At 47.8% G+C, this 288,358-nt stretch overlaps 2 protein-coding genes across 2 annotated transcripts; one reads left to right on the forward strand and one right to left on the reverse strand.

The window, feature by feature from the left end:
* Positions 1-12,769: 12,769 nt before the first annotated feature.
* ZNF236 (zinc finger protein 236) lies at positions 12,770-105,971 on the forward strand (the record flags this gene model as incomplete). The annotated part of the gene is made up of 31 exons (XM_079717309.1): positions 12,770-12,824; positions 25,393-25,535; positions 26,776-26,940; positions 36,238-36,416; positions 38,944-39,068; positions 39,371-39,543; positions 41,772-41,915; positions 44,930-45,133; positions 46,097-46,325; positions 54,040-54,312; positions 55,631-55,834; positions 64,537-64,678; positions 65,322-65,582; positions 68,380-68,624; positions 69,339-69,440; positions 69,954-70,105; positions 71,962-72,065; positions 73,447-73,598; positions 74,356-74,568; positions 76,630-76,912; positions 79,161-79,264; positions 81,031-81,396; positions 82,142-82,287; positions 82,379-82,619; positions 83,026-83,205; positions 95,687-95,874; positions 99,535-99,663; positions 100,472-100,669; positions 102,810-102,939; positions 104,642-104,818; positions 105,624-105,971. 31 exons carry the CDS (start codon positions 12,770-12,772, stop codon positions 105,746-105,748), a joined length of 5,532 nt encoding a protein of 1,843 aa, XP_079573435.1. The 3' UTR covers positions 105,749-105,971.
* Positions 105,972-115,997: 10,026 nt separating this feature from the next.
* MBP (myelin basic protein) lies at positions 115,998-232,772 on the reverse strand (the record flags this gene model as incomplete). The annotated part of the gene is made up of 10 exons (XM_079717946.1): positions 232,733-232,772; positions 205,736-205,811; positions 177,389-177,476; positions 148,980-149,401; positions 142,284-142,361; positions 126,455-126,562; positions 125,145-125,180; positions 124,713-124,745; positions 121,461-121,580; positions 115,998-116,042 (listed from the first exon to the last, which is right to left on the reverse strand). Exons 2-10 carry the CDS (start codon positions 205,784-205,786, stop codon positions 115,998-116,000), a joined length of 981 nt encoding a protein of 326 aa, XP_079574072.1. The 5' UTR covers positions 205,787-205,811; positions 232,733-232,772.
* Positions 232,773-288,358: the final 55,586 nt, after the last annotated feature.

Below are 288,358 nucleotides of genomic sequence, written 5' to 3' on the forward strand. Positions count from 1 at the left end.
AGTCCATCTGTTTGAAAGTAGAGACATCTAACCGAGGCTGCAGCCTATGAGATGTGAGCATCCGTGGATACTATGAGGGTTTTTTAGCTTTAATCATATGTCCACAGAAATGATTCTATGTTATTGCTGCTATTTTACTTTAATTGGGAGATTTAAATAATATACCCCAAAATGTTGTATGCATACAACAGATGGTATAGGAAATAATTTTAGGCAACACCCCAACAAATGTTTTATTTAAATATCTCTGTATTTATTTCATATGTATTAAAATGTATTGCACAACACATGCTGATTAAAAAACTGGTACCCAAAATAAAGTTAAAACTCAACACCAAGAAAACAAACAGCCCAATTTTAAAAATGGGCAAAGATCTGAATAGCTACCTCATGAAGGAAGATATGCAGATAGCAAGTAAGCATATGAAAAGATGCTTTGAATCATATGTCATTAGAGAATTGCAAATCAAAACAGCAGTGAGATACCAGGACACACCAATCCGGAACACTGACAGCACCAAATGCTGGCGAGGATGTGGAGCAACAGGAACTCCATTCACTGCTGGTGGGGATGCACAATGGTGCCGCCACTTTGGAAGACAGTTTGGCAGTTCCTTATCAAACTAAATATAGTCTCATCATGTGATCCAGAAAGCACACTCCTTGGTATTTACCCAAAGGAGGTGAAGACTTATGTTCACACAAAAATCTGCATGGATGTTTATAGCAGCTTTATTCATAGTCGTGAAAACTTGGAAACAAACAAGATGTCCTTCAGTAGGTGAATGGATACATAAACTGTGGTTCATCCAGACAATGGAATGTTACTCAGCACTAAAAAGAAATGAGCCATCAAGCCACAGAAAAGACACGGAGGAATCTTAAATGCACATGGCTAACAGAAAGAAGCCAGTCTGAACAGGATACATACCGCATGATTCTGACTATATGACATTCTGGAAAAGGCAATATATAGACAGTAAAAAGAGCAGTGTCGGCCAGGGGTTCAAGGCGGGTGGGGAGAGGGTGATTAGGTAGAACACAGAAATTTGAGGGCAGTGAAACTATTCTCTGTGATACTGTAATGGTGGATACATAACACACATTTGTTAAGACCCATAGAACTGTACAGAAATGAACCTTAAATTATGAAATTTGGTTAATACTAATGTGTCAATATTGGTTCATTAACTGTATCCAATGTAACATACTAATGTAAGGTCTTATTAATAGGAGAAAGTGTGTATATGGGGGGGAGGGTATGTGGGAACTCCCTGTACTAGACGCTCAATTTTTCTGAAAATGTAAAACTGTTCAAAAATCAACTATTAATTTAAAAAACCCTCAGGCGCTCGCCTCGGCAGCACGTAGACTAAAATTGGAACGATACGGAGAAGATTAGCATGGCCCCTGAGTAAGGATGACACACAAATTCCTGAAGCGTTCCATATTAAAAAACAAAACAAAAACAAAAACCTCCTCAGAGTTGTTGCTCAATGAATATCGTTATTATATGCGTCCACTGTGTGCCAATCACCGCTTCAGCGCTGGAGGTCAGGCCTGTATCTTAAATGGCCCGGGTCTGCGCTGCGGCGGGGAGAGTGCAGGCGGCGCGATCTGCCACCAGGTGGCGCTCCTCCTCCCCGACTCTGTCTCTCTCATTTCTCCTTCATTTTCTCCATTCTGCTCCTGTCTTTTCCTTCTTTCCCTTCCGTGTGTACACTGTCATCCCTGGATCTAGTCACCTGGCGAGGGAACCCAGACCCGCCGTTTCCACGAGGGCGGCCTCCACCTTGGCGGGGGGGCGCGGGGAGCTCCGGTGCCCCGGGCGGCACGTCGCAGCCTCTGGGTCCCGGAGCGGGTGGGAAGTGATGGTGACCGGCCAGGGCGCTGGGTGAGCGCGCGAGTCTGCTCCACCTGCATCAGTCCCGGGCCCGGGTCCCTTTCCCTGTTCCTCCCACCCCGCCTCTGCCTGTGTGATGAATATCCAGACCCTGCAGCTCACCCGCTGAGACCCGGCCTCGCCCCCGGCTCCCCAGCCCGGGGTAGGGCGTTCACACCCGGATCACCCCGGGCTGGTCCCCAGCCTCACGGGCCTTGCCTCCCCTACAGATCTCCCCGCCTGGGGAAGCGGATTCGACAATCCAAAACCTAGCGGGGGAGACCGACCGACCCTGCGCTAAGAGACCGGACAGCATCAAAGTGATTGTGTGACTGTGTGGCTGGGGGCGGGGCGGGGACGACGCGCTGGATGCGACAGAGGGAGGGCAACCAGCGGGCCCAGAGCGGGGATGCCCAGGTCAGGTCACCGCAGCGCCGGGGACACAGGCTCGGGGCTGGGGAGGGGTCTCCGGGGGAATTAGAAAGGATCACAATGAACAACTTGGATTCTTTTTGCGATAGGGAAAAAGGCTGGTCCACGAAATTATGTTACAATTAAAACTTGCATTTCTCAAATGACAAACCAAAATGGGCCACAGAATGGAAAGACGTTTATAACACATTTATCTGATAAAATATTAGTATTCAGAATATATAAAGAATTACTATAGATCTCATAGTAAAAAACATAAACCTAATGCTTAAAATAGGCAAAAATAAAAACAGGCAAATCAGTGAAGAGGAAAAACAAGGGAAGAAAAGTTCAACTTCACTAGAAATTAGGAAAACTCAAATAAGACCCCACAGGTTGACAAAAATTAATAAGTCTGGTCATGCCAGACGGTGATGAGGGTGTTTTCAGACACTGCTGGTAAGAATGTAGATTATTACAATCACACTGGAAAATCATTTTAAATCTCAGTAACTCCACTCCTACAACCCAGCATACTTATGTCCACATGTATAAGAATGTTCAGAGCAATTTTATTTGTAATAATAAAAAAAAGAGAAATAGCCGAAATTTCACCAACAGAATAGATAATTTAATATAGTTATATAACAGAACTGTTTACAGCAGTGAAAATGAACAAGATACATTTCTCATCACAATATAGAAAGAGAAAATAGATGCATAAAGATACATACATTCACAGGCACTGGGGCTGGGTGTGTTTAGGATTCAGGGCAAATGGGGTGGGATGTGCCCTCCCTTTAAACGTGGCTGGTTCTGTGGGCCCGGCCTCCCAGGGAGGGGCTGCTACTGAGCCGCATCATGAAGCTGGGCTCTTGAGTTTGCTAGTGAATCATGAGTACATTTTCGTTTTTCTTACAGCCCAGAGTAACGCTCACACCTGTGATCAGTGGGCAAGCAGGACACCCCGACCCCTGATCCCTGGAAGTGTCCTGCTCAAGGGCCACTGACTTTTAACTGTTATCCAACAGACTCTCCCTGGGGAAAAAAAAATAGTGTTTGATGGTTTTTGGTTGAAGCATAGAGCAGTCACATAGTTAAAACTGCTTAGGACCTCAGAGAGACACTAGTTCAGCTTTCTCATTTTATGGTCTGAGACCTGGAAAGGTAAGGTGATTTTCCTGGGCTCACACAGCCTGACACCTCTGTTTTCTGTCAGCAACTCTGAGGAATCTATGGGAGAAAATGTGTTGGAAGTTTTAAAGCAATTGTTCTTTCTTCTGGTGTCTTAGAGTCTCCTCACTGATGGCAAACCTGATTTTTCCCGCTGTTCCACCCCATCACTGCTGATCAGGATCCACATCTGCTTTCCTTATTATCCAAGACACTCTCCCCCTGCACACATCGTTTGCTTCCTTACTTGAGTGGTGTTTGAATGATGTCATTCCTTACTGCACATCAGCTGACTGTGCTTTTTGAAATCATGCTCTCGGTAGCTCCATAGTTTACCCCTAACCCCTGCCCCCAGTCGCTTTCTTGCTTGTGCTCACACCATCCCATCCGTGTGGGCCTGTGCCTATTTTCTTGGGCTACTGAGTGCTTCTTGAGAAAGTCGTGACACAGGCTGATTGGCGTTACAGTTCTAGCTTATACCTAGTAACCATTTTATTTACCTACTTAACATAAGTTATTATTTCTATTATCATGTTATTTCAATTTTCTTAGCTGCCAAACTATACACCTAGTAACCATTTTATTTACTTATCATAAGTTATTATTTCTATTATCATATTATTTCAATTTTTTTAGGTGCCAAACTAAGTCGGTTTACTTCTGAAAGTACTCCAGGCAGTTTCAGCTTCAGGCAGATTTCAGAGTCTAGTTCAGTTTGGAATCTGTGAATTCAAGCAACTCTGGAGTGAACTCGGATTCCCACTCCCAGATCTCAGCTTCTCGAACGGCGAGGTATGTACTTTAATTTGCTCATCTGGTATGGGAAAGAGCACAGGGCTCTGGATACCTAGGGACCTGCTTTCCAATCTGAACTCCAAGACGTACTGTGTGACCTTAGGCAAGTTATTTAACCTCTTTTGAGAGACTTTTGTAAAATGGGAGTCTACACTTCTATTCCTGGGACAACTGAAAGAGATTAAATGTGTAAATGTGCCTGGTGGCAAATTAATACCCAAAGGTTTTGCATCTTCATATTAACTTGAAAACTGGCTGCTGGTATTTAATTCTTGACAGATGAGAAACAAACAACAACAAATCAAAAAACCTAAACATTATTTCTATGACTTGAAAACTGTGCTAATGCTAAACTCTTCCATAAAATTCAAGAGGAAGGAATACCTCACAATTCAATCTATGAGACCAGTATTACTCTGATAGTAAGACCAGAAGAACACATTACAAGGAAAACTACAGACTAATAACTCTCATGAACATAGATGTGAAAGTTCTTAACAAAATTTTAGCAAATCAAACATTCATTCATGATAGAAACTCTTACCATCTAGGGAAAGAAGGGAATGTCCTCAACTATAAAAAACCTATAGCAAAAATATAATTAATGGGGAAAGACTGAATTCCTTCTAATATGAAAGAGGAAAAAAAATTTGCTGTTATTGTGACTGTCCATTAGTACTAGAACTATTATTAGAGGTTCTAGCCAGTGCAACAAAGCAAGAAAAAGGAAAAATGGCTCCATATTGAAAAATAAGTAAAATACTTAATTTGTAGAAATCATAATCATTAATTTTAAAAACGCTTGGGAATCTACAGAAAAAGCTAGACTGACTTATAAATAAGTTTAACAAGGTTTCTGGATAAAGAGACAATATTGAAAAATCAATTGAACAATCAAGTTGATGCTAGATAAACAATATATTTAATAAAACCTCAAAAATACGAAATGGGAGGAATACAGTTGACAAAAGATGAGCAAGACTTGATCACTGAAAACTACAAATTGTAGCAAAGAGAAATTAAAGAAGACTTGAATAAATAAAGATACTGTGGTCATAGACTGGAGGACTTAATATTGTTAAGGTGTGAATTTGCTCCAAATTAATCTAAGGATTCAAAGTAATTCTACTCAAAAACTCAGATTTTTTTTTAAAGAAATTGACAAGCTGATTTTAAAATTCAGGAAATGTCAAAATGACTTAGAATAGGCAAAACAACTTTGCAAAAGAACAAATTTAGAGAACTTAACACTACTTGGTTTCAAGACTTATTATAAAGCTACAGTATTAAAGACAGTGTAGCACTGGAGAAAAAATAAGCAAAAAAGTAATAGAACAGAATAGAGTTTAAAATAGACCAATACATATATGATCATTTAATTTTAAACAGTGTTGGCATGGCACTTCAATGGAGAAATGATAATCTTTTAAATAAAAGGTGCTGGAACAACTGGATAGTATATTGAAAAAAATAAAACTCAACCCTTACTTCATACCATATACAAAAATTAACTCAAGATGGAGAAAGACCTAAAAATAAGAGCTAAAACTTCCAGAAGAAAACATAGAAAATCTTAGTGACTTTGGCAAAGTTTCTTAAAAATGATAAAAGTCATGGAACAACTGGTAGTTTAGACTTCAAAAAAATAAAAACTTATGCTATTCAAAAAACACTTATGGAAATAAAAAGGCAAGCCACATACTAGGAGAAAATATTGCAAAACATATATCTGACAAATAAATTATATTCGGAATATTTAAAAAACTCTGCAATTTAATAATAAGATGACAATCCAATTAAAAATGGGCAAAAGATTTGAACAGACAATACATCAAGGACAATACACGGACAGCAAAGAAGCAGATGAAAAGATGCTCAACATAATTAGTTATTAAAGAAAGGCAAATTAAAACCACAATGAGATACCATTACACACCCACTAGAAAGACTAAAATTCAAAAGGCTGACCATTCCGAGTGCTGGTGAGGAAGTGAACCAAATGGAAGGTCATGCATTGTGGGTAGAAATGTAAGACAGTACAACCACTTTGGAAAACAGTTTAGTAGCTTCTAGAAAAAGATACGACTACCATATCACCCTGCCATGCCACTCCTAGGTATCTACCCAAGAGAAATGAAAAGTATATGTCCATGCCGAGACTTGACACAAATGTTCATAGCAGTTTTATCTGCAATCAGGGCTGGTATGAGGGCAAGGCAAGTGGGACATTTGCACACACCTGACAGTGAGCACCTCCTTAAGTTTGCACACAAGGTGCCCTGCTTCTCTCACCCTAGTCCGGATCCTGTTTATAACAGTCAAAACCTGCAAACGATCTAAACCTCCATCTAAGGTGGGTGGTTAGAGAAGCCGTGGTCCCTCCACACACCGAAACACTATTCCATGCTTATTTCAACAGCGCAAAAAATGGGACAATACAGAGAAGATGAGCATAGTCCCTACACGGGGACGACTGCAATTTTGTGAAGCATTCCGTATTTTTATAAAATAGATAAGTCCTAGGAATATAATGTAACCATAGTTACTAATGGTAACTATAGTTAGTAATACTGTATTGTATATCTGAAAGTTGCTAATAGATCTTAAAAGTTCTCAGCATGAGGAAAAAACTGTAATTGTGTGTGGTGATGGATGTTAACTAGACTTATTGTGATCATTTCACAATATTTACAATTATCAAATCATTATGTCGTACACCTGAAACTAATACAATGTTATATGTCAATCATATCTCAAAACAAAAAGAAATAATATTCAGCAATAAAAAGTAATCAATTATTGATTCATGCAACAACACGGATAAATTTCAAAACAATTATTCTGAGTGAAAGAAGTTAGACAAAAAGAATACATATTGTATGAATTCCATTTATACAAAATTTTAGAAAATGCAATTAATCTATAGTGACAAAAAGAAGATCAGTGGGTGCCAGGGAAATAAGTAGGAAGTAGGGGGTAGGAAGGAATACAAAGAGGAATAAGGAAGTTTCAAGGGTGATAGGATATATTCACACCTTGATTGTGCTGATGGTTTCACATCTGTATGTGTCAAACTTATTAAACTTCACTCTTTAGTATGTGCAGTTTATTCTATGTAAATTACATCTCAATAAAGCTGTAAAAAATAAAATGAGGCACAATAAAAACTTAAAGACATTAATCCTTATTGGATCCTGACTGGGAAAACAAATTTCAGGGACAATTAGGAGCATCTGAATATGGACTAGGTATTAACCATTTTAGGAGATTATTGGTAATTTTTGTAGGTATAATAATGGTATTGTGGATATGTAAGAAAATTCCAGTGTTCTTAGGAGATACATGCTGAACTATTTAGGGGTAAAATGGGATGTCTACAACTTATTTAAAATAGTTTGGAAAAAAAAAGAAAGAAAAAAATAAATAGATAAAGCAAATATGGCAAAAATAGTAAGACGCTTGAATCTAGGTGTCAGTATACAGGTGTTCATTTGACTATTCTTTCAACTTTTTGAAAGGTTTGTTTGATAATTTTATCATTAAAAAGTTGGAAAAATTTACCAAATGGATTTGAAAAAGAACCAAATTACAAGAGATACAACAGAAAATAATTGAATTATCAAACTCAATGAATAGGTTTAACTGAAGACATGGCAGAAGATAAAATCAGTGAACTGCAAAATACATCTTAAAAAAGTATCCATAATGCACTACAGAGAGAAAAAGAGGCAGAAAATATGAAAGAAAAGTTAAGAAACATGGCAAATAAAATGAGAAGGCCTATGATAAATCTGGTTGGGATTCCAGGAGAAAGACAAATTTCACTTACACTTTTCAATGAATTCTTGAAAGTGTAAATAAAAAGAATCCATACTTAGGCATACCATGATGAATCTGCCTGACACGAATGGCTGAGAGAGGCCTTAAAAACTTCCAGTGAAGATGATAACCTCCAAAGAACAAAGACTGATAAGACTCTTCATCACCCATGACAGAAGCCAAGCTAAAAAATGGAACACTTTCAGTGGACTGAAAGAAAATGATTGTCAACCTAGAATTATTTAACCATAAAAATTTTAAGAATGAGGGCAAAATAAAGTAATTTTCAGGTGAACAAAAAATGAGAGTGTTTGGCACTGGTCATGCTACTAAGTGAAGCTGTGCAGTACGTGCATGAGACAGAGGGAAAGAGCAGATGAAGGTCAGAGGTGCAAGGAATGTGATGGACAAAAAAGTGGAACATGGAGGTATATTTAGATAAATTAGACTAAATAAAATAATAATATCTTCTAAAGCTTAAAAGTAGAATTAAAACACAGAACTACGTGGTATATAAATTAAGAGAAGGGTAAAGATATTTATTAACATTCAACTTTCGTAAGTATCATCTTGAAGTTTCTAGGGTTCCCTTACAGAATACAGCATATAACTTTCAAATCAGAAAGGAGAAAAAGTAGAGCAAGAAAAAAATGTCAATCCAAAAGAAGGCAAGAAAGTAGAGAAAACTTAGATGACGGAACAAATTGAAAGCAAAAAATAAAATAATAGGCACAAATATTTTTCATACTGTGTTTAAAAAATCAACACCAGAAGGCAAGTACAAGACTACTCATAGCCGCATGTTCATTGAAAAACAAAACCATATGACCCAGCAATGCCACTCCTGGGCATATACCTGGAGAAGACCATAATTCAAAGACACATGCACCCCAGTGTTCACTGCAGCACTATTTACAATAGCCAGGACATGGAAGCAACCTAAATGTCCATCGACTGAGGAATGGATAAAGAAGATGTGGTATATATATATACAATGGAATATTACTCAGCCATAAGAAAGAGCAAAATAATGCCATTTGCAGCAACATGGATGGACCTAGAGATTGCCATACTGAGTGAAGGAAGTCAGACACAGAAAGACAAATATCATACTATATAAGTTACATGTGGAACCTAAAAGGCACAAATGAACTTATTTACAAAGCAGAAGTAGAGTCACAGACGTAAATAACAAACTTATGGTTACCAGGGGATGGGGGGAAGGGATAAATTGGGAGATTGGGACTGACATATATGCACTACTATATATAAAATACGTAACTAATAAGAACCTGCTGTATAGCACAGGGAACTCAATATTGAGCAAAGAAGCAAGAAGCAGAATTTGGAAGAACTTTAAGAAAAAGTTCCAAAGCTGGGCCAACTGACGAATACTTCATTTATTTAAAGACATCTAAATAGACTGTACAACCATAAAGGCCAGGGGATGATTATTATAGTATCAGGAGAGCACGTATCTCTAGGGGGAGGACATTTTCAGTCAGGATCCCATGTGGAGCTTCTGAGGTGTTGGTCCTGTTTTCTAGCTGTGCCCTGTGGTGATTCTGGGGAGGATATGTTTTATGCCCCCTTTTTAAATGTCTGATACAGTTATCAACTTCAAAATGAAAAGGAGGAAAAGCAGTCCTCCATGGAACCCTCTGACACACCCAGGAGGGTGAGTATAGAAAACCAACCTATATACAACCTACCAAGGCTGAATCATGAAGAGAAAATTTAGATAAGCCAATAATGAGTAAGGAGATTGAAACAGTAATCAAAAACCTCCCACCAAAGAAAAGCCCAAGACTAGATGGTTTCACCAGTAAATTCCACCAAACATTTAAAGAAGAATTAACACCAATCCTTCTCAAACCCTTTCAAAAACTGAAGAGAGGAACACTCCCAAACTCATTTTACAAGGCCAGAATTATCCGGATACCGAAGCCAGATAAAGACACAGCAGGGGCTTCCCTGGTGGCGCAGTGGTTGAGAGTCCGCCTGCCGATGCAGGGGACACGGGTTCATGCCCCGGTCTGGGAGGATCCCACATGCCACAGAGCTGCTGGGCCCGTGAGCCATGGCCGCTGAGCCTGCGCGTCCGGAGCCCGTTGCTCTGCAACGGGAGAGGCCACAACAGTGAGAGGCCCACATACTGCAAAAAAAAAAAAAAAAAAAAAACACAGCAAAAAAAGAAAACTATAGGCCAATACCTCTCATAAACATGGATGCAAACATTTTCAACAAAATATCAGCAAACTGATTTCAACAGCACATTAAGAGGCTCATACACCCTGATCAAGTAGAATTATTCCTGGGAAGCAATGAAAAACAATAAACGTGATATACCACATTAATAGATAAAAATCATATGTTCATTTCCATGGATGCACAAAATGCACTTCACAAGATTCAACATCCTTTCGTGATAGAAACTCTCAACAAATTGTGTAGAGAAAGAATGTACCTCAACAAAATAAAGGCCATATATGACAAAACCACAGCTAACATCTTACTCATGGTGAAATGTTCAAAGCTTTCCCACTATGACTAGGTACAAGACAAGGGTGCCCACTCTCACCACTTCTATTCAGCATTGCACTGGAAAGTCCTAGCTAGAACAATTAGGCAAGAAAAAGAAATAAAAGTCATCCAAATCAGAAGGGAAGAAGTAAAGGTGTCTCGCAGATATGTGTAGGTGTGCATGTATGGTGAAGAAAGAAACCTGTGAAACTACATAGGGGGCACAGTGATAGAGGTGCAGCTCTCTTTCATGGATAAAGTGAGAATCTTGTAACTAATCATGTCTACTTTTCTGCTTGGGCTAAGAAACCTGGAGTTTGATTTTCTATTTGCCTTTTATAAGGATTTTATTAGTTTGGGTGCTTACTCACTTTTTCTATTTTTTCCATTGTCCTGATTTCCTCCTGTTTTTCCCGATATAAATTGCTTCAAATCCTTTTCAGAACAAAATAGGGTATGCACTCACAAACACATCACCATCATCCAAATTGATTTATAAATGACCAAGGATTCTTATTATCTGCCTCCAATCTATTTTCTCAGCCTTACAAGGTACTCCAGCCCTAACATGCATATGGTAGTACTGTCAGATTTTGTCTAAACTTAATGTAGACTTCTGCTTTGATGCAACTAGGATCTTGGGATTAACAGGTAAGCAGATTTGGTTTGGGTCTTGGATTTGCTTACAGGCTATGTAGCCTTAAGCAAATTACTTAACCTCTCTGAATCTCATTCGTAAGAGTACCTTGAAGGAATGTTGTATGGATGAGAAGTATTTTACGTAAGGCACTAGCACATACTAAGAAGAACAGGAAATGTCAATTGCTAAATCCCATTTGCCATTCACTGGCTGCCTGATGTTGGGAGGTTGAATAACCTGAGCGTGTTTAGTTTTTTCAGGAATTGGATGTATACAAAGCCCCTAACAGATAAGACTCTTCATTTTAGTTTTTCCTTCTTTACCCTGTTGCCTCCACGTAGAAAGCCCTTTACCATCTGTTAGCACCCAACCACTTACTAAGTTTCAGTTAAGAAAGGGGTCTTTTGTATTTATTTTTCTAACTATAATTAACCTCGTCCTTCTCAAGGTTCTCTGTGGATTCTTGACTAGTTTTGTTTCTTGCCCCATGGTTCCAGGTTTTTCGGGGGGACAGATTGTCTTGTTAACCTTTGTATTTCCTCATAATACCCTGCGTGTAGTTGGTGGTCATTATTTATGGCTTTGCATTAAGTTTTCTGAGGATACTAAGGCGATGTTAGACTACTTTCTTTCGGCTTTGCTTGACCTCACCTGGCACTCTGCCGTCATGCTCCTGTTCGGGTTTTGGGTTAAGTCAGTATGGGCAACAACAACAACAGAACCCAGATGGACACATTTGAAATTGTAAATTTGAATGCATTACATCAGAGGATAGGAACATAAGTGACTTCTGGGTGGGTCCTCCTCAGCCCCAGGTCGATGTTTTGGGTAAATGCAGGCTCCCAGTCGTTTTGCCCCTGTGGTTTTCACAGGGATGCTCTCAAAGGCCTTCCGGAAGCAACGCGGGGAGATGGAGCGCTCAGTTTTCCTGGAATGACACGAGCGTAGACACACACAGGACGCAGACTACGCACGAGGCACAGGAAGGACCCGTGGCTGGGTGGTTTCTTTTACCTGCCTCCGCCTGGAAAGCTCCTTCTCACCACCTCTGCCCGTTACAAGGACACCTTTCCTACTTACTTTCCCGGCGGCCTTACCGGCTGCGTTGACTTCGGCTGCCCAACGCCTCAGGAGGTCCCGCCGCTAGGTGACCACCGCCCCTCGCCCTCCGTCCGCCCAGGCCCGAACGGCCGACCGCGCATGCGCACGGCGCCGCTCCCCGCCCCCACCGCGCGCCCGCGCCCAACGCCCCTAACACGGCCCGCCGGGCCATGGAACCCGCCGAAGTTGGCGCGGTTCGAGCTCTCCCGTTCGCTCGCTTGGGCGTCTTCCCCCCCGTGAGGCCGGCGGGCGCTCGGCCGGGGCTCGGCGGCCGCTCGAGCCGCTCCGCCCGCCTCCGCCGCTCGGCCGGGTGCGCGCCGCGCACCCGCGCCCGGTCCCCGCGCGTGCGCGCTCCGCCGAGTGTATGTGTGTGAGTGTGTGTGCAGCCGAGGGGTGGGCCGCCGCCGCCGCCGCCGCCGCCGACGATGCCGCGGGGCCGCCCCCCGAAGCCCAAGGAGAGCAAGGCGCGCGGCGACTCCGGTAAGCGGCCCCGGCCCGGCCGCGCTGTGCCGCTCCGCGCGAATATAGTCCCCCGATGCGGCGCAGAGGGCGCCGGGAGCGGGCCGGGCCGGGGGCGGCGGAGCGGGCTGGGGTCGGGGTCCGGGGGCCGGGCTCGGGCCGGGGTGGGTGCCCCGCCGCCGCCGCCGCCGCCACCACCACCGTCGCCACCGCCGCCGCCGCCCGACTGCCGGGTCGCAGGGTGCGGGCGGAATGATACCGGCGCGGCGCGGCCGGCCCCTCCGCCGGGCTGGGCCTACTTTCCTGGGCCGCGCGGGCGGGCGGCGGGGCCGGGGGCGAGGCGCGCGCCGCCGCCCTCCTCTCCTCTCTCTCCTCTCTCTTTCCCTCCCCCCCCGTTCCTCCTCCCCCCTCCACACTCCGTCCTCCTCCCCCGTCCTCGGCGTCTTCCTCCCGCTCCCCCGCCCGCCACCTTCCTCTCGCTTCCCCGCCCGCCACCTTCCTCCCTCTCCCCCGCCCGCCGCCCTCCCGGCCCGGCTGCCGCAGGTCGTGGGAGGCCTTTCTGACGAGAAGGCGCCGGCCCGGTGTGCGTCCCCGGGGGTGGCGGGCCCGGTCCGACCGCGAGCTGCCGCGGCCCCGGGGGGGCGCCCGCGGGGGGCTCGGGAGCCGGTCCCCCCGCGGTGACACGTGGGCCGAGACCGTGCGGGGCTCGTGTCCAGGTGCACCGTCTTCCGGCCCCGGGCTCGATGGCCCAGCGTCACCCTCCCCTGAGGCTCGGGACCCAGGCGGGCGGGCGCTCGCTCCGGGTTTCGGAAGAGAAAGAGGTCGTGTCTGGAAAGGAAGGCCGTTGCGTCCGTTCCATTTTGCCTCTGCGGCGTTTGGGAAGAGAGGGGGAGAGACTAGGTGTAAGCTTAGCGGCGTTGTCGGGAGAGGTGTCGCTGGAGAACAGTCCAGGTGTGCACGTTTGTAGTTGGCTAGTGGCTGCTCAGAGTTCTCGTTAGTGGCTGATGGTGTCTGGAAGGAGGTCTTAAAGGCCTTGCTCCCTGATCGGGCCTTATTTTGGTCAGTGTTAATTTTTTTTTCGTTAATATGATTTATGCAAAAAATAACGTAAAGTGCAGTGTCCCCCAGTTCTTAGTCACTTGGAAAAGGCTTAGGGTAGAGGAAGAATGTGAACTTTACACTGGAATACGGCTGGGACCTCTTCTTCCCCCAGTCTTTCCCGCCTGAGCCATGGCATCACGTTCACCTGCTTTTTCAGGTCCCAAACGGAAAACTACTTCTGTCCCTTACTGCCCAAGGCATTGCATAATTTTGTAGCTTCTCCCGCAGAGGCGTGTTTTCAGTCGTCACTACTCCCTCCCTCTCCAGTGTGACTGCGAGGCGGGCCTCCGTGGGAGCCTTCTGACTGGTCTCTGCTGGTCTCCATCACCTGTCAGCCTGAGGCATCTCTTTCCAATGTAAATAAGATGGCCACACCCTGGTTAGAACTATCCAAAGGATCCTTCATCCCTTTAACTTACAGCCCCACTCCTTGCAGGATCTGCTTGATCTGGCCTTCGTCTGACTCTCCTTTCCCTTTCCTTGCCCTCAGTCCTTAGCTCCTGGACGAGGCCACGTTTGTTTCTGCCTCAGGGCCTTTGCTGTTCCCTATTCTGAGAATCCACCCCTTGCTCATTCTGGGCTTCAGCTTCCTGAGAGAGGCCTCCTTCCTCAGACCTTTCTGAAAGTTGCTTTCCCTGCCTTACACCAGTCATTCACTAACACAGTGGTTCTCAGAGTTGGTTCATGGACCCCTGGGAGTTCTGGAGACAGTTTCAGGCATCTGCAAGGTAAATATTCTTGGAGTGATACTAAGTCCGTTGGGCTTTTTCACTTGGTTAACAATTGCACTAATCATACACAGGCCATTAGGGGTGAAACTGCTGACTCTTTAGCAGGAGCCATGGTGGCGACACCCAATCCTGTGAGGCTGCGCTACATTCATGTATTTCACTCAAAACAACATATTGCAACAGAGAGAAAGCAGAAGCAGATATGAGCATCCACCTGTCTTCTGCTAAAGGAGACCTTGAAAAAGATGTACAAAAGTGAAAACTCCTCTTAACTATTTTTTTGGAGAGTATGTTTTACACAAAAATATGTATTTATGTTAACATGTAATAGATTTATTTTTCAGTGAATAAGTGTTTTGAAAGTTGCTCAGTTTTAATTTCTAATAGGGCCGTTGTCAATAGGTATAACCTATAGAAAGTTAAGGTCTTTGGGGTCCTCAGTGATGTTTAAGAATATAAAGGGGTTCTGAAACCAAAAGGTTTGGGGACTGTTGCTGTAACAGTTTACGATTTTAATTACGATTTTAATGTTTCTCATAATCTGAAATTATTTTGCTTGTCTTTCTGTGTCACTCATGAATTTTATTCTAAGAAAAACATGGAAGGTAGCAGGTGGGGATTTTTACACAACACCTATATTTCCTCTATATTTTTATAGGGGAAATGAGGCTCAGAGAGCTTAAGTGACATGGAAGGTCTACCCAGCTAGTAAGTGTCAGAGTTGGATTTGAATCTGCCTTTGAGTCCAAAGGGTCCATTGCATTGCTCTGCCCTCATAACTATAAAACCCTACATGTGGGTTAATTCATTTATTCAGCAAGCATTTTGAAGCACTTCTTGTCGTAGGTGGGCACTGTGCTAGGGGCTGAGGGTGCAGGGTTTAAGAAGAGAGACGAGGTCTCTGCCTTGGGTCTCAGGACAGTGTGTGTCCTCTGACAGCGGGAACACTGTTTATGGCAACAGATAACAGTCACTGGTGGTCTAGGCTTCCCAAGGAAAATGATGTCAAAACTGAAACCTCCAGAAATGAGGAGGGGAGGCCTGCTCAAAAACATTTCCTTTTTTTTTTTTTAATGCAACTTAGCAAAGTGATTATTATACATACACATATATTCTTTTCCAGATTCTTTTCCATTATAGGTTATTATAAGATAACGAGTGGAGTTCCCTGTGCCGTACAGTAGGTCCTTGTTGTTTATCTGTTTTATGTATAGTCCTGTGAATATGTTCATCTCAAACTCCTAGTTTATCCCTCACCCTCACCCCAGTCCCCTTTGGTAACCATAAGTTTGTTTTCTATGTCTGTGAGTCTATTTCTGTTTTGTAAATGAGTTCATTTGTGTCATTTTTTTTTTTTAGATTCTACATATAAATGATATCATGTGATATTTGTCTTTCTCTAACTTACTTCACTTAGTATGATAATCTCTTGGTCCGTCCACGTTGCTGCAGATGACATTCTTTCATTCTTTTTTTCTTTGTGGCTGAGTACTATTCCGTTGTATATATGTACCACATCTTCTTTATCCATTCCTCTGTTGATGGACATTTAGGTTGCTTCCATGTCCTGGCTATTGTAAATAGAACTGCTGTGAACATTGGGGTGAATGTATCTTTTCGAATTAGAGTTTCTCCGGATACATGCCCAGAAGTGGGATTGCAGGATCATACAGCAACTCTATTTTTAGTTTTCTAAGTAACGTCCATACTGTTCTCCATAGTGGCTGTATCAATTTACATTCCCAGCAGCAGTGTAGGAGGGTTCCCTTTTCTCCACACCCTCTCCAGCATTTGTTATTTGTAGACTTCCTTGATGATGGCCGTTCTGACTGGTGTGAGGTGATACCTCATTGTAGTTTCGATTTGCATTTCTCTAATCATTAGTGATATTGAGCATCTTTTTTTTTTTTTTTCGGTATGTGGGCCTCTCACTGTTGTGGCCTCTCCCGTTGCAGAGCACAGGCTCCGGACGTGCAAGCTCAGCGGCCATGGCTCACGGGCCCAGCCGCTCCGCGGCATGTGGGATCCTCCCAGACCGGGGCATGAACCCGTGTCCCCTGCATCGGCAGGCGGACTCTCGACCGCTGCGCCACCAGGGAAGCCCTGAGCATCTTTTCATGTGCCTGTTGGCTATCTCTATGTCTTCTTTGGAGAAATGTCTATTTAGGTTTTCTGACCATTTTTTGATTGGGTTGTAGGTTTTTTTGATATTAAGCTGTATGAGCTGTTTGTATATTTTGGAGATTAATCCCTTGTCAGTAGCATAAAAGCGTGTCTTAAAGTAATAATTAACTTTAGGACATAAGTAAAGAAGTAAGCCTCATCTATTATATAAATTGATGGGGGAGTGTTTGTTGAGCACTTGCCTTTGTGCACTGTCCTGGGAATATAAAGATGAGTGAGATAGGATTTTTTTTATCATTGTTATTTTAGTTTACTCTTAATAAGCCGTAATGTGATCTGGATGGAAACTACATTTTGGGATCTTCTATGGCTTCTGTTTTTCCAATAGAATGGTGCAAATCTTTTCTCCCTAGCTTGAACCTGTAGTTGGCCTGCTAAGTTTCTGTTTTCTGTTGAAGGGATATTTGTTAATACTTCATTTCCAGAGAGCTGAGACAGGCAGACCTTGAGCCAAACGAATAAACAATTCCTTTCTTGCTCAGATTACCAATTCAGGCCATTTTAGATGTTCTCTGATGAATTCAGTAACTCTGTATCCTTCCTTCAGGGGGAGGAGACTGCTAGCGTAGCTAACAGAGGTAGAGCTTGGACTTCTTACCGGGCAGTAGGGGACGTGCTCTGAGGCTTTAAGGGGCCTCTGCTTCCCTGGCAAGACTAGGTGTCGTTGGTGGGTAACAGTTAAGGGGAGATAGATTCTGCTTAAAATAATTACTCTCTATCAGTATCAGGTATTGAAGGATGAAAAGATTTCTTCAGAAAGGAGCAACCTGTACTCTCCATAATCGAACTTTTTAGGTAGACAGAAACTTGGAGTATTTAGTATTTTGAAGAAAGTGTGATTAGATAAGACACAAAATCTGAAGATTTTAAGATCCTGGAATCAAGTAGTGAGTTAACATGGGTTCAAAATCTTGGTCTTTGACATAAACCTAGCCTGGGAAAACCATAGTAAACCTAATTCTTCATTAGATAGAGTCAATTCAGCAGTTTTAAAATGCTTAATGTATATCAGCGTTTTTACATTGTCTCCATATGCAAAGACAGTGCTCAAGGAATTAGCAATATTTTTCAAACTTCTTTTTTGTGGTAGAACTCTCTCACGTGAAATATCGCAGCAAGACCTCGGGTGGTGGTGTTCACCCTTGGAGCGCATTATGGAGTCATGTGGGGAGCTTTTAAAGCTCTTGATGACCCGGCCTCATCCAGTGACATCCGAGCCTGTGGTGGGATCCAGGCATCATGGCTTTTAAAGCTCACAGGAGATTCCACTGTGTGGTCAAGGCTGAGGTCACTCTGCTGGGAAGGAGGGAGGGAGGGAGCTGGGGCTCCGAGGTGCCTTCCTCTAGCATTTCTCTCAGCAAACGTGAAACCTGTTGCTTTTCTGGGTTAAAATGAAAAATGTATGTAATCTAATAAACTGCAGGAACAGACTGTGCTCTCTTAATACCTCAATTCTTTAACTGAATTCAAAACCTCAGTTGTCTGTGGGTCAGACACTAATGCATACTAGCGAGGCAGTTAAAGGTAGTAGGTGATAGCAGTTAATAGCTGGCTCTGGGGTTTCGGAGAATTGGAGTTCCTGTTTTTTCTACAGGGGCCGGCTCCTACTTTGCTCCATTTAATGATTGCCACAGCTAATACTTCTCCACAGTGGCTGCACCGTTTTGTGTTCTCACAAGCAATGAATGGGAGTTCCTGTTGTTCTACATCCTTGTCAGCATTTGGTATTATTGATTATTTTGGATTTTTAGCCCTTCTAATAGGTGTGTGTTATTGGGTATCTCATTGTTTTAATTTGCATTTCCTTTATGACTTATGATGTTGAGCATCTTTTCATATGCTTGTCATCTATATATTTTTGGTGAAGAGTTAACATGTATTTTTATTATTGATCCATAGGAGTTCCTTATGTATACTGCACATGAGTTCTTTGTACTTTCGTGTTCACTCTCTCAAGGATAATCTTTTCCTGAAAGAAGTTTTTTTTTTTTTTTTTTTTTTTGTGGTACGCGGGCCTCTCACTGCTGTGGCCTCTCCCGTTGCGGAGCACAGGCTCCGGACGCGCAGGCTCAGTGGCCATGGCTCACGGGCCCAGCCGCTCAGCGGCATGTGGGATCTTCCCGGACCGGGGCACAAACCCGTGTCCCCTGCATTGGCAGGTGGACTCTCAACCACTGCACCACCAGGGAAGCCCATGAAAGAAGTTTTTAACCTTAATGTTGTCCAATTTATCAGTCCTTTCCTTTATGCGTAGTACTTTTGGGACCGGTTTAAGTAATTTTTGAAAATTATAATCATGACGACATTTTCCTATGTTTTCATCTAGAAGCTTTATTTTTTACTTCTCACCTTTAGATTGATACACCAACCCAAATTGATTTTTGTTTTTGGTGGAAAGGTCAAGACTTTTTACATGTGGATGTTTAATTAATCTGCACTATTTATTGGAAAGATCATCCTTTGTCGTACTGTAGTATCACCTTTGTTGTAAATCAGGTGACTATGGAGGTGAAGAATTGTTTTTGCATTCAGTTCTCTTCCATTGTGTTTTTGTTTCTGCCTATTCAATTTCTTATTGTCTTAATTGCTTTTAGTCCAAGTTTTGGTATCTAGTAGTGTAAATGTAAGTCCTCTACTTTGGTTTTCATGTTCATGGTTATCCTGATAATTTTTGGTACTTCTCAGTTTCATCTAGATTTTATTTTTAAAATTTTTTTAATGTGATTTGAGAGGTTTTAAAAAATATTTATTCATTTAGGCTGTGCCGGGTCTTAGCTGCGGCATGCGGGATCTTTTAATTGCAGCATGCAGGCTTCTTAGGTGTGGCATGTGAACTCTTAGTTGCAGCATGCATGTGGGATCTAGTTCCCCGAGCAGCAATCGAACAAGGGCCCCCTGCGTTGGGAGCGTGGAGTCTTACCCACTGGACCACCTGGGAAGTCCCTCATCTAGATTTTAAAATCACCTTGTCAGTTCCGTAATGATTAATGACACTGAGCATCTTTTCATCTACTTGTTGGCCATTTGTATATCTTTGGAGAAATGTCTATTCAAATCCTTTGTTCATTTTTTAATTGGGTTGTTTGTTTTTTGTGGCTTTTGTAAGAATTCTTTATATATTCTGGTTACTAGGCCCTTATCAGATATATGACTTACAAATATTTTATCCCATTCTGTAGCTTGTCTTTTTACTTTCTTGATAGCATCCTTTGATGCACAAAGGTTTTAAGTTTTGATGAAGTCCAATTTATCTACTTATTCTTTTGTGTCATATTTAAGAAACCATCACCCCTCCACAGTCATTAAGCTTTTTCCTTTTGTCTTCTTCTGAGAGTTTTATAGCTTTAGTTCTTAAATTGATGTCTTTGATCCATTTTGAGCTATTTTTTGTGTGTGGTGTGGAGTGAGGGTCCACCTTCATTCTTTTGCCTGTGGATATCCATTTGTCCCAGGACCATTCGTTGAAGAGACTGTTCTTTCAGTGAATGGTCTTGGCCCCCTTGTTGAAAAATCAGTTCGTGATGGAAGTTGTTTCTGGACTCTCAGTTCTATTCCATTGGTCTGTATGTCTATCCATGTGCTAGTACCTCATACTAAATTTCAAGTATACTTTATACTAAGACATTTTAAAATAAATACACAGCCAGTAAAATTGTGAGTTCTTGTGCTGCCTAAAATCCCCTCACAGACTGCTGGTGGTATGCTTGTCACACTTAGAAAACACTATCTCTGCACATTTTTAGGAAATATGTAGTTGCTAATCATTGTGTAGCAAACCAAGGCCCTGATGCTCATTGTTGCATTTATTGAAAATGCTTGGCAGAAAGCCTTTAGCGGGTGGGGTAAGAAGACGTGGAGTGAAGCACGTAGGTATCCGGCAGAATGGTGAGATACAGAGAGAGCTGCCTTCATTGTGCTGATTTTCTGAAAACTATTATTTAGGGGAATGTCCAGTCTTTCTCTCCCATGACTGAGACAAAGGTCTTAGTTTTAAGGAGATTATGCCTAAGTAAATGTTAAGGCTATTTACTGTAGAAGGTAAAGCATGGTATGTGTCAGCCCTTTATGCCTTTATCACTCTGGGACGTCCCTGGGGTGCCACGGAGCTTGGAGGGTAACAGACATTGCAGGGATTGCAGTAGTGCTGGCTGGCCGGTATGGAACCCCGGTTTACCCTCTGGGACAGGGGTAGCAGGCTTCTTCTGTAGCGCCAGATGGTAAATGTTTTAGACTTTGTGGGTGTTAAGGTTTCTGCTGTAACTTTGAATTGCTGTCGCAGACCCAAAACCGCCACAGTAATACGTAAACCAGTGAGCGTGGCTGAGTTCCATGAAACTCTGCTTACCGGAGAGGCTAGACCCTAGTTAGTTGACCCCAATCTGGAAGAGAAAACAGGAATAAAAAGGGAAGTTGCATATTAGAGCACTTTACTTTAGGGTAAACCTTCTACTGATATATAACATACAGAGAAGAATAGAAATTATGTTCAGTTCAGTGAATTTTCAGAGCAAGAACTTTCTCCTATAATCAGCACCCAGATTATATGGGTTATATTAATAATTCATCTAATTATTTATATAATTTCTTAGATTAAGAAATGGGATGTTACCAGCACCCTAGAAATCCCCACGATGCTCCTTCCGATCAGTACCCTCGTAAGACTAACCACTGTCCTGATATCTCACAGCCTGGATTAGTTTTGCCCATTTCACTTCAGAGTTTTACCTAAAAAAGCTCAGCTGTGCTAAAACCTGAATGCTGACAAATGTGGGCAGAGCAGTAGAAAATGGGAGAAAAGAAAGGAGAAAGGAATTTTTTAAAAAAAGTAGAAATGAGGGGAAAGGATGGTGGAGATTAGGCAAGGTGGTGCCGATGTGAAGTGGGGGGGATGCCCGTCAGAACTCCCAGAGGCCTGCTTGGTGACTTCAGAGAGCGTTGTGGTGTCAGAGGGTGACAGAGGGAGCGCAGGCGGCTGCTGGTTAAAGAGCTGGGTTCTGGGAGGAGCGTAGGGAAGGACGGAAAGAGGGAAGTGAGGCTGGTGCCTGCTGAGGGCGGAGGAGGGTGAGAGCAGCTCTAGTTTGGAAAGATTTTTCTTCAGGACTAAATAAAACCAGGTTAAAAGTTGGGGGTTTAGTTACTTTAGACATTGAAAATGCCTCCTCAAGATTTACGGGTAGCTGAGATCTTAAATGCACAGTGCTTAAGAGTTTCAGTCGAGAGATGCGAATTTGAGTTAAATCCCTGAATGCTATAAACGCAGTAGGTTTTGCTGGAACTTGGTGTCACGTCGTAGGTCTTTTGTATAGAAGAGATCCACCTCGGTTCTTCCAACTGGGGATGTGGACGACCTTTGCCATGCAGATAAGCTGGCTGGTCTGATGTGCTGGGCCCGTTCTGGGAAGAGCAGTTTGAAAGCCGGCTCGTCTTGTCCCCGCTGTTACATGCCAGGCCTGCCTGTCGGTAGGTACCGTGGGAGAGCGTGGTCTGGAGTGATGGGTAGGGTGTTGAGTAGCAAGGACGAGTACTGAAGAGGTGGCCGTGCTCCGAGACGGTTGATAGGCTTTTGTCCCCATAGCACCAGGAAGTGTCATCTTGTTTCACCTGCACAACTCTGTGATAGGCTTTATCATTTTGGGGTGGTGGAGACACAACTATTATTATATACTGTTTAGAATCTCTACATAAAGAGTTAAACTGATTTTGAAACTGGTCTTCAAGTTTTTCTCAAGGAAGCAAAGGTGCTCAATTTCTGATCTTCGTAAACCGGGTTTTGTTTAATTTTGATGCTGAAGTGGAGCTCTTGGTGGCAGGAAGGGTGAGCAGTTGAGGAGAGCGGTGGGCCTGTCTGTGTGTGAGGGGACGTGTGTGTGAGGGGACGTGTGTGTGAGGGGATGTGTGTGTGAGGGGACGTGTATGGGGACAGTCTGGGTCCTGCCTGGGGTCCTACGTCCGGAGGCTTCCTTGCACCACTGAGATCTCATGACGATTCCTCCCCGTCCTCTCAGAGGGCAGAAGCACATAGGTGAAAAGTACTGTTCTGGATGAGCTCTTAGGTTTGAGCACTGCCAAATGCAGGTGGCTCTGTGCTCATTCCCCTTCTGTCTGGGGAAGTGGTAGGAATATGTGCGGCCCAACGTCTCACGTGAAGTTCTAGCTGCCTCTTAAAAATGCAGCCATACTCAGGAGGACTGATGTGAATTGATCACACCTTAACCTAGATCCCTAGCCCCTTAGAAATCCGGGGGCCCTGTGGCTGCAGAGACCGCCCACCCCCAACAGTGGACATGTGCACACGCATGTATGTTGGCGTGTAGTTTTCTTGGAGTTGGTGGATCTCCTGAAGCCCATCCTAAGGATACGTGAATTTCATAGACCTCTTTCTGAACAAGTCTCTGGGGACCAGACATGTGCATGAACTTGAAGAGCTGGTGCCTAATTGGGGTTGTTTTGAGGCCTAGGACTCTCCCAGAAAGGGCCAGCTCTGAGTAGGAAGAAAGCCGAGTGTGGGGTTAGCACCCCCCAGCCCTGGAGAAAGGCTTTGCTCTCTCAGTGCCCAGAGGGACAGCCGCGAAGCAAAGTGAAAGTCTAGAGATGCTGTGGACTTTAAAATTAGACTCAACGTGGAAACTAAAACATGTTTTGTTTTGTTTTTTTCCTTCCCACTTACACTGTAATTTGAATTGTTGTTTTAAGTTTGTCTTTGAACCAAATTAATACTATGTTATCAACAGCGGGAAGGGACCTACTGAAAAACTCATTTTACTACATTTGGAGCTTTGTTAAAGAGCGAAGTCTTGCTGCTTAGGATAAAACTATTTTCTAGAAAAGTCTTAATTCATAAGCAAAATGACATCATTTTTCAGTTTTAAATGTACGATTTTTTATCTCGGATTTATCTATCAATTGCAGTTAATTAAATGAAATTAATTCTGCTTTTTAGATCACATATTAAGTAGTTTCAGCATAGAGGCTATGAAAATTGTTTCATTCTACATCCTGAAATAGCATTTTAATTTTGCGTTTTAGAAATTAAGTTGAGGGGCTCTTTTCTTATTGCATTCAGGCTTTAGGTTAAAACACTACTGAGTTCTTAAAACACAATTGTCAACAGATATTTTACTTGTACCTTTAGTGTTTCTTCCCATAGTACAGACTTTTCAAAAGGGAATAATATATCAATTAATGTGGTCCCAGCAATCATTTTATTTGGGCCTGGGGAGTCATACAACATTTTGTTAACAGTTTGGTGTAGAGATTTTGAATGTGTGGGCTTTGAATGTGGATAGAGTTAAGGATAAATAGAATAAAAATTATGTGTATCTTTCTCTTAGTAGATCCACTTTGTTTCTGAATGAAGTTACACTCTTTTGAATTACATCAGTATTTCTCAAAACTGGAATCGCTTTACTGGAGGATCTGCCGGGAGGATTTTTTGGAGCTCTTGTCGGCTTTCTCCATCCGCTTCTGCTCTGTCTCCAGCATGGTTTCACCCCACCTCCCATCGTTGGAATTTCACAGCTCTTGCTTTTAAGCAGATTCTTCTGTAGACCAGGAGGACTGTTGGCCAAACAGGGGACTGCAGGCCATTTGCTCAGAACAGGCATGTAAAGGTCTAGAGAAAATGCTGGAATGCTGTGTTCACCACATGGACGTTTGAGAAATAGAAGACATTCCTGAGCTTTATTGAGTCTTAAAATTAACCCCTCACCCAACTTCCAAATTTCCAATATTTTGGGGGTCAAGTTGGATACAAAGAGTTGTACGTGACATATTTCTGTCTTTGTCTAGTTAATATGGATTGTGTATTTGTGCCAAAATTATAAGACTTAGAGTATTATTTTCAAGAATTGAAGACGTTTAGGACATCTTTATTTTATGACGTTCTTGGTAAATTTTTGTGATTATTGCATATTCTTGTTTGAAAATACTTTTAAGTTTATAGCCATTTATCTAAATGTAAGCACACTGTACACTGAAAGCACACTGTAAAACCTGAGGATTGTTCAAAGCACTGCAATTCTTTACCTTCCTAAAACCATAACTATGTGAGAGAACAAAAGTTTTTGCCTTTTTGACTTTATCTTGCTTTGCAGCAGTTTTCAGAGGTAGATTGAATTAGTGAATCAGCTTTTATACTTCTACTAGAGTTTTGTTTACTGAGTGATTTAAGAAACTGGGTTATTGATGAACGCTCAAAGTGACTTAGAGGAGAAGTGCCTCTGTGATTTGTTGTGACTTAGAAATAGTATTGAGCAGGCAGGCAAGGTTAAGAAACACGATGGCTTTTGTGTGTCGCTGAGTGGGTATTAAGCCTCAGGAGTTTAGTTTCAGGTTTCTGACAATCCTGTTCACAGGTGTTAGAATCCTGTAGTCCATGTCTCAGTCATCTCAACGTTTCTCATTTCTAACTTAAAAACATGTCCATTAAAAAAATTTAAGGTACCATTCATTTCTGAAATCTCTCATAAATCTGACATAATTTGGTTTCGAAACAATAACCAAATAATTTAGTTTCATTGATGTGCTGAGAATAACAACTGGTATTTATTGTTTATACTTATGCAATTTTATAGATGGAGTTTTAACATTGAATGCGGAGAACACTAATTATGCCTATCAAGTTCCAAACTTCCATAAATGTGAAATCTGTCTGCTATCTTTTCCAAAAGAGTCCCAGTTTCAACGCCACATGAGGGATCACGAGCGAAATGACAAGGTATGTATTTTAAAAAGGGATGTCAGAAATGTGAGCGTTGAAACTGGAGGAATTGTGAAAATCAACATGTAAACATTTTTCTTATTCCTAAATTGTGGAACATTCCATATTATGTAAATAAATATTTTGATGTTTTGTTTTTTAGTTGTAGTTGTGTTTCTACCCATCATTAGATAATGAGAGAAAGTGAGAGCTAGTCTGGTGAATCTAATGGAGTTATTTATGGGTGGACAAAGAAATAATCTTAAAATACGACTTTCTTCAGTAGTTTCAATTTCCCTTATCTTGGTGTGTTTTTCTCCAGCAGGGAGTGTTACCTTTAAGTGGTCTTGCATTTTAAGAAGGTATTTGAGATGTTTTAGATCTTACTTCCGCAGGGAGCAGCACTCTCTTAAATAGGGATTTGAACTCTCTTGCAGTGCCTCCTGTGGGATATGTCAAGCGTGTTAGTGTCCTAATGGAACGAGCTGCCTGATAGTTGGAAAGTGGCAGCTAAAACTACAGTGAAGAGAGTGATTGCCGACTTTTCTCTAGGTTAGGAGGATGTAAGCTAGTGAGCCATCTGAGACCAGAAAAACTCCAGGGATCTCTTTTCTGGAGGACGGGATCTGACCAACTCCAGCCTTACTTTCGGCAAGAATGATGCTGCTGTAACTATGGTAATGTGGTACGGACACCAGTACCCACTGGCGTTAACTCTCCCAAGCTGAAAAATCTGAAAATACTGACCCATTAGGGTCTTGATATTTACAAGAGAAATACCAGTGATTACTTTATCTTTCTACTAGTAAGGGGCAGAATACCTTCCATTTGGGGGAAATTTTAGATGGGGATAAGCAACTCTGTTAAAATCTAGTGAGAGTTTTCACAGTTACTTAGTTTACTTGTGATTTTGTTCACAGCAGTGGAGGTGTCATGAAAGAGGGGAGAGAACCCCACCCAGTGAGTTGAAGTGTCTCACTTTTATTTTCATAGCGGCTACATCCTGATACGTTTATATGCAGCATTTCTTATTAGAAATATTTTCTATATAGATGTGGTGTCTCCTTATACTCCTTTGAGAAATTCTGTAAGGAGCTTTACTGTGTCCGTTTTGGATTTATTGACTTCAGGTCCAGAAGGACTTCAGAAGTTGCTTAGGAAGCTTTATCTGTGGATTATGGTGCTTGTTAATATTTGAATGACATTTATTGTGGAAAGATTGTGTTTCAGTGGCTTCTCGACTTTTTTCTCCACCTAGCCACATCGATGTGACCAGTGCCCCCAAACCTTTAATGTTGAGTTCAACTTGACACTTCACAAATGTACCCACAATGGGGAGGATCCTACCTGTCCCGTGTGTAACAAGAAATTCTCCAGAGTGGCTAGTCTCAAAGCACATGTTATGCTGCATGAAAAGGAAGAGGTAATTATTTCAGCCTATACTTTGTTCACTGATTTTTAAAATGCGTATGAGGATTTTTAAAATGCATCAGGAGGATGTTAGGGTTAAACTAGTTTTAAAAAGCCTTTCGTATAGGTTTCAAGGAGTCAATTATCGTTAAATTTGCCTTGGCTAGTCTCCAGGTCACTGGTAAAGTATTTGTTTCGGGGTCATGTCAGCACCTTGGGGCAGAGACATTTTAGTGTGTAGTATATTTGGGGGATCAAAGTATGTCCACAGTGGCTGGCAGAGGTGCCCCCCCACTCTTTTTTTCTTAATAAAAATTAACTTTTTTAGGATTCTGAGTGGCCAAAAGTAAATTTTCTGCCTCTGAAGATGGTAGAATCTCCTTGCTTGGCTCCTGGATCCCCTGACATGTGGGAATTTGGGAGAAGAGAGGAAATTCATGATGACCCAAAGCAGTTTATGCACCACAGTGAACAGTCCTGAAAGGGCCACAGGCCTAGTCTTGGGACAGAGTGAAGGGTGACAGGGCCGTGCCGCTGGTGTGCACCAGCGAGGCCTGCCTGCTCTGGGGACGGGCGGGCTCCCTGTGCCGTGTGCACGGCTGTTGCTTAAAGTATCACCCCCCATTGTTACCATAGAAAGCTAGGGAAATGCAAATGTAAAAAGCAGTCACCCAGGGATAATTACAGGTAACTATTTGGTATAGCTTCCTCCAGAGACAGAAAAACATACAGCGTTTAAATTGCATATATAAAATTTGCATCCTGAAAATTGAGTTTATTACACTTTGTGTATTGGTTTGTCTCCTCTTTTTATGTCTTTAATTTTTTATATAAAATAATTTTTATCTTTTAAAATCTTATTGTATAAGTAATACATGTTTATTTTGGAAAAAGTTAGAAACTAAAGATTAACAAAAGTAACATAAAAGAACCAATAATCGCACCAGTGGGAGAGAACGCATATGCAGTTGACCTTTGAACAACGTGGGTCTGAACTGTGCAGGTCCACTTAAACGTGGAGTTTTTCAGTCAGTATGTATGACAGTACTACATTGTGCTAAGTTGGCTGACTCCAAGGATGGGGAACCGTGGACGTGAAGGGCCACCCTGAAGTTATGCTCGGATTTTCAGCTGCGCGGGGCCGGCGCTCTAGACCCTTGTGTTGTTCAAGGGTCAGCTGTGTAGTCTTTCAGGCTTTTTTTTTTTTTTTTTGGCTATACATATACTTTTCCATAATAGTTTATATACTTAAGGATAGTTTTTTTAGTGCAAATACATACTGTTTTGTAACCCACTCTTTTCCTTTAATACATTGTGAATACGTCTTTTCCTCTTTCACTTACTGAATCATGAGTGTTTTCCCCATGTCACTATTTTAAATTGCTTTATTAAAGTCTTCAGCATCTGGATATAGCATCATGATATTTTTACCATTTCCTTTATTATTTAACCTTTAAGTTGTTTATATTTTTTCAGTATTATAAATAATACATCTTTGCACGTATCTTTAATTGTTTCATTAGGATAGATTCCTAGAGTTGGATTTACTGAATTAACAAGGCTTTTTCAAGTTCTTTATAGAATGCCACGTTATGTTTTCGAGAGCGCATTCTGCTTTATACCTTCTCCTGCAGACTGCAGGCCTGCCTGTCTCACTCAGCTGTAGTGCTGTCCAGAAATGGCCATTGTTTTCGTTTTAAAAGGCAGAAAGTGTTTAATTTTGGAATAAATTCACACAGTGAGACTCAGACAGCAGAGAAAGGGTTAGAGAGTGAGACTTAAGTCTCCATCAGGCCCAACTTTCAGTCCTCCTCCCAGGAGCTGCCTGCACAGCAGTCTCTTCTGCATCCTCCCAGGGGCTTTCAGTGCGCGTACACATCTCTGCATCCCCAGTGATACCACCCAGTAGCAGTATTCTGTGCTTTTTCTTCAGTTGACTCTATCTTAGGTACTGTTGCAGCAGCCGCATGGTGTTACATTGTATGCTTTGTGTACACCTGTGTCATAATCAACAGGTTTCTGTGTAGGTTGTTTCTGCCCTTTGTGTGTAGCTGCAGTGAGCAGTCTATTCATTGACAGGTTCTGGGTCTTACGATTTGCTTAGAAATGCTTCCCAAGTGTACAATCCCTATTTTTTAAAATCCCACCGTGTCTTCTCATGCAGGTCCACAGGGTGTAGGGCTCACCTGTATTTCAGAAATCCTGAGTTCACGCTCATTCCTCCAACCCCAGCCCCTCTGCACAGGGCGCCCACCTGCCCCCCAGTTCCTGGTTGTGTGTCCCTTCCTCCACGGCGGGGCGGGGCTCCCAGCAGTGCACACGCCCCTCCCCTCGTGTGCTCGGCGGTCCTGTGTTAACACTGGAAGTCGTTTCACAGTTGCTTGGCCCAAACCACTGTACATGAAGCGCGTTTCGGAGTTGAGGTCAGTACAGGGTTGTTGCATTCGTTTGCTTTCTCTTTTAGGCCCCCTTCCCATTCTTACGATCTACGGGCCTCAGTTTACTGCCCTCAACTGGGGTGGGGCTCGTAAGACCAGAGACAGACCGCCCCATGCAGGCAGAGTAGGGATTGAGGGCCGGGAAGTTAGTCTTTGAACATTAGGGTAGTAAGTAGTAGCCGTCAAAAAGATACAAACAAGGGGCACTCAGGAGACTGGCTCCTTTCTGTAACCCCGCCCCATTCCTGGGACCAGGTTCTTGGTTTTCAGTTTGACTTTGCTGTATTTCTCTTTGTAATGATAAACAAACGTTTGTATGTTTCTTATTTTACTTTTCTGGTTTATTATTAATGTGGACTTTAGAATTTTGCCTAATTAAAAATTAATTGGTATTTTAATTTTGATTGCATAAAATTTTTAGATTGTTAAAGGGGAGAATTGAACATGTTTAAAATATTGAATCTTTATTGTCAAAACATTCAGTATGTTTTGTTCAGATGGGTTCACATTATTTAAATTTGTTCTTAAATGTTTTAACATTTTTAAAAAATATCATTTAACGGCTCTTTCAAAGATGTATTATTTGTTATCTGTCTATAGGAAAGCAGTGCATTTTTGTATATTAGTTTTGTAGCCTGCTGTTCTACAAGATTCTCTGAGTTTTCAGGTGTACAGCCTCATCTACAAGTAATAAGTAGGTGATGAGATTTTTGGTTTTGTTTTGTTTTCACCTAGTACATGGGGGGTTTTAAAGTAAACCAGATCTCACCCCTCGAAGTTTCAAACGATTTTGAAATAGTTGCGGGCATCATGTTACTACTGCGCCTCTAAGTACTTCAGCTGTATCCCCTAAAAACAAAGACACTTTTCCTCAGTATCACAAAACAGTTACCACACTCAAGAAGTTAACATTGCTCTAATCATCCATCTTCAGACGTCTCCATCGGGAGGCGCAAGGACTTGACTTCCGATGAGAGTAGGTGGAGAAGGCAGTTGTGAGCAGAAGCGATACCTCTGCCTCTGACCCTAGAAGAGAAGCGTGAGGACAGGTTCAGGGGGACAGGGGACGCAGGTGTGACAGTGGGAGTCCAGGCCCTTCCTGCTGGCTTAGGGCAGCTTTCCCTTTCTCGGTTTGCAGCTTCCTTAGTCTCTGTGTCTCAGCAAGTTTTCCACTGAGCCAAACACTAAGAGTTCTTTTTCTGAAGTAGTTAAATCTAAGAGGTCCAATAAGTATTTATGTCTTAAGTAACTTAGTAGCCATTTGAAAAACTACCGTATGTAAATTAGGTACTGCGTAGCTTTTTTTTTTTTTTTTGCGGTACGCGGGCCTCTCACTGTTGTGGCCTCTCCCGTTGCGGAGCACAGGCTCCGGACGCGCAGGCTCAGCGGCCATGGCTCACGGGCCCAGCCGCTCCGCAGCATGTGGGATCTTCCCGGACCAGGGCACGAACCCGTGTCCCCTGCATCGGCAGGCGGACTCTTAACCACTGCGCCACCAGGGAAGCCCTGCGTAGCTTTTTAAACCCTGCAATTTTCCTTTTTCACATTGAATTTCACTCATTTTCACTCATTTAACCACAGCAACTACTGAAAGCCAGCTTCACAACATTACGATGTCATTGAAACTGAATGATATTGAGCCAGTCATCCGTGTGACCTGGGACGGTTGTCGAGGGTCGTGTGTCTTCCCTTGAGGGCGTCTGCTGTCCCTTGGCCCCTGCGAGTCTGTCATGGTCACTGCTGCCTCCCTCTCGGGCTGGATTGGGGCTGCAGAGCCTCATTTTTCTCTGTGAAATGGAGACGTTGCCATGTCTTCACAGAAGAATGAGGTGGTGGAGAGAGGCGTGGGTGTGGGAAGCCTGCTTTTGGGAAGTGGGAGCAGAGCCTGACCAGGGACAGATACGTGGGTTGTGTTACACGTAATACAGGGGTCGTGGCTGCGAACGGATGTGTGTGTGTTGGGTGGGAGGGGAGCGTGTGGCTTCTTCACAGCGCCCTTCAGCCGGGTAGGAGGTCAGATGGTTGTTCGCATCAAGGTTCCGGTTGACGAAGCGTGTGTGACGGGATAGCGAATGAGTCAGGTGTTGGCAGAGGGTTGAAATGATGTAACATGCGGTCTAGGCCGCATCAGCAAGGGGGTGAAGCCTGGGTGTGTGTGTGTGTGTGTGTGCGCGTGTGCCTGTGTGTGTCAATCCTCTAGGGGGCTCACGGCGGCGGGTGGCGTGGGGGGAGATGATTGAAATGGTTCTACCTGTCCCGGCGCCCCGGGTGGCCCCAGCTCTGGGGGTGATGGCGTAGGGCAGGTGTGCCCCCGAGCCTGGGCCCCGCAGCTCTCCCAGCCGCGCACCGCCGACGCAGGCCAGTGAAACTGCTGTGCTCCATCCTAATGCTTCTTCAGATACACCTTTAACATTTTTCTCTACCTTCTCCATGACTGGAAAGAGAAATAACGGTAATTCATCATTTCCAGACACTCTGAGGTTTTTATACATTATTTTCAAAACCTTCCCTTTATTCTGTCTTCCACACCCTTTGTCCAGATTCTTTTCCAGACTGTCCCCCAAGTGGAGCTCACAGTCTCTGATGTCTGCTTTTACGCCGTTTGCTTGTGTCGGTTTCTCGTTGCTGTGACGTCGTCTCCTGAGGTGGCAGCCCCGTCATGCGCAGCAGCTGTGACGGCAGCTTGTGCAGCCTGGTCTCATCTGAATCCTTGTTGCGTTGGTGAAGCTCCAACTGTCTTTGTCTTTCACTGTTGTAGGAACGTAAACAGTTCATAGTTTCTGACTCCAGATTTTTTTTTTTTTTTCCAAAAGGCCTTTGAGAAGCGTGTATTTTCTGAAATCAGTTGACTTTCATTTCTATTACTACTAACCTGTCTTCTATTTTCTCTCTTGGAATATAACAGATTCTCTCTTAGATCAATAAATAATCACAGGAGAGGAAAAGGGTTGGAATAGTCAGAAGAGAGGCTTTTGTGTAACTGGTTTGAAGCTGGGAATGGAAACTGTGAAAATGCTTTATCTTCTTGCCCTTGCACCACTGTGCTGCCGGGGAGAAGGCTCTGGAAGTTGAGAAGTGATATTCAGTAACTTGACCTTAGTAACCCCATGCTGAACAGAATTCAGGACTAGCGGTTTCACATGAGCAGAACAACAACAACAAAAAAGGTTTGCAGTGCTTATTTCTGATGTGAAAATGTGTTGGCAATATGTAAAAAATAGGGTGCTCTTTTTTAAAAGAAGGGCTGTGTTCGGGTACAGGGTCAGAGTTTTCCTCTCTCACCGAACAGTCTGGTGTCGTACAGTCCAGAGCTGGTGGGGTGGCCGAGGCAGTCCGGGGCCCCCCACGCTCTGCTCTCTCTGAGTGTTTCTTGTACCACGTGGCTTACGGCGGAGGGAGGGAGGGAGGGAGGTGGCGCGTCTGCTGTGGGAAGGCCAGATCCAGAGGCGGAGCATCAGCCTGCTGCCATCCCGTCAAGTGGAAGGGGCACGGTCGCTACACGGGGTGGTTAGTGTTAGGAAGGTCGGCACGCAGCCGTGTGCTCAGCTAAGAAACCCATTGCTGTATAGAAGAAGAATAGATACTGGAACACAATTATCAGTCTTTTGCATGTATGTTAAATAATGCATTTTAGCTACCTTTGCCTATTTTGTGTGTTTTTATTTCTTAGTTAATTGATTTGAATGTGGTATATCAGTATCGACTATAGGAATAATTCCTTCCCTTTAGTTGCACTTAAAATTAACCGATAAGAATCCAGCTAAGATGAAGTAGACCCTTTGTGCCCCTCTTACAACTGAAAATACCTAGAGATCACACAGCCAAGCGATCTAGAGGCTCCTGAGGGTGGGAAGAAGGCGGCGGGCAGCTGAGGGCTTTCAGTACTTGAGGGGCATGTGGCAGTGAGCCCCCGAGCTGCTTTTTTGCCTGCTGTACATCTGGACCGGGTGCTGGAAGAGCCTGTAGCCTTCTGCCAGCAGGCATAGATGAAAGCACGCCAGAAGATTGGTTGCCAACAGCCCAAACTGGGAAGAGGGTGGTCTCACAAGAGAAAATCTTGTTGACACTGCCAACCCTGTTCCAGCCAAATACCCACTGAAGAGCTCGGCAGGGCTGAGAGGAGAGCGATCGCCTACGCCGTCCTGCCCCCTGTCCCCTGGAAGCAGATGGCCCTCAGCTCCCCTGACCCCCGGGCTTCAGTAGGGAGCTAATCTTGCATCCGTCTCCTGGCGGAAGGAAGTGGCACCCAGATCCGCCCCCCCCGATGGTGTTAGAGAGCCCGGCTGGAAGCCGGCCTTCCGTCCTCTGCCGGGCAGAAGCAGGCCGTGTTCTGATTCCCCGCCTGTGTAGTCTCTCCGCCGGCAGCACCAAGACTCAGCCAGGTGATGCGGGATGGACCGGTCTGCATGCTGCTTCCCGCCCCCCGCCCAGGGCCCAGGGCAGAGGGGCCCTGAGAGGTGGCCCTCCAGTCCCCAGCTGGCCCTGCCTCTGAACAGGGTGACACCTGCCAGGAGATGAGCCCAGTGGCCTGTGATGGGGACCAATGCTGCCGGGGCTCAGAGGAGGGCGGTGTCCTGTGGGGTGGGCTAGGGATGCTCTCCTGCGCTGAGGGCCGTTTTGAGGCAGACTCCTGTAGGAAAGGAAGAGTGGCTGCTGGGAAAGCCCAGGCAGGAGCAAGGACAGCACTTGGGCATTGGAGCCTGGGGGCTCGAGAGAAGGAAGGTCGTGGGCGGCCCCGGGGGAGGGGAGGCGGGAAGGGCCGGTGTTACGGGCTGAGTGGCCTAAAGGCGCTTAGTGTTTATCGTATTTTATACTCTGTTTGACTTTAAAAAGTTATTATATCTTCAGCCAGATGGGGGCTGATGAGAGTGCCGTATGTTTCCCTGGATGATCTGCTGGCCACTTAGCGCTCACTGGAATTCCCCCAGGACCACCTGCTTCTGGGGCAGGCACTAGCCACTGCCCCTGCCTAGAGGGCCTGCCGGGAGCTCCGACTGCGGGGAGCGCAGTAAAGTGGACGTCCGCCAGCTGCCCACAGGCCTCGCACTCCCCACTAAGACTTGCTCGAGGTGCCAGGTCCTGGGCAGGGGGGAGGCCCATCCTGGCTCCTGGGTCTGGCTGGGTGTAACACAGCGGCAGCACGGAACCTTCCATCAGGAGGCCTGTTTCGGTTGTGGCCCCACATGTACTTGATCCTGCTTTCGTCGTAGGAGCAAATTGTACATAAACCAGAGTTTCCACTCAGAAAATTCTGATCAGTTTCTGAGTAATATCCATGTAGATGTCTCCTGAAATATACTAATCTGCTCATTTGGTGAAAAAGTACCTGAAAAGAGGATGGGTCTGAGCCAAAGCAATGAAAGAATCACGGTGCGGGTGGGAGGGTAACAAGTCAGGGTTTATCTCGTGACTGTAAGTCGTCAGTGAAAGGAGAATACTTTGCTGTACAGATTCAGGGTGTGGCAGATGCCCCCAGTGCCACACTCAAGATAGGCAGCAAATTTTGTTAGGTGGCTTTTAAATTTTTGACAGTTCCCAAGAAGAAATGTCTTTATTATCAGCAAAATACTAACAAGATAGTCCATTATTTCCTTAAATTATTATATAGTAACACTAAAGTTACTTAAGTTGACGTCATTATTGGATTGCTCAAAGTATTCCATTCATCCTTGTCTTTTCTGCAAAGGATGCTCTGAGTAGTATCAGTGAACAACCTCACATTAATGCTGTTTCTATGCATTTACGAGACTGTCAGGTGCAGTAATTAGAAGAAAGTCTGATGGGAAGACAGCTATATATTTCGTTGTTTGGAAATAATAGTTTATGCTCATTGACAGGTTACACTCATTCTTTTCCATGTTTGGATCATTTAAATAAATAATTTTATTATAGAAGGTCACATGAGTAAACTCATTGAACTTTGTACTGAGTCAGCAGTTCATTACTGAGTACTTCCTCTGTGCCAGGCACCGTTCAGCATCTTACATGCACCATTGTCCTTAACTTTATAACAACCCTGTGAGGGCAGGCGTTGCTGTCACCACTGCTTCACAGACTTTGAGCGGTCAGCACCCCCAGATACACACAACTGGTGACTGGCAGCCTTCACGTGAACCAAGGCCCAACTCCAGAACATCTGGACCAGTGCTATCCTAATTGAAATTTGAGTAATTTAAAATTTATAGTGGCTATATTTCCAAAAGTTACAAAGAAAACAGATGAAATATATTTTACTTTAATATATTTATGAAAATATATCCAAAATATTCTAATTCAAATGTTAAAAGTTGAGCTATTTTACATTCTTCCTTTTTTTTTCAGTAAGTCTTTGAAATCCTGTGTGTATTTTATACTTATTCCACAGCTCTGTTCGGGTGCTCAGCCAGGCACTTCTGGACAGAGTCGCGGACTTCTCGTAATCGACTACCCATAAACCAGATTGAAAGAATGATAGGTGTTTCCATTTAAAAATTTACCAGCTGTCATTTTGTTTTAAGGTAGTCTATTAAACTGTCATCTTAATTTAAATTCTTTCCTGACCCTTTTGTGGTACTGAAGTCATTCTGCTTCTCCTTAAAGTTTTCACAACACAGATGGACAAAATGCCGTTTACCCAGCAGCCAATTTGAAACAATTCGCTTTGCTCAGAAATTGTATTGTTCTCTCATCCTTTTCCCTATGTTTCTATCAGGAAAGAAATCATTTTTATGTGTTCATATTTGGACATGATGATATATTTGTTGAGAGGTGAAATAGTGTTTGTTCCAGAGGAAAGCATACTTTGTGTATCAGCCATTTACAGTATGAGTTCTTTCAAGAGGTGATGGCTCTGAAGTGTTTGCTCTGCTCATGGGCCGTCTTTGCCTTTGCAGAACCTCATCTGCTCTGAGTGTGGGGATGAGTTCACCCTGCAGAGCCAGCTGGCCATACACATGGAGGAGCACCGCCAGGAGCTGGCTGCGAACCGGACTCACACCTGCAAGGCCTGCAGGAAGGAGTTCGAGACGTCATCACAGCTGAGGGAGCACATGAAGACTCATTATAAAATTAGGTGTGAGCCTTTTCTTGGGCTAAAAAAATTATACGGTACATTAAAAATGGGCATGCTTTGCTATGATGGGTTACGCATCTTGGCTGCTTTAGAAACAAGAACAGGGCAACTCATCTCATGTGGTGTCGGGATGTCTTTCATAGCATGTGTTATGTGTCGTGTCTACAGTAGGACAGGAAAGGTCGAAAATTTAAATGTCAGACTGTATGGGTAGTTGTTGTTAGCTATATTATAATGTTAAAAGGTGCAGAACAAAGTATTATTGGCAATACATTTTTATGGGCAGGTAACAAGGTTTGTAGAGTGGATTCACAAAGGCCACATTAGCACCCTGTTTACTGAATCGGTTTATTTATACTACCTATTTAGAACTTACATGTTTAAATAGTTACTGTGCTTAGTGTGTATTTAAATATATAATAAAACTTCATTTAATCATTACAAACAACCCTTCAGGCCTGATACTTTTATGTCCCCATTTTGCAGATGAGAAAAGGTAGGCTAGAGAGACCAAGTAACTTTCCCAAGGTTTTACAGCCATAAGTCAAGTGTTAGGGATTTAAACCCTAATAGTCTGGCTTTAGTGCTCATAATATTAGCAACCACGCCTATATTTACATACATATATACATTTATTCCTAGTAAAACTTAACATGGCTTCGAAATTTTGTATTTGACCTATTCCTGATTATATATATTTTTTACTGATATTTCCTTCTCTTAATGATATGAAATGCAGAGTTATTCCTGGCCCTTTGTGCTAAGTTAGCTAATGCTGATGATCAGTGGTCACACTCGTTGAGCTGATCTCTACAACAAACTATAAACGCCCGTATTGATTAACTTTTTAATGACAGTATCATCAGTTTAACTTGCCACCCTTCCAAGCTCCAATATTTAGGAGCTGTTTAACAACCAGCACCACCACAGCAAAAGGTCCCACCCCAGTTAATAAAGTTTGTAAAGTGCCTGAGTGCTTTGTAGTATTTATGTATTCTCTTTGGCACTGTGTTTTGGAAGCGTGGACTGAACATCTCCATATGATCAAAGTTCTCCTGTCTTTCCCCCTCCCTTCATATTGCTGGTTGTTGACTAATGTGGTTCCCACCTGATGCTTTGTTATTTCGGCGATTTTTAAACTCCCAAAACGTAACGCATGTGTCTGTCACACTAGATTTTTATTGTGATGACCTTCTAGCACAGGCTCTTTTGATTGTCCCCAGAGGTCTTGGAGAGGCGACTGAAGGCACGTCCGTGGTCACCACGCACTAGAGCGCCGGCCCCTGGGCCTCCCGGGGGCCAGGCAGACTGCTTCCCTCTCACGGAGCTGCCGTTTAGCAGGGGAGACAGACAGCGGCCAAGCAATCGGATTAGCCGGTGCAGGTTTCAGGCAGTGGGCGTGTTGAGAAGGAAGTAGGATTGGATTCACCTGGGGTGGTGCTCCCGGAATGGGGCAGTTGCTGAGGCACCTGTCTGGTGTAGGCCTTTCTTAGGAGGGCCATTTGAGGTGGGACCCAGGTGAGGAGCAGGGGGAGGTGGCCCTGCAGGTCTCGGGGGGGTGGTGTTCCGGGCCTGGTGGGAGGGGAGGGGAGCAGTTGCCACCGTCTGAGCCGCAGGGGAGGCCGGTGTGATGGGAGCCGGCTGCGGGGTGGAATGGCGCTCCTGGGGCTGAGTGCGAGGCGGCAGGGTCTTGGAGCTGGAGGGTGCTGAGCCCACCCGGGAACGCGGATGCTACCCGAGGGCCGTGGGAAAACCTGGGAGGGTTTGGCCCACGGATCTGGCTGCCCAGCCTTCAGGCCGCAGCCTGGCTGCTGTGTGGGTGAGGTTGAAGCAGGGAGACCCGTGGATCGGGGCCACAGAATGGCGGCGCTGCTCTCAGGCCACGCTGGTGGCTGCAGGGTGGAGAGATGGAGGTGTTTTGGGGTGAGACCAGCAGCTTCTGGAGATGGACTTGAAGTCAGGGGTGAGGGAGAAGGAAGAATCCAGTGTAACTTCTAAGGTTTAAACTTCACAGCTGGGAGCTGCCGTCTCCTGTTGTGGAAAGGAGCAGGCTGAGAACTAACAGGGCTTCATTTGGGACTTGCTAGGTTTGAGGTGCCCGGGAGCCTTCAGGGGGTGTCAGGTAGAGAGTTAGGTGCCCAGGGCTGCTGCGCAGAGGGGGGGTCCGCGTTGTTGGAGATCGTCAGCGTCTAGGAGGAGCCTGGAGCAGGCAGCACACACTCGTGTCGACATAGAAACCACACTGCACAGGTCTTTGTGTTTGGTCATCACAGGGAAAGCTTTATCTAGAAGAGACATTCCGACCCTCCTCCTCCCCAACCAAAAAGATGAGTTTTATGATATTGATACACAAAACTAATACATGGATGGGTGTGTGTGTGTGTGTCCTACACACTTAAATGTGATTGATTTCTCATTAAAGCACATTCTGATGGCCAGTCGGCTAACCTTTCCCATAGGATTTTGATTTAGAAGTGGTGGCACAAGGGATTCGACTTACTGAGTATTTTCCTTCTATTTATACTAGGGTGTCAAGTACAAGGTCTTATAATCGGAACATCGACAGGAGCGGATTCACGTATTCATGCCCACACTGTGGAAAGACGTTCCAAAAGCCAAGTCAGTTAACTCGGCATATTAGGATACACACAGGTACGAGATACATTTACTTTTGGGTGATTTCCCCTGGGACCTTAAGGGAAGAAAAGGTGCTTTAGAGCCAGCTAGACCTGAAATTTAATCTTGCCTTTTCCCTAGTTTGCTGATAACCTTGGTGTTACTTGTGAGATTTTGAGTAGGTAGTGAGACGTGTGAGTCTGCGGCCATAGGGGAACATTCTGCCTGGAGGGGTAGGTTCGGGGTCTTGAGTGAGGGTAACTTAAGTATTTTCTTTTAATCCATCAGATGCTCGCACAGTATGGAATGATGTTTTGATCATTTTTCTCCCTCTCTAGGTGAAAGACCATTTAAATGTAGCGAATGTGGAAAAGCTTTCAACCAGAAGGGGGCGCTGCAAACTCACATGATTAAGCATACAGGTGAAAAACCCCATGCCTGTGCCTTTTGTCCTGCCGCTTTTTCTCAGAAAGGGAACCTCCAGTCACATGTGCAGAGAGTTCACTCAGAGGTAAGCGTCACACTTGGGGGTGTGGTCCTCACAGGTGTGCAGTACGTCACAGGCTGCACGGATGGCTCTTGAGTTAAGCGTGAACCTGAGAAATTCTCCATTTTCAGTGTAGACAAAGTTTGTGCAGAGCAGACCCTGTTTAAAAAAATACATATATGTATATGTACACATAATGCACACAGACATACACACATACACGCATACCCACACGTATACACACAAGACATACACAGATATACACACACAGATATACACATGTACATACACATATATGCAGACACACATATATATACACACATTTGAACCTTTCTGGCTTATTATACATGGGAGAGATATAAAATACTGTTTTTTGTCAACAGTATTATACCTTTGATGAATAAATGTTTGGAAATAATCATAATACCATTCTTAGTTGTGGTCCATCAGTCTGAATGCTAACCTATGTCATCCCTTTAGTGAACCTGAAACAGACACTTCCAAGTGTAAGAAATTGAAAGACAAATGAAATTGAAGAGAAAGTATTTTTCTGGTGCTAGTATTGCTGACCTTGCATATGGGCCCATTCACATTTTCCATCAAACAGAGCCCTGGTCGGTGTATTTCCCTCCATGCTGCATGTTAGCTAACTATTTCAGCCAAACTGATGTTCCTAATTTTTCTGTTGTCTCCAGGTAATACTGATTTGCAAACTCTGGAAGTATTTCTCTTAAACTGGTTCAGCTTTGCTCTTATTATTATTTTTTAAAATATTTGTTTATTTATTTATTTTTGGCTGCGTTGGGCTCTTTGTTGTGGTGCGCAGGCTTCTCTCTGGTGGCCTGTGGGCCTCTCTCTGGGTGCGGCGTGCAGGCTCAGTAGCCCTGCGGCATGTGGGATCTTAGTTCCCTGACCAGGGATCGAACCCGTGTCCCGTGCATTGGGAGGCGGATTCTTAGCCACTGGACCACCAGGGAAGTCCCCACCTTTGCTCTTGTTAATTGTCATGATTTGGTGTCTTATTTAGTCTAATTGTAGATTATGAAGAATATTTAAGCAACACAAGTACTCCTATCATGGATCATTTATTTTATATAACTACAATACTTTGGAGGATGACAAGTATCACATTCCTAAAAGCATATGTATATCTAACCCTAAAATGAAGAAAACCCTACATACTTCATATAGTTTGTAAAGAGACTGAGAATTTCATATGCAGTGAAGTTGCTTTTAAAGACTAAGCTTTATTATCTAAGACCCAGAGACACTAGGAAGAGCGTGTACGTATGCGTGATGTCACCTTCCGATCTGAGGAGAACACGTGTGGGCTGTGTAAGTGACTCTGGTGGAGCTCCCTCTGTGTAAAGGTGATTGCTGAGGAATAGCAGTGTGTTTAAATGCACAGCAACTGGAAAATGGCACCTTAGAACAGTCCCAGGGTGTGCTCGTTGGTGCTCCCGGCTTTAGGAAACCCTTTCAGGGAAGGCCGGGGACTCGCCTGCCTCCAGCCTGGGGACATCCTGGGACCTGCGGTGGGACAGGAGCAACCTCTAAAGATTGTTTGTAACATTATCCAATCCTGTGATGAGTCTAAAGCCGTAAAGTTCATTCTTAGCAAGGTGCTAGGTGGAATGGAGGTCTTAGCCAAGCTCAGAGTTGGCTGGGCTTGTTGAGTGGTGCAGAGAGGGTATTGTAGGTGCTTCCTCTGTGCCTGGGTGGCCCTGTCCGTGTTACTGCTCTGTCGTCCACTCTTGGCTCTGTCATAGTGTTAAAAAGTAGTCACTATTAAAAAAAAAGTAGTCACTTCTGTGGACTATTGGACTTGGTGATGGAAAATGTATACACTGCGTGGCCATCCATCCTGACTTGTATGTTCAAGGCTCAGAGTAAAATTATATCTAACTGTCTGGCCTTCATTATTGAACACTGTGCTTAACCGTTTAAGAAGTTGAGAACATGTCAGACATTTTTTTTTTACCAGAGCACAATAACTGAAAATTATGATTTTTCACTTGAACCAGTTCTGCCAGTTCTGATTTATAGAAAAGACTGAAATTTCAATTAATCTCATACTGGCAATATTGATTAAAGAGTTGGGTCATTGATTCTAGACCTATCTAACTTATAAGAAAAGGTATGATAAAGGGTTAGATTATTTCTGTCATCTTAATTGAATGATAAATTATGATTTGCCATAATTTAAATATTTTAATCTAACAATTGTAAAAACTTCTTTTTTCTCTTTTAAGGTCAAGAATGGCCCTACCTATAATTGTACAGAATGTAGTTGTGTATTTAAAAGTTTAGGTAGCTTGAACACTCATATCAGCAAGATGCATATGGGTGGGCCACAGAATTCAACAAGTGCTGCAGAGACTGCTCACGTTTTAACGGTAAGCTTAGTAAGCTGGTTGATAGAAGGTATTCTTTTACCAAATCTATCATCTTAATTATGACCTTGAAAATTGAATATTATTAATAGTATTTAGTACCGTAAAGGTGCTATGAAAGTTTCCTATATGGAAGTATGGTGCTACTTTTATTTGTTTAATGAGTGGAAGGAAATCAAATTTTTAAAAACTTTAGAATAATATTACGTGATTCTGATTTATGGACTGCCATCTGAACTGGTTAGAAATAAGACAAAATGTAATCATGTAATCATTAATTAATGAAATTGTAATTCCTGTGGTCAGTGTTATTGATGATTATTATTGAATATTCTTTATCCTTATGTTATATTTTAAGAATCACTTCTCTCTTTAAAGTAATATTTCTCCAGGTCTAATGTGACAGTGATACTTTTTCCTGAGACCTTGGACTTTTGGGAAACTCATATTTTTCAGTGCATGTATTTAAAATTGTATGACCCCCAAACACACCCCCTTTTACTCCTTTTTTGTAGGCTTTCATAGCTCAACCTCAATCTGCTACTTCTACTGCCCTCCCAATTGATCATAAGTGGCAGCATCTAAGCACAGAGTTTGGTGTCCTAACCAACAGCAGAGGCTTTGGTCGTACAAGTCTCGGGAGTGTTGAAGTAGCTCATGAGCGCCTTCAGCCGATAGTCTGTGTTAAGTCAGCAGCTGCCTCCTACCAAACTAGAAAATAGGCCTAGTTTGTATTTAGTTCCCAAGCATGAGGTTCACATTTAGTGTTTACTTTTTCTTTTCTTTTCTCACAATATTTGCAGCTTAGGATGATTCCTCAACTTACTCTTGATCAGGGAGGCTGTTGTAAAGAAGTTCTAAAACTGGAGAATAATTAGAGTCTAATAAATTATGTCTTAAATTCTATTTTGGACTGAGTATTTTTTAAATAAAATTTTCAGTGTATAAATCAAACAAATATTCATTTCCTTTGGCAGTATGCAAATCAAATATGTAGATGTAGTGAATTACCTGGAATGATAATGCAAATCATTTTTAAAATTTATAGTCTCAGCAAAAAACTGAAAATGTAGTATAAGAGTTTGGAAACCTGGGATCCACGCCACCTTTTACCCTCATCTGCGTGTGTAAGAGCTCTCTGTGTCAGGTTATACGTACTGTTTTTCAGGAGTGTCTAGGGATCAGTGTTCAGCCTCCTGAACACTGTCTCTTATTTTGCCTCTCCCATTTTCTGAATCTTGACCTTTTTGCTTTACCTTGGAGGGTTTTTTGCAACTTTATCTTTTTTTGTTTTTAATTTTTTAATATATTTTTATTTATTTATTTATTTGTTTATTTATTTATTTTTTGGCGGTGTGTGGGCCTCTCACTGCTGTGGCCTCTCCCGTTGTGGAGCACAGGCTCCGGACGCGCAGGCCCAGCGGCCACGGCTCACGGGCCAGCCACCCCGTGGCACACGGGATCCCCCTGGACCGGGGCACGAACCCGCGCCCCCTCCATCGGCAGGCGGACCCCCAACCACTGCGCCATCAGGGAATCCCTCAACTTTATCTTATAATTCTTTCCTTGAATTTGTTTTAAGCTAGTGAGGTTTTTAATTTCTGAGATCTTTCCTTGTGATCTGATCGTTTCTTTTTCAAGATACTCTTTTCTGGTTTGAGGTACTTTCCTTTGAAATCTAATCAGCATTTTCTTTTAAAAGTTCTCTTCTAGTCATTGAATTGTCTCTCTTGCACATCTCCCCACTCCTCCTTCTTTCCGATGTCTTATAGTTCTTGGTTGCCTGTATTTAAGAAGGGGGCATCAGGAAACCTGCCTCTGAACTTCTTATGCGTGAACAGAGCTGGTTGAACTCCATGGTTACTTATAATTGGCCAGGGAGCCAGCTCTTAAAATTGGGGTCCCTGGTGGCAGAATGTAAAAGATTTTTTGTTTAATCTAGGGAACTAAGGGCCACAAAATGTGCCCTCGCTCTCCCCGAATAGTTTTTTCATTTTTATCTCTTTTGGAGGCAGTCTCCCATTTTTTTGCCTGAAGGTAAGTGCCTAATTGCCGTCCGTTCTATGGAGGAAGACAGGGGATTCATTGTCAGTGTTAAGTATTTTAATTAATAGACTTTATTTTTTGGAGCAGTTTTAGGTTAACAGTAAAAGTGAGCAGAAAGTATAGAACACTCCTGTAGACTCTGCTCTGCAGCAGCTTACATGAGTTATCACCCCGTTGTTACACCTTGCACTGGTGTGGTGCATTTGTTACAACCGATGGATGAGTACCGGTGTATTGTTATTAACTAAAGCCCACAGTTTATGTTAGGGTTCACTCTCGGTGGAGCACGTTCCGTCGGTTTGGGCCAGTGTATAGTGCCCTGTTATCCACCATTACAGCATCGCACAGGGTAGTTCTCTGCCCCTACCCTCTTCTGTGTATGCGTTTCACATTCCTGGGTTTCTGAGGAATCAGATCAGCTCTCTCTTCACATGTTCTTGGCTGTAGCTTTACAGAGCATTTATTCCTCCAGTGCCCCTATTTTTCGGGAATTAAAAAAAAATTTTAAACCACAGTGATTTCTTGCTTATTTTCTATATTTTGTAACTCTTTTACTCCTTCATTTTAATGGACTAAGAGGGAGATGAGGTTTGTGTGCTTCATCCCCCATCTTGAAGCAATAGTCTCTACCACCACTTACAAGACTTGAATTGTAGTAGAAAAAAATTCATTGAATATATTTTTTTAAGGGCCAATTTTGTGTCTAACTTAAAAGTCAGTGAGGCATTTTATTTAAAATTTATGTTTGGATATGTATAGCTGACTCACTTTGTTATAAAGCAGAAACTAACACACCGTTGTAAAGCAATTATACTCCAATAAAGCTGTTAAAAAATTCATGTTTGGGGCACTAATTTTGGGATTTTAATGCTCATAAGGGAGATATGCCTGTTTATTTCCTTTTTAAAAAAAATTGGTGTACAAATTAACATAATTGTTTATATTTTTAACGAAATGTTGCTGTGTTTCAGGCCACGCTGTTTCAGACTTTACCTCTTCAGCAGGCGGAAGCCCAGGTCATGTCTGCTCCGAGTCAGCAGAGTTCCCAGGCGGTGGCCGATGTCATCCAGCAGCTGCTGGAGCTGTCAGAGCCGGGGCCGGCGGGGTCCAGCCAGCCGCCTCAGGCTGGCCAGCAGCTGAGCATCACGGTGGGGGTCAGCCAGGACATCCTGCAGGTGAGACACACTTACCTGCTCCTGTCTGTGTTTGTCAGGGACTGGGTATCATCACTGAAAACGAAATATTCAGGTCTTGTCAAAGGAAAGGGATCTTCATTCAAAATGTGTCATAATTGAAAAAAATATATTGAAACAAAATATGCTTGTTTGATTACTTATGGACAGTGCAGTATTTGAAATGATTTATTACTCGATAAATAAAAAGTTTAAAACTCTATCATTTTTTCTCTGTAAGTGAATTTTCTTGAAAAGTGTAGGCTTTTCAGAACTTCCTTTTATCTGTCCTTGTTGACAGAGGGTAAGGAATATTTCATCCTTTCCCGCCGTGCTCCTTGGAGATAGCACTGCCTGTCTTGACAGTGTGTGAGCGTCCCTGCTCGTGTGGCACTGGAGCGCGCGGAGGGCAGAGGGCTCTTCTGAGTCTTCTTCCCAGCCCAGCTCCATAGTCACCGCCTTCATTCCCAAGCAGAGACAGCCTTCTCTCTCCTCTCCCTCTGTTTACTTGCTGACGTGAACACTAACCTCTCCCCTCTACCTTTGTGGTGACAAGTTGGCCGGGGTGTGAAGAATCTCAGGTTGTCATGACGGCTGATGTTGTGAGGGTGACCCCGCTGTAGTTTCAGCCAGTGATTCCTAAACGTGTTACAGACAGCTAGAGTTGTCTGAGAGAAAATTTCTAAAAGGCAAGTGAATTAATTTCAGTGCCCTTGAATTTAGTACTGTAAATGCTTGCCACACCAGATTTTGGGTGGAGGTGAGATGTTATATCAGGAGGGATGTTTCAGCCTCCAAGGGCTGGGCGTTTCGCTCAGAGATGACTGCTTGGCGATGTAGCTCTTAACGCCCAGTGGGGTGGAGTCAGAGTTCCGTAGGTCAAACTTGGTCGCGTCTTTGTAATTGACTTTGGTGGGCAGGTGTGGGCATCGTGCCTCCTAACCTCCTAGTTCTGTTCTGTCTCAGCAAGCCTTAGAAAACAGTGGGCTGTCTTCAATTCCAGTTGCAGCGCATCCCAGCGACCCCAGCCACGCCAAGGCCGCGGCCACTCAGGGCCAGACTCCAGACGCTCCCAGCGTTTCAAGGGAGCCAGCTGACCCTACGGCCGCAGAGCGAGAAGAAGAACAGGAGAGCCCAGAGAAGTTGGATAAAAAAGAAAAGAAGATTATAAAGAAGAAATCGCCGTTCCTACCTGGTAATTTTAGTATGCTTTAAGGTTAGACACTTTGGGTGGCCTATTGCTGCTTTTTAAGAAACACGCCCTCCTTTTTCCTATTGAAGGTGGTATGTTTGTTGAAGGCTCTGATAGCGTCTACCTAATAGCATTTGTTTATCGTAAACTTCGTTAAACTTACCGACGTCCCTGTGAGTAGGGCCCCTCCTGACTCGTCCCTCCACCGCTGTCAGGCCCCTCCTTCCCTCCAGCCCTTCCCGCCAGTCTCTGCCCCTTTGTCCCCCAGTGCCGCCGCCTGATGATTCTAAAGCCCCTCTGCTCGAAACCCTCGGCCCTTTCCTGCCGCACCTGCTCCGGCACCTGCTCCGTTTCTCCGCCCACAAGCCCTCCGCAGCCTGCCCCAGCGTGCATGTCTGTCTTCCCTCCCGGGTCACCTGGATGCAAGCTTCTGTTATGGTAAACTTGGATTCCTGCAGTTCTCTCAACATTCTCACGTCTTCTGAATGGCACGGGTTTCCCCAGGCTTTTCTGCATCATGATTGTCTTCTTCCTCCTCCTCCTCTCCTGTTCTCTTTGCAGACTCTGGTGGTCATTTGAGGCCAGATCATGGCACCTCGTTGTAGGAGCACAGGTCTCCCCCATCTCAGTCCTGCAGACTAGAATGTTTGGGACCCCCGCGGTCCCTCACGTCACTTGTGGACAGCTAGAATACATTCCCTTCATTTCCGAATACCCCACGGTGCTCAGTATGGCTCATTGCACGGGAGCACGCATTAATGCATCTTTCTTGAAAAAAATAGATTCCTGCCTTCTGGGAAAAGCGTTCCTTTGAGAGTATTTTCTCAGTGAATGTAACTACTCTGCCCCTCCCAGGTGTCTTGGGAGCAAGTGCTTTCTTTCTGGAGAGCGTGGAGTAACCCTGTCATCTCTGTTAACACTTCTTTCTGAGAATGTATTTTCTCACTGTTAACGTGCGATTGTGAGATCCTCGTTTCTCAACCCACAAAACATCGTGGCTCTACTCTCCTTTTTCTTCTGATCTGGCCCCTCCTCCCCGAGTGAAAAATAGGACGATGGAATCTAAGCAGTTTATTGTCTGGGTTTTCCTGGGATCTAGAGAGGCAAGAAGGAAATAAAAGGCCATTGCCACATATTTTTAATAGCTATATGATAGCCTTGTAGGTTACACGTTTAGCTGTGCATTCTTGAGCGTCTCCTTTATGTGCCCCTGATAAACTGATGGAAACCCATGGTCCTTGCGAAACATTTTGTATGAGTTAACTGCTAGTCGTCATGCTGAGCCTATGAACATGCTCTGATGTGGCTGCAGGCAACATACACGTCTTCAAGTGAAAGGCCAGACCTGGCTTCCTGAAAGCAACGAGGAAGGGAGACTTCATCCTGGGCCGTCCCATATCTTCAGGTGTTAGAAACAGCTTTCTCTTTTGCACTGAGCATTATTAGATGGAGATTTCAAAATGGAACTGCAGTTAACCTTATTGTACATTGTTTTAATGTGGAGTGTTATGTTCATCGAGTTTGTAAAGATTATGCAGATTAATTTTTGAAATACTTGAATAAATGAAGTACTTAGAGCACTTAGCAACTTTATAGAGTTCTAGTAAATTTTAGATTAAATGTGATCCTTACTACAGGTTGGAGCCAGCTTTTTTTGTTTTAACCATCTCTCTGATATTGTGATGAGAAAATTATTATGGGGACATGTTTCTGTATAAAGATATTCCTCTTGATTAAAACTTTATAGGGACCAGTATATGTTTAATGTAACGATTGTTTCTGAAAATACCTCTTCAGGGGTAGTTGACACCATCTGATACCCTAAGAAGACCCTGAGCAAACTATTCTTGTCTCGTAAGTCGTAACATTTTCTTAACAGCTTAAAATTAGCCTTAATTACATTTCCAAATTGAACTCTGCCATCTGTAGCTATCACTATTTGATATATTCAGTTTTGTGAGAGTGAATATTTTTAGTAGAATTTGCTTTGTTATTTTAAGAGGTATTTTGTGTATCGGTTAAACGTTTAACAAATGCTTTTATATTTATCATAAAACTTGTGACGTATAAATCATTATGAAGCTTTAATAAAGTCAGTTAACCTTTAAAATGTCAGCTTCCTCATCTGTAACAGGGGTAGATAAAAGGGATAGAATAAATGGAAGAGAACTGAATAGTGCCTGACACATACCAAGTACGTAATGAATACGTACATTTTAAAGTTATTTTTTATTTTATTTTTTTGTGGTACGCGGACCTCTCACTGTTGTGGCCTCTCCCGTTGCGGAGCACAGGCTCCGGACGCGCAGGCTCAGCGGCCGTGGCTCACAGGCCCAGCTGCTCCGCGGCATGTGGGATCTTCCCAGACCGGGGCACGAACCTGTGTCCCCTGCATCGGCAGGCAGACTGTCAACCACTGTGCCACCAGGGAAGCCCTTAAGTTATTTTAAAAGCAGGTGAAACTTGCTCATGCCCCACAATTCAAAAGGTACACGATGGGATACAGTGGAAAGTGGGGAGTCCCCTCCCTGCTCATCTTGGTCCTCCACGTGCCCCTCCCTCAGGCAGCTGCCGTCACTGGGGTCCTCTGTGTCTTTTAAACAAGCTTAGGCATATTATTATATATTATATATTATTGTTTTTTAGCAGGATGTATGGCATACTGTATGTATTATTTTCTGGTTCACTTTTTCCCACCTGATAGCTTCTTTTACAAGATGCCTGAATAGTATTCCCTTTTATGGGTAAATAATATTTAGGTATTTGCCAGTACCAATAATACTGTCATGGATACGTGTATATCTGTAGGGTACATTTCTGGAAGTGTTAGAGCTTTCAGAGGGTAAGTTCTGTAAAGATTGTTTTAAAGTACTGATTTTGAAATAATTGCAGGCTTACCAGAAATATTGCAGGAACAGTAAATACAGAGAATTGCCTTTTGCCTTCATCTAGATCCTCCAAGTGCTAAATGTTCTGCTGCATTCATTTTCCCTTTACCTAGTAGTATTTTGTGAGCTGTATCTATGGCACGTATTCTTTTCTAATTTGTTTGGCTTTTGAGTTAAAGGGGAGAGGTATTTTCTTTTTGTATAGCAGAAGGGGGAGAAATGTTTTTATGTAGCCAAATTTGTCAGTGTTTTATGACTTCTGGACTCGTGTAATACTTAGAATTCAACACTGACATTATGGAAAAAGTGCCTCTTTTATCTAACACTTATACTTTCGTTTTTTTATACATCATTACAAAATGATCACCATGATATGTACAGTTACTATCTATTTACTCTCATATTTTAAACCAAATCTTTGACTCAGTTTTATTTTTTGTTTCCAGATGGGCACCCAGCTGCCTAGACACCATTTTTGAATAAGTCACATTTTCCCCACTGGAAAGCAATGCTGCCTTTATCATATATTACACTCTCAAAACTGTATGGGTCTTTTCTGGACTTGATTCCAGTAATCTGTCTTTTTATTCATGTGTTGTGATACCAAATGGCTTTAGCTTTATCGTGTGTTTTATAACTAGGATACCTAGTCCTCTCTCACTACACTTTTCTTTAAAGTGTATTTTTTACTGTTTTCACATATTTATTTTTTCATATGTACTTTAAAAGCGACTGCTAAACTTCCAAAACTAGTTCTAAAAGAATTCCTATTGGTATTTGTATATAAGTGATTTAGTCAGAGAGAATTGATGCCTTTATAAATTTTTGTCCTTATACCAAAGAATAGGGTTAATAGGGGATTATATGAAATCATGTGTGTGAAACTTTTGAAAATTGTAGAGCACTATAGAACTTAAGGAATCTTTCATTCAATAAAAAAAATAACTTAAGAAAAAAGAATAGGGTATGCATTTCCATTTACTCAGATCTTTTTTTTTTTCCATATTTTAGTACTATTTTAAAATCTTCTTCTGGATTTTGTTGGTAGGTATGAAGGATGTTGATTTTCACGTATTAAAATGTGGGCCTCTTTCTGAGTTTTAGTTTTTTAGGTGTATAATCATATCATTTGTAAACAATGATTTTACCTTTTCCTTTATAGTTATTACTGTGCATTTCTTTATCTTAACTAGTTACGTTGGCTAGTATCTCTCAAACATGATAAATTAATGGCAGTGTGATAGTGGACTCTTTCCTCACCTTAATAGGATTGCTTTTAGTATTTTCCTGTCAAGTCAAATGTTGTATTGATATGTTTTATTCACCTCCTCCTGTTTTTAGGTAGTTTTTTAAAACTTAAAAGTAGATGTTGAATTTTAGTAAATGCCTTTTCGTCTTGAAGATGACTATGCATGTTTTTTCTTTCAAAATTTATTAATGTGTTTGAAGAGAAAAGCTATTGCCCAGCACCAAGAAAGATTGCCACGTGGGAATGCAGAACTGGTTTTCCAGATCATTCAGTTTGTCAAAGGGCCAGAAATCTGGATTCAGTTTTCTTTTTCTAACACTGCCTGGGCCAAACAAAATATATACAGGCCAGATTTGGAGACAGCTTCAGGTTTGAAGCTTCAGCTTCAGCTGCCAGTTTGTATCTCTCTTCCAGTTCATTCCCAGAAATAATTAGAACCTGGTGACAGTTTTATGTCATCTTATGTAATTAAAGACATATTTTCATTTTTGTTTGGAAAAAAAGTCTGATTTGGGGAGATGATTTCCAGATTTTAGCTGACATATTACGCTTCTGTCTTATCTTTTTGTACGTTGTTTTTCTGATTTGTCATGATAAGACCTTTAGGTAATTATTGCACTTCTTCTAATACCTATTCGTTTTAAGCAATCTTAAGTTTTAGACTTCCTTAGTATAAGCAATATCACCTAAAATAAATATCTTTCTCTCACTTTAAAAACCATTTCCTTTGTTTTCTACTCTTTCCCCCCCACCTGCCATGGTGTGTGTATGTTCTTCTCTTTGTTCTCGTTATTAGAAAAATATTACTTTTCTTTCTTTTACCTAACCTCTTTCTCTATGTTAATTAGTCCCATAAAGAGTGTTATATTCAGGAAAATACATTTTCTCTCCTTACAGATTCACTGGCACATAAGGAAAAGTCCTTGTATTTACTGATAACAAAGAGAAGGAAACAGAGAGCTTTTCTTTTCCCTAATAAAACTATGTCTGTAAAGACACAGTTAAATAAAGAGTGAAAATTTTTCTGATGAATTTCATCAGCATGGCCCAAATCTCTTTGATTTCAAGTGGATTCCTTATTGTAGGTGTCTGTTTAATTTCTGGCTAATACATCTAATTGAAGTTTAAAAAGCTGATCCTGCCAAATTAGAAATTTGCCAATTTAGGTATTATTTTACTAATTATATTTCCGTAAATTCCACTTGCAATTTTTCTTCTGAGAGGAATAGCTTCAAACCTGGATCAAGGTTGAATAACAGTATGGGGTTGGCCAAAAGATTCGTTTTTTTTGTTTTTGTTTTTGTTTTTGTTTTTGCGGTACGCGGGCCTCCCACCGCCATGGCCTTTCCTGTTGCGGAGCACAGGCTCCGGACACGCAGGCTCAGCGGCCACGGCTCACGGGCCTAGCCACTCTGCGGCATGTGGGATCCTCCCAGACCGGGGCACAAACCCGTGTCCCCTGCATCGGCAGGCAGACTCTCAACCACCGTGCCACCAGGGAAGCCCCGTTTGGTTTTTTCCGTATGATGGCTCTAGTAGTACTTAGTTGTCTTTAACTTCATTCGAAACAATTTTGTTAGATTGTATGATGGCTGTCCTATCAGCATGCGTTTAAAAAAAGACTTAACCAAAACTGGTGAATTTTTGTGTAGCCATTTTAATATTGAAGAGAAGAAAAAAAAGCAACATTTTCAGCATGTTACGCTTTATTATTTCAAGAAAGGTAAAAACGCAACCGAAACGCAAAAAAAGATTTGTGCAGTGTATGGAGAAGGTGCTGTGGCTGATCAAACGTGTGAAAAGTGGTCTGTGAAGGTTCATGCTGGAGATTTCTCGCTGGATGATGCTCCACGGTCGGGTAGACCACTTGAAGTTGATAGTGATCAAATCGAGACATTAATTGAGAGCAGTCAACGTTATACCACGCTGGAGATAGCCAACACACTCCAGATATCCAAATCAAGTGCTGAAAATCATTTGCACCAGCTTGGCTATGTTAATCGCTTTGATGTTTGGGTTCTACATGAGTTAAGCGAAAAAAAACCTTGACCGTACTTCCACATGCGATTCTCTACTTAAACGTAATGAAGAGAAAACGTTCCGTTTTTAAAACAAATTGTGATGGGCGATGAAAAGTGGATACTGTACGATAATGTGGAACGGAAGAGATCGCGGGGCAAGCAAAATGAACCACCACCAACCACACCAAAGGCCGGTCTTCATCCAAGGAAGGTGATGTGTATATGGTGGGATTGGAAGGGAGGCCTCTATTATGAGCTCCTTCCGGAAAACCAAACAGTTCTAACAAGTACTGCTCCCATTTAGACCAACTGAAAGCAGCACTCGACGAAAAGCATCCAGAACTAGTCAACAGAGAACGCATAATCTTCCATCAGGATAACGCAAGACCGCATGTTCCTTTGATGACCAGGCAAAAACTGTCACAACTTGGCTGGGAAGTTCTGATTCATGTGCCATATTCACCAGACCTTGCACCTTTAGGTTTCCATTTATTTTGGTCTTTACAAAATTCTCTTAATGGAATAATTTTTAATTCCCTGGAAGATTATAAAAGGCACCTGCAACAGTTCTTTGCTCAAAACGATAAGAAGTTTTGGGAAGATGGAATTATGAAATTACCTGAAAAATGGCAGAAGGTAGTGGAACAAAAGGGTGAATGCATTGTTCAGTAAAGTTCTTGGTGAAAATGAAAAATGCATCTTTTATTTTTACTTAAAAACCAAAGGCACTTTTTGGCCAAACGCAATATTTAGCGTTGCAAAAGAATCTTCTATATTTGATCATAAATCCTGAACTCATTCATGATCAAATATGCTGTTTCTTTGTTTTAACTATTTATCAGTTCCTTTCTATAGCATAAGAATTTACCATTTCCTCATTATTTTTATTTGCTTTTTTTTTTTTTTTTTTTGGCGGTACGCGGGCCTCTCACTGTCGTGGCCTCTCCCTTTGTGGAGCACAGGCTCTGGACGCGCAGGCTTAGCGGCCATGGCTCACGGGCCCAGCCGCTCCGCGGCATGTGGGATCTTCCCGGACCGGGGCACGAACCCGTGTCCCCTGCATTGTCAGGCAAACTCTCAACCACTGCGCCACCAGGGAAGCCCTTGCATTTTTTTATTAGTGATAACAGATCAGCTCAGACAATACTTATTGTAACTTCATTTCTTCTTTTCATGTTCTCTGAGTTAATTTTGGAGTCATTTGATCACGCCTACTGTTACTTACACTTATAGCAGACTAAGTCTGCCCTGCTAATTCTTGATTTATATCATAGTACCTGTCTAGTTAGCGTTCTTATCTCTCTTAGGCTATGATTTGTGTTCATATGGGACTGTTAGGATTTTCTGCAAGATTCAATCATAGTCCTCAGTCATTTCAGTTATTATGGAAATTTCATCTTTTCCCACAGTTGATCATATATCCTCTGCTGTGGAAAAAGGTGTATAGCTTTTTATAGGTATGGTGTGCTGTCTAAATCTAAGCCTAGAAGGACATTAATAATTGGTGTAATGCGGTTTCGAGGCCAAGCTGGACCGTTCTTCTTGTAATCTTCCTCCAGGGTCGATCCGCGAGGAGAACGGTGTGCGATGGCACGTGTGTCCCTACTGCACCAAGGAGTTCCGCAAGCCCAGCGACCTGGTGCGCCACATCCGCATCCACACCCACGAGAAGCCCTTCAAGTGCCCACAGTGCTTCCGGGCCTTTGCCGTGAAGAGCACACTGACGGCCCATGTCAAAACGCACACGGGCATCAAGGCGTTCAAGTGCCAGTGCTGCATGAAGAGCTTCTCCACCTCGGGAAGCCTCAAGGTGCACATTCGCCTGCACACAGGTACGGGGGCCCTCCTGCCGCAGGGGGTTCACAGTGGGGTCTGCGGTGGTGGCTGAGCGTGTGGAGCACTGGTTGCTCTTTATTTTAATGAGTGTGACAGTGACCTTCTGTGGGCTGGGCACACGGTGCACGCTGTTCAACAAAGTCCACGTGGCCTTGGTCCTCATGGAGCCGATGGCCTAAAGAGGGCGCATTAAACTGTACCACGAACGAGTGAGGGCAGGAGTGCAGGGAGTGAGGAGGGGAGACTGCTGTGGGGGACGGGATTCAGATGCAGCCCAGGAGGGCCTTCCCGAGGAGGAGGCCGGCATCGCCCCCGTGGGGCCTCTGGGTTTTAGCTGGCACACTTCAGGCTGGGAGTGTCTGTGCTGAGACCTTAATATCAGTACCCACTCTGCCTTTCAGATATTTTGTCATCAGTATTAAGGCACAAGAACTTTCATATTCAGGCTCCAGTTCTGTTCATAGCAGTTTTATTGAAATATAATTCACAAATCATAAAATTCACTCTTTTAAAGTGTGCAGTTCAGAGTTGTGCAACCGATGCCACTATCTAATTTTCGAACATTTTTATCACCCCCAAAAGAAACCCTGTACCCATTAGCAGTAACTTCTCCTAATCCTTTGAGGTTCCTGGGCTGAGCTGAGCATGTGAATGAGTATTTGAAAAAGCTGAAATGAGACTGTTTTGATACATGCCTTTCTTTGGAATCTGCATTTTCATTTGCCAATAAAATTGTAAGAAAAGGAAGTTTCCTTCAGAAAAGGGAAGTCATAGCAGAGGATTGTTAAGAGGTTGTTATTACTGTCATCATCATCAGCAGTGACATTATTATTTACAATCAAACCACCACCATTTACTGCTCGTTTACCAAATGCTGGGCATTGCTAAGTGCTATTCAAACACAAGTATATAGAATCCCCGCAGCAAGCCTGGGGCCCCGTCGTTATTCCAGTTACAGACAGGATGATGTGAGAGAGGAGAGCAGCCTTACTCACGTTAGCGTCTTAAGGACTACTAGTTGTTTGAACATCCATTTTACAATTTTAGGCTTTCTCCTGAAAATAGTAAATGCCCTTTTTTTTTTTTTTTTTACTTAAAATGCTCTTATTACATGCCTTAACATCTGTAACGTGCACTGTATGCAAACAAGGGAGAATAACTGTCAATTTATAATGTCCATGAAATTATAAACGTATGGCGTGAAACAACAAATTGAGAATTCAAATCAGTATTAAAATACTAGAATTTTATGTTGGCATTAACTGAGATGTATTTCTTTGGAATAATTCTACAGTCTGTTTTATTTTTTACCAGGAGTCAGACCTTTTGCTTGTCCTCACTGTGACAAGAAATTTCGAACCTCAGGCCACAGGAAGACTCACATTGCTTCTCACTTTAAACACACGGAGTTAAGAAAGATGAGGCACCAGCGTAAACCTGCAAAAGTTCGTGTTGGCAAGGCGAACGTTCCAGTCCCCGATATTCCTTTGCAGGAGCCGATCCTCATAACAGACGTAGGTAAGATTGTCCTCCCTTGGTACTTTGCAAAGGGTGTATGAACATTATGGTCTGCGTAGTTAGATAGTTGTATGTGTGGTACCAGTGGAGTTGTTGTTAAGCACTGTTTTGCTTTATGGGCCAGCAAGTTTCACAATTAAATTAAGATCCTAGTTCTGGCTCAACTGCTGCTCAGATTATGTTCTCGGTAAGAGGGAAGTGCTGTGTAAGTGAAGATATTTATATGTGAGTCCTCACTAAGGAAGACTGTACCTCAGTGGACATGTGAGGTGGATGGGTGTCCTGAGTGGGGCACACAATATGCTGTGTCATTTACGTCTTAGAAGCCCTGCATGCTGTGTAACAGATCATTATCTGGGCTTCTTTAACCTTTGGATTAAAAGGTAAATCTGCCAGCTTTTAAGCTCTTTTTAGGCTTGGTGTTGTTATGATCAAGGTAAATTATGATTTTGTTAGAACTAAAAAAAACCCACTGTTTATGAGAATCTTCAGAAAAATGATTTTTGTAGGTCCTAAAACAAGATTAAAGGAAACTCATTAAGTTCTGTGCAAGAATTTACATTTTTATGCAGTTCTTCTGTATTTCATCGTCTTAGGCAAGATAATCTAGTCTGTGAACAAAATTAATATCAAACAAAACATAATTTAATATAAATAAAGCTTAAATGGTAAAAAAAAGAGAGATACTGTAGACTAATGTCAGCTATAGTCCACTAATAAGGTGATCAATAGTCATGAGCTTTTATGTATCTAGGAGCATAGCATCAAAACATACAAACCAGAAACAAAAGAAAGGAGAAATATTCAAATTCTGAACCATAGTGAGAGACCCTCAATTAGACTGGTGTAAACACAGTGAGTCTGAGGAGGATTTGAAGCACACATATAAAAAGGGTGAGTGAATGGCTTTAAAGCCTTGTACTCCAAAGTACACACTCTTTTAAATATGCATGAAATAGAAGTTGATCACATTCTAGGGTATAGAGAAATTTCAGGTTTTCAAAAATAGGTACTGTGAAGGATACAGTCTTTGATTACTGTTCAATGAAAACATAAATTAATAGAAAGTAGCTATCTAAAGTTTCATTATATGGAAAAGTAGAGACTCAAAACTGCAATTACATCCTAGAAATGGGAACTTTTTTTTTTTTTTTTGTGGTACGCGGGCCTCTCACTGTTGTGGCCTCTCCCGTTGCGGAGCACAGGCTCCGGACGTGCAGGCCCAGCGGCCATGGCTCACGGGCCCAGCCGCTCCGCGGCATGTGGGATCTTCCCGGACCGGGGCACGAATTCGCATCCCCTGCATCGGCAGGCAGACTCTCAACCACTGCGCCACCAGGGAAGCCCGAAATGGGAATATTTTTATAAACAGTTTGATGGACCAAAGCTATTATCAGAAAAGACTGATAACAGCTTTTAAGAAGTATTTCTTACTAAAAAATAAGAACAAAAATAAATAAAATATATAACTCAAAAAGGTAGAAAAATAAAAAAGCAAGTAGCAAAAAGTAATAAGTATAATAATTTAAGATAGAAGACAAAATTCTAGTGAACATAATTTTACAATTTTTAAAAAGTTAACAGTAGAATAGATAGCTTGACACGTCTCTAGTAAACTAAAGACCAAGAAAATATCTGGAATATTAGGAAGGAGAGTCAAGCTATAAGCACAGGTACAGATGAGATAAAAATTGTTTGCAGATGCTCTACAACATTTTGCTAATACACTTGAAAATTTAGATGAAATGGATTTTTTCTAGAATAACGTGCTTATCAGAACTGACTCTAGAAGAAATGGAAAACCCCCGAAAGACAACAAGTTTAAGAGCATACTCCCCAAATACCAGCCTGCAATGATTTTACGTATGATTTCTACTAAGCTTCCTAGGAACTGTAATTCTTAGGGTGTTTAATTGTTTAGGGTATAGACACTGATCGGAACTCCCATGGTAGGTTAGAACACTCTGATGTCCTTGTGCAGTTGTGGCAGCTCACAAAACAACAGACCAATTTCACTTAATGTGTATTTAATCTTCACTGTAGTCTCTAGGTTCTCAGTGATTTGTGTTATTCTTGAAATGTAAAAAAATCTCTAAAAGTCAGGACAGACTAAAAACTTACTTAGCAGCCCTAGAATTATCCTTCATGCTTGAGGGTAACCCTCAGATTACCAGTTTTTTCAGGTTGCCATGACTCAGGTTACACACCTGTGGGTTTCTTGCCGTTAAGTTTACAAATCCTCAGTTGAGTTGAACTGGAGCCCTGATTCTCCAAACTTTTTCCAAGGTTAAAATGGAGAACATTGTGCTTTTAGCTTCACAGACACCTGTATCTTAGACTAAATTAGTGGAAGCAGAATTCTCCTTTGTTCTAGGCTGAGTGGGACACATGGGGGAAGTGATTCATAGAGCTGGCTTCACATTGTAAATGTAAAATATTTCAGTATTTATTTTACACTTCGTCGTTATTTGTATTTGTGTCTTGTCTCTTCTCTCAGAAGCTGAGCTCCTTGGGGGCTATGTCGAAACAGTGTGACTGTAATTATGTTTGGGGGGCAGATCTTGATAAAAACACGCCAGAGAGGGTTTAGCATAGATGAGTTACAATTATTTGATTTAACTGGGAGAAGAGATGCTCCAGTCCAGTCTAGTTACTTGAAGCTCAATACCTTTTACACGAATTACTGTCACTTAGGAAAGTATTAGAATGCATCAAAAATTACTACAGCAAGTAACTTAATCTCTGCATATTAAGGGAGCATTGTTGGATGGAATAGTCCCATATAGTTGTGTAATTCTAAAAACTTCCAGAGCTGCGTGGAAACTTAAAAATAGTCTTTCCCAAACTTGCCTACATTCCTCACTCTTCATTTTCACAGATGTAAAAAGTGGGCCCTAGAGAGGGTTCTAACATTGCTTTTAGGTTCTACAACTAGAGCTCATGGTAAAACTAGAACCTGGGTCTTCAGACTTCTGGATCAGGGTGTGGTCAGTAAAGCTTACTTCCTCCCACACCTGTCGCCTTGCACCCCCAGCGCAGGAGTGTGGAGGAGCCGCCAGGGGCCCAGATAGCCACTGGATCTTGGCATCGAGCACCAGTTGTCTTTACTGAACACAGGTACCGCGTAGTTCATTGCACTTGGGGCTGTTTTCACTAGACATGCGGTGTACTGTACTCTAAATGCTTTCTCTTCTAAATTCAAGAACCAAGTTTAAATAAAACAGTGTGCAGACTGGGGAAGTATTGGAGTCAGGGTGATTGTAATATTTTGATCTGTAGCTGCTTCTGGATTTTCAAATCACATGTGTATATGACATATCTATTTTTTTAAAAAGAAATCACTGTGTTTTCTATATATGACTGTGCGTATGTGTGAGTGTGTGTAATGGTGTATGCTCCCACCATTTTTGTGGAGCATAGATGTTTGAAAAATATTTTCTTCGAAGTGAGCCAGGCTTTGGTTACCTATTATCTTTTAAATTTATTTATTTTAAATTAAAAGTGGGCTTTTGTTTTGTTTTTAATTAATTAATTAATTAGTTAATTATTTACTTACTTATTTGGTTGCACCGGGTCTTAGTTGCAGCAGGTGGGCTCCTTAGCTGTGGCTCATGGGCTCCTTAGTTGCAGCTCGCCAGCTCCTTAGTTGCAGCATGCTAACTCTTAGTTGCGGCATGCAGGATCTAGTTCCCTGACCAGGGATCGAAGCCCGGGCCCACTGCGTTGGGAGCGCAGAGCCTTGACCACTGCACCACCAGGGAAGTCCCTAGTTATCTATTATTTTAAACCTCAGCACTGTAATGATTGATCTTCCAAGTTTATATTCATGTTTTAATCATATTGATATTAGTGCATTTATCTTGCTTTTTCTTTCACATATTTGTCTAACCTAGTATACCAGATTTATTTTAAATGTTGTGTGTGATATATGTGTTATGTTTGTCATCGTTTTGTTCTTTTGTGATTTATGGTAGCTCTTGTAAGACTAAGTTGTATTTTCCCCCAAGCACCATAACAACATAAAGCTTTTTCTTCTGTTAGTATAGAAGGAATTTTAGGAAGTTTTAAGGACATTTCTAGTTTGTTTTTGAGGCGTATTAGCTGAAATTTATCCATGCCTTTCTTTAAGATTAGTAGTTTCCTTAAAATAAAATACATATATATATATAAAGGGACTGATGGTCTAGTAGAAATGACATAATGTAGCCAAGACCTCCAGAGTTTTATGTATGTTTAATTCACCTTTAATTTTTTTCTGCAAAGATTAAGACCATATAATTAGCCTAGCTTTTTTCTTTTTTTTTTTTTGTTTGCGGTACGCGGGCCTCTCACTGCTGTGGCCTCTCCCGTTGCGGAGCACAGGCTCCGGACGCGCAGGCTCAGCGGCCATGGCTCACGGGCCCAGCCGCTCCGCGGCATGTGGGATCTTCCCGGACCGGGGCACGAACCTGCGTCCCCTGCATCGGCAGGCGGACTCTCAACCACTGTGCCACCAGGGAAGCCCCTTAGCCTAGGTTTTTAACAGAACCTTGTAAAATTATTAGACGTGAAAAATAAAGCATCGGAAACCTGAAGCCTGTTATTTCACTTTCTGGGGAGCTCACGGTGGGACCCCTCCCCCCCCACCAAAGATCTCAGAATTCTCTGGGGTTCTGTTTAAAAATAAATATGCCTGGATGCTGCCCAGAGACTGTAATTCTGTGTCTAGCGGGAGAAACTAAGGTAACAGTTGTATATACTGGATTGTGTATTGCAGCCCTGCAGTAGCGTACAGTTAGAAACAGGCAGAATGTCCGCCAGAAGTGCATTAAGGGAACTGGGTACACTGGCACAGGGGAATTCCTTGCCAGCATCTAAAGGGTGATGGGGATGATGTCATATGTAGTGACTTGGAGAGTTAAGTATATGTATGAAGTATGAACAGGTAGTTCCAGAACAGTGTGTATGGTTGATCCCACTTACGTTTTTGCATTACAAACTCTTCTGCTAGAGTGGATACTAAACCATTCATTGTGGTTGTCTCTGAGGGGTGTTACTGGGCACGTTCTTTTGCTTTTGTTTTTATGATCTTGTGAATTATTTGAGAAAGGGCCAGAGGACTTGCACAAGAGCATATTGGCAAGGGACTGGGTAAAGGGATTCGGTTCGCGGAGGGCAGGTGGGACTGGGGAGGAAGCGAAGACAGGCTGGGAGGCAGGGCTGGGCCGGGACAGGAGGCTAGAGCTGCTCAGGCTCAGAGTGGGCCTTAGGAGCCGGAGCTTCCAGGCCAGCCGCTCGACCACAGACCTACTGTTTTGGAAAAGAAAGGAGTAACTGAACATTCTGTTTATGGGACCTGTTTATGATGGAGAACTTGTTTGCTGTGGAACGTAGGTTCCAGAAGCCACAGAAGAAAGAGCTGGGAGAACAGTGGGGCTGGAGGGGGGACCCTGCACCAGAATGGGGGCGACTTGGAGAGGAGGGATGTCTGTGGGCCTTACAGGGCTCACAGCTTCAAGGCCTGGCGCAGACAGCCAGTCTGAAGTCTCCCGGTAGATTCTGGCGTCAGGCTGCTTCAGTGCAGTCTGGAAGTCAGGGCCTGCCGCAGCAGACGGGTGGCGAGCTCTCTGAAGGTGCTGAATCGGGTGCAGCCTGGAGCCTTAGGGGCGCAGCCCGGCTCTGCCATCTGACGAGCTTTGTGTCTGCACTGCAGGCTAGGGAGGCGCTCACCTGGAGCCCCGCTTTGCTAACTGACCTCAGGTCTGACTGGGAGGCAGTGAACCCCTGCACAGCCCTGCCCCCAGCACCCAGTACGGCTTTTTTTTTTTTTTTTTTTTGATGTGGGAAATGGCAAAAGCAATACTTTGTTTCCTTATTTGTGAATATCTTATTTTTTTCCCTATGAGACAGATAGAAGACAACTATAGGAGGGCTTTTTACTTTTTAAAAATTACCTTGTGAATTTTATTTACTTTACCTACTTTCACAAATTTATACAATTTATATAAATAATTTATATAACTAATTGCTTAAAATTATTTCACTTTCTTGTGTTGCTTTTTAATGTATATCTTGTCTGATGAAGTCTATAAAATTAATGTCTCACGTTGGTATATTTGTACAGTCCATTTTAATTGTGGGAGGACAGTTTTAAATTTTTTTATTGGTGTTTTTCTTAGAAATCACTCATTCCGTTAAGTTCAGCAATGAACAATAAAATGGCTTATCTGATATTACTTGGCGCTTACAGTTTTAATTAGGTGGTACTTTATGCTAATAGTTACTGAACCTGTTTGCATAAGATACCGGGGAACTGTGCCTAACAGTTGCTATTATGTGTTGCCTGTGGACCTTCCTTGCAGAGCATTTGAGGTTCACAGTTTCACAAGCTTCGCAGTGACCAGAGGAGCCACCCTTTTTGGCTGCCAGTTTGGAAAATACTCACTTGAGTTTTCTGTTCTCTTCATAGAATCTAACATGATTCCCTGAAAGTAGATGTCCAGTAAAGGTTGACCGTCAGACCGTGAATCAACAATCTTGGTTGGAATTTGTGCGTGCTTCTTTCCTTCCTTTTTTTCTCTGATTTTGTAAACACTGAGAACAGGATCATTAATGTATTCGATCATATCTACGTGTCCTACTTGGCCGGTGCTCTTTGGCTCAGGGCTACATCTATGACCATGGGGCAGCCCCAGGCTCCAGAAGCTTAGCCCAGGGAGTGGGGAAAGAGAAAAGAGAACCAGCAGTGACAAGTGCTGGGACAGAAATGAGTCAGCATGTGGAGGTGGGAAAGTGAGGCTCGTTAAGAATCACAGCACGAAGCTGCCTGGGTAGGAGCTGGCGGTGGGTGTGGAGGGAGGTAGGGACCGGTGCCAGGAGGCCGAGCCAGGTGGTCGCGGTGGCCCCGTTCTCGGTGGCAGACCACGGGAGGTGGTTGAGCAAATTGCCATTCGGGTCCCGGCGCACCGTGCCAGGGACATTCTTCTGCTGGTGACACGAGAAGGCAGAGCAGAACGTTCAGGAGGCTGGTCTAGGTGCGTGTCTGACACACAGCCACGCAGAAGAGTGAACGTGTATCTGGGTTCGGGAATCGTCCCTTGTACGGCCAGCTTGCCTCCGAGCGCCAGGCGTGTCAGCCTGTCTGCAGCAGACTTAGCGCATGTGTCCTGGGGAAGGTGGTGGGGTGGACTGAAGGACTGAAGTTTTCTCTTCTTGAGCGCGAGAGAGGAGTTGTTGGGAAAAAGGGCGAGGCTGTGAAGGGTAGAGCGATGCTGGAGCTGCCCGGAGGGCAGGGCTTTGTGTGGTCCCCACGCAGCTCCCCAGTCCTGAATCCTTGTGAAATGGGAGAAGGTTTGGCAGCTCTTCGAGTGTGTGCCCTGTGGATTGTACACACATCAATCACAAGGGAGGTTCTGTTATTTTTTTAAATTATTTTTTGGCCGTGTCACACAGCATGTGGGATCTTAGCTCCCCAACCGGGATCAAACCTGTGCCCCCTGCCTTGGGAGGGCAGAGTCTTAACCACTGGACCGCCAGGGAAGTCCCACAAGGGAGGTTCTGAATTCTCTTTGAAAAATAAATGAGCTCTCATGCAGCATCGGGAAGTGCGGGTCCGTTCAGTTACGTCTCACATGCGAGCGAAGCAAAATAGAAATAGCAGTGGAAATGGCAGTGGAAATAGAAATGAGGAAACAAGTTTAAGAACACTGGAAAGTGGGATCTCCAGGACTGGCAAATGGCAAACTTAACGAGCGGCTCCAGGAGTCTGAAATCCCTGGCCCCCGCGTGACTAGGTGGATGGGGTTCCTTACGTACAGCTAGGAGAGTTGGGAGGAACAAGCAGGTTTTAGGGGACAGGATTGAGCTGTAACCCGCACTGTTAGGGACAGTCTGGACAGCAGTGTGTTAGGAGGTGCCTGTTGGTAATCATTGCATGGAAGTGCATGGCACAGCTGAGGGAGCAGGGAGTGTGGCCAGTCCAGAGTCTTGGCTGACAGCTGCATCGTAGAATGCCCAGGTAGAACTGATAGCGTACGTCTTCCTCTTGTTGTTCCAGGTAAACGTTAAGTAATTCAGAGTGTTCAAATATATGTTTGTCCTGAATTTCATAAATAATTCAATTGCTTGATCAAGACTTACTTATTACACGGTCAACCTAAGGGCATTCTTTATTCACTGAAAGTATGTAAAACCTGAAATATTTAAGGTTGTAATTTTGCTGTTTACAGATTTTCTTTTAATAAAATTTCTATGAAAACCCTGACTTTCTTAGAACAAAAGATCATGTTGGAATCATTTCTGTCTTGAGTTTGTTATAGTACCTAGGGTACAGTCTTCATACTGAACAAATAAGGGACTTAAAAACTCTGATTAACCTAAATGTTGATGTAGTTATATAAATTGCATGCCAACAGATGCTCATATAGAAAGTTAAATGTAGAAATCCATGAACAATTGGCTCTAGAACAAGGAGAAGTAGTTGTGACGATATAAATGTTCCTTATGTCGAAAGAGTATCTATCTTACATTAACTTTAACTCTGTAAGTGTTTCCTGATAGGTGTTCTTTAAATAGCGAGTTCCTAACACAACTAAAATAGCAATTAGTCGCAGCACTGGAATCTAGCTCCTCAGGATTTTTATCTTCTGGGTAAAGCAGATGCCTTTTGACATTTCTTAGTAGCACTGACAGTGAATTATTTCTGATTTTCTTTTGGTTTCTAGGTCTTATCCAGCCCATTCCAAGAAACCAGCTTTTTCAAAGTTATTTTAATAATAATTTTGTAAATGAAGCAGATAGACCGTACAAGTGTTTTTACTGTCATCGTGCCTATAAAAAATCTTGCCATCTTAAACAACACATCAGGTAAGGTAATGTCGATTCAGAGATGGAACTTTACAGTTACAGTGATTTAGTGATCTGGTGACTTGTGGAAATATTAAGAATGGTAGTGTTAGCTTTTGTTATTTAAAATGTCACTTTTGACCCCAGAATATTTACTGATAATTGATGTTTTCATTCTTCAGTGTCTTGACCAAAACGTTTTACCCACAAACCGCCACTGAATTTTATTTACGCTCCTATTATACTTCAGTATTTGCGATCTCTGGGACATGTCAGAGAAGTATTTGTTTCATTAGGATTATGCTCTTTCACAGTTCCTCGGGTGTATTCATCAGGTTAATTCTTGGTGCTAGCAACAGTGAGAAGGAAGTATTGATAGAAACCTGCTCACACGAGGCCGTGAAGGGTCACGGGAAGAGCACAGAACGTAGAAGCGGGTGCGGGGTCTGGTTTTGTGTCGGCTGTGTGCGAGCCCCGGGACTTCAGATGCGCCGCCTGGGCGCTGAGTCTCAGGTCCCGTTGTGGGGACGTGAGAGCCGAGTCTCTCTGCTGCTGAGCTCAGAAAAGGGGTGGCCAAGTGAGATAGTTACCAGGGTGCGTTCTAAATTAGAAAGCAGTGTGAAAGCGTAAGACGCTTATTCATTACCGTTTTTATTCTTTTTAGATCACATACAGGTGAAAAGCCTTTTAAATGTTCTCAGTGTGGAAGAGGCTTTGTTTCCGCAGGAGTGCTCAAAGCACACGTCCGAACGCACACTGGACTTAAATCTTTCAAGTGTCTGATATGTAATGGAGCTTTCACTACTGGAGGTAGCTTACGGCGACATATGGGCATCCATAACGACCTTCGTCCCTATATGTGTCCCTATTGCCAGAAAACATTTAAGACCTCACTAAATTGCAAAAAGCACATGAAAACCCATAGGTAGGTATAATTCTGATGGTCACTTTTTAACAATCCTTATAATTCCCAGATGATGGTGGGGAGCGTTTTGAAGAAAATAGTTGTCTTTGTTTCCTTTATTATTACTTCTAGCGGGAGGTGTATGAGCTAAAGAAACTTCTGTATCAGTGTTTAATGACCTATTGAGAACCATAGACTAAAGCACATCATTTTTATTTTTAATGTAGTGTTGAAGTAGTCAGTGTTGGCCTAAATGCTTTCTAAACTCTCTTAAAACTGATAATCAGTGGTAGATAAAATGCTAGATAGACAGTGTCTACTATAATGAGGTAATGAAGGTTTCAAAAAAAATCTTGGTCAACTTTGTGACCCCTAGGCATATCATTAGTGTTATCTGAATGGTAATTATTGTAGGTTGTTGACAGAAAGAAAATATGTTTTAGCTAACACATAAATCCATCATTAAAGCTAACTTAGATTTTTTTTTTTCTTTTTTTCGGTCTGTGGGCCTCTTACTGTTGTGGCCTCTCCCGTTGCGGAGCACAGGCTCTGGATGCGCAGGCTCAGCGGCCATGGCTCACGGGCCCAGCCGCTCCGCGGCATGTGGGATCCTCCTAGACTGGGGCGTGAACCCGTGTCCCCTGCATCGGCAGGCGGACTCTCAACCACTGCGCCACCAGGGAAGCCCTAACTTAGATTTTTGCTTGCTTAGAGGGCTGCCTCATCTGTAAATGGAGGTGACCCAAAGAGCCCTTACAGAGACTCATTTCTGACTGTTTCTGGAGCTTATTCAGTGGTGCTTCTGTGAAGCCACAGAATTCTGTATTGTAACGGAAAGCCTGGACAAGGTGACCACGACCACCTCCTAGGAGACTTTGAGAACAAGAGTTACCAGGCTTACCAGGAAAGAATATTAGCCTTCTGCCCTAGAATGTTTACCTTTGAGCCGTACTTTAACCCAGATGTCTCTGTCCAGGTCTTACCTACCAAACAAAACTCCCAACTGTTAGAATAAGGTAACTCTGAGAAATAGTGTTTTGGTTTTATCCCTCTGGATGCCGAAGCACACTTGACAGAATTGACTCTCCTCGATTTTGGCGCTGTTGATCGTGTAGCGAGGAGTTTAAGTGCTTCTCGAGACCATCTAGGGAATATGAGATTGGCGGTGTCAGTTAGGGGACTCTTGCCAATTATATATCCAGTTATACTTGGCTGCATTTTATGGAGGAAGCTCTGTGCTTCACACGCATTCAGGAACTGGGGAGTTCATGGGGGTGGAGATACTCAGAGCGTGCGCTGCTGCTCTCCTGCCAAGAGAAATGGGGTGCGGCCACAGCTTGCCCAGAGCATGGTGAATGACGCCTCTCTGCAAGACGCCTGGCCTTCACAGTGTGCTTTAGTGGTGGTGTTGGGAGTACAGTTTACAGGCTCAGAGGCCAGTGCTATAATTTCTGGGAAGAGGGTCAGCTGTTTTTAGCCGGGTCATTTCTGTCAGTGGAGTGTTGCTTTGGCCACTGCTTGTCCAGGGTTCTGCTGAGGGACACGTGCCACGCTTACGCCAGGGGAGAGTGTGCGTGACTTTCAGGTGGCAGTGTAAGGACGGGTAGGTCTGTCATTGCAGAGTTGGGGTTTTATCTTATAGATGGCGTGTACTGTGAACCTGCCTGCGAGCAGGCAGCAGCTCCAGTCGTTGGATCCCTTTGTTTGAAGTCTTGGGAATTCCTAAAATGCCATATACACTTACATTAAAAATAAAAAGTCGCTGTAGTAAGAGTTGTGAAAACACCCAGGCAAATAAACAGAAAACAAGGCTCCACCAGTCACGACAGAGGGCACACTTCCTCTCCTTCGGGGTGGCAGAGGGGACCCCGTGAACCCATGGCACCACTGTACAGTCACCCTGTGGTGGAGGTTGTGACAGTGCGTGTTCTCTCCTTTGCTGCTTGTCAGTACGTTTTTGTTCCCCCCCTCCTCAGTAAGAGTAGTCGAGAAGTGACTGTTTTTGATATCAGAAAATAGAGAGGAAAGACTTTGTTTGGAACTCGGAATGGAATCCTGAACCGGCAGATTCACGGGATTCTGGCATCCAGCGTCCGGTAGAGCTCGTGTGAGTCTGACTGGAGTAGCCCCTTCAGGGCTGAGATACTGTACAGCCTGTTACTCAGATCATTGTCGGACCTGGGTTTTTGTTTGTTTGTTTGTTTTTTCCCCAGTTTTTTTGATTCATTCACTGAATTCATTGTCCATTTTTCTCTTTGAAAGATAAATTGTTGGCCTTGATGAAAATATGCCAGGTATGCTTTGTACACGTAAAAGTAATATTAACAGGAATAATGATCTTGCAGAAAACCATCGCGGCCACATGCCTCGTGGTCCAGGTTCTGCAGCCTGTGGCCCACTGGTCAGTGAGCCGCGCACGGCCTGGCAGATTGCAGGACGGCCCTGTCTCTTCCACGTGTGTGTGTAACACTGAAAGCAGTCTGTCAAGGCGCTGCCTCATCTCATGCAGTTCTTGTTTTGAACACCTCAGCTCATCGCAGAATTTGAATTGGGAGAGTTTAGCTTTGAAATGTGGCGTCTTTTGTATCGTTCAGACTTTGAAAAATCCTTGTTGCCTTCAGGCCCCCATAGTCTGTGAAAGTGCTTAGAGATGAGGGCACGTGGGTTTTCTTTCAGATTATTTGTAGTGTTTAACTCTCAACTGGATTGCCGCCGCGACTTCAAAGTGAAACAGTTTAAAGTGAAAACTGTCACTGAATAAATCGCACCTCGCGTGCCCGCGGTGCTGACGCTGCGGACTGTTGTCCATTTTTTGAAGATTTGAGCTTGCCCAGCAGCTCCGGCAGCACCAGCAGGCCTGCCCGATAGATGACGGCGCCGTGGACCAGCAGGGCATGCACGTGCCCACCCAGGTGCCGGTGGAGATTGAGAACGCCGTGCTACAGCCGACCGCTGAGGCCGTGGCCGACAACCCTGGGGCCGTGCTGGACCTGGGGCCGCCCACCGGCGTGGAGGCGGGGCTCAGCCAGCAGATGGCGGGTCAACCTTTGGAAGCAGATGAAGGTGAGTGGTTCAGGGCTTTTAACTTTCAGGAGTTTTGCAGCCCTTCGTACTCCAGTCCTCGCTGGCCCTCTCGTCTCTGACCTTTTAAATAAAGCGCAGTTTGTGCCGTGTGTCTGAGCGTGAGAGAGTCTGCGGTGCATTTAGAATGGTAGAAATGGGACCTTCTGATACGTGCTGCTTGTCACCCACTTTCACCCCTGAGCCTACCGCGAGAGAGTCTTTGGTTTCCACTGAGTGCCCATCTGTGTGCTCACGCGTGTCCTGGTGCGTGGCTCCCGGACTTCCCAGCGTGAGGCCGTGGACTGGGTGCTGCTGGCGGCGGGAGCTGAGGCCCCTTGGCCAACGCGCTGCCTCCTGCGGGGAGGTCTCGCTGCAGAAAGATGCCGGCTCACCGGGGAGACAGTGAGCTCAGTGACAGAGTCGGCTCAGGCTTCCGGCCTCCTGCGGGCCTGACAAACGGTTGGCTGGGTCAGCTTGCTGTTTACTTTATGGGCATCCCAAGAAGTATTTGGTCTGTGAACAGGGTTTTGTACTTTTTAACCCAACATATGTAAGTTTGTACCCTCTGTATGAATTGTGTTCCTACTGTCTTTTCCAAACAAGGAGGCTGCTTTTTGGAAACTCACCGAAGCATCCTTTTGGACAGGTTGGTAGATGTGAAGCAGCTTCCGGGTTTACGAATTTTCCGCCCTCGTCTGTGCTTCTTGTCTTCAGACAGGCTTGTGGTCCCGCAGCACACTCTGGAAGGGCACGTGGGCCAGTACGAGGAGCAGGCTCCCCCGCCGCAGCCCTTCGAGCCAGCGGGTCTGTCACAGGGTCAGTGGTGGGCCTTACCCGGGGCTCTCCAGTGAGCTGCGCCTGGTTGGGGTTAACTTTACAGCAACCTTGAGTGTTTCTTTTAGTGCTCTTCTGAAATTTATGACCAGTTACCGAACCAGATAACCTCTTGCGTGGGTAGCGTGTGTGTGTGTGTACACATGCACACACCCGGTGTTTTGTAGTCTGTTCAGATTTTCCAGAAAGGAACTTTAATGACCATTCTACACCTGGTTTCTAGCCAAGGAAAGGTAATTGAGTAGAAATTGGGACTTATCTGTGGCTGGTGTGTCAGCCTGCCCTGCAAGGATGGGAGCTGAGCGTAGCCTCTTGCCTGTGAGCAGATCACTTTAGAGCCTGCTGATAAAAACTAATAATCCTGATTCCCGTTCAGAAAGTAGACATGTTCCTTTAAATACCTTTATTTGTAAAACCAACCTTTTTTGGTTTTGTGTGTGTGTGTGTGTAACTTTAGTATTTTTTGTAGAACTCATGTCTTCTAATTTATTTCAGGTTTTACAGTGACTGATACATACAATCAACAGACTCAGTTTCCACCCGTCCAACAGTTACAAGATTCTAGCACACTGGAGTCTCAAGCCCTGTCCACGAGCTTCCATCAGCAGAACTTACTTCCAGTTCCTAGCTCTGATACGATTAATGTAGTGAGTATTGCAGAAGTCTCATCATTGAGCAGATTCTATCTTATTCTTCACTGTAATTATTTAAAATTTGCTTACTTAAGAGGGTATGCTAACTTGTTGCAACTTTAAGATTGCTGCATCACCTGTGAAAACCTCAATGTTTATCATATAGGGCTTCTATTCCCTTAAAACATTTTTGTTTTAAGATTTCATTCCCATGATGTGGCTTTACCTTTTTGGTTAAAAGTCAGGAAAGTCAGGAGAGTGTAACTGACTTCCGTAATATCTGAAGGATATCACCTTGCTTTAGCGAGAAAACCTAAGCATTTTAATATGTGGAATCTTAAAAGAAACATGATAGAATGAAAATATAATGAAGGCTGACATACTAAACATACATATTTAAATGCATCATTTAAAATTTTCATCTCTTAGTCAAGTTGGAGGCATTTAAGTTTTTGTTTTGGTATTGATTTTGCCATTTTTGGAAATCTTTCGGTAGTGGTGAAAATGATTGGCAAATCAATTGTTTTCTCTCTCTTTTTTTTTTTTTGCGGTACGCAGGCCTCTCACTGTTGTGGCCTCTTCCATTGCGGAGCACAGGCTCCAGATGCGTAGGCTCAGCGGCCATGGCTCACGGGCCCAGCCGCTCCGTGGCATGTGGGATCCTCCCAGACCGGGGCATGAACCCGTGTCCCCTGCATCGGCAGGTGGACTCTCAACCACTGCGCCACCAGGGAAGCCCTGGCTCTCTTTTTTTAATATTTACTTTTTTAATTTTTGGGGGTGCTGCGTTGGGTCCTCGTTGCCGCGCGCAGGCTTTCTCTGGTTGCGGCGAGCGGGGGCTACTCTTGGTTGCGGTGCACGGGCTTCTCATGGCTGTGGCTTCTCTTGTTGCAGAGCACGGGCTCTAGGCGCGTGGGCTTCAGTAGTTGTGGCTCGCGGGCTCTAGGGCGCAGGCTCAGTAGTTGTGGCGCACAGGGCTTAGTTGCTCCGCAGCATGTGCGATCTTCCTGGACCAAGGCTCAAACCCGTGTCCCCAGCGTTGGAAGGCAGAATTTTTAACCACTGCGCCACCAGGGAAGTCCTTGTTTTCTCTCTTTAAAAGCCCCTGTGGGTAACTTTTGCCAAGTGGAGGACCTGGACCCTCCAGTGAAATTTTCAGAGCCCGTTTTCCCAGCTCGAAGCTGCGTAATTGACAGTAGGCGCTGAATCTGGATGGTGGGGGGCATGCCTGTCTGTGGCTTGCCTTCACTCGGCCCTCTGAGCAAGACTGCACACCCGCTCACTCGTGGCTTTTCGGGGCGGGTCCCGGAAGCCAGGGGAAACACGTGCATGCAGGCAGGTTCTCCACTGTTCTGGCCTCTCCTGTGCCTGTCCCCCACGTCCTGAAGGTCAGCCTGCGCTCTGTCCGCTGAACATGGGTGTTTCCTGCAGATCTGTGCCCAGTCCCTGGGCTGCACCACCTGTGGCCAGAAGGTGTGGAGTTACGGGGCTGCTGTCTCCAGGCCTCCTGCTCCTGGGCTGGGAACATGCTTTCTCCCCTGTGAGTTTGTGACAAGTGAGGGGACTTAGTAGTTTAAGAAAGCAGGGCGTTTTGTTCACTCTCAGTAAGAGTAGAGGTGAAGGAGTAGTCTCTTAATAGACATAAAAAATACGGAAAGGTTAAAGCAAGTTAATGGAAAATAAGTATTTCTTCATTAAAATTGGTATAGATGATTTTTGTTATTAATTTGGCCCAAATGATTGCAACGACCCAGTTGGGGTTTCTCCCTTTTAAATCCACATTTACGAGTGTTCTTATCCTTAGTTGTTAGGTGTTTGTATTCATTCATAGATGTTCAAGCAGTCTGCTCTGTGCTTCTGCTATGTTTTAGACGAGTCGTTTGATTCAGGAGTCATCCCAGCAGGAGCTGGAGCTGCAGGCGCCACATCCCCCATTCCTGGAGGACAGCGAGGAGCACAGCCGGCGCTCCTACAGGTACGCGCACTCCTCCGGGTACGCGCGCTCCTCCGGGTACGCACGCTCCTCCGGGTACGCGCGCTCCTCCGGGTACGCGCGCTTCTCCGGGTACGCGCGCTTCTACCACTACGCGCGCTCCTCCGGGTATGCGCGCTCTTCCTGGTATGCGCGCTTCTCCGGGTATGCGCGCTCAGACTGCAGCTCGTCCTGCTGCGCCCAGTGCCCACCTGCACCGTTCCTGCAGCTTCACAAAAGCTCTGGGAAACAGGGTCTGTCGTCACCCCCATTTTATAAAGAAAGTATCTGAGACAAAAGAGACTCACTTGCTAAAGCTTCTACAGCTAATAAGTGACATGGGCAGGGTTTGGATGCAGCAGCCTGTACCCGTAAACTACTCTGCTGTAGCTTCCTGTCCCCACTCTAGGCCGCTGTTACTGTGTTTTCAGAAAAAACTTGAATTTATATCGTGCCTTTTTGTCCACGGCTCTTTGTGTGTTTTATATATAACCTCCTGATACTTAACTCACACTTCCATTTATTCAACAAGTATTTGTTTGTTAATGTTTAATTTGGGATTGTGCATGGGTATTTTTAAGTGAGATTAGTGTAATGTTTTCTTGTGATTCCTTTGTGACACCTGCTTGGGCATTCCTGGACTTGTGGCCATTCATTCATTCCCCATTTGTTCATTCAACATTTATTAAGAACTTGCTGCTGTGTGCTCTGTGTACCTTCCTATCACAGATTAAAACCTGGAAATGGAAAAAAATAGGGAAATAAAATGGAATAAGCTTTCAGAATTAAAAAATTTTTTTTAATAATATGTGAACAGGAATTTTGAAATTTATAATTGTTTCATTCTTAATTTTAATATATTTCATAACAACTGAGAGGAAAATAACACTACATATTTATATATTATTCAAAATAGCTCTAGTAACATCTGTTTGGTAAAGTATTTTATCAACTAAAGAGTATACGAACTGACATTTCCAAGTGTCTAGACTCAGAGGTGATTCTGACCCTAATGCAGCGGAAGGGTTCGCAGCGTCTTATGACTTGGTAAAGAAAATAGCACATAATAAATTCCCCGTTACGTTTAAAGGAATAGTTTGTAGTTAATCAAATTTTATTTCTCCTGGAGAATTGCTATAGGTTTTACTACCTTTGAAATAATAAAATATGTTTCAGGGTACAGTCTGAGCAGAATTTGATCTAACAAGTTTTTCTTGCTAGTATTTCACAGCGTTTTAAGTGTTGGAGAGCATACCTGGTTTCTGTAACAGTTATGCCTGATTGTTTACTGATTGTTGGTGAAGAGTGTTTGCTTTTCTTCCCTTCTCAGGTGTTGCGTTTGTGATCATGCTGTGAATTAACGTGGTCTGTGTTGTGTGTATAGATGTGACTATTGCAACAAAGGCTTTAAGAAGTCCAGCCACTTGAAGCAGCACGTGCGGTCACACACCGGGGAGAAGCCCTACAAGTGCAAGCTCTGTGGACGTGGCTTCGTTTCCTCTGGGGTCCTCAAGTCCCACGAGAAGACACACACAGGTCATTGTCTGCCTCGCACTGGACGTAAACATGCGGAAAACCATACGTGATTCTAGAGCATATGAATTCTATCGCATTTTCATCACACCCCTCAGGGCCCCCAGCCCCAGGCAACCACTGACCTGTTTCCTATCTGTGTGGATTTGCCTGTTCCGAGCTCTTCCTGTAAACGGAACCATACGACCCGGTGCCTTTTGTCACTGGCTTCCCTCACTCAGCACGTGTTCAAGGTCCAGCCACGTTGTAGCATGTGTCACACTTATTTTTATAGCCGAACAGTAGTCCACTGTGTGGAGAGACCACGTTCTGCTTGTCCGCTCATCAGCTGTTGGACAGCTGAGGTGTGGCCGTTTTTTGGCTATCAGGAATAATCTTGCTGTGAACGTTTCGTGTGTTTCTGTGTGGATGCAAGTTTTCGCTTCTCTGTTTAGGAGTGGACTTGCTTGGTCATACGATAACTGTTTAAACCTTGGGGTTTACCAAACCAGAGTGGCCTTTCCAGAGTGGCCGCACCATTTTCCTTGTCCACCAGCAATGATTTCACATCTTGTCAGGGCTTAGTATGGTCTGTCTGCTTCATTATGACCGTCCGTCTTCTTAAAATAACCTCTTCTTGAAAGACCCTCAATTCCTAAAACTTGGAGACCACAGCAAGTACATGCTCTTCGGTTTTGCAGCTTGTTGAGCGCATCTTTGCTTTGATTGCGTACGGTTTTCAGGTAACGAACGTGTTCTGACCCCGTCTCTGCTGTCGCAGGAGAAAAGGCGTTCAGCTGCAGCGTCTGCAACGCTTCCTTCACAACCAACGGCAGTCTCACCAGGCACACGGCCACGCACATGAGCATGAAGCCCTACAAGTGTCCGTTTTGCGAGCAGGGCTTCCGAACCACAGTTCATTGTAAAAAGCACATGAAGAGGCACCAGACAGTCCCCTCGGCTGGGTCAGCACCGGGAGAGGCAGAAGGAGGAGGTGTGGTCCCTTTGTTGATTCAGGTTTATCGTCAGCCGATGCTGAAACTTAGTGATTAACTCATTTCAGAGGTGATTTGTACCAGTATGTTAACTTATTTCATTTTCTGATTATGAAAGCAATCATAATTTGCTCTTTGAAAGAAAGATTCAGGAAGGCATGAAGAGGAAAACTTCTTACCTCACTGGTCACCAGACACCAAAATACCAGCATCCCCGCACGGGGCAGGCTGTCGCCCTCGCACGCACGTACGCACGCACGCACGCGTAGGTGGACCCAAATTCCCTAATAGGAGATCACGTTAAATGCAGTGTTGTCGTCCATGGGTGTTTATTACAGGCGAATTTGATATTAGTGAGCACGGATGTACATCAGTTCTAACAACTGCATGGAATTCCATTGTGTTTCATTACACAGTTTCTTGTTGCTGGATGCACAGTGGCTGCCCAGTGCTGCAGTGTAACAGGAAGAGCTGGCGGTCAGGGGGCTTTAACCCTCGACGCTGTGCTTATTCACCACGCACATTCTCATCTGATCGACACGAGATACCATGAAGCTAACTTAAACGATAGACGAGCTGATGGGCCCAGTTCCCACACCAAGTATAGTAATCCCAGGGGATTATTTTGTGCTTATACTTTTTTTTTTCTTTGCGGTATGCGGGCCTCTCACTGTTGTGGCCTCTCCCGTTGCGGAGCACAGACTCCGGACGCGCAGGCTCAGCAGCCATGGCTCACGGGCCCAGCCGCTCCGCGGCATGTGGGATCCTCCCGGACTAGGGCACGAACCCGCGTCCCCTGCATCGGCAGACGGACTCTCAACAACTGCACCACCAGGGAAGCCCGCTTATACTTTTTGTACCTATGAGATGATTTCTTTTTAGCAAGTTCCAGAGTGAAATTACGGTGACAGAGCGTGCAGCTTGCATATTCTGACACATGGCGCCAGTGCACAGCGTTTAAAATTTTTTAAACGACCTTGTTCCATACGCAGTGTGAGTTATGCTGTCGATAGTTTACATGGTGTCCTGGGGCCTGGGCTCCTGTCTGTGCTGCAGCCGGCACTGTGCACCTCACACCGTTGATGCTGGCGGAGTGAGTATGCTGAGATGGGGGCGCGACTCAGAGGGCCATCCGTCAGTTTTTATTTCACTGTTTTGACTCTGATCGCCGTCCGTTTTGCTATTTAGTGTTTCTACTGTTTTTTTAAAAAAATTTTCTTAGCCATCTGTGCAATAATAAAGTCCCCCTGTCCCCCATCCCCTGTCCCCAGCCAAACCTTTTTTTCCTTCTCGGTTACATTTTTTTTTTTTTTTTTTTGTGGTACGCGGGCCTCTCACTGTTGTGGCCTCTCCCGTTGCGGAGCACAGGCTCCGGACGCGCAGGCTCAGCAGCCATGGCTCACGGGCCCAGCCGCTCCGCGGCATATGGGATCCTCCCAGACCGGGGCACGAACCCGTATCCCCTGCATCGGCAGGCGGACTCTCAACCACTGCGCCACCAGGGAGGCCCCCTCGGTTACATTTTAACAGCAGCTTATTCTTTTTTTTAATGGATGTAAATATATCCTTACATTTCACTGAGAGATTACTTAAACATACATATTTTTTAAGTGTTTTCTTTCCTTTCAGTAGGTCTTTTGAATTGGCAGCTGTTTGCTAGTTATCAGTTTGGTCTCTTCCTTCGGGCTGCTCATCTTCTTACGCCAATTCACTTTGTGCCCGTGTTGATAAATGAATGTCTGTGTGTACGAGTACTGTTGACTCGTGCGGACACTGACCCTTTCAGAGCCCACTGCCTGCCTGCTGGCAGGGCTGGCAGGAAACCGTCAGCCATGGCATCTGCCCTTGTCAGTGACCCCTCCCCCGAGGCATGGCCTTTCCACCCTGACCAGCTTCTCAATAGACAGTGGTGGGAAAAAAACCCTTTACCATCGCAAATATAGCCTCATTGAGTTGCTAATTTTAACCTTACATATTTAAGTTAAATGTTTAGTTTTAGTTGTTTTGTTACAACTTAGTTTTTTATTAGGATTTGATCCTTTTTCCTATGTTTTGTTTAGAGATGGGTCTGGAGGAAGAGGAAGACAGTTCTGAAAGAAATGTGTCTAGAAAGGCTCGTCCCGAGGTCATCACCTTCACAGAGGAGGAGACGGCGCAGTTGGCCAAGATTCGGCCGCAGGAAAGTGCCACCGTCTCAGAGCAGGTGCTGGTGCAGTCGGCCGCCGAGAAGGACCGCATCAGCGAGATGAAGGACAGGCAGGCAGAGCTGGAAGCCGAGCCCAAGCACGCCAACTGCTGCTCCTACTGCCCCAAGAGCTTCAAGAAGCCCAGCGACCTGGTCAGGTGCGGTGCAGGCCCCGCTGCCCCGGGGGTGGCCGTGCGGTCTGTGTGCTCCTCTGCAGCCCTTGCTGTGGTGTCTGAACCTGGTGCCTTTTGAGTGGCTCCTTCCCTTCTTGAGTTACGGTTTCAGGCCCGTGTGCGTTTTGAGGCTTCGTTGTAGGCTCATTGAGCACGTTAGCTAGAAGTTTGCTTGCTCTGTGGGTTGCTTGTGCTTATTTCTGTGGGACGGTGGTAGCAGTAAAAGAATTAAAAATCATTTCCTGAGGAAGACGCGGCGCTGAGCCCAGCCTTGTAGGCGCACAGAACAGCAGCGGGTTCCTGCCCGCCCCACAGGGCGAGCGGTCTGTATGGCGCGAGGCTCGATCACACGGGGAGGTGGCCCGAGCGCTGGGGGTCCAGGCCACGTCAGCCGCGAGGCAGTGATTGACGTGCAGTCTGGCAGAGTGGCGGAGGGCAGCTGACAGACGGGCTCCAGGAAGGAAGGCCGAAGCACAGCGCTCTCTTACAACATTTGGAGGTTTTTCGTTTACGGTGGGGGCCGGGGGGCGCTCGTCTTTTGCTTCAGGAGGTGGAACTGCTGGGTAAAAGGTAGAGGGTGATTGAGGGAGGAGCTGTCGGGATTTCAAGATGGGTAATAAGAGAGCCGGCTGCTTCAGAAAACCAGAGAGGCGTCTTCCTGTCCCTCTCTGTCGCACAGAGCCCTGCGCGTGACGGGAGGGCAGACAGGCTGCCGAGAAGCTGCTAGGCTGGAAGTGCTCATCACCTGAGTGCAGCCACTAACCCCTGCCCTTGTATTCCTGCCGGGCGGGAAGGGCCGTGTGCCAGCGAGAGAGGGACGGGTAGACGGGCAAGGGGCAGTGGGCAAGGCCTGTCCGAGCTTGGGCGCGGGGCCCAGATGGCGTCGTGTCCCGGCGGGTGGGGAGGAGGAAGGAGCTAAGAGGATGCCAGCGTGACTCCGAGGCCGGGAGTGAGACGCCGGAACCCTCAGCCACGGAGAGGACCGGGCGGTGGCCGCAAGGGAGCAACACGCTGGCTGTGGGGCAGGGCAGGGCCCCAGCGGGAGGCAGGGGTGCGAATCGTGGATGAGGGCGTCATGCTGGGCAGCCCCGTGGGCAGCGTCGCGCCGCTGTGAAGGCCTGCAGCGCGCGTGGCCGGAGGGTGGTGCTGACGAGCAGCCAGCGGCCCGGAGGTGCGCCCAGGAGGCGGGACTGCCGACCCTGCACCCCCGTGAGGAGGCGAGGCGGCAGGTGCCCCTGGAAACGGGAAGCCTGCTGCGGCCTGGCAGCCGGCCTGCCTTCTCCTCCGTCCTTCATTTAACAATCGTGCGAGGCTCAGCTGCCCCCACTGCGTACTGGACAGGCGTCCTGGTGAAGCGAGCCAGGACTGAAAACAGCGGAGGAGGCTATGAAGGGAGAGCCTTCCCCTCCCCAGAGACAAGCGCTATCAGCAGTTTCTTCTGTGCGTTTTTTCAGAAATGTCCACACATATGTCAGCATTAACTTCTGCAGTTCTGGTCTCGGTTTAATTTTTACATATATCGTGGGGTCTCAGACAGCTTTGTCAGTACCCGCCCACCTCTTTCATGCTTCACGGCGACGTCTTGTTCTGTCGTGTGGGCATCCCAGACCCCTGTTGATGACTGCCTAGTTTTCAGTGTGGAATCACTAGGCCAGCCCCACTGTCCTGTGCTCTGTGTGCACCTGTGTGGGTGCCCGGGGTCAGTGCTGATGGACACACCCACTGGCCTCGGAGGGCTGTGCCGTTCATATCCCCCAGCCTCTGAACACCTGCTCCCAGGCCACCCAGCCAATGGTGGGTCATCATCAGACTGATGGGAAAGGGATGGCTTGTCATTTTAACTTGCTCCTTTTAAATTCTGAGGCTGGGGAATACCTTTCCATGTGGCATTTGGGTGCGTGTGTTTCTTCTCTACGCTGCCTGTGTGTTGCCTGTTTTTCTGCTGTGATATTTCTTGTCTTACTGCTGATTTGTAAGATTCTCTTTGGTTTTCAAGAAAGTTAGCCTTGTTTTCATTGGTCTTGCAGATTACTTTGTTGTCTTGTGGATTTGTTTATGGTATTATTTATATAGAGTGAAGCTTAAAAGTTTTGTTTTGCTAAATTTATTCAGTACATAGTCATGCATAATTTTTATTTATATGGATAGCTATAAATTTTAAATCATGAAGGTTTTTGTAAATGCGTATAAAGTTAAAAAGAAAGACACTTAATTGCAAATGCTTTCTGGCTAGGCATGTTCGAATCCACACTGGAGAAAAGCCATATAAATGCGATGAATGTGGGAAGAGTTTCACTGTTAAGTCTACCCTAGACTGCCATGTGAAGACTCACACAGGTAAGAACAAACACTGCACTGTTGGTAGATGCCTTCCGACAGCATTTTATACTTGTTCCTATGTATTTTGCACACATACTTTCAAGATGAAACAAAGCTTAAAAATCAGGAACCATGAAGAAATGAATATAGAAGATGTGTGATTCCCAACATGGAGAAAGTGGTATCTGACACCAAAGGAAAGGATCTAGGTCTCAGATGTGGCGTTGTAAGTTGTCTCACTCAGAGTTAAATACCTGTGTTAGAAAGATTATCTCTTAGTCTCATTCAGGCCAGAGATTCAGTTTGTTGAAATTTTGTGAAAACTGGGGATTTCACAAATCTGATTACACTTATCAGGTAGCAATTCTGTTTCTGTGGGGGGGAAATCTGATAAAGGAAAACAATTAACGTCCAAATTTCATGGCCATTTTCTTCGTCTAATGTGAGGAACTGAAGGTTAGTCATCCTAAGTAAAACGTGCTCAACCTTTGCTTCTTGATTCTGCACGGTGCGCCCCTGTGGGTTAGAAGGCGGGCCCTGGGCCTCTGCCCGGTTGGAGTCTGTCCTCAGACCCGCCCACCCCTCATGTAGAAAGTGGGGCAAACACGAGTACCCCCCCACCCGGTTTAAATTGCCTAGAAAAGTAAAAGTAGCGCCTGGTAAACACGGAGTAAATGTTAGCGTTGTGAGGACGTGTAGGATTATGATTTTCAAACCAATTTACACTCTGAAGTTTTGGCCGTAAGCAGACTTGACCAAGGGAGTACAAGTGGAATTTCACACATAGGCGTAAAGTCCTGTGATTCTTTTCTGATGGGTTCATGTGTGGAATTAGGTAAACAGATACACGAAGTCCTTCAGCTGCGTATTCGACGGACAGTTCTTCTGTTGTTTCCTTAGGATCTGTGCTTGACCCTTCCCTGCAGCCCTGGGCGCTGCCGAGGGTTGGGAGCGACCCGCTTAGCGGCTTTGCGTCCCGGGTCTCGCATGGTAGCTCACGGGGCAGGTGCCGGCGACCCTCAGGATGCCTCCTGCGCACCAAGCCTCCGTGTCGGCTCCCTGGTGTCAGGACTAGGAAGAAAGTCTCTGGGAAGACACCTTCCAGGGCTCCCTCTCAGGTGACTTCTGAGGCCCAAGCAGTGCGAGGGGAGCAGGCGCCACCGGTCCCAGGGCGAGTCGCCGGGCGCCCGCCCCTGGACACAGGCTGCGCTGGTTTCCCAGAGCAGGGGAGGGAGACAGGGACGGACGGGCGGGCGCTCCTTGCAGAGACTCCAGGGCAGGGTCGGGGCTCTGCCGCCACGCCCAGCCACGCCCAGCCACGCCCAGCCACGTCCAGCCACGTCCAGCCACGCCTGCCTGGCCTTCTTCCCCCCCGCAGCGCGTGTGTTAGAGGACTTGGCGCCCCAGGAACTGGGCACGTGCGTCCGGAGCGCAGTCTGCCGGGCGGCTTCCACCTGTGCCGGCGGCTCGGGCGCCCCTTTGTCAGAGGAGAAGACCGGTGAGGCGTGAGCTCACGCTTCGTAAAATCAGGGAGCGGAGCCCGAGATGCAGGGCGGGTCCCCGCTTCCGGCAGGGCTCGGTGTGCCTCCGTGTCGTGGAAAGACTGAATTTGGATCCTCGACAGTGAACTTCGCTTACTTTTAAGTTTTCCAGCCACCGGCCCTCCGGAGCGAGGGGCCCTGGGGAGCGCGGGGGTTGGTGGACGCAGCGCGGTGGCAGCCAGGCCGATGGCCGACGGGGGCGAGCGCTCGGCCGGCCCGCTGACGCTCGGCTCCTTCTCCCAGGTCAGAAGCTCTTCAGCTGCCACGTCTGCAGCAACGCCTTCTCCACCAAGGGGAGCCTGAAGGTCCACATGCGTTTGCACACTGGAGCAAAGCCGTTCAAGTGTCCCCACTGTGAGCTGCGTTTCCGCACGTCCGGGCGGAGGAAGACTCACATGCAGTTTCACTACAAACCGGACCCCAAGAAAGCCAGGAAGCCCGGGCCCCGGGGGCCGCCGGAAGGGCCGCAGCCCGTGAGCGCGCCCCCTCCGCCCTCCTCTGACCCCAGCGTGTTCATCATGAACAGCCCCGTGCTGGCGGGGCAGCTGGACCAGAGTCTGCTGCAGCAGGGCCTGCTGGGCCAGGCCGTCCTTCCCGCCTCTGTGTCAGGTGAGTAGGGCTGACAGGCACCAGGGCTGTGGACGCCGGGACAGGGGGCGCGACCTTCAGCCTCAGGACATGCCCTTCCTGAGGGTTTCCCGCGAGGCCGTGGGGGTTGAAGTCCTGACTTCCAGACGCAGCTGCCTTTCCGTTTCCCATTCTTTCTAACGTCACTTCTGCATTTCACGCTTCGGCTCTTTGTTTAGTTTGATGGGCTTAAACCTGTTTCTTTTTTAGTATTCTCACAAACTTAATAGCGAGACGTAACTTATAGCTACCCGTGAACCTTGTTTTTCATATACGAGAGTTATCCAGTTGCTCTTGGGTCCCACAGTATTTGAAAAGCATTACATTTTAGTCAGTTGGGTTTTTTGTGCACTCACAAACAACGTAGCAACTGTTAATAGCTACTGGACATCTTAAGTGGCTTTCTTTCAGTTTCATGACCCATGGCACAATTAAAGCATAATAAGACAAAATAATAGCGTTGTTTTAAATCTTGGGCTAATCAGTGTGATCTCTTTGAGCCTAGTTTCCTGATGTGTTTAAAATGGATAATATTATTTTCTATTTCACAAGGTTTGTTTTGTGATGATTAAATTAAATATGTATGTGCCTGTGTAAAGTAAATATTAGTATTTGTTAACTAGGTCATGTCGGTATGTGTTTAGAACTTGTGTATTTAGAAACCCAGTGCGTTTTTCCTGTTTGAGAAAGTGTCTGGTACGCAGTCATTCCTGTTCTTCCTCTGCAGCTGGTGGCGACTGGACAGTGTCTTTGACAGATGGAAGCCTGGCCACCCTCGAGGGCATACAGTTACAGTTGGCTGCTAACTTGGTTGCACCCAGTGTTCAAATCTCTGGGATCGACGCTTCCAGCATTAATAATATCACGCTACAGGTGCGACGCCCACCAGGCTTTTCTGTGCTTTCAGATGGTCTGAGTCACACTCAGCGTGAAATTTCCATCACAACAACCTCTGTGCTTTCAGATTGACCCAAGCGTCCTGCAGCAGACGCTACAGCAGGGTAACCTGCTTGCTCCGCAGCCGACCGCGGAGCCCGGCCTGGCCCCGCAGCACAGCTCCCTTCAGACACCAGACAGTACAGTCCCTGCCAGTGTGGTCCTCCAGCCCATCTCGGGCCTGTCCTTGCAGCCCACGGTGACGTCTGCCAACCTGACCATAGGCCCGCTCTCGGAGCAGGATTCCGTGCTGACCACCAGCAGCAGTGGTGAGAGCTGCCGCCTCGGTTGATTGTGACAGCTGGAGTTTCGGCTCGCTGCTGACAGTCACAGATTTGGTTTGGGGACGCTGGGATGCTGTTTTCTTCTCTTTATAAAGCTTAACAAATAAATGTCCTAAGAATAAAGGAAGTTTTTCTGACGATATATGATGTTTAGTCAGTATATGCACAGAGATTGCATTCATGGAACCGGCTTCCTGTTTCCTCATAAGGCTTTTTGTCTGTTTGTTTGTTTTTAAATCATTTCAGATGAAGGAATTAGAGATGACTGATACTGTATTTTGAATCCTTCTCTTTTTAAAGTAACAGTTGCACTAAAATATTTTAATATGAAAAAGGAGGAAATGATTATTTTTTTAAGCCCAGCTTTGTTCTGTTTTATAACGATGACCAGGGACGCAAGACCTCTCTCAGGTGATGACATCACAAGGCCTGGTGTCCACCTCCAGTGGCCCCCACGAGATCACCCTGACCATTAACAACTCGAGCCTGAGCCAGGTGCTGGCGCAGGCGGCTGGGCCCACTGCTGCATCGTCCTCGGGGTCGCCGCAGGAAATTACCCTGACCATCTCCGGTTAGTCTTAAAATTTTTTAAATCCTTTCACCTGCAGTTTAGGTAACTCTTTTTTGTATCTTTTTCCTGCAAGACTGAGCTTTGCCTAAATCCAGTGCCTCAGGAAGTGTTTGTAATTTATGTGAGAAACTCCAGTTTAGTGAGAATGATCATCCTGCAGTTCCCATCTGATACCAGGGATTAAACGTGGTGGTTCCTCATGGCACGTCCAGTTTGAACCAGTTAGCTTTGTCAGATATATTTTGTTTAGCCAAGAGTAGAAAACCATGGCTTCATAATTCTTACCATGCTCCTTTGAGCTAAAGGAGTTGAATCGGTATAAGTGGTTACACTAGGAGATTACAGATACCTACCCCCCTGACCTTTGCAGAATTTTTCTCAGATTATGTAGAAAATTATGGTAGAACTAGGTAAGTGGGTGGAAGACACCCTTTGGCAGCCCAGGCCACCGAGGTTGGCAAGCTGATCCTCCATGTGAGTCACCAGCTAATGTGTTCCCTGTTCCAGGCCTGTGATGTTCACGGTCAGTTCTTCCCCTTATAGAGCATTAATTCTCACAATATGTTCTCATCTAAGTTAGCTTGGAGCATATTTTACAGGTGCGCTTTGCCCACATGACTCTTACCTATGAGCTCTTCATGTTAACTGAGTGGTTCTTAAATTTAGCAACAATTTTTTTGACCCTTACAGTGCACCAGGTCCTGTTCTAGTAACTTTGACAAATATTAACTCATTTAAGTCTCATAACAACCTTATGAGATTGTTGTTTTTTTTAAAAAAAAAAAAAAAAAGAAAAGAAAAACATTTTGCTGGGGTCAGAATAACTTCCCTGGAGACACGGTATGGCAGTGGCTGGAACACAGGGCCGATAGCTGTGTGAGCGGTCAGTGTAGTTATTACCTCCGTTGCCTGAGATTTCTGCAAAAATCATTATTGGAAAAGAAAGAGTAGTTATTGAGAAGAAAACCAAAAGCATTCTTTCTTAAGGGGTGTCTTTATTCCTTTCAATTTATGTGAGAAGTTTGAGGAACTATTCCTGGATGGAGCTTTGCTTCTCAATGACACACAGTGGTTTTTAGATGCTAACAGGCAGCAGAAATTAACTTTGAATTTTATCTAATTCACTAACTTTCTTCTTTTTTATTTAATATATGTGTATTTATATATATATATATTTGAATTTTAATGTTGGAAACATGGAAGAGTTATTTTCAGAAAGCTGTTTTGTTGATCGAATTAACTTTTTTTGCGTAATCTCAATATTTGAGGGGTTGTGCTAGTCCTATACAAAAAACACATAATGTGGGATTCTTGTTTATAGTTCGGCAAATGTGTTTTTGTGTTTGTGGCTTGTACTTCTGTTTCTCCTATGTTTTCCTATTATCGATCATTTAGTTATTTTATTGTTAATTTTTAGTGTATTAGGTGAATATAACTGCAATTAAAAAAAAATAGCTTAGGGCTTCCCTGGTGGCGCAGTGGTTGAGAGTCCGCCTGCCAATGCAGGGGACACGGGTTCGTTCCCCAGTCCGGGAAGATCCCACATGCCGCGGAGCGGCTAGGCCTGTGAGCCGTGGCCACTGAGCCTGCGCGTCCGGAGCCTGTGCTCCGCAACGGGAGAGGCCCCAACAGTGAGAGGGCCGCGTACCGCAAAAACGAAAAAAAAAAAAAAAAGCTTAAAACGGTTATCCTAGGAGAAATCTTTGTCAGTTGATGAAATAAAGGTTGCCCAAACTCTGGGCTTAAGATTTCTTATTCCTTTACTTCTCATTATTGTGTGTAATGAGAATTGGCTGTGGGGACTACTAACTCAACATTTTCTTATCCCATTCTGAGAAGTCTAAAAAAACTTTTAATTTGTGGTCACCTGTGGAAAGCATCTAGCTGTGCTATAGAAATTTTTGGTTATTTTGTAGAATGTTCTTTTTTCCATGAATGCACAGAATTATAAATGCTTATGAATACTAGAATGCAAATATTACTTCAATTAAGGAGTACAGACCTTTAGCAGTTCATAAGCTGTTTGGGAAAAAAGTTAAACATTGGGTAAAAGGCGAGGAGCGTCCTCAGTCTCCCCCAGTTGTCTTGTACAGTAAAAGTCCTCTTACCTGATGTCTTTAGTGTAGTTATTAATAAAAAGCCACATCAAGCAGAGAGTCAGAAAAACGATGCCTACACGATTTTGAGCATTTATCCGCAAGTCTTTGAAAATGGGTCTGCTCTGCTGGTAGGAGTTCTGCACGTTTTATTTTGCCCACACTTCCACCCCTGTTGCACAGACTCATTCCACAGTTCTATTTCTCTAGTGTGGCGTGAGGGTGTCGGTGATTATGAAGCTGAGTGCAGCATCCTTTTGTCTTTTGGCTTTCATTGAAACAGCTCGGGTTTTTAATTTTCATGTTCCTCTAGTAGTTTCCATACTATCTGATTACATTATACAATTATGCTGTAATGTAAAGGTTACAAGCTAATGAAGCTGACAGAAGCCCATGTCTCTCGGTGGGAGTACATCACGGCGTGTTTGAGCCTGCTGTGCGCGTCCAGAGCGCCGTGGGGCAGTGACCCTCCCGCAGGAGACCTGTAGCAGCCACTGCTGCCGCAAGGGAGGCCTTGGTACCCTCCCTTGTGCCCCTCGATGCTGCAGCTGGGAGTCCACCATGTTTGGAAGTATTTCCAATTCGGTTTAAGTTTTATTCAACAAAGTGTGTAGTTCTAAGTGCCTAAATGCTGGGTTAAAGTAGAACTCTTAAGAAGCACCTAAAAACTTTATAGCTTAAAAAGTGTGAATAAATAGTTTCATTTCGGGAAATGTATTTCATGGTCTTATTTTCATTTTTTTCCTCTTTAAATAGTATTAAAAATGAAATAGCTTTTTCACTTTTAAAAGGATGTTATTCTATGTTTAACATACTTGCCCGTATGTGAATGAACGTGTTACTCTCAGATGCCACAGTGTTGATTTCTGTTTAGGTCAAGATCTCATTCAGCACGGTTCTAATGGAAGTGGTGAGCTGAACGGGAGCATAAGATTGTCAGCGCCTGCGATCAGTAATCCGTCTACGGGCGCCACCTTGACCATAAGCAATGATCAGCTTCTCTCACAGAGTGCAACGTTAAACGCTTCAGGTATGCAGCTAATGATCCAGCCACGAGAGGCTTCATAACGTTTCATAGTTATAGGGCTCTGCACCTGGTCAGCGGAGAGAAGTCACCTGTCTTCTTGCATAACGAGTGTGTCAACTGCATGTTCTAATACGTTTGATGTGATTCTGTGATGATTAGTGGCTTATGTATAATTCTAGGACACAGAACTGTCTCGAGTGTTATTAACCTTTTAAGGGTTGTTTCCACCTTCTAAAGAACAAAGGAAAATAATCTTATTCAAATATGCAAGGCATTGTGTATGTCTGCAAGTCACAAAGCTGTCCCTGTGTCAGCCAGGCTGAACGTGCCTCTGACTCGTTACTTTGTGCCCTGTGGTGGGAATGTTTGGGCACCAGCTGAACGTAGGATGGCAGAATTAAAAGAAGACATCTTGGGCTTCCCTGGTGGCGCAGTGGTTGAGAGTCCGCCTGCCGATGCAGGGGAAACGGGTTCGTGCCCCGGTCTGGGAAGATCCCACATGCCGCGGAGCGGCTGGGCCCGTGAGCCATGGCCGCTGGGCCTGTGCGTCCGGAGCCTGTGCTCCGCAACGGGAGAGGCCACAACAGTGAGAGGCCCACATACCACAAAAAAAAAAAAAAAAAAAAAAAGAAGACATCTTACTAAGGTTTTGAAGTATAGGCTTTAATAAAAAATAAAAGTAAAAGAGCTCCAGTAAAATAAGTCACAGCTTCATAAGTAAATATTAACAGTTGAGGATGACATACCTGTTTTCCTTACCTTGTAGAGATTTCATAACTTTCTTAGGCCTCTTTATTTTCTAACTCTGTATATCATTTTTTGAGAAAACAAAAATTTAATCTTTAGATATGTTTGTACCCCCAGCTAGACTTTTTTTCATGCTTAATTGAAATGCTTTCTTAGCCAGTAATTCTTCTATTCACTAAAAGGTTGTGGTGCATACTGTGTGGTAAGAAGTATACTAAATCTGGGTGTGTAATGTTGAGCAAGGCAACTATGGTCCTCTTGCATTTTGGATCCTTGAAATGAATAGAGCAGACGTTTATTGAAGAACCCGTAAATCAGTGTAGGATTAACGGCAGTAGCGATCCATAAAGGGGAGAAGGGCGCCCAGGGAGCACGTCTCAGGGGTGGGGGGTCGACTGGTCGGGGTGGCCTCCCGAGGCGGGAGCTCTGGCCGTGGGGAGGCATTTCTCTCCCGTGAGCGAGGGCTTGATGGAGCTGCTGGTGCTGCAGGGTGGGGACTTGCTGAACTGAAGCAGGCGGTGAGCTGAGGCAGCTGCACACAGTAAGGTTCCACTCAGGACCCTGAGGGGCTTTCTGTCCACCCCTCTCCTTTGCTAACGGGTAAACTGACACCCGGCTGGTTAAGAGCCTTGTCGGAATCACGTGTTGGCGGGTCTGGGCAGATCCACAGTCTGGACTTCTGGCCGATGCCGGTTTCCGCTGTGCCACTGCTCCCCGTGTTTTCCCGGCTCTACTGTGGTCTTAACTCTCCCTGCTGCGTCGCTTTGCTTGTTTAATTTTGGGGCTCTAAGAAAATTGTATCCCAGAACTGAATTCTTGTACTTATTAATTTGAGATGAGAGTCTTTTTGTTTTGTTGCGGTTAAGGGGAATTTTGTTTTATATTCTAATTGGCTGTGAAAGCTAGTACTTTCAGGTTATAATTTAGCCTGTAATAGGTAAGACATCTACAGTATATCATGTACTACTCAAGTTACATAGCAGACTTGTTTCTGCAGCTGTTTCCAGAAAGTCTTAGTTTGTGTCTTTTTGTAAAGGACTAGACACTGTGTTCTTTCTTACACCTCTAGGGTTCTGATCAGCTCTCCCACCCTGTGTGGTGCGTGGTGCGTGGTGCGCGGTGCGTGGTGCAACATGAAGATGTGTCTCTTGTGTTTGACTGGAATGAGTGGTGTCACGCTCTGGTGGGGGTCTCTGTCCTGGAATGTTGGGATGTCAGGCTCTCCCCGCCTCCTGCTTCCCTGAGGAGTAAACTGGCTGTGGGTGGTGGAATCTTACGTCTCCTTGGAAGCCCTGCTTCATGTCTGTAGTGAGTCCTGGGCAAGTCGATGGAAAGGCAAGGAGAGTTTTCGGTGTTTCCCTTTAAATGGAGGGGTGCTTTGCGCTACCTGGTGACCCTGAACGTTCGCCAGTACAGCAGATTACTTAAAGCTGGTGATGTTCTGATCAGAATGGAGAAGGGGATGGAGGGAGAGCCCAGGAACACAGAGGGCTCTGTTCTGGCCACCTGTATTTCTTTAAACCTCTCTCTTCTGTGAGTCAGACATTAGGTGTTCCACCTTGTACATCTGCCTCCACAGATACAGAGTGATGGTCTCACGGGCAGGGAAAGAGCGGTCAGTTGTGTACAGGGCTCCTGTATGCCACGCACTGATGTTTCTTTAAAAACAACACGCATGCCCCTTTCTTCTGATTTAATTTTTTTTTTCTCTTAAGTCTTATTGTTTTAGAGCCAGCTGAGAACTTTTCTTCTTTTTGATGCCACTTTAGCTTAATTTGGTATCTTATTAAAAACATTTTTTTCAGGAGTTTGATGATATTAGAAAATAAAAGATGTGCTCATAACTAAAGAACATTTGTTTAATAATGTATTATCAGTTATTATAAATACAGGATTAATTTTATATAAGCAGCTCATTGTAGTAACGATCTCAAATACCTTTGGCATCTTTGAATAATCCTGAATATAGGTAAAGATTCTTCATTCGCTGAGCCACTTGATCCTTGACTCTAAGCCGATGTTTTTAGAGAGGTTTGCGTATTCCATTAGTGCTAGTTATAATTAAGTGGCTGATTTCATCTATATCGTATTGTCAAGAGATTGCATCTTAATGGGCAACATTTATCTTAGAATCAGTCAGCCCCAGGCCGAGCTTCAGGCCACACCAATAAGAACTGAAATTGAAATGACTTTGAGATTAAACATGCCTCTTCTTAGATGAGCACCAAGATACAAACTTTCGGTGTCACCCGGTAAAAGTCATGTTGCAGGCCCTTGATCAGAGCACGGTGACTGTGCGTGTGGTTGTTGTCGTTAGTGCTCTGTGTCAGCAGGATGTGGTGGGCTGCCAGCTTCTAGGGCAGCTTTTGGGCTCTTTGCGCCTTAGTTGGAATTAGGCTGGTACCGTTTAGGGATTTACAAATAAATCGATGTGCCCCGATGAGTCAGAATTCCACATCCAGAACGAAAGCATGTGCTTTTGTTCAGATGTGTGATATGGGTTTGAAGGCCATTTCCAGATCCGATCCAGATAACACCCATGACAAAGGGTTTTCCTAGAAAATGGGCAAGTATGCTATAAGTACCCTTACAGAGGCAGAAAGTTATTATTAGTAGAGGCTTGAAATTTAGCACAGCTTTTTAAAGAATTTAACATTGTCTTTTTGTTCTTACCTGAGTCCCTTTTTTTTCCCTTTGATTTTAGAATACTTTTATTTATTTATTTATTTATTTATTTATTTATTTATTTATTTTTAAACATCTTTATTGGAGTGTAATTGCTTTACAATGGTGTGTTAGTTTCTGCTGTATAACAGTGAGTCAGCTGTACAGACACATATATCCCCATATCTCCTCCCTCTTGCGTCTCCCTCCCTCCCACCCTCCCTATCCCACCCCTCTAGGTGGTCACAAAGCACCGAGCTGATCTCCCTGTGCTATGCAGCTGCTTCCCATTAGCTATCTATTTTACGTTTGGTACTGTATATATATGTCCATGCCACTCTCTCACTTCGTCCCAGCTTACCCTTCCCTCCTCCCCGTGTCCTCAGGTCCATTCTCTGCATCTGCATCTTTATTCCTGTCCTGCCCCTAGGTTCTTCAGAACCTTTTTTGTTGTTGTTGTTAGATTCTATATATATGTGTTAGCATACAGTATTTTTTCTCGTTCTGACTTACGTCACTCTGTATAACAGACTCTAGGTCCATCCACCTCACTACAAATAACTCAGTTCCATTGTATATATGTGCCACATCTTCTTTATTCATTCATCTGTCAATGTACACTTAGGTTGCTTCCATGTCCTGGCTATTGTAAATAGAGCTGCAGTGAACACTGTGGTACATGACTTCTTTTGAATTATGGTTTTCTCAGGGTATATGCCCAGCAGTGGGATTGCTGTGTCATATGGTAGCTCTATTTTTAGTTTTTTAAGGAACCCCCATACTGTTTGTAGATTTTTTCATGATGGCCATTCTGACTGGTGTGAGGTGATACTTCATTATAGTTTTGATTTGCATTTCTCTAATGATTAGTGATGTTGAGCATTTTTTCATGTGTTTGTTGGCTGTCTGTATATCTTTGAAGAAATGTCTGTTTAGGTCTTCTGCTCAATTTTTGGATTGGGTTGTTTGTTTTTTTGATGTTGAGCTGCATGAGCTGCTTGTAAATTTTGGAGATTAGTCCTTTGTCAGTTGCTTCATTTGCAAATATTTTCTCCCATTCTGAGGGTTGTCTTTTCGTCTTGTTCATGGTTTCCTTTGCTGTGCAAAAGCTTTTAAGTTTCATTAGGTCCCATTTGTTTATTTTCGTTTTTATTTCCATTTCTCTAGGAGGTGGGTCAATAAGGATCTTGCTGTGATTTATGTCATAGAGTGTTCTGCCTATGTTTTCCTCTAAGAGTTTGATAGTGTCTGGCCTTACGTTTAGGTCTTTAATCCATTTTAAGTTTATTTTTGTGTATGGTGTTAGGGAGTGTTCTAATTTCATTCTTTTACATGTAGCTGTCCAGTTTTCCCAGCACCACTTATTGAAGAGGCTGTCTTTTCTCCATTGTATATTCTTGCCTCCTTTATCAAAGATAAGGTGACCATATGTGCATGGGTTTATCGCTGGGCTTCCTATCCTGTCCCACTGATCTGTATTTCTGTTTTTGTGCCAGTGCCATACTGTCTTGATTACTGTAGCTTTGTAGTATATTATGAAGTCAGGGAGCCTGATTCTTCCAGCTCCATGTTTCTTTCTCAAGATTGCTTTGGCTCTTCAGGCTCTGTTGTGTTTCCATACAAATTGTGCATTTTTTTGTTCTAGTTCTGTGAAAAATGCCATCGGTAGTTTGATAGGGCTTGCAGTGAATCTGTAGATTGCTTTGGGTAGTATAGTCATTTTCACAATGTTGATTCTTCCCATCCAAGAACATGGTATATCTCTCCATCTGTTTGTATCATCTTTAATTTCTTTCATCAGTGTCTTATAATTTTCTGCATACAGGTCTTTTGTCTCCTTGGGTAGGTTTATTCCTAGGTATTTTATTCTTTTGTGGCAGTGGTAAATGGGAGTGTTTCCTTAATTTCTCTTTCAGATTTTTCATCATTGGTGTGTAGGAATGCAAGAGATTCTGTGCATTAATTTTGTATCCTGCTACTTTACCAAATTCATTGATTAGCTCTAGTAGTTTTCTGGTAGCCTCTTTAGGATTCTCTATGTATAGCATCATGTCATCTGCAAACAGTGACAGCTTTACTTCTTCTTTTCTGATTTGGATTCCTTTTATTTCTTTTTCATCTCTGATGGCTGTGGCTAAAACTTCCAAAACTATGTTGAATAATAGTGGTGAGGGTGGGCAACCTTGTCTTGTTCCTGATCTCAGTGGAGATGGTTTCAGTTTTTCACCATTAAGAATGATGTTGGCTGTGGATTTGTCATATATGGCCTTTTATTATGTTGAGGTAAGTTCCCTCTATGCCTACTTTCTAGAGAGGTTTTATCATAAATGGGTGTTGAATTTTGTCGAAAGCTTTTTCTGCATCTATTGAGGTGATCATATGGTTTTTCTCCTTCAATTTGTTAATATGGTGTATCACATTGATTGATTTGCATATATTGAAGAATCCTTGCATTCCTGGAATAAACCCCACTTGCTCATGGTGTATGATCCTTTTAATGTGCTTTTGGATTCTGTTTGCTAGTATTTTGTTGAGGATTTTTGCATCTATGTTCATCAGTGATATTGGCCTGTAGTTTTCTTTCTTTGTGACATCTTTGTCTGGTTTTGGTATCAGGGTGATGGTGGCCTCATAGAATGAGTTTGGGAGTGTTCCTCCCTCTGCTATATTCTGGAAGAGTTTGAGAAGGATAGGTGTTAGCTCTTCTCTAAATGTTTGATAGAATTCGCCTGTGAAGCCATCTTGTCCTGGGCTTTAGTTTGTTGGAAGATTTTAATGACAGTCTCAATTTCAGTGCTTGTGATTGGTCTGTTCATATTTTCTATTTCTTCCTGATTCAGTCTTGGTAGGTTGTGCATTTCTAAGAATTTGTCCATTTCTTCCAGGTTGTCCATTTTATTGGCATAGAGTTGCTTATAGTAATCTCTCATGATCTTTTGTATTTCTGCAGTGTCAGTTATTACTTCTCCTTTTTCATTTCTAATTCTATTGATTTGAGTCTTCTCCCTTTTTTTCTTGATGAGTCTGGCTAATGGTTTATCAATTTTGTTTATCTTCTCAAAGAACCAGCTTCCAGATTTATTGATCTTTGCTATTGTTTCCTTGATTTCTTTTTCGTTTATTTCTGATCTGATCTTTATGATTTCTTTCCTTCTGCTAACTTCGGGGTTTTTTTTTTGTTCTTTCTCTAATTCCTTTAGATGTAAGGTTAGGTTGTTTATTTGAGATGTTTCTTGTTTCTTGAGGTAGTATTGTATCGCTACAAACTTCCCTCTTGGAACTGGTTTTGCTGCATCCCATAGGTTTTGGGTCGCCGTGTTTTCATTGTCATCTGAGTCCCTTTTTAAGATAATTTTGATGAATAAATTGAGTTCTGCTTTCAGTGAGAGAAGGATCAATTCTTTGTTTACTAGTTCTTTGTGAGGTTATTTTGGCCTCCATTTCTCCTAGATTTAAGTACAGTTACTTATTTCCCAACAGCTCAGACATGTTCACGGTCCCCACCTGTGGGTGCACTTTGAACTCCGATGCTCTCCCCACTCTTCCTGGGGGTGAGGCCAGTCAGGGCATCGTTCCCGTTCCCGACTACCCCCCTCCTCTCACCACGTTTTTGTTAATCTCAAGAAACAAGTGATCTCGCACCTTGTCAACTTGTTATGAAACCCTCCAGAATTATCATTAAGTGTTCTTAGAGGCTGTGAAGACTTATCCCAACGAAGACTGAGAACAGGGTGGGTTTGATGAACGTACAGAGCTTGTTAACCCTTTAAAGGTTACTCTTTTTGAGTTAGAGCCATGAAGTGACGTAGGGCTTAGATGGCTGTGATGTGTCCTAGGGGAATAGAAGAAAGAAGAAAAAATAAGTGGGAACTAAAAGTAAGAGTCTACAGTCTTCAGTATTGAATCTTAATTTTCCTGTTAAGAGTATTTAATTTGGATTTTAAATTATGGCTTCTAGAGCTTTAAGCAAATACCTTCATATGGCTAAGAGCTCTATATTAAACAAATAAAATTACAGCTTTTAATTATTTTAATCATTTAATTGCACACGTAAGAAAATCTTTAAACACAGGTTCTTTTCAACCAGATTGAGACTAGTTCTGCCTGAACTAGGATCATCCTTCTTGTGGGAAGTCTCTTGAATTAAGAACATTATTAAAGGTTGCTTCACCGCACTGTTTGAGTTGAAATATGAGCTCTGGCCTTCCGTGAAGTTATTCAGTCTTTTCTCTGAACTTTGTGTCAGGGTTCACCTTAGTTAACGAACCCACAGGCTTCTGTTTTCTCTTTGCATTCCTTGTGCTGCACGCCCTGGAACCTTCCACTACCTTAACCGTCCTCAGAACGTCGGACGTAGTTCACTGGTTGGAAGGGGAGAAGATCTGCGGCTCCTTAGTTGCAGGAGTTGTGGTGAGGTCTGGAGTCCTGGTGGCTACTCCGGGATGAGCCCTGCCAGCCTGTGGTTGTGGTCTTTGTCGACGTGGCCCTCGCGCCACCGTGCTTCTCCCAGCCCGGTGCCCTGCCAGCCGACCCCGTCCTCTCCTTAGGGTTCTGAGTGAACAGCAGCTCACGTAGCTGCTCCACGCCAGGTCCTGCAGGGCCCTTCTTGTTCATCTTCACCCCTCCCGAGAGAGTCGCACCTGCATGCGTTTGCGAGAGTGCGGGTGTGTGGAGGGGACGCCCGGTGAGGAGGTGGCCCGGGTACCTCCGCAGATCCACACTCCCCTCCCGTCCTGGCGGCCGGGCACGCGCGCTGTGCAGACGCGAGCGAGGGGGGGCTGGCGAGGTTCTCGGGAGCCGCGTGGCTGCTTCAGAGCAGAGACTCCCAGCCTCCTAATGGTTGTACTGCTTTTGAAGGTTCCAGGTGTGTGCAGCACAGTGTGGGACTCCGGGAGTGTGGATCTGTGGAGGACGCCAGTTACAAGTAAGTAGCCTGGTTCCCTGTGCCCGACCCGGGCAGACCCAGGTCTCAGCAGAGGACCGCGGGAGTCTCGTGGTGTTTTGTGTTCAGACGTAATTAGGGACTAGTGTTCGGAATTTCTGCTTCAGGTGTCATCTTGGGGTCGCTAGCACCTGGCACGGTGGCTGACGCAAGTGGGTGATAAGGCACATTTGCTAGATGAATGGAGGGACAGCTTGTGAGAATTGTGCGTGTGTGTGTGTGTGTGTGTGTGTGTGTGTGTGTACACGTGCATGTGCATGTGTGTTATGCTTACAAGTAAAAACTTTAAAAAATTGTGTTTTGTTGGTGCCCGCCACAGGACTTTGATAATACCATGCTAAGCCCATTTCGTTTGCCAGTAGGTGCATGAGTTTCAGTTTTGTGGAAGAGAAGGCCTTCCTTTCTTTGCCCGATTTGTCCCAGACGTCTTCCTTTCTGTTACATCATTAGCTACAAGGGGAAAATATGATAGTGTTTTCTTTTGTTCTCCAAAGAAAAGGAAGGTGTCCTGCAGGGTAAATTAGTATTTAAAGGATTGCAAGAGGTTGATTTTGACTGCCTGTGTTTCAGAATAGGTGAACGTAAGCAGAGTTGTCAGATGTTACACTGTGGAGCTGGTTGTCGCTCGGTGGGTCCCGTTTCATTCCTCTCTCCAGGCTGGTCTCTGGTCCTGGATGAGTTCAGTGTCCTGGAAATCCTTGTCTGAGTCTCCTTCTGCACTGGCAGCGGTGACTGGGCCTTAGGGTCACTTTTTCACTCTCTTTTACGGCTTTTTTCTCTGTTTACACTTCAGAAGCAGAGTACATTTACGTGTAAGGACATGTAGATATTTACAAAAGCCTTGCCATAACGTTGGAATCAAAGATACCGTGATTTCCTTGATGCACTTTCACAAGCTTAGGCAACGTAAATGCTGATTATGACAGATTCGTTCCTTTATGAAAACTGTCTTCCCGTGCAAATAACATTGGACTTACCTACTTTCCCATTTTGCCTTTTCTGTAGAACTTAATGCCACAGCTGGAAGCCTGCCTTTGACAACACCCATGTCCCCATCTGCCACATCTGCCCAGAACCTGGTCATGTCCTCATCGGGAGTCGGGGGAGAGGCCAGCGTCACGCTGACGCTGGCTGACACTCAGGGTTTGCTCTCCGGGGGGCTGGACACGGTCACGCTCAACATCGCTTCTCAGGTGGGTTCCTGTGTTCCCCCCTCCCCACGGGGTCGTCCCGGGGAACTTATCACTTTCCTGAGTGTGTGTTCTGAATACGCTCTTTCAAAGCTGAAGTGTTTTTTTCTGATTAGATTGAAAAAGTAATTTGTTAAATGCTAAGTGGGGAGTACAAGAAAATCCAGACAATACAGAAAAGCATTTAAAAAAATCCACTACCCAAACGGAACTGCACTTAACGTTTGAGTGTGTATACCCTTCTAAACCTTTCTATGCATACGTACAGATGCGTATTTTCTAACTGTTACAGAAATGAGCTCGCGTATATATCATGTAGTGTAAACTTTCCCCCCTCTCATTAATTATATTGTGAGTATCTCCCCATCAGTGATTTTAGCCATGCAGACGTCTGTAATGACTGCACCACCGTTGGTCTTATAGATGAGTTTACCGAGGGATACTGCGTTGCATCCAGGGTCTTGTTAGTAGTAGGCGGAAGGTCTTGTGCTCTTTATCACTTACGTTCTTAGACGAATCCCTGCAGTCGACGTGCTGGATAGAAGGGGGTACATTTTAGATAACGCATGGAGCTTAAGATGCCGAAAAACCTTTCACAGCTTAATTAGAAAACTCATGAGAAGGGATGATTAATTACAGTGATGAATCCCTGTAGTAAAGCGCTGTAGGAGTTTCGACAGTGGAACTGTCTGCTGGTCCCTGTCTGTGCGTGTGCCTGGCTGTGCGTGTGTCTGGCTGTGCGTTTGCCTGGCTGTGCATGTGCCCGGCTGTGCGTGTGCCCGGCTGTGCGTGTGCCTGGCTGTGAAGAGACAGGCTGGGCAGCGGAGCAGACACTCACCTGCTCTCCTGGCTGGAGCCTCGTCTCCGCTCTGGGCTCTCACTGTGCAGGGAAACGCTGACGGCTGTGGCATCCAGAGCAGGCTCTCTTCTGATCCTGCCACAGGTGCGTGCTGGCTGTTTTGACTGCGGGAAGATGGGCTAGCTCTTGCAGGTCCTCGCTCTTCCCCTTTGTAGAACGGTCGCGTGTCCTCTGCTCGCTCTGGGCTCACGCCCTGTGAGGTCCCCTGCCAGCACGCCCAGCCCTTTCCCCAGGGAGCACGTGGGACACTGCACGCGAGGGGCTTCTGCCCGGCCGACCAGAACGCTCCCTCCCAGGTGACTTTGACTCTGCAGCCTGGGCCCCCTGAGCAGTCGAGGTGGAGCGCTGCTCCCCTCAGCTAGTGCTCAGTGGTCTACAGAACTCGTGTGCACTTGGGGAATGAGAATTATTACAGTTTCCACCTCAGTGTAAATGAAATACAGCAGAGAAACAGACTGCAAGTAATAATACGAACCAAAAATAAGTGACCTCTAGATGATGCCATTTTAGCGGATTCAGGTCATCATTTCTGTAAGTATAGCTAATTGTTGAGCATTTATTTTTTTAGGCACTTGATTTTTGAATCAGGGCATTTGCATTAAGAATACTTAATATTAGCCTTTGAAACACCAACCGTAAGCTAGTAAATCACATCGTATTCAGGATTTTTTTTTAATTAAGCTTTTTTATTTTGAGATAATTGTGGATTCGCAGGCAATTGTAAGAAATAACACAGATCCCGTGGACCCCCTACCCAGTTTCCCCAGTGGTAGCATCTTGTAAAACCAGGGCACCGCACCTTCCAGGTGTTGTCATTGGCACAGTCAGGACGCAGAACACGCCCATCCCCACGAGGATCCCTCAGGTTGCCCTTTTAGCCACATCTGCTTCCCCTTCCCCCTGACAACTGCTGATCTCTTCTACAGTGTTGTCATTTCAAAACAAAAAGGAATTGTGATTTCCCCTTGATAAACCTGTATGAGCTAAGAGTCTCAAATGTCTTAGCTTTAGTTGGGAATATATGAATTTATTGAGCCAGCACTTCTTCAGGTGGGTCAGAATTTCTGGCCAGCCATTGTATTTGTTCTTGATTAATAAAGTAAGGAAATGTGAATTTATTAATTTTGATTGACAAATTTGATTAATTTTTCAAATTTGGGTACCAACACTGGGTACCAACTGTCTAATCAGAGTGGGGGCCAAAGCCAGCCACAGACACGTGAAAGTGCAGCAGGAACTGCTATTTGAAGGGAGCAGTATTCAACTGACTTCCCTCTGTAAGGGGGGTGGTGGACGTGATGCTTTAGTAGGGTACATGGGAACTTCTCAATCCATCCCACGTTGGTGTAAGAAAATTCGACTGATGGATGGAGATACCTAAACTGTTATTTCACTTTTTAAAACATTGCCTATGGAAAGCAAAGAATCTTAATTTAAGCGCTCTTTTTTCTAGACTCTAGATGACTTTGTGAATTTGTTTTCTGCCCCATATACCCCCTGTTCTACCCCCGCTGCCTTTGTTTCCCCATCTGCCCTGGGTGATGTCTTTCCAGTAAGCAGTGCCCCTGACGTCCTCGGAGGGAGGAAGTGTTCACAGTGCTGTCTTGCCCTGCGTTTCCTCTCCCCGCCGGCTCCCCGGCTCTTTGTCTTCCCTGTTGGAGCTCAGCTTGTGTCAGTCCCGTGAGGACATTAAGCAGCAGCCTTCACCTTCAGCTTGCAGGCTTCCAACGACATGGGCCATGGTCTTTATGGTCGTGTGACCCCTTACCCCTTTAGCATTGTGCATTGATGGGGATTCTTCAAACTCATGGTTTTGAGTGAGTGTTTTGATGATGTGTGAAATACGCTTAGAATCAGCTTTAATTGTAGCAGTTCCAGTTGTATCCTTAGTATGGAGCCAGCATTTGCAATACAGTGTTGGCTCCTTTAGGTTGAACTTCGTCTCTGCACTCACGCCCTGCATCACCCTCACCACCTCCATTCTCTCTCTGTGTCTCAGATTCACAGTCAGTTGATAAAGGTGTGCTGGCGTGGTAATAAGACTCAAAGTAGTTTTGTATGGTATAGCAAAACCGTATGTCTAATTTTAAACAGATGGTCTTTATATATATATATTTTTTACAAGGTTACTGAGATATAATTTATGTATCCTAAAGTTCACCCATGTATTTAAAGTGTGCAATTTAATGGTCTTTAGTATATTTGCAGAGCTGTACAACCATCACCATATCTAATTTTAGAACAGTTCATCACCTGAGAAGAACCCTTGTCCCATTAGCAGTTAGCAGTCACTCCCCAAGTCCCTCCCTCGACCCCAGATCCACCCCACCCCTGCCGGTCTCCCCCAGCCCCTGGCAACCACTGATCCACTCTCTGTCTGTAGATTTGCCTATTCTGGGCACTTCCCATAAATGGAATCATAAGACTCTGGTCCTTGTGACTGGCCTCCTTCACTGGCTTGCACACATTGCAGCCGTGTCATCATCGTTCTGTTTTATTGATGAATGCTGTTCCATTGTATAGCTGTACCACATTTTGTCTGTGGGTTCATCAGTTCATGGATATTGGGGTTCTCTGCCCGTTTGGGCTGTTGTGAAGAGTGCTGCTGTGCACATTCCTGTACAAGGTTTCAAGTGGACGTAGGTTTTCGTTTCTCTGAGTGGAATTGCCAAGTCATATGGTGGTTCTGTGGTTAGAGGACCTGCCAGCTTGTTTTCCGAAGTTACTGCACCATAAGAGATCTTTTGAAGTACGACTGGATTTGATCATGTTACAACTTCTAAAGCAGTAATCACCTCTGCCAGGGTCAGCAGTTCCCAGCCTTGCTCACGGACCCCGCTCTCTCCGGCCCTGGGGGTGCAGGCTCGCCCCAGGTCATCCTGGTGAGCCCCACTCCACAGCCGTCGGCAGCCTGTGAAGAAATCGCCTATCAGGTACAGCACATGTTTTATCCACAATCTCTCATAGTTTTCAAAAAACGTAGCTTCAGAAGGGATGGGATGGAGGGTCCTGGAGAGTCCTGCATGGCCGGGCTCGGGGCCAGCCTGAGGGGGTGTGTCTCCCGAGAGACGAGCAGGTGCTGAGCAGGGAGGACCCGGGGGTGGGGGGTTAACACTGGGTCTCGTTTGTTCCCTGATTTTCCAATAATGCGGAAATCTAGTTTTAAATTTATCATTATCTCCTTTATTTGCCCCCTGATCAGATTGCATGTGGCCGTTTACTTGCCTTTGTTCTTTTTGTAGGATTTCCTGTCATACCTTTGCTGATCCTTTCAAGTGTTGCTATACTTTTTCATAGTATACACATTCACGTGTGTGTACATGACCTATTTGTCCTCTGACTAGTCCTTTTTCTTAAACGCAGTTTGGCAGCGGGGATGAGGGTGGACAAACACTTAGTGTAAATGATAGAGTTCCACGTATAAAGGCCTAAAAACTCCTGGAGCTTTGCAGAGAAGTAAAGACGAGGGGTGAGGACCTTGCCCGCAGCGGCCACGACAGTGACCTGGGGGCCGGGTCTGCGGCTGGGGTCCCAGCCGGCGCCGCGCTCCGCTCCCCAGAGCCTGCCCGGCCAGCATGCTTGAGGCGCGCCTGAGCCACTCGTTGCAGCTGCTCCCACGGGAGGCCGAGAGGCCGGCCACCTCCCACAGATGACAGCCGAGCTCGGGGGCTGGGTTTGGGGCGGGGGTGCCTGTTCCCCTTGCGCCGGTCCTGTTAAGCCGGGATTTCTGACCCGCTCCAGGTGACGGACGTGTCTCCTAACCTGGCCCAGGGTGGGCAGCCCGAGAAGGAGGGCCGGCTGCACCAGTGCCTGGAGTGTGGCCGCACCTTCGCCTCGGCCGCCCTGCTGCTGCACCACAGCAAGGAGATGCATGGCCGGGAGCGCATCCACGTCTGCCCCGTGTGCAGGAAGGCCTTCAAGCGCGCCACGCACCTCAAGGTACGCCCCCCCCGCCAGCGTCGCTGCTCTTCACTTAAGGTCAGAGGTGCTGCACGGGCCTAGGACTCAGTGGGGTCAGGACTCTTCCTAGGGAGCGGCACGGTTCCCATCTCTTTTCGAGGAAAGGCCCGTGGAGGTGAACATATTTACAGATCACCTTGAGATGCCGTTTCTCCCATCGCAGGGACACATATGAGAGCTCTGTCGGCACCTATGAGCAGGGCTCTGGGGAAGCAGGAACTTCCGTGATGGCTGGCAGGCTGCAGAATGGGTCTGGCGTCCTGTAGGGGAATTAGGCGATACCTAACCATGCGAGAGCGGCTCCCACCGTGAGAGTTGGCACGAAGGCATATTTCCCCGCCCGAGCTCAGGGTTATAGGTCAGCGTTGTTCGTAGCTGCCAGTCATTGGAGACAACCTGAGGGTCCCAGTCTGGGACGTCCACACAGTAGAGGAAAGAGTGAGGAAGGGTACTGTGATGTGACTTCCAGGACCACTGGTCGGGGGGAGTGCCCGGCCTGTGACTTCTGCGCCAGAGCCCCTCCTCTGCTGCTGCTCAGTTACCAAAAGCGTGAGGATCCTGTGGCGCCTGACTGCGCAGTGAATCCCACACCTCCTTTTTTAGGGCCTTCAGAGGAGGCAGGCAGTCAGTAAACCGAGTTTCTGTTCTCCAGGCCTCCATCTGCCTGGCACCTCTCACCTCTTTTCCTACTGTTTTCTGAGATGAGAAGCCCCAGTATTAATGTGTTCTGAAAAGAGGACTCCATGTTCGTTTTTAAAAGCAAAACCCTGACTGTCAAACGAACTCTTCTTGCAGAGGCCGCCGCCCGAGGCCGCGGAGGCCGGGGAGGTTGGCGAGGGGAGGTTGGAGAGCGCTCCTTATGCCCGAGGGGCCCCGCCCCCAGCCCCGCCCCCAGCCCCGCCCGACCTCCGTGTGCCTCTGCCTCCGCCACTCAGAGCCTCTGTGCTCCTGGTCGGATCACGTAGCACCTGCAGCTTCAGTTTCCTGCTTTATGAAATAAGGATGTTAATGCTTCCATTTTAGGGTTATTTTGAGGAATATAAAGTACTTAAGCCCTGCACTTAGCTCTTAGTAGACAGTACAGAAATTATAACTACACTAATGTTACAGCCTGATAGAGAATAAATCCTTTTGAAGAGGGAAGAGAATAAAACTAGTTAAAGAAAATTTAAGATGTTTAAAATCGTATGTTACTATATATAAGACATAACTCTTCCATAAACATCTAAAGTGGTGTGTTGTACAGGTTGAAATACTAAATCTGGCCTTTCAATACCTGTAAGTTACTTTCTCTTGATGACCTTCAGAAATCTGGAATTTCTAAAAAATTACATTGTGCCAGAAAATAAGGAAGTACCCATCCCACCCACACGCAGTATATGACAGGACCGTATCAGGGGGACACGGGGGCAACTGAAAGAGTTCCTAGGGGCCAAAAAGCTGGAACAGCCGGGCAAGAACACAAAGGAGAATTGGGTTATAGCCCGCAGTGCAAAACCTCCATGGCCGTTACTGGTGGAAACAGGCTAGTCTCCCGTGCAGAAGAATCCCGAGTAGCCCCTGTGGACGCTGCCCCCGAGAGGGCGTGGCCCCGCTCCTTAGGGGCGAGCGGCAGCAAGGGCACGTGATGGGAGCGGGTAAAAACGCCCACCCTTCCCTGGAGAAACCTGACAGACGCTACCTGCGTGATGATATTGTGCGATGGAAATGGCACGGTACTCCCCACGGCCCACAGCCCACAACCCTGGTCTGGTGATGAGGAAAACATCAGACACCTCTCAGTTGAGGGACATCCTGCAGACTATCCAACCGGTCCTCTAACAACTGTCGCGGTGGCCGACAGGGAGGGAGGCCGAGACACCGCCCCACCCAGATGCAGCCCGGGGGCTCGGGGGGAGCCTGGGTCTCCCTGGCCAGCCGCACGCCCGTCCTCCCATCCCCCGAGTACCACCTCCGACTCTGCTCTGGGAACGCCCACGAGGGTCCTGGTCGGAGGCGAGCCTGTGGTCCTCCTCCCGCTGACGGGCCTTTCTGCCCTGGGTTTTCCTCTCCCGTTTCAAGTCTGTAAAGTTCTGTTATGATCTTCAGTATTCTTCACATGTGTGTTTGTCTTTACCAGGAGCACATGCAGACACATCAAGCCGGTCCTTCCTTGAGCTCTCAGAAGCCAAGGGTGTTCAAATGTGACACTTGTGAGAAGGCCTTTGCCAAACCAAGCCAGCTGGAGCGCCACAGCCGCATCCACACAGGTGACCGCGTGGCGGGACCCCCGCAGCTGTGCTTGGTTCTCCCTCTGCCCCTCTGTCTCCTCGGGACCACGGGCTCGGCCTCCCACCCTCTCGGATCTTCCCTGCGCCCCTCCAGGCCTCTGTTCACCTGGCAGCCGGGCCAGAACCCTCGGAGGCTCCCCCTGAGCACCCCCGGCAGAGCCCGCCAGACCTCCCTGAGCCCCCGAGGCCCCCCGGCCACGGGCAGGTCTCCCCCCGTCCAGCTCTCTGTCTGGCGCCCACCCTTTCCCGGTCGTCTCTGGCAGGTCATCGTCTTCCCAGCCCTCCTGTCCCTCTGCCGGCCGTCTCTGACTCACCTTCACACGGACGCCTCCTCCCGAGAGGCCCTGCCCCGCTGGTGCCCCGGCTGGCGTGAGGGCCTCCTGTGTGGTCAGCAGGAGCCCGACAGCCCTCCCCGGCCCGCAGGCCGTGTGTCCTCAGGGATGCCCCTTGCCTGTCAGCGCAGACCCGGCGCCCACCGGGTGTCCAGCAAGTAGCTCTTGAGTGAAAAACAACCGTGCTGTTACTTCATAATGCGTTCATTCAAAAGCATAATTAAGAGAAATGACTGTTTGCCATTTTTAATAGCATAGATGCACGTGAAGGGTTTGGCATGTGTGTAAAGTGGGCACCTTGTGGCTGTCACTGGGGCCACGTCCCTGCTCACGCGGGTGCCCCGTCCTCCAGCTCCTGATGTCTTCAGCTTCCCCTTCTGTCTCCAGAGAATCCCAGCTTCTAAGGGCGGTGTGATCAGAGTGGGCCCACAGGGTAATCTCCCTTTTGGTCACTCCCAGTCATATGACTGGCGACTCGTTCATCTGTGGCTGTTCTTTTTTCTCAGGCATGACGTCATCATAGTCCCAGCCCCAGGGTTCAGGGCAGGAGACCTTGGGGGGCCATTTTTAGGACTCTGCCTGCCCTAGGGGAGCTGCAGGAAGACCTCCTTTGTCGTCGTCGGCTGTAGAGGGACACCTGGGGGGCTTAGGACCCCGGGGCAGCCCTGGGGGTGTTGGCACGTGACCCCGAGAGGCAGCCAGGCAGAGCACGTGGGAAAGAACCTTCAAGGCCAAGGGGAAGGGCTGTGCCAGGCCCTGGGGCAGGAAGGGACCCGGTCCCTGGGACTTGGAAGTGGGTGCGTGACAGCGAGGGATGGCAGGACTGCCAGGGCCGCAGGGGGTGGAAGCAGAGAGAGATGCTGCGTGGGGAGGGCCGGGCTCCGCGGTGTGGCTGTAGGGAGGGCGTTCACCTGGGCAGGCTCCCCGCAGAAGTCACGCTGGGCAGCTTTTCCCTCCATTTGTCAGTTTCCACGTCAGCTTGAAAGCAATTAAGTACCATTTGAAACATATTGTATAAATCATACTTTTAGTCAATTGGATTTGATATTCCCATGTCCTTAATGTCTTTTTGCTTTTCTGCTCAAAATGGATTAGAAACATTTTGTTTGAACCATATGTGCTCTGCCTTTATTTCTGGGTGCTTCCAGGACTTCCCGTAGCTTTTGATCACGGTGTCTTTCGTGGCTCCCCATGGAGTGGCCTTGCTGGAGCCCTGTGGGTTCGCATCCCGAGCGAGGACCGTCCTCACCTGCTGTTAAACCCGCGTCCCTTCTTCGGAGTTACTTTGTGCTGTGTGTGCTCGTCGAGCGCCATCTGTCAGGGACGCTGACCGTGCTGTCTGTCCCCAGGGGAGCGGCCGTTCCACTGCACCCTCTGCGAGAAGGCCTTCAACCAGAAGAGCGCGCTGCAGGTGCACATGAAGAAGCACACGGGGGAGCGGCCCTACCGGTGCAACTACTGCGTCATGGGCTTCACGCAGAAGAGCAACATGAAGCTGCACATGAAGCGGGCCCACAGCTACGCGGGTGAGGCGTCCTGGCTGCACGGTGCGCGGGGCTCTGTGTGCTGAGCGGTCCGCACCTGGCCGGCCACGAGGGGTTGGCCCCGCGTCCCTGCCTCAGGCTCAGGGTCCGGGTCGGGCGAGTCTGTGCCCTGTGGCTCCGCAGACGGGCCTCCGTGTCGCCGAGCTGACTCCCCGCAGGGCGGGGGCGGCCCTCTGTCTGCCTTGTTTCCCGCATTGTGCAGGAATGCCCGCACCCTTTACGGAGACGGGCGGGGCGCTTGGGGCGGGGGCTGGAACGCAGCCTGCGGAGTGTCTCCGACAGGTCAGGGAGGGTTACAGCCTGCGTCTCGGGCTCGCTCTGCTGGTCTGGGTGCTCTGACCACGAGGGGAGTTGGACGGCCTGAGCGTGGCAGGAGTAGTGCCCAGGGCTTTGCTGGAGCCACAGGGGTAGGACCCTTCGTGTTGTGAAGTTTTTGAGGAAGAGGAAGTTCTAACATCTACACGCTAGTGCTTCGTGCTTTACTTTCTGTTAGAAAAATCGTGCCTGTCGTTATCACTAGTATTAATTAGTAATCTCTCATCAAGGATGTCATGTGAACGTAGCCTTTATGAGCATGGGGAACAAGCGCTGTGTGCGCTCGTGTTCAAGTAATGGTAATTGTCACCGAAGGAATGATGAAACCTGCAGCTCAGATGACTCTTATTTCACCGGAAAGGAAAACATATCAACTTAGGAATTTCTTGTCTCCGTTTAAGTTGTCCTTATTTAAATGTGAATAATTTTGTGCTAGTGAATGTCTGGGACTCTTTCTTTATCACCACGGCAGGAACCTTGCAGGAACCCGCCGGCCCCCAGGAGCACGGAGGGGAGGTGCTGAGCCGCGCGCTCCACCTGGACGAGGTGGAGCCGGAACCCGCGAGCGAGTGGCAGACCCTGGCCAACGTGTTCTGACGCAGCCCGGCCCCAAGAACGTTTCCAGAGTGAAGTGTGGAGAAAAACAAAGCACTTGGGATTTCTGTTTTGAAGCCTCAAGTGTTAAAAATGTTACCACAATAGCTATAAAATTTTTAGCTATAAAATTATCTAAAGAATCATTGACTTTCAGAGACTCCAGGAAGAAAGCTGGGAAAGATGGAAGCACGTTGCTGTCGTTCATCTGCAAATCACTGAACTCAGGTACTACATCAGCAGTCTCACCCACTCCGTGGCCAGTGTGTCTAGTTAAAAAAGAAATGAACTGGATCTTACTCTCATTGTAGTGTGATTTCTTTGTATTAGCAAAGACAGAAGTTAACGTGGAAAAACCCAGATAGGTTTTCCTTCATGCTTTCTGTTATAAGAAGCATAGCTCATGAAACAAACATAAGATAGGTGCATGAAGTTCGGAAAAAATGTTACAACACGCAGGGAAGTTTTTTCCATCTTTTTCTCTGTGAGTTTTGAAATTAGTAGAAATTGACTCTAATTTTTAGTCTACCATAAGTTAATATAACTAATACCTTGAGAGATGGCTGGACCACTTCTCTCTCCATTACAAATATCTAATCATTAGTGACAAGAATGCAGTGTCTGGGGCGTACACCCGGGGAGGAGAGTAAGCCTGACACACAGGTGAGGATCCGGCTGTCCGCGCGGGACGACGCCACTCGCGCTGCCCGAGCTGATACTCGGGTACATGTGTCGGGCTACCGCAGAAAGCACAAGCCATGCACTGCAGGTCAGAAATCACAGAATGGTCTCCTGGGAACAAAGGGACTGCAGCCCTGTCCGCCTCAGTAATTAAGAAGCATATCTGTACTTTGAGGGTAAGAACCTGTACGAGCCCCGTGGTTTTCTCTTCGTGCATAAGCAGGTGTATGTTTTATTTCAGGGAACTCTTTAGTATCATCAATGGTGCCACGTTGAACATGTCCCAAACCAAATCCTACCCCCCGCTGCCCGCGCTGGGGCAGAGTCTGTGTCGTTCCCACAGCATTCCAAAGATGGAAACTTCTTTACTTCATGTGAATCTCTCCTTTGAAATTATTTATATGTTCTATATATAAATACATATGTACATATACAGATATATGGGCCTCTGTGTGGCCGAACAGTATATTTTGTAAATAAGCACTAGTCCCAGTTACAGAGAGAGCGACAGAGTTTTTACCTCCCAACGAGCACTTCAGATCAGTATTGTATTCGTTTTATTAATAAATGGATATCCTTGTCATTGTGACGTAAAGCTGGGGTTGGTTTTTTGTTTTTGTTTTTCCTGAAAAATAATCGCCTTTATTGTCTCTCTCATTGCCTCGCTGGTTTCAGAAGAGAGTAGTTTTATTATATAAATGTTGTACGGACTTTGTATATTAAGAGAGGAGTTCATTTCAGATTCCTGAAGAAAGAGACATTTCACTGTTATTTTTTTGAAGGGGCATCTTTTGATTTTTTGTTGTTCACACTTCTGGCATATGTATATAAGTAGCATTGATAGTGATATAAAACCTTTTGTTATGTGAAAATATTTAAGTCAGAAAACTGTTAAATAATATTACTTTTTTTTTCAAACTGCTTTATGTATTGTATATTTTTTTAAGGGAGGAAAAAAAAAAGCCTTATTTGACTTATTCTTGTGATGCTGGACTTGTATATCCTGAGGTTTTTCTTGGATGTCAGTGTGTATACCTGGCTGCAGTCTGTTATTCAGAATAACTGTAATTGCGCCAGAGTTTAAAGGTTCTGCTTTTAATGCACTTTTCTTTTATAATTTTGTATTAAACTATTTTAGAAATGTTGAATAATTTTGGTGAACAAATATCTCCAAAGTTGAAATGATTGAAATCTGAAAAATTTTGTTCTTGCTAGGTTATTTATTCTGGTTTCAGCATTAAATGTCATCTCAGGTCAGTCTCTAAAAGGGGTTTGTTTAATTCCTAATTGTATAGAAAGCATAGTTCAGTGAATTGTATTGGTGCACTGCCCAAGTAAGGCCTTACCAGGTGAATCTAAAGCCTACTTTTATTTTGGTTAACGAAAAAAAAAAATCTATCAGTAATCTGTTTTGTGAGTTTTCTCAGTTTATTATCAGGCAAACACAAGACATTAATGTATTCTTTTGATTTACTTCCTAATTATAAAAGCTGCTTCTTTGCAAGACATTCCTTGAAAAATAAGGTTTTGTAAAGACATAATATCACTTGAACTTTTGGTGGAGTGGAGTACAGGTTGATCTTTATACTTTACTGGTTGATAAAAAGTCTTCTGACAAGAGATTTCTAGTCTCCTGCATAACCAGGGTTTTGAGGATAGATAATTGTATTTTTAAAAATATCTCATCATAGCGTATCTGCTTTGGAAATAACAATAAATAAAAAATGAAGTTAGGAAATGTGATTAATTTTTTTTCTTTTAAAATATTTAAAATAGTTTGGCACGTGAATTCCTTTCAAGCTCAAGTAGGTCCGTTTTTACAGAAAAGAATTTTAATCATATTTTCCTGTACCTCTGCACTTGAACGCTACCCTTGCAAGGTTTATTTGCAGATCTTCAGACTAAACATCAGGACATGGTGTGATGACAGGCAGGCCGTCTGTGTTAGGTAGCAGTGTCTGTTGTTTTGGCCATATTCAGCGGTATCCTGGTCACTTAAGTGCCTTTAGAAAGGGCATGACTGTCTTTAACTGTCTTCTGTGGTCAAGTAACGGTGAAGCTCTTAAGTAAGCGGAAGGAGTGCGTTCCCTTCCCACCCATGATACCGAACGGGAAACTGGGATGTGGCTCACAGGCCGCTGGGGGGCAGGAGGGAGCTGCACAAGTGGCCGCGTCTGCGTGAAATGGTGGTAGATGCAAATGGAAACACCTGTGCAGAAACGTGCACTCCCACGCCCTGCCCCAGACTCTCCTTTGTCCCTCTTAAAGGCAGGCGTGTGGGTGGAGGGTCCTGCAAGAATGGGGCTCCGCCTGCAGCCTGTCGGCTCAGCAGGAAGTCCCTCAAACGTCTGTCTCCTTATCCTCCGACAGCACGCTACTGACAGCACGAGGAGGATCGGTCCTAAAGTGAGTAGTTCCCTTCCTTGCGTCAAGTTTCCGTCAGCATTGAACTAGCGAGTGTTCCTCCAGGACAGTGTTTTGTAATTCCTGCCCATTGCCGTTTGTGAGCTTGAGTTTTACAAGAACGCCAGTATTTATGCGCAAGAGGTGCGTGCATTAGTACAGGGGCGGAACTCTGAAAAGGAGGTGGGTTTCTGTTCTTCCCACAGAGTTTCCTCTTTGCAGAAGAATGTTGCTAACTCATGGAGATACACATTTTTAACATTAAAAGATCGTCACTCAGATTTATGTAAATGTGAAACAGCTAAGGTGATTTTTATTTTCTCCTGGGCTTTGCTCAGAGGGAATGGTAAGAAGTTGGCTGTTCTTATTGCTTGTTTGTAGGAAGAACATTGCTCTATTAGTGTTTAAAATACGGCAGGTGGGGAAGGGGGCTGTTCTTTCAGAAATGATCAGATTGTGGTTCCCTCTACTGTGGATTGCAACTATTTAAAATGGCCCAGCCGAGTTTTTCCAGAATACGTGGCTTTTTGGTGGTGTAAGATTGCTGCTGATATTTAAACACAGTCAAGGGCATGAGTGTACGGTGCGTCTTGGGCTTGGGCACAGCTGGGAAGTCAGGCCTTGGGGCCTCAGGTCAGATTAGCCAGGGCGCTGACGGGCCGCCTGTCTTTAGGCAGCTCGGTTCACTTCTCTGGTCTGTAAAATTAGTTGATTAGATGTCTTCCTTCCCAGCTCGAGGACCTATTCTTAACCAGTGAGCTGTGGTGTATCGGGAGGTAGTTCTCCAGGGGTCTGTCTCATTTCTGCAAGTCTTAGGGGTAAAGCACTGGCCACCTCTGCCCCACGATCTCTTCAGGGCAGTTTGAAGAGAATACGACCTCGGGAGAGAGGACATCTTCCCCCAGAGCCAAGTGATGCTTTTCTTACTGACCCGTGTAATCAAGGTGTGTCTCACTGAAGCAAAGGTCAGGCCGGCTTGCTGTGTGTTTATTGGAGACGCGGGTTCCCAAAGCTCTGCTTCCTCTCCCAGGACACGACACCCTGCGTGCAGGCATCACCTGGCCCACTCTGGGCTGCGTGTGGAGGTCAGGGCCAGGGGTATCAACACAGACGCCGGGTCTCTGGTGCCTCCTCCTGCTGTGAGTTGCCAGCCCCTGCTCTCCGGCCCGGGAGCCTCGGTCTCCTGCCAGCACCCGGGAAGCTGGCGGGTCTTCTTCTAAGCCGGCAGGTGGGGAGAATTTCCCGCGTTTCGCAGCTGTTGGCAATATGTTCCCGGCTCAGCGTACTCTGTGAATGGAAAATTTGTCTTACAAACGTCAGTGATGAATTTATTCTGCACCATCCAGAGTGTTATTTCTGTCACGGAGGAGATGTTCCCGTCATGCGGTTCCTTTAAAGTGTAAAGTCCCTCTGCTCTCTAAGGAAGACGTGGACAGCGGGGCAACACGCAGCCCCACCCTCTCCTTTCTGCCAATAAACAGGTGTTTCCCTGATCTTAAATTCTCGATCGACCAGAAGAGATGGTTCTGTGCCGCTAGTTTAGTATCAGAACAGGGTGATTGTAGGTTACCCTGTTAACCGGCTTCAGGGGAAGAAATTCTTACGGCTTAACACAAAGTAGCTCATCTTGACGTTATCTCAGCCAGAGGTGGACAACAGCTGGCCACTTGCCCCCTCATCAGCAGGCATTGTTTTCTAGGTTCTCTCTGAATTATCTTTCTCAAGTTTAATAATCCGAAATCTTTCTCCTTCTTGTGTAAACTCTTCGAAGCAGTTTCAGATTTACAGAAAGGTTGTGAGAGCGGCACAAAGGAATCTTCATGCTCTTCACCAGAGACCCCTTTCCGGTGTTGCCGAGCGTGTGCAGGATAAGCTCTTTGTGCGGCAGACCTGGTGCAGGCTCGTGCCGGCACCTCCACCCTCTGCACCCGGGACGCCCCTCCCCATGTCCCCGTGGCTCCATTACCCTGACGTCTGAGAGCGAGTTCAGCAGCCGCCCCCGCCCTGCCGTGCCTTCCGGCTGGGCCGGGTCCTGCACCACAGAGGTGATGCTCTTCTCGGCGCGTCTTACCAGGGTGACACGCAGTGTCCACGTGTCCCACGACTGATGCTGTTGGTGTCAACCCTGTAACCATTTCCCCTCTGTAACCGGTGAGTGTTTGTGAGAGGCTCTGTGACCACGCGGCCAAGTGCCTCATCCCGCTGACAGCCTCTGTGTGGTAGGCGGCTCCCTGCTTGTAGGTCCCTCCATTCCCTCTGCCGTCAGTAGCTGCTATTCCACTTTGAGGACGGGCTTCCTGTTCTCCCTTGGTGGTTTAGTCTTGTGTTTATGGTGGTTTGGGCTTGTGGCTTCCTGTTTTATTTAATGGCTGCAATCCATCAGGATCCTTCCTTATTTTAACGCTCAAATAGTCCTGGATTTGGCCAGGAGGGGCTCCTTCAGGTAGCTTTGAGTCCTTTTGACACGGCCACGTTACTCTCTGAGCGCTTTCTTACTTTCTGGCCCAATAAATTGTTCCCTTTCCCTGTCCCAGCTCTGGAACCAGCCTTTTCTTCCCGAAGCCCTGGCTCCCTCTAGTGGAGAGTGGTATTTAGAAGCCAGGAGCTGAGTGGTAGGGGAGTGAGTGAGTGAGTGAGTGAGAGAGAGAGAGAGAGAGAGAGAGTGTGTGTGTGTGTGTGTGTGTGTGTACACGCATGCGCGCGTGCTCATCATCCGAGACTTTTCACCCGTCTACACGTGAAACCATGGGCTCACATAGATGCTCCAACACTGCAGGCTTCATCCCCTCCCCCTCCAACAGTGAGAGCCCCGCCTCCGGACGCACAACCAGCTCCTGCTGCTTGGCTGGCTCCCGGCTGCCTGCAGGCCGTGCCCCTCCTCAGCGGGGGAAGCGAGCATCCACACGCACTCACAAGCACTCTGGGGTCCCCGCCTCGGTCGCTGCGGCAGCCTGTGTTGCTCATTTTGCTCTGAGGTTCGGCTGCCAAGGTGCAAAGACAGGCGTCCCCGAGGAGGGCAGGACGTTGCCCACCTGTGCAGCAGCCCCGTTGTCATAAGTGATTTTGCCACAATTCATGTTAAGGGAGGTGAACCGGTCACTGACCTCTGGGTCCAGTGGGTGTCTTCCACGGGCAACGTCCCCACCTCCCCGGCGGGGCCTCGTCAGAGGCCAGGTTCTGCCCCCCGAGGTGGGCGGGGCCTCCCAGGGCTACCGTGCTGCTGGTGCAGGTGCCATGGGCACAGCCGCCCATCCAGCGCGTCCTGGGCCATCAGGACCCCCCCTCGGGGGCTGTTGTGCACCCTGTCGGTCACTCTGTCCGCGCTCTCCTCCAAATCTCTCCTTAATTTAACACCAGCATCTGGACCTAGGCTGCGAGCGGCAGGGGCCCCAGCTGGTCAGGATGCGGTCGAAGGACTGGAGGTCTTAGGCGTGCTCTCGGGTCTGGACCGAGCAGCGAGTTTCTGGAGTTGGTGAGGTTCGGGTGCTGGGCGAACCCGTGTTCCTTCCCGGTGCGGGGCAAGTCGAGCTGAGAGAGTCTGTGAGAGGAGGGGCTGTCACCCTCCCCCTGGGGACAAAGTTGAGATTGTCTGGGAGGCAAGGGAGAGCCCGACGGAAATCAGCATGTTTCTCAGAAGTTAGGTGGTTGATTCTGCTTCCAGGGCAGATGCTGTCACAGGATGTTGCTCCAGGGTCGTGCACTGGAGTGAACAGCCCGCGATGGCTGCCCATCCCTCGGCCTCGCCGGGCTGTGACTGCGCACCTCCTCCGCACGCCGCTTTGCCTAGGATTCCCTGACTCTTCACTATTTACGAGAGAAGAATCGCCATAGAAAATGCACTGAGCTGCTTCACTTCATGTTGCCTTTCTGGGGAAAGAAGGAAGCGTACTCACTGCAGAGTCCTGGGGTTTAATGAAAACTCCTGCCAGATGGGGGTCTAGGACTTACTTGTCGCTGCACGAGAAACACCTGCTGTGGATTGACTGGTGCCCCTCCCCACACAGATCCATCTGTTGGAGCCTTCACTCCCAATGTGACAGGACTTCTAGGAGCTAATTAGGGTTTAAGGGCGGTCCTAAGGGTGAGGACTAGTGCCCTCATAAGGAGAGACACCAGCAGTGTGTCACATGCCCAGAGGAGGGGCCGCGGGCAACCAGCAGGCAGGCGGCGTGTGGAGGGCGGCCCAAGGAGAGCGGCCTCCCCAGAATCCCCGCCAGCACCTTGGCCGTGGGCTTCCAGCCTCCAGAACCCCGAGCAAAGAAAATATCTATTGTTTCAGCCCCCAAGTCCGTGGTATAGTGTTACGACAGCCCTAATAGACTTAATTAAAGGCTTGGCTCTCTCGTTTTCAGTTGCTACAAGAAGGCTTTTCTTTCCCTATTTCAGTGTTTTCCTCAGGCCCCAGTTCTCTCTCCTCCCCAAATCCCAATTCCAATTTACAGCCCGCACCCGATTTATGAAGCCAGCCCCACGGATTGAGCCGATATCCTCTCCGCTAACCTCTGACCTGCTCCCGACCTCAACCCTCCCTCCAGAGGTTGTTCCCGCCGGACTGGGCACCCTGGACCAGCTCCTCGGACCATCCTCCGCCCGGATGGACAGGAGGCCACATACGGTTCTCCGTCTGGCCCGAGTGGCGTGGAGGCGGCTGTGCAGATTGATACGATATCTTGGAAAGCGTGATCATTGTGGTTTCCTGTCCTGGTGGGAAGAGACTTTCTTGGTTCAGTAGACCCTCCCGATACCTCTAGACCCTGAGAGCGATGGTCCTCGGGGTGAGCACAGTGAGATGAGGAAGAGTGTCCCGGCTGGGGTTTCAGCACCCCCTTTTCTTGGAGCTCCGCCTGGTAAACTAATTTCCTTCAACTTGAGGGGGGTGATGCAGACCGCTTTGGATAAATGCTCAGAACACCCCTTCTGTGGTTCATTTCCTATTTTGCGTCGTTTTATTTTAGTATCACATTATCATGGTAAACGCTGTGTTATTCTAGGACACCCCTTGGTTTACTATTTAATGCATTTTCTATATATGTAACATTAAAATAGACTTGCCAACTGGAAGAGCAGAATTGAAAAGATGTGATGTCTTTGCATGCTTTTCCAAATTCCTCGGTCTGAAGGGGTTTGGGGGTTGGCATGGCTTGGAGTCTACCTACCCTGTGGATGGGGCCTCAGGCTACCGGGCGGGGCCTGCTTTTATTGTCGGATTGCAAGTGCACAACACGCTTGAGCCTGGTGGGTGCTCGCTGAGGATGGCCGGTGTCACCCCGCAATCGACGGGGAGGGCGCTTCCCTTGCTGGGATTTGTGTTTCTCAGGGCTGCTCCTGAGACAGAAGGGAACCAGTGGTTTGTTAAAAGCAAAACAAAAGACTTCCATTTACCTTTTTGAAAGATAATTCTTGTAACCAAAAGCAACTATACATAAAATTTCCAGTATCACTTATCTTTGTCATCATCTCTGCGTGGCAAAAAGTCATTTTTCAAAGATTCTTCAGTTCAAGTTAACGGGGACTGGTATGCTGGTAAGATAGTGAAATGTAACTATACTCTAAAGGATTGTTTAGAGATAAATTAAAAATTATTTTCCTTGTGAGTCAGAGACTCAGTGCCCTAACAGCGGCCTCTGCTGCACTTTCTCTTACTGATACACAAACCATCTGATGATGACTCGCCTCCTCAAACAGGTGCCGAGAGGCAGCTCTGTCCTGTGACAGTAAGACGCCTACTCACATCAGCTCTTGAGTTTTGCTCTACGTGGGCTCGCATTCCACAGACCAGAATAAAAGCCAAAGAAGACGGCCATGCAAATATCATTAAAAGTGTATTATTTTATTTCAATATTCAAGAACAGTGCATACTTTCCACGAGACCCAGGGTCACAGCTCTTGCTGTTGGGTGTAGCCACGAATGGAGGTCACTCAGTCAACAGTCAGCTCAAAGATGCAGTGTGTGTGTGTGTGTGTGTGTGTGTGTGTGTGTGTGTGTGTAGCAATTTGGAGGTTTTGTTTCGGAAATTTTCTTCCTTTTTTTTTTCTTATCATTGAGGCTATATATTAATAGACATTATATTAAACCCACATGAAACATTCAAAATTAGAAGGGGATTAAAGAGTCGCGTTTGGGCGTTATGTCGACTAGTCCTCATCTCCGTCCTAGGGGGGCTGACGCCAGTGTGCGGGGCTCCTTGGAGGGCTTGTGGGAGAGATGCTGAACTCAAAAGGCTGGAGTCAGTAGGTTACGGGGGTGCGGGGGGGAGCGCAGGAGATGTCAGCTCGCGTTAGGAAAGGGCGGGATTGGAGGACCTCTGCCCACCCCCACGTGCTCGGCCGGCGGTTCGGGAAAGGCCAGCGTACTCGTCAGTGGGTTTCCAGGAGGAAGCGGGCGGGACGGTTACGTTTCTGCCGGGGTGGGGGGTGGTTAGTGTTTGCCGTGTGCACCGCCGTGCTGAGCTACGCCACCTGTCACCTTCGCGCTCACGGTGACCAGCCTGCCACCGCGAGGCTCCCCGGAAACTCCTGCCACCGATCCGAGCTGCGCCACCTCCCGGCCGGCCGCCGGGCTCGGGTGGAAACAGGCCTCGGCCGCTCTGCTGCCCGCCGAGCCTGTGCCGTCGCCGCCCGGTCTCCCAGAAGAGCCCGGCCCGACTCTGCCCCCGCGCGCCCTCTCCGCCCGCGCCGATCCGGCTCATCCGGGTGTGTGAGCCGTGGCCACCACGCGGGACAGTCCCCGCTGCCCGCCCGCCTGTCACGTACCAAAGCGCCCGCCGCCAAGCCGCTCCGCGCCCAGCCGATCGGTTATAAGGGGAAGGGCTTCGAGGGGTGAGCAGTGGAGGCCGGGAAAGAAACCAAAGGAAGCTCGGAGCCGCACGGTCTGCGCGCCCCGCGCGGTGGTCCCCAGGGCCGCGCCCCGGGCCATCGCGGGACGGGGGCCGGCGACAGGGGAGCGTCGCCGGCCCAGGCTCTCGGGGGACGTCACTGATCTCCAAGGGCAAGGGGACAGCGGGGCGGCCGGCCAGAAGCCGGCAGGCCGCGCGCAGGGGCTGCTGTGCGCTGTCGCCAGGGTTAGGGGGTAGCGGCTACGTTAGGGATCTACAGCTCGCGGTTAACTTCCAGGCAGTTGTGTTAGGAAGCTGGGGACGGACGGGGTTCCGGGACACGGTGCAGGGCTTCAGCGTCTCGCCATTGGGGATCCCGAACGGCCGTCTCGTCCTCCCTGAGAAAAGGAAACAGAGGGTTAGGAGGGCCGGGGCCGCCCGGCCGCCCCGCATCCTTGCGGTCACTGGGTCGCCAGCCACGGGGCCTCTTCTGGGTCTGTTGCTGGAAATGATGCCGCACAGGGCAAGTCTTTGACCCCGTGTCTCCAGCATCCTTTAGCCCGTCGGACCTCCAAGTGCCACGGGGCAAATAGGACGCAGAGAGTTGGGGTCTTGTCTGAGAACGGTGCATTTTCTGGGCGTGAAAAGCTCAACTGATACATTACCAGGTTTCAAAGGAGCTGGTTTCCTCGGCTGAGATTCCCGGGGACCGAGGGAAGCGGCCGTGACGATGACAGGGACAAGCTCCTCTGTGGGAGCTGAGGTGCTGACGTGACGGGCACACCCTTGCCTGCGCCGCCAGGGAGGGGCCGCTGCTCAGCTGGTCTCCCCGGGGACAGTCCCCTCCCATGAGCCCTCTTCTGTGTCACCAAGAAAACCAGCTTCCCGGAGGGGCCGGTCACTAACTCCGACCTCAGGGTCTTAAAACACGTGAATTGACATGTTTTCTGGACAAATACAATTTGCAATTAAAAAAAAAAAAAGTTGGCAGTCGTGGAGGTGGAGACGGCTGGGCGGGGACAACTGCGTCCAGGGAGCATGGCTGGGCATCGGCTCTGAGAAGGTGGCACTTGTCACCCCAGATGTCACTTAGATTAACTCGGAAAAGGGCGTTTTTTTTTTTTTTTTTTTTTTGCCTTTGAATTTTCATTCAAATTTTAGTCTCTTTGGATTTCCCTTTTCTCTTAGGTTATGGATGAAAAATTGATCTCTCAAAGATTCTCTTGAGACTGTGAGCCCCCAGAGAGCATGATAGACATGAAATACCCTGTTGACCAGATGACAGACGGGCACCTATTGACCTGACCTCGTCCACGCCTCCGTCCCTCACGTTACCAGAAATAAGGTGACGGAAGCACGAGGGCCCCAGACCCTTATAACTAACGCAGTCAGCCAGAGAGATGGTAGTTCCGATTTCTTGGGGTTTTGCTTTTTCCAGAAACATCCCTATGTTGCTGAACAACTCACCAGAGGAATTTTATTTTCACAAGCGAGAAGCTTTGTGGAATTCTAGCCTCTGAAGTTATCAGGAATCACCCAGAGATGCTCCCTCCCAGGGAAGGGGCTTTGTCACCTCTGCCTCAGGGCCACCGTCCTCAGCGGGGACTCGGGTCCGGTCCCGTGTGAGCCCGGCTCAGCTTGGCGTGCACGGTCCTCAGAGCCACTGCCGGAGAAGCCCTGACCCAGCCTGTCCTGGCCCACCTTGCCCTGAATTTCCCGCAGATTAACCTGTTAGGGCTCCCTCGGAAGTGTGATTTGTTCCTGCGCAGGGCAGAGCCACGGCCCCATCTGACAAAGTACACCTGCGCTGAGACGAATTCGGTTCCCCACACCCCTGGCCGGACAATGTCCTCAGGGCTCCTTGTGAAATGAAAAGTGGCAAATTTGGGGGGGTTATTTTCTATCATTGTGCCTACAATTTATTGAGCATCTCCCGCAAGCTAAATCCGTGACATCTGTTTCCTCTTGTGAACGAGCAAGCCAACCTGGAGGGAGGCGTTGTTAGCATCCCCCTTGCCTGGTCGAAGGAGCTGAAGCTTAGAGAGGTTGCGTAATTTCCCCAAAGTCAGCCAGCCAAAGGGGTTAGAACCCCTGATGAGGAGGGAAATCGTCCCAACTGCAGACGTCTGGGTTCAGCCCTGGGACATTCTTGTTCAGAAGTTTTGGGAGACCCAGAAATGGACTGGGCATTGCAGGCAACCTCCCGGCCAGGCTTGGGTCACTGGTGGAAACCCTGCAGTTCCGGCTTTAGACCCAGAGCTCCTCCGGGGTCTGCATCCTCAACGTCTCGCTGCTATGTTTCAGAATCGAGACAGGTATATCGTGATGGTCTCTTTGCTTGGACGTTTAGGGTAGAATTTATTTCCTTATCAGATTTGCCTCAGAATTGACATTTTGAAGAGTGGGTCCTGCCTCTGGTTTTTTTGTTTGTTTGTTTGTTTTTGTGTTTTTTGGCTGCGTTGGGTCTTCATTGCTCTGCAGGCTTTCTCTAGTTGCGGTGAGCAGGGGCTACTCTTCGTTGCGATGCACGGGCTTCTCATTGTGGTGGCTTCTCTTGTTGTGGAGCACGGGCTCTAGGCGCGCGGGCTCCAGGCGCGCGGGCTCCAGTAGTTGTGGCTTGCGGGCTCTAGAGCGCAGGCTCAGTAGTTGTGGTGCAAGGGCTTAGTTGCTCTGCGGCATGTGGGATCTTTCCGGACCGGGGCACGAACCCGTGTCCCCTGCATTGGCAGGCGGATTCTTAACCACTGCGCCACCAGGGAAGTCCCTGCATTTTATCTGACATTAACCAACTTAGCCATGGTTTACTCACCACTCACTTCACGTATTTAAGGTTTTTCTTGAGGAGACTAAGGCTCCTCAAAGCTGAGTCCTGCTTCACATCACCCACGAGTGTCCAGCATCTTCCAGAATCTGGGTCATGGGGTCCATCCATGCCGTGAGTATATCCCGACCACCAAATACACCACACATGGAACCTGATATTGAATTAAAGATTAGGTGACCAATCAATGAGTCTTTGGGTTCCTGACCAAATCTTTCCACCATAAATTGTAGAATCTCGACGTTTTAATGCACCAAGTAGGAAGCTCACTTCTGCAGGTCAGAGGTGATTCAGGTGGAGGAGCCGCTGTGCTTTGCTGGTGGTGACTGAGTCCTTGAGACGGGGCACACGGGGCTGTCAGATCTCCTGGTGACACGACCACGCCATGTACCGCGGGACCTTCTCATGTTAAGTCACGTTGTGACCTGCTGTGATCCCAGCAGGTGTTCCCCAGGAGACGTTCCCATTCTCATCCGAGCCCACGAACACCTGGGACAGGACTCTGTGGAAACTCCCGCCTCCCCCAGGTGGCTGCCGGACTGAGGACACGGTGGGAGGAAGCTGCCACACGGGGTGAGAATTGGGCTGCGTTTTCCTGCGATGCTGACACCATGATGCTCGAGGACCCAGGATGGTCCAAAGTCCGGGGACTGAGCAGCTGGCTCCCCTCCTGCGGCCGGATCACGGCTTTCCTTTATCCGCAGGGAGCATCCGACGGTGCTGAGGGCATCGTGGGTGTCATGTCCTTACAACGCCGCTCCTGTCATAACAGATGGACTCTGTCTTTTCCTCACTGGCGTCCGTCTTCCGTATGACGTTTCTTCCAGCTGGAAGAGGAGTTGACTGGACCCTCTTAGCAGTCAGGGCTTTGGTCGTAGTTGGATGTCGGCGGGGAAGTGATGGCCTGTTTGGGTGAAGAGTCAGCGGAAGTGGCGGCTGGGCTGTTACTCTGACGAGAAAACATGGGACCCGAATATGGTGAAGTTTGTCCCTGCCCAGCTGCCCTGTGAACATGGTTCTGTGCCAGGGATGGCTAGTGCCCTCCTGGAGCCTCAAAACTGCGTGGACACGACCCCAGCGGCACGGTAGGCTCGCCGTGGCTCCACGGGGTCATCCCAACTCCCGACCCCCTTCCAGCTTTAAGCCTGAAAAGCTGACACGTGGCTGGAACCTGGGCTCAGCCGTCAAAGCCCTGGATGGGCAGCCGCGGAAATCCACACGGTCTTCCTTGCTCTCCGGTCCAGGAAGTGCAAAATCCGGTCCCGTTTTTGCTAGTTTCTGCCAGATGGTCTTTCAACATTAGCACATAAGTCACACCTTGTCACTAGATCCCGGGGACCTCCCCATTCAGGGCCAAGGTCAGAGCGCTCAGGAGGGTCCCGGGACCCTCTGTTGGGGGAGCCCCTTACCCCTCCCACCGGTCACTCGGTGCCGCTGCCGCGGCCGCCTCCCTCCTCCGGGACCGGGCCAGGCCTCCCCGTGCTCCGTCAGCGGTCAGCCGGGAGCCCTGTCCCCGTGCCAGGCCAGCCCCTCCCCCACTTCGCGCCCCTGCGCCAGCCACCCGCTCCGCCGGGCATCCCGATGGCCTGGAGGACACAGAGGGGCACGTTCGCTCTCAGCCCATCCCGCCTCCCCCCACCCCCCCAGCATGCACCGTGTGTCTTCTGTCGCCCGCCCGGCGGGACGACACGGCTCCTTTACGAGGCGGCGGCCTGCGCGGAAGGCTTCGCCCGCACGTGACACCGCACCAAGCAGGCGCCCAGCAAAGCCCGGGGCAGAACCCGCGGGACCACAGGGCTGCCGCCGGCCGGGCCCCCGGCGCCCCCCCCGGAGCAAGCCCGGCACCGTGTTAGTCCCGAGGCCTCCGCCACCGCCGCGAAGCCCCTTCCCAAGGCTCTCGGGGCCCCAGGCCTCAGGCGGTGGCGGCATGTTTCCGAGGATGCGCCTCGTGCCCCGGGGTCTGTGACCTTCCTACAAAGAGCTGTCAGCGGGCCCGGGACGCTCCTGCGACCGCCAGAGGGTGAGCGAGCGGAGGCCACACACGTCCCTCCTGCCACCTGGAAGTCGCCTGGGCTTAGTCACGGCCTGGAAGGGGCAGAAGCGGGTCGTGCCGAACGGCGGCCCGAGGAGGCGGCCACGCGGCGTCGGGCGGCCAGCGGGGCGCAGGGGCGGAGCCCGCTGCCCTCAGCCCGTCTGCCCGAGGCCCAGCCCGGCTCCCCGCCCTCCCGTCTCTGGGCCGTCCGGCTTCCTCACAGGTGAGCTTGGCCTCGGTCAGAAGGCAGCCCTGGACGTGGGCGCCCCCGACCTCCCCCGGGAGGGAGGCTCGGAGAGGCCTGGGGGGCAGGGCCACTGCCGGCCGCCGTCCGAGCCCAGAACCTTCCCTGTCCTCTTCCATGCGGCTCAGGCCCGGGGTGCTGGCGCCCGTCCCCTGTCAGAGCCCCTGCTGAGATGTCGGGTGCTCCGAGCGAGGCCGTCTTGTCACCAGCAGGGGGGCCGGGCAGAGGGCGTTGTACCCGCTCCACCGTCACAGCGGCTCTGGCCACGCGTCCGTCACCCTGTCGTCCGGAGGACACGCCGAGCCTCAGGGCGCCCGGGGGCCCAGGTCACTCACTGACGGACGGACGTGGTTCTGACGTCCGTGTTAACCGACGGGACGGGTGCCCGCGGTCCCCGGGGCCTCTCATCCATCTGGCCGTCTTCCCCTCGTGTCCCCTTGGCTGCTTGTCGGGCCAGGACGCCGCCTGACCTTCCCATGCCTCCCGGGCCCCGGCTGTAACCACGGCGACCCCGTCGTCCGCAAGCTCCCCGAGTGGCCCCGGCCTGGCGCCCAGCACCGCCCCTGTTCAGGCGGGCCCTGGAGAAGCGCTTGATCGTCAGGGACGGCACGTGGGGCGCTGACTGCCGAGAAGCGGCGTGGGGACGGGCCCGAGGCCGGCAGTCCCAGCCCTGTCCGCGAACCCGCCCCCGCGCCGCCCGCCTTAAGAAGGTGCCTTACCAGCTTGAAGATTTTGGAAAGCGTGCCCTGGGCGTCGTGCCCCTTGAGGCCCTTGTGAGCCGATTTGTAGTCGGAAGCTCTGCCCCCGTAACCGAATCCCGGCTTCTGGCCCTCGGCTCCCTGCAAGAGAGGACGGCCGCTCTCAGTCCGTCCATGCGGCCTGGGCGGCACAGACCTTTCCCATCTGCTTCCCTGGAGGCGTCAGCAGCCTTCAGACTTGGTGAAATTTGGGGGTTCCTACCTTTCTAACGTGCAAAGACAAAATTCCCAATTCTCCAGCCTGGAGGAGCCTCTCCAGGACGACCAGGACCAGCTCCCCTGGCCGTGGCCTGGGTGCCCTGAGTGTGGATGGTGAACTGGGACCAGGGTCCTTCCCAGGACTCTGGGCTGGGAGCCGGTCACCGTAGAGGAGAGGGCGCGGGTCCCGGCTGGGAAGCGCTGTCCCCCAGGCCGTGCACAGCCCCAGAGCCAGCCACCTGGACGGGTCTCAGCAACACCCCGCCCTGGCTGTGTGACCTTGGGCAAGTGTCAGAACCTCTCTGAGCTTTGGTTTCCACTTCTATAAAATGAGAATAATGGATGCTCTGCTCTGAGAATGGAGCCTGCTGCTCTGAACTTTCGAGCTTGCTGTTGTTATGGGAAGGGGGGTTCCGCACCCAGCCCAGTCTCCAGCTGCCCCTGGAGCCCCTCTCACTTTAGGGAAGATGGAGAAAGTTGCCTTCGTGACACGTAGCAATGACAAGTGATTACTGAAATGTAAGGATATGTGTGTCTCTAGGACCAGTCTACATTCTAATGCGCTTTAGTTTCAAAGGGAATCTTCCACTGTGAACACAAGAAAGGAATGGGGGAACTCTGGTGCTCAGACACAAGGACTGTTAGCCTTTGGGGGTAACGGGTGTCCAGCCTGGGGTGCGACGTTCCTTGGGGGGCGAACCACACATCCTGTCTGCGTCACGGATCTTATACAACGGACAGGCTCTGAGGTCTCCCTTCACGTTTCGCCAACAAGAAGTAGGAAGCTCTGGCCTCTCCTGAGAATTCTATACACAATATAAAACTGTCTCCCGATCGAGACCGCAGAACCCTTTGCCTCAGGCTGCAGCGCTTTCCAATTTCACGAGGGTGCCTTAGGGCTGGAAGGAGCTTGGGAAACCATGGGATCGATCCCTCTGGTTTAGGCTCCAGAAGCTTCCAGATTCCTCCAGTCCACCCCTCTCATGTTTGAACTGAAGCTGGACCAGGGCCATCTGTCCAGGCACACCCCCTGCCCTGCACCCCCAAGCTACTTCTCTTCAGCCCAGGTTTGGGAACAGACATTGGCCACTCAGCTACTTTCATGTGAAGGTTTGGTTTCAAGGGTTATCAAGTGTGCAAGGGACAGGGGCAGTGAAGATCCAAGACCACATATGAGAGGAGCCCAGAACTGCCCTTGAATCCCAGAGGTTTCCATGGACACGCTCGCTCCATCGTGGTCCAGGGTCGGGGGGATGGTTAAAGAGGACTGAGCCAAAGGACAGACGCAAGAGTTGTAGAGATCCACGCTTTCCCATGCAAGTGCTAAATCGTTCTCTTACTCTGCTGTTTTCTCCAGAAATAAAGAGCTTCTGAGAATTAAATTCAAGGATTGGTTTTCAGATTAATAATCTGCTTAAATTTTCTCCTTTCAAACTCTTGGTCACTTATATCTTTGGACAACCTAGAATTTACCGAAAAACATACAACATAGTTTAGAAAAATGGTGGGACTTTCAGGAACTCCAAACGGGAAGACAGTCGTGTGGCTCTAGGAAACCGACAAACCAGCTCACGGAATACGGAGCAGGATTTTACTTTGGAAAAAAAGAGAAAATTAACAGACATTAGTGGGACCAAACACGGAGACGTGAGAGGCATGCAAAGGCCGTGCTGTTAGCTGCCGGGCTGAAGTGGCCTTTAAACGACTGGAAGAAACATGGTCTTTTCCCTCCCATCACTCCACGGTCGCCGATGGCTTCGCCCTGGTTCACGCCTAGAAGGTTAGAAGGCAGCTCAAGCGGTTACTAAAGTCAGATTTCTGGGTCAAACGTGGGTCTTATTCTTCAACATCATCTTTGTCTCCTGCTGGCACAGAAAGTCAATCGTTAATTGTCCCTGAGGCCCATGCTGATTCCCTACGGTATCCTCACCTTTCGGCAAATTCACCAGGTCAGGAAAACGCTCACGCGTATTTGTATAAAATGTTCCAGCAAATATCTCAGTTCATACTTCAATGTAATGATGTGTTGGGGCAGTTTATGGAAGCCTCCCCTGCCTTTTCTCTGAGGGTGGCTCCCCCTCCCTCCCTCCCTCCCTTCCTTCCTTCTTTTTCTTTCTTTCTAAAGTCATTCATTCATTTCTACGATGCTTATTAATTGGGTATCAAGAATATGTAGCCTCTGCACTAGAGATATATTGTGTCTCCAAGGATATTGGAGGATGTGTTTCTAAGGATACCGTGTCTCCAAGACAGACACAATTCCTGGCCTAGAGGTTAGTGGTTCTCTTTTTATTCTGAAAATTTTATAAAGTAAGAACTCTATCTAATATTTGCTAGTAAGTATGGTCGATAGATTTAGTTAAAATACAGATAGCCATTTAAAGTTGGCTCAGATACAAAATTTTACTAGAAAGTGAACAAATCAGCCATTTAAAATCTTCATGAGTTAAACGAAGATTTTAATCTTCTTTAAAATCTTCTCAGAAACTCCTAAAAAGGTTTTCCTGGATGGCTTGATATCCAAGCTTTGGTTATGACTAAATCAAAACCCAAGCCAAAATCTTTTGGATCACTTGGGTTATAAACCGAATGACTGAATTTAGCATCTTTTTGTCTCGTGAGCGGAATCATTTTTTCTCCACAAAATGTCAACATCTGGCGGGGAAGGGAGTGCTGGCTATTTGGACAGGTCCACACGTGGACTGCGGGGACCCATTTTTCCTCATCTGCCGTTTTGGAAGGAAATCAGGAACTTTCTCATACATGGAGTCGCTCCTTTCCTGGGGAGGAGCCCAGGGGAGTCTCCTAGGAGCCCTTTGGTGCCTGGGCCCTGGGTCACGGAAACAGGAGCGTGAACCCAGCTGGGAGGAAGGACCGGCTGCGGCGGAAGCAGCGGGAGACAAGCTGGGTGGGATGGGAAGGAAGGCGGGCCCAGAGAGCAACTGAAACAGAGCAGAACAGCTGAGTGGCCGTGAGGAAGGAGAGGCAACGGGTGCACGTGCATTTGTCACCTACCCAGCTAAATCTGCTGAGGGACAGTCCTCGCCCCTGTGTGAGGAAAAGAAAAAGAGGGACATGGTGATCAGTGTGGGAAAAGCGTTCTCTCCACGAAACAGGAAACACAGGACAACACGGTGCTGAGATGGCAGGCAGGTTTTGGCACACGTGCCCTATCCTGTGGTTGGCCGTGGCCCCCGGGAGCTGCCCAGGGAGGATTTCAGGTCGGGGTTGAGAGGGAAGGGAGCTGGGAGGGTGAGTGCTGTCTGCGTGGCCGCAGGCGGGAAGGGGTGTCACGCACGGCTCAGCCTGTCCTACATGGGCTCCACGTGGCAAGACATTTTGGGATGAAGTCAGGGAGCTCTGAGTCCAGCCCTCTTTTTGATCCATTTAGGGATTTCAGGGAAGGGCTGTAAAGTGATGATGACTCAACACATTGGGAGGTCTTACCTTTCCTTGTGATGGAGGAGGTGTGCGAGGTGTCACCTGCAAAGACACAGGAGAATGGTGAGCGGGGGTGGGGTCCCTCCTTCACAGCAGCCCTGACCCTCCTCGTGAGAGCCTCCTGTTGTCACCATGTCACCTTGTGTTGTCACCTGGCTTGTTGCTAGTTCCCTGCTAGCTCCTGCTTGCTGGGAGGGTCTAGTATCTATTGGTATAAGAAGCCACCCATTCAGTCTCTGCCCGGTGTCCCTGTTCTGTTTTAGTTGAGAGAGAAATATACGATTTGAGAAGTTGAAAGTATCCAATGTGACCTCGATCTTTCAGAGCACACAGAAAGTGTCTGAGAGCCTGGGAAACACACCAAAGGCTGTGCAGCCACAGAGGCGATTCCTCTTGGCATGTGCTCCCGTGCCACAACCCCTGTCGCAGGTGATGGAGACGGTGAGCGTCACCACCATCCCCTCGGGGGTGGGGAGTCAAGGGCCCCTGGTATTCGAGCCTCAAAAGGGACACCCTCAGGTGTGCGACTCCTAAAGCTCCCTAATCAACATGAAAATACCATCTTAGATGTCTGCTGCACAGAAAGTTTATAATTAGAGCCTGTTGTTTTGTTTTTGCTTTTAATATGTTATTTTTTTAGAGCAGTTTTAGGTTTCTAGAAAACTTGCACAGCAATTGCAGAGAGTTCTCATGACCCCTCTGCCCTGCACACAGCACCCCCTGGCTCTCGTGTGGTCCACTTGTTACAACTGAGCCAATGTCAATACATTAACCAAAGTCTGGGGACTCTGTGTTGTACATTCTGTGGGTTTTGACAGATGTATGAGGTGTCTCCGCCGTCACGGGATCGTTCAGAGGAGACCCGCTGCCCCCACATCCCGGGCACTCCTCGTCTCTTCATCCCTCCTGCCCCCGCACCCCTGATCTTCTAACCGTCTCCAGAGGTTTGCAAAGCTTGCATTTTTGAACTAAGCATCTCCTACTAGCTTAGTCTCAAAAGGAGTGAGTTCTTTGGTAGAACTCAAAGTTTTAACACAAAGTTCAGCTGCAGATGCAGCTCAGACCTTGGGACCAGGTGCTGGCCCTGGGCTCCCGAGGCCAACCTCACCCTGAGGAAGTGGGAGGCGTCACCTGGAGATATACTCAGACCCCCCCATCATGGATTACAGCTGTGTCACACGGAGATCTACTCAGACCCCTTGTGGATCAGAGCTCAGTGTCACCTGGGGACGTACTCGGGCCCTCGTGGACGGGGGCAGGGCCGGGCGCCCCTCACCCCTCTAACCTGCCCCCTCCCACCCGTGGCTGCCACTTACAATGTTCTTGAAGAAGTGCACTACGGGGTTTTCGTCTTGGGGCCGGCCGTGCTGCGCCTTCTGGGGCAGGGAGCCGTAGTGGGTGGCTCTGGCCGCGTGGTGTCCATCCTGAAAGACAGGGCGCGTGGTCTCAGGGCGGGCTGGACCCTCTGCTGTCTGCGGATCCGGACGCTTTTGGAGACCCGATGCTAGGAAGCTGCTGACGTCACAGGATGCAGCCAGGCGGGTGGGGTCTGGGCGGCGCTGTCCCCACAGGTCCCTCCTCGGCTGACCTCCTGGCCACTGCAAACGCCCCCTCGGGAGCCCTCCCGACGGGAAGGCCAAGCTCAGGAGGGCGCATCGCCAGCCTCCCCGGACGCGGGCTCCACCTGCAGAAGCGCTGACAGAGCCTGCGAGCCGATGGTCCCAGGAGGAGGGGGGCTCGCCCGGAGCCCTGGCAGAGGGGACGGTGCTCGTGCACGGCCCCTGCCCCGGGAGTGTGGGAGGTCGTGAGCAAGGTCAGAGGAATCTCCTGAAAGCCCGTCAGGTAAATGCGCCAAAGCCTCGGGCACACCTCCTCCATCGCCAGCTCAGTGCTTGTGGTCCGAAAGGACCCTTCCCGTTCAGAAGACACTGTTGCCACCGAAAAGTCTAAATTGGGCTTCTCGGGAATTTAATGCATTTAATGGGCTTAGTTTCACTGGTGATACCTGCACCCCTGACTGGGCTGTCACTGGAGTAACAAGTGCATTATCTCTGGTACTACTTACTGTTAACGTCTATGACTGTCCCCAGCTGACGGTCCTCCTACCCCATCCACCAGGGCTGAAGCCCTGCAGTCACCCTGCCCTCTTTCTCTGCTCTATTTCCCCCACTGACTCAGTTCACAAACCTTGTAGTTTTTCTTTAAAAATCTTCCTTACATTTGTCCTCTCCCCACATTGACGTTAAGGCCAAGGCTGGGGTAGCCCTGCTCGGGCCCCTCCCTTTCCAGCCCAGACGGGTTTGCAAAGGATGCTGTCCTCCTGTCCTTCCCCACAACCAGAGGCCCAGGGGCCACGGGCTGAGCCTCCCTCTCCTCCACGGGCCGGGGACCTCACAGGATTCTGGTTCCCCACAGAGGAAGCCCGGGGGGTTGAGTTATGCTGTGGGTACGATGGCGGGGGCAGAAGCGGACGCCACGCGCATCTGAACTTGAAGACGTCGACCTCAAGGGGAAGCGCTGGAGCGTTTCAGGAACTGGCGACCCCCCTCCCCCATCCTACGTACTCTTATTCTCTCTGCTGGCGTTGCCAGAACATAAATAATCTGGTTCTCCTTGTGCTACGTTGTCTCTCAGCCAGCGCCTTTCTGAGCTCACAGACCAATCAGATTCGGTCACCGCTGGCCCACCTTACACGTTCTTCTCCAATAAAAGAGAGTATAAAGTTAAGAATGAAAAAAGAAAACAGATGAGCTAGGAAACTGTTTAAATTACTTATTTTAAGAAAAATATCTTTGTGTCTAATGTATCTGCCAAGTGAAATTATTTATTAGATACCACCCTAATGGCCAAAAATAATTAAAGCAGCTCAGAACTTAGTACAATTTGCCCTGACTTTGGTTTTTTTGTGTGTTTTTTTTTGGCTGTGCTGCACGGCATGTGGGATCTTAGTTCCCTGACCAGGGATCGAACCCATGCCCCCTGCAGTGGGAGCGCAGAGTCTTAACCACTGGACCACTGGAGAAGTCCCTTTACTTTTGTTTTTATATACCATTTTTCTGCAGGCTGTGTTGGATTTTGAGTCACAGAAACATCGTGCACTTTGATTCACCCATTCTGTGATTAAACTAGAAAAATTTCTTAAACTTTACAGAAAGGTTTTTAAATAAATGAACGTTCAGTCCTATATGCAGTTCTGATATTATTAAAACTTATTTATGCTGTGACATAGTTAATGAAGTATTGTGTAGATAATAATAATGTTTCACATGTTTATCATGCGTGCCAGCTTTGAACGCTAAAAGAAAGAGCATATATTTTGGTGATTTTTATAATGAATACATTGGTCGCCAATCTTTTGAGGGAAAAGTAATTTAAATCTTTTAAGGAACACATGAACTTGGTAAGTTGTGTTCTACCTCTCAGAATCTGGGGTCAGAACTGTTCATGAAAAAGTCAATTAGTGTATTTATGGCCCTCGGCACAGAACTAAGCATGCAATGAGCATTAACTGTTGAATTAACGCATCGACAGTTTAGATCACTTTTAATACGGAGCCCAACACATGCAATAGATCTTAAGTAAACAGAACAATCATCATGGAATCCTTTTGTAACATATGCATTGAAGAGTGACTGAACTAGGACCCTGACTTGGAATTTTGGCTATAAGTTGTCACAGATAATTTAATGTAGAGTTATAGCTATATTGTTATAGTTGTAATGGTCTGTTGCTGAAAGAACATTTAGCCAATCATATTTCTATATATTAGCAATGAACAGTTAAAAAATCCAAATTTAAAAGCACTACCATATATAATAGCATCAGAGGAACAGAATATTAGTTATAAACTTAGCAAAGCGTGTATAGGATCTTTATGCTAAAAACTAGAAAATGCTGGTGGAAGAAAATCAAAGAAGACTTAAGCGGAGAGACATACTATCTTCATGTGTCAGAAGACCATGAATAGTAAAGACGGCAATTCTTCCCAAACTGATCTACAGATGTAATGCTCTGACACTCAGAATCCTAGCAGGATTTTGTTTAGATATAGAAAAACTAACCTTGAAACTATATGTAACCAAAATAGCCAAACAACTGTGAAAAAGAAGAATAAAATCAGAGGAACCGCATCACTTGATTTAAAGATTTCCTACGTAGTTACAGGCAGTGTCATACTGGAGAAAGGGTAGACACATAGTTCAATGGAACACAGCAGAGTCCAAACACAGACCCACACAAATAGGACCAGGTGGTTTTTGACAAAGGTGCAAAGACTGTTCAATGGAGAAAGCATAGTCTTTTCAACATATGGTATTGGAACCACTGGGCATCCATATCCAAAAACATGAACCTCAATCCAAAGTCACACATAACAAAAATTACAAAAATTAACCCCAAATGGATCATGGATCTCTATCTACACTGTAAAAGTATAGAGTTTTAGAAGAAAACAGGAGAAAATAGAAGAAAACCTTCATGACATGAGGGTAGCCAATAAGTTTATAGACCTGACACCAAAAGCATGATCCATAAAAGAAACAAAATTGATAAACTGAACCTGATCAATATTTAAAACTTTCGTTTTGCAAAAGACACTTTAGAAACTGAGCTATTTGTAATGAGGTGGATAGACCTAGGGTCTGTCATACAGAGTGAAGTAAGTCAGAAAGAGAAAGACAAATACCGTATGCTAACACATATATATGGAATTTTCAAAAAAAATGTCATGAAGAACCTAGGGGTAAAACGGGAATAAAGACACAGACCTACTTGAGAATGGACTTGAGGATATGGGCAGGGGGAAGGGTAAGCTGTGACAAAGCAAAAGAGAGGCATGGACATATATACACTACCAAACGTAAGGTAGATAGATAGTGGGAAGCAGCCGCAGAGCACAGGGAGATCAACTCGGTGCTTTGTGACCGCCTGGAGGGGTGGGATGGGGAGGGTGGGAGGGAAGGAGATGCATGAGGGAAGGGATGTGGGAACAGATGTATATGTATGACTGATTCACTTTGTTATAAAGCAGAAACTAATAAAAAAAAATAAATAAAGTGTATCCCAACTGCAAAAAAAAAAAAAAAAGACACTTTAAGAGAATGAAGACAAATTACAGATGGAGAAAATATTTCCAATCATATATATGACAAAAGACTTGAAACCACAAGTCCTTCTTATAAAGAACTCTCAAAAATCAGTGGTAAACAAACAAACAACCAGGTTAAAAAACTGGACAAAACACTTGACTAAACACTTCACTGCAGAGGATGAGTAGAATGCAAATAAGCACATGAAAAGATGCCCAGCATCATTAGCTATTAGTAAGATGCAAATCAAAACCATCAGGAGACACCACTACACCCCTATTAGAAAGGCTAAAATAAAGGATACTGACAATACTAAGTGCTGACTAGGATGCAGTGCAGCTGGAACTCTCATGCTTTGCTGGTGGGAATGCAAAATGGTACCCTCACTCTGGAAAACAATTTGACAGTTATTATAAAGCTAACCATGTATCAATACTTACCATATGACCCAGCAATCCCACTACCTGCTTTGAATGATAAAGGAAAAACTACATCTTTTTGGAAGTGATTTTTGTAATGAATATATTGGTCTCCAATCTTTTGATGGAAATAATTTGAATCTTAAATGAAAACTTATGATCACACAAAAACCTCTACATGAATGTTTACAGCAGCTCAATTCGTAATCACCAACTCTGCAAACAACCCAAATGTTCATCACTGAGCAAAGGGATAAACAGACTGTGGTATGTCCGTGCAACAGAATACTATGCGGCAGTACAAAGGAGCAACAACTCAGAGGCATCTCCAAGGCACTGTACTGAGTGAAAGAAGCCATTCCAAAAAGATTTCATACGGTATGATCCCATACATGTGACTTTCTTCAAAAGAGTACACTACAGGGAGGGTGACCAGAGCAGTGGTTGTCAGGGGTCAGGAATGGGGGAGGGAAGGGTGTGGTGTGAAGTGGGAGGGAGGTTTGGGGGTGATGTACCCTTATTGTGGTGGCAGCCACATGAAACTACACGTGTGTTAAAATTCACAGATGTGTACACCAGATACAACCCAATTTTACTGTATGTTAATTTATAAAATAAGTCAATTTAACACGATCTATCATTATTTGGCCCAAAGTTGGTGATGGCAACATTATGTCGTTCCGTGAATTTCCCAGTTGGAGATCTCCACGTAGGTGAGTCTGGCCTTCTCCCTGCATCCATCTTACGTCTCCAGGTCTCCAGCTAGATTTTAAGTTTTTGGAGGAAAAAAGAAAAACTTCTACTTGATTCCCCAAAGCTTCTGGCAGTTTGGTTCAGCAAATAGAAGTGGACAAGGGAACAAAGAAACCCTCTTTCTACTGGGGCCTCCTGGAAAGAGCAAGCCTCTGGGGGCTGAAGGGCTCTGGTCCTGACATAAAAACCCCTGCGAACCGAGCACGCCAAGCGCTGGGGCTTCTGTTTCCTCACATGTGAAAGCACGGGGTTGAAACAGAGACTCGCTGAGAGAATTTTTAGCTCTCAACTTTTACTAAGAGGCCACCTCTGAGTAGCAGCCAAGGAAAGAAAGCTAATTCTCCAGCTAGGTTTATGTATTAGGGCGTTTCCTAAGACTCTAGGGCTGCTGCTTAATCTGTTTATGTATCACTAAAAAGTTCTGCGGTGAGCACAGGAAGCAGAGCTAAGAAACGCGCCTTGGTTGCCATGGTGATGACACCTTTACACAGTGGCAGGGGAGGGGAGTGCTCTATCTGTCACCCTTAGTTTTTTTTTTATTGTGGTAAAACATACGTAACGTGAAATCTACCGTTTTGCCGTCGTTAAGTGCGCAGTTCAGCGGCCTTAACTACATTCACGATGTTGTGTATCCATTACACCATCCACCTCCAGAACTTTTCCATCTTCCCAAACTGAGACTGTACCCAGTGGACACAAACTCCCCATCGGCTGCGCGGCCCCTGGAAAGCCCCATCCTATTCTCTCTATGAATCTGACGGTTCAGGGGACCCCATACAAGTGGAATCACACAGTGCTTGTCCGGTGGCAACTGGCTTCTTTCACTGGTGTAATGTCCTCAGGGTTCGGCCATGCTGTAGTTTGGGTCAGAACTCCCTTCCTGTTAAGGCCGGGTCATACCCCATTGCCTGTGTAAGCCACGTTTTGCTCACCCATTCATCCACTGATGGACACTTGGGTCGTTTCCACCCTTTGCCTCTTGTGCAGAGTCACCTGCTCTGACTCGGACCCTGTGATGCTGATGTGGTCCGGCCTCCGACAGGTGGCTGAGGGGATGCAGGCCCCCAGCTTCCTTCCCCACAGCCTGAAGAGCATCCTTTATTCTTTGAAGGAGCTTGGAGCGGGGGTCATGACTCTGAGGCCATATCGAAGGCCGGCCTGTGCTGAGGAAAGGGGTCCACACCCAACTTGAGGGGCGCCGGGTGGGGAGGCTCCGGCCGTGCAGGACATCTCTGCTGTCGACGCTCAGTTCACGGTCAGAGCAGGGCCAGCCTTTGTCTCCCAGGCAGCAGTGGGAGTCCCTGGCAGGAGTGGCAGGGTACTTAAAAACAGTGGGTTTTGGCTTATTTGTTATATTTCACAATTTATAGGGAGTGGGTACTTATTTCCATGCCTCACTGTAAACAAGGGGGTCCGTTTCTGTCCTGGAGGAAACAGTCTGGGGAGGGAAGGGGCCACAGGGGAAGGGGGATGACGGCGGGGCCGTCTGGGTGCGGAGGTGACCCCGGTGGGGGGAGGACGGGGCGCGGGTGAGGGTGCCGACACCCCCGGAGCCGCGGCCAGTCCCCTGCCTGCATCTCCTCCCTCCACCCCTGTGTCCCCAGCCTCTGCCCCCAGAGCCTGGGACACACACGTTTCCCTTTAAGGAGCCGCCTGGACTCAGCTCCCTAACTCAGGAAGGGTTAGTGCTTCTCCGATGCAGCCCTTATCTGTGTTCAGAAAGGAAAGAGCCACGACTGTTCACACTTTACAGTTATTTGCCAGGAATGGTGTCTCTCTGTTCACGTCTGTCCTGATCCAAGTAGCTCATCTATTTGTAAGTGATTAAAAGGCAGAGGAGGAATTCGAAGGTCAGTCCTACCGGAAAATCAGAACCGGACACCCCGAAGCCGGGGCGGGGCGGGTAGCGGTCGCCCCTCTGAGCGTGAGCAATCAGAAAAGGAAACGGGGCCGGAGACGGGGACCCCGCCCCACATGCCGGTCTACACCTGAGGTTAGGGCGTTAACACGCTCTCTCCAAAATACGTGGAGCTGAATATCTGGGGCAAGTGAAATTAGAAAATTAGTCCAGGTTTTTAAAAATGAAAACTCAAGTTGTTTAGAAAAATAGTGCTTATTACATAGGGATTTCAAAGAACAAGAAGTTTGTAGAAGAAATCCTACCTCTCAGGGGTGACTTGGTTCACACTCTGGTGAACGACATGGAGACCTGGTTGTCTGCACACGTGAACACGTGAGTCGCGTAGGGGCCTCGGCACGTGATCACAGCACGCGCAGGGTTACGTGGCACTGACGTGTTACTCTTTTTTGGCATCATGATTAACAAAACAACAATAAACTTCTTGGTGGCAAATAAAATAACATTATGCTAAAAAATTTACACACGATGGGAGGAAAGCCATGGGATAAAGGACAACCATTTCATGAATTTTTAACATAAACTGCTTTTTCCATTAGCCTGTTTCATTGTACTGGTTTTGAAAAATTGTGATTCATTTTCCCTCCACTTGTGATAATGTCCTTCACCAGCAGGGGGGGGCTCGTGCACTTGGCGTCCCGGCGGCTTTCCAGTCCCGTCTCCAGGTAACGGGAAGGATTTTATAACTGTTTTTCCAATTCGCTGGAGAGCTGGGAGTCCTTAAACTTGCCAGTAATAACAGGGGATTAGTTTTCGCCTGACACATCTGAAGATCAGTGGTCATCAGATTGGGTAAAGATTCATTCCCTTGACTCTAGCGGCTGTCTTATGAAAATAGGGATGAGGTATTTGCCGGCATCATCATTTGCATTTGCATTTGATTAGAAACAAATGGATAGACTCAGTCCCTCTCAGAAGAAAACGCTGCCTCTTGAAAAAATTAGTATTCACTGTGCCTGGGGTTTTGTGCTTAGGGGGGAAAAAAAAGAGGTCTAGTGCTTGCTTAATTCTTGTCTGTGAGAGGAATTTAAACTTTTTCCTGAATCCACCATCAGAATGCCAGTGATGGAAGTCAGAGTGAATCCGTGGCTCTGGGGCGCTTCCCCACTCTGTGTCCACCCCTCCCGGGCTCTGCACCTGAGAGGCACCCGTGTGCTCCCTGTTGGACCCTACGAGCCCAGGCGGTCTCCCCTCTCTCTGCCCAGGCTCTAGTTTGCTTGCCTCTCTCCTCCGGATGAATGACATTGGATGAGTGCAAAGGAGGGACCAGGAGAATAACATCATTAGATACACAAGCGTAAGGAAAAGCATCTGAGGACCACCCAGGTATAGACTCATGGCTTATAGTAGCTACCCAGGAGACTGCGAGCCTGTTATAGGACCAGCTCTCTCCCTGGTACTTTAAAACCCAGTGTGACAATTTGAGGTTCGTTACAAGATAAGAACGTCTTTTAAATATCATAACTGTGTTCTGGCTTCCCTCTAATTGCCGGCATTAACAGGAAGCATGTTCTCTTCCTGCGCTGTTCCTCTGTCTTACTGTGTGCTAGTTTGGGAGAAACTGGTCCTTCAAAGACAATGTGTGTCTGATAACTAGTGTTAGTAATACCTGCTCCATCTTTTCTGTGTGATGTGAACAGACATGAGCTCTGTGTGGAGCTGCTATTTGGAAACTGCTGCCCTTTTAAGACTTGAGCATTTTCACGGAGGTGACTGACACAGGTGCCCTCATGCCAGGGCACCTCAACCCACCATCCGTCGGGGTCTGTGGCCACGGGTACCTCCGAGGTGCCCCAGGCCTGGCCCATCAGCAAACTCCTAACCCTGTGAAGGGAAACCTGAGGTGGCCAAGGCCCTGTGCAGCCCGCCTCACTCAGTGAGAGGTCCTGGTGCCGTGCCAGAATGACACAGCCGGAGTGGCCTCTCTGTGGATCTGTCTCAAATATGTCCAGATGGCCATCAGTGGCTAAAAGCAGTGACCATTCTCTTACTGGCACTTTCTTAGTCAAGTCAATCATACAAGTTCCAGGAACGCACGTTTCTCCCTGTGTCCCCAGAAGGATCCAGTATAAAAAAAAGGAGCAAAGAAATTGATTCTACTTGCTTTGAAAACACGGGGTGGACGCATTATTATTTTCAACCCGGCTGGTCACAGACCAGAAATGTTGCTCTGTGTGGCCACCTCTTTTTGCAGATGTGGAAGTGGAACTCAAAGGGGTTAAGTGAAGGGCCTGCAGTCTCCTTTCAGCCCCAGCTCCATGTTTTAACCTGCTGCATCATCCGAGATTCCTGTGGATTCCACGTGCACAAGAAGCAATGTCCCAAACCGAACACTAGCTGCACGTGGAGAAATCACGGGCCAGCCACGTGACCAAAGGGACGGGAGAAGAACTTTTTCCAAGTTTGCAGACTTACCTCCTGTTAAGCTGTGAAGGTGCGGTGCGCTAGAAACAAAAATGTGCTCAGATATAAGAAAAACAAGTTAGTGTCTCTCGGGGGCATCGATCAGAGATGTCGGTTAGTATCTAGAGAACTGGGAAAGCTGCAATCACTGCTCTACTAGAAAACGAGTTCCTACTTATCTTGGGAAATACTGGTAACTGGATACGACAAATGCGCGGCACATCTAGTGAGAGAGACGAGATTTTTCAGGTTCATTGTCATTTGGAAGGATGCAGTTCTACGTAATTAAAACTGGGGCTCCATCAGCTCCCACTTTCAACGGAAAAGTTATGCCTCAATCCAAGCGGGCTGTACTGTCTGCAACGTTCTATTTTGTTCATGTGGTTAAAAGCATCCAACTGACCAGCCATCCAACGAACAAACATCTTGGATACTGAATCCTTCAATGTACAGGTTGAACACGACAGAACTCTGCACATATCTGCCAAGTGGCATTAAGGAGACACGCCTTTAGTAGGTGGTTCCACCAGTGGTCCAGAGACACGGGGAGCGGAGGAACTGGCGTTCTCCTTTTTTCCGCCAGAGAAATCTTTGATTTTGTGGCGCCCTCAAGAAACCCAGGTCCAGGCAGCTAAGCGGTTCATCTCTTTAACCTGTTTGGAGCCACAGACTATAACAGTGTCACTGTTTTTCTGAACTGCCGACAATTAGGGAGAACAGGAGAGTAAGACTTGGGGTCTTAAGATGACTGTTTTCCTTGTGAAAAGATGACTGTTTTCCTTGTGAAAGCGGTAAGAAAACCAGATACGCTGGTTTTAAGATGACTGTTTTCCTTGTGAAAGCGGTAAGAAAACCAGATATGCTTCTTCCGTATCGTTTTCTTTATATTTAAGAACCACGACACGTAGTTCACTATGAAACGGATATACTTTTTCTGCCTTTTTCCTCTTGCTTCACACATCTTTTGATGGTTTATAAAAATCCTTCACCGCCCTCCGAAATGTTGTTTCGGTCATTCATCCTCCTTAAGGACTTCCTGAAAGAGGCAGCAGCGTACCTTGTGCCGAATGACTCTCATCCGTGGTTGCCCCGTCTGTCTGCCCGTCTACCTCCCTGTAGCCCTTTGGAAGGACGGGTTGTGGCAGCTTTATGTCCCTGTGGCGACTGGCCCAGGTGCTGAGCTAGCTGCCAGTAAAATAAGTACTCTGGACTACAGCATGTGACCCAAAGGTCACAGGCCTGTGGAAGACATGACACATCTGGCTGGAAACTCTTCGAGCTGTGAGTTTCCCCCTTTCAGAGCTGGTCTTGATGAACACGGCATGTTTTAATCCCCACACCCTGACTGCACGATGCTCTCTGGCTGTTCCCAGAAATCACTGGATCACGAGGTTATCTTGGGCCTTTTGGGCACGCTCCTAGTTTTGTGTATATATGTTTTTCAGAGGAAGCAATTGCTCCATTTCTGGTCAAACAGCTTCTAATACGCCTCAGGAGAGAGCATTAGATTTTTTCTGGCAAGGTCAAGGCGTTTAGATTTTGCAATCTGGAGGGAATTCTTTTCTGTCTGAATGACCTACGCAGTTTTGCCCTACGTTTTTGCCCTTGGCAAGTTTAAGAATATGTTTGTTCCTGAATCATTGACTCGAAGGAGTTTAATTAAAGCCGTGGGCTTTTTCTTTGTTTAGAGAAAGCCATGCAGTATCAGCGCCGGGCCTTTCTCAGTTACAGGAGAGATTCACAGGCAGACCTTCGTTGAGGTGGAGATTTTCGGTGACCTGCTGCCTGTTCTGATGACACGTTTCTTCTCAGATACTGGCATGTGAGAAGGCTGGCGGGGCGCGGTCTGTGCGGAGGTGTGGGTCGTCCCTGGTCCTCCGCTCAGCTGGGGCTGTTGCCTGGCCCGTGATTAGAGGGGCCGGTTTCCAAGCTGGAGAGTTTACCCTCTTAGCAGCCTGTGAAGCCGAAGGCAGCGGGCTGCTGGAAGCACGGCGGCTTCTGGTTTCTTCTGCGATGTTTCACCGGAAACGAGGAAACCGAAGCCCCGGCCTCCTCTGCACCGAAGGCTTTGCCTCCACGGGACGGCCGTCCAAAGATCGAGGTCAGAGGCCTCCTGGCAAGGACGGAACAAACCTGGGATGTGGTCATGAGGTCACCCCGGACACCGGCACACAGGAAGTCGGTGTCACGTCACAGCCGGCGCGTCCGCTCCTTCAGTGAGCGTGTGGTGGCTGCGTGGCCCCCGAGGGGGGTTAAACTCGGGCGGGGCTCCGAGGCCTGGCCTCCGCTCTCACCCCGGTGAGCGGGCCAGGGTGGTGGAACAGGAGGCAGTGCAGTGAACAAGGGCCCGGTCAGAGCTGGGAGCTGCGGCCACGTCGGCGAGGACTCCGCAGACCGTTGTGTTTTCCACCCACCGCTCCGTCTTCTCGTCCAGACAGGATGTGCGGCTGCCCCTGGGCCGTCCCGCCAGGGATGTGAGGCTCCCTCTGCGGTGCCCAGGCCACTCTCCCTTGTCCCATAAGGCAGCTCCTCCCTCCTCATCTTGGGCAGCCCTGGAGAGCTCACAGCCGGAGGCCTGGGCTCGTCGTCCCCGCAGGGAAGGCTCACCGCAATTTCCCGAACTCAGGGCATCTGGGCTGGTGCTGAGAGCGACCTCTTGAACGTGGGTTTGGAGGCCTCCCGTGTCTCCTTCCAAAACAGCGGGAGGACAGGTTAGATGTCGGCCTTAACCGCTCCGGCTCTTTTCCTTGCTCCCAGGCACCCATTTTTAAAGACCTCAATGTGTCTAAAGTACGCAGAAGACTTCCCAGCATAAACATCAAACTAACAGCTCAGCAGAGGCGTAAACCAAACAATCGCCCGGATGCCTTTGCTTGGCTTAGAATTCAGTAGTTCCTTGCGCAGAATGACAGCAAGTGGTTTAAGGGATACAGAGTCTGGAAGATTATTTTGGAAGAAAAGCCAAGTTGCAACAGGCTTTCCTGCAAGTGAAGGTCGCAGGCCTGGGCGCAGCTGCACTGGGGGGCAGCCCGTCGGGGGTGGGGGGAGTAGACCACGGTCCCCCAGGAGAGGCTCCGCCCAGGTGGGCAGGGTCCCACTTGCTCTGCTCTGGGTCCCCATGGCCAGACGTCCAGGGCCCATCAAAATCACCCAGCTCTGGTCAGAGCCATTTGTTTGGACATCACGAAGAAATCGATTGAGAAAACCTGACGGCTAAATACGAGGGAAGCCTCTGGAATGCTTTCCATGTGAGTGATGCCTGGGGTCTGGGGGCTGTGCTTCCCGGGAGCAGAACAGGAGCCCACAAGCCTAAGGCACGGAGTCACCGGGAGCACCTCGGGGTTGGCGGGGCTGGGCTTACGAGAGGCCCCTGGAGACTTGAGGAAATAACCATGGAGTCTCAGTCTTCAGAGAGATGTTTGCAGTCACCGACTCTGACCCCTTTGCTTTCTGGTTGAGGAAACTGAGGCCTGAGAGCGGGAACCCAGGAGCTGACGGCCAGAGCTGGGGCGGCCTCGCAGGGTCCCTGCGGGAAGCAGGCCTGACGCGCCCTCGATGTGCCGGCAGCTTCCGGATGTTTCTCTCCATCAGCACGGGGGCCCGGGGCGTCGGCAGGACAGACGGTTATTTCTGATGTTGCTGTGCTTTTCAGGCCAGGAAAGGAGGCTCAGAGCAGACACACAGGAGGCTGAGCAGTGGACTCAGACCTACCACGCGTGTCTCCATCCTTACCCTGTGCTTTTCCAGGTGCGAAGAGTCCGACTCCTTACCCCCGAGCATCCTGGGGACGGTTGGTTGGGGGGTCACAGCGGGCAGGGCGGCTCTGGATGAACCTCTGGGCACCTCCCGGGCCGGACGTCCAGGCAGTGTCCTCTCCAGGCCGTGAGGACCGGTTCCCGGGGTCTGTGGGATGCAGGCAGAGGGGCTTAAGGAAGCCAGTGAGAGCAGCTGACGGGCGTGGGAACAGGGGCTTCCCCCTCTGTTCTTCCTGCATCTCCAGGGCCCAGAGGTGCAGGTGTGGGTGGGACGGGGATTATTCGGGCGAGGCACGTGCTCCGCACTCCCCGCCCTGGGCACCTTTCCAGCTCCTTCCATCTGCAGGCGCCAGGCGCTCTGGGTCATGCAGCTTCCAGAGGCCCAGCCATGCGGAGCCAGGGTGACGTGATGGAGAAAGCAGAGGAAAGGCTCTTCCCGTCTCCCCGCGGAGCTGTCTTCCCTGTTGTGTATTTGCTCCTTGATTCTGCCTTGGAATTCGTGCTTTCCCAGCTTGCTTTTCGGTCCTCAAATATTACTTCATGCGTGGCCTTGGGCTTCCCACCTTCCACGGTCCTCTTCCAGCCCTCAAGGTCAGCCCTGTGTCAGAATCAAGAGAAGTGTTCAGGCTCCTGGAATCAAGGGATTCCTCGCAGGGGACCCAGTCCTGGAAGCGCAGCCACAGTGCTGAGCCCACTTGTTCCTTGACGTGTAGTAGGTGGGGCTCTCTCACCCTTCCTGGTGTGTTTGTTCAGAGAGACAGGCAGACAGAGAGAAGGAGGTCCGGGTGCAGGACGCCAGCCTGACGTCGCTCACCGACTTTAAGTCTCTGAACCGCAGGGGAAGGAGGAGGAAGCCTTCGGTCCCGAGCCGCCCGGTGGTCCTGCACCACCATCCCCAGCCCCCGCGTCAGCCCTTCGGCCGTGGCCTCACCCCGCGGCTCCTGTCCGCTCCGCAAGTCTACTCCACGTGCCCTTTGTCGTATTTTGAAACCACTTCGTGCCACCTGGCCCTTCAGTGCTTTCCCGTGTCCGGGGCTGTTAACGCTCCGAGAAACATAAGCTCTTTCTTGAAATACTGAAGAATCCAGCGTGCTGGAGGATGACATAGTGAACAAACAGCAAAGGCAAAGGCCCGTAAGTGGAGGCCGCGGACGCCCGGCCTCCGTGCTGCGTCCCTGGGGCTGCTGTGTGGAACTCGTGCATTTCTGGCCAGTTTTGTACACGCGGGCACAGAGGTCTGTCTGGGACGAAGCTGTGGAGGGCAGGGCTGCTGTAAGCTTCCTAACATCCCCAAACGCCAAAGCCCTGGCCTCCGGCCCGCCCCGCTCTGCACCGCATCTGGGATTTCTGGCAATGTCTCTGCCCCTCAGTGGAGCGGGCGTGCTTTCTGATGGCGACGTGTCCCGTGGAGGAGAGGACGGGGGTCCCGGTGGCTTCAGGGCACAGGGAGCACGTGGGTCCCCGTCGGGGCCTCTGCCCGCCCGCATCCCCGCTGCCAGGAAACAGCGAGCGTCCGCTCCGGCTCTCCGCACTCAGCCTGGGAGCCCAGGGCCCCCCAGAAGGCCTCTGCGGCCCAGCCCTGGCTTCCTCGAGGCCGAGTGTGGACCAGGCCAAGGCCCAAGGGCCCCAGAGGTTATGCGCCTCCAGGGGGACGGGGCCCTCTCGACCTCCCCGGGGGTGGGGCTGTTTGCTTTGAGAAGGAGCCACCCAGGGGCCCTCTGCACGGGTGAGCACGACGGTCGCAACTGAAACGCGATTCCCGTGAAACCCGGGCTCGGCGGCAGCACCCCTCCAGCCCCCCTGCAGCTGTCACCTGGAGATGCGCCCCTGCCCACCCCAGGGAGCTCGACGGCAAGTCCCTCCCGGCAGCCAGCGGCCCTGGCACCGCTCCCGTGGCCGGGTCCTACGACGGGGTCAGGCCCTGGGCTCTGCGGCCGCTCTGCCAGCCTCCCCCGGACCGACGTCCGGGAGCCGACCCTTTACGTCGTATGGATCCGCTCCTCCCCTGGGACCAGCCGGCCCCGCGGGCCCCTGTGGTCACACCGTCCCGTGCGGGGCGGAGGGCTCCACGGTGGGTCTCAGCTGCGGGCACAGCTCCCGGCTGCCTGGGTCCCGCTCCCCTGGCCCCATCCGCACCCTCGGGGCTCAGTCAGAACTAGCTTTCCTGTCGCGTGCCACGTGGTTTCAACCTCCTGCGCTTTCCCAGGTTGGAAAGGCCGGTCGATGCCCGGGCACAGCGCCTGCTGGGCTCCGAGAGCAGAGGCCTGGGCGGGGTTGTGCCCCCCCGCGAGCTGACTCTGACCCGGGCTGGTCGCGCGCCTCCCCCGGGGTCGCCCCAGACCGCCATCCACGTGGCTGTCCCTACGGTCCCTACGAGCTCTGAGGGGCAGCCGGGAAGGAGGTCCTGACCCCGGGGACACTCAGCTGGGCTGGCTCCGGGGAAGAGCTCACTCACCTCGTGCTCGGCGGGCGCTCCGTGTCCGTTAGGCGCCGGTTTTCCGAGGAGACGGGACCACAGGCGGGTCAAGGCCACGGCTGCCGGCCACCTCGGGGGCCAGGCCCGCTTCAGGAGCTTGTCCTCACCCTGGCCCACCTCCGTCTGGGCGGGACCCTCAGTCGAGGCCGCGCATCCCTCGCGAGGACCCCCCTTCCGTCTTTGCCCGTTTTCCTTCGCTCGCGTCCCCTCAGGAGCTGCCCTGCTCAGCCTGACACACGTGCCTTCCCAAGGCGCGCGCGGTGGGAGCGAGGGCCCGGCAGCGCCTGCGCCGTCCCCGCGGTATGGCCGTGGCCGCCGCGCGGAGCCGTCTTACCTGGTGCACGTTGCACAGCCCGGGCGGGCTGCGGGCATGAGGGGGCAAAGGGTTCCCGCTCTGCTTGAGCCACGGGACCTGCCAGAGGGACAGAGCGGCCACTGAGTCCACGTCCTCCAGCGGGTGAGCTCCTGGCGGCGGGGAGGGGGCGGGCGAGCGGCGGGTGGAGATTAGAGGAGGCGGCACGTGACGCGGATGGAGGATGGAGCAGCCAGTGGCCGGGGCTCAGGGGACCCGGGAGGGAAGACGGCAGGGGACGGCTCCCGAGGGCCCGGGGGCAGGAGGAGGGACGACAGAGAGAAAGGAACAGGGAGAAAGGGTTAGGGAACAACTATTACCCGGAGTCTATTCTGGGGGCCTATAGCTCATTATGGGACCAAATTTCCTTAAAAACGTTGCCGGCACCAGACATGTAAGATTTCCAAGACAGCTTCACGGGAAGAGCTGAAAGGGCTTTTCCGTGTCTGTAATGGAATAGATTTTACACTCCGGGGGGTTTTATTTTATTTTTCTTTGAGAGCAAGTGTGTTCGCTTCTGCTCTGGATTTACAAGTAGAAGTCTTTCCTGCGCTGTGGGGTTAACAGTGGCTCTCACACTTGGGTCCCCTCAGTTGGCTCCAGAGTAAAAGGGAATCACTTCAAGAGCCACAGAGCGCTCAGAAGGCGTCCTAGCCGGCCACGTGGAGTTATGCTTTCTCATGGCCATTCTTCTTTGCTGTTGGTGGCATTTAGAAGCTTAATATTAATATTAGAGACTTAAAATTCCTTCATGAGCTGCGAACGAGCCTGAACTCTAGTGTTGTAAATCTTCCTAAATAGTATTTGTTCCTAACTGAGCGCACTTTCCCTATTCTATCAGCTACGAGACAGTTTCTGCCGAATCAACCAATGTTGAGGGATGTGGTGGAGAGAATATTATTACAGGACCAAGGTAAGGGGCCTGCAAGAAGTTCCTCTCTTTTGACCTGCCATAGCAAAATGGCAAGAGAGAAAGAGAGAAAGTGGGGGAGAGAGAGAGAGAGAGAGAGAGAGAGACAGAGAGCCTCATAGGGGTCAAGAGATGAAATCAGTGTAATAGGTTTCAAGGGATGTCTTATATTGGCTACAGATGAAATGGATTTTTAAAAACCAGGTTAACAGTTGGTTATGCATGGAAATAAGCAGTAGTTATGACACAGGAAAATATTAACGCATTCTAGGAATATTACTGTAAAGTGAACACACTAGGGTTTCCAGAGGCAAATCCGTGGTAAGCGTGTACTTAGCTGTGCACCTCACAATCAATTTTCTCCACATGGGAGTGGCTATTTCTATACTAGCAAGAAGTACTGGCGACTCTGATGCATGGTATTGGGTACTTAAATAAGACCCCTGAGTACTTATTTAGAAGCACATCTCAGTGGATAAGCCTGTGGATTCTCTGCCTTGATGAGGCCAGGCTGTCCCCACTGAGGGTGAAAACCCACAAAAATGGCCTGTGGTCCATGCCTACACTTGGTCCAAAGGCAAAGAAGAATTTTCTAGTCCTCTATTTAAGACCACATTCCTTCTTCATGAAGAGGTCAATTTCTCTGTGACATTTTCAGGCAGCTCTGGGGGCTGGTGTTAAGGCCCCTCTACTGCCACCCTGGCTTCCTGGGCGCTGGCCACGCAGCCTGGGGCAGGGATGGCCCACGGCTCTGAGACGGAGTGGCCCCCCCTGGGTGACAGACTGGCCCACGGATGCCTCCCCGACGGCATGCCCCTCCTGCGGCGGCAGGAGGAGGGAAGACAGCTCTCTCCGTCCGTGTGAGAGCAGAGGAAGGTTCTCCACCTCGCGTCCAGACGTGCTCAGGATCCAAAGGGACAGCATCTCCAGCAGAAGGAGTGAGGCGCCCGCAGGACGGGAGGAGAAAAGGCAGGACGGCCCCTTCTGGAAGCCGCATGTCACCCTCTCCGCCTGCTACTGTTTCTCACGGAGCAGGATGCTTCCCGAGGGCTTACGAGTGTGGTGACGTCCATAATGGAAAAACTCTAAGATAACCGATCAAACCGGAGAGTGAGAAGAGATTTCTCCAGTTCTGGAATGCTAAATCCATACTTAGTGATTTCCATGAGAGATCGAGGGAGTGTTTTTCCCCCTAATAATGAGATATTCCCTCAGATGTCAAGCCAAGCTCTCCATCCACTGGTAAGAATTGCCTGTTGCTTCTACCAAAAGGAACATCAACGATGATGGAAAGCAACACCATAACATGGAAGTGAGTTTAACAGGAGATGAGTTAGGACAGGGTCTGGTGGCAGGATACGGGCACAGATGAATGGAAGACAGATCAAAATTAATCCCATGTCTTTGCGCTTATTTCTAGTTCACCAGCGACCCCGAACTTACCCTCAATTTCACAAATTACCTGCCATCCTTAAAAGAACCAGCCTGCCTCTACGTTCAGATTCTCCGCTGTTTCTTCTACCCCCGGTATGTACCCTCCCAGGGAGCCCAGGCGGGGGCCGTCTTTCCTGTGCTCAGTCACTCAGTAAATGCTATTGAGGGTCCCGTGTCCCAGGCACAGGGGAGAATACCGTCATTTCCCCCAACGTGTACAGGACGGTGCTTTGAGAGCAACAGTAAAAACCTCAGGCAGAACGAACACAGTCCTAACAGGAAGACCAGGATACTGAACCGCCCGTGGAGAGAAGAGAACAGGACGTCTGTGTGTAAAGCAGAGGCGTGAAAACTGTGTGCAGAAGGGTGTGCTCGGGGCCCCAAACTCACCTGCTGGTTGGTTGCTGTGTCAGAAGGTCATGAAAATACTAGTTACACCGTGTGCTTAGTAAAGGGAGGGTCACCAAAAAAGACAACTTAAAAAAATCACATGCAATTAGTCTGTTAAAATGTTTAATAAATGCATAAAAAGGAAGATATATATAAAAAGCAAAAGGTCATCACAAAATCAAATCAGAATACAATCACCAGAAGGCAATCAGCATTAAATACATCAACATAATCTACAAACGTTTCACTCAGAGGACGCAGCAAAATCGCTGCCAACACGGGGGCACACCATTCTGATTTCTCTCTCGCCTGGTTAAAGATAGCGGAGGAGTGAGACCACAGCAGGACACAGCAAAGCGCTGGGAGCCGATCAATAACGGATCCCTAATTGATCAGGGCAATGATACGTCAGAAGGAATTCCTGTAGGAAATCTCAAAAAGTGTTTGTTTGGGTGCAGAAGCACATCTACCCAGCATACAGGGATCTTCCTCTAGAAAGATGTCTGGCCAAATCTCTTGGCAAACTGATGTACTGAGTGGCTGGGTCGTGGCCACGTAGACTCACGTTCGCTGAGACCCATGTTACGTGCATCGCTGCATCGTAAGCGGACACACTCTCGGCTGAAATGAGCGAGTGCAGCTCCGCCGGCCCAGACTTCAGGGCTAGACTCACACGGGGCGGGGCACCCTGCTCAGACGCTGCCTGCTGTGTCCTTCATGTCACCTCCAACTGTCACCCTCCCCAGGGGATTACAGAATACATCTCTAACGTTAGGGTGCCACGATAACGATGAGGAGTTAAGTTACCGTAGAACTAAAACATGTTCAATGAAATTGAAATGCAGCGGAAGAAAAGGCAGGACACAGAACATTGTGATTAACTTGCAAGACTGCTTATCCCCCAGGGCACTGACAGCAAGGGCTCTTATCCCACACAGTCAAGATTAGAGGCAGGGAAGTCATGCTGGATGCTGAGAGCAGCAGGTTGTAAATGCAGCTCTGACTGTAGTCAACAGAGGAAAACAGGTATAACCACCAGTACAGAAACTGTAGGAAAGTAGACTGATGCAGAGGACGGTGAAACCGGCCTGGCCCCTTGCATCCCCACTGGGGTGTGTCCGGGTGTCACACCACTGCGGCCACCCTGGCTATTGTCCAAGCTAATGGGTCACAATGTTGCTGTTAAGCCTGAGGGTACAGCGCTGGCCCCGGAGTGGCGGGTCTGATGGGTGGGTAGGTGGGGCAGCTTAGGGGACCCCCTCCACCCGCTAAAACTGACCAAACGCGGTGGCATCTCCGTCCTGACCACCCGCCCATTCCTCACAGGGCCCCAGGTTCCACGGACTTGGAAACCTGCTTCTTAAAGGCAACAACTCCGCCTTTCTTTCTTCCTGCCACAAAGGCGCATGGTCTCGGGAATGCACTTTTCATTTATGGCTCTCGAAAGAATATGCCGCCGCCTCAAGGAATTTGTGAGCGCTTTGCTCAAATGTCAACTCCCGGCCGCACAGAAGGTGGGTGTGTTGGTGCATTCCCAGGGCAGGGGGCGCTGCCGCTGCTCACCCAGGGGCCACCCCACGTGCCCTCGGAGGAGGGGGGCAGGCGGCAAACAGCCCCTTTTCCGGGAGCCAAGGGCTGCCATCAGTTCCACACGCTTCAATCCAAAGGACCTTTCTAGCACCTAAAACAATGAGGGTTCTCCTGATTTATAAACAGAGCAAAGCAAAGATAAGGTCAAAACCAAAAAATGAGCCCACACCAATAAATACCTCAGGCTTCGAGGCCATTACGGGTGTGTCACTGGGTGTCGAGTGTATTATGCTTACACCTCCAGTGTTTAAAAGTGAACAAAGAATCCACAGTAAGACAGGTGAGCTGAGCAAGGTTGCCAGTAAGGCCCACTGCATATTTTCAACAAAGATACTCGACGGGAATGTATCCCTGGCCTGTGTTTGTAATGAGCAACTACGGATATGATTTTGCATTCGAACTCTAATGGATTTCTTTGGCATCAAAGGGCAAGGCTGCTCATTCGAAAATCTTCTTTACTCAACATCCAGTAGGGAACAGAATTGATACTTCAAAAGTTCTAAATCAATTATTTAAACATTGTTTTCATGTTTAAAAATCCCATGAAAATGTTTTGATTTCTCTGAATCCTTGATAACCTAGCAAGACTAGTTTGTGAAGTGGATGCCTACTTCTGAGGCTGGAATCTTTTCTTTGAAAGTGTTGAAGAATATCAGACTTGATGCAATCAAGGTTGTACTTTTACATAAAGGAAGAAAAACATGTATGTCTAATATATATTCATTTTGAGATGAGGTCACAACAGTTGACATAAACGCTTTCGCGATTTTATTTTAACTTAACCCATTACCACCGAAATGAAGCTTGTTTTGTAATACATGCTATCCAGCTGCTTCATCTCTTCTGCACAGTGTAAATCTATTTTTCCTGTTCTTTGGGTTAAGCAGAATAGTTTAAGGTTTCAAAACTGTCGACGCTGCATGCATACGGGGTGCTTTGCATAACAGCAAGACTTGATTAGGCAGTCAGGGTCTGGTGTGGTTTGATAGCTGTGCTTGATAAAGCATCTTGGATTGAAATCAGCATTAGAAATAGGTCAGAGGACCCACATTTCAGGGTGAGGGAAGACTGCCCCAAAGTACAGGACACTGAAGAAACCAATCAGAAAATGAATTCTATAAGCACAAAAGGTACATGGAGTTATTCACAGGAAGTCCTGCCAAGGGTCACGTGACAGATCTCGGCCCCCAGCAGGTCCCCGCAAGCTCAACGCTCCTTTAACACCACACAAAAGGTGCAGCTGACATCTGTGTTTATCTCCAGCAATTTCAGGATCGTCACTAATTTTAAGAACTGTAGTTAGAGACTAAAGCAAATTCGAGAAACTCCTGAACTCCTGGTGTCCCAGTGTTGATGATGTTATAGGACCACGATGACAAGGGCGTCTGCTCCACATTCGACTCAGAGCCCCTACAACTTCCCAAAGGCCTCTCAGAATAAGCACAGGTCACAGCCAGAAGCACAGCTGCACCTTAGGTGTTTTCACACCCAGTAAACCAGGGGCTGTTCTGAAAAACCTCACTGCTTCCCGAGTCACCCAGCTATCCAGCACTCTAAAATCCAGCTGCCGCGCATGCGATGTATTTGCTATCGGAATGCCACTTGGGGATTAGCTTTTCAATGAAGCATCAGCCACAGATGATCTATTCACAATCTAGTCCAGAAGCCACTTTCACAAACCGGACCGCAATAGGAGCAATTTTCTCCTGTGACACATTTTTATCTACAGAACATTTAAATAATGAAACTTCACAAATTCTACATTCAAATGAATGGAATAACAAACGAATACAGTTTTGATTCATAGACGCACTCATTTAATCCCTCACACTCATTTATTTCCCTAAACAACTCAGACAAAAGAGAACGTCTGCTCAAGGCGAATTTAAATTTCGAGTTTCTTCCAAAGTCCTCAATCACATCATTGTTGCAAAGCAACACGAAGCTGGCGGCACCGAGTCCAGGAAAACGTTGGCAACAGCCCAGCGTGCAGCCCCGAAGCGGGGGCAGCGGGAGCCACGTCAGCCCTAAAGCCCCCAAGCATAAGACACAAAAGACCACAGTGCCCACGTCCACACCACCCTGGAGATGTGAATTCAGAACGTTCTCCGTTCCTGGACCACATCCTGACCGCATCCCTGCTGAGCAGGGGAGAGGGTGGAAACATCGAAAGCAGTGACCCAGGCCCCTCCCAGGAGCCCGTAAGCATCTCCAGCAAGGAAAACACGTTTCCCCAGACAGCACGGAGGCTGTGCTCCCGCTGACGGCTGAGTTCACCTGCGGATTCCCTTCCTTTTCCGGTTCCACCACCTGGGAGGCGCGACCTGCACGCGCCTCTACCCCTCAGAGCTCACCTTGCCCGAGCCCCGCTTGGGTGCACCCCTGTCCGCGCCAAAGAAGCGGCCGAGGGAGTCGAGGATGCCCGTGTCCCTGTGTCTGGGGAGGAAGCCGTGCCTGGCGTGGTCCATGGTGCTCGCCGAGGCCAGGTACTTGGATCTCTGGGAGGGTCTCTTCTGAGCCGCCATCACATCCAGGCCCTCGGGAGCAGCCGCGCTGTCTTCTTGGATGGTCTGGAGCTCGTCTGACTCTGAGGGCCGGTCTTTGAAGGTGTTGTCCTCCCTCCCTGGGGCATCTCGGGAAAAGAGGCGGATCAAATGGGGGCGGCCCCCGGGGTCAGCTGGGTTGGCATCCGGCCAGGCATTCTTTGGGCCCGCTGTGCGCTTGGAGTCTGTCACCGCTGTGTCCTGCAACGGGGTCCCATTGTTCTGGTCCACATCTGCAAACAACAGTGAGATATGAATACGGCCGTGCAAAGCGGGGCGCGGACAATGCTGCTTTCTTCCCGGGCTGGGGAACCGGCCGTCTCCTATCAAATCCGCAGGGTGCGCAGGCTCCAGGAGCTCCACGCGGCCCCGGACGGCCTCGGGCAGAGCCCATCCGGCCCGAGCATCCTGGCGGCGGCTCTGTGTCTCAGAGACCCTGGGAATTGTCTCAGGTGCTCCGGATCCGGCACTGGGCCTTCCCGAGCAAACAGGGCCAGGCACACAATCTCCCCTAGGTGCTGCCACGCCTGCCCTGGGGGGCTCCAGGGTTGCAGGTGCCTGGATGGCACATTTATCATCTAAAAGGCTACTGGTGCCTAAGCAAAGCGTGTTGGGAGCACTTATTTGACAAAAGGTGTTTTTAGCATTTTTGGTAAAAGTGGAACTGCCCACACCTTTTGCAATTCATGCCTTAAAGAAATGGGGCATTTAGAATTCTTTAGTCCCCAGAGTCCACAAGAGGCCTCTTGCATGGGAGAGAGCAGCTTGTTCAGGACATTTTGGTTTGGCTTCTCCTCTGGAAGCAGCAGCAATCAGAAAGTTTAAGTGGAAACGGGGTCGTTCACGCGGCACAGCATCCTCCCTTAGCTTTTGACAAAAATACACAGTATTTCCCTCGAGAATGACAATACCTCCATCTTGCTCTCAGTTACCACAGGTGGGTATAAATGAATGTCATGTACTTAGGTTCTTCTCCAAAGTTTATTACTTACCTATGGCAAATGTGGCTTTACTCACACTATCCATCCATCAAACTGCCCAGAAATCTATGTACTAGTATTTACCAACAGCATCCGACCACCCATCCACCCATCCATCCACTATCCACCCATCCACCCACTTATCCACCCGTCCGCCTACTTATCCACCTGTCCATCCACCCGTCCATCCACTTATCCACCCGTCCGTCTACTTATCCACCTGTCCATCCACCCATCCATCCACTTATCCACCCGTCCATCCGCCCACCCAGCCACCCATCCTTACCAAGCACCTAGCAAGTGTAATGTCCCCTGCACTAGGCGAACAAGATGCGGTCCTTGTCGCATGAACACAGATGAAGATGAACGTTATGGTTGAATAATGTCCCCCCAAATGGTGTGTCCACATCCTCATCCCCAGCACCTGTGAATGTGAACTTATTTGAGGGTTAGGTCTTTTGCAGATGTAATCCAGTTAAGATGGGGTCTCACTAGAGTAGAGTGGGCCCCGACCCAATGACCAGCGTCCCTGTGAGAAGAGGGGGATTTGGATGCAGACACACACACACACAGAGGCCACGTGGCATGGAAGCAGACCGTGGCCTGGTTTGTGTACAAGACAGGGTTGCCGGGAACACGGGGAGGTGGGTGACCCGGGGCAGACCCTCCCCCTGAGTCTTCGGGGAGAGCACTGCCCTGCCCACACCTGGGTGTAGATTTCTGGCCTCCGGAACCGAGAGGGTAGAAATTCCTATTGTTTTCAGCCACCCAGTTCGTGGTCATTTGTGTGGCTGCCACAGGAAACAGATACAATGCGTAATTTCATGTTGAGTGATGGTATGAAAGGAAACAGCAGGATAAGGGGGCATCAGGAAGGCGCCCTGAGGGGACCGCTGGGTGACACGGGAGTGTGGGCTGAGGACGGGGCTGGGGGTGGCGGGGTGGCCGGGGTGGGGCAGACTTCTGGGGAAGGGGGATGGTGGGGGGATAGTGGAGGGGAGAGGTGGGGGAGGGTGATTCAAGACAGGCCGGCCAGACTACGCAGGGCTTCAAGGGCTGAGGCAAAGTGCCCAGAGACAGCCAAGGAATGGGGTGTGGGTGGGACCAGACTTCAGGGGAGGAGAAGGCTCAGCCTGCAGGTGAGCACAGGTGCGGGTGAGCCCAGGTGGGAGGGACTGTGGTCAAGGGAGAGGTAGGGTGCAGGGCCAAGGTCATGTCCTTGGGGGGCCAGGAAGGAACAGCGCATGTCTGGGGGGTGATTGCAAGGAGGGTCTTTCCTTTTGTTATATGTGTGCGGGGGAGTTTTTATATCTACAACCCCTACATCCACAAATATATAAATAACAAAACCCGAGGGACTCCACACTCCTTTAACAAAGTCATAGGGGCCAAGAGACTGTCCCGTGGGTGACACTCATCGTGCAGTCAGTATATTGACTTATGTTTCCAGAGCAGAGGAACTGACTCCCAAAGGATAGCAGAAATGTTTGCCGGAGACCCAGTACCAGGCAAACAGCCAGGACCTGTGACCCTGGGGTCTTTTTTCCTGCTCCTAAGGGGGTGCACACAGCTCTCAGGTGTGCCTAATGCCGGCCATGCTACAGCCCTTACATATGTCACTTAGGATATGGCACGTCTTCTATGACCATGGGTTACTTGAACCACGTGAGAACACCAATATTTATCACATATCAAATCCCTCACTGGATCGCAGCAACGTGAAAAAGCACCATGAAGAATGCTGTGGCCGGCACAGAGCTGTAGATTTTTGCAGGGATGCAATCCTAATTTATAGGTTGCAACAGAAAGAGTCTGATTTTCAAGCTGTGCTTTAGATTCTGTGGCTGATATAAATTAATGCAAATGTAAAGGGGAAACAGTCACTATATTGTACATGATTAAATGCATTAACGAAACACAAGCGCCTCTGAATGCTAATATTTTTACAACAGTTGGCTTTTGTGTCTCTGAATATGGGTGTTTGTGAGGCACAGAGAAGGGCGCTTGTGTCCTGAAAGTAGCTTCTCCCAGGACGCAAGGAGCACAGGGAGAAGCTAAAATCTGTGGATCTGCAGCATTTTGGGTTAGGACAAGGGCAGTTTCAATTTGTCAATTAATAACAGCTTTAATCGAGTTAAAGCCCAGGGCAGAGTTCTTCTTTAGACTCTGTCTGGAGCAAAGCCTCTAGTGCACAATGTGAGAGGCACAGGTCTGGCTCTACTACCCAAACATGCACTTATAATCCTCTCTCTATTATTGTACAAATTCTACAGGACATTGCACAAAAATGTCTTAAAAACCCCCACCTCCATCTAATGGCTAAAATGACCCCAGGAAACTTAGGGAAATGCATTGGACTTCTGGGGGTGGTGATATTAACATCACGAATTGCTCCCTGGACCGTCTCTGGGGAGCAGAGAACGTCACCGGCTGGAGGGTGGCTTCTGGGGCACAGAGACCGCCCCCCCCGCAGAGCAGGATGGCGACCTTGGGGCAGGGTTGACTCTTTAGAGCAACTCACAGGTGTCATCACCGAGGGAGGCTCCAGCGCAAGGTCTCGGCAGCATCACTTGGGCCTGTGGGTCCTCAGCGTCCCACCTGCCCAGAGTCAGGGCCTGCGGGGCGCCACCGAGAAGGGCCCTGGAGGCTGAGCTTGACCCCCAGCCTCCGCAGCAGGGGCCCCGAGCTGCCTTTGGTATCTGCGGTCCTGAATGCGGAGGGGCAGCCCCGCGCTGGCCTCCCGCACCTCGAGCCCGTTCCAGCAGCACACGCAGGGACCAGGCGTGCTGGGTGTCCCCCAGGGCCTCCCCTCCGGTAAATGCAGTGTCCGGTCACAGCCCAGAGGGAAAGCTGAGCGCTCGCTGGATGCACTGTGCGTTACCAGCAACGCCGCGAGGCAGGTTGTTTTACGAACGCTTTTACTCATGTGAGGAAACCGAGGCAGAGAAAAGTGAAACAGGACTCGACGGAGGCGGTGATGTTCATTCTGGGTCCCCAGCTGCCATCTACGTTCTGCCAACTGCAGACCATCCCCAGCTCTGGGCGCCCCGCAAGCCTGCGCCAGCCCCTGCTGGCTTGAACTGGCACAAGGTTTTGCCTCTCAGGGTCACATGTAACTGCAGATGACCGATGGCTAAGACGTTTCTGTTTAACAGAGGGACTGACCAGGAGAGATGCAGGGACATCCTAGAGCGCCGCCGTCCCGAGCTAAGAGCCCAGCCTGGGCCCCACCTGCAAGACACGGGGCCCTGGAAGCCCCCAGCGCTCTGCAGGGCTCTGCTGCCCCCCTCCCCTGACCTGCACGCATACATCTGCCCACAATTTACTGCATCAGCTGCCCTTGGCAGAATATGTTAATGCCTGTTAACACCCAAAAAAGCTGATTTGAGGAATCCTGAAAATCATTATTTTCTATGATTCCATATCATTTTTGCTATAACCAGAAAATGACACACATCACATATTCATATAAGATCATCTCAAAGAAATTGTGATGATGAAGTGAATCTTGTTCTATATTTAAATATGACTGTTTTTACCTAGACTGTGTGTCTTATGCTTTTTTCCATCACAGCCATGGAAATCATATTCCATCACCAACGTTCATCAAAACCACATGTGTGTGTGCATACAAACATGAGAACACACAGATGCCGAGGCACACCCCAGACCCAAAAAGTCAGAAACCATAGGATGGCCCCCCATTCTGCACTTTTTGTTTAACAGGCTGGGGTGGAGTGGGCAGTGAGTTATTCATTCTCCCAGTAACTAGGTTTGCCCTTTAACCGAGCATTGGACGCGGTCAGTGACACCTCCTGTTCACCCAAGCTCAGGGCACGTAGTTATCAGGGAAGTTCAGTGTCCAAGATGCCGATGATCTGGAGCCCGCGGTGGGGTCGGGTGTCCTATGGCCCTGAGTGCTCTTGTCGGGAAGCCGCGCCTGCGGGGAGAGCGCTTGTCCCGCTGGAACTCAGGGCTTCTCCCAGCTTTGAGCTGACCCGGGTGGGCAGCTCTGTTCCCACCACCATGGGAACATCCTGAGTCTATCAGGGGAGGTCAGCGTGAGCACGGGCTGCGGCTTCACCTTCTGAGTTTGCCCGTTTCTCCAAATGCCACGGGCTCTCAGGTCAACAGGAATAGAAAGGATGTATTCAGTTTCTCAGAGCAGGACTGTATCGCTCATCAAACCAGAATAACACACAATACAGAAATCCCCTCTGTGAGTGCGTCAGTCTATTAAAGTTAACGACAAAATGAAAACCTTCTATCGATAAGATATAAGTCATAGGACTTCCCTGATGGCGCAGTGGTTGAGAGTCCGCCTGCCGACACAGGGGACACGGGTTCGTGCCCCGGTCCGGGAGGATCCCACATGCCGCGGAGCGGCTGGGCCCGTGAGCCATGGCCGCTGAGCCTGCGTGTCCGGAACCTGTGCTCCGCAACGGGAGAGGCCGCAACAGTGAGAGGCCCGTGTACCGCAAAAAAATAAATAAAAAAATAAAAAAAGATATAAGTCATAATGTTCTTCTTTTCACTACAATTAATTTAATGTTTCTTCCTATGATTAGAGAGGGATCGACCATAAGGGATCATCCAACTATAATTTCATCAGGAAGTTTAATAAAATTTCATCTTCACGGCTGATCAGATCTTTAATGAGACTGGAAACAATAAAAATGATCATCACTCACCCAATTAGAGGTTTTGCCAATAACAAACTTTAAAAATGTGTGGTAGAGGGCTTCCCTGGTGGCGCAGTGGTTGAGAGTCCGCCTGCCGATGCGGGGGACGCGGGCTCGTGCCCTGGTCTGGGAGGATCCCACGTGCCGCGGAGCGGCTGGGCCCGTGAGCCATGGCCGCTGAGCCTGCGCGTCCGGAGCCTGTGCTCCGCAATGGGAGAGGCCATGGCAGTGAGAGGCCCGCGTACCGCAAAAAAAAAAAAAAAAAAATGTGTGGTAGAGGCTTAGCCCACTGCAAATCATCACTGATGGTTTGTTTCATTTACAGGCATCATTCCCATCTCAACAGGAGGTTCCCAGACTTCAAAGGCCAGTAAAATAGCAAAAATTAGGGGTGAGGTCTTCATACTGGCATATCCAGAACTTCGAGAAGCTTTTATTTTATTTACAGCTAAGCTATAAAGAGAAAACAAGTAACTACCATGTACTAGCCTACATTTCACTAAAGAAAGAAAGGGAATTTGGGTATCAAAAGAACAGGAAAGGCATCATCTCAGAATAAAGGGCCGTGCCATGTCTTCGGGTCACTTTTTGACCCAAGAGGTTCCATCGGTCCACACACGCCTCACAGGCCCACCTCGAGTGGAGGCCCTGGGTCCAGCGCTGCTGGTGGCCTCCTGGGAGGGGCAGGGCTGGGACACACCAGGTAGCCCCAGGGTTCCCACAGGCTCCCCCTGACCCGTGCAAAAGTCCCCAAACCCGAGCACCATGCTGCCTCGGCTGAACCCCCAGAGCATCTCACCTTGCCACCAACCTCCAACAACCGCCCACAGAGGGGCTTCTGGTATATATCATACACATACACTTTTCTTTTCTCCCGCATGACCCATTCAGATATTTTGATAGAAAATAAAATCTGTTTCTTCATTTTGAGGCATCAGACTCACTGGTTGTACCTACATTTTTTCTTTGCTTGGTTTTAAAAACAATTGTTTTTGGTGGCCTATCTAATTAGGTTTGTAGCCCAGACTATAATTTTAGTGGACTATTTTAAATTACAGAAAGAAAAAAAATCACCCAGAAACTGAAGTCACAATTGAACTGATCTGCTAGGTCTGTCCCCCATCACAGGGATTTTTCCTGGCTCAAAACCATGGATTTCCAGTTTACTATCTCTGCCACTTCTGGTGGGTCTGACATACACAGTGAAACCCGGCTACAATCTCCTATGGATGCCCCATAGAAGCCCACCCCAAGTCGCTTCCTGGTTACCTTTTATAGGGCCTGAAGTAGAGACGACTGTCTAAGGAATTGCTGGGGTTCGTACAGTTCACGTCCAAGCTGCTGGCACCAGGGCTCCTAGAAGCTCAGGCAGAGCTCAGGAGGCCCATTGAGGTCACCAGGACCTGCCGTCCCAATCCTTTCCCTGCTGTAACGTCGTGTGGTACCCGAGGCAGAAATTACCCAGAGCCTGAGCATCCCAGCGACCCTGCATGGAATGGGGTGGTCACCTTCCTGGGTGGGGAGGGCACGGAGCCACAGTGGGGACGGGGCTCTGGGGCACTTGTGCGCTTTCCGCTAGATGCACAGGGGCAGAAGTCAGAGCGGCCGTGAGCCCCGCTGCCCTGGCGCACTGCACAGCTTTCCCCTAAAGTGATTCGCAACCTGGTTTCCCAGCTTATAGTCGCTTTAGGAAGTACTGTCCAAAAAGAAATCCATAAGCCCGAAAGCACCAAAGGTGCTACTTTCATAACTGTTCATAGGAATCCTTAGTTTCTAAGCAACAGATGGAAGGAACTATCACTGTGGAATCCACAAAATGGAGGAAATCTTTAGTTTTTTGATCTTCGATTTGCTGTTTTTAAACTCATGCTTTATAACTTATATTGTTCTTCCACATTTTTTCCATCAGATGTCATCTTAAAGATCACTGAGACCATCCACACCATTGTAAAATGTAGATTAGCACGACTGATGCTATTTCAGGCCCTCTCTCACTGGGACAAGCTGACCTGGCAAATGTGTGACCCCAAGGTCAAGCCCTTCAGGGCGGGCGACCTGAATCCGAAGGGGAGAGGAAATCTGAAGTCACAGGGCCTTCTTTAGAGTCAAGAAGAACTTAAGGGATACAGAGATGGTTGTAAGAACTAAAGAAAAGTTATGCAATACTTCAGCCCATTGCAGAAGAAGGCTTATTTCCAAAAAACCAAGAGAAGATGATTGGGTTTCCTACAGCTCAGGAACAACGAGGCAGAAGCTCAGAACTCGAAACTGAACTAGACAACACAAGTGTCCTCCAGTGGCCTTTGTAAATTTCGCTGCTCAGCTGGCTTCTGTGGCGGGGAGATGGTTTGGATCTGCTGCTGCAGGATTCTTGCCCGAGGCAGCTTTGCAGACAAGCAGTACCACCGCAGAGCCTCCTGCCCTGCCCGTCCCTGCCCGTCCCTGCCCGTCCCCTCCCGGCCCATCAGTGACCACGCAGAGCCTTGGCCTCCTTCTGCAGAAACAGGCTCCAGCTCCACCCACCCCCGCCCCCACCGCCCGCCAAGCAGAGATTCTGTAGCAGGGAAGCTACAGGAAAGAGAGGTGGACGTCGTTTCATCTGGTAGACCTGAGTCCTGGCCGGGATTCTCATTTTTGGTTGATGGTAAGAAGTTGGTCGAGTTTCCACGTTACTCTTCTCTGGGCCTGCTGATACGTGTTACCTGACAAGAACATCTGTGCCATCTCACGTGACCATCCACATAAGAAAGCACCGTGCCCGTCCCGTCTGTGGACCGTCAGCCCCTCTCCATCCTGCGGGTGGAGGCACCGCACGGGCCGCCAGGCATGGGGTCTGCTGGGCTTGGCCTGAACGCGCACCCAGCGTCCTCCCTCCTGAAGCAGCCTGCCCGGAGAGGCCAGGCGTCGGCCGCGGGGAGCAGCCCGCAGGCTCTGCAGCGCCTGTCCTTCAAGGGGCTGCCTTAAACCGACGGCCACAAACCAGGCTGTGAGCTCAGGGCCTTAGACAGAACCTCACGTTAACGCGACAGAGACAAGCGTGCAGCCCGGGGTGGGTGGGGGGAAGGGCAGGAGGGAGCCGCCCCTTACAATCACCCGCTGCCCTTGGCCGGCGACCCTCTGAGCAGGAGGGGCGCCGGGCGGGGTGCGTGCGCGTCTCTGATGTGACCGGGCCCCTCTCTGCAGGGGAGCTGGCCACGCCCCTGGGCCCCGTGGAGCCCTGGAATTTGCCAGTGTGGGCCAGCGGGAAGAGGACCCTCCTTGTGTGTGGAGTACTTCTGTTCCTGGCACGCTGCACTCAGGGTCACCAGGGAGGGCGAAGGAACAAAAAGGCCCATGGTTGTGGCCTGTGGATCTGCTCCGGCAGAAATTCTGCATCTATGAGAGGTATGCGGCCGCCCGCAGGCTGCCTGCAGAGATTCCTTTAAAACTTCGCCACAAACGAATCTTGCCAACCCACACATCTCACACGAATGCCTCCTTTGTGGACCCAGAACATATAGTTTTTATTTGCTCTAAATAGCTGGCCCCTCAAACCCTCCCACGGCAGGGATGGGGTCACGGGCGAGGCAGCCCCGCGTGGAGCCGGAGCCGGAGCCGGAGGAGGGCCCCCCCCGTCGCGGAGTCCGCACCTTCTCCATCGCACGACAGTGGTGGCAGGCCGAACGCCCGGCCTCCCAAACCCAGCTGGTGTCAAGGTGATGAGATTCCAAAGAGCCCGGTATTCACACGGTTCTGTTCCCTGTGCAGCCTCTGGGAATTCTCACAGTGACTCTGCACGGACGCGCAGAGGCTGCAGGACCCCCCGAGAAGGTGGCATCGCCGGCACCAGTACCAATTGCTTTTCAGTGGGGATCAAATAAGCTACAACAGGTACTCCTACCTCTAGGCCAATTCTACACAGTGGTGCTCAACAAATGCCGGTAGCGTTAAACTGGATTTGGACTACAGGACCGGAGTCTGCTGCAGTGAAACCCAGAGGACTTTGATTTGGTTCTACCACCTACTATGTGACCTTGACCACGTGATCTAATCTCTCAACGCATTGGGTGCCTCACGGGTGAGGTTGGACGACTATGTGGAGCTCCCCCGGGTCACTGCTGTGACAAGCACTTGAGGTGCACGTAATAAAATGTTCTTAGCACCGGGGCACAGTGAACACTCAGTGGGGGCTTTTGTTATTGTTGCTATTATTATGATATTTACAAGACTAGTTTGGGAATACCTTGTGTAAGAACCCATACATTTTCCGTCCACCCATCCATCCACCTACCCACCCATCCATCCATCCATCTATCCATCCATCCATCCATCCACCCACCCACCCACCCACCCATCCATCAACCTGTCAGTCCAACCAACCAACCAACCATCCATCCATCCATCCATCCATCCATCCATCCATCCACCCATCCACCCACCCACCCATCCATCCATCAACCTGTCAATCCAACCAACCATCCATTCATCCAACCATCCACCCACCCACCCATCCATCCACCTGTCAATCCATCCATCCACCTACCCACCCATCCATCCATCCATCTATCCATCCATCCATCCATCCACCCACCCACCCACCCACCCATCCATCAACCTGTCAGTCCAACCAACCAACCATCCATCCATCCATCCATCCATCCATCCATCTATCCACCCATCCACCCACCCACCCATCCATCCATCAACCTGTCAATCCAACCAACCATCCATTCATCCAACCATCCACCCACCCACCCATCCATCCACCTGTCAATCCATCCATCCATCCATCCATCCATCCATCCATCCATCCACCTACCCACCCATCCATCCAACCATCCACCCACCCACCCATCCATCCACCTGTCAATCCATGCATCCATCCATCCATCCATCCATCCATCCATCCACCCATCCACCCACCTGTCAATCCATCCATCCATCCATCCATCCATCCATCCATCCATCCATCCATCCACTCACCCACTCACCCATCAGCCCACCCACCAGCCCTTCCACCCATCCACCCATCCACCCATCTATCCACCTGTCAATCCAGCCAACCATCCATCCATCCACCCACCCATCCATCCATTCAATATTCATTTCATGCCTGTGTAGGCAGAACTGAAGAATGGGTCCCAATAATCCTCACCCCTTGTACAATTCTCTCTTCTCTCAGTGTGTGGAACCTGTGAATATGATGAGGTATCACTTGTGATCATGTTATGTCTTATGGCAAAAGGGAGACTCTCTGGGACTGTTTCATCAACCACAGGAGCCTCTGGAAGGCACAGTTTTCTGCAGCTGGTAGTCAGGGAGACTGTCATCCAGGTATGAGAAGGATGGGGAGCGTGCTGCTGTTTTTAGAAACGGAAGGACCATGCGCGGGGTCTGGAGACTGGCCTCCAGGAGCTGAGAGGACGGCACAGTCCATGGCTCACAATGCAAAAAATAATCGATACATTTGCTATGGTTTTAGTAAATGAGAACGTTATTTTTAGATCTTTCCTTAGGCACAGTTGCAGATCTGTCCTGCAGCACTGTCTGTCCCTGGAAGCCGCAGTTGGAACAATGGTGTCAAATGTCTAGCGGCAGAGATGGGGGCGCTTCACACAATGTCTGCTTTTCACAAGCGGCCTCCCAGCACTGAGAAAGTGCCCACGCAGTGCCAGTCCAGTACCAGCTAGTGTCAGCTACTGCTCTTTTTTAAAGATAAAAATAACTTGAAAACTCTGTAAGTGAAGAAATATTCAGTGAAATACTTAAAAAAAACCTCAGGCAGTAAAACATGATTTTTCAGCTTAAGAAAAGGTAATGTAACAATTAGATAAATGAAAATAAAGGAAACATTCCAAGATATCGATTATAAAAATGTTCTCAGGTAAACTCTCTTTATCTGCTGTTTTAACTGTTCCCAGATATATATTGCTTTAGTCAAGTGCATGCTAATATTTTCATGCTTTTTTTTGGTTTGTTTATTTTCCTTTTTAGAAATCGTTTTGAGGCCATTTATCATGATCATATAATCAGACACCATTTACATTTTATAAGATATCCGACTGAAAAAATGGAAAATATTCCCTATCTTCTCATGCAGTAGAAGTAGACACTTTAAAAGACTGATTTATGAAAATTCTAACTTAAACACAATGGGTGCCTCTAATAATCTATTTTTATGCTTTGTTGCATGAACCCTGAATAATTAGATAAGGAAACTATCAGACGTAGAAAGTCAGCATTTCCACATCATGAAAATAAATCCGTACACACATACATGGATGTGTGAGTATTACAAAGCTCTCCAAAGTTGAAGAAAATTTGATCCCCTTGAGTCTCACTGTAACATTTTACATTTTTATCCCAGAGACAATTTGGCATCGTTTGCTACGGGTCCTGGTTTATTTCTGAGGGACCCTGGTTTGAGGAATCTGAAGGACGCAGTTGCATGGTGTAACCTGCCAGGTGCCGGGGCAGGTCCTGGGCACTGAGGCGGTGTCACTGCCTCGCTCACGTGTAATCACTCAAGGCCGGCATCGCTCACAGCAGGGCTGGAGCAGGTTGCAAAGTCCCTTCTGGCCTGAAGGTCTACACATGTCGAAATGCAGGGCATGAAATGTCGTCCTTAGAAAGTGGTCGCTTGGGGATAAAGCTTTTAATCCCTGAGAATGCTCTGTGCATTGTGATGCGCTGAGCTACTGCTCAGTGCCGTGGTGTGAGGGGTATTAGTTCATCCCAGGGCTTTCCAAGAGCACCCAGAGCAGAGTGAGAAGGGGTGTCGGTCCTGCGGAGGTGGATCTATCCACATGTGTCTAAGGCCCGTGTTAACGTGTGCCACCCTGATGCCCAGACACTTGGGGCGGGAATCTCACAGGTCAGCCGGCCCAGCTTCCAAGGCCTCCCGGATCCGGACCCGGATCTCAGTCACTCTACCTGACCTTTCCTGACCCCAGCTCCTGCTGCCGTCGAGGCGGCCGCTCGCACCACATGCGTCCGTATTTCTGAATCTTTGACTCTGCTGTTCTTCACCTCCGCCCTCGTGGCCAGGCAGACCCCACCTCCTGCAGGCTGTGAATCCCCCCCCGGACGCCGGCAGCCGGGGCTGAGCTTTAGACGCCAGCTGTACTTGCTATTCCCCCCAGTTTCAAGTCGAGGTGACGGAAGGGTTTCAGGGTCTTAACGCTGACGACCCGCCCGTGACCTCCTCGGGACAAGGTGCCTCCCGCTGGGCCCCGTGGACGCTGAGCTGGGCCGATGCCCACGCAGACCAGCAGGGGGGGCAGCTGAAGGAGGCAGGGAGGGAGGGAAGGTCCCGGACGGTGGTTCTGTGTGGCCTGAGAGCACGGGGGCTCGGCCGCGACCCGGGGAACCGTCTGGAGAGGCGAGTGTGGGGGCCGGGGCCGCCCCTGCCATCCCACCTCCTCCACGCCTGCGAGCCCCGTCTCGGACGCGCTGCATCCCGAGGGCTGTCCTCTCAGAGCCTCGAGGACAGAGGCACCGTCCGCTGTGCTCAGGACCCTCGGTGCCTGCCCGCTGCTGATGGGCCGAAGGCGAAACTCGCCCTGCGGGCAAACTCCCCTTTGACAGCTTTCCAAGTGTCGGCTCCGCCCACTGCCCTGCAGCCCTGCCGCCCAGCCCTCCGGCCCAGGGACCCCCGCACGGCCTGCTGGCCCCAGGCAGCTCCGCGGGGACACGCGGTAAGGGCGGCGCTGGTCTGACATTCTAGGGGCGGCTCAGCGGCCATGTCCCCCAGGCCCCCTGGAGCCTCCACAGAGGCTGGGCCCTGCTCAGGACGGTCCCTGGCTGGTGGCCTCCGCACTGCTGGGCTGTGCTCACCTTCCCACCCGGTCTGCAGCAGACAGTCCCCAGTCTGTCCCCACCGAGGGGCTCCTTGTTCATTTACACCTCAGGGCACCCAGGGATTATGTGCTGTGTGAACAGACAAAACCAGATCTGTAATGCTAAAATCAAGTTAAAAAGGAGAAGAAAAACATTTGTTAAAAAATTGTGATTTTTTTTCTTCTTCAATAAATTTACTTCTAGGAAATGGAAATGTCTGTTTCCTTAGCAACGATGGTTAGGATGGTTGTAGGGCTTTTTGGTTGTTGTCATCTTGTGTGCGTGCGCGTGTGTGTGCACGTGCGCGTGTGTGTGTGTGTGTGCGCGCGCGCGCGCGCGCAGGCACTCCCATGGTTAAAGACTGCCCTCTGCAACAAGATACCTCCGGATAGATGGATCAATGGATGAATATGACCTTGATACATTATGATTGAGGTTTGCTTTCTAAGTAATCAGGTCATGCGTCTGGAGTTAATCCGCTTATTCTTTCCCATTAGAAAAGGAACATTGCGTTGGCTGGAGAAGGGGGATGACAGATAGTAACAAAGCAGCCTTTGAGAACAGCAAATGGACACAGGGCGCTGCCCTGGCCTCCCTAACCTCCACGTAAATATCACAGGCCACGGAGAATGCAACACTGATTACCAATCAGCATCATCCCTTGAAGACAGCCGTCTAGCAGAGACACTTAAATGACAGGTTTCCTAACAGAAAGCGCCTGCACCATCACCGCCGACCTCCGGTCCAGGGTCAGTTCTGCAAACCACCGCAGGTCAGAATGTTACCCCCAGGGGCTGGGATCATTGGTGATAAATAATCACAAAATCCCACACTTTTCAGAACGTTCCATCTCCTGTAGCAAAGACATTTCCAAAGTTAAAAAATTACTATTATGAATCTAACCTCTTTCTCCTTCTATTAGAAAAAGTGCTACTTAGTAGTGAGATTGCTTGAAAAACGGCAAGTAGGCGACGCACAGGAAGGAGAACCACGCCTCCCACACAACCGTGAGGCACGAAAGCGACCACACATTGGTTGTGAGGAAGCATTTCTCAGAACACACGGGGCAGGAAGGCACCATCTGAAAAATTCAGCTGCAGAGTTGAAGCACGGGTCAGTGGCCAGCCTGTGGGTAGATCTGACGGCTGCGTCAGGGACACACAGGAGGGAGAGCGTTTGTTTCACTGACGTAAGCTATTAACTGAAAGTACAAAATACTTAATGATCTACACTTTCAAACTGCTGGACCACATTGCAGGGTAACTACAGATAACAGTGTGTGTGTGTACCTGTTAAATATCACACTTTTATTTAGTGGTAATGTGGAAACCCAGGGTCCCTTTGTGTCTGAGGAGCGTCAGAGATGTCTGCTTGTGAGGCTGGCATGACGGCTCCCTGGGAACATTCGCAGAGATGGAAACGTACCCCTGCACAAGCAAAACAGCCGATTCTGCTAGAGCACTTCAGATCACCGCCCCCCTTTGTCCCCAACTTTGAGTGTGTCCTGCTCTGCAAATGTCCTGCATCCTGAGGAAAAGGCTCAGGATGAGGGTCAGAGGAACACGTGCTGGGCCTGGAGGGTCATCCTGTCAAACCCTTGCCTCTGAGATCTCCCTAAAAGCCACGGTCCCCCGTGTACCGGGAGGCCGGGCGGAGTGGCTGGGGCAGGCCGAACCTCCCCACGTTCCCGGGGGGAAGCCGAGACTTTCAATGACCGTCGGTCTTGTTCTGTGGTTCCTTCCAGTCTCGGGGCCTCTCTTTAGAATTCCCACCTTTCCTTCAGTTTAGGGAGAGGCAGCTTCTGGAATATGGGAGTTGGGGGAGGGTTGCTTTAGTGCAGGTAAGCACGGGCTTGGGGACATGAACTTTCAAGGTGGGTCAGTGGACTCCGGTTTGATTGCTGATCCAGACCGTAACGGTCTGCAGAGGCAGGAAAAGAAATCTCCGATGCAGCGAAATGCCAAGGGTCTCCCATGCCTCAGCCACCAGCAAGCCTGACTGCGTCATGGATTAAATGAATGAGCCACTAGGATGGAGTTCAGCTCTGGGGGGTGATGTTTACTAAACACCCAAATGCAAAGGACAGACATAAAAATGAAGGTCTAAGCAAACAGCCCTGCCCTCTGGAGCTCAACACAACAGACAAAATAATGCCAGTCTGGCAGGCGTCTGCCCCCCGAGGCCCTGAGCACCAGGCTCCTGGTGGCACCATTTGCAGTGGCCAGGATATGGAAGCAACGTAAATGGCCAGCAGTCGATGGGTGGACACGCAAACCACGGACCACTGTAGGAAGGAATGAAGCACTGACACACACACACCACACAACATGGATGGACCTCGAAAATGCGGTGCTCGGTGAAAGAAGCCAGCCACCGAAGGCCACCTGTCACATGTGGAGTCAGCAAATCCACAGACAGAGCGTGGGTTTGTGGTCGCTGGGGGCCGAGGGGGGTGGGCTGGAGGGCAGAGAAGGACCAATAATGGGACAAGTTTTCTTATTGAGGTGAAAAAATGTTCTAAAGTTAGATTACAGTGAGGGTCGCACAACTCTATGAAAATACTAAAAATCATTCATCTCTACACTTAAAACGGGTGAACTTGATGGTATGTAAATTATACCTCAAAAAAGGTGTTAAAAATAAAAGCAATTAAGGAAGTCTTCATTTTACTCGTGTGTTGCTTCAACAGAGCTTTTCAACCAAACAGAAAAGAAATCAGAAGATGCAAGGAGATGTATTCAATCATATTTTTAAGGCAGTTGGGAGAAGCAAAGAGACGTTTAATACTTAATGCCAAATGCCAGAGAATTAATGTATCTCTGATGATTACATATCTATCAGAACACCGCAATGAATAATGTATATACGATGTCATAAAGGAATTAGGTCTATCACTATTCAGAGGAAAATTCTGTGCAAAAACTGCAATTATAGTGCTGATGAAAACAATGAACTGAAAAGCTAGAAGTCTAAAAATTAATTTTCTAACACGTGACCGTTAAGCAATGCCAGTACAAAATATGCCAGCCGCAAAGCGCAGAACTATAGATTTAAGGGTCACAGGTGCCTCTTCTCTCTTTAAGCCCCTTTGACTCTGCACGTGGACCAGTGGCCCTCCCATGCATGTCAGCTCCCCTGGGGGGACATGCTACTTGCCTAAGAAGCCGATGCAAGGTTCGCTCGACACTCTCTGGTTTCACAGCATCGCTCACCTGGAAGAGTCCCTTGTGCGTCCTGCCTCCACAGTCGGGGGCTGACACATCAGTAAAGGAAAGACAAGGACAGAATCCTCAGAAACTTTGATTCCTGGTTTAGGACGTGTGGGTGAAACCCAGAGGCTCCACGCCAAGCGGAAGAAGACGGAGAGGAGGAAAAGTGAGCTTCATCCTTACAGACTCTTGTGGGAGGCCTTTTACTGGTATTTGTCTCTACTGGACCCCCTGTGCCCGCCCCCCGCCCCGGCCCCCCATCGCTACATCACAGGCATCACAATCCCCATTTTACAGCTGTAAATACCGAGGGTCAGCGAAGTCAAAACAAAACCCACACATTTACTAAGCAGTAGAGTCAGGACCCGAACGCAGGTCAAGGGTCATGTCCCGAGGGCAGGGTCTTCTGTTTTGCTGACTGCTGCAGCCCTGCACTGAGACCACGCCTGGCGCATAGAAACGGCTCAGTAAATATTTGTGGAATGAGTAGTTCTTATTCCAAACTAAGAAAACAGTCCCTGTGCCATGCATTACGAAGACGGAGGGTTTAATAGTCTGGTGTCTGTTCAAACCCTAACGAAGCAAAGGCTGGTTTCATTTTCTGTCTCTTGGCGTTCCTGCAAGTTTAGAGGAAAGCCCATCTGAGGTGGCTCAGCGGGGCCTGGGATGTGTTAGACTTACTGTCACTGGTTAACTAGCGGCCAAAGGACACTCTCTTGTGTAGCCATGGAAACGAGTGCCGTTTTGCCCTCTTGCTAAGGGCAGGGTTTGTCCTTGACGTTCTTTAGTGGCCTAACAGCAGCAACGACCGCAAGTGACAGACTTTGATGAGCAACAGTGTCTCCATCTTCCAGCTCCTCTCTTGGCCCCCAGAAGTTACACGTCCCCAAGGCACTACTGTCCCAGGGAGATACTTCCAGACTTGGGAGTTACTCACTGACATGGACCTGGGACAGAAGGCTCGTCTCCTGCCTCAAGCATTGCGCTGAAGAGAGAAGTGGTTGCAAAAATAAAAGAGATTTGAAAACTGTAGACAATATTTTACAATTTCGAAGACACTGGCTTTCTGAAGCACAACGATAGCATTCTCTTTATTGTTTACGTGTCAGCTTGCACGCTATCCCCTCTCTGAGCTTTGCTGAGTCTTAGTCTCTGTTCAGAGGCAGCTGTCATGGTCCTGGAGCCCGGCTGCACGTACACCTCCCGGCTACTTCTGAATAAATGCTCCTATTTGAATGGCTTAGAAATTCCAACGTAGGAAGAACGTATGCTGGTTCTGTACTGTATTTCAAGGGATGTCTCTACTATGAGTGAGTCAGCATGCAGAACATTCCAGGCGTCTAATCCTTCAAAGAGCAAGTGTGGAACCCAAAGCGCTCCTGGGGTCGGGTCACACCCTTCACTGCCCAGGGGCCTGGGGCCGCCTTTGTGCCCAGGCTCAGAGTCACACCCATGCCTCCCTCCCTCCCTCCCTCCCTCCCTCCCCGCACTGGTTTGGAAACTTTCCTTTTTGTTCTCCTGCTGCGCCCAGCCTGGGTCCCACCCCTCTTCATCTCAGGGGTTCACTTCTTTAGTTCAATGTCACTGAAGGTGAGTGAGAACGACGCTGAGGACTGGACAGCAGCCCCGAGAGCGCGAGGCGGACCCCCGGGGACCAGAGGAGCCAGGACGGGAAACTGCGGCCCAAGAGAGACATGCTGGGGGATCTCCAAGTCCCCCCGGAAGGCGCCGCCCCATCCTTTACAGGCATCTCAGCAAGCACGGTAATGGTACACTCCCCACTGCCTGAAGCCCACCCTTGGGACATGGCTCCCCGGATCTTCCTGAAGGTACACAGCCCTCTCATCTTTAGTTACAAGCAAACAACTGCCCGCGAGGAAACTGCCAGGAAGATTCTGCCAACAACACCCAGCTGGGCGCAGCTGTCCTGACCTGCCTCATGCGCAAGCAGAGATGTGTGGTCCCCACGGTCCCCACCCGGCGAGCCTGCAGCTGAGCGGCGCGCCCACCCCGGGGCTCAGATGTGGGGCCGCCCCTCCCTCCCTCCCTCCCTCCGGTCCTGCCTTCCCCTGCACACGTGTGTGAGAATGTGCCTGACCGAGTCTGTGCGTTAGCATGAGCGTGAGACAGGGAGTGTGTTTATGGGAAAGAATGTGAGTGGACGTGGACATGAGTCAAATTCTGTTTCTCTGTGGCTGGAACTGCACTTGCTTTCCAGAAAGACTGTTCACAAGGCCTACCCTGGAGACCGTAAAGCACCGGGGCAGATGCTGTGCAAGCGCGGCATCACAAGTCATCTGTCACCTGGAGGCAAGGCTCCTGTCACCCTGTCCCCCCACCTGCGGCAAATCAGATGCTGGTACACAGTTGCCTTCCAGTTACGGGACCCCCGCTTATAACCCTGGGCCACAGTGTCTTTGGTTCTTATCAAAGATTCCAGAGAGAGAAAGGAAACATTAAGACATGATTTTTTGAAGCAACTTAAATACAAAATTTCAGCTAGAGGCAATTTTCAAGTTAATTAAGATAGTATATAAAATTCAACTATCCGGGCAGGGTCCTGGCTGTTAGAGAGACAGCAATGAAGGCAGAAGGAATACCTTCTTACGTAAGTTTTACATAACTTGGAAAATGATTATGTTGTAGCCTTGAAATAAAAACGGCCTGGATGCAAAAAGTCTACTAACAAAGCATTCCAATATTCACGTGCCTAAAACACAGCAATCTCCCTAGAGTCCACTTGCTGGGGACTGACAGGAACACCTCTGATCGCCTGTCACCTCTCTGATGACGACATGAAAGCTGCCAAACTGAGTCATATCCAGGGTCTATTGTACAAGCCCACCTGCCACTGTCGTCCCAGCTCAGGTACGGCTAGGTCACCTGCAGGAACAGGTGTGGGGCTGCGCCTCCATCCCTGGATCTGGACTCATACAGGGAGGGTGACACAGGACATGGAGCCTGGGCCGAACCCAGGGCCGATTTCCCCTTAACCCTTCAGGTGCCGAGGGGCAGGGCGGCCACCACGGTCCCCTCACCCTGGGGAGACAGAGGTGAGCAGTGACGGCCAGTGACAGCCTTCCTGATCTGTCACACCTAACATCCCCGGGGCAGACCGCACGTGGCCAGCAGGACTCAGCCACGCGGGTGTGGACGGGGCAGGGCCAGTTTTGGTTCCATGGGTAAGGGCTGGGGGAGGTGAGGCAGCGGCTTGCGCTTGGCCTGCGGCGCCCGTGGGACCAGAGCGCGGCAAGAGGCCTCACGCGCCTTCCAGAAGACCTTCTTTCTTCAGTTAGACAGTGTTCATAGAAATGGCCTTGGTGGGAACGAGGGAAGGTGACGCTCACCCTTCAAAGCTTCGTGAAGGACGCAGGCGCCCCTCCCCCATTGGAATAAGTACAAGCAAGGCCACGGCCACCTCCTGAACCGGCCAAAGGAGGAGGAGGAGGGTCCGGCGGGGAAAGGTGCCCTCGACCTGCTCCGCCCTCGAGGCGGACTGTCCTCGGATTTGCCGGGGCCACTGGCCGGGGACTCGGAGGTGACAGCGCCCCGGTCACACGCCAGCTCCCAGGGCCACGTTACAAATTCAGGCTGGCTTGAGGTGGAAATTGGAAACAGTCACTTTTCCTGATGGAAGCCAATATGGGTGCTTTCAAGCTGGGGACCCAAGACCCAGCAGGCCCGCCTGTGGCAGTGGGTGAGGAGAAGGGTCCACGGGCGGGGCCACAGGGGTTCTGAGTCCCGGGGTCCCAGCTGGGACACGGTGCCTTCTGCTGGCCAAGCCCATCACAGCTGCAGTTTGTGCCATCCTATGGCCTGTATTCCCCTTTTGTTCTGGAAATGGTTCTGTTGCCCTATTGTGACTCTGCTGGCCTCAAGTGGCTCTCAGCAGCACATTTTATTTTGAAGGCCAGGACCAGTGGGGGAAGCGCCTGGACAGCCAGCTGTGGCCTCTGTGACTCAGATCGCCGGCGCCGGCTGATGCCCTCCCAGCTCGCCGTGCACTGGGGGCCTCACCCGCTCCCGGACCACAGCCCTCATCCCGGTCTTAGCGTTGCGGGTCCCCAGGGGACATACTCAGCCGTCCCAGGAGACGAGGCAGCCACCTGGACCCCGAGCTCCTCCCACCCGCCTGGCCCTCTGCGGCCCAGAGGCAGAACTTCTCAGGAAGAAAGAGCTCAGGCCTGAGGTCACACGATCTGGGGGCACTTCTGGTGAAAATCAGCAGTTTGCAAAGGTGTCTTAGTGAGAGGAGGGGACGGGCTGCAGGGGGAGGTGGCGTCCCACCCATCCCTCCATCATCGGCAGATGCTGACAAGCTCCTACGAGGGCCTTGGATCGGGGAAGTCGGGGGGCAGACAACACGCAAGCTGCAGACGCCCGTTTGAGAGCCTCAGCAGGTGGTGGAGCTGAGGCTGCCTCCACTCCCCTCCTCTCGGTTCCTGGCAGCCAGACTGGGTCATGCGATGGGGCCCCGTGACTACTTCTGGCCCGTGGAACCTCAGCGGATGTGATGGACGCTGGCCCCCTCAGGGGACGTGCCTCTGGCTCCCCGCCCCACAGATAGAAGCAGCCCGGGCCTCCGAGTCACTGCTGACAGGGGGCCTCCTGCCTGTCCTTGCTGGGCCGGGACACGGGTGAAGTTATGACATGGAGCTCTGAGGCCTGGGAGCCCGTTTGGGAGGTCGGCACAGCCTAGCTGTCCTAATGCAGCTCTCTTCTAAGTGGGCTGGTCATTTGGGTGCAGCATCCCAGGAGGAGGGTACAGCCCGTGCAAAGGCCCTGCGCTCCAGGGACAGCGAACAGGCGGGGGAGGAGATAAGGGAGGGTGCGAGGTGTCCTCAGAGGGGTGCCGGCCCGCGGGGAGGGCGGGAGGGCTCTGAGCAGGGGTATTGAGAACAGACGGGCAGGTGTGCAGGCAGCAGTCAGGATGGAAGCCGGGGCTCCTGAAGGAATCCAGGTGAGTCCTGATGGTGGCTTGGACCACATGACGTGGTAGGTGCCGGCTCAGTGAGGCGAGCTTGTTCAGGTGCTGGGATGAGAGGGACCCGAGCACCACAGTGGCAACACACCCCACCGTGTCCTCGTGGGGGAGGGGCCAGGAGACGTTAGCGCTCAGATTCCTGAGACATCGGTAAGTTTTCACCGGGCCCTTCCCTTCTGCTGTTTCCCTCTGATGATCTATTTCATCTTCAGGAAAATGAGGCTCAGAGCAGAAAATCCAGAGAAAGAGGAAACCAGCACGCAGGTACGCACATTTAATTTAAACACTGTATGTACAATCGAATACCATATATGTATGTGGACTATTAAAGGTCGCCGGGGGCTTCACCTAGAGGCCGGGCCCTTGGGAGAAGGCAGCATTCCGGCAGGCACCCTCCGCCCCTGGCAGCGACGGAGGGGCTGAGGGCACCGCCGCTCCCTGGACTGTTTAACTCCGATGCTCCCTCACGACAGCCCGGAGCTCAGCCGTACCGGGATCCCCACCCACACAGGGGAACCGGAAGCACAGAAACAAAGGCTGAGGACCCGGCCCGGAGGTCTGGGTCCCGACTCCCAGCTACTAGATGATACGGCCTCACTCAAGATGCCAAGACATCTGTCCAGCAGCTCCTGCCACGGTACAGGCTGCCGAGTAGAGCCGACGTTCCGCTGGCCGTGAACACGCCTCACCTCACCACGGGAGCCGGGGGGGCTTCGGCCAGAAATACACACACTGAGAGCGGGAAGAGTGCGCCCCCGGAGGGCTGCCCGGGAACTACAACCAGGCAGCGCAAATAGGCAAACGCGTACTTGAAAGACACAAAGCATCATTCATTTTCACTCAAATGCGCAGAGAAGTAATAACGTGTTACGATGTTTCACTTAACCTATCTCTCAAATGAGAGGCGTCTCTGTTCCCCAAGGACCATCCAGGACAAGCCACTGTTTTCCTGGTGGGGCTCAGAGCAGGGCCAAGGACCCCGGGCGGCAACCTTGACTTTGTGTCCCCAGGCCTCTGTCTTAACTGTCCTGGCAATCAGACCCTCATCGACACAATGACCGGGTGGGCGAGATGGACTCTAATATTCCTTCAAGTTGTCAACTTGCGGTTTTGATTCTATGATTTTTATCCACCCCAAAGACGCCCTTATACAGTATCCATTCTATCACTTGTCTAGATAAGAATAAAAGACCTCAGGCAACAGCTGAATCGCAATGAGCAATACATTAAGGCTACAGGAAAAATATTCTCAGGAAAAAGGCTGTGCAATGATCATTTCTGAAGGGCACTGATGATATCTGGGGAGGGACAGTTAAACAGGAGTCTGCAGGGCAGCACTGAGGGTCCCTCACCTACGTTCATTACTGAGTTGAGATAGAATTTTACATCAGTAATGACTGCTACTTACTGATTTTGTAACTTAATCTAATAATCAGAATATATTAAATAAAATATTTCCTAATATAACATCTCAAAAAATTTCCTTGTGGAAGGTTCTTGGAAACAGGTAAACAAACAAAAAAATGCAACTTTTTTTTTTTTAAACGTTACATGAAAATTCTCAGGGAAAAGATCTGTCTGTGGCAGAGTATCTTCCAAACTTGGCCGAGCATTATCTCAGGCCACACATGTTCTCACAGGTCCTCCCCCTCACCAGGGGCACCCACTTCCCCTCCCTGGAGGCTGAGCTGCCTCGGGGTGTGGCGGGAATGATACACCAGGTCACAAGTAGAGACATGAGCCTTGAATGGGCTCCGAGCTGCAAGGAAGCTCAATATTCAGTTTATGTCAATTTGCACATGAAACGAATCACCAATTGCCATAAAAACACCTTGAGGTCCTTGACGACCACGTGACCATCTGTGATTAAAAATTTAAGCAAAAAAAAATTCTGACAGTGTGTTAGCTACAGCTTTGCTTCCTTTGCAGAGCACATGTAGGCATCTGTCTGATAACAACAGCTGTCACTGTGGCAGATGGGAGTGACACACAGGTGTCAGCTCGTTTATTTCTCACGGGCAGCTCTGTTATCACCCCTACGTGCTGGTGAGGAAACCAAGACACAGAAAGATGAGGGAGCACATTGCCCCAAACCATAGAGCTAAATCATGGGGATAGGGGGAGGCTATGTCCTGTGTAAAAGGAAAAGCTGACGAGGTCTCACTTTCCATCTGGCAGCTGGGAAACTACAGGTTAAATAAGTTCAACACAGCAACCGCTGTACAGTCAACAAATGGACGTGCGGCCTTACTTCATCTCCGCTTTGTGTTTTTTTGTATTTTGTTCCTTTTTCTTATTGCAAGTTAACTCAAGCCTTGTGAAATAAAGACACACATATATGCATACATGTATACATTTCTATCCACTTAAAAATATAATATAATTATTAATAATATATATTATATACTTTATAATTATATACTGAGACATACACGCAAACGTTTCTAATATGAATGCTTTCCCCCTAACCATTAAACATCGACAATTCTCTCTCCGTTACCTGAGCAAGTGAACTAGTGATTTCCACAGGATCGTGCCCTTCCCTGCAACGCGCACGTGGCTTAGCTGCGTCAAGTGTTCTGACCTGACGCGTGGCCGCGTTCTCACAATCCTGTGACCCTGTGGAGTTGCACTAGCGTTCACCCAACGTGACAGGCACTCATCCCTCTGCTCTGACTTTTGAGATGAGGGTCGCATCTGGGAGGATCCACAGTTGCTCTGGAAAGAGCAGGGGTGCCCTCTCTTGGAGACCTCTCTCCTTCGTGGGTACAGTTAGGGAGACCTAGGGCTTCTGCTCACCTCGGCTGAATGACCTGCCCCTGCTTTAGCCCCCTGCTTTAGCTCTGGGGGATGGGGGTGGCGGTGAAGGCCCACCTTCCTTCCTACCTGTATTTCAAATGACAGGGCTAGCTTGTGCCATGTGTGTGGCTGTGAGGTTCCAAAAAAAAGCTCAGCAACTGTCCCACCGCAAAACACCCTGGTTCCCCAAAGCCCAGACAGCACGTGGTTCTTGTAGGGCTCCCGAGCCCTAAGAGGTTTCCTTCCTCTTTGGGTGACCAGGCAAAACTCCCCAAGTGTAACGCCCCACAGTCAGAAGAGAAATTACAGGAGGAGATTTACAAGTGCGCTCCTATGAGTTATTACTTAGATCTAAATCCTTCAGTGAAACTTTCCCAGAGAATGAAAAAGTAAATGAAACCCTTGAGCGCGTTGCCAAGTCAGTCCTAAGGCGTTGACCACACACGGAGGAAGTTGCTGGTTTAAGTTGTGCGACTCATGCATCAGGCACGTGAGCCAGTGACTCAGGCACCTGTGCGGGGGTCAGCGCCGGCCACAGAGCCTCTGGACTCCCCAGAACGGTCCCCAGTCGGGACCCTTCGCAGGACTCTCACAAAGCTGGCCTTCCCAACCTCCACCGAGACCCTGAGCACGAGTGTCCCGAAGACATGGGTTAAGGGAAGGCTAATGTCCTCCCCACATCCCTCACCCGCCCCCAGTTCTGCGGACACACGGACAGAATGATGACCAGGAGCCTGCACGGACCATCACGGAAGTGCGGTTTCTTCTTAGATTCGGGGAATTTCTGTCTAGTCAGGGAAAGACCTTTTTTTTTTTTTTTTTTTGCGGTATGCGGGCCTCTCACTGCTGTGGCCTCTCCCGTTGCGGAGCACAGGCTCCGGATGCACAGGCTCAGCGGCCATGGCTCACGGGCCCAGCCGCTCCGCGGCATGTGGGATCCTCCCGGACCGGGGCACGAACCCGTGTCCCCTGCATCGGCAGGCGGACTCTCAGCCACTGCGCCACCAGGGAGGCCCAAGGGAAAGACCTTTTTGTAAAGTGGGAGGGAGCTGCTGATTTCACGTCGAGTGACATTTGTACAACACTTCAGGATTTAAAAGGAACTCGTACATATTTCCTCCAAAAGTAGATTGCCAAGATGGATAGCCAAGATTATTTCAGCCTCTTTTCCCCCCATCACTCTGCAACTTTAGACTGGGGTGGTTTTGGACCCCAGGAAAGCATTAGGACTGGGAGACTATGAAGTTCAAAAGCAGACGCCCGACGGCTCTGCGGCTCCCATGTCCGTGTGACTCAGGACGGCAGAGCACAGAGCAGTGGCGCCCAGGAGGTGTCCCAGGTCCCCCTCACTCATGGTCACGCTTCCCCTCTGCTGTGACTCAGCAGCATCAGCTGCAATGCCCTGAAAGTGACAATTAGGGAACTACTTACTCCCTAATTGCGCTGATGGGCTGAGAGCTTAGCCTGGGAGCGGTATCTCCAATCAGCAGATATTCCAGCCTGTCTCAGCGTTTAAGGCGCCGCAAAGTCACAGTAGACAAGACAGGCAGAAGCTGGCTTGTGGCACTATTCTTCCCAGTAAAAGGCAAATCTAACTTTGTGACAGGACTGAAATATTTGCATTTCCATTGGCTTTCACATTCAACTCCAGATAATAAGAAAATTCTCCAAATTGAGTATGCATTTGAGAAGGTTAAAAAGGGCTGCCTTTAAAAGTTCTTCAGGAATTACACCACGTTTATAACTTAAGGAAAAGGCTTATTATAGATCTTTTCATGCTATGTCATACAGGCAATATAATTGTGTTGTGTGTGTGTGTGTGTGTGTGTATCTGACAGTAAAAGACTGGCTGACGTTGTTTCAAATAATCCTAAAAGTGGTAAACCTGGGTAATGATAAATATGATGCTTGCTTTAAAAATAAGTAAGCTTATGTGACAAAGCGAGAGAGCGGCATGGACATATATACACTACCAAACGTAAAATAGATAGCTAGTGGGAAGCAGCCACATAGCACAGGGAGATCAGCTCGGTGCTTTGTGACCACGTAGAGGGGTGGGATAGGGAGGGTGGGAGGGAGGGAGACACAAGAGGGAAGGGATATGGGAACAGATGTATATGTATAACTGATTCACTCTGTTATGAAGCAGAAACAAACACGCCATTGTGAAGCAATTATACTCCAATAAAGTTGTAAAAAAAAAAAAAAGTACTATGAAACAGAAAAAAAAAGTAAGTAAGCTTAGCCAAAAAAAAATTCTAAAACTTACTCTTATTCATATATAGAACTATGGACATTTCTACTTTGTCATTCTCTTTTATGTGTTTATACACATATGTAGTTAGAATACGGGGCTAAAGACACCTTTATCTTAGAGGTTTACAGGCAGATTTAGCGTTAAAGTCCCTGACAGTCAGACGTGTCTCCCTCTATACTCCAAAGGCCACACGCTCCTCTCCAAGCCAGGATGCCATCCTCTAGTCCTTCCTCTGCCCCTAAGGAGTGGAAACCTCACTACCTAGAGGCGCTGGACTGTGTTCAGGTCCAAAACATCCCTATGGAAATCATCGTGAAGCAGGTAGAATCCGGGAGAGGGTAACAAGTACTGACTTCCTGTCTGATTTCCATTGAACTAATCCTCAGTGTTTTGTCTCTGGGCCTTTGGGTTACGTTGATTTTCATGGAAGCTTATGATACTGAAAAAGTGGGCAGCGGTACTTCTGTAATTACGTGTTCTGCTCAAGAAGGAAGGAATTATAGAGAAGGAAAGGATTTTTCAGAAAGAGCAGGTAAATCAGGAACAGAGAAAATTGGGATGGAGTTTCCTGCCCGACAAGGGAAGCATAAAGAAACCCTTTCCAGAAATAAGCAGAGACCAGGCCAGGAATACGGTGGGGAGGCCTTGTTCCTTGAGTGTCAGACCTGCAGGCTGGGCTGACTGTGGCTAAGGCTTATCTCAGCACCTAGAAAACCGGGCCCTCTTGTTTTGATAAATGAGACCTCAGGCTCTGGCTTGCAGTCCTCACACTCCAGGAATACGAATACATGGGAAACGAGCGATGCCCACGGGCAGGTCTGCTCGTGTCCCAGTTCGGCCTGTGATGCTGGGAAAGTAATCCAGGGTCACTGTCACGCGTCAGAGGTGGACCCAACAGCGTTAATACAGGAATGGGTAGGAACCTGCCCGTTCACTCCTGGGGTGAGAGGCAACCTCTATCTCTAGGGTGATGAAAAAGTAAACTTTGACCGAAAACACATTTCCCAACACCTCCTGAGTCACTCTTCGTAGTTAAAATAAACACCACCGTATCCAGGCTCTGGGACTATTTCCCTTCCTTGTTATCTATTTTTTTTACCAGAACTGCTTGGCCTCCCCACGCCCCCACCCAATTGATCACGTAGATGGCCAGAGAAATAGCATATAGCAAGGGAAAATCTGGGAAATTTCCGGTGTCTGTGGGTACAAAAAGGCATGCGAAACAAAACCAAAAGCAAACACAAGACGAGGACGGTTAACAAGGGCAGCCAGGGCAGTCCCATCCGGGAGAACGGATGGATGTTCCCAAGAAGCTGATGAAGCCTCCAGGTTTCTGGCCTCCAGGTTTCTACAGAGGCTGCATTTCTAATAATGAGAACAAATTCATGGATTACTCACGTAATTAAAAACATTAAGACCTTCTCCAAATGAGAATGTGTTTGCACACGATTCTCATATGAAATCACATCTTCTAATTTTTATATTACGTACCAAACACGTCATTGTCTTCTGAGGTCTCCCGGGAAAGGTCACGAAGGTTTCTCTTTTTTTCAGATTCTCCTCTGTTAGTTTCACCATCCTGGAAAAAACAACATAAAACAACCCTTTCTTAAGATATAGTGTCTTATCAACAAGAAGCTTTAATGCGTTTTTCTCTTGATACACTTTGGAGCCAATAAACACATTTTCATGTCTGTCTTCAAGGTATGAGATGGAATCTCAATTCAGGGTGTGTTTTCTGTGGTGGATTCTGAATTCTGGCTCGTTTTCTCTGCCTGAGCACGCAAGCACTCTCTTGCTCCAGTGGATATACTTTCATACAAAAGAAATTGAAGTTATTAAACTAAACAAGCTAAACATCATCCCATGTATTTCAGGAGCCTGTCCACTTGGTCGCTGTTTCGGGCTGTGAGTTTGAAGCGTGGGATGAAACTGACACCAGACCTGACTCCCCTGAATTCCAACTTTGCTCAGTGGTAGCCGGGCAGGACAGTACTGGGGGAGAGGCCCTTGCAGGGGCAGGAATGATGCAAACGTCCTCGGCCCACCTGGCCAGCTGAGGGGAGTGGCAGCCGCCACGTGGGCTGGGCTGGGCTGGGCTGGGCCACAGGCCTGGGCTTGGGCACCCACCTCTGTCCTTGTTCCTCTGGGAAGCTGCACCCTCAGAGGTGAGCTTTCTTCACTCCCCTCCCACCAAACTCCCTTCTGCTTTTTTTTTTTTTTTTTTTTTGCGGTACGTGGGCCTCTCACTTGTGTGGCCTCTCCTGTTGCGGAGCACAGACTCCGGACGCGCAGGCTCAGCGGCCATGGCTCACAGGCCCAGCCGCTCCGCGGCATGTGGGATCTTCCCGGACCGGGGCACGAACCCGTCTCCCCTGCATCGGCAGGCGGACTCTCAACCACTGCGCCACCAGGGAAGCCCCTCCCTTCTGCTTTTTTATGGAACTCCAGGGTGCTTTTTGAGTTTAAAATTTTAAGTGCACAGAGTAGATACGGTTCTGTTTCTACCCTAAATCAAGCTTATTTAATTATTTTCATATGGAACGCTTGCACTTGACATCAAATTCAGAGGGCACTGCGAGGGTCACGGTGAGAAGGGCGGGATCCCCGGGTACCTCCCGGCCGCCCACCTCCCCTGGGGATGTGCTTCCAGCTTCCGTCTTCCTCCATCACAGTCTGGGCACAGTTTAGCCACTGCACAAGTTCACTCCCTCCGTCCTCCTTCTTCCCTTTACGTAAATGCCATCACACTCTGGACGCCGCTCTGCTTCGTGCTTTGTCACTTAAGCAGGAGTCCTGGAGATCGTGTCCCCCAGGACACGCAGCACTGCCCACGCTGCCCTGGCCGACAGGGACCTGGCACCTCTCTCCATCCCTCTTGCCGCTGAGGACCCGGTACCCTGCTGCCTCGTCTTCAGTTATGCCCATTGCTGCCTTAAGCCTCGCTCGCCTACTCAACGTTGTACAAGATACATTTCTGGAGCTTGAACGAGTCACACCGTAATCTTTTAAAGACAGTGCCTAACTTGGCCAGATCCACAAGAGGGTCCGCCGCTTTGTACTCTGGTCTCCACGCTCACTTTGCATCACTTTTTTTCAGACCAATCTCTCTGCCTGGACCACACCCTACCTCCTGACCTAGGGGTGGGGTGGGGGGGTCCGGGCAGAGGTCAGAGCCTCTGGGAATTTTGACCTCACCCAGCGCCCAGCCCCGCCTCAGTGGCTTCCCTGCCCCCAGCCCCTTCCTGTCCCCCCGGCCATAGATCTGAGCTGGTGTCTACTGCAGACACCATCACAAACGCCCCGTCTGTCTAGCGCTCTCTCCCCACCACACTGTAAACTTCTTGAGAACAGGGACCTTGCCTGATAAATCTTTCTAGCCCCAAACCTGACACAGGGCCTGGTATCTAGCAAGTGCTGGAGAGAAAACTTCAATTTTATGCTGTTTAAGAATAGTTTAAAGTAGATAACTTCTGTTTCAGCAGAGGGAGTCAAGGGTGGTGTAGTACATATTTTTTCATGTCTACCTATTTATTTTTAGAGGAGAGTAAAACTTGGAAGAGAAGGAATTTCTTGGTAGATTCTTTCATCATCATAAATTCCTATTATATGTGTTTGTTTCACATCTCCCTTCTAGGCTGGTGTCAGTATCATATCCTTCACTAACTACAAAATAATAAGCTTTATTGGAGAAGTAATTAATTAAATACAATTTAGCTGCCATTGTAAATCGCTGGGATATGTTTTTTCACATTTTAAAATCAGGATGCTCCTTACAAATCAATAGCATCTTCCAACTAGAACTGACAGTGTTTTCTTTCTCGGTGGGTAGGGAAACAACATGGAGTGTCAGGGACGATGACGCTTCAGGTTCAGAGGAAAAGCTTGATCTTTCAAGCAAATCACTTTGCTTTCAGTGAGTGGAGGTTGACAGCATGGTCACAGAACTTCCCCATATCCACTGCTGAGGCTGGAATGGCATCACGGTGAAGAGACACCTTGTGTCTTACATCGCCGTGGCACTGGGACACAGGAAAGTGCCACAGGTGATCGAGAACCACATCCTTAAACTCTTCCAGAGCAACCTGGTGCCCGCCGACCCCGAGGGAACGCCGCCTGCCAGGGACTCAGACGCTCAGGGAACACAATGGTCGACCCAGAGCTGGGGGAACCCAGAACCGGCTTCAAAGGCGGCTCCTGGACAGACGATGGGAGGGGGCTTTCCGAGAGGAACCAATGAACCTTCTGTGCAGAACCTGAAAAAAAAAAAAAGGCTGGAATGGCACCGTGGCGAAGAGACACCGTGCGTCTTACGCCCACGCCTTGCACAGCCTCCCGTGCTGAGGCGACAGAACATCCTCACGTGAAAGCGGCCGCAGATGCAGCCCCGCGTAGTGATACAGGCAGGACCACAACCCCCACCCCCTCCCAACTCACTTCTCAGTACCAAGCCTCTAGCTGAGTAAACATCTGTCCCCCACATGATGGCGCACGAGGCTGTGCGGAAAGTACAGGTTGCCCTGGGAAATTTACTGACTAATTTCTGTCCAAATACAAAGCTTGTTTCTGAGACCTGATACTGTTGCTATTCCACAAATATAAAAAACATCCTTGGGACTTCCTTGGTGGCGCAGTGGTTAAGAATCTGCCTGCCAATGCAGGGGACACGGGTTCCAGCCCTGGTCCGGGAAGATCCCACATGCCGCGGAGCAACTAAGCTCGTGTGCCACAACCACTGAGCCTGCGCTCTAGAGCCCGCAAGCCACAACTACTGAGCCCGCGTGCCGCAACTACTGAAGCCCGCGCGCCTAGAGCCTGTGCTCTGCGAAAAGAGAAGCCACCGCGATGAGAAGCCCGTGCACCGCAACGAAGAGAAGCCCCCGCTCGCTGCGACTAGAGAAAGCCCGTGCACAGCAATGAAGACCCAATGCAGCCATAAATAAATAAGTAAGTAAATAAATAAATAAATAATGTAAAATCCTCATAAATAACACATTTTCAATAAGCAAAATGTCCAAAAGCAATACAAACAAAATCAAGGTGATGTGTGTCCAATGTAATGGAATTTTCATGATAAAGAAATAAGAGCATCCTGTAAATTATAAAACGTAATAAAATCCTCAGACATACAAGACAGTCAGGCCTATGACCTGCACCCTCCCTGAGTGTCCTTGTCCCAGTGCATTCTGATTCTTAAATTGTGTCTGTAACTGTAAGTATCTGAGTGCTTTTCAAGCCGTTATGATTTCTTCATAATATCTGTGCCCATAAATAAGAAGACAAGACAACCCTCAGAATAGGAGAAAATATTTGCAAACGAAGCAACTGACAAAGGACTAATCTCCAAAACTTACAAGCAGCTCATGCAGCTCAATAGCACAAAAACAAACAACCCAATCCAAAAATGGGCAGAACACCTAAACAGACATTTCTCCAAAGAAGATACACAGATTGCCAACGAAAACTGAAAGGATGCTCAACATCACTAATCATTAGAGAAATGCAAATCAAAACCACAAATGAGGTATCACCTCACACCAGTCAGAATGGCCATCATCAAAAAATCTACAAACAACAAATGCTGGAGAGGGTGTGGAGAAAAGGGAACCCTTTTGCACTGCTGGTGGGAATGTAAATTGATACAGCCACTATGGAGAACAGTATGGACGTTCCTTAAAAAACTACAAATAGAACTACTATACGACCCAGCAGTCCCACTACTGGGCATATACCCTGAGAAAACCATAATTCAAAAAGACTCATGTACCAAAATGTTTATTGCAGCTCTATTTACAATAGCCAGGACATGGAAGCAACCTAAGTGTCCATCATCGGATGAACGGATAAAGAAGATGTGGCACATATATACAATGGAATATTACTCAGCCATAAAAAGAAATGAAACTGAGTTATTTGCAGTGAGGTGGATGGACCTAGAGTCTATCATACAGAGTGAAGTCAGTCAGAAAGAGAAAAACAAATACCATATGCTAACACATATATATGGAATCTAAAAAAAAAAAGGTTCTGAAGAACCTAAGGCAGGACAGGAATAAAGACGCAGGCGTAGAGAATGGACTTGAGGACATGGGGAGGGGGAAGGGCAAGCTGCAATGAAGTGAGAGAGTGGCATGGACATATATACACTACCAAATGTAAAACAGATAGCTAGTGGGAAGCAGCCGCATAGCACAGGGAGATCAGCTCGGTGCTTCGTGACCACCTAGCGGGGTGGGATAGGGAGGGTGGGAGGGTGGGAGATGCAAGAGGGAAGAGATATGGGAACATATGTATATGTATAACTGATTCACTTCGTTATAAAGCAGAAACTAACACACCATTGTAGAGCAATTATACTCCAATAAAGATGTAAAAAAAAAATTTGTGCCTGTTTTCCTTTCCATCAGCCTAAATATGTAAGAATCCACTTACTTCTCCCTATGAATTTTAGAGGTAAATACAACAAGCAAAACTCCCATAATTATTGATGTAGACTTTAAAATACTTCTAAGTATAGTGAGATTCATTATCCACCAATATTTGGCAGAATATTAACTATGATTTAAGCAATTTGCTGTACTTTCTAACCATCTTGTCCAATCCTCTGGCAACAGACCCCATCATTCACGTGCATCACTGCCATTTTTAGAGATTTTCTTCTACTTGGTACAGCTATTTACACACACACACACACACACACACACACACACACACGAGTATAGAGGACAATATGATTTTAATCAGCCTTGCCTTTTTAAAACACTGAAGGTCTCAAGGTAGCAATTTGAGGAGGAATGGCCCAGAGGATAAGTTTCTAATCATTGTAGAAACTTCTGAAAAATAACAAGAAAGCTCTGGGAGAGGAAAAGAAAACACCGCAGTCACATTTTTAAAAAGTTAAAAAGTTTTCAAAAGTTCTGATTCAAACTCGAAAACACGTATCAGGAGAGGAAACGTGTGAAACATTTAAAAAGTGACATTCTAAACTGAAAAACCAGTTACATGTTAGTATTTGAGACACGGTCCACCATACGTTGCTTAACAAAAAAAGGAGAAGTGAGAATTGATTTTGAGAAGTTTGCCATACCTTAAAAAAAAGACATTTCATGAGATGCCATAAAACTTGAGTGGGACATCATGGGCTTAGACACAGGGACAGTCTTATCTGGTTCTATTTCCTTAATTGTCTTCCCATTCGCTCATTAATTCCCATGCGGACCTTGTAGTGGGAGCCGAGGATGCAGAGAGAAATGAGACGTGGGGCCTCCTTGGGATGCTCACATGCAGTAAACAAAATGGATGTTTCAGAAAGAAAATCAGAGAACCATCAAGCCAACCCCTATCAGATCAGTGCCATTTAAACTAGTACTGGGTGAGCCAGCTTACTGAGCCAGCGTCACACTTACTTTTTCTGAGACACCCTAAGAAAAAAGTACATAGTGATTCAACGTGGTTTTTTTTTTTCTTTTTCTTTTTCTTTTTTTTTTTGGCGGTACGTGGGCCTCTCACTGTCGTGGCCTCTCCCGTTGCGGAGCACAGGCTCCGGACGCGCAGGCTCAGCGGCCATGGCTCACGGGCCCAGCCGCTCCGCGGTATGTGGGATCTTCCCGGACCGGGGCACGAACCCGTGTCCCCTGCATCGGCAGGCGGACTCTCAACCACTGTGCCACCAAGGAAGCCCACCGTTTTTAATTCTTAGGATGTTTATTTAGCAAGACAAGCTGCACTGGCCACGGCCCTCCGTCCTCCCGCACTGTTCTCTTTGTGCATCTTATTCTTAACCGATGTCATCTTAAAGAGGAAAGAAGAAACCCAGCAGAGATTTCATTATGGCTTCACCAGTGACACATTCATCCATCACGCTCCTCATCCATGTTTCAGCCTCACGGGCTTGCTTTCCAGAACACAGGCTGGTCAGATGCTTTGGGTACCGGTCACCGTCTGGCCTTATAACCCTCATCTAAGTGCCACGTAAGTCTGTCTGCTGTTTCTCAGGGCACCACGTGTATCTTTGACCTGAGGTCACCGTGGAGGGGATGTTACTAAAAGACAAATATTTATTTTCCTTTATCTTCTGCCATATTCACATAGCTGATAGATTTAATCCACCTAGAAATTGCTGAAAATGGTTTGGGGGCATAGGATCAGCGACACACATAGTATGCTGCACCAAGTTGTTATTTGCACAAAAGCTTAAGAATTGGGTCTCTGAGGCCCATGTCCTGGACTTGAATCCTGTTGCCCCACCTGCTAGCTGGGTAACTTTGGGGAAACAATTGAGGTTTCCTCTACTTCGTTTGCCTAAGTGTGAAATGGGCGTCTTAACTCAGAGGTTCTTGCTGTCTGAATAGGAAATTCCTGGGAATTGAAGACATTTTTAATATTCTGGCTTCATCAGAGGAAAGGTAGAGAAGCCTTCCCATGACGCTGGGGAGAGAATTCCAGGAAGAACAGAAGGCGCGATGGCAACACGCGAGCGTCGTGGGACATCTCTTGTGGACTCGGTGCTCTGATACGCGCCTTGGGACACAGGCCTCCTTCCCACTCATTTCTCCCTGGAGGTGTCAACCCGGGGACTCAAGCAGAGGGTGGACAGCAGCTCCAGAGTCGGAAGGCAGAGTGTCCCCGACGGGAATCCTGACGGGCTGACTCGCATCCACGGTGCTGGAACGTCGCCCGTCTCCGGTGTGGTCGCCCCCTCAGTTCCCGGTCCTGCCCGTGGCTCCCGGGAGCTGGCATGGGCTCAGCCACTGGGGTCGCCGGGACACCCCAGTCCAGCGTCTTCCCAGGAAGGAGATAAGCCAGCTGGAGCCAAGACCTGAGGTGTGGGCACCTGGGGTGGAGGCCGGGACGCTAACCAGCCAGTTCCTCGCTCTGGGAACACTTTGTGCTTTCAAGGAAAATTGTGGAATCTCTCTAAGGGAAACTCTCTCTCTTTTTGTTTTAAGAAGCAAATCATTCCTTTCACGCTCAGAATAAATCCAGGCCCCATATGGGCTGGCTGTACGTGTTTAGCTTAAATTCCTACAGCACTGCTGTCTAATCACATCTCAGAGATCTCAGCTGCCACCGGAGGGGGAGAGGGAAGCAATGAGACTGTCCCGGCCAACAGCCCATCAGCCCAGGGCTGTGTATGCACGCGGGGAGGGTCGAATCTACCGGTATTTTCTGTGGCTGAAAAAATCCTCCTGCATGTTCTTGTTATTTAAATCTGGTGATAAACTTTGTTTGAAACTGTTAAAGTACTAAAGTAGCAACCCCAGAAAAAAGCGTGTGTGTGTGCGTATATGTGTTTGTGTGTACACGTGCATATGTCTATGAGTGTGTGTGTGCCTGTGTGTATGCATGTGTAAGTATGTATTGTTTGTACAAAGTAATAAGAAGTATATAAAAATAGTTCTTTTTACTTTGCACTTATTAGTCAGCTTTTTTGGTTTATTTCTTAAAATAAACAAGGATCACAGTCTTGCTTCTTGGCTGGATTTGGACAAGTAACAGACGATACTAGCAAAACATTGAAAGCTTATGGGATCAATGTAAAGAATATGAAGAAAAATGACAATCAGACTCATATAAACCGACTCATCTCAATGGCATGTCCCTTTTTATGCAGCATCAGAACAGGATGGAGATATTCAGGCAAAAGTGTGACCTTAGCCCATCCAGACCAGGGCTTCTCAATGCTACATTATTGGTATTTTGGGCTGGATAAGCCTTGCTGTGGGGTACAGGCTGTCCTGCGTGTCATGGGATGTTTAGCAACCTCTTTGTCCTCTACCCAGGAGATGCTAGAAGCCCCTGCAGCTGTGACAAGAAATGTCTCTAGACATTGAGAAATGTCCGGAGCATGGAGGGGGGTCCCCTGGTTGAGAGCCACTGGTCTAGACAAAGAGAAGCAACACAGAGGGGGTGAAACTCGTGAATCTGTTCACAAACATGTAGGACGGTGATGAGGTTTTCATGAAGACAGTTTGTGACTCATCAAAACTCCACTTATAAAGAATAATTAGAAAGCAGGGCCCACATGACAAGGATTAGAGAATGATTGAGAATTAGATTTAATTTAGTCATTAAAGCAAGTGCTGCCTAGGCAACGGTTTCTTAGATGTGACATCAAAAGCACAAGCAGCAAAAGAAATCATGGATAAACTGGACTTCATCAAAATTTGAAACTTCTGGGCTGCAAACAGTGTAATCAAGAAAGTGAAACGGGGCTTCCCTGGTGACACAGTGGTTGAGAGTCTGCCTGCCGATGCAGGGGACACGGGTTCGTGCCCCGGTCCGGGAAGATCCCACATGCTGTGGAGCGGCTGGGCCCGTGAGGCATGGCCACTGAGCCTACGCATCCGGAGCCTGTGCTTCGCAACGGGAGAGGCCACAACAGTGAGAGGCCCGCGTACCGCAAAAAAAAAAAAAAAAAAGAAAAAAAGAAAGTGAAACGACAACCCAGAGAATAGGAGAAAATATTTGCAAATTATTTATCTGATAAAGGTCTAGTGTCCAGAATACATAAAGAGCTCCTACAACTAAACAACAAAAAGACAAATTACCCAATTAAAATAATTGGCCAAGGATCTGAACAGGCATTTCTAGAAAGAAGGCATATGAATGGCCAATAAGCCCAGAAAAAGATGCTCATCATCATTAACCATTAAGGAAATGCAAATCAAAAACCACAAGACACTGCCGGATACAATAACAAAACTGATAACAAGAATTGTTGGGAGGACGTGGAGGCCCTCGTACACTGTAGTGAAATGGTGCAGCTGCCGTGGAAGAGACTCTGATGGCCCGTCAGGAACAGAGTCGCCATTTGACCCTGCAGATGCAGCCTCGGTACATACCCAAGAGAAATGAAAACATACGTCCGTGCAAAAACTCATACACAAATGTTCACAGCAGCATGATCTGTGATACCAACAGGTGGAAACAACCCAAATGTGCACCAACTAATGAACGGGTAAGTAAAACGTGGCATTTTCCTACAATGGAATATTATTCAGCAGTAGAAAGTAATGAAGTATTGACATATTCTACAACACGGGTGAACCCTGAAAACATTATGTAAATGAAAGAAGCCAGCCAGCCAGCCAGCCAGACAGACAGACACACACACACACCTGTTGTATGATTGCATATTTAAGAAATGTCCAGAAGAGACAAATCTGTAGAGACTGAAAGTACATTAGCAGTGGCCTGGGGTTGCGGGTAGGGTGGGGTGGGAGGATGGCTAGAATGAGCAACTTGAATAGATTTATGACTAAAGGCACTGAAGATGCTTCCCACTCAACACTGTGGACTCCAGAGGAAAAGAACCGTGATGTTACAACTCTCAATGGGATGAGATTTCAAATCCAGGACTCCTTTTCTAGATTTGTCTGGAAAACATAGGAAGCATTTTTGATGATATGAGTATATGAAAATCCAGGATTTTTTAAAATTCAGAAGTTATATAAGAGAAACGAAAACATATGTCCACACAGATGAGTTTTTGCTTATAGCAGAGTTCTTTATAGCCAAAAGGCGCAAACAACCCAACTGCCCATCAGTGGATGAATGGATACACAAAATGCGGCATATCCATACAAAGAGATATTACTGACCTTATAAAAGAATGAAGCACTGACACAGGCTACAACATGGATGACCACTGAAAACATTACACTACGTCAAAGAAGCCAGACAGAAAAGACCACATATTACATGATTACATTCACACAGAATGTCCGGAATAGGGAAATCTAGAGACAGAAAGTCGGTTAGTGGTTGCTTAGGGCTGCGGGCTGGGAGGCTGGTCCCGGGGGTGGGGTGCAGGTGATAGCAGATGACTGCAGTTCCTTTGTGAGGTGATGAAAATGTTCTAACATTGATTGTTGTGATTGTTCCACGTATCTATGACTAAACTAAGAAAGCACCAAATTGTACACGTTAAACGGGTGAATCGTGTGGCATGTGAATCACATCTCAATAAAGATATTTTAAAAAACATAAATGCTTCGTTTGCAGGTAGTTAAAATGAAACGCTGTAGCGTCACTAAAGGGAGTTTAGAACTACAGGCTTGAGGTGCTTGTGAAGCCGTTATCTTGGATTAGGAAATGGCCCTTTTACTACCTAGTTTAAAAGCCACACTCTCTGGAAGACCATTTGGTAGCGTAATTAAGATCGCAGTGTTCTTTAAATAATGAATGCAAAGAAAGGAGCTCAGGACTTTATCTTCAACACGGGTCACAGCAAAGTAAGTATTCACTAGTGTCACAGTAAAACTGTTTATTGAGACCTGTTATGTAACTGGACGTTCTAACATCTATTTTAGGAAGACAAATATCCTGCTATTTATTCCTGGAAGTTACGGCTCCATCAGCTGTTTAAGTAGAACAAGAAGGATGGTGACAAAGGCAGGGCGTGGGGTGGTAGGAGAGAGGGAGGGGAGCTTTGCTCCACGTACCTCTTTTACTAAAGAGAGTTTGGTGGTCGTGTGAATGGAAAGTCGAAATAAAAGGCACTTAAAGCTAATTCACAGAAGGGCCTTCATTCAGTTCAAAAAGATATCCTACGTTACTGAAAACAGAAGGAGGCAGTGGAAAACTCTGCTTTTCTTAATTTGAAATTTCCTTTCGTTTTATAGAATGAAAACCTCTCCTCCTTACTTTCCCTGAACACATCACCCTATGCCTGCACGTGGGTATTTAACTGCTTCCTGTGAGGCAGACAGGGTAGAAGGGGCAAAAGCCTAGTAATGGAAGATGAATGTTTGCTCAAAGGAAAAACACGTTGATATGTCAGAGTCTGACCATTTTTCTGAATACATACCTCAGCTCTGCCGATCTCTTCAACCTCTCTGTTTCCTGTTTCACTGTAGAATGGGCATAATGATACCGTCTATCTCACGGGGTTATTCTGAACGCGAAATGGGGCCATACGTGTAGTGATTGTGACAGTGTCTGACCCTCAGCTAGCACCGTCGGTGCTGGACACCATCATGATTTATTTTACTCTTATGCATCTTCTGATTACTTTCCACATTTTAGTAAAGGTGGAAATAAAATCTTCTTAAGTGGGCTTCCCAGGTGACGCAGTGGTTGAGAGTCCACCTGCCGATGCAGGGGACACGGGTTCGTGCCCCGGTCCGGGAAGATCCCACATGCCGCGGAGCGGCTGGGCCCGTGAGCCGTGGCCGCTGATCCTGCGTGTCCGGAGCCTGTGCTCTGCAACGGGAGAGGCTACAACAGTGAGAGGCCCGCGTACCGCAAAAAAAAAAAAAAAATCTTAAGTAAAAATCAAGTTTTAAGGTGCACGTCAATGCAATCAGGTCGAGAGGTGAAAGAAAAAGAGATTTCACAGCGAACTCTGATTGTACCTGAGCTCTGGGTCCCTTGCTCGAAAGGAACAAGCTCGTTTTGCAAAATGGAACTGTCACTTGCCTCTGCAGGTGCTTTTCTTCGTAGCTGAGCTCTGTACCTGTGACCACCCAGGCGAATCACCGAAACAGAAACCTGCTCGGACTCGTTCCAGGAGCTAGAGAAACAGTCAGGCCAAAGCTGGTTTCCACCCGTTCAAGGTCGGGATGAGCCACTGGAACTTGATTAAGAGGCCAAGTGCATCTCAAGAATATCATACACGCAGTGCCGATAGATGCCGACCACCAAGACCAATACGATCAATTCCTCAAAAGCGTGCATGCGACATTCTCTGCAAATGCACATTCAGGGGAAATTTGGTTTTTCAGGCCACAGACCTTCTCTTGTTCCATAATTGACAATAAAATCAAGTCAGAGTACAGTTAGAAGAAGGTACAAAAAATATTTTGAAAAACCTCTTTATGGAAGGTCAGGTGGCAACTAAATTGTCCAGGAAAACGCAGATCAAACGGGTTTCTCTGTATATTAATGAAACCATCCTTTCATTTTAAGTACCATAGGAATTGTGACCTAAAACAATCATGCTCAGTCTCCTAATGTTTTAGAGCATGCTTATATGCTCAAGAACAAAATCATAAAATCAAAGATGGATTTTCTCTTAAACACTGAAGAATTGGCAAGAAAGGCAAAAGATACAATGTTCCTAAGCAGAGTAAGTAACTAAATATTTTGTCTTCCAACAATGCAATGACAGGAATCTCTTATTAAGAACGGCTCACCAAAAAGCAGTATTATAAACTCCTGGACTATATTCTACAAATACCGCATCATATTTCACCTTGAAAAACATGGCAATAAACCTCTTTTAAAAGGACTAAAATTGTCACAAAATAGAATAGGATTAAAAAACAGATTTTCTGTGGGACGCTCCCCACCAGCAGCTGGAAGAGGCAGGAAGGACTCCTCCCTGGAGCCTTCAGAGGGAGCTCGGCCCAGCCGATACCTTGATTTTAGACATCTGGCCTCCGGAACGGTGAGAAAATGAGTTTCTGTTGCTTTAAGCCACCCCGTGTGTGATGATTTGTCACGGCAACCACAGAAAGCTAGGACGATGCTCCCGGAAGCTGCACTCTCTTTCAGGCTGGAAGGTACCAGCCCACCGTGCCTCTCAGGAATACTTTCCTTGTGGCACGGGTGCAGCTTGGAGAGTCTGGCTGCAGCATCTGCCTGAAGCATCTACAGTAGGTGACTACCAGACTGGTCCAGGCCCTCATCCCTTCACGCCTGACCCCGGACACCTCCGCCTGCAGGGCAACGTGATTCCCCAGGTGTGGGGGGCAGCTGCTTAGCTGGGTCTCTGGCGTCCACCCTACAGCCAGGTATTTCCTTCCAGACACAACAGCACGGCCAGCACGCTTCCAAACCTCGGCAGGCTTTCCTGAATACGAGCTGCAAATCTCCTGCAGCAGTTGAACACGAGGCAGTGTGTCCGGGTGGCCGTAGTGCTGTCCCACTGTCTCTCACCTCATGGGACGCCGTGGTGGCAGCTGGCCAAGAGGCCTTCGCCATTGCAAAGGCGGCTGCAGACATGGGGTCCGATCTTAAAGCTTGGCCTGCGCTTGCCTGAGGCTGAGATGAACCACTTCTCTCCTTTTCCAAAGAAAACCCCCATGTATCAGAGCAGGCATCCCTTGCCACCCTCGGCGATGGTCCCCTCTCCAGGGTACCGTCCCCTCTTAAAACTCCACCGTCAAAGCAAAACGGCCCCAACTGGCTTCCATGCCCTTTGCCAGCTGCGCCCTGGGTCCGGTTCCTCTTCTCCACACAGCTTCTCAAGGAGGTTTCAGGGCCACTGTTGCCAGTCTCCTTCAATACTAATCGGGTCTCACTGCCACCATGCCACCGAAGCATCTCTGGCCCCGGGCAGCAGGGACCCCAGGCTGCTTCATCCAGTGGTCGACCCCCCATCCTTTTCTGACCTGAACTCAGCGCTATTCGACCCGTGAAATGCTTCTAACACTCCCTGTCGGACCCCATGACTCATGTCCATCCCCCCACCTTGTGGCTGCCCCATCTTGGTCTCCCTTGTGGGTGCCGCTCACCCTCCTGGTCCCAAATGTTGAAGTCCAGGGCTCAGCCTTGGATTCCTCTCTAAACCCGTCTCCTTCGTTGATCTGACAGTTATGAATCTTGGATGTCTCTGCCGACGCTTTTTGCAAGGTGAGCACCTAAGGGGCACCTCAAGCTCGCGGTGATTTTCCACCCGTTTCGCTAACCTACCCTGCCCACGCTTCCTCACCTGTGCACAGGTGTACCCCCGACACCCAGGCCCCAACCCTTCATTGCCTTCTCTCTCTGACGCCCAGTTCATTGGCAAATCCTACCAGCTCTCGCTTCAAAGGTAACTGGAACTTGACCATTTCTCAAGGCATCTACCTTCGCCCCCGGCCGGGCACCATCACCTCTCAGAAGGACAGTTCCCGGGGCTACCTGACAGCCAGCTAGGCCCTCCGTGATCTAGGCCTTTCCCTGCCTACCTGGCCTCCTCTCTTACCCCTCCAGCCCTGCCTCTCCCGATGCACCAAGGAAGTGGCTGCCTCAGTTTCTGCACGTGCGATATCCTCCACCTGGAACATCTGTCCCCAGAGAGCCGCGTGGCTCCCACCTTCCACTTTCCCAGCCTTTGCTCTATGTTGCCCCATCATGGTGGCTCCCCGGCAGCCCTCACCCCTGCCCTCCTTAGCCCCCAACCCTACATATTTCTTCTGAGCCCTAACACCATCTAAGTACCTAATTCACATGTTGATTTGTTTATTATCTGTCTCCCCAGTTAAAATACCTGCCGGTGTGGGCAGTCACCGCTGCGGGGCCCTGGTAAGCAGATATGACCGATGGGACCTGCTTTCGACATTCTAGATACTTTCCTGGTTCCTGGGAGGCACCTGTGTTCCAGAAAAGGAAGTGCAACGGAATGTGACTCTACATTAATAAGCTGGCTCCTGACACCTTTTATTTATTTATTTTTTAACATCTTTATTGGTGTGTAATTGCTTTACAGTGTTGTATTAGTTGCTGCTGTATAGCAATTTGAATCAGTTATCTGTATATACATATGTTCCCATACCTCCTCCCTCTTGGGTCTCCCTCCCACCCTTCCTATCCCAGCCCTCTAGGGGGTCACAAAGCACTGAGCTGATCTCCCTGTGCTATGCGGCTGCTTCCCACTAACTATTTTACATTTGGTAGCTGACACCTTTTATTTTTACTTCATCCAAAGGAGGCAATCTGGGGGGAGGTATTTGAAGAAGTTTCCTTCCCTACAGGCATTCCCAGCAGAAGTAACCAGCCCCAGCATGGTGTGAAGTTCACTACCAAGATCAGCTTGGACGCTGTGCACTGAGCAGATGCCACATAAGCGGACCCTGGGGTGATGGCACCCACTGGCCATGCAGTGTCCAGTGGCCCTGGGATGTGTGGGTGCCAGTGGGTCAGCCTCCGTTCCCACAGGGTTTGCATTCCAGGGTGAGGTGGCAAAACCAGCCAGAGAAGGAAAATGGACCCGATGGTTTGGGTGGGACAAGGAGAGTAAGGTGAGCAGCTGGAAGGGAGGGGCCGGGCGGCGAGGGCGGAGGGCAGGGGCGCAGGGCAGCAGGTCCGGGGGGCAGGAGGGGACGGGTGGCAGAGGCCAGGCCCCCAGATGCGGAGACAGCATGCGGCTTTGCCAGCAAGGACACGTCTCAGACTGATTCCTGAAAGAGGCAGACTCCTACCCAAACAGTCGAAACCAACACGTAAGCTCGCCTTTTACTTTTAAATTTCAAGATGTTGGTATTTTGTTAAGCGACTTAATGCAGCTCTGCAACAGCAGACTGTGAATGCACTCACGTCTGTGAATAACCCAGGCTGCAGTCACCCTCACTCGCCACGGGTAATTAAGGTAACTACCAAATTGCCTCATCTATTTACTGACGGCTTGTGTTTGGTTACATATGACTTGTGCTAAAGCATAATTTAGGACGTATTGAATAACAGAGTCTGTTTTGCAAGTATCAAAAGCCACAGAAACAATAATGAATTTTATCGAGGCTTTTTTTTGACTGTATGATAATCAAATTAATGTGGGAACCAAATCTCAATTAGGAGAGTGGTGTGTTAGGATCATACAAGTGCAGAGCGTGGGCTGAGCCTGAGAACGTGTCCACACAGCTGCCGACGGGCATTGTGCAGTGCTGGAGGCTGGCGGGTGAGAAAAATGCCACACGCTCAAACACACACACACACTGACAAACACAGAAAGATAGATGTTCACAAATGTATTCCAGCCTATAAAATCTCTCACTTCCAAATTTAAAGTTTTAAAACCATATTGCCTTAGGACTCCCCTGGTGGCGCAATGGTTCAGAATCCGCCTGCCAATGCAGGGGGACACGGGTTCGAGCCCTGGTCCGGGAAGATCCCACATGCTGCTGAGCAACTAAGCCAGTGCGCCACAACTACTGAGTCTGCGCTCTAGAGCCCACGAGCCACAACTACCGAAGACCACGCACCTAGAGCCCGTGCTCCGCAGCAAGAGAAGCCACCGCAGTGAGAAGCCCGCGCACTGCAACGAAGAGAAGCCCCCGCTCGCCACAACTAGAGAAAACGCACGCGCAGCAACGGAGACCCAACGCAGCCAAAAATAAATAATAAATAAATAAATAAAAGCAATCATTTTTAAAAAAAAGTAAAAAAAAAAACCCATATTGCATTAGTAATGAGTGAGAAAAGACAGGAAGCATCATTCTGAAACCTGGATTTTTAGGTTTTGTTTCATTTAAAACATTGTAAGAGGGTTTGATTAAATATTTAAAAAGCTCTTCCTTAATAACAAAACAAACACAGAGTTTTCATACGTGATGACACGCTTTTCACTCTGAGTCTGAAATAAACTTGTCTTCAAAGATAAAATTACATGGTGGCCTTTCTGAAATTACCTGGCAGGGGATCAGAAATACCAGCTCAGGGAGGCTTCATGGGCACACCAAGCGGCGAGCCCTAAAACGACTGGAGATTAAAACAACCTGCCGCCTAAGCCCTTTCCCCGGCCCGTCAACCTGAACCACCTACAGGAGGGCACCACTTTCCACTGCCAGGAAATCTAACTCATCCACCCTCTGGAAAGGGGAGTTTCCATCTGAACACTTTCGTTCAAGTCAGTAGGAATTCAAGAACACATATCTGCTGTGCCATCCCTGGAATCGTGTTCTCAATCAAACGTAAACCCCGAACGGAGCCTGAAAACTATTTCACGTAAAGCGTATCCATCATGAGCTCAAATACTTCCCCACCTTAAAAAAAACCTGTTCAATGAAGTCAGCGCTGCCTCTGCTTGTTCTGTGCTGCGCATCTGATGACAGGCCAACACTTCTGGCCTCCCTTCCCCCGTCCTGTCAGCTCTCATAAGTGATTTAGCGTTACAGACGCAGGGACAGGGGAATTAGGGGCTATGACAGGGTGAGGGAAGGAATGCGGAAGGAACGCTTTATGAGTCCAGCTGAAAACAAGACGATAAACGGGTGTGTTTCAGGGTCACCGGGCTCCAGATTCCACGGGATCAGCTGCCCGAGGCCCAGGAACATGATCGTAAGGATAGAAGCCTCGTGTCGGGGTGGCTTGAATATCCAAGAGCCGTCCCCTTGGGGGCACGGTCCACTGTTGCTGTAGTTTTACCCAGAGAATGATTTTATTGTCACGTCATTTATAAAGTTGATGACCAGTGTTAAACATATCACTTCTGCTGAACAACTTTCGTGGCCCAAAGTCAGCTGCTTGCAAGGTTGGTCACAGTTTCTGATAAAAACTAAGCTTGCGAACTAACTCCCAACCGTAATAAACCCTATAATTGGGTGAAAGGACACAGAAGTTGCGCATCTCACGGGAGTCCGAGGTCCCTGGGGTTTTCAAGCCCTCAACCCTGAGTCGGAGGCCTCGAGGTCCCCGCAGACTGACTGCTGGGGCGCTTCCCTTAGCAGCTGAGCCGGGAGGGGCCCCCGAGCAGGGGTCCACGAGGCCATCCCAAGGATGGGGAGGGGCTGGGCCTGGGCCAGGGACGGGGCGGAGTGAAGTCGGGCCTGGAGGCAGCGGGCAAGTTCATAAATCACGTGCTGCTGTGTGGCCTGCCCACTGGATTTATGCTGCCTGGGGCACCACTTCATAATCGCCCCATTATTTTTATTAAGGGCTGTTGAGGGGCCGGGTCTGCTGGCTAATTACACCCCTGTCTTTACTACTTACTCACATGTGTGTCTGTGAGGCCTGTTGCCACCTGACTGACAGGTGTGCGTGTCCTCAGTCTATCAGAGGAAACAAAATGCTCACTCACAGACCTTAGAAATCAGAATCAAGCTAGGGTCATGCTTTCTGGGCAAAACTGTGATGAGAGGCTTTGTCTTTAGTACCTTCCAAGAGCAAATCAGTGCTGACCCAGCACATTCGAGAACCTGCTGTAAAGGTTCTCGAACCTGCTGTAAAGACTTAGTAAGCCTGTGCTCGCCTGCGGGTGGGAAATGCTGCATCTCCAACACGGCAGTCTTCACCACCCCTCGGGGCACAGACAGCCCCCTTTCAGAGGCAGCCCCGGGTTCTTAAATACACACGCGATTTCACAAACCAACCTGGAAGGAGATGTTTCAATTTATATTCTCGTGGCTCCTTCTCAAGTCAGGGACAGATCCCATGTTGATTTCTCCATGACTGTAATCAGAAGGTTACTGATTCTGGGAAACCTCTTTAAAAGGATGCATTTTCTACACTATTTTATTTCTCTTTTTAGAAGCTCACTGAAATCCTTTTGGAGGCCCTAAGCAAGTCAAGTGTGTAGGCGTCTGTGTGTGCAGGAAACTCAGAGGCAGTGAGATAAATGCATGCTGTTTGCAATGCGCGTTTCCCAACCCTGCAGCAGGTGGCCCCCTTCGGAGGGAGACTTAAGTAAGCAACGGGGCCGTGAGACCCTCCCAACCAAGGGAGGTGAGTGAGGGCAAGACCTGCTCCACCTGCTGGAGCTCACGGCTCACAGCGCTGTCCTCTGCAGTTGCTGGTATTTATAAGGGTGTGTTTCCAGAGGATTTGACCTTCTGAACTCAATGCTCACTTTTGAACGCAATCATATGACTTTGAGAAAGACCCAGTTTTTGTCCTTAACAAGAGTTGGAGCTGATGCCTATCAGGCAGGGTTCTGGGGACCCTAGAACTAGAAGGACACAGCAAGCACCCAGTGGAACTGCACTGCGCCTCAAAACACACGGCTATTGAAATCTAAAGTTTAAAGATCTGGTTCTTCTGTTGTACCAATCACATTAGCCACGTGTGTCCCGTGACCGCCCTATTGGCTAGCAGGGGCACAGAGCAGAAGGTCCTGCTGGACAGGGCTGCAGCGGGGCGTCTGCAGTGAGTAACAGACGCATGGCAGCTATTGGTACAGCGCACCCTCTGCCTATCGGAAGGTGGTTTAATGCCGAGCAGTTGAGGTGAAGGGGAATTCTTTATGGGTGTGTGCGAGAGATAGAGATGGAGATACAAGTAGAGATGGAGGGAGAGACAGACAGACAGATAGAGAAAGGACTCTAGGACTGTTGAAGACAGATACAAGGGAAAGTCCGCCTGCACCTCGCAATCTAAGGCCTTACTTGATGCTGACTAGGTCTTTCCATGTATCTGACTAGATTGGTGAGTGTCTGCAGGGACATACCTTCTACTTTTCAGCCCCCTAAACTTTGAAACGTATATTATTTGGTTAACTTAACTACCTGAGTTCTCAAAAAAAATTGTTCATGGAACCGGCCTAAGAAAATGGAATTACACATGTATGGGTCTAACAGTTGCCAACACACGGCAAAATCAAATCAGAAGCGTTAACTTTCCAGGTGGATTCCCTGCTCGAAGACACGGCGGCCCCATCAAGTGGGTCTGGGCGACTGGACGGAAGTGAGTTTCTTGGCAAACCCGCTTCCCATTCTGCGAAGTAGCCGTGGTGACGGCGGTCGGTTCTAACAAGGAACTACAGGAGAAAGCATGATGTGGGGCGAAAGCAACGCTGGATTTGGGGTTTGAAGGGCCCACCTGTGCCGTTCGCAGTGCGGGGCATGTGGATGACTCCCTGCCCTGGGCTGGGGCCCACAGGTGAAGGCCGCCAGCAGCCACCCGGCCTGGAGCCGGCGGTGTCGGGGGCGCCCTGGACACCCGTATGGGCTGTGCAGTTAGGGTCCCCCAAACAGCAGCAATGGGGGTGGCGGGGGACAAGGGCACAATATCCACGAGCAGAGCCCTCACAGCACTTAATTTCCACATGGGAGGAGAGAGAATGGCACGGAGCTGGCCGTGGTTTAAAGTAGAAAGATTCCTCCTTCCCGAGGCTGGCGTGAAAAGCACGGGGCCTCCTGAACAAGTGAGACTGCTGACAACATGCCACACTTGGGACAAGGTGACACAGGATTACAGTTCTGCAGAGGAATGAACCCCCAGGGGAACATGTCAGCCTGCCCCACAGCTGGGACGTCAGACGTTTTGAAGGAAACGTATTTTCCCATCAAATCTACATTTTCCATCTCCGTGTTGGTGGGCAGCGCTGAGCTGCTGAGTGTCTCTGTGTATATTTGCAACTACACCTCTCGTTTCTCAGAGCGTCGCTGGTACAGCATCCCAGTGGCTCATCAGACAGTGGGGTCCGTGATGATTAAATACGAAAACGGCTTCCCCAGGGGTGTGAGTATCCCTGGAGAGGCGGCCCGCACGCACTGGGCTTTGAAGAACAGTTTAGCGAATCACTTTAATCGGAAACACAAAACAGACTAACAAGTTACTCCCCACTGGAAAATCAGACATGCGTCTAAATTCTAAAATGGCTCTCAGACCTTGTTTTTCAGTGTGGTATCGTTTTTCTTAAGCTGATTACATAGAAAACTCCAGAAACATGGCTGGGCGCCTTTGGAGAAACTTTGTGAGCCCGATACCACTGCCAAGAAAAGTATAGAGATCCCAGAGGTGAAAACCAGGCTTTCAAAATTATTATTGCTAGAATTTCGAAAATTGTAATAGATCATCGCTTGACTTCACTCATTTTGGAAAACCTGTGGGGATGCCAATCTAAACTACTCTTTGTTTCTTAGGTTTCATGGCAGTAATGCTTCTGACTAGCAATGGCCTCACTAGTTTCGTATGAAAATTTCTCGAAGTTCATTCCCATGTGAACTGAGGTCAGTGCTCAAACAAGAAAGTTAAACAAAGCTGAAGAATTCCGGTGAGAAGAAAGAGTTCAAGGACGCTGGAACTCCCACTCGCTCAAGGTCGGTAGGAAATCTGGAAGCAGGAGAGGCAGGGTCCCCAGGGACCAGCCCTGTTCCAGAACCTTCCACTGACACCTGCCAGGCAGCACTAGTAGGCCCCAGGTGACGGGTGTTGAGGTGGATGCTGAAGGTCCTGGTCTGTAGGTGCCGGGAGCCCCGGTCCTCCACACTTGACACTTGGGCGGGGCCTGAGTGTCCAGCGGGGCAGCCGTCAGCTCTGCCCGCCTCGGACCCCTCCCTCTCTCTGAACCCTTCCCATCTGTGGCTCTCCCGAGTTTCCTCTGACCTCTCTGATATCGGTCTCTGCCGGGGAGCCTTTTTCCCCCGCACAACAAAAAACGGCCCGAAAGCTCTTTCCCGCAAGACGTTGGTTGCTGCTCTGGGAGATGTTGTCAGAAATCACGGTGTTTAGGGCACCCACAGGTTCAGGAGGGAAGCCGCTTACAATCGCTGAGCATAGGCAACAGGCCTGGGGCCAAGGCCGTCCCACTGAGCCAAAGTTATCTCTACGTAGCCAGAAAGTATTCTGACTTGTGCCAGTAAGTTCCAAGGCCGCCCAGCATGGTGTCAGAAATGGAAAAACCAACGGAATGTCCAAGGGGCCACTGGCCCTGCCCGCAGTGACGCAAATTCATCACAAAGGACTCCTCTTCCCAGCAATCACTGTGAGGGGGACACTTTGATTGACAGGCAGAGTCAGGCTGCGGAAGTGGTGGGGCTGGTGCTTGGGGGATTCAGAATCCACAGCGCTTGGAGGGGCCGAAACTGGGAGAGATTTGCAGAAAGGGATTGTATAATGGGTGCCCCAGGTCAAATCCTGTTTACGGTATTTAAACATTTTGCCCGTGTTTCCCTGATCCCGAGGACACAGGGAAGGACCACTCCTGGCCTTTCCCTCTGCTCTTTGCAGCCTGTTCTCCACGCTGGTTAAAGGCCATCAGGCAGGCCAGGGCCCCCGGTCCCCACGGTTTCCCTCCTGTATCCCGTCATTGCGCTGGGCACAGGGTCAGAGTTCTGCTGGTCTCTCCAATCATACTGGGAGCTATTCTGACAGAAGATGCATGCCCGTTTCTCTTAAAACAACAGCAAGAATAAGAACATTAGGAACAGAAGCAGCAACGGCACACAGGACTTGCTGGGCACCAGGCACCGCTCTGTGGGTTACATCCTTCGGCTCACGTAACGTTCACCATCTTCTCATCTCCGTAACCAACGAGGGAACCAAAGCCCAGGGGCGTGAAGTAACTGCCCCAGGTCACCTGATAGTTGGTGGGGAAGCCAGGCGTTCGTCACCGAGTCCAGCCCAGTCCTACGCAGGGGAGGCGCTTAATAAAAGTCTGCACCTGCCTATGGATGGGTGAATGGATGTAGGAATAAGTAAAGGTTTGAGACACTTTCAGTCCTAAACAGCTAACTTACTGTGAACTCTGCAGGGAAAGAGTCCACACACGAGTTAGAACAGCCTGCCTCTCGTTAGAGAAACCTGGGGGCGACACAAAGTGACAAGTGTCCCGACGTGTCTGTGGGAGCACCGCGAAGCACCTGGTGTGGAGTCCGGGGCTGACTCCCAGGTCGGACGCTTCGAGGTGCCCCAGAGGCTTGGGGGTGATTCAGGGGAGGGCAGAGGAAGCCGCGAGACCAGAAGGCACTCCCGATGCCCTAAACGGTCTCTGGATTTGGGCCGATTTTAAAAGGCCGCTCCTGCTTTCTCCTTTGCACCGGACTTTCACTCATCACTGCCCCTGCTCTGCGGTGACTGGTCCAGCCAGGGGCAGAGGGCAGCCGTCCATCCACACGCCTCCCCAGCCCCTCCCTCCCCCTCCTCCTTCTCCTCTCCAACCCCAGCTCTCTCCCTCCGAGGGCAAAAGCAGACCCATCATCATCTCTCAACGGACAATACTGGTCATTCACAATTTCTCTTTCCTCTTCATCAGGCAATGGATGAGATGCACGGTGGGCAGGGCGGGGGGCGTGAACTGGATGGAGAACACCATGAAGGTGTCCTGGGGCACTGCCCGGCGAGGCAGCAGGGCCCACAGGGATGGGCCTGGCTTTGGAGCCTGCCGTCCGGTCTGGAGCTGCGAGCCACATGTGGCCACTGAGTGCCAGAAAAGTGGCCAGGCCGTATTGGGATGTAAGCTAAATATACTCCCGAGTTTGAAGATTCACTGAGACAGAAAGAACTGTAAGATACTTCACTGACAGTTGTTATATGCTGACATGATATTTGGAGTATATTAAGTTAAAGAAAATATATTAACATTAATTTCTTCCTGTCTCTTTACTTTCTTATGTGGCTACTAGAAAATTTAAATGTCCACCTGCGGCTCTCCTTCCATTTCTGCTGCTCGGTGCCGACCTAGAGGGGCAGAGAGCTGCCCAAAAGCCTAGCTCCTCCATTCACTCCCCACCTGGCCTTGGGCCAACCACACAGGCCACTCTGAGAGTCCATCACGGGTAAAATGAAGGTGATATTCAGAGGGTCAGAGCGTGGAGAAGGGCTGAACGCATGAGTGCAGCACATGGAAGACACAATCTCAAGCCCGCTGTGCCATGTGGACAGATGGTCACGGGCAATAGAAGGGCATGGAAGGTTCTGGACAAGCCCCACGTCCTAAGGGACAGCAGGGGTGTTGGCTTATGGTTCTGGGGCCTGGAAGGTTAAGGGGTCTGAAAGGGAGGCATTAACAGGAGAGAAGCGAATGCTGAAATCTCATGATGGGGAGAGGCCAGGGCAATGGCAGTGCCCCATGAGGGTGAGGGTCAGACTCTGGTGGCGATCACCAGGCAGGGCTGGGGACACTCCTCTCTCTGGCCTCTCAAACCTCCCAGTCACTTCTCGGCTGCATCAAATAACACAGACATTGTGGACTGACTCGTGTTCCCCAAGGAGCCATGTGTTGAAGTCCTAGCCCTCCAGGAATTCAGAATATGGCTGCATTTGAAGGTGGGGTCTTCACAGAGGTGATTAAGGTAAAATGAGGTCACTAGGATGGGCCCTAATCCTATAGGACTGGTGTCCTTATAAGAGGAGATCAGGACACAGACACACACACAGGGATGACCACTTGAAGACACAGGGAGAAGACGGCCGTCTACACACCAAGGAGCGAGGCCTCAGGAGGACCCAGCCCTGCCGACACCTGGATCTCAGATTCCAGCCTTCAGGACTGAGAGCGAATACACGTCTGTCGTTCAGCCCCTGGGTCTGTGGTGCTGTGTCACAGCAGCCCTGGCAACCACACAGCCACAGCGCGGATGCCTGGAGCACAGCAGGCGCTAATAGCAGCTGGTGTGTCCAACAGAGAATCACCAGAAAACCCCAACAAGCAAACCCATAGGTCAGAGACCGACAACAGTCAGAGCAACGCTGAACGAGACAGAAGCCCAGCACAGCCTCAGGAAAGGGTGTGGGCACCGTCCTAAGTCCCAGTTGGTTCCGCTGAGGAAGAAGTGCTCCGGCTCCACTCCTGTGCAGACCTGGAAATGAAGCCTCCCCTCCAGGAGCCAGAGGGGCCAAGCGTGTCATCCACCTGTGCAGGGTCCCCGGGCTCCCAGGGCTGCCCGGGCACAGCCCGCCCAAGGGCGGGGGCCCTATTTGAGAACCATGTGTCCCGGGGACGTGGCAGCTGGGACGTGTCCTTCCCCGGTTCTGCCAAAGGACGACTGTGAAAATGCACTGCCTGACAAGGAGCTGGTAAGCTAGTGAGCGGGGCTTTCTGGAAACCAAATCCACCAGGATGCTCAGAAAAACAGGGAATCGGAGGCCAGCAGGGATTTCTTTATGTCTGAGAATGAGAACTTCCCTGAATGCCACTGGTTCCCCTTGTGGATGGGGCCTCCCTGACCTCCACCACGCACACTCTGCTCTCTGATGGGGCCCCGAGGTCGGGCTCGCAGCCGCATCGCTGCCTGGACGTGAGTCTGTTTCCACATTAACACGCAAGGCTGGAACAGGAACAGAGCAATGCCAGAGCTGTGCCTTCCATCACAGGCTCCTTCCTACATCGTGACACGCCTTCTTCAGGAGGAGAGAGAAGCCAGTGAGAGAACAGCGGGGCGGTGCCACGGGGAGGAACCTGGCAGCGGGGGGGCTGTGTGCTCCTGGCCACCGCGGCTCCCTCCCCAGCTGGGCCGGGGGGTGGGGGGAGAAGGCGGCAGAACAGGGGGTCAGGACACAGGGCCACCGCCTCCTAACGTCCTCCGCAGGCCTGCGGGTCCCAGGAAGGCAGCAGGCGCGGGCGTGAGGACACGGGGCTGATGGGGGACGCGCGTGGGGCGCAGAGGGGGGCTCTGGGCCCCCTGTGCGGTTCGGGGGGGCCGCAACGGGGCAGCGCTGGGGAGACGAGCGGGGTGACCGGCCCCTGTAGCCCCCCGCCTGTTAGCAGGGCAGCAGTCAGCCCCGGACACAGGCCAAAGCTTCCTGTCCATTCCTCAGAAGGGAAAAGCAAGCTTCCCAGGAGGACTACAGACACACGCAGAATGCTAAACAGCAGGGCACGAGCTCATGTGACTTTTCTCCATTCTGGTTTAAGCTGACACTCCACCTACCACCACAGGGCAGGGGCCCCCAACGCCCCGGGGCCGCAGCCCGGTACCGGTTCGCGCAGCCTGTTAGGAACGGGCCGTACAGCAGCAGGCGAGCGGCGGAGAGCGAGCGAAGCTTCATCGGCGCCTCCCCCTCCCTCCCCTCCCTCCCCCTCGCTCCCCCCTCCCCTCCCTCCCCCTCCCCTCGCTCCCCTCCCTCCCCCTCCCTCCCCCTCCCTCCCCCTCCCCTCCCCCTCCCCTCTCTCCCCTCCCCTTGCTCCCCTCCCTCCCCTCCCTCCCCTCCCTCCCCCCTCCCTCCCCCCCTCCCCCTCGCTCCCCTCCCTCCCCCTCCCTCCCCCCCCTCGCTCCCCCTCCTCCCCCTCCCTCTCACCCCTCCCTCCCCTCCCTCCCCCCTCGCTCCCCCCTCCCCCTCCCTCCCCCTCCCCTCCCCCTCCCCTCTCTCCCCTCCCCTCGCTCCCCTCCCTCCCCCTCCCTCCCCTCCCTCCCCCTCCCTCCCCTCCCTCCCCCTCGCTCCCCTCCCTCCCCCTCCCTCCCCCCTCCCTCCCCTCCCTCCCCCTCGCTCCCCTCCCTCCCCCTCCCTCCCCCCCCTCGCTCCCCCCTCCTCCCCCTCCCTCTCACCCCTCCCTCCCCTCCCTCCTCCCCCTCGCTCCCTCCTCCCCCTCCCTCCCCCCTCCCTCCCCCTTGCTCCCCCCTCCCCTCACTCCCCTCCCTCCCCTCCCTCCCCCTCCCTCCCCTCCCTCCCCCTGGCTCCCCTCCCTCCCCCTCCCTCCCCATCCCTCCCCATCGCTCGCATCACTGCCTGAACCCCCCCATTCCCCGCCCCCACCTCCGTGGGAAAACTGTCTTCCACAAAACCAGTCCCTGGGGCCCAAAAGGTTGGGGACCGCTGCCCCAGAGCACTCCCTCCGCAAGGCCTCAGATATTTTCTGTCAAGTGACAAACAGTTAAAAGAAGAGAGCTGTTACTTGTAACAACTCCCTACAGGAACCAGTGGTCTTAAACGCCCATTTTCAAAAAAACATCATCAGAATGTTAAAAATTAGCTTTCAGAAAACAGAAGCGTCGCTTCGGCTGTCCTACCGCTCAGGAATCTGACGCTGGTAAAAGTAAACCAGTGAGAACTGTGTTTTGGTGCTTCACGATGTCCAACAACAGGAAAGACACTGCAAGCCACAGAGAGGTTTTCAGAAGCAGACTTGCAAATCAGTCACTTAGATCAGCAGTGCCTTAAAATACCACGTGCTAACAGGATGGGGCTCTCGGAGAAGAGCTGTTTCTCCACTTTCACTCTCAGCTGAGACTCCACCCTCCTGGTGCGGAGGCCACCAGACCGACGGTCTTTACAGTAACGGAACACATTCGCAGCTCAGTTACTAGTATCTTCACAGGCAGATTACCAGTGATACAGCTCACGCGCGAGTCGTAGAAAACACCGCATGATTCCCCATTCAACATTCACTAGAACACTTTACACACTTAGGAAATTGGTCCTCCTTTCAACAAGGAGAGGAGAATTCCAAATCAATAATAACATTATAAAAAGGTAAACCCCTTCTAGTTGACCTTGGGCCTGACATCATTAGGAAAGAAACTCCGTAACATTGTTTTTAGATAAAACAATGTTTTCTCAAAACACTTTATAAGATAAGATATGAACAAAAACAGTATGTAATCACTGATTTACACGAATGGCTTGAAAGCAAATTATGGAAAATTACCCACCTGGCTGATACGGACATTGAGTCCAAGTACAGATCAGAGAAGGACCCATGGCTGCAAAGTTCATTATTATTAAATAAAACCCGTAGCACAGAACCTCAGCAAAGAGGTCTTGGGGCTCAAATGTAATGTAATTCAATCCGGTGGACATTTATGAAGCACTTCTGTGTGCGTGTGGGCTGGTGGAGGTCCATCCTCAGCATTGTGACGTTCTGATGAACTGTCATTTGTCTTGAGTTAAAGGACCAAAGAACTGGAATAATTAACCTTTCCCCCCTACAAATTAGGGTGCATTCACAGTTCTGTGCACAACATCAGGCCTATTTCCCCATAACCTGAAATGATTCTTCGGTGGGCAGAGAATGAGCACAGTGCCCTGGTGACGGGTCATCGGTTTGAGCGGCTCAGGGGGGGAAACAGGCTGAGAACCACTTTCCCAGTCACTCTGGGGAAATCAAAGGTGATGCAGAGAATCATCACCGAACAGGGGAAGCTGATGTCCGTGGAATAAGGTGGAAAGGGGTGAATGTGAGGCTAGAAATACATAGAAGATTCATTCTGAGTCCCTGTAGGGATTTGGATGATTTTTATTTGCATTTTTCCTGTTTGCTCTCCCGTATCTTCCAAACTCCCTATGATGAGGGTGGGGGAAGGGATGTCGGGCCGGATGGCACCAGAAAGGCCAGTCACAGTGAGATCGTAGTGGGCCTGGAGTCCTGGCCGAGGAATTCGGGTCCTGGCCTGTGTGCTGAGGACTAGCATTCTAAGCCCTAGACGTTTCTAAGGTAGGAGGATAACAAGCCAATGGTTTTAGCGGAAAACCCTGGTAGCCACAGGGTACCTGAGGAGGGTTTGTGCGTTTGAAGGGTTTTTGAGCCAGCTCACTTCTTACCTTATTTCCCTTCTCGGCACCTAAGTCTCGCTTCCCTGCGTGGTTCCCCATCCTGAGCCGTCCAGGTCTTCAGATGCTGAAAGACAAAGAGAGGCCGTTAGCCTTTAAACTGGTACTTTCAGAGTTTTCTACGCTATTTTTCAATCAGCACAATCCCGTTCCACATGCTATACCCATTTCTGAGAAAAGAAAATGAAAGCCCCCAAACTCAAGAGGCACCCAAAGTCTCATGAGTGAGTGTCACTGTCCTCTGAGTCCTGGCAAAAAGCTAGAAAGAGGGACGGCTGCCCAAACCCGGATTCTGTCCAGTGACAAACAATGTTCAGTGTGTTTCCTCATCCATAAAGAAGAAGAACTCATCTCCAGAGATCTCACAGACTGTGCACAAGTCCAGATGGACAGACGGAGGTACACCTCATGTTCAGTAACAAGAGGAACAGAGATGCAGAAAAGTGCCAATGCTCCTAAAAATAAAAATAAGCTTGATGCTTCGGGAATCGTGTGAGCACAGAAACAGCAAGACCCGACCAAGGGTTGCTTATCGGACAAACGTTCCAAGAATCCACAGAATTTGTAAGGAAGATAAAGTTGGATTTAAAAAAGCACAGGTTCCTCATTTGTATTTTCTAATCCAAACTTTAGCAGCAAATTTATTTTTTTTCCTCCAGAAAGGCACAAAACTGAAGAATTTAGCCAAACTCATTCCACACAGATTCCCTTACCCCACACACATCCCTGGACCTGCATGAACCACGAGGACCACTTGCACCATCACCGTACACTTGTCAGCTGGCTGCAGGTGACCTGTCTTTAAGGGCAAAACTCAATCATCCACGATGCATCCTTTTCAAAGAACATGTGAGTAGTAGCTCCCTGCTGAACAAGGAGTGGCTCTCCTTGAAAGCTAAAAAAACGAATTGTCTTCTAAAATTGGGAAGGATTTCTAAAATATTACACATGCCTGACGAAAGGCAAGTTTTGTTTCCCCAAAGGCACTCTTTTGCAAAGAAGGAATTGCCCAGTATCTGAATTTTATCAAAGTCTCCCATATCCCTGGGTGACTCCTCAGTGACTATGAAGGACACCCATGCCCTTCCCCAGGCAAACTGGTGAGAAAGGGAGTGATGGGGTCTTATAGCATCACCTCCCAGTGTGGGGGGTACAGTGAGTCGTTACCTGGTGGAGACCAAGCACCTGAGGAGTGGAAACCCTTCCCGCCTTTGTATTTTGTAAATGGAAACTGGACCAGAGCCCCACGCAGAGGAAGATGTTAAAAAGTGCCGTACATCAAACGACTTGGATCGAAGTGGGGATTATGTGCTCTGGTGAATCAAAGACATGGTTCTAGTGGTGATAAAAACACTGCTGACGTAGAAGAATCATGTGAATACATCATGTGTCATGACATGAAGGTGAAGAAACCAATACTGTAACATGTATGGTTTTACCTGGTGACTATAGTTAACGATACTGTATTGTACACAGGCAGACCTTGTTTTATTGTGCTTTGCTTTATTGCTCTTTGTGGAGATTGCATATTTCATAAATTGAAGGTTTGTGGAAACCCTGCACTGTCAGATGATGGTTAGCATTTTTTAGCGATGAAGCATTTTAAATTAAAAAATAAAATCTATGCTTAAAAAAATAAATAAAATGGGGGCTTCCCTGGTGGCGCAGTGGTTGAGAGTCTGCCTGCCGATGCAGGGGACACGGGTTCGAGCCCTGGTCTGGGAGGATCCCACATGCCGCGGAGCAACTAGGCCCGTGAGCCACAGCTACTGAGCCTGCACGTCTGGAGCCTGTGCTCCGCAACAAGAGAGGCCGCGATAGTGAGAGGCCCGTGCACCGCGATGAGGAGTGGCCTCCGCTTGCCATAACTAGAGAAAGCCCTCGCACGGAAATGAAGACCCAACACAGCAAAAATAAATAAATTAATTAATAAACTCCTACCCCCAACATCTTCGAAAAAAATAAAATAAAAAACAATAAAATAAAACAAAACGTATGCTTTTAAAAATGCAAGTCGACCTTTGCAGATAATTTCAGTATCCAGTGCGATTCTATTATCCACCTTCCCAAATTACTTACGTGGGACCCACCCCCTAAAAAACCTCTTTGGGGGTAACCTCACTGGGAAAACGGAGGTTTGGGGCACAATATGGTAGTTTACTTGATAAGAGTGGGCGCAAAAAGGGAAGAGGGGACTTGCTTTTGTCCTCTTGGGGTCTGAACTGCAGGTGGAGAACATGACTGCACGTTCTCTGTGCAGGACGGCGGTCTGAACTCTGGGAGTAGAAGGGGTCACTCTGAACTGCGATCTCTCTGTGATCCCATGCGGGGTTCTGAGTAGGTACTGATAACTTGCACTGCGTATGTAATACATAGAATAACAATGCATCAAACATCCCTGTTAAAGAAATAAGAATTGGTGTATTTGATTGGGGAAAGATAAATTAGGAGGTTGGGATTAGCATATACACACGACTATATCTAAAACAGATAACCAACAAGGATGTACTGTGTAGCACAGGGAACTCTATTCAATATTTTGTAATAACCTATAAGGGAAAAGAATCTGGAAAAAATATATGTACATATAAAACTGAATCACTGTGCTGTACATCTGAAACTGACACAACATTGTAAATCAACTATAGGTAAATAAAAGTTACCTCCAAAAAAAAAAAAAGACTTGGTGTATTTGAAACTAAACACAGGCAAAAACAGATAACTTCTTTTCAAGTTGACAGCCTGGACTCTTGGGATTTTCCAGCCCCAACATAGAGAAGCACATGCTACCATCTCTGTTCTCACCTGGACAGTATCTCAAGCCCAGCATCCCTTACCTCCTCCCGTTTCCATCTTATTCTCACTCTCCTCAGTCACCTCCCCTGCAGGTATTAGGCAAATCCCAACACAATGGTCCCCCCTTCCAGAAAACAAATCTCTAAGGATTTAACCTAAATCAAAATGGTGTGGGACGTGTGAATATTCGGGGGGTTGCTTGTGGACAAAAGGAAAGCTGATTTTGGAGCAAGGGCTTTGAGGCACAGCTGATCTCATCACAAGATGCTTGCGCTGCTCTTTGGAGAGGGGGTACGTCTTCCAAGCCAGTGTGTTCTGGTCAGAACTTTATCATGCCTCAAAGCGCACCTTGAGGGTATACTTGGGAAGACTGTTCATGAGCTATTTTAATCACTATTAAAAAAACTCAAGATTACTGGACACAGAATCGATTGATATAACAAAAGTCCGGGTCAGACTTTTGAGTGTCTACAGACTTTTTTTCCCTCCTGTCTCAGATGAACAGAAGGAGAATTTATATGTGTCATTTCGAGTAGGCAGATTCTAGCCTTAAATGCACCATTTGCGCACCGGCAGGAAAAGAAAGACAAGAAAAACAAAGTGACAGTTCTCAGATTAGGGCCCGTCGTTAGAGGGATCATCAGTACTTGAGGTGTACGGCACAGTCCTGTGGTGAAATGACGGGCAGTGGACTTGTTTTGGGGGAACTCTGCCCCATTCCGCCGTGGAGAGACAGGAGGGTTGGGTTACAGAAAGAAGGCTGCCCTGGCAGCTGGCCTCCATAGGAAGCTGAAAAGAGACAGAAGAGCTGGACATTTGGAGGTCATCTTTATTTCATTTCATTTTTTTTTCAATTAATCAAATAGAGCAAGAGGAAAATTCATGTGGAATGCTCCTGGAACTCAGGCTGACTCTGAAGCATCTCCAGGTTATTAAGAAGCTTTTCGTGAAATAATAAGACAGGAGATTGGTGGGAGGGGAAGTGGAGGGCCAGGGCTGGGAGCCTTCAGGATAGACTTTAGGTTATATTGGGCCTGGCCCGTACTCCTTAGGTTGGAATTCAATCCCAGATGTGATCTTGAAACAGCCACTGGGCTTATTGAAAATTTCCATAATGTTTTCATGACCATCCACACTTTGTGTTATTGGCGGGGGGGGCGGTGGGGAGGGGAGTAAAAGTTAAGCACGTGAGCGCAGGTTAGTAACCCAGATTCACTGGAACGCAATCCAGTCTCAGCTGCTTGGATTTCAACAGCTGCTTGGATCTGGTTTCAACAATGTGCTCCTAATGCAGCTAAGACCACTCGTGTCACTTTGGTGGACACTGTGAAGGAGTCACAGATAAAACCCACGTTGGGTGGAGAGGAGTGTGTGTGAATGGGGAAGCTGAAATGCTGGGGGCATGGAGGTGAAAACACCTTGCTCTGAGCATTTTAACCACTTGCTTTCTACTGGAAGTCCTGACTTCTAGAGTGAACACGGCAGATGAGACCTCGGTCCCGATCCAGGCTCCTGCGGGGTGACCCGGGGCAAGTCACTCCGCTTCTCTGAACCTCAGTTTCCTGTCAAGCGGAAGCAACAAAAGCTCCTTCACTGTGCTGCGGTGAGAATGAAGTAGGGGCTGGTCAGGGATGGGGGTCAGGGTTAGGGTCAAGGTTGGGGTCCGGGTTGGGGTCAAGGTTGGGGTCAGGGTTGGGGTCAGGGTTGACGTCAAGGTTGGGGTCAGGGTTGGGGTCAAGGGTGGGGTCAGGGTTGGGGTCAAGGTTGGGGTCAGGGTGAGCTCTAGGGCTGATGGCTCCTGCCTTTCTTGTTCCTTGCACAGCGTGCCCAGGGTGGGTGGTGATCAGCTGAGAAAACATCTTCTAGCCATCTAGCTATCTATGATTGCACGCCTATTGCAGAGACCTTTACGTGGGTTCCCCTGTGTGTGGACATCTGCTCTTAAACTCCCAGGTCAAGAGAGGAGAAAGGGGTGAGCACATCGGTGCCTGAGAAGCCCAGAGGTGACGTCGTCCTACAGGAGCCCATAAGCAACCGCCCAGGAAGCAGCGTGATGTCTCCTGTTTCCAGACTAGAGTGGGTGGGGGATGGGTGGCGAGAAGGGAAAAGTGAGGCAGACTGGAGACCCGGAGGAGGCTGCAGACACGAACAGGCTAAGCTGGCTATTCCTCCAGTACCTTTGGGCGCATTTCCACAGGCAACGGGATTACTGTGAAATCTCTGTCTCAGTAGGTTTATTGTGGGAGAGAGAAGGCCTCAATTCAAGTCTCCCTAGATAGCTGCTCAATAGCTGTGGCCCCCAGAGCATCCTACCGCCTCCCCAAACCCTCGGAAATGGGAGGGGATCACCGTGGGCAGTGCTGACCTCTGGGCTGGGAGGAGCGTCAGGGCGGTAACCCGCGTGGTCACACGCGTGATGGGGCGGGGTTTATCATGGTGTCTGCACTCACTATACATTTGGGCTTGTTAGGAACCAACCTGTCTGGTTGTATTTATGTCCATGTTCTAGGAAACGGTCACAGGTGTACTATTCTCACAGACTTATAGTTCTTTAGGCTTTGGTTTCATAAGATTCTGTAGATTGTACAGGAGTTTTGTTTTTTATTTTTCCTGCTCAGTGTCCATGTTCCTAAAAGCAACCCTAAAATTAATGTTTTTATGGAGATACAGGGTTAATTTTACAGTGATTTGCTTTATCCCTTGAGTTACGGAATTATAGGAATAACCCTGTATGCTTTATTCCCATTTTACAGTTGAGAAAGTAAAGTTTAGAAGACTCATCTAGCTATGAATATAACACCGCCTCTAGGAATATATCATAGGTAAAAATAGGGATCAGCTGGACATTTTTTACATTATGAATATGTCTTACGTGGAAAGAAGTGTTCCGGTAGGTCTAAGATGTCACCCATTTCCAGATTATTGATCAACATGATAAGGAGAAGGCTTTACTCTAATAAGCAGCCTTGAGAAAATAGCTGCATTACAATAACTTATGCTTCATAAACACCTGTATGTGGATACACAAGTTTAATACGGAAAATGAAAGCGGCTTTCTTAATTTCCTGCCTAATGTCTTGCCATAACAGCTGGTGAAAAGTGTATGCAAGGAATTATTTGGGTTTTAATTCCATGCCTGCCAATTGCTATTTACTGAAGAGCTTAGAAACTTAGTTCTCCGAGCTTCTGACTTCTCATCTGTAAAATCAGATGATAATACCTGCAGTGCATTCATTCATATTGAGGCATTCAATAAGGTAACAGACTCGAAACCCCCCGGCCCCTGACAACCCACCGACAACCTAAGGGCCTTCTCTTCCCTTCCTTAGAGAATGGCTTGTATGTTACACGAGGCACCTACCACAGAATGAGACGAATAAGGAGTTAATTATGATCCCGAAGGGCTAATCATCCACAGATATCATAACTGTCAAAGTTCAACTTTCTTGTAATAAAAATGTTCAGTGAATATACTGCTTCATGATCAGTAGAGAGCCAGAGGGCAATTTGTCTTTCTCATCTGCCTCGGGTGCAGTTTTTCACGTACAGTAGCTTAGAGTAATTTTTCTCTCTGTCCTGTTTGCACTTGTGTAGGTGTGAATATTGACAGTACAAACACCCGTGGGATGGCATCTGTGGGGAGGGGCTGAGAAGGATCCAGGGGCTGAGGTCAACCTGGGTCACAGGGGCGGGTCAGGTGAGAAACCGCAGGAGCACTGAGCCCATGGTTAGTGTTTTAACATCTACCCACTGAATCCATGTACAGTCATCCCAGCCAGGAGGTGGATTAATGTGTACTTTTGGCAGCAGAATTAAAATTCTGCTACTACCAGGGTGGTAACTTTTGCTTCTCTGCTTTTGCAAATCACTAAAGCAATGTTTTCAAAATTCCAAGTACTGTGCCATTAACCCTTAATGGAGTCGTAGCTTTTTACCAGGCTTTAAAGGTAAATGACCTTTACTGTTATTACTACTGTTACACTTTGTACTTAACCCCTTAGCTGGACCCAAATGGCTCTCAGCCTCTAGTTACTGGTGAATTACATGCTGAAGGGGCTTCCTGGGTCCTTGGGAATGAAATATACCAACTGCCAGGGTCGGCTGAGGAACCACCAGGCACTTATGAGCATGGTTTATGTTTGGAGGTGGCCTAACCATACCTTCTAGAAGAATGAACAGTAAGACAGATGCTTGCGGATCTGCACCAGCCAGAAAGGGCTGCTTTTAACCTCTGAGCTGAGGGGAACCTGGAGAGTTTGACTGATCGAGGGAGTGAGACAGGGTGTCCCCGGAACGGAATAACTGAACAAGGTAATGAAACAGGAGATGGTGAACATTCCAAAGGGGCACCCTCATTTCCTTCCTGGGAGCCACTAAATGCGAGACTGAATGAACCTGTTGCTGAGCTGCTGAAGGGCACTACCTCCCCACCCCCCAGACCAGCCAGGGAACCCACAGCTGGCAGCTGATCGCTTCCTCCGGGCCACCCTTCCGTGGTGGGTATGGTTGGTCACGGGGTGTGGACCCTGCCCATCCTCCCCGCAGAGACCAAACTGATGCCACCAGCCCTAAACGGTGGGCGGGGGTAGCACAGAGCTGGAAGGACAGACAGTGTGACTCTGCTTCTCTGACCTTTAAACAAAACCCAGAGAGCAAATGTGAAAGAGCAAGGAACTGGCATAGAAAATGAAACCAGGACCCGAGAGAGAAGCGTGAGCCTAAATGAAAGACTTCCATCCCGCCAGCATCCTCACGCTGTTTCTCTCCCTCTTCCTTCCCCACCCGCCTCTATTCTGCCTCTTTCTCTCTCCGCCAGGGCCAAGCGTTTATGCCTGGCTTCTGTAGACAATCATTTTTATTTCTCAGGTCAAAAACATTCTTGTAACACTCTGTGTTCAGAACATAGTAAACAGCTACCAACATCACCAAAACAACCACCCCCAAAAGAAACACACACACACGCATGTGCACAAGACAAAAAGACCATCTTACGACTGGAACAGGGGGGTGGGAAGCTTAAGAAGTCACACCGAGTTTCAGGAACGCATGTGACAGCTGACCTCGGAGATCCTCAGGCTCTCCCCAAGCTCCCTCCCGCCCTCTGGCTTACAGCACACAGACCGCCCACGTCACACGTCACAGTTCACCGGTCGGTCGATATGACAAACTCGACATTGAACCTGAAGAAAGAGTCTGCTTTCCTGTTCCACCCGATGTACCTCACAGACCTTATCGCAATTCTCTGAACGCAAACCACCCCTTCCCCGTGTGAGGACACAGTGCAGAGATGCTGGCTGTGATCCAGGAATTGGGTTCCCACCAGACACTGAATCTGCCAGCACCTGATCTTGGACTCGCACCTCCAGAACTGTGAGAAATGAATGTCTGTTGTTTACAAGCCCCCCGTCTGTGGTTTTCTGTTACGGCAGCCTGAGTGGACTAAGACAGCTCATAATGCGCTGAGAAGGACGGGGTAAAAGTTCACTTCAGAAGTCTATGTCTAGCCTAGAAAAAGCTTCTCCCAGACAGTGAGGTGGCATCTGGCCCCGCAACAGTCCTCAGGACCCCAAACTGTGCTGGTGTCCTGACGGCGTTTACAAACAGACCCAAACACCCAATCTGGACTCACACGGAAAGCGTCAGAAGAAATCAGCCTCTAGATTTTGGGGGACGGGAAGTTTTGCTTTGGGTTATCACATAATATTCATAAGCTAGTTATTACCATCCTTGGTTTTCCCCAGGCTTATCAGATTTACAGTGCAGAAGAACACTGCCTTAAAGTTCTCAAAAATCATTGAGAAAGAATATTACAGAACTGCAGATGGATGGAGTTGGTGGGAGTCTGACTGTGGTCCCTTGAGCCTGGTCCTCAGGGCATCAGCTGGCTTTGTAGATAAAGCCATTACCAAAATGGGCAGCAATTGACGTTCTGGAGTTCCGGCCCCTGGTGTTGCTGTAACATCACCTCTCTCAATTACAACAAAGCGCTTCCTTGAAGGAAAGCAGCAGATCAAACAGTAGTTCATTAATGCTTAAGTCAGATTAACTTTTAGAATTTCTTGTTAATGCATTCACACAAGTCTACAATCAGGTGGCATGTTTAGCTTTTTATAGCTCTTGAAAGGAGAGAGGAAGTTCTCCGTGTAAAAACAGAAGGTCCCGGGAAGCTGGGACGCTGGGTAACCCCGGCCCGCCAGGCCTGCAGTCACGTGGAGACAGCCTTCCTGATGCTCGGACGCAGGGTCCCCCCTTCCCTCGCCAGGTGGGCCACCTGGAAAGAGCCCAGTCCTGGTGGCCTAACTCAGTCATGGGCATGAAGGCCGGGTCCCACTGGCCACACCCTGCACACGCCGCCCACCGGGAGGCCCAGCAGGCGGGGGTTTCGGAGAGAAAGTCCCAGAGCTCGGGTCCCAGAGGTGCCCAGGGCATGCCCCTTCTTGTCGTCTCTCTCCCGCTTGCTCTGAGGTTTTGGCCAATGTTAATTCCAGGAGGGGTTGTGAAAATGACTGGTTCGTATTTTATTAACTGCCTGCAATGGGGGTCACGTGTGCCACTATTACAGGTCCCCGTGTGCCCACAACCAGGACACTGTTGCTGGCAGCAGAGGAAACGTGAGCATTGGGGGCCAGTGATCAAAGGGCAGAAGGCGTGTTGAACTCCGCGTCTTTTAATCCACCTCCAGAGCTGCTCACACGTTCCCTGGCGTCAGGCATGCCGCCTCCTGAGAGCTGTGCATGGGGAAGGAACGCGTTGACTCAGACTACAGGTTTGCATGTGGCCTGCGGCCAGAAGAGCTACAGCCTGAGTCTTGACTAAAATGATCCTGATCTTCCTGAAGACACAGAGGACATCTGACTCCTGGAACTGTTGAGCTCAACTCTCCAACTTCAAATCACCACAGGAGAGGGGCCATCTCCCATCTGGCACCATTTTTTCAGGTGACCTCCTTCCAGAACCTTCCGGGTGCTGATCAGGGAAAAGAACACATGCGTGGTCATCACCCCCATCATGGTGCCCTGAGGCACGGGGCTCAGAGCTGATCTAATGGGTGCTGCATCGTCATACGGGCGTGTGACATTGTAGAAGATGCAGGATGGGAGCAGGTGACAATTACAGTTAAAGCAAAGGGAGGGAGACACGTCCCAAGAGAGCACCGCTCAATGGAAAGGGCTCGACTGGAGGCCTCAGAGGGTGGCCAGTGTGACGGTCCTTCCTCCGCGCCAGGCGGGACGTGACCTTTCCAGAAGTCCAGCCTCCTAGCCCGCTCCCCCCAGGCTGAGGTGGGTGCAGTTAGGACGCTGCTCGTTTTACAGCCAGTGAAACCCGGAAGGTTCAGAAAGACCGGGTAACACAAGTTCACAGTCACTGGTTCAAGGTCGGCCATGAGCTGACCCGGTGACTTGGGCAGGGCACTGAATTTCTCCAGAAAAAGGACTCTGGATGCACTCAGTCTTGGATTTATTAAGGAACAGAGCTGCATGGAAAGGATAGAGCGGCAGCCGCTTCTTTATTTCACAGGTTTTAATGTACTTTCTGATGATTCGAAAGACACTCATGACAACTTGGACGGAGTCTATGTACCTCATTCCCTCTGATGTGGAAACCAGCGCAGAGCAACGGTAAACAATGGTGCATTATAGGAATACATCGTAACATTAAATCTCTTTTAAATAGGTAAATAACAAACCTCTGCAGAGCACAGCATGTGTGGTGAACACGAGGCTGCCAACAAGCTTGTAGTCTGACCCTGAACTTGTCACCTGGTTTCTGCACACGTTTTAGTTTCTAAGTGGTATCTTTTTTTTTTTTTTTGCGGTACGCGGGCCTCTCACTGTTGTGACCTCTCCCGTTACGAAGCACAGGCTCCGGACACGCAGGCTCAGCGGCCGTGGCTGACGGACCCAGCCGCTCCGCGGCATGTGGGATCTTCCCGAACCGGGGCATGAACCCATGTCCCCTGCATCGGCAGGTGGACTCCCAACCACTGCGCCACCAGGGAAGCCCTAAGTGGTATCTTTAAGGCCTGAAAAAGATCAGTATCCTTTCAGAAGGCAATGCTTTATTGCCACAAGGTGGAGTCCTTATGATTTTATTTCTCCATCAAAATCAAGATTATCCAGAATGCCTTTTATAGGAAATAAATGAAAAATGAAAACATCTGATGGAGAACGTTCACAATACTGTGTTTATGTGATAAACTGTGGCCACGCTGGAACCATAATAAAGTGTCGTAATCACTCATATTCCCCCCAAAGCATGGCATTTGTGGATAAATAACTTCTTATTTGATGCTTAGGGGTGGTAACATTCAAAGACAGTGCAGGACCGACTTAAAGGACCAAAAAGGGTGATGGAAGTGGGGCATTCGGGGCAGGAAGGCCGACTCCTGGTCTCACCTGCCACGGGCAGCCGGGCGGCCCTGGACAGGTCACCGGCTCTGCTGTCCTTCTGGGGAAGCGAGGGGCCTGGAGCGGGGCCGGGGGTGGCTGCACCGACTCCTACAGGGATGCTGTGGGTGCCTCACACCTGTAACCTCAGGAGTTTGAAAAAGAGAAGCTGCCGTATCGTGTCAGACACGCAAACATCTGGGTTCCCGAAGCTGGGGGCCGGGTCCAAACAAGACAGGACCAGACTCATTGCCTGATGCAGGGAGCGCAGGGGAGAAGCTGGGTTCCAGCAGGCACAATGTGCACAGATGGAGACACACACACACACACACACACACACACCCTCTTCTGCGTCCCTGTGGCGCTAGAAGAAGGAGAACTCTCCTCCGGGAGAGAATCCTCCTCTAAGCGAACACGCCTCTGACCCCATCCTTCTCGGAGCGGGCAGGAGGTAAGGACCGCCAGAGCAGGTTGGTCCCCAGACGTCCATCCTCGGGGGAGCCCATGTCACCAGCGTACACTGGGTCAGGAGAGGCCCCCGAAGTGGGGACAGCAGAAGCCGCAGGGCACGCTGCCTGCCTGGGGCCCCTGGCCGTGTGGTCCTGCTCGGTCTCCACCACCGAGAGGACGGAGGGTGGGAGGGGGCCTGCAGGAACTCAGAGGAGCTGTCTGGTTCACCCCGCCTGCCCTCGACCTTGCAGGGTCTCTGCTGCAGCCCTGAGAACACTGCTCCCTCCCCGGGCAGGGCTGGACCCTCGCTGCGGCCGGGGTCCTGAGCCACCCTCTCTGCAATCCCCCTCCCCTGCTGGAACTGCCGTCCCACGGAGCACGCTGGGGATGAAGGCACTACAGGTGGGACCCGTGACTCGGCCACCGCTGTGTTCCCAGCACCCACCCCACTGATTGGTGCATAGTAGGTGCTCAGTAAACACCTGTGAAGTGAATGGGAGAAGCAGAATAAAGCCCTGAAGTTATTCCCTCCAGCCCACACCACGTGTGCCCAGACGGGGCAGCAGCGGAGGGCGGTTCTTAATGAATTAATTACCTTTCCAAAGTGCTGATTTCGAATGACACTCTAATGAAAGCTGCGTCCAAAGGCTGGAATAGAAACCTCTGAACCCAGGGCAGCATCTCATGCAGCGCCTGGACTTTCAGTTACCTGGTTACCAGCCAGGTTAGCTGTGCAGACAGGCTATAGGCACGGCGTCTCCACAGACAGCCAAGCCCATGCTGTGCAGAGACCTCAGCCTGGTGTTTTTTTCTTTCTTTCATGAAGTCCACGGGCACCAACTTGGGTCCGGGCTTCACCTGCTTTGAGGGATGAACGAACACCCCCTGCCTCTTTCCTCTCTGCGTTTCTGTACCTGCCTCCCCGGGGTCTCCATCACGTACCCTAGAACATCTGTAATTAGTCACGAAACCCACACCAGCTCTGTGCAGAAGACTCCAGAGAGAGTGGCTGGGAAGGTTAATCTAAGAAAAGGACGGGGAAATAGTGGGATCTGAACCACCCTTCAGAGCCCCGCTGGATTATGGGCATTACGGTAACTAAGGGCAGCTCCATGGAAAGAGGTCAGGAGCAAACTCTGGATTGAGTCCAGGGCACATTTTTCAAACTCTTCTTCAGCACAAGTCATGAAAGCAAATGAAGTTAAGCCTCAGAGATTTCAGACTCTGTGATGATTGTACCACATGAGCCCACACAGAAATGACACCTGGGACCTCTTCTACCTTCATGAACAAATGTGGTTTTTAAAAAAGGGGGGCTTCCCTGGTGGCACAGTGGTTGAGAGTCCGCCTGCCGAGGCAGGGGACACGGGTTCGTGCCCCGGTCCGGGAGGATCCCACATGCCGCGGAGTGGCTGGGCCCGTGAGCCATGGCCGCTGAGCCTGTGCATCCATAGCCTGTGTTCCACAACGGGAGAGGCTACAACAGTGAGAGGCCCGCGCACTGCAAAAAAAAAAAAAAAAAAAAAAAAAAAAAAAAGGTGTGAGGGCTTCCCTGGTGGCACAGTGGTTAAGAATCCGCCTGCCAACGCAGGGGACACGAGTTCTAGCCCTGGTCCAGGAAGATCCCACATGCCGCGGAGCAACTAAGCCCATGCAACACAACTACTGAGCCTGTGCTCTAGAGCCCGCGAGCCACAACTATTGAGCCTGTGCTCTAGAGCCCGCGAATCACAACTACTGAGCCCGCGTGCCTAGAGCCTGTGCTCTGCAACAAGAGAAGCCACTGCAATGAGAAGCCTGTGCACTGCAACGAAGAGTAGCCCCCGCTCGCTGCAACTAGAGAAAGCCCACGCACAGCAACGAAGACCCAATGCAGCCAAAACTAAATAAAATTAAAAAAAAAAAAGGGTGTGAAAATTTGTCCAGGTTTTAACCTAACTTCACATTAAAATTTACTTTAATTTCCCATCCCACATTTTATTTTGGTGTTGCTAATCCTATGTAAAAAATATCTGTGTAAATAGGGTTAGGACTGTTATGTGATGTGGCTTTAAACACGGCATTTCCCTGCCTTTTCAGAAAGACTGTCTGCCAGGTCAGCACCTCTAGGTCCTCCTTCCTTTCACATAACGATTTCCAAACAACGTCTGAAATGAATAAGGCTTTTTTTTTTTGCCGAGCCACACAGCATGAGGGATCTTAGTTCCCCAACCGGGGAACAAACCCAGGCTCCTAGAAGTGGAAGGGCGGAGTCTTAACCACTGGACCACCAAGGAAATCCCAGGCTAGCTTTTAATATCTGGTTTAAAGCCTTCTCTCTTCAAAAATAAGTCTTGACATACAGAGATAATGACGGAATAAAAAAGAATCATTGTCTGCCTTTTAAAGGGGACAGCACCTTCCCTAGAGCTGTATAAAATGATGCATCGAAGGTAGAGATGCATTAGGCCTGACTCTGAAATACAATTTATCCTCTTTCTATTTCTAGGAAGACAACGGCAGCTGGGGATTCCACTCCATAAATCCCTGGTCTCAGCTAGTCTAAGGCTATCACGTTTTCAGATATCCAAAAGAACCAGAATAAAAGCAACCAAAGCACACCCTGCCCTCCTACCACACCAAGAGAAACCTAGTTCCTAAAGTATGAGAGTCATTTTTGTTTATTTTATTAACTTCCTGTTTTATCTGGTCTTGTAAGGCAACACAGAGAGCTGAATAAATCATGTCCCATGTTCTCCTGGCTGCTGAAGAACAGACTTGGGCAAATGACTTCGGCAAAATTCAGACTCTCGTGGGCATCAGGCGGATGGTGATGATTAGGGTCAGTGGAAGCAGCCATCTGGGGAGGCAACAAACACCACCCCTGAGCACCACGCACATGACGTGAGGCGAGGAAAACTTATTTACCTGTCCCGGAACGTGAGTGCGGAATGGAACCCTTATAAACTAAACGTGATCAGAACCAGAGAACAGAGCTACTGCTGTGAAAAGCCATGTGGAGAAGCTGGGCATCCTGGAAACAGGGTGAGGGAACAGCCCTGAAGGAGCCGTCCATCCTAACCCTAACCCCAGCCAGGAATTCCGGGAAGAGCCCAGAGAATTCACAGACAGGCCGCAGGGGAGGCACGGGGCTGCTGGGGGGGTTAGAAGCAGCTACTGAGTCCCCTCCCCTCTGCCAGCACAGCCCCCTCATCGGGACACCTGAGTTTTGTTTATACATCTTGCAGTGTGTTCAGCAAATGCTGGGCCTTGGGAAACCTATCTGTGGATCCCTGAGCCCCCTAATACTACTGCACAGCACTTGCAGGGCCCCAGACGCGTCTGTTTTATGTGGGTGCATTGGAAAGGCACGGCGTGGCCTCCTGCCCATCCTAGAGAATGAGAGAATTTTAAAGAATCAATTGTGCGTTTGCTCTAGTTGGGAAGCCTGCCACACAGCTCTGTATTTTTTGCTTTCAAAGCAAGTTTAGCAAAAGTGTTAGGTTCCAACTAACCAAGAAACCAGATGGAGACGATGCATATCCCTAAATATTCCTTGTCAGATACGCTAGCGCTCACAGGCAGGAAAGAGAATGTCCTCCTCTAAATGGAGTATCAAAAACAAACCATAATACAGAGTGAAGTAAGTCAGAAAGAGAAAAACAAATACCGTATGCTGACACATATATATGGAATTTAAGGAAAAAAATGTCATGAAGAACCTAGGGGCGGGGCAGGAATAAAGACACAGACCTACCAGGGAATGGACTTGAGGACATGGGGAGGGGGAAGGGTAAGCTGGGACGAAGTGAGAGAGTGGCTTGGACATATGTACACTACCAAACGTAAGGTAGATAGCTAGTGGGAAGCAGCCGCATAGCACAGGGAGGTCAGCTCGGTGCTTTGTGTCCACCTAGAGGGGTGGGATAGGGAGGGTGGGAGGGAGACGCAAGAGGGAGGGGATATGGGGATACATGTATATGTATAGCTGATTCACTTTGTTATACAGCAGAAGCTAACACACCATTGTAAAGCAATTATACTCCAATAAAGATGTTAAAAAAACATCTGCCTGCCAAATGCAGGGGACACGGGTTCGAGCCCTGGTCTGGGAAGATCCCACATGCCGCAGAGCAACTAAGCCTGTGCGCCACAACTACTGAGCCTGAGCTCTAGAGCCCACGAGCGACAACTACTGAAGCCAGTGCGCCTAGAGCCCGTGCTCCACAACAAGAGAAGCCACCGCAATGAGAAGACTGCACACCGCAATGAAGAGTAGCCCCCGCTTGCCACAACTAGAGAAAGCCTGCGTGCAGCAACGAAGACCCAATGTAGCCAAACATAAAAATTAATTAATTAATTAAAAAATAAAAATAATAAAAAAATAAGAACGTATCATCAGTATAGAACGTTATTTCCATGAGTCATTCTTCAAACATAAAGTGAGTTTATCAATGAAATATAATTTCTTGATGGTGTAAAAGTGGATGTGTGTGAGCACGGGCAGGTGCATTCAGGTAAATCTGTGTCACCAAGACACACATCGGGCACTCCTCACCCATTTCTGTCTTTCACTGAGCAGTGGTCCTCATCACTTGGAGCTCATTAGATTACACATTCGTGGGCCTGGGCCCCGAGGTTGTGGTGTGGTGTCCAGAGCCCCGGGCCTAGGACTCTGCATATAATGAGAATTCTGGACAACATGCATGCAGGTGGCTGGCAGCCCACCGGGGGATCGTTAGGCGTCATCCTAGTCCACAGCCCCGTGGAAGGCTCAGAGCCAGGCACTGGCCACAGCAGACACTTGGCTGGGGCGCTGGGTATCCTGGTCCCCAGCCAACCCCGGCCCTGCAGCCGTCTACGCTGATTCGGGCAGGTACCCAATCAGACTCCGGATGGAGGTGAGCACCATCTGAGCTTTCCTTCCTCGCTGGTTAGCCTGGCGGCGAGGCCATGCATCTGCCCATCTTTACTGGAGGAACGCTCTTGCACCTGGCTTTTTGCTCCTGCCCGCAGGGCTGCGGCAACAGAGGCTGCTAACTGCAGGGGCGGGGCGGATGTGGCCTGGGGGTAGACCCTCTGTCGCCTGACACCCCGAAAGGCGGAGCCGACACTGTGGGCGCTGCTATCAGTGGTGAAGGAGGCCAGCACAAGCCCTCTCTTTACTCAAGACATCGAGGATGGGGCCGCCAGGCTCCCCACCCTCTGACAAAAATCAAACCCTCACCTGCTTCCACCCTCCTGCCCCCAGGTCCCATGAAACAAAGGGAAATCTGACTGCAGGAGTCACTCTCTGAAATAAACATTTCAGAAAACCAAATGACAGTGAAGCATGTCACCCTAGGGGCTCTGCCTGCCTTTCCAGCCATGACTCATAGGAAGCCTCAGTCCAGCCGGGGAGCTGCTGGTCATAGGGCCGGGCAGACCCCGGGGGCCCCCGAGCTGAGCTGCAGCCCTCACCAGCAGGGACCCTGGGCTGCCACGGAACCCTCAGCACTCAGATGTCGCCTGCAGGGCGCAGGGCATGGCCTGGCACTCCCTGCGGGTCACTCAGAGCTGCCGTCAGGGGTGTCAGCACTGAATGTTGGCCACCGATCAGAGCAAAACCTGATGTAAAATGCAACCAAGTCAACTCACTTTCAGAAGAAGCATCACACCAGTCTCTGTTTTCTAGATGGTTTTAACAGTGGGGAGGTATAAACCAAACCCAAGCCTAATTACTATGTAATCAGAATCAGCATGATGTTAAAAACCAGTGTGTTCAGGAAAACATACTGAATGCCTCTTGCAACTCTTTTTGCATTTCAAAATTTACAACACAGACCAAGGAGAACAACTGCCAAGGGACTCTGAGCAGAAACTCATTTCCTGTAAAAAGCTGCGGTTTGGGGCCTCAGAGAAGCTCCCTCACACTCTGGAGGGCGTCACCCCCCTCGTCACCAGCTATCAGCCACTGACCGCTTTTCAGAACCAGCATCAGTTTTGATGTGCGGCGTCACATCACCACTAAGAGAAACGCCGTTCTTACACCTTTTCATACCAATTCTTTCCTTTAAAAAGGAGCTCATTTTAAAACAAAAGCCCCTGGGCTTCCCTGGTGGTGCAGTGGTTAAGAATCAGCCTGCCAATGCAGGGGACACGGGTTCCAGTCCTGGTCCAGGAAGATCCCACATGCCGCGGAGCAACTAAGCCCGTGTGCCACAACTACTGAGCCTGTGCTCTAGAGCCTGCGAGCCACAACTACTGAGCCCGCGTGCCACAACTACTGAGCCCATGTGCCTAGAGCCCGTGCTCCGCAACAAGAGAAGCCACCACAATGAGAAGCCCGCGCACTGCAACGACGAGTAGCCCCCTCTCGCTGCAACTAGAGAAAGCCCGCGCGCAGCAACGAAGACCCAGTGCAGCCAAAAATAAAAAAATAAATAATAATAATAAAAAGCCCCTGGTTTCTGATTGGTCCCCAGCACTTGTGACCAGCTTGGGGACAAGGCCTGGGGCTGGCCGGGGCCTAACGCCCCTCCCACCCGTGGGACACTGACTTGAGACAGTGCAGCCTGACACAGGTGTAGGGACGACTGGATTTGGAAATGTGCTCTGAGAGCTCAGGAGCACAGGGTGAGCATCGCTGGCCGTCACACACGTCGCTGGACAGAGCAGAGGACGCCCTGGGCTTCACACGACCCCCCAGATCTGCTGAGTGCTGAGAACTCATGTTTCCTCGCCTGTAACAGGGTGAGGATGTCGTTCGATTCAGAGGGTTGCTGGGGAACAGACCTTACCTGGCTGCCCAGTCGGGGGGCAGGAGGGCCTCCACCTTCTGGGCAGACCGTCTTACCCCAGGATGCCGACAGGGCCTGTCCAGACATCATCACTGCATTTATTCTGTGTCCTTTTAGAAAATGAGTCTGTCTGGAAACAGACTCACAGACAGAAAACAAACTTTCAGTTACGAAAGGGGAAAAGAGGGTGGGGAGATAAATTAGGAGTTTAGGATGAGCAAATACACATGACTATTTCTAAAATAGGTAAACAACAAGGCCCTACTGTGTAGCACAGGGAACCCTACTCAATATTTTTAATAACCTATAAGGGAAAAGAATCTGAAAAAGAATATGTCTATATATGTATAACTGAATCACTTTGCTGTACACCAGAAACTAACACAACACTGTAAATCAAGTCTACTTCAATTTAAATAAAAGAAAGAAACTGAAAACCATAAAAAGAGAAAGAAAGAAAATAAGTCTGTCTGAGTGGTGGGAGAGATTAGTTAGGTTTCTTAGTGGGTTTTAGCTACGTCATTATATACATATATATATATGCATGTTTGAAACAACAGATATCACAAGGAAATAAACTCTCGGGTTGAGAAGTTCAGAGGATTAAACCTCAGGCATAATTACACTCGGCGAAGGAGGGGTAGTTCTTACTGTACAAGGCGCTGCCCTAACATGCAGGGCTGCCAACCCCACACCGGCCGTCACGTGCGGACTCCAGCCATGAGCACGTGTGTGTGTGTGTGTGTGTGTGTGTGTGTGAGGGTGTGAGTGTGTCGGGGTGACCACCTTCCAGGCCCTCAGCTGCCTCTGGGACCCGTCTTTCCACGCTCTGTATGTTAGTCTCTGATACAGAACGAAGCATGAAATTTGGTTGATCACTTACTGTGAATAAAACCTCATTTTCCTTCTCTTATGGAAGAAGGGTGAGCTGAATGTTCACCCCTCACTCTTACAGAAAGTGAAATCGTTCTACAGGAAATCAATCGCAGACCTCTCCTCGGCCACCGCAGCGTCCCTGCACCTGCCTGAGGCCAGTGGCCCCCGTAGACCAGTCGCTGGCCCGCAGACATTGGTGCCGACGCCGCGAGTCTGGAGGGGGTGAGTGGAAGGCAGCAGAGGCCCCCTGGGCCGGGGGGGCCGTCCGGTGCCCACGGGAGGGGGACCGGGGACTTGCGGACGCGTCCAGGGCCAGCTCTCCCACCGGGCGGAGGAGCGAGAAGGGAGGCCCTGGTTTGCTGACCTCTATTTAAAACACGCAGGACGGTACGTAGAGGCCACACTTATGCACGTGAGGGACTCAGGAAAAATTCAGGCAGCAAAGAAGGAAACCCAGCTGGGGCCCAACGCTAGCTCCCCCAACGCCCTTCATGTTTACGCAGATGTAAACGGTTCGTAAAAGGAAGACAGCGGATCGCAAGTTGAATTCACAGGCTGAAAGCAGGGCCAGGCGCGGCGCCCACCTTCCCCCGCCGCCCCCCGAAATCTCAGCCCTTGGCTGGTTCACAGGGCACAGCCCTTTTTCTAAGATCACCCTAGTTAACTCCGCTTCTAGTTTTCCTTGTTTGTACCCTGTTGACAAATGATAACGGGGACAAGGGAAGGTCCCCAACTCTCTTTTTCTTTGCCCTTGCTTTTACCTAATTTTAGTAACTTCACCCCAACCTACTTCCAGGTTCTTCTTTGAGGCTATTAATCTTCCCAGCTTTTCCATCATTTCATCTTCTTTAGTGTCATACCCCCAAACTGGGCATTGGCTTCTCTATTGTTAACATAAGTGATTAATTATTACAAACGAAAGGTACAGAAAAAAATACACAGCTGGCTTACCTTTTCCCTCAAAAAAAGTGACCCATTCCTTTCTTTGTCTAAAATCTCAAAATGTTTCAGAAATAAAACAAATTCCCTTCCCTTCATACAAACTCATCCTTCATTAGACACAGGTAAGCAGCTTCCTGAGGTTGATGGATAGCCCAGTTTGCGTGATTTCTGTATTTATTTCATCTCTGTGTGATCACGACAGGTAGTATGTTCTTTTGTGTATTTAAAATTTTTCAATAAATAGAATGATACTGTATTTATTCATCTGTAACTTGGCTGTTTTCCATTCAATGCTACTGCTTTGGTTTTGACCTGTATTGAGACCTGACCCAACACTGCACGGAGCCAGGCAGAGCTACACCTTGAACCTCAGCTCTCTTTCTGGGAGCCATCAACCAGCCAACCCTTCCCACATTTTGTTCACTTTTTGACCTGATCTTGGACACACAAAATCTCAATTCAATAAGCATTTAAACCATTTGAAAAAAAATACGTGGGCAGAGCTAAAATAGTGCTGAGGGGGAAATTTATAGGACTAAAATGCTGACATTGAAAACAGGAAAGGTACTCAAATCAATAATCTAAGTTCTAACTGATGAAACTAAAAAACCAAACCAAACAAAAAAACCTAAATATATCCAAAGAAAGTAGAAGGAAGGAACTAGTAAAGTTAAGAACAGAAACCAATGAAACCAAAAACAGGAAAACAACAGAGAAAAATCAATTAAACAAAGAGCTAGATCTTTGGAAAAAAAGATCAATAAAATGGATCATGCTCTAGCAAGATTCTCACATAAAAGGAGAGAAGAGAGAAATCATCACTATCAGGAATAAAACTAGGGATCTCGCTACAGATCCTGTGGCATTAAAAGGATAATAAAGGATTCTGTGAACAACAGTGCACTCACAAATTCTACAGTTTACAAGAAATGAACCAATTCTTCGAAATCTACAAACTACCAAAATTCAACCAAGATGAAATATATAACTTGAATAATCTTACAACTATTAATGAAACTGTATGTGTAATTAGAAAATGCCCCTCCAAAGAAATCTCCAGCCCCAGATGGTTTCACTGGAAATTTCTACCAAACATTTAAAGAAGAATTAATGTTATTTTTACATAAACCCTTTCAGAAATTAGAACAGGAGGGAACACTTCCCAGCTCATTTTTATGGGGCTCATAATACCCTGATATCAAAACCAGCAAAGACTGTACAAAGAATGAAAACCACAGACCAATCTCTCTCATGAACTTAGAAACAAAAATCCTCCACAAAATACTAGCAAAGTGAATCCAGCAACCTATAAAAAAATTATACACATGACCAAGTGGAATTTATTTCAGACATGCAAGGGTGGGTCAACACCAACTTGAACATTAATCAGTATAATCCATCATACTAACAGGTTAAAGAGGAAAAATCACAGGAGCCTGTCAACTGACTGGAAGAATATTTGACAAAATCCGACACCCATTCATGGTAAAACCTCTCAGCAAGTTAGGAATAGAGGGGAACTACCTCAATGTCATAAGGAACTTCTACAAAAACCCTATAGTTACCTCATACTTAGTGGTGAAAAAGTGAATGCTTTACCCCTCTGATCAGGAACAAGGCAAGGATGTCCACTCCTGCAACTCTTATTCAACAGAGCACTGGAAGTTCCAGTGCAACACAAGAAGAAAAAGAAATTATAAAGGATAGAGATTGGAAAGGAAGAAATAACACTTTCCCATTGACAGGTAACATGACGGTCTGCATGGATATCACAAGGAATCTACCCCCAAAATCTAGACTTAGTGAGGGAGTTGGTCAAGGTCGCAGGACACAAGGTCAGCACACAAACATCATCCACATTTGTGTAAACTAACAACACACGTGTAGAAACTGAAGTTAAAAACATGACACTATTTAAACATAACTCAAAAAAAGAGAAATATTTAGGTATACTCTTAAAAAAACCCCACAGATTCAGAATCTATACGCTGAAGATTACAAAACACTGAAGAAACAAAAGCACATCTAAATAAACAGAGACAACCTGTGATCACAGCGTGGAAGACTCCACACGGTAAAACTATTAATTCTCCCCAAGTCCATCTATAGATTTGATGAAATTCCTATAAAAATTCCACGAAGGGTTTTGTAGACACAAACAAGCTTATTCTAAGATGTATGGAACGGTGCAGGAGCCAGCACAACTAATAGGATTTTGATAAAGAAAGAAGGAGAAGGACTCATGCTACCTGATGGCATTGTTCACCCTCCAGCCACAGAAATCAGCACAGTGTGGTCCTGGTGCAGCAACAGACACCTCGATCAAGGGAACAGACCAGGGAAACCAGAAATCGACCCACACAAATATGGGGACACGATTTTTGACAAAGATGCAAAAGCAGTTCTATGGGGCAAGGATCATCTTTTCAACAAACAGTCCTGGAGCAATTTGACGTTCCTAGGTAGGCACAGAAACCAAACCAAACCAAAACCCTCCACCTAGACCTCACTCCTTATACAAAATTAACTGGAAATGGACAACAGACTTCAGTGTAAAATGTAGAACTATAAAACATGCAGGGGGAAAAAAAAGGAGAAAATCTTCCAGACTCAGGCTAGGTGAAGGGTTCTTGCATTTCACACTCAAATCACAATCCATAAAAGGAAAAAAGTAATAAACTGGATCTCATCGAAATGAAAAACTTTCTTCCTGCAAACGACTCTGTGGAGAGGATGAAGTCAAGTGAAACTGACAGAATAGCTGCAAACCAAAACTAGGAGCTGCATTTAGAACACACAAGGAACTAACGAGACCGAGCAACCCAATCAGAAAAAGGGCAAAGACGACAACAGGCTGCTCGCTGAGAGGACGTGCAGATGGCAGACGCACACATGGAAAGACTGGCATCATTATCTGTGAGGGAAACGCAAACTAAAATCACGGTGAAGTATCGCCGCACACCTGTTAGAGGCTCAAATAAAAAATAGTGACAGTGCCAAAGGCTGTCGTGGAGAGCCTGGATCACTCACACCTGGCTGGTAGGATGTAAAATGGTGCAGCCATTCTGGAAAAGAGGAGGGCAGTTTCTTATGAAATGGAATACGTGTTTGCTATTTGACTCAGCAAGGGCACTCTTGCTTGGGCATTTATCCCAGAGAAACGAAAACTGTGTTCACGCAAAAACCTGTACATGGATGATCACAGCAGCTTTACTCAAACAGCCCCAAACTGGAAACCCTCAAAGGGCAAATGCTTAAAACCAAAAAACTACGGGAGCGGGTGGGCATCCATTCCACAGAATACTACTCATCAATAAAAAAAAGAACAAGCTATCAGTATGCTCAACGACTTGGAGAGATCTCAAGAGAATTGCAGTCAGTGAAAAAAGCCAATCAAAAAAGGTTGCATGACTCTACTTAAATAGAATTCTCGAAATGATGAAATTATAGAAAATGGGGAACAGATTAGTGGTTGCCAAGGGCACAGGGAGGGAGAAGGGGAAAGTTGGCTGTGGCCATAAAGGGCAGCCCTGGGGAATTTGTGATGGAGCTGTCCTACCTGAGGTGGGTGGTCACACAATTGTACACGTGTGATAAAGTTACATAGAACTACACACAGACACACACACGTAAACTAGTGAAATCTGACATCTCAACACAGCTGATGGATTGAACCAATGTTAATCTCCTGGATGTGATATTGTCTATAGTTTTGCAAGATGTTATGAAGCATATATGCATCTCTCTATTATTTCTCACAATTGCATGTGAACCTACAATTATCTCAAAATAAAAAGTTTTTAAAAATTGCTTCCATGAGCAACCTTTGTATGTGCCCTCTGCACTCAGACCAGGTTCTCCCTAGAGGGTGAACTTTGGAGTGAAATCATGAGGTCATAGGGAATGTCCGTCATCAGCTTTTCTGGATTCTTCTCTAAAGTGTCTGTTTTTATTTACACTCCTACTCACAATAATGTGAGTTCTCACTTCTCTACATCTTCCTCAATACTTGGTATAGTCAGAATTGAAAATTTTTACCAGTATGATGGATATGAAAAATTATCCCATTGATGTGATTTTTGATTCCCTGAGAACTAGTGGGTTACACATCTTTTCATATTTTACTAGCCCATCTGGGTTTTCTCTTCTGGGCCAGCCCGTTCAGTCACATCTTTTTCTGTTGGGCAGTTTGTTTTATATTGCTGAATTTTAGAATGTTTGATATGTTCCAGATACCTCACCTAAGTCTGTTTATCCTCATTCTCTAGGCATCCATCTATTTTTTTTAATATAGAGCCTCACACTTACTGAGAGGTGTTCACAGAGTCCAGATCCATATTTATGAATTTTTAGCAATTATTGACTCTGAGACTTTGCTAAAAGCTTCAGAACATGCACTGTTCCCTATTCCTGGTTGCAGCGTGACCACTGGATGTGGCCTCAGCTCACACCTGAGAGCTGCAGCCTCCTGTCTGGTCGGCCTCTCCAGCCCCAATTCCTTGAGATAAGTCACTCATGTGCATCTCCCATTGATTCCGTTTCTCTGGCTGAAGCCTGACGGCTACACGTTTAGGTGGAGTTTGAATTCTGCTCATCTCCGCTGAATGGGACCACCAGGGTCTCCCTGTGTATAATTACTGTTGCTTTAAACTCACCTCCTGGGGCCCCAAGCTCAGGCTGATTTAAGCTTCCTTCAGTGGCTCTCAGGGACCAGTAGAAATGTCTTCCTGCTTAGTGACTACTTACTAAAAAGCGTGCTGAGGAATTAGAGAACCGTCCTTCCTTCTTTACTGTCAACTTCACTGAGGAAGTTAAGGAAAAGATGACTAACAGAGACCTGACAGTGGCCTTGGGGCCAATCATCCTGAAGAGGAAGCATATTTTGTTGGGCGTGGCCGCTCATTAGCGGTGGAATTTTAACAGACAGAGAAGTGGAAGGTAGCCCTGTGGGTTTTGCAAGGCCTCCTACTTGCCCTGCAGGGCAGCAACAAAGGGCTGGTGGCAGGTTCCCAGAACTGAGTCCTGGGCACCCTGGGTGTCTCCATGCCTTGGTTTCCTAGCAGTAAAAATGAGGGTACTGATAGGGTAGTTATATCAAATGAGGGTATCCCAGGGCATCCTGCCTATCAGTGAGGTGATATATTGCTCTAAGAAGACAGCCTGGCAATTTGTAAGTGGTCAAATATGCTACCTGGACACCTGGGTGGAAAAGGCACAGAGACGGTGGCTGATACTGTGTCAAATTTTTAAAGAATCTAAAGAGAAACTAAAAGTCAAACAACAAAAGGTTTCTAAAGTGGATTTGAACCAAACAGCTTTTGTTTAACCCCGAGTTAATAAAGGGAGTCATTTCAGAACAGTTAAACCGTTGGAAGTGACTGTTAGCCAACACTTTACAATAATTTTGAACTGGATTCCCTCCCTTCAGGTTTTGGTTTATCCCACTTAAAAAAAATACAACGACTGACGGGCACTTCTCCTGGATTGGGAGAAACACAGCTGTGAAGCTGCGGCCCACTTGCTGGTTCTTTGGGCCCATCCCTCCCTGAAGAGGGGCTCTGTCCCAGGCTCCCGCTGGCTCTGCACCTGGGTCACCACGTCCAAGGAGGCCCCCAGCACTCAGAGGTGGTCCTGCCAGGGAAAAGGGGGGTCAGGACTGAGCCCGATCCAGGGGGGTCCCAGACTTGTGGGCCACTCTGTAAACTATCTCCCTGAGCTGGAGGGCTAAAGTCTTCTCCAAAACCCACAGGTCTTAAATAGGACGCACCCTAAAGTTCCCTCCCTCTGAAAATCTCTCTTTCTAGGCCAGGTGTGGGTACCCCTGGCCAGAACAGCCAGCGGCCCCCCTGCACCGTGTTTACACCTCTCCCAGCACATCCCGGCTGTGGCCCGTGCCTTCCACGGCTGCAGAGGCAAACTGAACAGGTGTTGTCGATTCTCACGTTGTAGCATTTGGAAAACAGAGAACCAGGAACCAGAAAGCGCTTATTTCCTGCCAGACTCCTACTGAGATCACCAAAGAAACGCAAACGTTTTTCCAAGCCCCACTCTGCCTTCTGAAACGAGGTGAAAGGAGACGCTAAAAGAAACGAGGCAGTGCCACCAGCAGCCCAAAGGACCCAGAGCCACTGAATGTCAGGGAATCGTGCAGATCACAGGGCACCCTAAGGGCCACCCAACCCGGCGCCGGGCCCAGGGGGCTTCGCGCCCGGGGGCGCCAGGCGCGCAGGTGGGCGCAGGTGGGCGCAGGCGGCGCGGCCCGAGCCGGGACGGGCCCCCCGGAAGGCGGAAGCCCGGAGAGTCGCCTGTAGCCGCCCTCGGCGCTCAAAAGGAAACTGGTTTTCGGCTCGTGGGGCGGGGGGACAGCAGGAGTCGTCCGCTCGGCTCCAGGTGTGTCATTAAGAAGCACTTTAGGCTAGTGGGGACCCTCGCCTGCCCGAAAGCTCGCCACCAGCGCGCGTTCCCAGCCCGCCCGGGGCGGCCCGGCCTCCTTGACCTCTGTCACTTCTCACCCGAAACTCTACCCTCACCCCCTCCCACGCTCTGCCCGCGACCCCGGCCGCTGGGCCCGGCCGAGCCCACACCTGGACACGCGTTGGGGACAGTCCCGCCGCTCGGGATCGGCGTCTATACCCGCGCCCACCCCTCGCAGGGCGGTCGCCCGGCTGCCACCTGCCGCCACCTGCGCCGCCGCCCGGGGGAGCCCCGCGGCCGGGTCCCCGCGGTCCCCGCTTCGAGGGCGCAAAGGGGCCCTCCCGCCCCCGGCGAGGGTTACCTACCGCGCTGCGTTCGCCGCTCCCAGGCCGAGGGCTCCGCGGGGTCCAGGCCGCCTCTTCGCCGCGCGGGCCCCAAGCGCGCGGGGTCCCGGGGCGCCGGCGCCGCCTTCCGGGTCGGGGACGCGGGCCGCCGGGGCCGCCGGGGCCCCAGGCTCGTCCTCGCTGGCGCGCGGCGGCGACTGACGGCGGCGGCTCCAAGCGCCGGGCGCGCCCGCCGCCGCTCCCCGCCCCTCCCCCGCCCCCGGGCTTCCTGCGAGCCAGGTAAACAGGGCCGGGCTGAGCCGCCGCACCTGCTGCCCGCCGGCCGGGACCACCTGCGGGCGGCTCCGCCACGCGGGCTCGCGGCACTCACGGGGCCCGCGCGGGGGCAGCCCCTGGAGGCGGGCGCGGACTCCGGCCGGGGCTAAACTGCGGCTCTTTGAGCCTCTGCTCGCGGCTGAGCCTCCGAAGCACCCGGCCCGAGCGCGCGGGGAGGGAGCCTTGAGAGCAGCTGCTCCACAGCCCGCTCCACGGCAGCCAGCGCCGGCTCCAGGGCCCCCAGCAACGCCTGGCCCCTGGAGAACACCCGGGGAGCTCTCGTGCATCCCAGCACCCGGACAGGTGCTCCGCTGGAGAACACAGGCTTCCCAAAGGAGGCCAGCGAAGAGCGCTCGCAAAGCAGACCAGAAGACGCGCATTTGGAAGAGCGGCCCTGGGGCCTGCGGCCTGAAGCATCTACTGGCTTGTGGTCAATGTCATCCTCTTGGTCCAAAGGAAGCCTCTTGTTTGGACCTTAGTCACCTGCACACAGTCCGGTGGTCCTTTCCCCTGCATTCTCACCCTCCTCCTGATGGTGGAAAAGTAGGAGGTTGAGGGGAGACACAGACTGAGACCCGGGCGTCCCCCATGGCTTAGATTCCAGGTCAGGGAATTGAACCTGACGCTTTCCCGGAGCCCGCGGCGACCCAACCTGGTTATTAGGAGGAGGGGAAGTCTGGTGCTTGGTGAGACTCAGCCCTGGTCCCCCCGGGCCGGCCAGAAGGGCCCCAGCTCCCAGTGTGGTTTCAGGGCTGTCTTCCCCAAGCAGCCGCCCTCACAGGCCGGGCGTCTAGCAACCACGTTCCAGTGCTGGTGATTCTAAGAGAAATGTGTCCACCGTCCCAGAAATATTTGATCCTGTCCTCAGAAAAGGTTGGCCTGGGGCTTTCAGGAGTTAGAGAGGGGAGGTGAGCGGGGCGGCGGAGCAGGGATGCTGGCTGTGCCGAAGACGGAGTTCGCCTGTTCCCAGTTCTCTGTCCAAGTCTTCAGCCCATTTGCAGCAGAGGGTGGACGGGCAGGGCTAAGGGGGCCAGAGGAGCCCAAGGGTGTGCGGGGCAGTGACTCTGACCCGGGACCCTTCCGGGTCCCTGACTCAAGCAACTCTTCACCCCCAGCCCCGATATTTCTTAAAGCTCAGGCCATAGTGCCTTCCATTGGGATGCTGGTTTTAGGCTCACAAAGCGCTTCTCCCCCCACATGTCTCCTTGCTTCTTCCTCGGGTCACTGGGATTTGGGAAGAAGGGCTCCTGCCCTGCAGACATCAGTGAAGACTGGATATTGGGGAGTCCAGGCCACAGGGAAGCAGCAGGGTTTGTCCCGCATCGTGCTGTGTAGAAACCTCGCATATGCCAACAGCCGTCTCTGCAAATGTCAGGCTTGCCAAGCTCCGGTTAAAGGCTTTTTAAAGTATTTATAAGATCCCACCATGCCTATATCTGGGGGATATAATGCCCCCAAATGCATGGGAACTTCAAGGAAAATGTGTGTGAGGGAATGAGGAACACGATTTAATAAAGTGACGGATGGACTTCCCTGGGGGCACAGTGGTTAAGAATCCGCCTGCCAATGAGGGGACACGGGTTCAAGCCCTGGGCCGGGAAGATCGCACATGCCACGGAGCAACTAAGCCCATGTGCCAGAACTACTGAGCCTGCACTCCAGAGCCCGGGAGCCACAACTACTGAGCCCGCACGCAGCAACAAAGACCCTCCCAGCCAAAAATAAATAAATAAATTTATATTAAAAATAAAAAAAAATAAAATAAAGTGACGGGTGGGCATTTGGAAGGTCCTTATGCCAGGGAAAGGACCCAGGGAGGAAAGCGGGCGCCTCCCTGTGAGGGGTGTCACGCTCCACATGAAGATGGCCTTGCATCTTTGAGCACAATGACAGAGATTGATTTTATTCATTTCAATAAAATTGAAATGGGTCTTTTGACAGGTGAAAGATAAATGATCCAAAGTTCATTGTCTCTGATATTTCTAAGAAAATCCTATGGTCATTCCCTCCATCTCTTACTGCTTTTCACATAATGAGGGCAGCAGCCTTCAGCATTTCATGTCGTAGCAGGGAGCACAAAGTTTCATGCATGATACACATTCAGTTCATTTTTGTTCAGTCCTATTAAACTGCTATTACTCAAACTGAAGGAAGAAAGGAAGCTAAATAATTTCCAAGAGACCACACTACATGCATTTTGAGTTTCTAAAAAATTTTCTTCATCAACAGATTTACCTTTGTAATTATATTTTTGCATACAAAAGCCCTGAAATCACTTTCATCTCTGGTTTGTAATTAACAGTTTGCTGGTGATCTCCACAAAATTGATAATCCACTTAAATTCCAGTTAATAACTGGACAGGTTCTGCTGTGGTCATGACTGCAAGAAAATTAGGTACATGAACTCCACAAAGTGCAACATAAAAAATTATGTAAACAAAGAAAGCGTTTGAGGGAGGCTTCTAGACTACAACCAGACACACACATTCACACACACAACCACACACACACACACAACCACACACACACACACACACAAGCCACTTGTCACTTCACTTCTTTTTATCCAGGAAAAAAAAGAAAGGAAAGGAGATTTGTACAAGTTTGATTGTGTGGGAAAAAACAAAAAAGCTTTCACACATTTTCTACCATCAATTTTTTGACATTGCTGTTATACAAACTGTTTTACAAAGGGTACACACACACATATAGTATTTTTCTTTAACTATAGCTCCCTAATTTTATTAATAAAAATAAAAGCAAACAGCTTTCCGTAAGATCCAAGTCACTCTTGAACTACAGAAGTAGATTCTGGATTCAGTGTATTTTTGAAGGAACTGTGTACACATTCAATAGATATCGTCCTCCCACTCTAATTGCTTCTAGAATTTCTTCTTCCAGGGAGCTCTCGATCCTGAATGGCTTGTTGTCAACCCGCCTGGTGAGCTCTGGGGCTCATCTGCGCTGACAAGCAGAGGCTTTACGATCCTGGGTGTCGTGTGGCAGGTGTAGCTTCCACACGTGGCCCCAGCACCATCCCAATCCCACAAACCCCTTGTTCTCCTTCCTCTGTGACTTTGAGGCCGGTGCCATGGAAAAGGAGGAGGTGCGTCTCTGCCCTTGGACCTGGGCGCATCCCTGTGACGGCCCCAGCCGTGGAGTCGGGCCCTGGATTTCTGGGGCGAGGTTACAGCAATGCCGAGCACGTCTGCTTTCCTCTCCAGGCCCAGCGCCCTCGGAACCCAGCCACTGTCCTCTGAGGACGGGCTGTGCCAGCCCAGGGGACACCAGCGGCCTTCAGAAGGGACCCCGCCTGAGTCGCCGTGGCCTCTGGGTCCCCCCAGCTGAGCTCCCAGGCCTCACGGAGCAGGAATTGTCCATCCTTCCTGTGTGCTCCCCGCACCCCTGACCCCCCGAATCTGCGAGCACGGTGACACGGTTGCTTTGCTCCAGCAGGTCTGGGGTCGTCACTGTGCCTCAGTGGTGCCTGGAGGGCTGCCCAGAATGACAGATGGAAGGTGGGGTCCCGGGATGCTCAGGGCTGGATGCCACCGCCCGGGCTGCGGCGCACGTCACTCCTTGTAAGTGACCGTGGGCTCCCTCTCCAGGGAGGACAGCATCTTACTCAGCGACATTTCATTCCTTCACTCACTTTTACTTGTCAGAACTACTGACGACGCACTTAAATCAGCTGTATCCTTAAAGCCAGACAGACGTGGGGGGTCCCGGGAGGCTCTCTGGAGGGAGGGGCCCGATCCTGGCCAGGACTTGGCCGGATGGAGCAGGTAAGGGAGGCGTAGCTGGGAGGGGGCAGCGTGTGCCGAGGGGGTGCTTGTGTGACAGGCGATGGAGCCACCCGGAGCCCCGTGGAGACAACACGGGCTACACCGGAGCCGATGCTGGTGCAGCAGGGCCCGTGCTGGGAGGGCGTATGGTGGCCACCGTCCCCCGCATGCCCTCGCCTGCCGCCCAGGTCTCGGCCTGCTCACCTCCGCCACCTGCCCTCTTCTGCGCCGGTGAAGAAACCTTGTTCCTACTGAGAACAACTCACTGGCGTCGGTTGAATTATGTCCCCAGAAACTGTGTCCCTGTCCCACCAGGTGCCTGGGAGCGGGACCTTTTTCAGAAGTAGGGTCTTTGCAGGTGTGATCAAGTTGAGATGAGGTCGTTAGGGTGGCCCGGCTCCAAAGCCCTGGGTGTCCTCACACGAGACAGACAGGAGAAGCGGGTGGAGGGGGAAGCAGGGGCCCCAGCGACGGGGCCACAGGCCAAGGAGCCTGGGCCCCCGGGGCCCGGAAGAGGCGGGGAGGACCCGGCCCTGGAGATTCGGGAGGGAGCGCGCCGGCCCCTGCATTCTGGACTTCAGCTTCAGGACAGCGACAGAGGCTCTTTCCGTTGTTTTGAGCCACCCGGTTTGTGGCACTTTGATACGGCTGCCCCTGGAAGCAAACTCATGGAGTCACAGAAGGAAAAACAGAGGACCAGCCGTTCGCGTAAAGAAACCTCACGTGAACGGGGACAGGACAATTCGATGATAGAAACGGTGGGGCGTGGGATGAAGGAGGGAAGAGGAGGCCAGAGGGAGGCACCGTGGGGCCTGATGGAGGGGCATCCAGGGCCTCAGACCCGCTTCGATCTGGGACCCCGGCCACCTGGGCCCCGAGAGCCCCGCCCCGGGCCCCGGCTGCCTTCCGCACATGCGGTCCTCCTGGTTCACGCGGGCGGGCTGCAGCCTCAGGCCCCCAAGGCTGGGCCAGCACCGGAGCATCTACCTGGGCACCTGGAAGCCCCAGCAGGCGGGTGGGCAGGGAGCCAGCCTGAGGTCCGAGAGGACCCGAGGGTCTCCCTGCTGTGCTCCTTGGGGTGCAGGGCCGAGGGGGAAGGGGGAAGGCAGGGGCGCCAGCCCGAGCGAGCACGGAGGTGCGAGATGCTGAGGACCTTGTGGAGGGGCTGTGAGGCCAGGCTGCCCTGGAGCAAAGGGTTGAGGCTGAGGAAGCTTCAGGACGGTCATTCCACAGCTCTGGGGAGTGGATTCACAGGAGAGATAAGGGCGGAGAGAGCCCTCAGGAGAAGAATAGTGAGCATAAAAATGCGCTGACTCTGCTGGAGGCGTCACCTGCTTCCAGCAACACTGAGGCAACTCCCTGCATCAGCCCTGGGTCCTCATGGCCCCTCTGGGGTGAGATCCCCGATTCCCGTGGTTCCCAGGGTCCGGGGCTGCCCGCGGCACCAGCTGAAGGGGATGCTGCTCGGGGACCTGCGTCTCTGTTGTCAGGACCACCTGCCCGTCAAGCCCTGGGAGGGGGCCTGGCTGGTGGACCTGTGGTACATAACTGCTGCCTTCGTCGGAAGGGCTGGGGTCAGACTTCGGAGGCTGGCGGGCCGGCCGCAGAGCCCACGTGCTTCCCTCTTTGCTAAAGGCAGAGAGCAGGCAGTCCCCGCTGGACGGGGAGGCAGGGAGGGGGGCTGAGGAAGAGGGAGAGGTCTCGGTGACACTCAGGCCCCTGGCAGGATGGCTGGGGATGCTGGCCGAGATGGGGAATATCGGATGAGGAGCAGGTCTGATGGAGACATGGGGGAGGGTGGTTCTTGAAGGGCAGGCCGGATGCCGGGGTCCTGGTGGCTCAGATAACACACCCAAGTTCTCGCGCTCCCAGGGCACGCGGGGTGTCACCTTACACACATTCTCAGCCAGGCTCACAGCCCTCCGTCTCCCAGCGGCTGGCCGTGGGCACTCTGTGAAGCCCCCTCTGCAGTGCCAGGCCCCCCATGGGCTGGGACACATCTCCTTGGGGTCCCGATGTCCCGGTGATTGCCCCACTGCTGCGTGTGCCGGGGGGGCGGGGCACACCCAACAGAAAGACCACAGGAGGGAGGGCCTGCCTCTGTGTCAGTTGGGAACAAGCAGCCAGTGCGAGCAGGAATGAGAGGACACGGCAAGTGCCAGTAAGGGGGCAACAGGGGGTGGGGGACGCAGGGGACCGGGATAGGAAGTGCTGGAGGGGGGGGGTGGATTCTTTCAATTCAAATGGAAGGGAGTGAGGGAGCACATCTCGGGGGGTGGGTGTGGGGGTGTGCATTCTGGGACACATCAGTGGTAAGTGCAAAGACCCCGGGGTGGCAGGTGCAGACGCCCTTGGGTGGCAGGTGCAAAGGCCCTGTGGTGGCAGGAGTGCCTGCATATTCAGAGAACCGTGGGAGCCACCATGCTGGAGGGAGCATGTTAAGAAGCAGGTCGGATATTCGGGGCGGGGGTCACACAGAGGGCCTTGCCGTCCACTGCAGCTGCTCTGGGTCTTGCTTGGAGGGGGCTGAGGTTTGGGGATAGACTGGAGCAGGGAAAAGCAGAAGCAGGAAGTCAGTTGGAACCTGCTGCAGTGGTCCCGGGTGGAGGTGGAGCAGGTGCTGGGTGTTCGTACAGGTAAGAGCCAGGGTGGGCTGGCAGATTACAGGTGCGGCGAGGGCCAGGGAGGAGGGTCAGAATGGCCCGGGCTTGGCCTGAGCGGCTGCAGGATGATGTCGCCACCAACGAGGGGGTCAGGAGCTCTCTTTTGCTCGTGCCTCTTAGCATCCAAAGGAGATGGGGTGCGTGTTTGATTCAGAGGTCCTGATGGGAGCTACAGTTTGGGGGAGTTGTCTCCTATGTAGGCACCTCGTGAGTCTGGAGACCGGCTGAGGTCACTTGGGGAGTGAATCAGCTGGAGAACAGAGCATCCGACGGCTCATCCCAATACTGAAGACCAGACAGATGGGGGACCGGCCGGGGGGCGGGAAGGACGTGCGGAAGGGGCCTCTGGAGGAGAGATGGCGGGGGGCTGACGGGGTGACGGGTTTTTGTGCGTGGAGGTCGCTGTACCTTCCCCAGACCGGGGTGGGGGGGGACATCCTGACTGGAGTGGGGTGGCATCCCCTGCCCCAGGGAGTTTTTGTAAAGGGAGGAAAGAAAGGGTTCTATTTTAGGATGAGAGAAAGGACAGGACAGCATGTTTGAACGCTGGTCAGAATCTTCCAGACAGAAGGATCCCCTGTTCCCTGTGTTCACGTTTGAAAGTGCTTCTTAAAGATAGTACGTGTCTGAAATTAACATCCGCCCTTTAACCTTCTTTTTTGCTTGTGGGGACAAGGGTGCCTCCAAGTTTGCTGGGGCACAAAGCCTATAAAATTTGGGAGCCCTTTTTAAGAAACAGAACCCAGGACTGTGAACGCGCAGTGAGGTCCCCGTGTGGGAGGCACCTTGACCCTTAAACTCATCAGCTCCCGGCCATCCGCCTCTGACAGCTCTGTGGTCCTGGCAGGTAAAGCACTGATGAAAAAACCAGGGCCTGAAACCCTCCTGTTGCCCCCTCCTTGGCCGCATGTGTATGTCTCTCCCTGGACCCAGTGTCCAGTGTTCCTGTGACCTCACTCCTTACAGACCAAGTGACGTGGGACTAAGGGTTACGTGACACTTTACAAATCCCGTCAGCCTTCAGGGAACACCGCCACTTCCAAGTATGTTTTATAAATCGCTCACCACCACCAGTTATGGGAAAAGGATTTTGTATTTGAAACTTTTGGCCAAGTCGTGCCAGGTAAGTGGAACCCAGGAGTTTTTACTGAATGAGGGTTCTTTCTGGCTTTCAACTCTGCCACCTCTTAAAGTACTTGATGCGAATTGGTGAAAGTGGAAGAGGACAGACCTTTCAGGGAATCTGCGTATCTGTGTTACTGCTGCTGGGACTGAACATTTAAATATAACTGTTCTCATGGCAACCAGAAGCTACAACTTCAGAGTTTCGTTTGGTTAGGGAAATAGAATTTGCTTCTGTGTTTGCAGAAGTACCCGAAGCCAGGCTGTTAAAAGAAATGTAAATGAGCATGGATTATATGGTATTATCAGTGAGTTTTATCTCTCGGTGGCACAATATACGAGCAGGTTTGCATAACTGTTACAGAGTCCAAGTTCCACTCTGCTCGCCGCACGACTGGCCAATGAATCAGAGACGAAGTGTTGAGGTCAGGAATACAAGCCGGCAGACCGAGAAGATGGCAGACTAGTGTCTCTAAAAAACCATATTATGGGGGTTCTGGGTGCCGGTTTCTTTTATAGAATCAGAGAGAGAAGTACAGTAAAAAGAGAGAATAGAGAGGGAGAGACAGGGAGGAAGTAAAGTAAAAGGGCCACCGGTCTTGCAAAACATCTCCTGGAATGGCCAGCCTCGGGGAGGGGATGTGTTAATTTCTTCTTTCTTCCAGCCATTCACAGGTGGGTAGGGTTCCCTGAGGCAGGCCATTATGTATGATTATAATTAAAAAAGCAACGAAAAGCAAGGCTAATGTCAAAGAAACAGATCCAACCTGGAGTCAAAATGGGCCCTTTCCTGTTACACTGCAGCCAGACATTGTTCAAGTGACAACACACACCTGGAGGAACTTAGCCATAGTCTACCTTTAAAATGGCAAGGATGGCCCATCACTGCCCTGTCTTCAACTCAGCCAAATCCATCTTTAAAAGACCGTGTGTAATAAACATCCCACTCCTGGGCCAAATTAGTTACTAGATGCAAGTACAAGAACACCAGCATAAGCAGTGACAAACAATAAAAGGATTCCACTGCATATGTTACTAGAAAGTTCAAAGGGAAAGGCAGCTTCAGGTATGGCTTGTTCTGGCAGCTCAGACGACCTGGTAAGGGTCCCCTTCACGCTCTCCGCTTTGCAGCTCTGCTACCTCAGGGCAATTTCATCCTTGGCAGGATTCTCTCATTTCGCCAAGGGCTCATGGCAACTGTGCTTCTCATTTAGATTCAGTCTTCAAACAAAAGCCTGGGGCTTTAGTCCAGTGGGGCCAGCCGAGGTTGTGTGATCATCTCTTGGACAACGATGAGGATCACAACAGATGGAATCACTCTGGTTAGTTCGGGAAGGAGCTTCTAGACCTACCAGCATCAGGGAGCAATTTCGAAGGTGGAGCTCACGTTTCCACGTGGACACTCACGTGAGAATGATTTTTGTCACTGTGACATACGGAATAGAGGTTTATCATAGTGAAAACATGGACACAGGAGCCAGACAGCCTGGCTTTAACCTTGGCACTGCACCTTACCAGCTCTGTGACCCTGGTGAGTTGTTTAACCTCCATGGGCCTCACTTTCTCCATTTGTGAAATGGTGATAGTAATACTTCCTTATCCCGGAATTGTCCTGAGGGTTAAATGAGGTAGTGTGTGGGAGATGCTTCAACAGGGCCTAGTAAAGACTAGGTACGTGTTTGCTCTGTGTCTATGTATTTTTCATATGTAAAAGGAGGTAAATACTGTTAGTTTAAAGGGCATGGGATAATCACCAGCAGGGAAACAGATCATAGCCAAATAGAGGCCTTAAGGGAAGGGCCTTGTTAACCATGAATAAACATGAGTAGTAAAGACAGTAGCTACTTCTTATTACCTAGGGTGCATGTAAATGAGCACCAGAGCAGGTTTAAAGAGTTTATTCTCTAAAGCAGGTGGAACATTCTGCTTGAAACATTGCATACTATTTACACATGAATTCAGAGCTGATGACATTTGAAATTACATGGATTTCAAGCGAAAGAAAACCGATCGCTGTTTCCAGAGTTCCGGAAGCTTGCTCTCTGGGTCAGAACCACGTGATGAGTATAAATTCTTCCCTAAGCTGAGTCAGGGCCTCTGCTGGGCTGACAGCAGCCCTCTGCCAGGTCATGGGCGGGTGGTTGATGTCACCTGCGGACGGAAGAGGAGAAGCAGCTCACAGCTCTCCTTCCCTTTTCCTGCACAGGCTGGCTCCAAGGTCACACACTGGAAGATCAGTAGGACAAGGCCACTTACTGCTTAAAAAGAAGCTACATCTTTAACACTTAGTGGAGCAATTAAGCTGGCTCCACCCTGCCTTTTCAAATATTTTCTGGTCCCTTTTCCTCTCTCTCTCTCTCTCCATGCATCTCTCTCTGTACCTATATAGCTGTGAATATAGCTACCCACCTTACAAACGGGCCTGAGTGCAGAGGCCACGGGTGGGAACTGGTGGCGGTTCTTTGGTGCTGGCAATGTCACCATAGGCTGTCAGCTTAGGAGAAGGTGCCCTCCCCCTCCTGAAGAAGTCAGAAGATAGTTACCCTGCAGCCTAGGAGCAGGTTTAGAAGTGGAGAAGAGAAGCCTACGCACGTCCGAGGGAACGTCCCAGCCTAGTCCGTGCTCCTCCCCGGGCCTCCAGGGTCCACCCAGCCGCTCACGCCCTGACCCCTGACCGGGACGGGGGGACCTTGGCCTGAGAGTGGTTGGTAAGGCCAGTAACCTACACATGACTGATTAGAACTGATTAGCTTCGGATGACTCTGAAACACTGTATTACTCAGCACTACCTATCCATTGCTGAAAGTTAGAAAAGGCAGAAAACATTTTAAAAAATAAAAATGTTTTTATTCCTCAGATTATGCTACTATAACTACTGAGAAGTAATTACTTGGACGTAGTGTGCATTTTCCCTTTCAGACATTTTTACTCTGTTTATAAAATTGCAATGGTGCTGTAACTATTACTTTGTAAGCTGCTTTTTCCACTTAGCAGAGTATCATAAACTTATCTCTCTGTGTCAGTAGATGCAAGCATGCTCGCTGCTCACTGTGTTCCTGGGGGACTGGCTGGGGGCCTTGCTGTGAACTTAGTTTCTTTTTTAAAAAAATATTTCTTTTATTTATTTATTTGTTTGTTTGTTTATTTATTTTTGGCTGCGTTGGGTCTTCATTGCTGCGCACAGGCTTTCTCTAGTTGTGGTGAGTGGGGCTTCTCTTGTTGCGGAGCATGGGCTCTAGGTGCGCAGGCTTCAGTAGTTGTGGCACGCGGGCTCAGTAGTTGTGACTCGTGGGCTCTAGAGCGCAGGCTCAGTAGTTGTGGCGCACAGGCTTAGTTGTTCTGTGGCATGGGGCATCTTCCCGGGCCAGGCTCGAACCTGTATCCCCTGCATTGGCAGGCAGATTCTTAACCGCCTGGACTTAGTTTCTTATATGTGAGTCTATGATTGAAAAGTCCCCGGGCCTTTCATATGAGTCAGTCCCTCTTTACTCCGTCTGCTTTCCAAGATGTCACCAGGGTAGCTGGTTTTGCTAGAGTAACACCTTAGAGCCAACAGAAAAAAGACCTGTAGGTGCAGTGCAGACCCTCCTCAGGTGTCTATGGGGAGGAAAGTGGTCTCGGGACACGAGACTCCCTTACACAGAAGGCTTCGGTTAGGTGTCCGGGAAGAGCTCGGATGGGCATCGGGGTATTGAACCTGAGAGGGTGTAATGGGGAGGATGCCGGCCTGCAGTCTGGTCCTGCTTTGACTCCTCTGATTTACCAAGTCCTGATGGATGAGTCATATGCTCTCTTTAGGGCACAACGTCCTCATCTGTAAAGTAAAATTACAAGATGTCGTGAGTAGTAAGCAAGAAAATGGGTGTGAAAGCAGAACAAAAAATCTGAAGAACCAATGGAATCATGGCATCCTTGCTGATACATAATAATAACAAAAAGTCTGGAGTTGTGTTGATTAATCTACCCAAGAGTCCCGGATGAAAGTCTCACTCTGAAAAGAGGTAAGTGCACTCATGGTGATTTTGGTAAGAATCACAGAATGAATATTGCTAGAATGATCAACTAGCTTGAATTTGATATCAGTGGGCTCAGAGCAAGCTAAAGTCACACATTCTATTAGAATACACATGCCCCCAGCTTTGAGCAAAGCCAGCAAAAGTCCAGATTGACCAAGAGAATTTTAAAAAACGACTCTTTTGAAATGAAAGGTCCCTTCATTCATTCTAAGTGAATTATGTGTAGTTCCAGCCTGGCTTTGTAAAATCATGGATACCATGGATTTAAGCCCAGAGATCACAGTGTCTTGTAACATGTGACACTGTAGGAGGTTAGGAAGGTGAGAACTCTATGAGGTGTAAGAGGCTGATGGAGAAACCACCTGTCAGATGTGTTGGTTTATCTTTATGAGAATATCTGGTACCTCCATCTTCTAGAAAATGGAAGGTTAGTCTCCTTGGAGACGATCCACAATTCCCCCTTTTCATTTAAAATGTTTACAGGCATTATTAGCTAAAGAGAAGTTATTGGCAGAGGGTAAAAACTATTTAAGCAGAGCTCTTCCAAAGAGTAAATGAGGCTGTTTCACTGGCGCATCTGAATTTAACTCCTATGATCTAGATCGGGAAATGAGACAAATAGGTAATAATCAAGGTGGCAGAAAAGTATAATTCAAGCTGATGAAGTATTAGGCACGTATTCCCACTCTCCTTGGAAACATCAAGGAAAGCACATAAAGATTAACCTGGCGCCTTTGTGATGTGTTTGTAGTATGTAAATTCCATTTGCGTGGCTCTAACTTCTCCAGCTAAAGCACACAGCAACAGTAACAGTGAATCAGATCTTTCGAGTTCATCCTGGAAATGACAAAGGATCATTTAGAAGCTGTCCTTCTTCTTCTGGCCACTTGAGTCACTCAGGCAATTTGTTTACGACTCTGGGATCATGGCTTGAAAAAGCTGATTTAATGCAGTAAATAATCTATTCACTAAGATGATATATCTAAATATATTCACAGAGCTCTTATCCTTGCAAAAACTATCAGAAGTGGCATGTAAGTTAATCAGTATGATGGCATGGGAAGGTGTATTAGTCAGGGTTCTCCAGAGAAACAGAGCCAAGAGGAGAAGGAGATATTTATCTATCAGCTGATCCATCCATCACCTATAAAGAGATTTCCTTCAAGGACTGGGTCACAAGACTGTGGGCACTGGTCAGTCTCCAGGTCAGCAGGCTGGAGCCGATGCTGAGGTCTCAAGGCAGAATTCCTTTCTCTCCTGTAAACCTCAGTGTTTGCTCCAAAGGCTTCTAACTGATTGGATGAGTTCCACCCATATCATCAAGGGTAATCTCCTTAAAGTCAACTGACTGAAGATATTAATCATGTCTACACAATATCTTTACAGCAACATCTAGGTTGGTGTTTGATGGAAAAACTGGACACTCTAGCCTAGCCAAGGAGACATGTATTTACCCATATGGAAGCACTGACTATGTCTCAGAAGAAAATGTGAGGATTTGTGCAGACTTGACTAACATGGATTTCCTAAAGTCATTGACTAAAGTTATCTATGGTCCCTTTTTCCTTAACAGCTTTTAGAGTCATAGTGCAATTTAATGCTTAACTTCTGTTGCTGGGGGACAAACATACAAATGTTAAAATGTATTTTTCCTTTGTCTCCGACTCTCTATGAACTTTAAGGAAATAATTGCCTTTAGGATAGACATCTGGATGCTTTTAAAAAATAGCATTTGGAAAAGCTGAAAGATAAAGTACCTGAAGAGGCCTCTAAGATGTGTGTGCCTGACACATTGGGGCGGGATGGGTTTTTTGTGCTAATGTGTGCCTCAGGACTTCTTTAAAATGCCAGATTATTCTTTTCTTGGAGGGATGCAATCCATTCTCTGTTGACTATTATAAAAATTATAGATAAAAGCAAAATTTCAAATGCCGTTCTACAAAAATTATTTAATCATCTCTGGCCTACTGTGGAAATTCATTTGAGATGTGTGTTGATGGGTAGCTCTGCGGCCCTGCTTTGGCAGATGCAATAATGGCCAGCTTTATGAGAAATTCCGTTTATTCATGTGTGCAATCTATACTTTCTTGACAACCAGAGTACAGCCAAGGTCAGCCTTTTATGAAGGCAGAATATGGTTTGAACTAGGGGGCACTGAAAGGTCCTCGCCTGCTTTCCCAATCATATCAATTTTCTACTGGCTGATGATGGAAATGCTAACATTCTAACGTTTTAACTTTAAAGTTTTGATTCACACTAAAATGCAAATACCACTGGGAGAGGTAAATGAAATGGAAACTATCAACCATTTTCATTTTGGGTGACTGGGTTTTGGATCTTCCCTGATCTGATTTCATGAGGATAGAGGAAGGACGGGGAGGTGAACCGGCTCTTGGTGAGTGTGTGGGCACGGAGACAGGTTAACGCGAGATCACTGTGCTCCCTGCCATCTTTTCCTGTACTCCCAGTTGTATCCAGAACAGACCTGACTGCAACTGTTTTTAAAACTGTAAAAACAAAAGGAAGTATTTCAGTATAAGTTATACGACGTTCAAGTGCTAACGGTTCAAAGCGTAACTACAGGATGTACAAAGGTCTGGAGATTGAAGGAAGGTATGTAGTGGGGCAGGGGGAATATCATGAAATAAGTCTGGTTAGGTAAGCAGAGGGAAGATCATTAAAGTTTAGGGCTCTGAGATTTACACTGAGGATAACCGCTAGCTATCAGAAAGTTACAGGTGAGGCAGTATCAGATCATATTTGCAGGAAAATATGTAATACCTTTTAAATATTTACATAACTGATTGACACAAACATCAATTTCTGGCATAACCCTTCTGGATACCTTGGTCTTACCAGGCTGCCTGATGCAGAGTGAAAGAAAAGAGAGACCCATTTTCAAGAAATATCCACTTCCGAGAGGTCCAGCTGTATTACAGACTTTGTTTCTAGGTAATTCCTTTGTATCTGCTCAGAAAATCCAGTTTTACTTGAGATGATTTTAGTGGCTTTCTAATTCTTGCACCCCCAGCAATCCTTAATTAGTCAGAAAATGCCTGGAGAACGATTGCATGTGAAATAGGGAAATAAAAAAAAAAAGAAGAATGGGAAAGTATTTACATAACCAGGACCACCATAAGGTTGCATTATTATTTGGAATTTTTTGTTAGTCTTATTTATTGATTGATATTTCTCTTTCTTCGTTGTCATTTTTAAGAGAGTAGATAGAGTATTAATTTCATGGAGCACTTTGCAAACACTCCATAAGTGCTCGTTGAATGAAATAACGGAACATATTTGAGATACATTTTAGTAATTTTATATTTGGAAAGTGATTTATAAGAATGTGCTGCCTACGGTACTGAATTTGGAATACAGACAGAAAAATCATGAAAAGTTGGAATCTCACAGAAATAGGAGCATATTGTAAAAGATTTCTGAATCTTTGAGTATAATTTACAAAGCATGAAATCATGTTTAGTGGTTATAAGTTTTAATCTTTTTGAGGTTCAGTCTATTCTTATTGGAAATAAACTGAAAGCTATTACCATGGTCATTTAGTCTATTGACGATTGGAAGCCAAACAAACAATGGAAAAACTGACTTTCTCCATGTCAATTATTTACGTATTCATACTGGGGGCGTGTTGGGTGGGGGAGATTAAAGTAACACGAGCAGTTGAAAAATTTAATGTAAAAATTACAGATGCCACCTTTGCAGTCGCTCAGGGAGATTATGTACAATTTTCAAAAAGTTGTGTCATTGTTCAAAGTACTTTCGTAACAGCTCATCATTTGGAAAGGCTGCCTAAAATAGGTCTGAGTCATAGGATATATAGCAAAGAGTGTGGCTGCCAATAGCTCAGCGTTCACGGGCGCTCAGATGCGGAAGCACCATTTCTCATTATCCATTCTCAGCCTTAAGTGCCCCCAGGGCAGCCGCATTATCAGTTTCTGACATATCCTCCCAGAAATATATATGGCATGACTGTGTGTTTGCTTCTGTATGCATTATTTATATACAATGACATCATGTATATATTATATCTATATATCATGTGTAAATACATTTCCCTTCCTTAACACCTATGGCATTACAAAAAGCTTATATCCATGACATAAAGTGTATAAACTGCTCCACACATTGCTTTTTTTCACACTTAGCAGTATATTAGTGCTTGAGGAATATACCCCTTTCGCAACATCCACATAAAATTTTATTTTATGAATGTGGCATAATTTATTTATCAGTCCCATAGTGAGAGGCATGCAGGTTATTTCCAATCTTTTATAACAAATAAAGCTGAAATACCTTACACCTATGTCACTGACACACATGGAAATGTTATCTGTGGGGTAGTTGCTGGGTCAAACATCAGTGCCGGAGGAGGTCATCGGGTCAAGGAGAGGACGTGACTGCAGTTTGACCTGCCCGCCGGCCCCAGGCGATCCAAGGCTCCTCCCTCCTCCTGACCCCTCCCCTGTCCTCGGGATGTGGGTTCTGGCCACCGCGCCCACCGTGGGGACCACTTTCAGGGATGCAGCTTTGGAGAGTGATGTGGTACTGAGATCACCCCCGCCTCCACCACCCTCCCAGGCTGGGCCTGGACCCTGCTGAGGCCTCTGGATGAACTTGAAGACTCCGCCGCGGGGCGGGTGCGGAGACCAGCCTTATAAGTTCCTTTCTTACACCTGTCGCCTACGGCCTGGGGCGCCGTGCCTCTTTCCTCGGTGTCTCCCTGCCCTCCGTGTCCGGGCCGGTTTGCAAAACAACAGTACCTACATTATATGGATAAATATTGCCAAGTTGCCGGCTTTAGACGCCATCCCACTGTGTCATCAAACTTCTGACATGCTGACCTGAGAGGTGAAAGCAAGTTCTCAGCGCACTTTTCCTCACGTGTGAGTTGAGCTTCTTTTCACACTATTAATGCCTTTCACGTGAATTATCTGTTCGTGGCCTTTAACCATGTTTCTCTCTAAGTTTTTTTTTTTGTGTGTGGTACGCAGGCCTCTCACTGTTGTGGCCTCTCCCGTTGCGGAGCACAGGCTCCGGACGCGCAGGCTCAGCGGCCATGGCTCACGGGCCCAGCCGCTCCGCGGCATGTGGGATCTTCCCGGACCGGGGCACGAACCTGCGTCCCCTGCATCGGCAGGTGGACTCTCAACCACTGCGCCACCAAGGAAGCCCAGGGCAAAAGTTTTAAACTTCAGTGAAATTGCCAATTTATCACATTTTCCTTTTATGGATGATGCTTTTGGTATCAGTCTGCGAACTCTTTGCTTAACCCTGGATGCCAAAGGTTTTCTTTCATTTTTTTCCCTAAAAGTTGTATAATTGTATGTTTAAGTTGGTGATCCAGGCAGGGGTGGGTGGTCCTTACCAGCTCAGGATAGGAATGTCTCCGTTCTTACTTGACTACCTTGACAACATCCCAGAGAGGGTGTTGGGCCTTTGTCCCAGCCTGTGTAGGGGACATCTTGGCCCCCTACTTAGCCTTTGCCTGCATGGCTGTGTGGGGGGCGGGTGCAGGACACCATTTTCTCTGGTTTTTAGTTGGACTGGAGCAGTTGTCTGTTGTCTGAAAGTTTTCTGCCTGCTTGGTTGCCCCTTCCCTGCCTTTGACCAGACAGAGCAGGCTTCTGCTGTTGTTGTTTTTTCTGTCTGCTTCCGTTGCCATTTCTCAGTTGTAGCTCCTTCAGTTCAAAGCCAGGGACACATGTGGCCGAAGGGGAGCCCTGGGGCTCACACCGCATTATCCCTTGGTTCCTGACCAGTCTTCCTCTTCTCTCCTCCACTTAGAACCTTTTTGCTTTTGTTGTGAATATTCCATCCAGGACTTTTTACTTGTACTTCTCTGGGGGTATAGGGAGACATACTACTACATTTTCCTGGAAGAGGAAGTTGACATAATATTTTAAGATTAAAATACTCTTCAATACAGAAATGTTTTATGATTTTTACCTGTTTTTCAAGTTGTGCCAGTTTCCGCATCTACTTTCTAAATTTAGGAATATTTGAGACTCAGCAGGACCTCTGTGAAGCCCGAACCCAAGGCCTTTCCAGTCCTTTTTGTGAGTTTGCCTCCTGAATGCCCAGGCATATCCAGCTTTACCCCGGGAATAACCTCCCTAATGACCTTTTTTTCGGATTCTAAAAAGCTCTGGCTACCTGGGAAACACGTATCCCATAGTTATTGTCTGTTACCCAGGACTCTTAAAATGAAACAAGAAGGCAAGGGGTTTGAAAATAAAGACTGATCACTGGTGCTTCTGCCTATGTGACCCATATTTAAGCCTTTGCTGGCAGCTGGGTTTACTCCTGTCCTCCAGTGAGGATTCCTGAATTTTTAAGGAAGCATCACTGTGATGTGGAGACATCTGTAGACAGTCTTTTTTTTTTTAAATTAATTAATTAATTTATTTATTTTTGGCTGCGTTGGGTCTTCATTGCCATGCACAGGCTTCCTCTAGTTGCAGTGAGCGGGGGCTACTCTTCGTTGCGGTGTGCGGGCTTCTCATTGCAGTGGCTTCTCTTGTTGCGGAGCATGAGCTCTAGGTGCGCAGGCTTCAGTAGTTGTGGCACATGGGCTCAGTAGTTGCGGCTCACGGGCTCTAGAGCGCAGGCTCAGTAGTTGCGGCTCACGGGCTCTAGAGCGCAGGCTCAGTAGTTGTGGCGCACGAGCTTAGTTGCTCCATGGCATGTGGGATCTTCCCAGACCAGGGCTCGAACCCGTGTCCCCTGCATTGGCAGGCAAATTCTTAACCACTGCGCCACCAGGGAAGCCCCTGTAGACAGTCTTTGATTCTGTAGTTTTACATTCTCCCAAAATCGTGATTAATAAGGACATACAAACTGTCCGTCCTCACACCTTTACATCCTAAAGTGAAGGATAACACTGAGAGTAGGGTTGTAGAAAACTGAATGGTAACTTTGAACGAAACTGATCAATGCAGCTCAGTACTGCAGGTGGGGACCCCTCAGAGCATCCAGACAAGAGGCAAGAATTCTGAGCTCTCATTTTGCTACTTTGTAACTTGGATGCATTATAGTCACCTGTTTCTAACTTATTTCCTCTGTCGCTTAGAAGTAAGGTGATAATATTCACAGCTTAATTATATGACTCCTGAAGCAGAGATTTTTGGAAGTTCATTTATTTTAAGCGGTCCCAGCCATTAGCTGGTAAAGTTAAGGCCTTAAAAGTCACTTCATTTTTTCTAGGCCTCAATTTCCCATCATTTAAATGTTAGGTTGAACTTGATTTTCTCTCTGCAAGGTCCTTCCCAGCTCTGATTCCCATGACTTTCCAGTTCCAAAGAAAGCAGTGTTTAAATGCAAGGCATTGTGATTACCACTTTCTTTTTTTGTTGTTTAATTATGGCTGTGTGAGAAAATGCTTCCTCTTCTCAGGCAAGCCTTCTTAAAATGCAAATTTAAATGTTACAAAATTACTTTCTTTAATCCTATGACTCCTTAAAAAGTAAGAAATTGGGAGGATTATGAATCATATTATGGATTTTTGGGTGCATTTTTAGCATGTCCTTTGCTCAAAAATAATCCTATTGATAGAAAGTAAGTCCCATCCAAACATGACAGAAAATAGTGCATTCAGATAACGTATTGTGTGGCTACATTTCGGCCAGAATAAGTGACTAAAAAGTGAAGAATATAAATAGAATAAACTTGGAAAACTGTGAAAGTCATGGCACAAGGCCAATTTTTATTTTCATGACACTAGACAAAATATATTTATAAATATTGCTATTGGCGAAAAACTGGTTAAATTTCTTTGCAAATAAATGTTCGAAATATATACAGAGAGTGGAGCAGCCCACTTTCCAGACTCTGAAAGGCTGAGGGAAGAACTGACTCACCAATAATTATGTGAAAGTGATAATGACAGGAGAGTGTATTCCCATCTTGGAACCAAAACTCATCTTGTTGAAATGGACCCTGTGCGACTCGCGGGTGCAAATCCTTTCCCTGGCCCCCATTTCTTGTTTGTAGGAAATAGGCTTCATGCAGCCTCCAGAGACCTTCCCTGAGTTCCAAAAGGCAGAGTCAAGCTGTGGCTGATCAGGGAAGGGATGGGATGCAGAAAGAAAGGAGGAGCAGTCCAGAAAAAGTAGTGCTGCCTTGGGGCAGGATCCTGGCTCCACGTGAAGGAATGTACACAACAATATCTCTGAGTTCTTCTGCAGGAACTCCCACCCAGGTGGAGGAAGGTAACTTCAGGCTGAGCACAGGATTCCTGGAGATCTGCCCTGTGACCTCACCACCAGCCAATCAGAAGAAAGTCACACACCCTGCACAGCCCTCACCCCAAAGGTTTTTTTCAGCACAAGCCACCCTTTCTCTTTGCTTGGCCCTGCAATAAACCTTTCTCTGCTCCAAACGCTGATGTTGTGATTCGTTTGGCCTCACTGTGTGTGGGGCGCACGAAGGAGTTCTGTAGCAAAATCAGCAAAGACCTGCTCAGCTCTGTGTCTCAGTCTTCACTTCCCTGGTCTACAGTTAGCAGGTGGTAGATTTGATTGTTGCACCTGTTGTGAAATATAATTTGTATTTTATGGTAGGACGAGAAAAAATATAAGCATAAAAATGTTCTCTGCCCTTTGGTCTCCTCTCTCCCCTCTACTGTACATTATGTATCTGCACTGTGCATTGACCAGACCTCCTCCATCAGCAGAAATACCTGCTCAACTGTAAAGAACAACATTCTCCCAGCATCAACACGATGACTCCTTAAAAGACAGCGTTCCTTCTTATTGGGTCATTTGTAAAGATGTGGATGGATCTAGAGACTGTCATATAGAGTGAAGTAAGTCAGAAAGAGAAAAACAAATATCGTATGTCAATGCATATATGTGGAACCTAGAAAAACGGTACAGATGAACTGGTTTGCAGGGCAGAAATAGAGACACAGATGTAGAGAACAAACATATGGACACCAAGGGGGGAAAGTGGTGGGGGGGTGATGGTGGTGGTGGTATGAATTGGGAGATTGGGATCGACATATATACACTGATGTGTATAAAATAGATAACAACTAATAAGAACCTGATGTATAAAAAAATAAATTAAATTAAAAAAAAAGATAATGTTCCTTCTTGATCTTGCAAGGGGTCATGATGACCCCACCCCGTTGTACTTGCAGATCTGGATTGTGTAAACTCTCAATAATACGTCATTTAACATACAGCCTCTGTCTTGAAAAATGTAACTGTGTTTTGACTTCTCATGGGCAGAGCAGTTCTCAGAGCTTTAGGAGATGCTATTCCCTGGTATAATCCTCAGTTTGGCTGGAATAAAATTTTCCATTTCTTTTGTAGATTGATTAATTTTTCATCCACACACCCTGATCGAATTGCTTTCTTCACGTTGATGATGTTAAACTTCATCTGAGCCCTGTTCTCCCAGATGGTGGTGTTGCATTCTGGGAAATGGCTGAGCACATATTCTGAGATGAGACCAAACTCCACCTTCCCCAAGGATTCTCTCCTTTCAAGAAACTCTAGGTTTCCTCCCTCTTGATTGAAACCTTCTTCATTAGTGCACTTCTCTCTATCACAACGGCCTGAATAAAATCGTCTACTAAATTGTCTGGTGCATTTTTGTCTTTCACAGCTGGTGTCGTGAATCGGATGGGTTGGACCTTGTCTTGGGATCTGCGTTTTCTCCATCTGGGTGACAAGGCTCTCGAGCCCTCTGTGCTTTGTTCCTGCTGGGCCACCTAGTGATGGTGAGTTTTACTCTTGGTCCTGTGCTCAGGACACTTGTTCATCGATAGCTTGGTGTGGGTTTGAGTTTGGTTCTTTTGCGTACTTGCTTGATTGTGGATGCTGAATTCTTTTGGTTCTGTGGCCTAACCACTTGGTGATCTCTTTGTCTATTTGGTGCTCAAATTAAGAATTTCATGTCCAATGGGAAGTGGTAAATTTTGTGTTTTCTGTGTTTATGCTTCATCCATGGCTGCGGTTTTAGAGTTAAAACTGTCAGCCTTCCCTCTGTGTCTATAGACTTATATGTCTAATTCAGAAAGGCCTTTATTTTTTATTGTGTAAGTATTGGTATTTTCCTATCTACTGTGGGTATTACCAAACTAGATTATAAAGTCTCTTAATGAAGCTCTATCTTGATTAGTTTGCAGATAAATAAAAGTGCTTATATAAATTCAATTTTTTAAATTCCTAGGAATTAAATAAATTGAACCTGTAATGCTTTCAATGTGAAAAAAGTTATTCTTTTGGAAAATAATTTGAACATGTTTTAAGAATTCAAGCTCACATAATTTAGATAGGTCTTTGGCAAACAAGACTAGTTTAACACTAGTTTGTTTACTAGTGTTAATAAAAACAAACCGTGTGTTCTCCGAGTTACCAGTGTTAAGTAAATATATATTGATTCTACTTGGGTATATGCTTCCTAAACCTATACAGGACTTATTGAATAAGCTCACATTGCTTCTAATAAATTTTTAAGGTTAAGAAAAATGCAAAATTACACTTAACCAGAATTGAATAATTATTCTGACAAACTTTATTTCAATAATAATTACGTTAACTTGAAGATAATGTCCTGAATTTTTTGTAACTTAAAAACCTAGAACTGATATTAAATTGAGTTAACAGACATTATTTATTTATTTATTTAATGAGAACTACTTTATTTATTTTTTAATTAATTTATTTATTTATTTTTGGCTGCATTGGGTCTTCGTTGCTGCGCACGGGCTTTCCCTAGTTGAGGCGAGCAGGGGCTACTCTTCTTTGCGGTGCACGGGCTTCTCAGTGCAGTGGCTTCTCTTGTTGTGGAGCACACGCTCTAGGCACACCAGCTTCAGTAGTTGTGGCACGCGGGCCCAGTAGTTGTGGCTCATGGGCTCTAGAGCACAGGCTCAGTAGTTGTGGCACACGGGCTTAGTTGCTCTGTGGCATGTGGGATCTTCCTAGACCAGGGCTCAAACCTGTGACCCCTGCACTGGCAGATGGATTCTTAACCACTGCGCCACCAGGGAAGTCCTGAAATGAAATATTCAAATGACATCTATTTCTCCCTGCCTGACACCTCTAGAATTCTGAAACTCCTCTTGAGTCTTCTTATTTCATGGCAATATAGTTATTTTCACAGGTTCAAAAGAGTCTGATCTCCTTGTTAAGAGGACATAATTAGAAACACTGGTTATGCAGTCAAGACTTGGCCTGGAATGTCGTATTTGAGAATGATGCTCGTTGAGTGACTTTTAAGGAGCTACGGGTGACTTTATATGGAGCTGGTGCTTACAAACTCCTTTAGGAAAAACTGTCTGGTTCTTGGCTTCCAGGGCGCCTAGCCTTACAAGTGAGTAAGGGTGGTCACTTCTTGACAGACGCAGGAATCTTAGGATCTTTTGGAGACCTCAAGAAGAGAGGGATTCACCCAACTCTACACATACTGCAGGTGAAATATGATGTCAAGTTCTTGTCTTGTCTTCTTCGTCTTAAGAGGATTTTATAATCCAACCTGAGATTCCTTATGAAAACTTTAAGCAAAGCAGTCTTAAGAGGACCTATGGTAAATTACCATTTTTGCAACACCTACGTAAAAAATTAAGCCAAGTCCAATGAGACTAGCCTTAATTTGTGAACAGGAATAGTCCTTCTTTGAGATTGCTTTCGATCAAAAGGCTGTAGAGAGAAATTTTGTGTTTCAGTGGAAAATTTTGCATCATCTATAGCACACCCTTCTGAGTCATCAGATTCCAGCTTTGTTCATTGTCTTTACACCATTTTACATTTTTATAAATTGCAGGTAACTGATGGATATGCAAACTCTTTTTTCTTTTTTTCTTTGTGGCCACGCTACGTTGTTTGTGGGATCTTAGTTCCCTGACAGGGATTGAACCCGTGCCCCCTGCAGTGGAAGCACAGAGTCCTAACCACTGGACTGCCAGGGAAGTCCCTGCAAACTCTTTCTTTCAGCTTGCCTTTCAGCTGAGTCTCCACAGGATCTGAAGAGGCCCTGAGAGCTGAGACCCAGTGACCTGAGACGAACTCAAGGGGCTTAGCCTGCTGCGCTGCTGACCATCCCTGGTGGGAAGTCTTAGTTCCCCGACCAGGAATCAAATCTGTGCCCCCTGCGGTGGAAGTGCAGAGTCCCAACCACTGGACCTCCAGGGAATCCCTCTTAGCACATTTATATGGTATACATGCACGTTTCCCAAGAACGCTGTTGCCATTAGCAGCTTTCCTCTAAGACCAATCTACATGTCATGGAGACTTCCAAAGATCCCACAATGAGGAAGAGAATCATTCTATTCCGGCTGGACACTGGCTGCAGTGGAGTCATCTGGTTTGTTTCCATCACAGTGTAATGAAAGGGACACTTAACCTTGAGAGGGAATGGAGGAGGTGCTGTTGTGTGAGCTGACGATGAGGGCAGTAGCTTAATATTAATCTTCTTTCCATTATTTGAGTTTCTGCAGCTGCTTCCCATAGAATTTGTTCTGAGGCTAGAGAGACTAGTAATTTCTCAACAGTAAATGACTGTCTTGTGAAGACAACCTTGCATGTATATATTATTTGACAGTGTTAAATATTATTTGTTGTTGTGTATTATTTGATGTTGTTTTTCAACTCCTGTATACAGCTTTTGAAGGCAAGATCCCCTAAATATATATAATAGCATATTATATATAAGTATGTAAATTATACAAATTATTGCCAACTCCCTTTAAAGATATTTCTTACAATAATCTACAGCACTGAATGCTTCTAAATGAATAGACTTTTTCTTTCTTTCTTTCAATTTATTTGTTTATTTATTTTTGGCTGTGTAGGGTCTTCGTTTCTATACGAGGGCTTTCTCTAGCTGTGGCGAGTGGGGGCCACTCTTCATCGCGGTGCGCGGGCCTCTCACTGTCGTGCACGTCTCTCTTGTTGCTGAGCACAGGCTCCAGTCGTGTAGGCTCAGTAGTTGTGGCTCACGGGCCTAGCTGCTCCGCGGCATGTGGGATCTTCCCAGACCAGGGCTCGAACCCGTGTCCCCTGCATTGGCAGGCAGATGCTCAACCACTGCACCACCAGGGAAGCCCTCCCGAATAGACTTTTATAAGCTAAAAATAATCATGTTCAATGAGTGTTTTCTTTAAAACGTGTAACCGATATCCTGCTGCAGGTGTGACTTCGTTGTTTTAGCCTTTGGCAGCCAGCAGGATTCTCAGGATCCTGGGCTAGTGACACAGCTCCTCTGTGTCCGATTCCTCCTTTGAAGAGGAGAAGGTCAGCTCAGTTCTCACTAAGACCCCCTGTACCATGTATGGAGTGACTCTACCATGTACCTGTTGATTGATTAGATGATTAATCAGGTTCAAGGGAAACACTTGTTAGTTACATTGTTCAATTAGTGGACATTAATACTACTTATATGAAATTACCACCCAATGTTCCCTGTCTCCAATCTCTTTTGAATTCTTAAAATTTTCTTCTTTGGAACACAAAATGTGCTTGCTCTTTCAGGATTATAATTCTCTCCTTGACTTCTACTCATAAAAAATTATGAGAAAGTCTTAGGAACTGTGCCGTTTTTTCAAATACTTCTGGAAAAGTGCAAGCACTCTGTAGATGGTAATGCATCAGCCTAATTACAATCCAGTAAAGGACAGTAGTTGCATGATAAATAATGTGCCTCCCCTGTTTTGATTGAGATCTGAGTGTGTGGCACTGATTCCGTTAAGAGGTCTGTCTGATCCCACAGACCACACGTCTACGTGAAATGAGGTGGTGAGGGCTCTCAGGAGTCCAGCTCCAAAGCAGTAGGACCAGCAAAGGCAGCAGGGGAGGGTTGCTTGCTGTCTTCCTGCAGCAGGTGGATTTCATCTGTGCGTTCCAAGGTCACATTCCCATGACCAAGACAGTTCTACCAGCAGGGCTGAGGGGACACGGCGGCTGGATGTTGGTGCACGTGGGGCTCATGTTTGCTGGGCTTTCTGCCAGTCTTCGTGACCACAGTACCTTAGTCTAGGATTGTAAAAATGAAGTGAAACCATTCCTTGTGGACCTTGTTCTAGCTCCACCCTCAAAGTATCTTGGTTACACATTTAACAGGTTCTGAGTTAGTGGGTTCTTGTACTCGGCTAGCTTCAGGCTTTGCAAATTTGTGTTGATCATGCTTTAGCTTAGCTTTCTAAAGATTGATGAGGACCCCCATCTCTTGCTGCAGTGAGGATGCTCCATCTGCCCAGTTGTTTTAAGGGCTTAGAAAGTCTCTTTCTGAGGGATATTCTCTTTCTGTCCAGTTTCTTGTCAATATAAAAAACGAATCGACATCTCGTACAACTGTGTTTGTTTTTAGCTATGTAATTTCTGTGGGATAGATTCTAAGAGATTTTGGGCTTGAAGAGTTTGTGTATTTTTGTTAACCATCTGTTGTCACATTGCTTTTGAAAAGAGCTACAAAGCTTCATGTTTCCTTTATAGCATATGAGGGTAACCCTTTCCAGAATAGGAGTTTTCTGAAGTCAGAACCTAAACAATCTGCTGACATCTCCATTGCCGGATTTTCCTCCTTCTAGCCAGAGCGACAATGCTTTCGGTCGCGGCACTGAGACTCCTCATGCCTCCCCAGGGGAAGGATGGCGGAACGACACAAAGTTCCTTCCCCAACGGTGAAAACACGTTTATTTCATCTTGCCTTTGCCTGATCTCTTAACCCTCCTTTCACCGGGGGCAGGCTGGGAACAGACTGACGGTGGACTTTGCTTCGTTCTGGCAGAGCTACTGGGTAAACGCATGAACCCAGATCTCATCCTTCACCACGAGGCACTCATTTCAACTCACTTATGAAAGTTTAACACGAGTTTGAAGCTTGTCTTCTGTAGACCAGAGAAGTCAGGCAGCACAGCCCGACTCTGCAGCTTTAGACTTTGGAAATGAGATATATGGTGTGAGTCTCACCTCAGCCACTTCCTGTCATCTTGGGTTAAAGGTTTTGCAGTTATCTTAGATCTCCATTTCCAAAGTGACCCTGAAGATTTGAAAGTAAATTAAATAAAAGAAAAATCTACATGAGTTCTCTAGTCTAAGGGCACAAAATCAGGAAGACCAGATTTAAAAATTCTGTGGATGGTTAGCTGTATCAATCTCTCTTTGAAATACTGTAGCAGATGAAGCCTGTAATAAGCAAGAGAATCTGAAAAGTTCTGTTCATTCTATCAACTTCCCTCATGGTCCAGTGGCTAAGACTCTGCGCTCCCAGTGCAGTGGGCCTGGGTTCAATCCCTTGTCAGGGAAGGAGATCCTGCATGCTGCAACTAAAAAAGGACCCCCGTGTGCCGCAATGAAGACCTGGCATGGCTAAATAAATAAATGAATAAATATTTAAAAAAAGAAAAAGCTTGATGTTAAAAGGAAAGCAAAACAAAGTGCCTTCAAAAAGAACAGTAAAGGGGACTCCTCTGGTGGCCCAGTGGTTAATACTCTGTGCTCCCAATGCAGGGGGCCCTGTGTTCGATCCCTGGTCAGGGAACTAGATCCCACATGCCTGCCACAACTAAAAAAGGTGCTGCATGCGCAACGAAGATCCCGTGTGCTGCAACTAAGACCCGCACAGCCAAAATAAATAAATAAATAAATAAATAAATAAATAAATAAATAAATAAATAAAAAAGAACAGTAAAGGATTGAGCCAACAGTTGAAAAAAAAAATCTAAACCTTAGCTATTCTATAACCTAGGATGGGTGGGAAAATGCTCCAGAAAAAGTCGTGTTCGAAGCAGAGCCAGGAGGAATGGCGGGAGGCTGTTTAGTGGAGGGGGGTCAGGTGGGGGCATCCTAGGCCAACAGCAGCCCAGCCAAGGGCTTGGGGGTGAAAGAGCAGGTCCAGGGAAGCGTAAGGTACTGGGGCTCCCAGGCGCACAGTAGGCTTGCAGACAGGCAAAGCCTGGCAACGGATGAATCCTGGGGAAGCAGTGCACTCACTCATCCGTCCTGCTACCCGCGCATTCAACAGGTATTTACCGACGGCGACCTGCGCAGAAACCCCTGCTAAACGCTGAGGACACAAAGGTGACAGCTAGAGCACATGCAAGCCTCACATCTCTCTAGATGGGGGCGTGGGCGCTGGAGGCAGAAAGGCTGGCAGAGAGCCGTGTCAACACATACGAAACTGTGATGACGTCAGGATGGGGGCTTATAGCCACTAAGGGACTGGAAATGCACATCAGAGGCACCGGGAGCTGATGGCGGGTTTTACACCATGAAATAAATTTGGGGTTCCACAAAAATGTCTTTGGCTGCTGTATATAGGTTGGGCTGGACTGGAGGCAGGGTGACGAAGTCAGGTCATTCCAGTAGCCTCGCCTTATCCACAGGGGATATGTTCCAAGACCCCCAGTGGGTGCCTGAAACCATGGCTACTACCAGACCCTGCATACACTGTGTTTTTTTCCTGTACTAATGGGTGTAGACCGTGTGGATTAGCTGCACAAAGAGATGATTCACGTCCTGGGCAGGACGGAGTGGGACAGCTGGCAATGTCGCGACACTGCTCAGAACGGCCAGCAATTTAAAAGTTATGAATTGTTTATTTCTGGCATTTTCCGTGTGATATTTTCAGATCTTGGCTGACTGAGGGTAACTGGAACAGTGGAAAGGGAAACCGTGGATAAGGGAGCTGGGAGGGGGTCTACAGTATAATAGGCTGGCAAGTGCTGACGTGAGCCTGAAAACTGGCACAGCGCAAAGATGGAGAGAAGCAGGAAAATGCAAGCGATGGGAATGCGGGAGGGTGGACAAAGGACAGTGAGAACACAGGTGAGAGGCTGCAGGAAAGGGAGCTCCACGCGCTCTTATTTGGTGTAGCTGATCGTGTGGTTGCCGAAGAAGGGAATTTGGGACCTGCAAGATCACAGCTCCGTGGCCCCCGCGAGTGGCCTGGGTCATCTCTGGGTTCCTTCTGGACCTTGTACTCTGTGCCCACCTGCCATAAAACCTACAGAACTGTATTACACATGTTCACTTGCATATTCACGTCCTTCTAGTGAACAGAGAGTACCAGCACTGTCCTCACTGGCTTTGCTTCCCTAGCAAAGAGTGAGGCACAGTATGTAATAAATAAATATTAAATAAATTAACAAATTGCTTTTACCAAATCTCATTTTGAATGAACTTTTGAAATGTTTTTCAGTTCCTTAGAAATCTATGAATTTCTTTGACAGTATAATTTATTTTCTTTGATAAACAACACATAGTTAGATCTGTTTTTCCTTAACCCGCTCTGACAATCCCTTTTAATTGGTTTTTCAGACAATTCACATTTAAAGTGATTATTGATATAGTTAGACTAGTATCCACAGGTTTGCAATTGCTTTTATTCATTGCATTTTTTCTTCACTTCTTTTCCCTGGTCTCTTTTTCTACTTTCACTTGTTTTATTTTTTATTTTAAAATTTTTAAGTTTTGGGCCATACCACATGGCTTGCAGATCTTAGTTCCCTGACTAGGGATTGAACCCACACCCTTGGCAGTGAGAGTGCAGAGTCCTAACCACTGGACCGCCAGGGAATTCCCCCCCACCCTTTTTTTTACCTTCCCTTGTTTTAAATGAGCATTTTATATGAATCTACTTATCTCCTTTCTTAGCATATCAAATACATTCCTTTAAGAGTTTTTCTTGTTTAGTTGCTTTCCTAAAGTTTGAGGCGTTTTTAACTACTCTGAGTCCGTCTTCATATAACAGGTGTAATGCAGATTCCTTGTGTCAGAATATTCTGTCTTCCCTCCCATCCCTGTGACTTACTGTCACTTATTTCACCTGTCTGTATGTCATAATCACCCAACACAGTGTTGCTTTTATTATTTTAGATCAGCATTTATCTTTTAAATCGACTAAGAATAGGGAAAATAAAAATTTTTATTTTATCTTCATTTATTCTTTCTCTGATGCTCCAACTTTTTTTTTTTTTTTTGATATGTGTGTGTGTATTTCTGACCTGTATCATTTCCTTCTACCTAAAGAACTTCTTTTAACTTCTTGCAGGACAGGTCACTGGAAACAAGTTCCCTCCATTTTTATTTGTCTTAGAAAGTCCTTATTTCTCCTTCATTTTGGGAGGATACTTTTTCTGGATATAGAATTCTAGGTTGGTAGGTTTTGTTTTTTTTTCTTAAAGGTTTAAAATATTTCATTCCACTCTCTTTTGCTTGCATGGTTCCTGACAAGAATTCTGCTGTAATTCTTTTTTTTTTTAACCAATGTTGACTTATTATTACAAAAACACTACATGTCCATTGCAGAAAAATAAAAATGATACAGATTAATAATGGAGAGAATTAAAAAGTCCCATAACCTCAATAGGTGCCAAAGAGTCTTGCTTAATCTTTTAGAGAGCTTAGGCCAGTATATGCAATCATTTTGAAGGGTATGAAATAATTTTCCTGTCCCTGTGAATTTCTGTTGAACCGTATCTTCAGCTGTGAAGTCACCTCTGTAACAGCCCTAGATCAGTTTGGATACTGCCGTGGCCCTAACTGCCCCTGTAGATTAACTATGTTGCCATCAAGTGGTGACAAGAAGACATAGTTAATTGATCTGAACTATTTAGTTGAGTTGGATACTAGAAATCGTTATCAATCTCCAAGGCCTTTATTAAGAAATTCACATGTTTATTTAAAATTTGAACTCTAACTGGATATGTCACATCTTTCACATATCAAATAAGAAATCAAATAAGAAAAAATAGTCCCCTTTTCAAGCCTGGCAAATCTGTATTGAAATCTTGCAGAAGCTGACTTTCTTCTACTTTGTTTTCTAGCTTATTGGCTTAGTCTGTGCTTTCTTTGCTCGGGGGCTGTATTTCCTCTGCTTCTGGCTGTTTGCTTGGACTTAGCTCATTAATAGACTGGCTAAGTATTTTGCCCTACTTGGGGGATATCTTCCTTGTTTGTCAGTATTTGTTTTACTCAAATTTTTGGTACATTTTGCAGGTTGGGTGCAGGGAGAGAAACCAGGAGGAAAGGTGCTCAAAGCTCAAGTTTAATTTAGGTCAAAGACAAGGACGCTGTTCTGTTTTTTTCCATCTCCTTAAAAGAGCCTTCCTTTCTTTCCTAGGTATGACCTACCTTTCAAAGATTCGATGGTCTGCCTTCAAGCTATTTTCAAGTGTATCCTTCAAACTAACTGGAAAATTAGTGTTTTTTATTAAGGCAATAGAAAATCAGACTGAATTTTTTTTTTTTTTTTTTTTTTTCCGGTACGCGGGCCTCTCCCTGGTGTGGCCTCTCCTGTTGTGGAGCACAGGCTCCGGACGCACAGGCTCAGCGGCCATGGCTCACGGGCCCAGCCGCTCCGCGGCATGTGGGATCTTCCCAGACTGGGGCACGAACCCGTGTCCCCTGCATCGACAGGCGGACTCTCAACCACTGCACCACCAGGGATGCCCTTTCAATTCTTTGGGTATATACCTAGAAGTAGAATTGTTAGCTTTTATGGAAACTCTATATTTAACTTTTTGAGTTAAACTCAAATTGCCAAAACTATTTGGAAAACTGCTAAACTCTTTTCCCAAGTGGCTGCACCATTGTCATTCCCACCAGCCGTGTGTGAGGGTTAGAGATCCTCCCCACCCTTGTTAACACTTGTCTGTCTTTTTTTTTATTGCCATCCTAGTGTGTGAAGTGGTATCTCCTTATGGGTTTCATTTGCATTTCTCTGATAGCTAATGATATTGAGTTTCTTTCCATGATATTGTTAGCCATTTGCATATTTTCTTTGGAGTGTCTATTTAGATCTTTGCCCATTTTTAAAAACAAATTTTTTAAACTGAAGTATGATTGATTTACATAGCCACTGTTTTTATTTATTTATTTATTTATTGGCTGCATCCTGTGGCACGTGGGATCTTAGTTCCCCAGTCAGGGATTGAACCCATGCCCCCTGCACTGGGAGTGTGCAGTCTTATCCACTGGACCACCAGGGAAGTTCCCCTTTGCCCTTTTTTCTTTTTTTAAAGAGATTTCTCTTTTTTAAAATTAATTATTTAATTAATTTTTGGCTGTGTTGGGCCTTCGTTGCTGCGGGTGGGCTTTCTCTAGTTGCAGCGAGCGGGGGCTGCTCTTCATTGTGGTGTGTGGGCTTCTCATTGTGGTGGCTTCTCTGGTTGTGGAGCCCGGGATCTAGGTGCTTGGACTTCAATAGTTGTGGCACTCTGGCTCAGTAGTTGTGGTGCACAAGCTTAGTTGCTCCATGGCATGTGGGATCTTCCCCGCAGGGCTCGAACCCATGTCCCCTGCATTGGCAGGCAGATTCTTCACCACTGCACCACTACGGAAGTCCCCCCATTTGCCCATTTTTGAATTGAGTTGTCTTTTCCCTGATGAGTTGTAAGAGTTCTTTGTATCTTCTGGATATTTGGCCTTCATCAGGTATATGATTTGTAAATATTTTCTCCCATTGTATGGCTTGTCTTTTAATTTTCTTGGTGTTGTGTTTTAAAGCACAAAAGTTTTAAATTTTGATGAAGTCCAATTTATCTATTTTTTCTTTGGTTGCTTGTGCTTTTGGTGTCATAGCTAAGAAACCACTGACTAATCATGCAGATTTATGTCTGTGTTTTTCTCTAAGAGTTGTATAGTTTTAGCTCCTAAAGTTTGGTCTTAGTTCCATTTGAGTTAATTTCTGTATATGGTGTGAGGCAAGGGTCCGATTTCATTCTTTTGTAGGTGTCCCAGCACCTTTCGTTGAACAGACTGTTCTTTCCCCATTGAAACGTCTAGACACACTTGTTGTAAATCAGTGGACCATAAATGTAAGTGTTTATTTCTGGACTGTCAATTCTATTCTATTGACCTGTCTGTCTATTCTTATGCCATTTTCACTCAGCAATGTGTATTGGAGATAAGTCATATATCAGGACATGAAGACCTCCTTCATTCTCTTCTGTTGCTGCTATACCATGAGTTGAAATTTACTGAATATATATGATTTTAACTTGGCCCATTTTTTTTCATTGACAATAAATTGTTTACAGTCTTTTGCTGAAATTATTATACATGCACCTTTTAAATTGTGTATGTGCCCATATACCTCTAAGGTAAAATTCTCTTAAATAGAATTGCTTATCTAACTAAGTTAACAAATGGATTTGGCTATTTTCTAGAGAGCTGGTGTGGACCTGTACGGCATTGTGTGAATTTGTCTCCAAATGAGCAGATGAATAAAATACTGTATTTTCTTAACTCTTTCCAAAATGAGATCTTTTCATAAAAAGGAATACATTTCTTTTTGGTCCCTGTTCACTTCACATAGCAGAGGCTGACTGTGTGTACAGTGGTCTGTCTAAATCCAAGTTTATGTTTGATTTTTTTCTCTTATGTACTGAAATGTGTCCTTTCCTAGTAAGCTAATTTGCTTTCTTTCCCCATAAGTGAATGAGTGCAGTACCAGTCTGATGAAAATTCCCAGGATTCTCCTCCAGGCTTTAACGATTCACCCATAAAACGCTCACTGCTGCTAACACCTCGCAGTTGACCATCTGTGTCACCATCTTCCCTCTCATCCCAACAGGCTGAGCACTTGACATGGTTTCTCTTATTTGCTTCTCATAGCCATCTTCCAGTTCTGGTGCTATTCTCATCACCAGTGCACAGCTGAGGACACGAAAGCTTGGTGAGGTTCAGAATGTGTCCAAAAAGAAAAGAGGCAGATCTGGTCTGTCTGATTCCAGAGTGCAGATGGATGACCACTGCTCTCTGACGCCAGGGCTTGGAGCTGCTCTATGGTCTGCAGTCCTCCTCCAGTGCCGTGGTTAGCCTGTGTCCCCCTGGCACTGGGCCCATCCAGTGCACTGCCTCATCTCTTTCTTCCATAACCCTATACACTCACCTTCCCTGTCTTCTCATTAAAGCACAAGTTGTGACAATTTTGCATTTTGCAAGTTAAGTTAATTTCTCTTGAGAGAAATATTCAAAATTCAGTTCATCTCTAAGTATTTGCAAGCGAATCTCAGTAAAATCTCCAAGTTCATTTGGGTCCTGTCGGCTTTTTATGCAGCTTGTGAATTAGCTGTCCCCTTGGAGCAGTTTTCCTTCCTTTTGCTTATTATCTTCAGCTCATTAGCTTAAAGCTCACCCCAGCCATCTGCGGTCAGGAAGGAAAGTAAGTAAATTCGAATAAATCTTAGTTCCCTCTTAACTCCTGGTCGGAGTTCTTAAAGGGCTTACAGAAAGAGAAAAAAAAGTCCTTCTTAGGGACTGATTGTAGGAATCCTGTAGTGTTTTTTGAAATTTTTCGACAAAGATATCAAAAGGAATAATATCACCCAAGTCTATATACAGAACAGGACAGAGAGCCCAGGAGCAAGACAGGATCTGACCAGAACAAATGATGCTGAGAGCACAGGGGGAATCAGGAGAGGCTTGGTTTTAAAATTCATTGTACAAAGTTTCTGAAATATCAAATAGCCTTCTTAAACTGGTGGGAAGAAAACAGACAGCAAAATCAGGAGAAAAGAGAGAATTCTTCCAAGGCAGGAAGCATGTATGATAAGTTGGTGTGGATTTATGGCAGAACAGACCCTTTGAAAGTGTATTAACAAAACTGATATAACCTATGAATTCGAAACATATGAAATTGCCAATATTCTACCATTTTTGAATGAAAAAATTACACTTTTAAATGGTTTGATCTAACATTTCTTTAGAGTCTGGTACAAAAAGGGCCACATTAAAAAAGTAGTTTCTTGAGCCTCAGCGACTTCAGTGATCAGAATGTCAAGGTGTTTGTGCCCCTGAAGCTTCATTTGACTGTTAAATCTGATGCCTACGTGCTCCATAGTCCAGAGGAGGTAGTTATACTTCCAAAGGCTTCTGCCAATGTTGGAAGCTGTATGATCTGCCCAGCGATGGCTCTGGTGTGGACGGCCATGCCACTGTTATGACCACAGTGTGGTGGTCTGTACGATGCTGCTCTGACACCTGCCCAGGCCACAGCAGTGCTCCCTGCCGGACTGTCAGGGCCAAAGCTCTCTAGTTTACATGAAAGACACACTTGGCCATTCTTCCCAGAGTGCACCAGCCCCACCGCCAGACCCCCGTGTTGGACTGGAGAGCCTTCAGGTCACGTGCCTGCCATTGTAGCCTCCCCCATGACCCCCTCCTTTGAGCTGTCTCCAGGTGACAGTGGTGAGGTCCTGTTTGTAGCCCCGATGTACTTTCCTCTAGACAAATCTCTGCAAGAAGATCTGTGAATGCTGGCTTTCAAACACATAAGGATAGGAGGACTTTTGTGATAGTAATACCTGGTCTCAAGACAGTAACTAAGACATGGTGACATTGGTGAAGGGTAGTCAGGTCAGTGGAACAGAAAAGAGTTCAGAAAAAGACCATATATGGTTAATGGATTTTTGGCAAAGTACCAAGGTAATTCAATATAGAGGAGATAGACTTCAACAAATGGTGCTGGCTCAATGGGCATCTCAATATGAAAAATAAACCCCAGCCTATATCTTGCACATATATATACAAAAATTAACTTGAGGTGGACCATAAACCTTAATGTAAAACCTAAGACTAAGACAAGTTCTGAAAGAAAACATAAGAGAAAATCTTTGTGACCTTTTGACAAGGGAGTCATTCCTAGATAAGATGCAATAAACACAAACTATAAAAGAAAAGAATTGATAAATGGAATAAATGTCATCAAAAGTTAATGATCTTCAAGGACTTTCCTGGTGGCGCAGTGGTTAAGAATCTGTCTGCCAATGCAGGGGACGTGGGTTCGAGCCCTGGTCCGGGAAGATCCCACATGCTGCGGAGCAACTAAGCCCATGTGCCACAACTACTGAGTCGATGTGCCACAACTAATGAAGCCCGCATGCCAAAAGCTCGGGCTCCTCAACAAGAGAAGCCACTTCAATGAGAAGCCTGCACACTGCAATGAAGAGTAGCCCCTGCTCGCCACAACTAGAGAAAGCCCACGTGCAGCAACGAAGACCCAACGCAGCCAAAAATAAATAAATAAGTAAATAAATTTATGAAAACAAACAAACAAGCTGCCTAGTAATCGGAATGTACAAAGAATGCCCACAACTCAAAAATATGAAAACAGGGCAGGGGGAAAGATTTGGACATTTGATCAAGAAAAACTATGACGACAAAGAAGCACGTGAAAAGAGGCTCAAAGTCTTTAGTTATTGGAGAAATTAAAGTTAAAGCCAAATGAATATAACACTGCACGTCAATGAGAATGTCTTAAAAATTTATTTAAAAACCCTGACAATATTGTTGACAAGGATGTGGAACAACAGGGTCCCTCGCACGTGCTGGTGAGCAGCCACTCTGGGACACAGCTGGGCAGCTTCTTACAAAGTTAAACATATGCTCACCACTCAACCATCAAGACAAGTCCCGGGTGTTTACCCAGGATGAGTGGAAACATGTCCACACAAAGACCCACAGATCAATGTCTGTAGCAGCTTTATCCACATGGGCCCAGACTGGAATATCCCAACTGTCCATGAGCCCGTGAAGAGATGAAGTGAGGTTTATTTACACAACAAAACACGGCTCTGCAGGGAAAGGAACGGACTCCTGATATGTGCAACCACATGGGTGAACCTCAGAATCATTGTGTGAAGTGAAAGAAGCTCGACTCAAAGGCTCTATATTGTGTGATTCCATTTGTGTGACCTTCTGGAAAGACCAAACTATATGACTGGAATCAGATTTGTGCGGGCCAAGAGCTGGGTGTGCTTCATGGGGGTAGAAGGGGACGTTTGGGGTGATGGAAATTGTCTCTCTCTTAAATGTGGTAGTGGTTTCACGACTGTGTCTCTTCGGTCAAAGCTCATAGAACTGGACACTTAAAAAGGGTGAAGTTTTCATCTATACGCCAGTAAAACTTTTTTAAAAAGTTGAATTTTACTGTAAGTAATTATTTCCAATAACTCTGAATGAAAAAAAAAGAGAAACAAGTGGAAAAACGGAAGGGATCTATTTCTTGATTTCTTTCTTCTCTTCCAGCGAACTTACCCACCTTTTCCCCCAGCTGTCGGCTTTGTGTAGTAAGTGACGTTGGGGGACCCTGGAGACCTGTGATTTCCTTCCCTCAAGCCAGTGGTTACTGACGCCACTGTTTCAATGTTAGTATGAGCCATTGAAGGTTTTCCCAGAGAAGAGCCCTCAACCACACAGCCTGTGCGCGAGTAATAATTTAAACACTCAGGCTGTCTGGCCCCAGGGCACTGCCCAGGGCCACAGGTGACTTCCCTCCAGCTGAGAGCCGTGGGGCCTTCTCCCAGGTGCCTTACAAAGGGGTCAAAATTTAGTGTGCGCCCGGACGCAAGAGGCCAGGAGGCACTGCCCACAGAGCGAAGATCGGCTTCCAGGTGGCCTGCCATGTCTTGGAATGGTCTCGTTAGGGATCCTGTTACTTTAGAAATTTCAGGAAGTGTGCAAAACTTAACTCAGGGAGGACTGGAGTTTTCTTTCCCCCTCCTTGGATGCTGAGAAGTGTTGAGGTTTTCCAAACAAGCAACCTGATTTTAGAAGGATATTCAGGAGAGCTCAGCGCGATCATTAAAATAGGCCTAGTGGGGTCTTTGTGGGATCCTGGTGACACTGAAAGGTCTTCATGGACTTGGATTCCCTTCCTTCCTTGTTTCATTCAGTGTCTGTTGCATGCGTGCCAGACACCCTGTCAGGGCTGGAGACACAGCACTGAGCAAGTTACAAATGATTCCCTCCAGGCCCAGAGGTGCATTCAGCCCAACAAATATGCAGGGAATCTGGGGTGACTGGCTCTGTGATAGGGAAGTGGAGACAGTGGTGGGGTTCAGAGCTCAGCACGGCAACGCCCCTCGCCACCCTGAGCACTTCAGGCGGAAAGACCTGCAGAAATGGCAGAAGCAGGAAGGCCTCCCCGGCCCCTCTTGCACCCACCCTTCCTCCCTGCAGCCGGCCCTAACGGGCTCCCGGGAGAGGTACCGGCCTCCCGACGCCCGGAGGACACGAGTGAGCAGATCCCCAGCCCACAGGCCTTGCCGAGCTCCCCCGGGCAGCCCCTCCCCACAGCCCTCACCTGCCCGGGCCCTCCACGCCGTCGGCCCGCCGTCGCACCTGACACACAGCACTCGGGTCCGGCTGGTTCTTCAGGTCCTCGCTTCCTTCTGAGGCTCCCGTGGCTTGCAGAACTTATGGCTTGTTTTTCTTTCTTTATTTCTTTCTGTATTATTTTTTAAAATATTTTTATTGGAGGATAGTTGATTTACAATGTTGTGTTAGTTTCAGGTGTACAGCAAAGTGATAAACTTACCCTAAAGGTTCATGTTTTCTCCTGTTCATGTGTCTTTGTCAGTTTAATTTTCAGACCAGATGGGCTCCTTAAGAAGGGAAACAACTTCTCCCTCCGGTGGCACCGAGAGTCTGATGTGGGCACCAGGACCCAGGCTGACAGTGTGTCCTGGGGTTGAGTTCTAGAAACTGAGACTTGAAGGGTGACCAGCAATGCACAGGGTGAGGAGACTGTCTGCACACGGCCTGGGAGCCAGACACGTGCTGAGCTGCAGCAGCTGGGGCAGGGGCACGTGGGCTGTTGCTTGGGTGCTGGTGTGTCTGTGTGAGTGTGTGAGACTGTGTGTGTGTATCTGTGTGGTTGTGTCTCTGTGTGTGAGTGTGTGTCTCTGTGTATGTGTCTGTGTGTGTGTCTCTGTCTCGGTGTGTGTGTCTATGTGTTTGTGTGTCTATGTCTGTGTGTCTATGTGTGTGTCTGTGTGTGTATCTGTGTGTGTGTCTCTGTGTGTGTGTCTGTGTGAGTGTGTTTCTGTGTGTCTGTGTTGTATGTCAGTCTGTGTGTGTGTGTCTGTGTGGTTGTGAGTCTGTGTATCTCTGTGTGTGTCTCTGTGTGTGAGTCTGTGTCTGTGTGTGTCTGTGTGTGTCTATGTGTATGTATCTGTGTATGAGTGTGTGTGTCTGTGTGTATGTCTCGGTGTGTGTGTGTGTGTCTGTGTCTGTGTATGTGTTGGGGGGTGCTGTCCTGGGGTAGAAGCTGATGGAGACCAGTTGAGTGATGGGATGAAGATAAACAGATTTGGGAGAAACAGCTTTGGGAGCCTCCTTGGGGACTTTGAACTTCACCCTGAGGATAAGAGGATTAAATGCAAAGAAGGTTTTATATTTTCTTTTACAAAAATTATCTTTTAGGAAAATTCCTCTTACCTCGGGAGCCATTAGATATTTTCGAAAAGGGATAAAACTGAAAGCAAGAAAAGAAGGTTAGAGGCATATTTGAAAGTAATGGAACTGAATTTCTTTGAAAACGTTTTTCACATCGTATTTTCCCCTGATTCACACTGGCTGCATCAATTGTGAAAACTTACTGAGAACCATCCATGAGAGAACCTTGGATGAAATTTCAGTCTGTGTAACTGCTCAGGCCAGACGGGACGATTTTACTGGACCCAGTTGTGAAGGGGGAGTATCAGCCTTCCTGACGGGGTCTGTGCTGTTGAACGCTTCCTCTGGGCTGGGAATTCTGGCGCCTCTGCAATTACTGACGGGTGAGACCAGCACCACAGATTTATTCATTTTAGACAAAAATTCATCATGGGCAAAGTCTGAAGAAGCAAATCTTAATTTTTCAGAGGTAGAAATATCCTCAGGGTATTCACATGCCCACCTTTGAAGAGAAAAACCAGAAAATTCCTGTTCAGTCTGGCAGTTTTTTTCTGGAAGCTATTGCGGAAGTTTTAGTTCTTTAATGAGAAGGCGTGTCGCAAGCACAGCAGAAAGATGCCGGCGGGGTCTGGATTCACCCGTCACCCAGCAGGAGCAAACGGCTCTAGGACGCCGGACGAACTGGAGTGAGGGGGTCAGATGGGTTTGATATTGGGAATATCATTTAAAAGTTCCTGAACATTTAAAGAAAATGAGTTACCTTATACATTTTGACCTATCCCAGTGCGACGATGGAAATGTTGCATTGAAAACATTACACTTGGGGAAATCTTGAAGTCATAGAGTCTCACAACTCAGAATTAATCATTAACAGGTCAGTAGTCCTTCTTAAGAAGATTCTGTGATAGCTAGATTTAGCAAACTGACTCAACTGTGTACGCTGTAGCCAGGCAGAGTCCAGTAGAAAGCAGCGACAAGAGACGAACTCTCTTCAAAATGTAAGGAGATGAAATAATCCGCTGGAGAGTCGACCTCTAACTGTGGTCCTGGCCTGGCAGCATCAGTCTCGCCTGCCTGGAAACACCATAGAAACCTTGGACCCAGCCTCCAAGTTGCTGAATCAGGACCCCGGGGGGTGGGACCAGCCCTCCAGGGGACTCTGGTCCCAGCCAAGTTTGGGCTGAGAAGCACTGCTCTGTGCTTTGCAATTTCACATCCTTTGGCAAACTCTCTTTCAATCACCAACAGTTATTTTCAGGATGATGCTATCGACAAAAGGTCCTTGCTCAGGGAGGATTGTGAGCTACTTAAAGCAAAGGTTCTGTGTTAGTCAAACCTGAGAGGCATCGAGGAGAAGCTTAGGGCTTTAGTACGTAGAACCGCAGAAAATCTATTATTTATGAAAAATACATTCAAGACTTGACCTTGTATTACACTTGGGGAAATCTTAAAGTCATAGAGTCTCACAACTCAGAGTTAATCATTAACAGGTCAGTTGCCCTTCTTAAGAAGATTTTGTGATAGCTAGATTTAGCAAACCGACTCAACTGTGTAAACTGTAGGCAGGCAGCTGACCTTGTATTCAGCTGAACTCACTGCTTCGGCTTTATTCTGCTAGAGAATGATTCTGCTAGAGAATGACTCCCTGAAAGAAAGTGGTGATCTGGTGTGATCTGGGGTCTAAATCACGGTATAATTTCTAAGATTGGTCAAAGGGTCTCAAAGGGTCTCTAAGATTGGTCAAAGGGTCTCATCGAGGCATGATCTCAATGACTAAAAACATGGACAGGGACCATTTGGTGTGCTGTTACGTACATTAGAACTGTCATGTAGAAGGCACTTTAACAGTTTAAAAGGCAATTACATTCTATATGTCACCTTATTCCAGCGTATTTGTAGTAGGAATTAATAAAAAAATGATTTTTTAAATTAATTATTTTATTTATTTTTGGCTGCGTTGGGTCTTCTTTGCTGCGTGCAGGCTTTCTCTAGTTGAGGCAAGCAGGGGCTACTCTTTGTTGCGGTGCACGGGCTTCTCATTGCGGTGGTTTCTCTTGTTGCCGAGCAAGGGCTCTATGTGCGTGGGCTTCAGTAGTTGTGGCACACGGCACACGGGCTCAGTAGTTGTGGCTCGCGGGCTCTAGAGCACAGGCTCAGTAGTTGTGGCGCACAGGCTTAGTTGCTCCTCGGCATGTAGGATCTTCCCAGACCAGGGCTCGAACCCATGTCCCCTGCATTGGCAGGTGGATTCTTAATCACTGCACCACCAGGGAAGCCCCCAAAATGATTTTTTAATCGTAACCTTAATAACAGCTTTTGGTCAATATTCACTGATTCCTTAGATCTTTTTAAGTCCATAAGTAAATAAATATGTTCAAAAATGTATAGAACAGTAATTCCAAGAGCTGTTTGACCATGACCTGCAGTAGGAAATGTATTTAACATTGCTCTACAACAAATGGAATTTCATGACATAATATTTAACCCTACAGGTTGTGGTTTAATGCACTCCATTGTAATCAATTCTAATCTGTTCTATCACTTCACCACTATTGATCACAATGCACCAGATTGATTCCAAAGCCTCTAATGGGTTACTCGTGCTGGACATTTCCAGTCGCCCTTCCGGGTCTGAGCCCCATCCTTCTCCCCAGCGCTCTGTGCCCCGTACGCCAGGCTCACAGGCAGGGACCACATGATGGGCACCTTGGCTTTTCTCATCGGGTTTGGCCACGGTGACAGGGATGTCCTGGGATGCTCAGTCTGCTGGGCTGCAAACTTCATTGATGTATTGGGTCCCTGAATCTTTTTATAAACGACAGCCTTATTGAGTTATATTTCACAAGCCACAGAATTTATCAGTTTAAAGTATACAGTTCTGGGCTTTCATGGTGGTGCAGTGGTTAAGAATCCAACTTACCAAATCTAATTACAAACAACGAATTACAAACAAAGTTGTACCAACTTTGTAAGGGATTCTCGGTTGAGATGGCAGGAGCATGACCATAAAGACCAGTGGTGCTGTTGTCAGCACCCACGTGGAACCGGGTTCTCTGGCTGTAATGGGGGCGAGAGGACCCCGACTCAGAACAAGCCAGTGATGGGCTTGCTCGTCAGAGGCCAGGTGAGCACAGAGATCTCAACAAGAAGCAAGGCTGGAGTGGCAGCCAAGGGCCCGACCGCAGGGAGTCTTAGGAGCTGCTTTGTGTCATGATTGCCCTGAACCTTTTCTTTCACAAAATAAACTTCTCAATTAAATAATTTTAATATTATTTGAACAACCTTTCCTGACTTTCAGATAAGTATTTTTGATAGAAAGTTTTTTCAGCGATTAATATTGGCTTTTGGTTTTCAGAAACATCCAGGTCATCAGTAATAGAGCTGTTTCAGTAAGTTGTTTGCATATCTCTAGAGATTTCTTCAGAATGAACTCAAGGGGGCGCAACAGAACCATGATGGAAAAAGAGCAAGCGGATGGTCGTGTTTGTGTGTTTTTGTGTGTGATAAAAGGCGTATTTTGGAAAAACAGAATTATCCTCTGCTGGCTTTATTGTATCAACTATGGATGCGGGGTATTTTATCTATTGAAGTTGGTGAGTTTTTTGCCAGATTAGGCAAAAGTTACTAAGTGACAAACGCTCTGATTAATAGCAATTGATTATATTTGTACACAGAAAAATATTTTTAAATTACTGAATAATTGAAAATTTCCTGTTTTATCATTAGAAAAATGACAGAATATTCACTCAATTAATGAAATCACACAATACACAATGTGTTTAGTGAAACCCTGAGGACCCCCTTCAGCCCGTCACTCTCTCCCCTCCCTGGAGCTTGGGGTAGGTTCTTCTAAGTTCACGTACAGACATCACTATATATCAATGCACGTAGAGATATTTATGTTCACACATCAAGTGTTTAAAACAATGTGACCAGGCACACATACTGTTTAGTAATGTGATGTTTTTACTCCTAAGTATGTCTCTTGCTGTGCTTCCCTGTTAGCATAGACTTAGATATGTCAGTCAGCATTTTTCAACGCACTTCACAGATACTATTCTTTCCAGTGGATGAATGGAAGGCCACAGAGTGCATGTATCATAATTAATTTTTCCAGTGTAATTTGGATGGGCACTTGGATAATCTCCAAGTTTCTTACTATTATATAATACAGTAGTAAGCATCCTTTCATATGAGGACAATGACATTTAGTTATTTCTGTAGGAAAGACTCCTAAAAGAGGAACAGCCCACTTTTAATCATTGCCCTCACTGTGGTTATTCACGTGGTTTATTTCAGAAAACATCATGGCCTTTCCTACAATTTACTCTTCCAGATGAATTGTTTTTGTCAAATTCCCCACCACCCTCTTACAATAGTAATTACAATAGTAATTAATTACAATATTAATTACATTACAATATTAATTAATTACAATAGTAATTAAGTTTTGATTGAAAGTGCACTGAAGTTATAGATCAATTTTGGGGGGAATTACTATAGAGTACTTAAATATTGTCTCCAGTTTTTTTTTTTGTTGTTGTTTTTGTCCACACCATGTGGCATGCAGAATCTTAGTCCTTGATCTTAGTTCCCCAACCAGGGATTGAACCCATGTTCCCCATGCAATGGAACTGCAGAGTCTTAACCACTGGACCGCCAGGGAATTCCCTATTGTATTGTAATTCCCTATTGTAACATCTTTTTGAATCTCTTGAATCTCTTGAATCTTGAATCATATTAGTTAAATTTTTCTATTCCCTGAGTTATCTCAGCCTTTTTCCTGTGTCAGTGTTAATCGATCCTTCTCTCCCAGGTCACCCCTTTTCTTTACACGCCTGATGGTCTTTGATGACCCATTTCTAAGGGATTGATTTTTTAGACTGTGTGAGTCTGATGCTGCAGAGCAGTGCCAAAGCCTCAATCTCATTATACACTTTTTCTCCTTAAACAAGTTGAGATGCACTCGGCCAGTGGATGTGACTGCTTTGGGGGCCCTGCTCTCCATCACCATTACCAGGGGTGGTCTCGTCTCCTTCTTGGTTTATCCCCATAGCTGCTATTCTGGTTCTGAATTGATCTTAGCTGTTCCCTCTGAGATTTGCTGAGATGCACCATTTTCAAGCCCTGATTTCTGTCTTTCATACCCTGAGTGTGTGAAGATTTTGATGGTTCAAAGTTCCAGGTTGCTTGTCCACGAGTTACTTCAGAGCCTGGTGCCACCCTCCTAAGCTCCCTTTGAAGGTGACTCCTGTCCAGGTGTGACACCTCACTCATCCATGTTCTGCCCCACTGTTTACCCCATTTCTTCTCTAGACCTTTAAGTCTGGATCTGCTGTACCTGAATAGAGAAGACAGGGAGGGTTAATGGGTAGAAGCAGTGGCCAGAGCAGGCATTCAGGGTAAACCACTGCTCAGCACTTAAGGGACAGGGATGCCTGTCCAAATTTCTGGTCTGTGCCACCCCTGTTTCTTAATGCCAGGAGACGTGTGTTGGGATTTATAAAGGCTCCGCCAAGTCCACTTAATTTTTCTGGTAGTTTTATTTTTTGAGAGTGTTTCATGAGGTTTATTTTTGCTTATTGTCCTTTGTCTCCAGATGTTGATATTAATTTGGTCTTCATTTTTGGTGTTGTGAATAAGTTTTACACTTTGTAGCAACTTGGGAGAAATTTTATTTGAGGCTGCCAATGAAGCGAACGTTCCTCAATGTCAAGACTAATCATGTCATTTACTTAATAAAATTATTACACCAGAACTTGTCCTGAAATTAAGATGCTACCGTTGCTGCTGTCAGCTCTGGCTTGTGAAACAAAATCTATGAAGGAGAAAGGAAGGAGCAGGTACGGATGAACTGAGGGGCAAGAAAGTAACACAGTATGGAGCCGTTATCTTCACGGCTCAGATCCCTTACAATTATTGGGATGTGGCTTCGCCTGCAAAGCTTGTTTATTTATTTATTGATTTATTTATTTATTTTTATTGGCGTCTAGTTGATTTACAATGTTGTGTTAGTTTCAGGTGTACAGCACAGTGATTCAGTTATGTATATACTTATACATATATATGTGTGTATACACACACACACACGCACACACATATATCTATTCTTTTTCAGATTCTTTTCCATTACAGGTTATTACAAGATGTTGACTGTATTTCCCTGTGCTGTACAGTCGCTCCTTGCTGTTTATCTATTTTATATATAGTGGTGTGTATTTGTGAATCCCAAACTCCTAATTTATCCCTCCTCCTGTCCCCCTTTGGTAACCATAAGGTTGTTTTCTATGTCTGTGAGTCTGTTTCTGTTTAGTAAATAAGTTCATTTGTATCATTTTTTTAGATTCCATATATAAGTGATATCATTTAATATTTGTCTTTCTCTGTATGACTTACGTCAGTTAGTGTGATAATCTCTAGATCCATCTATGTTGCTGCAAATGGCATTAGTTCATTCTTTTTTTATGGCTGCGTAATATTCCACTGTATATATTTATGTTTTATTAATAAACAACTTTTGTTTAACTTGAAAGAATTATCCCAAATTTGGGATACAATACTCTCCATATATGAAATATGATGGTAAACTTTTTAATAATGGTCGGGTGAAGAAGTGATTTATTGGATTACACTAAACCTATTGAAGGTTTTATTTTTTTCTAGTGACGTATTGTCTTACACCCATAAGACTAAGACTAACATCACAGAATAAGGTTGCTAAATACTTTGAATAATATGAACATCTTTGAAATATCTTCTCAATCAAGCAGTTGGAAAAATAGAGTTTGTTCCAGGGTGCAGATGGTAAAAACATAGCTCTTAGGAGGTGATTTATATGTGTAGCCCTTTGAAAGAGCGCTTATCTCTTTTCCTAAGTCCTGTTTCTTTTCCCCAGCTCTAGAGTATTTGGGAGCCACTGATTATCTTCAGTGACTTAACCACTTTAAAAACACATGTATTTTAATTGATCAATACTGGATTAATGTTACGTCAGCCACTCTTAGTGTTATAGCCATTTAAACATTGCATTGTTTGATGCAGCTTATAAAAATACTAAGGCGATTCAGTGAAAGAGAAGAGAAGGGTGACTCGGGGCTGTATTGCTCAATAGATTGTGAATTGATTTAACCTTACGTATGATAAAATGACATCCATTTATTAGACTATCTTAAAATTATATGATTAATTATACTAACTAATAACAAAGATATGGCATGGAGAGTATAAGAAACACAATTAAAGTCACCTGCGTAGGTAGTGGCCACGCTAAGACCAGACTCCAGCCTCCTGTGTGTGCTTGGCTGTGGAACAGCTCAAAGCGGACAGACCCTGAGGGGGGTCCCTGGCTCACTTCCCCATCTTTGTGTATTAGCCCATTTAATTTCCACAGTCTCCTTTGAGCTGGGTATTTTTTACCGTTGCTGTCATAATCATCACGAACATCACCATCATTATCTGCTGCGGTTAACATAAGAACATTAGGGCACAAAGGAATTAAGTTTCTTTTTTCCTTCTGTTGAGGTTTTTTTTAAAAAATTGAAGTATAGTTGATTTACAATATTATATTAGCTTCAGGTGTACAGCACAGTGATTCAGTATTTTTACAGATTATACTCCATTAAAAGTTATCACAAGATAATGACAATAATTCCCTGTGCTCCACAATATATCCTTGTTGCTTATCTATTTTACACACAGTAGTTTGTATTTCTGAATCCTATACACCTTCGCTCCCCCTTCGCTCTCCCTTCCCTCTCCCCTTTGGTAGCCACTAATTTGTTTTCTATATGTGTGAGTCTGTTTCCATTTTCCATATACATTTGTTTATATTATTTTTTAGATTCCACATATAAATGATCTCATGCAGTATTTGTCTTTCTCGGTCTGACTTATTTCACTAAGCATAATCATGTCTAGGTCCATCCATGTTGCTGCAAATGGCAGAATTTCATTCTTTTTTATGGCGGTTGTGGTTTTGTGTTCTTATCTCATCACGTCAACTTCACTCCCCTGGGCATAGATGATTGTGCCTATTAGCCAACTTGGAATTAAGTTTAATGTCACACCGTACTGAGTGGCAAAGCTGGGATTTTTTTAAAGATTTATTTATTTGTTTATTTATTATATATATATTTTTTATTTTTGGCTGCATTGGGTCTTCGTTGTGGTGCACGGGCTTCTCATTGTGGTGGCTTCTCTTGTTGCGGAGCACGGGCTCTAGGCGTGCAGGCTTCAGTAGTTGTGGCTCACAGGCTCAGTAGTTGTGCCTCACGGGCTCTAGAGTGCAGGCTCAGTAGTTGTGGCACATGGGCCCAGCCGTTCCGCGGCATGTGGGATCCTCCCAGACCAGGGCTCGAACCCGTGTCCCCTGCATTGGCAGGCGGATTCCTAACCACTGAGCCACCAGGGAAGTCCCAAAGCTGGGATTTGAACCTGGACAGTTTCAATCCCATGCTCGTATTACTGTGTATATAGAGATTTAAAGCTTCCTATTTAAGGCACTGTTCGTTGACAACTTTCAATCATGTAATTAAGAAGTTTTTCTTCTAAGAGTATTTTATTTTATGCACCATTATAAATATCATTAGACCGAGATTTCAAATATGACAGCACTTGATTCTCTCGGTCCTTTCCCAAGTGGCCAATAATCTATGTGATGAAATTTTGATCAAATGACTTATTTCTCACATGGCTTATTTTAGGGGTGTCCTCTCCTAGATGAGTCAAAATAGTCACAGAAGCTTTATGACCCCCATTCCAAACTGTGTTCATTTTCAAACTGAGCTCATTGCTGTAATTCAAGGAAGCCCCTGTCTTCCCTTGCCCAGTTCAAAAGGGCACTTTGCCCACGTCAGGATTGCACATTTGGACTTCCTGGACTCAATGGCTCTTAACTTCACAAATTCATTGACATCCTCGAGCAGCATCTAATGAGGCTGGCATGTGGATTTTGAACAATGTTTCAGGAGGGTCATGGATGCAAGATGCCCATCTGTGAAACCTGCCTGGAACCCACAGGACCACAAGTTATGTGGTTGCAGACCTGACCTCTGGGTTGGATGTTCCCTGAAGCCTTTGGCCCCCAGACTCTGTTAAACCTTCTGAACCTGCAAAAATGGCCTTGTAAGTGCTAGAGATCTCCCATTCCATGTTGCTGGAAGAAAAGGCAGGGCCTCTCCTTTGCAGAGCCCATCTCAGCTCTCCTCCTGCTGGGGCTGAGTGCTGCATGACCTATCTGGGGACATGCTGTCCTAACACAGAAGGAAAGAGACTTCAGCTCAAGGGAGCTGTATGATCTGCCCGGAATGCACCGGTGGGAGATGGGGGTGTACTTGTGGGATGGGATTCTGCAGCTGCCTGGATAGCGGGGAGATGACTGACTTGGGATCATGCTCCCAGGACACAAGATTTAATACCATGGACAGCGGCCCACTCTGCAAGTCGAAATGGAACACTTACTGTGGTGGGGGAATTGAGGAACAGGCTCAGGGAGTGGTGCGAGCTGGGTGGACACCCTCTGTAGCCAGAACGTCCATGGGGTCCAGATGACACGTCCTTTTAAAATGTATTACAATTTTTATGTCTGTGTTTATCAATAAACATATCAGTATTTTTAAAATGTCAACTTGAATAATAATTTCATAAAATACTAAAACAACAAAACTGTAACTAGCTTCTAAATAAATCTCAGAACATTTCCTAGAAATAAGTGAGAAAAATTCAAACTGAAAAAAAGGCTAATGGAAAGAACTAGTAAGTTTCTTGGCTTTTTGACTGATATACAAAAAAAGGTCAAGATATTAAAGGGTTAAATAGGGCGATCATGGATGCATCACAAACAAATGTGTGGATTCTCGCAGAGGAGATCCTACATCTAACCCAAGACAGAATAGATTACATAAAACATGTCTCCCGTTGTTAAAGAGTAGCAAGCATTCAGTAAGCATTTAATGATTGCTCAGTGATTGGTTTAGCAAACAGTTTCAGCCAGCATCCACAATTAATCATCTGGTCAGTCCACATTTGACACAATGGACACAGTCCACAGTCCACAATGACACAATTAGGTCAATTAGGTCCATTGACCTAATTTTAACAAAACTTAATTTTAACAAAATGTGAATCTGAAGGTTTGGTCAGTCTCCATTATTGTTATTACATCCTCTGTTAATTAAGCACACCCTCTAGATATTATCCTCGTAGAAACCCAAAGAGCTTCCATTTCTGAAATGACTTGACTTGCCAGATGTCACTCGGTTTAAGGGGGCATGATCGTGGCAAGACATGCAAAACAGGTGACATTCAGAGGTGCCGCAGGCACCAGGCTCCAAGTCCTGTATTTACCAATACTGAGATTTCAACAGCACTTTTTAAAAGACTTGATCAGAAAAGAACAAGTTACCTGATCCAAAGAACCAGGCTGTTATTCTTCACAGAATCATCTGGAATGAGGAACTAGCAGAAGAGGACATTAAGCTAAATAAGATTGATCTAAATGAATTAAGAGAAGAGTCATCATCATGTGAGCAAAAAAAAAAAAAAAAAAAAAAAACCGTGGAGTAAGAACCCGGAAGCGGTGGAGCCGCAGACCAGCCCCTTCTGCGCGAATCCCCACCTCCAGGATTACAGGAGGCCTGGCCGAGTCCTTCTCCGTCTCGTAAGTCCTTCCTTCTTTGCAGTCTGCCAATTCCTCCATTCCAGGCACCTTCCCAGGGTGACCTTGACCGTCTCTGTGATGATGCCCCCTGACACCCCTTCCCACCACCCAACACAGAACTGCCTGGAATGTTCGCTGCGTGCCCAGTAGCATCCGACACTGAACGCACCCAAATCAGAACAACGGATTTTCTCCTTCAAATAGGCTCCTTCTGGAGTCGTTTCTATCTCAGGAATTGACATCACTGTCCAAACGCTTTAGGCCAAAACCTAGGAATTGTCCTGCTTTTGCTTCCCAATCATATTCTAAATCTGACCATTTCTTATCATCTTTGTCCTTAAAATCTGATGCCAAGCCCCCCTCAGGTCTCCTGGACAATCTCCTTCCTGGGTACCCCACCCACTCTGCCACCTACAGTCCACTGTCCACAGAATCACTAGAACGTGCCTGTGAAGATACGCATCATTTCCTGTTAGTCCCCTACTTCACATTTTACAAAAGCATCCCCTTGCAACTAGAATAATGTCTGGAGCCTCACCAGGGCCTTGACACCCCCCGGGAACCTCCTCGGGTTTGCCTCGTGCCAGCCTCACCTCCCTTCACTCACTCTGGCTCTTGTTTGCTTCTGGAGGATGTTCTGCGCCTTGCATGTGTCAACTGTGGGTCGCCCTGTCTCCTGCTTGCTGTGTCCTTTCCAGACCTTTGTGTGGCTGTTGTCTTCTCCTCAGGCAGGTCTCAGATCACCTGTCACCTCCTCAGAGAGACTTCCCTGGTGTCCTACCTGCAGTAGAAGCCTCTCAACCCACTTAGAATGGTCTGTGACTACTGTTCATATGCTTGCTGTCTGTCTGCTCTCCTTAGAATACAAACCCCTTAGGGGCAGGGGCTTTATCATTTTAAATACGGCAGTTGCAATAATGAGGACAGAGACAGACACATGCTAGGCACTCAGTAAATATTTCGTGTTCAGTTGAGACAGAACCAGAGGGAACCTTGAATGTCATCTGATTGCTTCTTTAATACAAGGCTGTATGAGGAGCTAAATAGCCACTTACTGAGATAACATCTTGGCCATCAAAACAGCAGGAAGTGAGTGTCAACATTATCAAGATGGAAATGGTACCCACTTTGGTATCAGTATCATTTAAAAATCCTCACAACTGCAACTCGGAAATATCTTTATCTTAGATCTTATTGCTATATAGACAAGGAACCAATCTAAATATCCATTGGTAGTAGACTAGACTAGTTAAATAAATTATGATAATTCATATAATGGGTAAAGACACAGGTGAGAAGAAGAAGGTAGATCTTCATTCGTGAATGTGAAAGATTTTCAAGAAATATTCAGAGGAAGAGAAGCAAAATCTAGCTTTTTTGTATATGCTATCTCCCCATTCATGTAAATAAAATGTTTATGCTATATATTTCTAGATACACATCTATTTTTTTTTTCTCAAAGGATACTTGTTAAACCATTTCAGTGATTGTTTGGGGGGAAAAGACAAAGACTAAAGGGGAGGAGGGTTTTGTTTTTTTTTTTTGCGGTACGCGGGCCTCTCACTGCTGTGGCCTCTCCCATTGCGGAGCACAGGCTCCAGACGCGCAGGCTCAGCAGCCATGGCTCACGGGCCCAGCCGCTCTGCGGCATGTGGGATCTTCCTGGGCTGGGGCACGAACCCATGTCCCCTGCATCGGCAGGCGGACTCTTAACCACTGCACCACCAGGGAAGCCTGGGAGGAGGTTTTATATCCATTTTTTTGTTCTTTTTACAGGTTGCAAATTTTTAAAGTTTATTTTATTTTGCTTAAATATACATACCATAAAATTTACCATGCTAAGCATTTTAGGTGTACTGTTTAGTGGCATTCAGCACACTGGCAATGCTGTGCAGCTGTCACTACTTTCCATTTCCAGAACTTTTGTGATGCCCCAAACTGAAAGTCTGTACCAATTAGACACTAATCACCCAGCCTTCTCTCCCTCCAGCCCCTGGTAACCTCTGATGTACCTTCTGTCTCTAGGAATTTGCCTGTTTTAGGTACATTCAATTTTATGCCTTTCATTATGACTTGAATTTTCTAACCATCTGCATGTGTTACTTTCATTTGTTGCAAAATGTCAATATGGATTATGAGGGCAACAGGATTATAGGCCATTTTCAATTCTTACCTATGCTTTTCTGTTTTAAAATCATCCCAATAAATGTTCTTTTACATGATCTCATGGAGAACAAGATAATTGAATATACTTGGGTCAGAGAATGAACCAATGTACTATTGCTTTCAGATAAAAAGAAGACACTCATTTCTGTGTAATTCCCAGTGATACTGTTACTTTATTAGGCAGGTTACTGGGCACATCAGGGAAAGGGGTTATTATTGCATTAATATGCAACGATTAATTAAGTTAAACTTCAGTGTAACAAGCTGATTAGAACATTAGGCCATGAAACGTGAGAGATTTCTTGCACAGCTTTCAATGAAATTGTTAAACTACCTTAAGAAATTGAAAGACTTGATATACTAAATTAGAAGAAAATAATAGATAATTTTGGGTGGCATAATTGCCACTGGTTCTAAGCACCACATATAAAATCAGCACACTTCTAGGTATTTAATCTTAAGGAGGTAAGCCATCACAAGAAATAATTTCTGTAAGCACAACTTTTCGCTGTGACCTTGCTTTCCATATTTCATTATTATAAGACATCTAAATATTTAACAATAGGAAGAGGACTAAGTAAACTGTTGTCTATCTACTTAGTGGATTAAAAATGAGAGCTGATAAGAACATAGAACAATGTCAGGAATTCTTTTAGGATTGAGCAAATAAAAGCCGGGAGCATCGTTTTATGGATGATATATTTGTAATTATTCAAAAAAAATCCACTGAAACTGACATTTGGTTAATCAACAGTTACTTAATCTAATTTCTTCCTGGCCTGTTGAAAATATGAACAATGCTGTCAATTGTCTGTGTGTCCAAGTTCTCCGCTTTTTCTGTCTCTCTGTCTCTCTGTCTCTTTGTCTGTCTGTCTCTCGTGTTCTCCTTCTATGACTAGGGTGATCCCTTCTCCCCTCTCTTTTTTGGTTTCTCATATTCTTACTCCTGGAATTTTAGGATTCCTCAAGGTTTGGTCATGCATCATCATTTCTTGTCACTCTGCACACGCTGTGTGGTCTGACTTCTGCCAGTTATGTTAATTAGGCTGGGCTGGCTGCAGTAACAAGCAGACCCTGATATGTCAACGGCTCTATCAAATAGAGATCTGTCCCGGACTCAGTATTCTGAGTCTTCATTCAAGGCGGTGGGGCAGCTCTTCTCCTAGAGGTCTTTAGGGATGCAAGCCTTGATTTCCTTGGAGGGAGAGAGCAAAATTCCAATGGGTAACAGTTGAATAAAACGGAGTCTGTAGCTCAGGGTGCTCTGAGAAGTCAGACAGTGGAGGGGGGAGGGAGCTTGAGGGAAAGCAGAATTAGAGTTTCTTCCAGGATGACTTGGTCTTAGCATATCTGTAGACTGAGGAAATGGAAGCAAGCAGAGGTGGACCGCTCCAGGACGAGCTGGCATCACTGATGAGGGACCTGCTGGCGGAGGATGCAGGAGCTACAGGAACCAAGTGTCAGGTTAGCTTGGGAGAAGGGTGAGTGCCCACTGCCCTGACAGGACACGGATGCACTTGGAAGTGAAGTGGATGGGATAGGAGGACTGGTTTGTCTGCTCCATTGAGTCAAGTTTGTGCCCAGGATTTCTGTGCTTTGCATCCTGAGCTGGGAGTGGAGGTCAGGCATGTGGACGGGGTCAGTGGCTCATGGCAGCCCCCAAGCACACCTGATCCATAAGCAGGTCCCGCTATTTGGTGCTGAGTCTGGAGTTCTGGTTTGATGACATTTTAAATGACTTTTCATTTGGATCATTTTGAGTGGTTTTCTTGTAAAAGAGGAATTTCTACCTATAGTTTTCACTTTATTGAGTCTTATGAGATGAAACAATGACACTTTTCCAGAAAAGAGCCGTGGAAAATTTCCTTCATTCTTTTAAACCAGAAAGTATATGTTTACTTCTCTTGTCAATATGTGTGAGTCTGAGTTTGAGCTGATGAATGCGGGATAAGCAAAAAACACCTGGGCCATCCCAAGTACAAATGTGTTAACTCTCTCCTTCTCTCCTTTGTCTGTACCCCCTTGGAATCCCTGTCTCCATCATGGAACGTATCATCCCGTAAATAATGGGTTTTTGCCTTTTTCCCCCATGAGGCTGTGTATTCCTTAGTATCACCCACATTGTTAACCGTTTCTCTTCCTGCTGCGCTCAGCCTGGGATGGGTCCACGCCACCTGCTTAGAGCTGAACACTGAGAGTGGGTCACATTGGCCTCCTGGGACATACTCCTTTCCTACTTTTTAACAAATAAACACTTTATTTGAGAAAAGTTTTTGATTTACAAATTTGCACAGAAAGTCCAGAGGGTTCCTGTGTACCCTACACCCCGTTCCTTCTGGTGTTGATATATTACGGTATCACCATGGTGCACTTATCATGTTAATGGACCTATGCTGATAGACCATTACTAACCATTCTCTGTACTGACTCTGGATTTCATTAATTTCCCCCAATGTCTCCTTTCTGTCTTAGGATTCCATGCAGGGACCACATGACATTCAACCTCATGTCTCTTTAGGCTTTTCTGGCAGTGCCGGAATTCTTACATTCTTCTTGTTTTTCATGATTGACAGTTTTGAGGAGGACTGTTGGATATTTTGTAGAATGTCTGTCAACTTGAGGTTTTTTTTTTTTTTTTTTTTTTTTTTTTTTTTTTTCCCATGGTTACACTGGGGAGACGGGTTTCGGGAAGAAGCCCTAGAGATGAAATGCCATTTTTATCGCATCCTATTTAAGGGCATATCCTTTCAACACGACGTCATGGTTTATGTTGACCTTGGTCACTTGGCTGAGGGGGCGTCTGTCAGGTTTCTTGAATGTAAAGTTGCTCTCTGCCGCCTTTCTGTACTGTGGTCTTTGGAGGGAAGAAGGAAGTTACTACAAAAGGCTACATCTGGACTTCCGGGTAAGATGGCGGAAGAGTAAGACGTGGAGATCACCTTCCTCCCCACGGATACACCAGAAATACAGCTACACGTGGAACAACTCCTACAGAACACATACTGAACGCTGACAGAAGACCCCAGACCTCCCAAAAGGCACGAAACTCCCCACGTACCTGGGTAGGGCAAAGCGGAGAGATTCCCGCACAGAGGATTGGTGCCGAGCGGCACTCACCAGCCCGAGAGGCTTGTCTGCTCGCCCGCCGGGGCGGGCGGCGCTGGAAGCTGAGGCTCGGGCTTCGGTCAGAGCGCAGGGAGAGGACTGGGGCTGGCGGCGAGAACTCAGCCTGAAGGGGGCTAATGTGCCACAGCTGGCCGGGAGGGAGTCCGGGAAAACTCTGGAGCTGCCGAAGAGGCAAGAGACTTTTTCTTCCCCCTTGGTTTCCTGGTGCGCGAGGAGAGGAGATTAAGAGCGCTGCTTAAAGGAGCTCCACAGACGGGCGCGAGTCGCGACTGAAAGCGCGGAGCCCAGTGACGGGCGTGGGACGCTGGGGCTGCTGCTGCCGCCGCCAAGAAGCCTGTGTGCGAGCGCAGGTCACTGTCCACGCCGCCCTTCCGGGAGCCTGTGCAGCCCGCCACTGCCGGGGTCCCGGGATCCAGGGGCGGCTTCCCTGGGAGAACGCACGGCGCGCCTCGGGCTGGTGCAACGTCACGCCGACCTCTGCCGCTGCAGGCTCGCCCCGCACTCCGTGCCCCTCCCTCCCGCCCAGCCTGAGTGAGCCAGAGTCCCCGAAGAGGCTGCTCCTTTAACCCTGTCCTGTCTGAGCGAAGAACAGACGCCCTCCGGCGACCTACACTCAGAGGCGGGGCCAAATCCAAAGCTGAGACCCAGGAG

This window comes from Hyperoodon ampullatus (assembly GCF_949752795.1).
Source record: "Hyperoodon ampullatus genome assembly, chromosome: 13".
Classification (NCBI taxonomy): domain Eukaryota; kingdom Metazoa; phylum Chordata; class Mammalia; order Artiodactyla; family Ziphiidae; genus Hyperoodon; species Hyperoodon ampullatus.